The sequence below is a fragment of the Hemicordylus capensis genome, chromosome 3 (assembly GCF_027244095.1).
Source record: "Hemicordylus capensis ecotype Gifberg chromosome 3, rHemCap1.1.pri, whole genome shotgun sequence".
In the NCBI taxonomy this organism is placed as follows: domain Eukaryota; kingdom Metazoa; phylum Chordata; class Lepidosauria; order Squamata; family Cordylidae; genus Hemicordylus; species Hemicordylus capensis.
In genome coordinates, this window is record NC_069659.1 from 252,968,422 (window position 1) to 253,256,779 (window position 288,358).

The 288,358-nt window shown below is 44.3% G+C and overlaps 1 protein-coding gene and 4 long non-coding RNA genes across 10 annotated transcripts in view; 3 read left to right on the top strand and 2 right to left on the bottom strand.

Annotated features, from left to right (window-relative positions):
• Positions 1-19,668, bottom strand: part of LOC128350687 (uncharacterized) — a 26,482-nt gene extending 6,814 nt beyond the window's left edge. The window contains exons 1-2 of the long non-coding RNA XR_008319391.1: positions 18,656-19,668; positions 12,934-13,012 (exon numbers count right to left, since the gene is read on the bottom strand). This is a non-coding gene — a long non-coding RNA (uncharacterized LOC128350687). The remainder of the gene's footprint in view (positions 1-12,933; positions 13,013-18,655) is intronic.
• A 5,397-nt stretch (positions 19,669-25,065) lies between these two features.
• Positions 25,066-49,079, top strand: LOC128350686 (uncharacterized). Of its 2 annotated transcripts, XR_008319389.1 has the most exons (5): positions 25,066-25,243; positions 32,016-32,218; positions 41,813-41,933; positions 47,089-47,159; positions 48,805-49,079. It is a non-coding gene; the product is annotated as an uncharacterized LOC128350686 (long non-coding RNA). The 2 variants fall into 2 exon arrangements; XR_008319390.1 differs by lacking the exon at positions 41,813-41,933.
• LOC128350684 (cyclin-dependent kinase 9-like) lies at positions 32,941-173,617 on the bottom strand. Of its 4 annotated transcripts, none has more exons than XM_053309193.1 (3): positions 173,513-173,617; positions 47,488-47,615; positions 32,941-34,547 (listed from the first exon to the last, which is right to left on the bottom strand). In XM_053309193.1, the coding sequence occupies exons 2-3, from the start codon at positions 47,546-47,548 to the stop codon at positions 33,346-33,348; spliced, it is 1,263 nt and encodes a 420-aa protein (XP_053165168.1). In that variant the 5' UTR covers positions 47,549-47,615; positions 173,513-173,617; the 3' UTR covers positions 32,941-33,345. The 4 variants fall into 4 exon arrangements, with proteins under 4 accessions (XP_053165168.1, XP_053165167.1, XP_053165166.1 ...); XM_053309192.1 differs by lacking the exon at positions 173,513-173,617 and adding an exon at positions 48,557-48,623; XM_053309191.1 differs by lacking the exon at positions 173,513-173,617 and adding an exon at positions 48,433-48,557.
• On the top strand, positions 96,640-105,299 carry LOC128350688 (uncharacterized). Its single transcript, XR_008319392.1, has 3 exons — positions 96,640-96,743; positions 101,245-101,324; positions 105,118-105,299. It is a non-coding gene; the product is annotated as an uncharacterized LOC128350688 (long non-coding RNA).
• LOC128350685 (uncharacterized) lies at positions 173,552-217,964 on the top strand. 2 transcript variants are annotated; one of them, XR_008319388.1, is made up of 3 exons: positions 173,552-174,054; positions 200,328-200,413; positions 217,791-217,964. It is a non-coding gene; the product is annotated as an uncharacterized LOC128350685 (long non-coding RNA). The 2 variants fall into 2 exon arrangements; XR_008319387.1 differs by having other exon boundaries at positions 173,552-174,050.
• The last annotated feature ends 70,394 nt before the right edge of the window (positions 217,965-288,358 follow it).

Below are 288,358 nucleotides of genomic sequence, written 5' to 3' on the forward strand. Positions count from 1 at the left end.
CAGGCATTGGCTGTCTCTAAAGTAGTGTTGATTTGAAACAGGCCACCTTATTTCTAAACAAAAGTTGGACCCGCTTTTGAGGGGGAGTGGTAGTAAGATGGGAATTGTGTGAAGCCCATTAACATGTAAAGTCATCAATACAAAAGAGATAAAATATGTGTGGTATTTGAATCATATCTATCAAATGTTTCCTATCATTCTCTTGTCCTTTTCCAGTTAAACTGTCATAGTCAACAGGGGAAGGATGTTCCCATCTCCTTACCCAGCTCCTCTCTCCCACATAGTCCACCACTGTATTGAAGGACAGCACGATAGTATAGGCAGTTGGTTACAATAGACTGTGTCTGATTATATACTCCCCGCCCCCATGCAATTAAGAGATGATGCACCACTAGCATACCCGTCTTTTGCAGATGTTCTGACACTCTTCTGGCATATCCCTTTAGTGTGTGTGTGTGTGTGTGTGTGTGTGTGTGTGTGTGTGTGTGTGTTTGTATGAGGGGGAGATGTAATCTGAACTGGCCCTCATGGCATTACCCAAATACTACTTTTAATTTATATTTGGGTTGTATGTTGAGTGGCAATTTGGATGAACCCCTCACATGCAGTAAAGGGATTCACCAAGAGGGCATTAGAACATCCACAAAAGATATCATGAAGGGTGTGCTCTTGGCATGTCCCCCCTTTTAATCACATGAGAGGGGAACTATCTTTGAAAATGGCCCCCAGTTGCCTAGGCAACCCAGGGCTATTTTCCTGTATTCTGATGCTGTGCTGCAATGTGTCCACATGGCCTAAGCACCTGGGCAATTAACCTTTCCCACCATGCTGTGCTGCAGTGGGAGCAAACAAAATGGCTGAGAATCATAGTGCCATTTTTTTTTAAAAAACCACCCCAAAAACCCAGAACAGGGTGATGCTCTGTCATCATGTAGTATCACAGGAGAATTCAGGAAGACATATTAGCTGGCAGCCTGCAGGAAGAACTTCACCCCAGGCTAGTGAATTTTGACCCCACTCCCAAAAGATGGATGGGGTTCACACACACCCCTTTCAGAGGTAATTCCTCCCAATTATGTTCCCCTTACTGATGCCTTGTGCATTCAAGCAAAGAGGCAGCAGGGGAGAATGTCGCACAGCTGTTATTTTGACACCGTTTAAATGGCACCCCCACCCCACCCCTGTGCGTGTGTTTAGCTTTCTTTGAGGTCATTCACACAATAGAAAACTGTGTTCCAACCAGGTTTGGGAGCTGTGTGTACAGAAAAACCTGGGTAGAAGTGATTGTGTGGAAGCAAGGTTAGAGGAAAACCTGGGTAGCATTTTCTCCTACCTTGCTTCCACACAATCACTTCTACCCAGGTTTTCCTTTAACCTTGCTTCCACACAATCAAAAATTGGGAGTACACACAGCTCCCAAACCTGGCTGGAACACAGTTTTTGATTGTGTGAATGACCTCTTTGACTGCTACACATCATTGCTTGTGCCTTGGCCCTCTCAGCTTTTGAGTCATGGTGCAGTATGATGCAAAGTTGCACATTTATTGGCCTTTTTAATATCCTTGGCCTTTATTGGCCTTTTAAATATCGGTGCTACACACAGCTCAGCCTTCATTTTGTCTGCTGCTTAGGCGTAGGGTTCATGACTAAGCTGAGACTGACCGCTTTCTGTGGCCTGGGTTCAGTGAAGAACGAAAATGAGAATGAAATTGTGGTTGGGGTTAATCCTTGAATCAAAAGTCGGGTGTAAGCATAAGTGTATTTCAACCTGAGCAGTGGCTCTGGATGGGCTTAAAAGCAGCGGCTCTGGATGGGCTCTTTTTGGATCTTTTGGTGGCTTTCAATACCCTCGACTATGGTATCCTTCTGGACCACCTACGGGAGGTGCGGTTTGATGGCACTGTTTTACAGTAGTTCTGCTCCTACCTCTCTGGCAGATGGTGTCACTTGGAGACTGTTGTTCTGCTAAGCAAGAACTGAAGTGTGGAGTTCCACAAGGCTCCATACTGTCTCCAATGCTCTTTAACATCTACATGAAACTGCTGGGAGAGATCACCAGGAGGTTTGGTGCTGGGTGTTATCAATATGCTGATGACACCCAGATCTAATTTTCCATGCCGACCTCATCAGGAAATGGCATATCTTCCCTAAATGCCTGCCTGGAGACAATAATGAGCTGGATGAGGGATAAACTGAAGAATCCAAATAAGATGGAGGTACTGACTGTGGGAGGACAGGACCCAAGGGATGGTTTATATATGCCTGTTCTGGACGGGATTACACTCCCCCTGAAAGATCAAGCATGTTGCTTGGGAGTGCGCCTGGACCCAAAGATCTCCCTGGTTTCTCAGGTTGAAGTGATGGCCAGGAGCACTTTTTAACATCTTCAGCTGATACATCAGCGATGTCCATTTCTAGAAGTGAATGACCTTTAAACAGTGGTAAATATGCTGGTAACCTCCAGGCTTGACTACTGTAATGCACTCTACATGGGGCTGCCTTTTTATGTAGTCCAGAAACTACAATTGGTACAGAATGCAGCAGCCAGATTGGTCTCTGGGACAACACAAAGGGCCCACATAACACCAGTTTTGACAGAACTGTCCTGGCTGCTGATATGTTTCTGGGTGAAATACAAAGTGCTAGTTATTACCTATAATGCCCTTAACAGCTTAGGTCCAGTCTGTTTAAGAGAGTACCTCCTTTGTCATAAAACCTGCCACCTGTTATGATCTTCTGGAGAGGTCCAGTTATGGATGCCACCGGCTGGTTTGGTGGCAACCCACGACCAGGCTTTCTCTGTGGCTACCCCAGGGCTTTGGAATATGCTCCCTACTGAAATAAGAGCATCTAGCAGCCCAGGGTTCTATAGAGCTGGGCAGAAGAAGCTTCTTGTGTGTGGTGCATTGTAGGGTGCAGGAGGAGGCCACCTGCTTTCCCTCCTCTCCCTCACTGCTCCGGCATTGCTCATGTGCCGGTCATGTGAGCGTGCAGCATGAGCAATCCTGGAGTAGTGAGGATCATGTGTGGGAAAGTAGGGTGTGTCCTGCCTTCCCCCAGCCCTCCCCAGCCCTGTTGAAAATGGCCATGTGAACAACCTTCACAAGTACCTCCAGTACTTTCTCCTTCAAAGGAAAATTATCCTGTAAAAGCTGTTCTGAGTTCACTATTCACAGGAAGCAGCAATATATATAAGGCATAAGTTCTTTTGGACAATTTCTTGGTTTGCTTCTCCATATTTTTAACTGCTATCACCTTCTGCATTACACTGGTGGTATAAACACTATTTTAAAATATTACAAAGGCACTGGCAATATCATACTAGAGAAAATATTAAGGAGTTGTGCGGATACAATCATTACAAGAATATTGGTCTTTGTTGTTGTCCTCTTCCTTCAGATTCCAAAGTGCTCTATCACTATTTTAGACACTTTTATAGTTAACTTGGAATCTCTACAGCAAGCCAGGTAAGCAAATAGCATTCTTTAGCATTAAATTTCACTGCTAGCATTTCAAATCCTTCTTTCCTTTACTCTAAATAATTCTGTATTTTATTGACTTGTCAGTGTGTCTGACTGCTTAGTTTTATTAGTATTTTACAGCATGATTCATTGAATGCTATTTAATTATGTTTTATGAGCACTGTCAGATTTTTCTCCCTCTAACCTGGCATACCTTCTAATGCTGCAGAAGGGGAAACTTTCAATTCAAGTACATAATTCGCTGAAGGGTTATTAAACTGAAGTTATCCGATTCACAGTATGCATGTTGAGTATTACATTTTAAAATGAAAAAGCTGAATTCCTTTGCTTGATTATGTTTTGGGATTTCCTCATGAGACACAGACTTTTTTTTGTTTTTAAATAAGTCAACTAAGATCTATTCTTGATTATTTATGGGTTATATATGAAATTTGTTCATGTAGAGATGCTTATTATAAAAATGGAATGTTATATCGTTTGTATATCTTTTTGGATAATCAGCCTTGTGCTTATCTTGCTATCAAATAGGATCAATGAAATTCTATCAATAATTTGCAAGTATTGTATTGTAATTCTAATGTGTGCTTCTGGCACCTGTAGGCTCTGGTTTATCTATCCAAGTTGTAAGCTGATCTGGAAGTAATGAGGGCAGCTAAAAAGTATCACAGTTTAAAAAGTGTCAACACTATAGTGTCATCTAAGTGCAGAGGAAGATTTCTTACAAGAAATAATAGCCCCAAACCAACTGTGTTTTGCCATAATCTGTTGTTTCCCATTTACTGTGGGAGCTACTAGTTTGTGAACTTATGAATTCATTTTGGAGGCAACTGAGAAGTTAATGTTTTGAAGCATATATTATTGTCGCCATCACAAATCTCCTTTGCAACATTAAATTGGACTGGTTCACCAGTCCGAGTGCCTGTAAAGGGGAATCTGGTGAGGATTCCTCTTTGCTTCCAAAGGCCTTAAAAGGCAGTGTGGGGTGTAGTGGTGAGAGAAGTGCCTTTAAAATTGAGAGACGGCACTTATTGGCCGTGTGTGATGTTCCCCCCCACCCTCTCAGCAGTGGCGGCCACACACAAATGGCCTCTGCACATGCACGGAGGCGATTGTGTGGCCAGAATGTTGCTGACCATGCCGCAAATGGCCTCTGAGCATGCTGTGAGCCATTAGCAGCATGATCAGCAATACCCTGACCATGCAAATGGCCTCCACACCTGAGAGGGTTGGGGGGTGCCATGCAGGCCTGTCGGTGAGCACTTTCAGTTTTAAAGGTACCTCTCTCTCACCCCTCCAGCACTTTTTATTACCTTTGGAAGCAAAGGGGACTCCTCCCCCCAGACTCTACTTCCAAACCAGTACATAGCTACATTCAAATATAGTCCAGCATGCCCCATAAATAGAACTGAGACAATGTCTGTAGTAAATCCCAACAAGAACTACCACCTTTAAAAGTGCCTCTTTGTTCACTTAGCAGGAGGTCTGAGCAAATTCACCCATCCCCCTGTAACTAGCCTGTGAGAAGTCAGTGTGATAATCTTTATAACATGTTGTTTGGACCAATAATGACTGCAGTCATGGGACTGAGTTAAGAGAAATACGAATTGTTATTTTGCTAATCGATATGTTCCAGTCATTTCCATCGTTCTTCCAGCTGGGATTATGCTTCTGTGTAAAATAATTTCCATGCTTACCTTCAGGACTGCCTCTCCTGGCCAGTTCTGTCCCATCCTGTGAGATCTTCTCAGGTTGCCCTTCTTTCAGTCCCTGGTCTCAGAGATGTCCATAGTACTAGGGCCCGTGGAAGGGATTTCTCTGTTACTGCCCCTTCACTTTGGAATTTTCTCCCTCCCCAGCCGCCCAATTCTGACTGCCTCCTCCCTTTCAGCCTTTAAGATCTTATTGAAGACCTTTCTTTTCCACCAGGAGTTTGCCCTTTAAATCTCTCTCTCTCTCTCGAAATATATATACTAGTAATTTTAAGCCCGTTAAAATAACGGGCGCTAGTAGGGTTGTGTAGATACGTTTGTCAGATCTGTATTTCCTTTTCTGAGAGTACTGCCCCACTCTCCCTCCCTCCCTCCCGCCCCACTCTCTTGCCCTTCCCCCTCCCCCTTCCCCACTCCCTCTTGCCCTTCCCTTCCCCCTCCCCTTCCCCACTCCCTCTTGCCCTTCCCTTCCCCCTCCCCTGCCCCACTCCCTCTTGCCCTTCCCCTTCCCCTCCCCCTGCCCCACTCCCTCTTGCCCTCCCCCCTCCGCCTGACCCACTCCCTCTTGTCCCTCCCCCACCAACTCCCTCTTGCCCTTTCCCCTCCCCCACTCCCTCTTACCCCTCCACTCCCCCACTCCCTCTTGCCCCCCCTCCCCCTGCCCCCCCACTCCCTCTGGCCCCTCCCCCTCCCCCCCCTGCCCCACTCCTCTTTCAATGGAAGCACACCATCTAGTACATATGGGGTGGGGGCACTAAATTAAGCCAGCCCGGAAGGAGGGACCTGGAATGGGAGCAAGGGATGCTGCTCCTACCCACACCCACCAGAGGGTCTCCTCGCCCCAGAGTGGTTCCCTAACAGGAAAGGGGTCGCAGTCCCTAAAGGGGACAGTTCCTCCGGCGGAGCCTGCCTCAGAACCGTGGCCTAGCTGCTTCTTTCCCACCCACAGACAGCGGCGAGGGGGAGTCCCCGGCTCGCAGCACAGAGCAGACCCCGTCGGAAGCCGCCCGCGCTCCCTTCTCAGGCCTTGCCAACGCCTCAGGCCTTGCCAGTTAGAGAGGAGGAGGCGGCAGGACGTCGCCGCTTTTCTCCAGCGCACCGGGCGACAGAAACAGCACTGTACCCATTCTGTCGGCAGCAGCAGCTGCTGCGGCTTCTCCTCTGGGGACTTTCCCTCACTGCTCCTGCCCAGGCGCGCCCCACACACCGGCCATGGGTTGGGGCGGGACGCAGCAGCCGCGCCGGCGCCCTGGGGCCGAGCTTGCGGAGAAGCCTCAAGGAACTGCAGAGAAGCTGGGCACGCCACCTCTGCTCTCCTTGCGGCCGGGCCAGACGCGCCGCCGCCACCCCTGTTCTTTTCGGCGGGCGGGCCAGACCCGCCGCCGCCTCTCCTCTCCCTGCAGCTGGACTGGATCCGGCACTGCCGCATCTGCCCTCCCCGTAGGCCGTTCTCGGCCCGCCGCTCTCCTCAACATCGCCGCCTGGTGCCTGCGGCCATATCTTCCTCAGATGTTCTGGGCATGCGCTCCGCACATGCCCAGAATGGCCAAGGAAGACACGGGCACAGAGACACAGGTGCACACCCAAGGCTTTTATTATAGAGGATATATATATATATATATATATATATATATATATATATATATATATCTCGGATGCTGTTCTTGCCTTGTACTGAGTCTGAGTCTCTGAGACTCTCCTCTGAGTCTGTGGATTGGGCAGTATATTAAATCTTTAAACAAACAAACAAACAAACAAACAAAATCATTATACTGGATGAAGAGGTATATGTAGCTCAATGTGTTGAATTTAAAGTTGTTATTTCTTGTAAGAAATCTACCCTTCAGTTGTGACAATGTAAAGCTTACATGTATACAAGATAAGCACAGCAGCTACTCACGACAGCAGTAATGGATGTTTTGGTGTAAACCACCCTGAGCCATTTCTGGAAAAGTGGTATATAAATTTAATCATCATCATCATCATCATCATCATCATCATCATCATCATCATCATCATCCCCCAGTGAGGCACTACCTTGGCGTGGTTGTGGGGCTTGCGTGCTCTGAGGAAGGTGAGAGCTATGCCAGAGGTCCAACCATACTGGACAGGTCTCACCAGAGGAGCCAGACAAAGAGTGCCTCTCCCATCAACAAAACAGTGAGATGTAATTTTAATAAATCTATACTGGATCGGTCGTCGCCCGGGTCAACGAGGACCATGCCAGGTGCTGGAGTCCCTGGACATCTGGTGGCAAGTGGGCTACAGGACTCAGGATCTTCAGTTGAGCAACCAGGGCTGGAGACTGCAAAACCGCTTAACTGGAAAAAATATACGAAAGATGCCAACAAGGAAATAATGATCTGCTATTCCAAGTCTAGTTCAACTAGAAGAAGTTATTTTAAAAGAATGTACCAAATTTGGAAAGAGAAGCATCCAGATACAGAAACAACAGAACAAAGGCTAGCAGACCAGAGAAGATTCCTAATAAGAAATAAAGTATTCACAGAAGTTGAGCTGGAAGAACTGCAAAGAGCAACACAGGCTCAAGATATGGAAGAAGAATTACCAACAACTGAAGCAGTTGCTCAGGCACAGGTGGAGGAGGTGTTGGAAATCGAGGATGCCACTGTTGCTGAACTGTTTCAAAATCAAAACCAGGCAACCTCCCCTTTGCCTTCACTTCAAAAACCTGAATGTCATTTAACAAAAAAAAAAAAAAACTCCAGTCATTTAACAGAAAAAAATAACAGAAAAGCAAGAAGAACTAAAGCAAAAAATAACTGAGCACATGAACCAATAACCACCAGGGTTCGACTTCCAGCTCTAAAAACAGTTGCCAAAAAACAATTTGCTCAGGCATTAAAAGATGTCAGTGCTGCACTTGCAGAAATAACAAACAATAATTTGCAAGAAACAAACCAACTAATGTACAGTGCAGCAACAATAACAACACAAGAGCTTGGATATAAGATCAGTGGACCTGTCAAAAAAGAAAGTAGTACATCACCTAAATGGAAGATTAGATTAGAAAATAAAATCGCCAGGCTTAGATCAGATGATAGTAAATTGAAAGATATGAAACAAGAAACTGCTGAAGAATGAAAACACCAAACAGTATCTGATCCAAAAATACAACCTAGATTCAAGGAAAATTAGAGAAGTCCTGGAAATAATAAAACAGCAAATAACAGCAGTGTCAAAAAAGATTAGCAGATACGAAGCTAGAATTACACAACACAGGCAGAATCTCCAATTCCAGTCAAATCAGAGACGTTTCTACCAAAGCATAGAAGGAGAAACTGCAAGAAACATAGGAACACCAAATAAAGAAGAAACAGTGCAATTCTGGGGGAAATTATGGGACAATTCAATAGATTATAATAAAAAAGCAGACTGGATGAAAGAGGTCAAAAAGTGAAACCAACAAATGCAAGATCTAATAATAACACCAGAATTAATAAGTGAAAGAGCAAAGAAAATTAAAAATTGGACTGCACCAGGTGACGATGAACTGCATGGCTTTTGGCTTAAACACCTAACAAGCCTTCATAAACAACTATCAAAACAATTCAATCACTTTTTGCAAGGAGGTGATATTGAACAATGGCTAACAACTTGGAAAACTCATCTCATCATGAAAGACCCAGCAAAAGGTGCGGTTCCAAGTAATTATAGACCAATAAGCTGCCTGCCAACCATGTTCAAATTATTAACTGGAAGAATAGCAGATGAAGTGATGCAACACTTATTAACTAACAAACAGCTTCCAGTTAAACAGAAAGGAAATTGTCCAAACACCAGAGGCACAAAAGACCAGCTGCTGATTGACAAAATGATTTTAGAAAATTGCAAGAGAAGCAAAACCAATCTAAGTGTTGCATGGATTGACTACAAGAAAGCCTTCGACTCATTGCCTCACACATTGATACTAAAATGTTTAGAAACAACTAGTGTCAGCAAAAACATTCAGATATTTATAAAATAAGCAATGAGCATGTGGAGTACACAGTTAACAATAAATGGTGAGACACTTGGACAGGTTAGTATTAGAAGAGGCATTTTCCAAGGGGACTCACTATCCCCTCTGTTGTTTGTAATCTCCATTACTCCACTTTCACAAATACTAAACAAAACAGGCCTCGGATACCAAACATCTAAAACATCAAGTAAAATAAACCATCTGCTGCACATAGACAATCTGAAGTTGTATGGAAAGTCGAAGTCAGAAATCGAATCACTGCTAAACACTGTCCGTATTTTCAGTAGCTATATAGCAATGGAGTTTGGACTAGACAAGTGTGCTGCATTAATTATGAACAGAGGAATAATAAGAAAAACAGAAGGAATAGAACTGCCCAATGGAAGCAAGATCAAGAACCTGGAAGAGAAAGAACCTTACAAATACTTGGGCATTCTCCAGGCGGATATCATCGCACACACTGAAGTTAAAAGAAAAATTGGAAGTGAATACATCAGGAGAGTTAGAAAAATCCTCAAGTCCAAACTCAAAGGTGGGAACACCATACAAGCCATAAACACCTGGGCTACACCTTTTATCAGATACACTGAAGGAATAACAGACTGGACCAAGGCAGAGCTAGAGACACTAGATTGTAAGACCAGGAAAATCATGACCATCAATCATGCTCTGCACCCCCGCAGTGATGTAGATAGGCCATACCTCCCTCGCAGCTCAGGTGGAAGAGGAATTCTGCAAGCCCATCAAACAGTAGAGGAGGAGAAAAGAGGCCTTGATGAATATATCAAGGACAGTGAAGAAGATGCACTTCAAATGGTCTACAAAAAAGAAGAAGTCAAGAACCGAGCATAAAAATGGAGAAATAAGCCACTGCATGGTCAATATTTGCACAATATAAGTGGAATATCAGACATCACCAAGACCTGGCAATGGCTTAAGAATGGCAACTTGAAGAAAGAAACAGAGGGTTTAATATTGGCTGCACAAGAACAGGCACTAAGAACAAATGCAATAAGAGCAAAAGTAGAAGAGTAGTCATGTGCACGGATCGGTTCGGAGGCCATTCTAAAGGCCTCCAGACCGGTCCGGTCACGGGGTGGTTTTGGTTCGGGTGGGGGGTTACACTCAAAACAGGGGGGGCTTTACTCACCCCTTCCAGTAAAAAACTGTATTTCTTGTAGTAATTGGGCGGCAGGGTGCCGCCCGCTTCAATCTCCGAGTCTGGCCGCGGGCTCCTCCTTGGTAGGCATAATCGGGCGGTAGGATCGCTCCAAGTCCCTGCCGCCCGCCCTCTTCATGCTAAGCAAGCCCCCCCCGTCGGCTGGCGGCCGCCCCCTGTGCATATTAGGGGGTTCCCCCCTCCCCTCCGCCCCCTTCTTGCCAAATATCCCCCCCCTCCATTACAGGAGGACGGCAGGAGAACTCCCTGCCGTCCCCCTTCTCCTTTTCCGGCAGGGCTGCAAATGGTTCCTAGGAAGCCTTTCGCGCGCGTGTGCGAAAGGCTTCCTAGGAGCCATTTGCAGCCCAGCCGGCAAGGCGCGCGAAAGGCTTCCTAGGAACCATTTGCAGCCCAGCCGGAAAAGGAGAAGGGGGATGGCAGGGAGTTCTCCTGCCGTCCTCCTGTAATGGAGGGGGGGATATTTGGCAAGAAGGGGGCGGAGGGGAGGGGGGAACCCCCTAATATGCACAGGGGGCGGCCGCCAGCCGACGGGGGGGGGGCTTGCTTAGCATGAAGAGGGCGGGCGGCAGGGACTTGGAGCGATCCTACCGCCCGATTATGCCTACCAAGGAGGAGCCCGCGGCCAGACTCGGAGATTGAAGCGGGCGGCACCCTGCCGCCCAATTACTACAAGAAATACGCTTTTTAACTGGAAGGGGTGAGTAAAGCTCCCCCTTTTTAAATTGGAACCCCCCACCCCAGTGCCGGACCAGTTCCGTGCACACCCCTATAGAAGAGTCAACAACAAACAGCAAGTGCCGCCATTGTAAAGAAGCCGATGAAACCGTGGACCACCTAATAAGCTGTTGTAAAAAGATTGCACAGACTGACTACAAACAAAGGCATGACACGGTAGCAGGGATGATACACTGGAACATCTGCAAAAAATACAAGCTACCTGTAGCCAAACATTGGTGGGACCATAAACTTGAAAAAGTTGTAGAAAAAGGAAGATGCAAAAATATTATGGGACTTCCGACCACAATCAGACAAACATCTGCCACACAATACACCAGATATAACTGTAGTCGAGAAGAAAGAAAAACAAGTTAAAATAATCAACATAGCAATACCAGGGGGTAGCAGAATAGAAGAAAAAGAAATAGAAAAAAAAATCACAAAATACAAAGATCTACAAATTGAAATTGAAAGGCTGTGGCAGAAAAAGACCAAAATAATCCCAGTGGTAACTGGCTCCCTGGGTGCAATTCCACAACAACTTGAAGAGCACCTCAACACCATAGGGGCCCCAGAAATCACCATCAGCCAATTACAAAAACCAACTTTAATGGGAACAGCCTATATTCTGCGACGATATCTATAATAACAGAAACAACACTGATAATAAAATTCAGCTATCTCAGGTCCTTGGGAAGGACTCGATGTCTGGATAAAACAAACCAGTCAATAACACCTGTCTGTGTAAATAAATAAATAAATAATAAAATAATAATGATAATATAATAATCATAAGTTGCTGATGATGTCTTGATGATGTCTTGAGGTCTGGAGATACAAGACCTGCTTTTAGTCTGGCGGTGGTAGGGAAGCAGCACACCAGAATTTAGGGGAATCCTATGGAATGTCATTCCCTGCCTGTTTCTTAGGTATTTTGGAATCATTTTGTCAGCCTATCCAAAACTCCTGGAGAATAACAGCCATCATATTACAGTCCCTCCACTCCTAAACCTTCTTCTATGTAATTATCATTCACTGTAAGCCTTATGAACCCTTACTAGTTACAGAACAAAACAATAATTCTTGAAAGCTGTATCCTCATTTTCTTTTGCACTGTTTTGTTCAGTACACAGAAGTGTGAGGAAACCCAGTTTTAACTTTTAAGTTACTAGAACATCATTTTTAAAGGATTTTTGTTCCTGATAAAATAAAATGAGAGCTTCAGTGCTTGCTACTGTTTTTAGAGTGCAGTACTATAAATAAAGCAGCATTTGCCACTCGAATGCTTCAAAGGGATGGCTTCCCCTCTTTGCAGTGATTATTGCCAGTGCAAGAAGCTGAACTGTGAGCTGCTTCTTTGCAGAGATGGCTAACGCCAAATGTGTGGAATGTACTATATGAACTCTAGTCCCCAGTGCAGAAAGAGTATGGTGGTGGGAGCAGGGCTACAACAAGATTGTATTAACAAAATATGAGTCTAATGGTAAGGTTATGTTTTGATATAGAAAAATACAGCGGTGATCCTCATTTCCCTCCCACCTCTACAGCAATGTGTGGCCAGGCTCATGTTAAGCGCGTCCACAGTAGACTACTTTGGATGTTGGCCGCTGTTTAAGAGATTGTTAGGAGAAGGAGAAGTTTTGGGATTCCAGGGATTCTGCTGTTGTGGGATGAATGTTGCTGTGATCTAGTGCCTATGTATGGCCTGTGTATGCTTACTTGTAATGCCTGCAGTGCCTGCTCATCTGCACATTGCTCCATCACCATAATTCTTTTTAACAGTGAAAAGAAAAAAGAAGATAGATAGAAAGATAAGTAACATGTTTCCAGCTCTAATAATAAGAAATATAATTTCAGAATAACCTTTTTTGTATTCGCTGCAATAGTGAAATCTGATGTAGAGCTCAGCTATCAACTTTCATAATTATTGTAGTCACAGCATCTGAAAGCAGAAATGAAAGTTCCTGCAAGCCTTGGATTTTGCATTGAAATTCCACAAAGGGTTGTGTAATTTAATAACAATACATATCGTCTAGCACAGTGTTGGTGCTTTAATATTAATACAATCTGATGTATCTGTTCTATTAGGCAACCCATTATAGACAACAAAGGCCGGAGAAAAGGAGAAAAAGTCGTTCAAATGTAACTCTCTTGAGTCCACATAGAAATATATGCTTGCTTTTGTGAATTAAGATCTTGCTCGTTCAGGCTGTTCTCACAAAGAGCCTAGCTCAGGCTAAGGCAGCCTAACCTGGGCTAGGCTGCTTGTATGGAGTGCCAGGACCCGCATGTATTCCAGCGCTCCTGCTGGGCCTAACCATGGTCCCACACACCTGGCTTTTAGCCGAGGTTAAGGAAGCAAGCGTTCCCTTAACTCAGCTGCCTGAGGAAACATTGAGATGGGTGTCTATTGTGCCTGTCTGATGGCAGAATCTCTCAAGGCACCACACTCATCATGCAGTGCCTTGTGGGACATCTGGAAGCCAGGAAAATGAGTCCTGGCCTCTGTAGATCTTGGGCTACTCCTAGCAGTGCAGGTTGTGTGGGTGCACAGTTCACGTGTTGAACAAACAGAAGATGATCATCTGGAGGAAGGTGGGTTGAACCCTGCCTGCCCCCCACCCTTCTGCCCAAACACCCACAAGCACGGTCATGTGAAAAGCATATTTATTTGGTAAAATCTTCCAACCTAATTATTCCTAACCTAATTACTATGACAGATGACAGTCATTAGAAGTAAAATGTATGTAAAGTACTGCATTAGTGAGATATATGAAACTGAACTTGCTCTTAAGCTCTAGGGGTATGTGTGTGTGTGTTTATTCAAATTCAATTATTCCCTTTTTTGTATCTTACACAAGACATTTATTTTTATGCCATCTTTAGTTAATAAGTTTATAATTTAATTGTCCTTTAAGAGATTTCCTTCATGAGAAAGGTTGTTAAGTTAATCAGAGAAGAAATATATCATCAAGCTAATAGACCATTACAAAGGGTTGTGAAGAACAGTCCAAGAATGTTCTTTGTGTCTGCCCATGGAAGGAACCCTGAAATTCTCTTTCAGAATTCAGTTTGGAAAATTTTTGGTTCCAACTCTGCTACAGACTGGCGGACATTGTGACTAAATTACTCAACTGTACTACTCAAGAGTTATTCTCAAAGACTCCTAAATTCCAATAGGACTTTCTTTAGTAAATTTAGACAGCCACTCATTTTCAAGATGTTGCCCCAGGCATATGGTTCTGACTGAGTAGCTTAGTTCCTCCAAAGTATCACTGCAGCTCTTCTAAGCTTTGTAGAATATTTCTTGTGGTGGCGAAAAAAATATCACTTTTTAAAAAGTCACTTTTGTGTCTTTATTTGGAAAATTAGATTAAAAGGGTTGTGGTACTGTATAGGGGTGTGCATTTTGGATTTGTATCCGAATCGAAACATCCCCGTTTTGTTTTGTACCCAAATTTTCTGAATCCAAATCAGCTCTGTTTTGTTTTGTAGCCAAATTTTCCGAATCTGAATCGATTTGGATTTTTAAAAAGGGTCCCATGGCAAAAAGAGTGGGTGGTGGTGGTAGTGTCCAATGGGTGGAAGCTACCACCCAAATTTCAAAGGAATTAGGCAAAAGGCTGATTTTTTTGTGAAATGTTTTTAAGTTTACACATCTTTAAGAATTTTCCCATAGGGAATAATGGGGATTCCAGCAAATGTATCACTTCAAATCAAGGGGAAAGGGATGACCCAGAGCAGAGTGTGGTGGGTGGTAGTGCCCAATGGGGGCAAGGAAACTTCCAGAGTTATTTCAAAGGAACTGGGCAAAGGGCTGATCTTTTGTGATTTGTTGAAGTTTACGTGTCTTTAAGATTTCTCCCATGGGGAATAATGGAGGTTTCAGCAGCCCCATAATTCCACTTGGGGGGCACTGGGGTTGCCCAGAGAGAGGGGTTATGTAGTGCACATAGGGTGCCAACCACCCCCACCCCCACAAGCCTGTGGGGTACTGGGTTTCGTTGTTTCTGAGGTGTTCATTGTAGATTCTCTGGTAGCATATGAGATCTTCAGTGAAAAACAAGAATCCACTCTCATATGCTACCAGAGAATCTACACTCAGAACACCACAGAAACAGCAGAACCCAGCACCCCATAGGTTAGCAACCCTTACCCTGGCCAATGTGGGGTCAGTAAAGAGTGGCAAGAAGCAAAAGAGCCAATGGGGAACAAGGAGGGAATTGTCAGCAGGTCAGCCCATGATTTAGGTCACTGATCAGAAGGCTGGAAGGGTGGGAAATTCAAAGAGATGTCAAACACAAAATGGAGACTGACTCAGAGATCACCACAAAATGGAGGTCCGAAACAACAAAACGTTTTGTAGCCGAAACAGGGACATTTTGTTTTGTATACAAAACTTTTGGATCTGGAAAATTGGTGTTTTGTTTTGTCTACAAAACACCCGAAACAGGCTGTTTTGGGTACAAAACATTTCGTATCCGAAACATTTCGCACATCCCTAGTACTGTATCCATTTGAAGTTGTTATCATTTCTCATCCACCACCTGAATTCTTGGAATTTTAAAAGCAGTTTTCCGACTGGGGCCTTCTGAACTATGGCATATTAAATAAATTAACGAAAGATCTGCAGCCACACGCTTAGCTCAAATCAATATAAGCCTATACACAGGGTCAAACTAGGGGTGAGGAGGGTGGGGTGGGGGGTGGGGAAAAGGCAGGGATGGACCTACCTTCGCCCAGATGACTGTTGATGTTATCTTTGGAGCACTGATATGTGCCCACATGATCTGCTTTGCTCCATGCAGCGCGTGGATCTCTGGAGGCATTGTCCCAGCCTTCAGGAATCCCACAATGCACAGCATGATAAGCAGCCTGAGATGACCCCAAGCTTGGGTTAAAGGGTGCTCTCGTGCCTTTTAACCTAGGTGAAAGCCCAGGTAAAAAACCTGGGCTTGTGGGGGAGGCAGCGCCAGGATTGGGTTCAATCCTGGCATTGCACATGAGCAGGCCTATCGAGGTAGGGCCGCCCTAACTTGGGTAGGGCTCCTCATTGCACAGCCTCTATATGAATTTAGTCTTTCCCTACCCAGTTCGTCAAGTCATTGTCAGTTTTCTAGCCCCCTCTCCCTGACACTAGCACACAGTCCCTCTTGTCTATAAATATTATAAAATAATCCAGCTCAACTAAATCTATTTTTAAAAAGAGATTGCAAGTATGGGCAGAAAGCATTTAGCTAATTGTAAAAAAGAAGAATGAAACAGGTTTACCCCCCTCCCCAAACCACCAAGTCCTCTTTATTACACAAAAGATAAAGTACTACCCACCAGATGTTACAAGTTAAAACAAAACTGGTTTCAATGTCAATGCACCATCCTCAGTTGCTTACACAAATCAAATATCTCAGCAATGCTTAAATTCCTTTCCTATGAAGTAAGCAGTAGGTGGGGAAAAGGGGGGGGGCAACATAACAGCTGCAACAAGGAACAATTAATTCAGTTTTTGCCAGTCAGAGACTAATGAACTTCATAGCCAGCTTTTGGCTAATGAAGTTTATAGTTGGCTTGACAGTTTTTGGTAATCAAGTCCATCCACCTTGCTGCTGGTCGTCCTCTTCTTCTCTTCCCTTCAATTTTTCCCAGCATTATAGACTTCTCAAGGGATCTGGATCTTCGCATAATGTCTCCGAAGTATGATAGTTTGAGCCAGGTCATTTGTGCCTCGAGTGAAAATTCTGACTTGATCTGTTCTGTGATCCATTTGTTTGTTTTCCTGACTGTCCATGGTATCCTCAAGAGTCTTCTCCAGCACCAAAGTTCAAAAGCGTCAATGCTTTTTCTATCTTGCTTCTTCAAAGTCCAGCTTTTGCATCCATAGAGTGTTATGGGAAAAACCATGGTCCAAACGATTCTAATCTTTGTAGGTGTAGACACGTCACGGCATCTAAATATCCTTTCCAAGGCCTTCATTGCAACCCTACCAAGTGCTAGTCTGTGGCATATTTCTTGACTGCTGGACTACTTTTATATTAGAAGTAGATTTTTGAATGTTAATTAAACTGTAATCTGGTGTACAAAGTGTTTTAAAGTCCCATTTTGATGTCAACACAATATAAATCTGCCAAACTATACTAGATTATGCCTAGTTTATATTATATATACTTTGACTTTTTCACTGCGCTATTTTTCAAATATATTGGCTTTTTCACTGCGCTATTTATTTGTTAAAGGCAATCTTTTTCTCACAAGACTGGTCTCTGTTATAGGCAATATTCATGCAAACTAGGATAAACTAATGTACTTTTATGCACAATGGACAAATAGTGTGTTAGTAGCTTAACCCGTGCAGAGCATCAGCGCAAAAGTACTTGATTTCTCCCCTCACCCCACAACACAGTCACCTCGTGTCAGAGATCTCTCCCCCCTCACCTGAGCAGTGCTCCTGCTCCTCCTCCTCCATCTTGTTGGTTCCATCCCCTTCACTCCCTAGTCCTTCTTGGTTGCTCCTGCATCCTGTAGCTCCATCCACCTCACCCCTCTTAGTTGAAGCTGCAGCATTGCCAGTGCCGATTGGCCAAGCTGCAGCCCCCTAACCGCAGAGACTTCCCCACCCTCAGCCTAGCCCCACTCTTGCTCCTCCCCACAGCAGAAGCAGCAGCGATTGACTGGGCCCTTGCTCGCTGCCGCTGCCACCACCATGGTTGCTTGTTCCCCTCGCTCGCTCGCTCGCTCCCTCCCTGATTTAACAGATCTTTTTCATCTTGTTTCCTCATCTAATTTGTACAGTAGCAGCCTCCTTCTACTGAATAGGCTCTTTCCTCCCTCACAACCCCTCTCCTTGTAAATACATACTAGCTGGGCCGGGCACAGAGCATCTGTGCCTCTAGTTCTCTTCTCAGCATTCTCCCCCCGCCCCCACTTTCTTCTTTGCCCCCTGCTTTCTTCTCCCCCCTGCCAGCCGCCACATACTTTTCCCTCCTCTGGTCACAGCATTTTCCTCCCCCAACCCCGGCCGCTGCTTTCCTCTCCCTGCCCGTTGGCCTGCATCTTAGCTTCTCTGCCACTGCTTTACTCTTCCCCTCCCAGCAGTTTGCCTGCCACACATGGGATTAGAGATGGGTATGCCATATATATATATGTGTGTGTGTGTGTGTGTGTGTGCGCGCGCACACACACACACACACACACACACAAGCTGGGCTGGCCGCAGAGCATCTGTGCCTCTAGTATGGCCCAGCCATTTTCTCCTGCTCGCTGTTGCCATTGTTTTCCTGCTGGAAAAACAGAAAAGGAACCGTGCAAAATGTAGAAACAGAAGGTTTGCATGGTTCCTTTTCTGTTTTTCCTGTTGATTCGGCGTGCATCCCGCTTTTTTTCTGCTTGTATTCCTCATCGCCTGTGGCCATTGTTTTCTTGCTGGCCACCTGCTGGCGCTTGCTCTCCCACCCGCCCGCCAGCCACCTCCTTCCATTGGCTGGCCAGCCGCCTCTGCCGGCCACCTCCTCCCACCAGTGCGGCTTTGCCCACCGGCCTCCTCTTCCCACTGTGGCCGGCCTCCTCCTCCTGCAGGCACAGCTTTACTCACTGGCGCTGCTTCACCTCCTTGTACCGCCAGTGCAGCTCCACCGAAAGGCTGCCTCCACCAGCCACCATGGCTGTTTCCTGTCCCCGTGGCTATCCAGCAGCTTTCTGAACTCTCCCGAGAGCTGCAACACATGGGATTAGCCATGGGTACGTCTTAGAGAATTAAATATATATAAGATATATACTAGCTTAACCCACGCAGAGCATCTGCACACTACTACTTGATTGTTCCCCTCACCTTCTGCATACAGCCCTCCCCTCCCCTCCGAGATCTCTCCACTCTCACCTGATCTACACTCCTGCTCCTCCTCTTCCATCTGGTTTCTTCCATACCCCTCACCCCCTTGGTTAGTCCTCCATCCCTTTACTCCACCCCCCTCACCCCTCTTGGTCGCGGCTGAAGCGTTGCTGGCACCTATTGGCCAAGTTGCAGCCCTCTGTCCCCAGAGACCTCCCCATCCTCACCCGAGGCCCGCTTCTGCTCCTCCCCACAGGAGCAGCAGCAGCAGCGGTTGACCAGGTCCTTCTTCCCTGCTGCCACCCGCTCATACTCTTCAGGCCTCTAACAGGCCCGGGCCTGGCCCTTGCCTTCCTGCCTGTCTCCGCTAATGGCCTTGGTAGCCCCAAGCAGCAGCAGTGGTTGACTGGGCCCTTCCTTGCTGCCAATAGGCACCGCCATGGCCACTCATTCTCCTCAGGCCACTGACAGGCTTGGGCCCATTCCTCACCCTGCCTTCTTTCTCTCTTCCCCTCCCTTCCTTCTCTCTCCCTTTTTCTCTTTTCCACTTCCTTCCCCTCTTTCTTTCTTCCTCTCCCTTCTCCCCGACCCCTTCCTGAGTTAACAGATCTTGTTCAGCTTGTTTCCTCATCTAATTCACACAACAGTAGCCTCCTTCTCCTGAATTGGCTCTTTCCTCCCTAACGACCCTGCCCACTATCCTTTTATATATATAGATTCCTCTCCTCTCCAATCAAGAATATCTTCCGACCAGTAACAGTTGCATTCCAACTGACCTCAGCCTCCTCCTCCCTATCTGCATATCGAATCCCCACTACTCAATCACTATGGTGCCACAGGCTCCTCCTCCCTATCTGCATATGGAATCCCCACTGCCCAATCGCCATGGTGTTTCCCCCCTCACAGGCTCCTCCTCTCTATCTGCATGTGGTATCTCCACTGCTCATTGACCATGGTGCTTCTCGCAAGAGCTGCCATGCAAGTGGTTAGCCATGGATAATCATATGGATAGATAGATCTTCCAACCAGCACATCTTCCAACCAGTAACAGTAGCATTCCAACTGACCTTAACCATCACAGCCTCCTGCTCCCTATCTGCATATGAAATCCCCACTGCCCAATCACCATTGTGCTTCTTCTCTGTTACCTCCAATTGGTAAAGCACTATGTGGGCAGGGCTTGCCACATGCTTTCTTAGCCTTTTATATATAGACTAGTAATTTTAAGCCAGTTAGATTAACGGGCGCTAGTAGACCGCCCCCGCCCCCGCCAGCAGGCCCAGTCCTTCCGCCGTGGCCCCCGCCGCCAGCAGGCCCAGTCTCCCTGGCGTGGCGGCCGCCGCCATTGGGCCCAGTCTCCTTGCCGTGGTGGCCGCCGCCATCGGGGCCAGTCGCCCCGCCATGGCCACCACCGCCTCGCCCGCACTCCCGCTGCGGCGTCCGCCGCCATCGGGGCCAGTCGCCCTGCCGCGGCCACTGCCACCTCGCCCGCACTCTCCTCCCTGCGTTGGCGGCAGCCGCTTCTCCTCGGCCCGCCACTTCTCCTCCTCCCAGCCCCAACATGGCCGCCGTGTCTCTGCGGCCATATCTTTCTCGGCCAAGAAAGACACGGGCAGGGAGACACGGGATTACACCGTGGCTCTTTATTATAGAGGACTAGTATCTTTCAGCCCGTTGAAATAACGGGCGCTAGTAGCCTTCTCCGCCCTCCTCCGCCTCCTCCTCCCGCCCGGGCCTTCCGCCTCCCACGGTGGTTTTGGGGGGGGTGGGCCCGCACTTCTCCTCGGATGGAGAGATCGGGGAAGGCAGGCAGGCAGGAAGGACGGGAGGCAGCGCTTGGGCCGCTGGGGTCAAGGAAGCGGCGCGGCGGCAGCAGGGCGATGGAAAGAGAGAGAGAGAGAAGCGAAGCAGCTCAGAGATGGGGAAGGAAGAGGAGGAGAAGCCGGCCAGGGCTTTGAGGGAAGGGAAAAGGCGATGGCAGTCAGAACGTCAAGCCCCACGGCTGCTTCCCTGCCCACCAGCCAATGGCTCTAACGGCTGTCATCCTCCCCGGGAGAACCTGGCCGGAGCACGTGGGACCCACTGGGGTCCGGCACAGCGCGGAGAGAGGCTGCCTCTGTCAGGCGCAGCGAGTGAACTCCAGCAAAGGGAGCCGAGTCCGCTGCTCAGACGCAGCTTCCTTTCTTTCTCCTCCCACTCCCTCTGTCTCTGGCGGGGCCGAGTGCGGCCGCCGCCGCCAGCAGGGCTGGCCCGCCGCCACCGCTGCCAGCGAGCCGGGCCCAGTCCTCTCACCCCGGCCGCAGCCGCCATCAGCCGCAGTCTCCCTGCCGTGGCCACCGCCACCAGCGGGCCCAGTCTCCCCGCTGCGGCCACTCAGCTGTACCGTGTCCTCTGGCCGAGGCCGCGGCTCTGCTGCGGCCTCGGCCAGCTTCCCCCGCCGCCGCCTCCTCCTCCTGCCCAGCTTCGGCGGTGGCAGCCGCTTCTCCTCGGCCCGCCGCTTCTCCTCCAACCGCCCAACATGGCCGCCTGGTGCCTGCGGTTGTGTCTCCCTCGGCTGTTCTGGGCATACGCACCGCGCATGCCCAGAACAGCCGAGGGAGACACGGGCGCAGACACCAGAGACACGGGCGCACACTCAAGGGCTTTATTATATAGGATAGATTTTGGTCATGGTCCTAGAAAAATACACACACACACACACACACACACACACACACCCCTACAAAATATGCCTCTACCTGTGACAAGTAGTGAACTACATGATGGTAAGAATGTTTTGCTGAGATATTGTACATGATGTGGGAGGGGGTTGGAAGAGAGGTGTGAGATGTGTTAACTGAAAATACTGTTTTTCTAAATGGTAAGAATAGCCATAATTTGAAAGAAATTACCTCAAAACAGTACATTTCATGTGTGAGAAGTAGAGTCAAGTCTGTGTTTTCCTCAAATATTCTACCTGCATGCAGAAGCTATTATACTGGCACAGTTGTGTCAGTATAATGAAGATGCGGAGTGTTTTCAACATTCTGCCATTATAAGCCCTGAACACATTCTATTGCTTGTACAATCGAAATTATCCATCACATCAGTATGTAATTATGCACACATCACTTAAGGGACAAGAGATACCACTCCTCCAAATTTGGTGCAACTCCATTGCAAAACAGAAGTGATACAGCAGTTTAAGTTTTTGACTCAAAAAGAGAGGGTTCAAAGAGTTGGTGACATTTTTCACCATGGGGGTGGGGAGCGAGAGTGAGAGCTCATCCCCCAAAAGTTCAAGTCCAAACTGGGCTGCTGCCTTTTGCTGGTTTGAAAAACATCAATTATTGTTCAAAAAAAACCTATAAACAGGCAAAATAACTAAGGGAAAGTTAGCTAAGAGCATAATTGTCTGCCCACTGAGAATTCTGAAGTTGGGAAGACAAGTCCTGGCAATTTCTAGTGAGTGACTTCCTGTTTCTGAACATCGGTGTCTGATAAGGACAGTCTATGAGCACTCTGGCACTTGTCTAGTTAAACAACCATTTCTTCCCCTCCCTTTCCTTTTCTGGACATTTGTTTTCTTCTTCTACCATCTTTCTCTCACCACCACCAAAGGGGGAAAGCAAAGCCCCTCAGCAAAGCTTGGAATAAACTACTAGAAAGTAAGTCCATTGATTCCACTGGAGCTTGCATCTGAGTAAATGCACATAGGAATCAGGACCAGCAGAGATCCTAGACAAGAATTTGGGTTCTCTTGTTATCCCTTTCTCCCCGCCCTTCAGCAAAGCATAGAAGGGGGGGCCCTTCTGAGAGGGGAACCCCATTTATTTCTTTGGGATTTACTTCGGAGTAAAAATGTATAGGATTGGGACCAAGGACCCCATGCTAGGAAGTTCCAAAGAAGGAATCTCAAGGAAATCCTAAGAACTATTCCCACCAACCACCACAAAACCATCATTCTGGTGCAGACTCCTCTTGAACATGGAGGTTTTACATTGGAGTCAAACTGCCAGTGGACATGGAAGCATCAGTTGGCCATGCTTAAGAAATGAAGCCTCCATATTCACAGGTGGCGTGGGTCTCATGAAGAACCTCCATGTTCAAAGGCAGTCTACACCACAATAATAGTTTGTGGGCACTGGGTAGAAATAATAATAATAATAATAATAATAATAATAATTACATTTATATCCTGCACTTCCTCCAAGGAGCCCAGAGTGGTGTACTACATACTTAAGTTTCTCTTTCACAACAACCCTGTGAAGTAGGCTAGGCTGAGAGAGAATTATCTGGCCCAGAGTCACCCAGCAACCATTATGGCTGAATGGGGATTTGAACTCGGGTCTCCCCGTTCCTATTCCAGCACTCTAACCACTACACCATATTTCCTTGGTACACTTATTTGGAGTTTTCTGGAACTATGTGGCTGAGCACTGTGAGAAAGAGAATGCTGGACTGGTGTACACATGCCTTTTGTACCAGCATTTAGGAAACTGAACCTGCAATTCTACGTGCACACCTAGAAGGAAGTAAACTCCATTAAAGTGAGTGGTAATTGCTTCCATATAGGAAATACAGGAAACTGCCATATACTGAGTCAGACCATTGGTCTATCTAGCTCAGTATTTTCACAGACTGGCAGCAGCTTCTCCAAGGTTGCAGGCAGGAATCTCTCTCAGCCCTATCTTGGAGAAGCCAGGGAGGGAACTTGAAACCTTCTGCTCTTCCCAGAGTGGCTTCATCCCCTGAGGAGAATATCTTGCAGTGCTCACACATCAAGTCTCCCATTCAGATGCAACCAGGGCAGACCCTGCTTAGCTATGGGGACAAGTCATGCTTGCTACCACAAGACCAGCTCTCCTCTCCCATATAATGAGATAACAGTTTTAAAAAATCCCTGAAAAATGGTGTTGGGGAAGGGGAGAATATGAAAGGTCCTTTAAAAATTGTGAGTGGAAAACAATGTAAAAACCCACCAGCATCCCACTCAGCACACAGATTATTCTCAAAGAATATGACATTAGCCAAAGCATCCCACAGGGAATGAGATCTGTTAATATATTTAAAACAAAAATGCCAATAATCTCTCCTCCCCTACTTTGTAGAGAATATAGCAAGAAAGAGATAGTGACTGACATAATGAGGAACATTACTCATAGGAACATAGGAAGCTGCTGTATACTGAGTCAGACCATTGGTCTATCTAGCTCAGTATTGTCTTCACAGACTGGCAACGGCTTCTCCAAGGTTGCAGGCAGCAGGAATCTCTCTCAGCTCTATCTTGGAGAAGCCGGGGGGGGACGGGACTTGGAACTTAGATGCTCTTCCCAGAGCGGCTCCATCCTCTGAGGGGAATATCTTGCAGTGCTCACACTTCTAGTCTCCCATTCATATGCAGACAGGGTGGACCCTGCTTAGCTAAGAGGACAAATCATGCTTGCTACCACAAGACCAGCTCTCCTCCTAAAACTCAAAGTAATTCCACTGAAATTAAAAGAACATGTTAAGCAATGACTAATGTCCTTTTAATTTCAATGAGACAACTTTGTGTTAGCCATAACCCTCTCAGCCATTAACCATTAAGTGAAGGCTTGAGGCTTAAAGGGAAGCTACTCCATCTATGCTCAGAGGCTACGTCACTTGTGTACAACGTTTTAAAAATACTATTTTCTAGACAGAAGAAAAAGAGACAGACACCAATAACTATCATTAAGACGATATAGGGGCAATGATATACACATATTTCCCTACTCCAGACAAGATTTAAGGCCTCTTTTAATGTGTTGATAATACAAATAAAAACTTAGATTTTATTTGCTCAAACTTGAGCAAATGAGTTTCAGTGTCAAAACATCATTGTCAATGCTCTATCTCAAATAGCTGGAGACTCTCAAGATTAAAGACAGCAACTGTTTTAAAATATTATTTTAAAATTTTTAAATTGTTGTAATGTTTGTGTGTCCCCCCCCCCCATTTTTGTCTTTACAAATGTTTTACTTTGTTTTTATTGTGTTGTAAACAGCCCAGAGAGTAAGTTTTGGGAGGTATAAAAATGTTTAAATAAATAAATAAATAAATAAATAAATAAATACTGTCATTAAAACATGTCACAACTTTATTCAAAGAAGAAGAGCCAAGGCCAAAAGAGCTCATTTTGACTCCTCAGAGCTCAACTGTAGCCAGAGAACAGGCCCTGGGGAGGGCTGTTGGCGGCTGCTGCTCCTGCTGCAGGCTTGTGTGACCTGAATGAAGGAAGGAGAAAAAGGAGATATAAAAGCTCATTAGATTTCCATCCCTTAAAAGAGCTGGGGTTTCAAGAATTGGGGGGCTTTTGTTCTCGGGGGTGTGTGTGTCACAAAGCAAAATGTGAGTCACTATATATGGCAAAAAGCTGCAAATCAGAGGGTTAAGGCCTACTATTTCAGTCAGATGGGCATCAGGCCTACCACCATTTTGCTGATAACACCATCCTGAAGGAAATTAAATCAAGCAAGAGGACTGTGAGGTTTATGGGAAATGTCTGGGAAGACAATCGGTAGTTTTGTTCACAGTTGTTAAAGCACAACATCTTTACCAGCCTTTAAAAGAGCCCTTAAGACACACTTTTTTAACCAGGCTTTTAGTAATCACTGAATATTTTCGTAATCTTTGAATGTTTTAAATTTTAATTGTTGTTTGATAGTAGGTTTTATTCTGTTTCTATTGTATTCATTTTTGTAAACCGCCTAGAGCCTTTGGAGTCAGGTGGCAAATAAATAAATAAATAAATAAATAAATAAATAAATAAATGCTTTGATTTTTTAAAATGATTATTGTTTGTGGGGGGGTTTAAGAAAAAGGAAAAAAAATGAAGTACAGCTTTAAAGTGAACACAAATTACCTGCTTCTTGTTATTCAATGCTGAATAATCATGAGGAGGGATGACACTGCCATTAATATTGAATCCACTAATTTCATTTAATTTTTTTTTTTTTTTTTTGGTGGCAGGGAGAGTTTGACCTTATCTTAGCTGAAAGTGTTATAAAATTTTTGGTGTTCAACATCAGGAAGTTCACTATTATATGTTATATAATATAACATGATTATATTATTTGGGAGGCAATTTATAGAACTTCAGTCAAAACAGAACTTTGAAAATGTTACCATTTGGATCCTGATTGCTCTGTTGAGCTGAGTGGAATGTTGCCAAGCATGCAGACTTAAAATATCCCTTAATAACTATGTGTTGTAAAAAAAAGAAAAAGAGATGGGTGCTGCTAAAGTGCGGGGTGTATTCTGTGAGTCTGAAGATCAGTTACATGCCCAGCCCAGTTATTGAGGCCTACAATGCTTTTAGTCTCAAGAGGCATGGTTAGTAACTTCTGTCAAACAAGGCTTTACATATTCTAGTACCCTCCAAAGAATATTGATCAAAATAAACAGTTTTTTATTTAACAATAAACATCCTCCAATTGCATTTTTTTATGGTGGAGAAAACTCCTACCAAAGAATCTTTCCTTATGTCACAGCTCTGTTAATATAATTAGGATGGCGGAGTCGTTTCAGCATTTTAACATTATAAGCCCTGAATATTATCTTGGTGATAAAATTTAAATTGCCTGCCCTATCTGCCTGAATCTGCCTGTTTGCAGGCATCAACTAGGGGACGCCACCATTTCAGATTTGGTGCAGAAAGTGGCTAAGATGCAGCAGTTTAAAAAATGATCCTTAAACTCTAAAAGAGAAGTGTTGGCTACTAGGACTGTTCATTGGATGATGCAATCCCAAAGAATCTGTAGCACCCAGGTGCTGCTTCCACCATGGCCATCTCTGGTGCAGTTCATTACATTCCCGGTGCTGGGGGGTGGGGCGTTCTTCTGCAGGAAGCAAAGCCCATAGGTCTGAGAATTCACACAGGCACATTGGGAAAGCACATGGGGACATCTGGAAAGTGTACTTCTGCCCAGTGCTATTTCCATGTCTGAAGGGAAGTGGTGTATGAATGAAGGAATGCAAGGAGGTGGGAGAATGCAAGGAGGGAATGTAAGGAGGTGGCAATGGGTTGTGGAAGAGAACTCAATCTAGGGTGAATGCTTATAAGGAAGGTAATAACCAGCACTTTGTGTTTTGCCCGGAAACATATCGGCAGCCAGTGCAGCTGTTTCTAAACAGGTATAATATGATCTCTCCAGGTTGCCCCAGAGACCAATCTGGCTGCCACATTTTGAACTAACTGAAGTTTCCAAACTATATACAAAGGCAGCCCCACATAGAGTACTTTGCAATAATCAAGCCTGGAGGTTACCAGCTGATGCACCACTGTTTTGAGGTCGTCCTCTTCAAGGAATGGATGCAGCTGTTGAATCAGCCAAAGCTGGTAGAAAGCACTCCTGGCCATGGCCTCCACCTGTGATACTAGGGTGAGGCCTGGGTCCAGGAGTACTCCCAAGCTGTGCACCTGCTCCTTCCAGGAGAATGTAACCCCATCCAGAACAGGAGGATCTAACTCATCCCTCAAATTCTGATCCCCTGCAATAATCACCTCCATCTTGCTTGGATTCAGCTTCAATTTGTTATCCCTCATCCAGCCCATTACTGCCTTTAGTTTTAAAGTTGTTTGAGGACGAAGTTGGCATATTAGCCAAAGCTGGGGGAAAAAAACACTCCTGGCCACTGACTTAACCTGATATATCAGGGAGAGGTTTGGGTCCTGAAACACTCCCAAGCTACATACCTGATCTTTCAGAGGGAGTGTTAACTCTATCCAGAACAAGCAGATCTAAACCACTTCCTAAGTTCCCGCCTCCTATGAGTACCTCCGTCTTGTTTGGATTCAACTTCAGTTTGTTCTCCCTCATCCAGCCCATTACCAATTCCAAGCAGGCATTTATAGGGTGGTATATAAATCTGATAGATGAGATGAGATGAAATGTCTGCCTGGATGCATCCCTCCCCAGCCCAATGTCCAGCTGAAATATTAAGGCAAAGTGTGGGTATATGGAGCCTCATTTGTAAAGCCACCATCATATACCAGACTGTACAAAGTATTTACAGCTTATATGGTGCAGAAGTTAAGATGTGCACCTTAACTTGCAATTTCCATTCTTTTTAGAGCACGAGTGAAAATGTCAAGCATCTTAACTTTTATCATAAACTGAAGGTTTTTGGATTACTGAGTGATATCCCATACATTATACCAATGCGTTTTAATATCTACATGAAATTGCTGGAAGAGAAAGAGATAATCAGATTTGGTGCAGGGTGCTTTCAGTAAGCTGGTGACACCCAATCTATTTCTCCATGTCAACATCATCAGGAGAACAAAAGCATAACCTCCCTAAATGTATGCCTGGAGGTAAAGAGGGGTTACATGAAGGATAACAAACTGAGACTGAATCAAAGTTAGACAGGTATGTAGTGTGTGGGGTCACTACTCAGGAGGCAATTTTGATCAGCTGGTTCTAGATGGGGTCACACTTCCCCAGAAGGAACAGGTACAAAGTCTGGGACTGTGGACCCCAAACCTCTCCCTGGTGTTTCAGGTTGAGGCAGTGATCAGATGTGCTTTCTATCAGCTTCAGCTGGTATGCCAGCAGCATCCATTTCTTGAGAAACAACCTCAGAACAGCAGTACATATGCTGGTAACCTCCAGACTAGACTACTGCAATGAGGTCTACATGGGGCTGCCTTTGTATGTAGTGCAGAAACTGCAGTTGATAATGCAACAATCAGGTTGGTCTCTGGGTCATCTTGAAGAGGCCATATTATTCCTACATTAAAAGAACTATACTGGCTGCCAATACATTTCTGGGCAAAATACAAGGTGCTCATTATAACTTATAAAGCCCTAAGCTTAGGCAAGTGTATACAAAAAATATCTTCTTCACTAGGAATCCCATCGCCTATTGAGATTATCCGGAGCAATTTGTCAGCAGTTGTCAGCAGCTTGTCTGGTGGCTGCACAGGGACAGGCCTTCTCTGTTGCCAACCCAAGACTTTGGAATGCACTCTCTACTGAAATAACAACCTCCCCATCTCTGACAACTTAAAGTCTTTAACGATACCTTTATTCACCCAAACTTTTTAACTAGACTTGTAGTTTTACATTGTTTTAAGGTTTTAATTTCTGTTTTAATTTGTTTTATGTTGCTGTAAACCACCCAGTGGTGGGCGTTGTACAAATATAATGAATAAATTATAAATAGTTATGCCTTTAATGTGCAAGCAGAAAATTAATGGCTGATGTCCAGACTAACACAGCACTGGTGCTATGAGGAGGGGCAATTTTTGTCACCCTTCCCTTTTCTTTGAAGCCCTCTGTGCCTTCCAAAAATGTGTCCCTAAGAGATGTGTGACCCTCAGGGACATATTTCTGGGAAGCACAGTTGGCCTTGGAGGGAAAGGGAGGTAAATGAAAATCCCCCCTGCCCATAGCACCAGTGCTGTGTTTGTTTGGAGGTCAGCTAATATGTTACAGGTTGCAAAATTAGTTTAAGGAACAGTGTTTGTTTAAGGAACAGTATTTACAAGGTAAATAAAGAAGATATGCAGTGCAGTTTCTAGGCATGTTTGCTCAGAAGTAAGTCCAGCTCTTAGGGCTTACTCCCAGGTAGGTAGCACAGCCCTTAGGGGCATATTCCTGGGAGCCAAACAGCACTTTTGAAGAGAGGGGAGCAGTGTTCCCTCTATTTTTTTTCATCTGTGCACAGAATTAGTTTTGTTCTGGGTGGCAGTATCAAGGCAGTATGCACGCACATGCATTCAGAATGGGGCCTTCCTGTTTCAACCTGAGCAGGATCTAAAATTAATTGTGCGGACATTAAAAAAAAAACTTGTGTGCATGAGCACATGTGCATGCCTTAGAGGGAACACTGGAGGGGAGAGCAGCAAAAATTGTTCCACTGCATGCATATTTTCCTGCTCAACAAGTCTTCAGCTGAACTTGGAACAGCTCTCACTGACAGGGTGCAGCTTCTCCTCGACCCTCCTAATGCTATGCTGGAAGACAGCCAATATCAATAAAATGGCCTGGTAGGGGTGTGTACAAAACCAGGTTGCCCAGTACAGTTCAAGTCCAGACATGTTTGGCCACCCGCCCCCCCACCCGGTTTGATCTGGTCTGTGGGGGGGTGGTTCTGCAATATTTGTTTTAATTTATTTTTTACTCACCCCTCCGGGGCCTGAGGCTACGGGGGGACTCTGGAGGTCCCCCATCAACCTCCATTGTGTGTCAAATTGCCTGGTTGGGGTGGACTTCAGCCCATTCAGGGCCTCACTCCTGTGGCACAGCTATTTTGGAGGCTGATGCACATGCTCAATGGCCGGGGGGAGGGTTGGTCCAATAATGAACCAAACCAGGGAGGTTCAGTTTGATACTGGACCATCAAACTGAACAGGTTCGATGTTGAACCTGTATGACAGCGAACCTGTTTGCACATCCCTATGGCCTGGACCTTTTTGTTCCCTGAAATATTTCTTTATGAAATTCAGATCAAATTATGGGTGAAATCTGAAAGTCAAAGGAGCCTTAAAAAAAAAACAAAAAACCCACTCATCTATTTTCTCCTTATTTTACCAAAGATTGGGGATAGTTTTCAGATCTTACAGTAGATTTCTAATGTAATAAATTTGAGCCTCAAATACTGCTGTTTCTTTCTTGACACTCCCATATAATGCAATGTTTTCCTCTGCTCTACGTAATAAATGTAATAAGCTGACAAGTGATATAATAAGCAAGAGATGGTGACACCAGTCCACAATGAATGACGGTATGGTATGCATTATAAATTTTGATCTATATTCTAGCTCGATGATATTTTGCAGTGCTTTCTTGGAAGTAAAGTTGGGCAAGTTGATTGATTGGGCATGGTTGGGCAAGGTGATACAGCGGGTGGTGGCCTCTCAAGCTACAGACAGTTTTGGATTATGCAGATTATCTACACCCATTTCAAAGTGGCTTCCATGTGGGCTATGGGGTTGAGCCTGCCATGGTTGGCCTGATGGATGATCTCCAACTGGCTATCAACAGGGAGAGTGTGACTCTGCTGATCCTTTTGGAGCTCTCTGGGGCTTTTGATACCATCAACCATGGTATATTTTTGGACCACCTGAGAGGCTGGGATTAGGTGGCACTGTTATTTATTTGATTTATTGCATTTCTAGACTGCCCCATCCAAAGGCTCTGGGCAATGCACAACCACTGTTATACAGTGGTTCCATTCCTACCTCTCTGGTAGATTCCAGATGGTGTCGCTTGAAGACTGCTGTTCTGCAAAACAAGAATGAAGGTGTGGATTTCCACAAGGCTCCATACTGTCTCCAATGCTTTTTAACATCTACATGAAACTGCTGGGAGAGATTATCAGGGGGTTTGGTGCTGGGTGTTATCAATACGCTGATGAACCCAGATCTATTTCTCCATGTCAACCTCATCAGGAAGTGGCATATCTTCTCTAAATGTTTGCTTGGAGGCGGTAATGGTTTGGATGAGGGATAACAAACTGAAGTTGAATCTGGGGGTGGTCAGGACCCGAGAGATGGTTTAGATCTGCCTGTTCTGGATGGGGTATGTAGAAGATCAGGTACGTAGCCTGGAAGTGTTCCTGGATCCAAAGCTTTCCCTGGTTTCTCAGGTGGAAGCAGTGGCCAGGAGCGCTTTTTATCAGCTTCAGATGATATGACAGCTGCATCCATTTCTGGAGGTAAATGACCTTAAAACAGTGGTACATATGCTGGTAACCTCCAGGGTCGACTATTGTAATGCACTCTATGTGGGGCTGCCTTTGTACGTAGTCTGGAAACTACAATTGGTACAAAATACAGCAGCCAGATCGTTCTGGGACAACTTGAAGGGACCACATAACACCGGTTTTTAGGGAACTGCATTGGCTGCTGATATGTTTCTGGGTGAAATACAAAGTGCTGGATATTACCTGGTTATTACCTATAAAGCCCTTAACAGTTTGGGTCCAGGGTATTTAAGAGAATGCCTCCTTTGTCATGAACCCTACCGCCTGTTATGATCTTCTGGAGAGGTCCAGTTACAGTTGCTACCAGCTCATTTGGTGGCAACCCAAGACCAGGCTTTCTCTGTGGCTGCCCCAGGGCTTTGGAATATGCTCCCTGCTGAAATAAGAGCATCTTCTTCTCTGTTTTCAGGGAGACCCTCTGCTGCTGAATTGGCACTTGGGTGCTGTGCTTTTGCCAAGTGATGGACATTTGTTGAGGACGTGCCAATGACCCATGTATATCCTGGACAGAATGGTCATGAATTCCACTGTATTAATAATTTGGTAAAGCCTAACCTTGGGTAAAAGACTTGGAAGAACTTGACAGGAATGGAAATCAGTGAAATGTACAAGGTATGTAGCTCAGTAGATTTTTGAAGGGAGTAGTTGTGGTTCTTCACAGCTTATTTTGATGCTACTTTTTCTGTGGCAGTTGGTTTATCCTCTAAATGCTAATTCCTAGCTTGTAACACTTTAGGAACCTAATAGCATTTCTCCACAACCTTTTTTCATTACCCGTTTCTGTCCCCCCTTTGTTTCCCCACAGTCTCTTTTAGACTGCAGGCTCCTTGGGAGCAGGGACCTGTTTATGTTGTCTAAGTAACTTGTAAAACCTCCTGGCAGATTGTGCCCTTAGCAAGTAGAGCCTCCTGAGTACAAGTTACTCATGAAAGCTGTAATGTGTTCATGTACTTGCATTACTGTTCTTAAAATAGTTATCACATATTAAGAAGGGAATAGACAGGCCCTAAGGTACACAGCACCATTTTGGCTAGAAAGAAGTATTTTCAGACTGCAAAGGTGCTTAGCTTATATCATAAGTACACTTTCCTTTAATAACAATGATTTCTTGTCTGCGAAGCTATTTTTTTATTATGAGAAACGTCTTCCTTATTATCATATTTAGGTGCTTGCTATTGCTTTTAGAGAGTAAAAATGGTTGCAGCTTTGCTAATTTCCATGTTCTTTTATTTGTTTTGTCTGAAGAACATTTTTACAAATGGCACTCTGCAATATAATGATAAAATGAACATAAATTTAGCAGCTGATTTAAATGAAAATAGACAAAGCTTAAATAGAATCAAATTTCTTGTAGCATTGCTTTAACATTTTAATGAAGAAACTTTCTTGGGCTGAATGGTGTAATGTTAAATGTAAAACAGAAATAAAAAATGGCTGAGAGCTGAACAGCACTTTGCTCTGGAAAAAAATAGAACATTTCAGGACCTTGGAAAGCAAGATACTCAGAAAAGCCACAATTATTACTCTACTTTTGCTCAAGGTTTGGCAGAATTCTATGCACAACTCTGCTTTTATATGGTTTCAAACCAATTTAGCTAACCCTGCATCTTTCAAAAATGTCTCTGCAAGTATGCAAAAGACAAAAACAGAACTGTTGGGATGCTCCATTAGATAAAAAGAAGTCACAGAGCTCTCCATAACATGTGGACTGCCTCTTTTTGCTTTCCAGCCAGTAGAAATCAGAACACTCTGTCATACTCTGTCTGATTGGTTACATCAGGATTCCGATCCTGGTTGGCTGGCTGCTGTGGCACGTGCCCGCCCCTTCTCCTGGGTGGAGCCAGGTACTCAAACATGGATTTGTGATGAGTGGAGAGCATGTTCTTGAGGTCAGAGGGCATTGGGTCAGACCAAAAGAAGTTGTGATCCAGGGCATTGTTGCTGTCTATCCGCTGGGCAGGATCCAAGGTCAGCAGCTTGTCTGTGAGATCCAGAGCATGCGGATCTTTGACATAAGCTTTTAGCCACTCCTTCACCATCCGCTTTTGGCCTTTGGGCAGATCTAGCTTCTGGTACAGTTCATATTTGTCCAAGTTTGGCCAGACCTCTGGGGTGATGGATCCACAGAGGTGGCTGATGAGGGTTAGTTGGTGCTGTTCTGTGTTCCCCTGCATGATGGGGTTGCGCGTCCACATTTCGGCCATAATACAACCTGCTCCCCAAAGGTCAATGGGTGGTCCATACTCTCGTTCTCCCAGAAGGAGCTCTGGAGGCCGATACCACAGAGTCACCACCCGGTTGGTGTAGTGGTTGGGCTGGGTGCTCTTTGCCAGGCTGAAGGCCCGTGCCAAGCCAAAATCAGCCAGTTTCAGAACCCCATCCCGGGTGATAAGCACATTTGCGGCTTTCATGTCTCGGTGCAAGATCTTATTCCTGTGAATGTAGTAGAGGCTGTTCAAGAGCATCTGCATCACTTTCTTGATCTCAGAGTGTGTGAACTTGACATGTGCATTGCTGAGGAGGCCAGCCAGGTCATGCTCACAGAAATCAAACACCAGGTAGATGCTGCCCTTGCCATGGTTGTATGGAGATCCTTTGGTCCTGCAGATTTCAATGAGGTTCACCACATTTTCATGCTTGACGAGCTGGAGAATTTTGATCTCCCTGAGGGCTGTGATAGGGAATCCTTCTTTCTCATTCTCCATTAACACTCTCTTTAATGCCACATTTTTGCCTGTCTGGCGATGCTTTGCTTTAAACACCTCCCCGAAGGTGCCTTGCCCGATTTTGGCCAGCTTTTCATACTTTGAGACATGGTTGCAATAGGGACATGGCGGGTCTGTCGCTGACACTCTCCTCAGGCTGATGGCATCCTCTTTCCAGTGGAAATGTGATTCTGTCTGTGCTTCTGCACTTCTACTCCAGTTCTGCTGCTCCACTTCTGAGAGCCAAAATATAATATAAAAAAAATTGGTCATACATTTCTTTCAAACTTTTATGTACGGCCATAAAATACACAGAAAATAAATTGAGTGAAGCCAGCATTCTTTTGAGGAGGAATTCTGAGTAGTTCTGACCAGAAGGAGCTATATATTTGTCACTTTCTAAGTTATAGGATCACATTATACATCGCATTTTCAGGTGAACATGTAATAAATGTTAGTCTACACCAGGGCTGCTCAACTTCGGCCCTCCTGCAAATGTTGGCCTACAACTCCCATAACCCATGTGGCTGGGGATTATGGGAGTTGGAGACCAAAAGCAGCTGGAGGGCCCAAGTTGAGCAGCTTTGGTCTACACAAATGGCATAAAGTGTGAACAGAAAAGAACATGTTTGCAAATGCATGTATCAGTCAGATGAACTAGTCTGGGAGATGTGATTGGCTGGAGCCTCATTATGGGTGTTAACTTGATGGCAAACTTGACTTTCTCTCTGCAAGTATGTGAAATAAACTGTATAATTATACTTTTGGGACAATCCCAGGTCACACTGAATCCACCTCACACTTACCCTGAGGTTATGAATGCAAAGCAAGCACTTCTATAATTTCCCTGGGAAAGCTGTCATCATCAGAATATTTGTATAATAATTGTTTAATAAGATTTGTGATGCAATCTTATGTGTGTTTCCTAGGTAGGTAGCGAGTCTGACTGCAGTCTGTTGAATTTACTTCTGCATAAAACTGTTTTGGACTGAGTTGTAAACATGTTTTTATTTTATTTTTTCAGACAGGATGAAAAATCTTATAAAACAAACATGACAAAGGAACAATGATAAATATTTCATATATCATCATAATAAAATGTGTTAGGAACATAGGAAGCTGCCTTATTCAGAGTCAGACTATCCATGTATCTCAGTATTGTCTACACAGACTGGCAGCAGCTTCTCCAAGGTTACAGCCAGGAGTCTCTCTCAGCCCTATCTTGGAGATGCTGCCAGGGCGGGAACTTGGAACCTTCTATATGCAAGCATGCCAATCCTCTTCCCAGAGTGGCCCATCTCCTAAGGAGAATATCTTACAGTGCTCACATGTAGTCTCCCATTCAAATGCAAGCCAGGGTAAAAGCTGCATAGGAAAGGGGGCAATTCATGTTGCTACCACAAGACCAGCTGTCCTCCTCCATGTATCATATTCATGTCCACCACTTTCTTATCTGAGCCACCTTCTACTTTACACAAACAAAAACAAAGAACAAGGCAAAAGACTCCAGTCACAAAATCACCAAAATCACCTTCTACCAAAATATTTGTTACAATGCATACAATTCCAAGACTGTCCAAATTGCCTGTAATTTGTCATGAGCTCTCTCTAAAAATAAGTTATTCTCTCACAAGCTTCCAAAATCAATAAATCAGAAATCCTTTGTTCTACCTCAGGAGTATCCCTTAACTTTCAATTCTTGTAGTATAAGGTGTTAAGCCAGAACCAATGCAAGCAATAGCCATACTATCATGTTTCTAGATAAATAAGTCCAAGTACTGCTATAGAAGTGATACATTCAAAATTAGAACCCAATACCAAAGCTGTCATTTCAAAATCCTCCACCCATATAGTGGTAATCCATGACCCCATCAAAGATGTACTAAATCCTGCATCTGCTATATTACACCACCAAGTTATCAGTATTTGAAAGACCAAACTGATGGAATCTTTTTGCAGTCCAATTATGATCTACACATTTATTTATTTTTGCTGCATAACTTTCAATTGAAAACCTTCTGTTGGCTTGCTAATATTGGATAATTAATATTAATATTTGTTTGTTATTTCTCTGTGTAAACCGCCCTGAGCCATTTTTGGAAGGGTGGTATAGAAATTGAATAAATAATAATAATAATAATGATGATGATGATAATAATAATAATAATAATGCCATGTAACAATACATTTCTTTTTACATTACTCCACATCCCTTTCACTAGATGATATATTCCACTTTGTGTTATTTCTGAGCCCTTTTATTCCAATTTAGAATAAAATTGTTTCAGTTGTAGGATTTTTAAAACCATAAATATAGACGTCAAATCATGATATTCATATTAACTAATCTAAGAGGCTTACCATTTAAGCCATTGTCATTTTCTTCTGTGAACAAGGCTGTATAGATTCTCTGTGTGCTTCCACCATTAAAAGTATGCTTCCTCCCCGCCCTCCCAATAATGGGAATTATTAATTCATTTTCTAACATGTTTAACCATTTGAAGACGTAGTTATCTTTTGAGATTTCATGTTGAACAGAAAAAATGAAATCCTTTCCTCAGTGCAGGTATGCATTTGATATTATTAGGAATATGCAGTTCACCAGGTGGAAACAAGGGGAGAATATTGCCTATATCAATGTTGGTGAACTACAATGTGACTGGGGATGATGGGAGATGTAGCTCAACAGCAAGATAGGGCTGAGATAGATTCCTGCCTGCAACCTTGGAGAAGCTGCTGCCAGTCTGTGAAGACAATACTGAGCTAGATAGACCAATGGTTTGACTCAGGATATGGCAGCACCCTATGTTCCTATGTTACTACAACAAGATGACTCACCATGCCTAAATAAACTTACCTAAATAAGTTGACACCATCAGTGGATTGTAACCTGGCTGAATAAATAAATTTGACTGCTCTGCTAGTGGAATATTAGAGAATGGAATACTTCATATATAACATTGTATGGCTGCCCATTCCACTTGGAGAAAATGGCTGTTGCTAAAGACAGGAGTAATACTACCATGAATACAACAGCAGTTTCAGCCAAATTTGTAAAAAAAAAAACACTAGATAGATTTTGGCACAGAACATCAAATATAAAAGGAAGCTTTCAAACCATGTCTTTCTTCTCCTAAGGAGGACAGATCATACAAGTGCACTGCTGGTTCTCTTTGGTTAGTGCTTGGAAATTCAGCATTCACTGCTGCTATGCAGTGAATTCTTTTGCTTAACCTGATACACTGTAGGAGGTTCTGTGAATGTCTTCTCAACTCAGTTGTAAGAAGTGCAACATCCAGTATCTGAATTGTCTATATAAAGCAAAGAACTTCATATTGGCACCATTGTATCTGGCTCTTGGCTCAAGAAAGAGTGCCAAGAAAAAGATAACCATCTTTGATTTTCATTCTCTCCCTTTGATTGATTACTTTTTAATGACCTTGGTGTTATCATCCATGCCTGCCCACACTTCAGAAATCTTCTGCTGTACTCTTGCAAATTTCTTACTTGGAACTAATTTACAGATACAGCACAGAGGAGTGTTAAATGTAACTATACAATAATGAGCAAACACCTCCCTATACAAAACTTGTTTTGTATGTGTATATATGCCTATCCATCTTCCTCCATTAAGAATTACTGGCCATCTCACTCAGTTCTGTTGAACTGGTGAATCCTATAATCATTTCTAACATCTGCAATAAAGGCATTTTTCACTTTGTAACACATTGAGATAAATTGGGCAGACTCCAATGAGAGGATTTGTATGCACAGCATCCCTCACATTTAGCTACAAAATGGACCTTATGGTGTGCAGTTGTGGCTGCTATGTGAACAATCTCATATGTTTGCATTCAAATATGTTGTGCCTCTGCAACCTATACAGTTAATTCCAGACATTCAGCTTTTGGAGCTTCAGTCCATTGAATGTAACTATTTGTTATATTGGAGTCTTTCTCATAAGCCAAGAACAACATTCTAAAAAAAATCCTGGACTTCTCCTTTCCTCATAGCCATGATTTTAAATGTGAGATAGGCAAAGCTCTTTGTAGGCATTCATTCAGATCCTAACAAATGTGTGTAGATCAGAGGTGGAGAGATCAAGCTCTCCCCGTGATCATAATTTTTTCTAAAAGTATATCCTTTCTTGTCATATGAGCCAAATTCTGACATAATAGGAAATCAGAGGTCCCTTCATCTCTGGTTTCCATAGCCACATGTCCAAATGCTGGAAACTGGATTTAAGGGTGAAACGGGACCAACGGTTACCCTCCTCGAACTCCACTTGGAATCTTCAGTCAGATTGGAGTTTCGCTGCCTTTAAGTCTGGTTTTGTGATGCCAGTGTTACATCCCAATGCTGGCACTGCAGTTTTGGCCGCAAGGAACTAGAGTTGAGGGAGGGAGCTCCTCCATCCCTCCAGCCTGATTGGCTGATCAGGCTGTCCTTCTGTCAATAAGGAAGCCCGTGAAGCCAGCCCCCCCAGCTCTCTGCAGTTTTGCTGATTGGAGAAGATAGCTATCCCGAACGTCCAAATTTGGATAGGAGACTGGGGGGTGGGAACTACAGATCCATTGGACCTGCAATTCCACATTATGTGTGAATTCAACCATGGTTATACACAGCAGCATACATTAAAAAGGAAAAAATGCAATAAAAACAGAAAAACAATTACAAACAAGAGTAAAACCCAGACCCTTATTAACAGAAAACCAAATATGATTGACATAATGAAGGTACCCATCAACCAGAACCAGAAAAAAATAAAAGATCACCCAGTCCCAAATACCTTTCACAAAAGCCATGTCTCCACTTGGCACTTAAAGATACGGAGGGTGGGAGCCATCTGGACCATGATCTTAGGAAGGACCAACTGAAAAGGGCTTCTGTAAAGAGTGTTATGTTCTGCCTGTTACATGAACTATCAAACCTGGGACAGACATTTCAGTGGTTTTCATAGTGCTTAATTTCAAAGAATGTAGGTGCTAGTCATACAGCTGTCTGGTGACCATGGCAACTGTCCTTGAAGTCCTTGCTCCCTTTCATCCTAAATGTATGGTGAGCAGGCTGTGGTTATTGTGAGCAGGGTGTGGGAAAGGCACTCTACACACTTGTAGATACACTTTTTAAATTATTGCATGGCATATTTTGGGACTATATTCTGGAGACAAACATGGATTCTGGGCTGAGCTGAGTCCCTGTGAACCTGGGTACATCCTGACTAGAAAGAGGCAAGCCAGTGGCAGCAATTCATGGAGAGTTACAAGACACAGCCTCTTCTAAGAACAGGAGATGTCCTTACAACTCTACATCATGAGTGATGTGCAGTTGATGCAGAGACGTCCCCAGGCAGAAGATTATTGAAAAGAGGGAAGGCCAAAACACACCCTAAATTCTGGTGTGGGATCACATGGTGTAGCCACCTTTCTGAAGCTAAGCAGGACTGAATCTGGTTCATGTCCAGATGGAAACTAAATGACTGTGCTTTATAGACATACTAAATGACTGTGCCTTAGAACAGTTGGTCATGGAATCAACCAGAGAGAAGGTGACCTTGGACTTAATCCTGAGTAGTGCCCGGGACCTGATGTGAGATGTCAGTTGTAGAACTATTGGGGAAGAGTAACCATAGTGTGAACCAATTCAGCTTCTATGCAAGTGGTATATTGCCAGGGAAGTCCATTGTGAATACGATGGACTTCAGAAGAGGAAACTTCTCAAAAATGAGGGGACTGGTAAAATGGAAGCTGAAAGGGAAAGTCAGGAGGGCCAAATCACTCCAGAAATTTAAAACCACAATAACAGAAGCTCAGTTGGCATGTATACCAAAAGGTATACATGGAAAGGTACCACCCAATTTAGGACAATGCCAGCATGGCTAACAAGCAGAGCCAAGGAAGCTATAAAAGGGAAGAAGACTTCCTCCAGAAAATGGAAGTCCTGCCCAAATGAAGAGAACAAAAAGGAACATAAATTCTGGAAAAAATATGCAACTTGTCGCTACAATCAGGCTCTCTACCAGAAGACTGGAAAGTAGCTAATGTAACTCTGATTTTCAAGAAGGAATCCAGTGGGATCCAGGAAATTACAGGCTGGTTAGCTTAACTTCTGTGCCGCGCTAATTGATGGAAAGCATACCTAAGGACAAAATTGTTAAACACATAGAAGAACAGGCCTTGCTGAAGCAGGACCAGCATGGCTTCTGCAAGGGCAAGTCTTGCCTCACTAACCTTTTAGATGACACTGAACTGTTCAGGGTAGTGAAATCCAAAACAGATTATAAGGCATTCTGAAAAGATCTCTCCAAACTGGGAGAGTGGGAGACAAAATGGCAAATGCAGTTCAGTGTAAGCAAGTGTAAAGCGATGCATATTGGGGCAAAAACCCTCAACTTCACAAATATGCTGATGGGATCTGAGCTAGCGGTGACTAGGAGAGATATCTTGGGGTTGTGGTGGACAGCTTATTGAAAGTGTCGACTCAGTGCGGGGCAGCAGTCTAAGAGGCCAATTCCATTCCAGGGATCATTAGGAAGAGGATTGAAAATAAAAATGCTGGTATTATAATGCCCTTATACAAATCTATGGTGTGGACACATTTGGAATACAGTTCTGGTCACCATATCTTAAGAAGGATATTGAAAAGGTGCAGAAGAGGGCAGCCAAGATGATCAGAGGTCTGGAGCACCTTCCTTATGAAGCAAGGCTACAGCATATGTGGCTCTTTAGTTTGGAAAAAGGGTGACTAAGGGGAGACATGATTGAGGTGTTATGCATGGACTAGAGAGAGTGGACAGAGATGCATTTTTCTACCTCTTTCACAGTACTAGAGCCAGGTGTCATTCCATGGAACTGAAGGTCAGGAAATTTAGGACCAACATAAGGAAATACTTATTCACACAGCACATCATTAACTTATGGAATTCTCTGCCACAGGATGTGGTGATGGCCACACACTTTGATGACTTTAAAAGGGGCTTAGACAAAGTCATAGAGGACAGGTCTATCAATGGCTACTAGTTTGGTGGCTGTAGGCCACCTCCAGCCTCAAAGGTATGATGTCGCTAAATACCAGTTGCAGGGGAGCAATGGCAGTAGAGGAGGCAAGCCCTCACTCCCTGCCTTTTGGCTTCTCGGAGGGATCTGTTGGGCCATTGTGTGAAACAGGATGCTGGACTAGATGGGCCTTGAGCCTCATTGAGCAGGGCTGTTGTTATGGGAGACTTTCAAGAATTGTATGCATGCTGCCCTTAGTTTGCCCGGTAGGAGAAAGGCAAGAGTTACATGTAATAAATACACATTATGCAAATATTTATTTCATAAGAATGGTGTAAAACAGAATTATAAGTATTATGTAATAAATATAAGATACACACTCACCTCTTTAGTGGATCGCTACTTTTAGATCACAGGAATCTTGAATTATTTAATTTAATTATTTCTCATGGCCCGCTAATATGCCCTAATGCAGAATCTGGACTTTGTTGCTCTACCTAATTCAGAACAGCAAACAGAGATGGCAAAAGGAAGAGCTCCTAGTCTCACCTCTGAAATCTCATTCTTCCAGTACACCAAGAAGAACAAGTTTGGTCATCTGCGGATATTCTCTGAAGTACATTTAATGTATGTGGTTGCCATTATTTAATAAACGACCGACAGCATTTTAATCTTGTTAAATTACTATTTAAGGAGCGTGTCCTTAATGTAAGAAGATTAGGCTGTGCCAGACTTTTGTTTGTACTGGAAAGTGGAATGAGCTTAACCTAATTTGAAAAAAAAAAATCAATAAAACTTATCTCAGAAAAGTAGTTAAGTAGATTTCATTGTTGACTAATCTGCCTAGTTATTGTACTACTGTAATGCTGAACGTCTTTGTTATTTTTCCTTATTCCTTCATTGGAATCCTCTGAATAAATCTCTGTGTGTTCTACAACTAATTATGGCCTTTTCAGTTTCCCACTATGCAGTCTAGCATACTTTTTCATAGCTTGCTAGAAGTGAATGTGTATAAATTCTTTAGAACCAAAGATAAGTCAAGGGAAATGGAATTCAGGTGGACAAAGAAGCCCAAAAGCCTATCAACAATCTAACCACATGACAGACCCTGAGATAAATCTAACCTGCCAGCCTAGCAGCCTGTTCTGCCAAAGAATCAGTTGCTGTGATAGAATATTTCCAGTTTTATCTTGGCAGCTGGGGTACTAAAATTACCATTTTAGTGTAGTTGGAAAGTCTTTCGAATGGATGCTTTTTTCTCTGGAATGTTTTCTGCTTCTACCAAACAAACACCTATTTTGTTTCCTCTTGTAAAACTTGTGTAAAAAACACAAGACAAATTAACTATGCAATATTCCTGTAGAATCTTCATTCCTCCATATATATTTCAAGCAATGCCAGTTTATTTCAATTCATGTTTCTTTCTTATAGTCAGGAATTTTATGTACAAATAAAGCTTCTGTGCTTGTTTTTTTTTTTAAACACATAGGTAGGTACCCCTCATTTGGCACTTAACATTTTTAGGGTATATATTCACAGCTTTATTGTGAATACACAATATACATCCAGCTTTATTTTTCCCCCTTTATTTTTTGGCTTGAGATGACACTGAAAACACAATCTTAAAATGCTTCTCATTCAAATGTATACTTGTGAAATAAACTTGTCCTTCTTTAGGGATGTTTCTAAATTCTCTTCAGAATTTCTCTCTGTATTTTGGAGATTTGAATTAATAGTTTTGTGTATAAGTGGAACGAATGCATTTGGAAATGTCCATTATTCCTTTATTTTAAAATTTGGGAGGTTGAAAGAGTACAGTTTATGCAGTTTTCAGCTTAATCCCTTTACTGCCTTCCCCATATGTTATCAATATTCATACATAAAACACAGCTCACTCACTTGTGTGCTCTCTCTCTCTATGTGTGTGTGTGTAAATATGTATGTATATGTACACATATGCATATCCTCTATAATAAAAAGGTAAAGTGTGATCCCGTGTCTTTCTTCGGCCCGTGTCTTTCTCGGCCATTCTGGGCATGCGCAGAGCGCATGCCCAGAACATCCGAAAAAGATACGGCCGCCCAGACACGGGCGGCCATGTTGGGGCCAGGCCAGACGAAGAAGAAGCAGGAGGGAAGAGGCGGCAGCGGCGGAAGGAGCCCCGCCATTAAAACAAACTTCAGAACCGGGAGGAGGAGGAGAGGGGAACGGGGAGGGAAGAGATGGCAGTGGCGCACCAGATGAAGAAGAAGCAGGAGGGAAGATGCGGCAGCGGCGGAAGAAGCCCTGCCATTAAAACAAACTTCGCAACCGGGAGGAGGAGAAGAGGGGAACGGGGAGGGAAGAGACGGCAGCGGCGGAAGAAGCCCTGCCTTAAAAAAGGACATGGGGACATGGGGAGGAGGAGACCCAAGGATCGGGGAGGGCAGAGGTGGTGGCGGCGAGACCAGCCCAGCCACAAAACCAGCCATGGGCACCGGGAGGAGGAGAACTGAGGATCGGGGAGGGCAGAGGTGGCAGTGGGGGAAATGGGGGGGGGGGGTGAACCAGCAGCAGCAGAGATATGAGAGAGGAGATGGAGAGAGCTGGCACCAAAGGCTGCTGCTGTGGGTGTCATCGGGCTCCTTCTCTAGCCTTCCCCCCCCCCGCCCGCCATGGCAGTGGACGCGAGGCGGCTGGAGGACCTCAGCCTCCACCAGCTGAACGAGCTGCTGGAGGATGAGAAGCAGCTCCAACACATGGCCGGAGAGATAGAGGAGGTGAGGATGGGGGGAGACTGGGGGTGTCGCCAGGGGGAGGGGTTGCAGCCCCGTTGCCCTGGAAACTGGCGCTTAGGGGAGCCTCCCCCCCATTGCTGCTTCTAGCGCCCATTAATTTAACGGGCTGAAAGTTACTAGTATGTATATATATATATATACATACACACATACATAATATAACTTATATATAAATGTATCAGGATTTTTTGTGTGTAGAGCTTTACAAATACAGTATGCATGCACACCTGTCTGCCATGACACTGCAAACAAAAAATAAATTGATTTAATTGTAGGGATGTGTGAATTGATCAGGTACAAATCAATTTGTACCAAATTTGTACCAAATCTAGCTGATTCAGGTGATTTGGAGACAGAACAAATTGTCCCTGTGGTCCATTGGATAGATTCAGGTCCAAATTGAATCACGCCAGATTCGATTCAAATCGCTTTGAGATTTGGATTCCTTCTTTAGTTCCCCTGGATTCCCAGCTTTCATTTTTTTAAAAAAGCTAAGCTCTAGCCCTTGTAGAAGTAGAGTTATGGAGCAAAATGTGTGGTCACTGTTTTTCAGGTGTTTGGATTCTTTGGTGTATAATAACTTTTCCTCAATGAATCCCTATGAGGATTCATGACACACCGTAATTTCTTCTATTCATATTGACTGTCTTTGGACAGTGCAAACTGTCAACTGTCATGTGCCAACTGCACCCCCCCTCCCACCCACAAGGCCATAGGGTACTACTCAGTTTATGTTCTAGGATTTTTTTCAAGTGCTTAGGCTCTTTGGTGTCTAATAACCTTTCCTCATAATGATTCCCTATGAGGATTCAATACACACCAAAGAGTATAAACACCTCAAAATTCCTAAAATATAAACAGAGTACCCAGTGGCTTGTGGGTTGCGGGGTAGTTGGTACATGGGATGCCACTAATTCTCCACCCCCACCTGCAAAGCAGTGGGGTCAAAATGAACAGAAGAAATGAAGGTGTGTAATGAAGACACCCAAGAATCTAAACACTTCAAAAATTCCTTTAAAAATTAACTGAGTACCCCAGTGTGTGTGTGGGGGGGGGGCAGTGTAGTTGACACATGGCAGCTGACAGTTGGCACTGTCCAATGACAGTCAAAATGAACAGAAGAAATGAAGGCATATAATGACTCCTCATAGGGATTCATTATGAGGAAAAGTTATTAGACACCAAAGGATCTAAACACTTCAATATTCCTAAAAAAATAAAATGCCCACTGCCTTGTAGGTGGGGGGAGGGTGTAGTTGGCACATGACAGTTGACAGCACTGTCCAATGACAATCAAAATGAACAGAATAAATGAAGGTGTGCAATGAATCCTCATAGGGATTCATTATGATGAAAAGTTATACGCCAAAGAATCCAAACACTTGAGAAATAGTGACTGCACATTTTGCTCCATAACTCCACTTCTACAAGGGCTAGAGCTTAGCTTTTGTTTTGTTTTAAATGAAAGCTGGGGATAGGGTTAGGATAGGGTGACTTCAAATCCCCATTATTTCCTATGGTGGAAATATACATAATCATAATCAATTAAAAATCATTAAAAATCAACCAAGTATCCTACTGCCTTGAAGTTTGGGTGGTAGGTGGCACCCATGAGGACCTACCCACCACACAAATCTGGGTTCCCTGGGGCCTTTATAAGTGTTCTGAATTTATCTAAATCCAAATTGTATCAACTCAAATCCAAATCGAATCTGGGGTGATTGGGGGGACAGATTCACACACAAAACAAATCTGGGGTGATAAAATTTGGGCACAAATCGAATTGGAAAAAATGATTAGTGCACATCCCTATTTGATTGCCTATATTTCTGTATCAAATTTATTTTTGTATACAGGTCGAGTATCCCTTATCTGGATACCCAAAATCCGGAATGCTCCAAAATCCGGACACGATGTGGGGGGGGAACACCTCAACTCACTTTTAAAATGCGGTCAAGCCGCCTCCCTCAGGGCTGGACCAGGCCAGGCTGTCCCGCTGCCCGTCCACCCCCAGCACCACTGTTCACCCACCTCCGCCGCCACCGGTGCCTCCCGCCCCCTCCGCTCGCCTCTTCAGCCATCTGCCTCCTCCTCCTCGCTGCCGCCATTGATTGTAGCCCCTGGAACTCTTGTGCACTCTCGCAAGAGTTCCACCTCACTACAGAATATACTGGACGTTTCCAAAATCTGGAGAAGTCAAAAATCCGGAACACTGCTGGTCCAGAGCAGTCTGGATAAGGGATACCAGACCTGTAGTGTTTTACTAATATTCAGGAGCACATGGACACATCAGCAGTGCTACACAGAAAGAACGGTGACACAATCCTATATAATCAAGATTGAATTTTTGCAGTGTTCCACCAAAGTGTTTGTGAGCTTTGGCAGTTTAAGCAAAGGGAAGATGCAAATGAACAAAAAAATGATGAAAGCCACAACAAATTATGCATGCTAGAATTCCAAAATTAATGTCAGAATTGTAGTTTAACCAGTTTTCAGGATGACTGAATGCAGAGCCAGAGTAAACCAGAGAAGCTGTAAGGGAATGTAACATGAGAAACGGACTCAGCAGTAATCTTCTTTGAAAATACAAATGACCACAGACAGATTACAAGATTATTTCCACATCTTGTCTCCGATGTTGGCTTTTCAGGAAGCTGTATAGTTTATAATCTAAGAAGCAAGAATGGAAATTATCTGCAGAATTACTTCACTAGACTTACACAGCTCTGCTCACAGTGCTGTTTATTAGGCGGCTGGCTTATCAGCTTTTCCAAGATAAGTCTTCAGTTAAGACCATCTGTGACTTCAGAGCTATCTGTTCTGATCTTCTAAGAACTAGTATCTTGCAATTGCCAGCTGATATTTCATCTCAGTTTTAAGTGCCCCACAGGATATGTCCATGGAAAGCATGGAAAAATATTTCTTCCTTCCTCACAGCCTTGGAACTCCCTTCAGGAGTGGGAAGCAGGACATCTGTCTTCACATTGTGCTTTCTTCTGGTGCAGGTCTGTTGGTCGGTGGCCCTAGTAGCATGGATTATGGCCAGGTTTCCCCTTCATTGCAATGCTGCCCTAAGGTTAGTGCTCTCTTCTCCAAAGGAATGCATGACAGGCATTCACACAAATGAAACAAAGTAATGCCATTCATTTTGGGACACAGTTGGGTCTTTTGACCACTATAGGGCTAAATCTGTCATCTGCCCCTCCATGCACTTATCCAATACCTGGCATGAGAAGGAGGTTTCCCCCTCTAGCTTTGTCCCAGACTGTATTCCATTTATTTTGTCACATATATCTCATTGAAAGTTGAGACACTCCTTGTCTGTATATGGCTTATGCTTCATCTGCATAGCCTCACTCTAGGGTCTGGTGTTTTTTTAGAGCTGAACTACACATCATACTCACCATGTAAGGGAAGCCTGACATTGCCTCTTGAGAATTCTTTAGGGTCTTCTACCGATGGCATAGCAAACTGAAGGAGACTGCAGTAGAGGAGGGGATGATGTCACTTGCTATCACTTTCTTTATTTTCCCTAGAGGTTGGGAAGTGGAAGAGCAGTAAACAATTAGCTGCTAAGGGACACCAATAAGTGGAACTACATGAGGCACAGGTGGCCAGCAGCTTTACTTTTTTGTATGTCTGACCAGAACTGCCCTTCCTCTATGCTCTAGCTTCCTCTCCTCAACTGTATAGTAGTTTGCTGTAAAAGGTTTTGCTTTAATATAATCCTTTTGACACCCAAGTCCACTTGGTATAACTCTGCTGCCACCAGTTTTCAAATATCCCAAAAATGGAATTATTGCCCTTCCTGGTAGGCAGTAATGGGCCTTGGATGTGGTTTTGAACACTGGAGATTATTTATTTATTTGTTTGTTTGTTTATTTATTTATTTGATTTATATACCGCCCTTCCAAAATGGCTCAGGGCTGTTTACAATCAAAATAAAATAAATTTAAAGGTTTTAGTATTATAATAAATAAATAATGTGCATTTTACAACACCACAATATGTTCAGTCAGTTGTTGAGGAAATGAGGAATATAACAAAAAGTTGAAGGGGCTGGCTATAAGGCAGTTCTGAGTCCCCCCCACCCCCGAGTCCCCCCCCCACCCCCTATATCCAAACTACAGACCTGATTCCCTTCCTCTGTCCCCTGGAGCTATCACAACACAGAATAAAGAGGCCACTTTTTCCTTCCTCGCCTTCTGTAGCAGTTGATTACTGGTAGAGGTTTAAGTGAAGAACAGATTCCAAGCAGGTCCCAATAGATGCAGACAATCTGCTTGGCCAAGGGGGTCTGGACTAGACATACAATTCCCAGAAGGCATCTTGACTGGAGCCTCACTTACTCCTCCCTCTCAGCCTTTCTTAGTATTCATCTCAGAGGTATTTGCCCTTCCACTCCTCTTCTTGAGGCACATTTCCTCCTCAAAACTCCCAGTTTCTACTTTCCTCAGCTCCTTTCTCACCTACCTCAAACTCCCTTGTGATGCAGTTAAACCCTTGCTCGGAATCACCAGAGAGTCCCAGCCAATCACAGTTCATTTGTGTCTCTTTAAACTGATTGGCTATTGCCTTCTCCTATGGAACACATTCCTATTGGTCCTTTCAGGATGTCATCTCTAAACCACTTACATCACATTTTTAACAGCGCTACTATCAATATACAGACAGAACTAGAAGCAGCCAGCCAAATAAACAATCTCTTCTCTAAATTACAGTGAATCTGCTCCAGGCCACCCAGAGAACAGATATAAAATGTAACCATCTACCAACGCTATCATATGCAACAAACAGTCTCAGGAGAATAATCAAAATTATCAACAGGCAGAACCAGACTGCTCACATACTGAGTGGAAGGTGTAGCCTTTCTCTGTAGTCTTGTTTGAGTATGACTAAAATGAGTATATCCATGTATTTTATTGTTATTGAATTAATTTATTTTATCGTTATTGTATTTATTTATTTTATTGTTAAATTTATATAGTGTTTCATTAAAAATCAATCCCAAGGCAGTTTATATGAATATGTATGAATATGTTGTGTTTTCTTTCAACTTTCCATTCATTCACCTTTTTTATTGTCCTCCAATACAATTAATTAATTTTTTAAATTAATCTTGGTAGGAATCCTTGTTCAACTGCCTGCCATTACCTCATATCCTCCCCGCTCCCCCTGCTGCCATTGGTGGAGGAGATGGACATTGCAGAGGATGAGACAGAGTAGGAAGAACCTATGTCCCAGACGCTGGGTGACCCTGTGCTGCTGAGATTTCCCCATATCCAGAGAACTGCAGGAACATGAGCTGGCACCTCCACCATGCTTTCTTTCTCTGACTCCCCTGAGAACCCACCAGTGTCTCTGCAGTCAGTGCTTACAAACTGGGCAAGGTCCCTTAAAACATAGATATATCCCTATGGAAGGGGTGAGGGCCAAGGTACTCATTCTGGCCGGCAGCCTTAAAAGCTAGCAATCTTCACTAAGAAGCTGCTGGATCAGCTTCCTATTAATGTTATCATACCCAGCTTATGTGATCCTGTTTGCTTCTATCTGAAATTCTGACTCCTATCCCTCAGAGCTGCCCAAGGTTGGTGGTGTTCCTGGATCCTTTTCTTAGTGGAGACCTCAGTTCAGCCCAGAACAGGATACTATTAGTTTTATTATTTTTGTATGCATTGCATACATTGCATAGTTACATATCCTAGTTTCATACACACACTTGTTATTGTTTGAGCACACTGAAAAATGTCAAACTTAACCTGATTGAGAAATTGTCAGGAGGGGTGGACCTGGCTCCTCCCAATGGCTGGGTCAGGTCAGAACCCTGACAGTTCTCCAACCTTTTGTCAGATCCCCTACCCATCCCCTTCCTTTCCCCATTCCTTGCCTTGGAATGGTCAGGGGACAGCAAGCATGGTGTCCTCTTTGCTCCTACAGGAGACAGTCACCTTGCTGCTTGCCTTTTGCTGCAGCTTCCAGTTTAAAATGCCCCCTTTTTTCTTTAAGCTCTTTTAGGTCACCAAGTAGCATCGGGGATTGTGAGATGTGTACTTCTTTTAAGCGATGCAGCCATGGCTTGACACCTCGCTGCAGGCAGACAGCAGGGTGCACTATATAAGAGATCCTAACAACTACAATCCATCATATTTCATACGCTCAATAATAATAAACAAGCCCTTTATATTTCAAGTGATCAGCACCTTACTCTGTTATTTACTTATATGAATGGCCTGTGACAATTGAGAGAAGCAGGTATAATTCTAGATTTGTACGTTGAGTGGCATTCCACGTTGTGATGACATTCTCAAAGCTTATCTTTTCTACGTCATCCTGACTTCAGTCCTCTCTCTGTATTATCACTCCCCTTTTACAGAGGAGTGAGCTGCAATGGAGGATATAGACAAAAAAATAGGTTTTCGCCCTATGATGCCTCCTCTCTCATTCAGGTGATAGGATGAAACTCACAAAATTGAGTGTTGGGGGGGGGGGAATCCCACGGAGCAATCTTGTCTTCATGCTATTTTCATACCATGAAGTCATGATGTTGTCACACTGCCTTCATGATCCATTGTGGGGTAGATAACACAGCCAGCAGCAAGGAGAACTTTCATTTCCCTTGGCCTTTCCCCTCTTAATCTCTCTGCTCTTGCATCTGCATACCATCCTCAGTTGTCCAGACATCTCCTGGTTACTCAAGTGAACTTGCCCTTTATCCCTTGCTGCCTGTTATACCTGGAACCCGCCCAGAACTACTGCACTATGCTTCCTCTTTTAATTCCTTCAAACCACTCCTCAAAATTCACTTTTTTTCTGGAGCCTTTGGCACAACCGCCTAGTTCCTATATCTTGTTTACCCTGCCTCAACGTCTTCTCTTTCCTTTGTTGTCTCTCTTGCATTGTTTCTAGATTTTGAATCCCTTGCGGGTAGGATCCTGCCCTCTCATTTGTTGTAAAGAGCCATGTACATGTATGACATAATATATATACAGTGTTGATGGGAACAGACCAGCACAAATTGACATTTGTCCTTCATTCATCTACTGATATTTCTTTTCTTATGTTCTTTTTGAAAGGGGATAAGACAAATTCATAAAGAATAGGACTATCAATGGCTACTAGCCTGGATAGCTGTATATTTCCATCAAGACCAGAGAGGGCATGCCCCGAACACCAGGTGCTAGGGAACACCAACAGTGGAAGCATTGGCCTCTCTACCACCACCTGAGGGCTTCCCAGATGCACCTGGTTGAAGCAGGATGCTAGACTAGATGGACCTTTGGCCTAATCCAGCAGGACTTTTCTTATTTTCTTTTGTCCTTTCAAAATATGTACCCACACATGGAGAAATTAGGTTCAGCCACAAAAAGTTTAGGGATACAAATTTTAATTGATTTCAGTAGATCAATCAACTAAAGCTTTTAGATAATTAATTGTGAAGGGCCAACCTTAAATTAATTTCTCAAGCTACAAGTTAAGGCTATTTTGGTTCTGGTGTGTTACTGTACTGTTCTTCTAACAGTGAATATATTAGACCTGTGCAAATTCAGATTAAAAAAAATGGAGTTTATCAAAAATTGAGAAAAATCAATAAAAGATTAATCTGATCCCCCCCTTCCTGCCCCTATTGGATTGGTTTTGTCAGAATTAATTCTGAAATGTCAAAATTAGTATTTGAAATACATTGGAATTTGGGAATTCTCAAAATTATGAACATGATGCGTTTGGGTAGGATTGTCACCCAGGGTTCAATAAAGTAAATAAAATCACGTTCTTTAGTGTATTTTTCAAGGGGTGTGTGTGTTGGAGGGGGGGGAAGCTTGAGTAAAATTCAAAAGTGTAAACATTCAATGCTTTTAGTTTGTGTTTCTTTAAATCTAAAGAGAGAGGTCTGAAGGGAGTGGTTTCGTAGGGAGAGGACTCTTGTGTCAGAGGGCAGTGGCCAACCAAGGAACATTTCATCAAATGGTCTCATGCTAGGCCTGTGAAAAGTCAGACGGGAAATGTCAGAATTAATCAGGAATTTGCAAAATTGGGAAAAAATCTGGCATTTCCGATCTGACATTGACTTTCTGATATTAGATTGGAAATAACTGATATGATGTCAGAAGGTCAGAATTCATGTCATGTTGAGAGTCATGTTGGGAGGTTGCAAATACAAAATGGTAGAAACCACCATTTTAAACCCCCCCCCTTTTTTTTTTGGAAGGATTATCCTGCTCATAGAGGTGAATGGAAAAATCGAGGGTGGGGGAGGGAATCACTAAATATCACCACTTGTATATAGGTCCTTGAAACTTGCTACACATGTGGGAAGGAGGTTAGGGTCCCCTGTGGTGAATTATAGATAATTCGTCAATTCCTTGATTTATGGTGATTATTTGAAATTTTGATAACAATCCAAAAAAGGTTCTGGATCAGCAGCCCTCCCTAGGACTATCATTCCACTCCCCCATGTAGAGGGAAAAGGACATTCCTTTTATTTAATATTAATTTTTGTCTTTCCCCACTGCAGAAGCAGTCAGTAAAAGTGAAAGTACTTTGAATGTTTCTGTGTTTGTGCTTAGAAAGAATTTCTCACTTTCCCTTCTAGCCATTAAAGGATTAAAAGTGTGGATTCCTTTAATCCCTCTTAAAAGATATGCGTGTTCCTGCAATGACTTGAAACAAGACAGATTTCATTATGTTTAGCCATTTTAAACAAAAAAATTCAACAATTCACCAAAAACCAGAAGATTGACCATGTATGTATGTATGTATGTATGTATGTATGTATGTATTTACTACATTTTTATACTGCCTTTCTGCCTGGACAAAGGCACCCAAAGCATTATTAAAAGAAGCAAATTACAGGAGATTACTACAACGTCTCAGGCTGGTGGTCTTTTCAGGTGTTGAGGACAAGAGCTCCCTGGCCTGGGTGCCTCCTTTCTTGCCTTCTTCCTAGGGCACACTGGTCTTTCCGTACTCCTGGGGGAGTTGGGGTGTGTGTGTCGGGGACATCTGTCATTATCTGGGGAAAAACACCTTTTGGGAAGTAAAGGCACATTTAAAGAGAAGTAATTATAGTAGTATACATGAATCCTTCCAGTGAGGCATCTGTTACCCTTGCTGCTTGGCAGGTGCTGAGGGACCTCTCTGCAGGAATAGGCAAGAACATGGGGTGCAGAGGCAAGCGTGCCACTCACGAGCCAGGAAACCATAAAAGTCTAAAAGGGGGTCTGATCTCAAAGGAACAGTTCTTTAAAGCAACCAAGCATGATGCACATGTTGGACATGAAGACAGGTCCAAACTAGAGGCTGGAAGTCTAACAGGCATGATGATCAAGGTTCAAGTAGATGGAATAGCCAATACCAACACACAAGTACACACGGGTGGTGGTTCTAGGAAAAACACACACTGCTTGATGGGATTTGGGGTACAAATAGGTAGAAACCTGCCATTGGGCCATACGCAGACCACACCTCTTTGATTATGAAGGTGACATTCATGGCTAACAAAAGAATACATATTGACCTATTCAGTCCTGTGTCGGTGAACTCTAGCTGCAAAATGAATGTAATAGTTTGAATGAAGTGTATGGGTTAGAGTGAATGAACGGACTTAAAAGTCATCTGGGTCACCAGGAAGACCTTCCAGGTGCAAGATAAGAATTTCTTTAGATGCTAACAATCTGTTCCTACCAACCTACATAAGTCATTAGCTCTGGTAATTGCTTGGTGGGAGTGAGACAGTTTAATCTGTGGTAGGGATGTGCAAATTGGCTAGACCTCGAGCTGGTCCCACATTGAACCAGCTCAAGGGCTTGCAAGATAAGGTTGGTCCAGGGCCAGTTTGGGGTTTTTTTTGCGGGGGGGGGGGATTGTGTTTCGATCAAAAAATTTCTTATTTATGTATTTTAAATGGTGGACTTACTGCCGTTGTTGGGCTCCGGGGGGTGCTGTTGCAGCTGTGGGGTATCTCTTGATGTCCCCCTTCCCCCCTGCTGTCCCTGGTCTGGGCCTGTCTCTAGTGCGCACAGAACTGGACCCGGTTCGGTTTGAGTCTGGATTTACTTGAACTGAACTGGATTTTCCAGTTTTGTGCACACCCCTAATCTGTGGTTCTGTAGAGCCAATTAGTGCTGCCCATGCCAATAACGGAAGTTTTAACTATTCCTTAGTAAATGGTTATTTTAACTTGCACCTGCCTAGCCAAGCAACCTCTTTTGTGTATTTTCACAAAGAGGAGCTATGGGGAACACCGTCCAGTCGCATGTTTGCATTTTTGACCTGGGGATTGCTACCCCAAGCTGCTTATGCCAAGAGACTGACTTGAGTGTTTGCCATATACATGCAATTGAAGGAAAGTCACACTCCCATGAGTTCCAACCAAGATGCAGTCTTGAAGCCTACAGATCCAAAATACAGGGCGGGCTGCCTCTTTGTAGCCCCCAAACAGGCTGTTCTCTAAAACAAAGTACAGACATCTTTTTAATTTTTTAATATAAATAACAGAAGGCATCAATTAGGCAACAAGAATTAAACAGAAACACGAGGTTTAATAATTACAGTATTTGTTCAAGAATTATCATCCAACTCATATTTGCTAATTAAGTGCAGCATTATTTGTCACACACATGATTCATATTGTGTAATTTATAAAAAGATCTTATGAGAGTTAACTAATTTTGTTACTACTCATGGCTTCCATATCCATTTTTAGGGATCTGTAAACATTTTCCCAAAGTTTCAAAGAATATCCAATGAATATTCAACATCAAAGTTCACAGGGGAGAATCCAAAAGTGGAAGTTTTAGAGCAAATTCATTTGGTCACTGATGCATAGTCACGTGGCAAAACAACCTAAGTTTGGCCACATAGCATAGCTGCTGATGCATTGCCACTGAGCGGTTTAGTTCTCAGTAAGAATATTTAAGGATGTTAACGGTTTTGTATGCTGCATTAATATCCACAATGCAAACATCTAGTAAGCAAGGACATTTTGCTGCAAAGCTAAAACAACACTTTTGATGCAAAGAAGGGTTGTTGTTTTTTTAACAAAACAAAAAACAAAATAATCCCCCTCCAAGGGGGAAACTCTCTTCCTTTTCTTTCACATATTTAATACATGATGGCAGCTCTGAATAAAGAAAAGTTCAGGGTGACTTCCCCTGGAGCTGCAATATTGGTTCGTGGAAATATCTAACCTTTTCTGATGTGAGGAGGAGTATTGCTGTAATTATAAAATCAGATCATGGGGAAACATAGATGCACACTAAACTGTACACTGTTTCTAGCTTTAGTTGTGAAAAAGATATGAGAAAAGCTTCTCATATTGTCATTTCAATTTTCCACTGTAGCTGAAAGAACAAAAGTGCAACACAAAATAAGCTTTTTGCAAGCATTTCAGATTTTTACCACATATAAACCCGAAATCAGATTTTCCATGTAAATGAGCTACATATTTTTTGGTTGTGCATTGTTTGAGATACAGCAGATAAGAATTATTCCAATGTTCTTGAAATATATCAAGGGGCCTTTCTCAGGGCTGGGAGTCTGGAGAAAGCAACCAGGCAGGCAGACACAGAGGCGGATATAGTCATGGACCTTGGGGATCAGGTTCGTGGCCTCCTCTGTCTGGGGGGCCTCCAAATGATTGGGGGGGCCTCCCTAGAGCCCCGCCACTGTGCCACTTCCCCGCCCCTGCCCCACCGCTGCCCCACACTCGCTGCTGCCCCGCTTATATTTGTCATCCTCACTGCCAGGGTGGGTAGGGAGTGAGCGGCCAAGCGAAACAGGCCTCCCACCCCCAGTGGTGGTGGAGGCAGTGGCAGGCTGCAGACGCAGCGGCTGGTTGGCCTGTCGGCGGGCACACCTGCTCAGTGAGTATCGAGGTTGCATGCTCGTGTTGTCATGGGCATGAGAGGCTCCTCACTGCCTCTGAAGCCCTTCAGGTCCAGGCTCCTTTTTGCCCTAGGTGTGCCACTGGGCAGACACATGGAGACAGGTGAGATGAGAAGTAGTTGAACAGGAGACCTGATAAGCCAGTTTTCAGAGAACAGAAAGGGAAGGGGGAGGGAGACAGGATTTGCCTGCTGATACTGTATGGTCTTTCCCAAAAGACAAGTTACTCAGACTGAGAACCACAACCACACTTAGAGGGTTATGGGCCCTTAAGTCAGCTGATCCCTGCTGAGATGTTAGCTGCAATACCACCACCTCCTGGCCATCTGAGGCCAGTGCAGCTTGAGAAGCAGAAGCTCAGTTGGCAATGAGGATAAGGCTGCTTCTTTTTCTCTTCTTGTTTGCATGGTGGTTGATGCTTTCGCAGCATCAGTGAAAAGAACAGGGGCCCAAGCAATTCAAGGCTGGGTCAATAGTTGACCTGAGGCCAAGGGATGCACAGCAGGTAAAGGGGTCAGGACCTTGTCGCTCCAAGCATGAAAGCTGGGTATAACAAACAGGGTACAGTAACGGATGGTGAAGATAGTGCTGTTGGGTGGGGGTGGCAAGAGGTGTCTTTGAAATTAAATTAGAAACCAAGATAAAAGCAGCAGCTTGGTAAGGCTTTACCGCAAGGTAAAGGTGGCACACTGCTGCAAGATAAAGGCAGCTGGTGCCATGGCGGCAGCGTGGCTCCAGAACTCACCTAGCCTTCGCGCATGTATGGAAGACAAGTGAGTACCAGAGCCGCAGCACTGTGGCATGGGATGCCGGGCAGAACACCACTGCTCACGGCAGTTTGCAGGAGCTGGTGGTACCACTGGTAAACAGTTTCTAATTTATCTTTAGTTACCTCTTGCTGCCCTCACCGGCTGCCACTGACAGGGTATAAGCAGATGCTTATAGGTGATGCCAATTGATATAGTTGCTGCCCAGGTAGATTGGCACCACCTTTTCCCTGGGGAAGGCTTTGTCATTTAAAGAGGCATTCCTTGATTTTGTAAGTGCCTCCTCCAGTAGTGCTGGAAGACCTCTGCTTGGTTGGTAGGTTCTTGAGGTACTGCTTCAAGTCAAAGGATGAAGGCAGGACTGTGTCTTCAAGTTGTGGTGGCTGTGCTGGCTCTGGTTATTTTGGTTTCCCCTGGTGTGAGTGGTTTCGGCAGTGCAGAGGGCCTGGGTCATAGACTGTTCCTACATTGTCTCATCCCTAGAACTGTCCAACTCATTCCCCAATTATGTGGTCCCAGATCAAGGACCATGATACCTGCTTTAGAAACACCAGCAGCCAGGTGATAATGATATTTTGCCGCCGCCTCCTCCTCACAGGGCAGTTTTTGGCTTCTATTGACCTTTTTGAGAGTTGGAGTAGCCCAATTCAGCTTGAGAGGTGGCAGCAGACCGAGGACAATATTAACATTTTGCTTTGCTGTCTTCTTTTTCTTCTTCTTTCTCCTACACACAGGGCAGATGTGATATTCAGAGGCTAGGAATCTATATATTTAATTCGTTTATGGACGACCGAGTTGAGGACTATGTCCAGAGCTGTGCGGATGCCTGGAAGCATTGCCTGGGGAGGGAGCAGCAGCAAGGGAGGCTGGTGGGACCCGGGATCAGCAAAAAGGACTTGGGGAACGAACAGAGGCAGAGGAAGAAGTGAGGCCGTCAGAGGAAGTAGGGAAAGATTCAGAGGCAAGAAAACGGGGAAGGGAAGGAAACAGGAAGAAAGGCGGCAAGAGAAGGTACAAGGGGGTGGCTGGGGTAGAAAGGCAAACTGAGGAAGGCAAACAGAGGGAGGCTGGCATATTCAGTGGGGGGGGGAGAAAGAAAGGCTGCAGAAGCAGGAACGAGGGAGCGGCTGGGGAGGGATGTGGGGAACAGCAGGCGGGAATCGGCCGGCAAACTCGGGGTGGCTGGAGCCAGTTATCTGCTTTGCAAGAAGCAGGAAATGTGCAAACAGCAGAAAAGGCATGCCTGGCCTTCAAACGGGCCCATTTGTTCTGTGCAGGACAGGTACTACTAATGGGGCTGCTGGCGGCTAAGCTAACAGAAGGAACAAACGAAGATGATGTTGGAGATGGCTACGGTAAATCTATTGAATTACAGCAGTGGGTGGTTGTCTGTGGGGGCCGTTAAAACCTTTGGAACTGTGAGGGTGTGCTGTTAACCTTCTTCCCGCCATTGTTCCCAGCTCGCCTCCCCCACAGTCACTCTGTCACACCCCACACTTCAAAGAAAAAACCAACAACTATAACAAAAAAACCACCACTCTCAGTCACTCCTTCAAAAAGCTGGGGGGGGGGCAAAGCGAGCGAGAGAGCTGGGGGCAGACAGAGCAAGTGAGAGAGCTGGGTGGAGACAGAGCGAGCGAGAGAGCAAGACAGTTGTGGGGGCGGAAAGAGAGAGGGGAACACGGTGCAATGCATGGCTACAAAGGGAGGACCAGCCCAAAGAATTTTCCCAACTAAACCCCAAAAAGTAAGTAAAATGCCGCACAGTCTTCTTGACCAACCATTCCCCCCCCCCAATAAAGCCGCCTAGTCAACCGCTCAAAAAAGGGACTGTATGGGCCAGCTTTGCCTACAGTGCTGGGAACTGAGAGCACAACCACCTCCCCTTTTAAAAGAAATCAAAAAACAAACCCACAAACCAGGGGACTGTGAGGGCCAGCCGCTGACAGTTCCCCCCAAGCTTGGAACAGATCCCCCCCTCAAAAAAAAATAAGATAGAAACACGGACAGCTCCACACAGCAACTCTGCCAAGCAGCAGAGACCCACATATCCCTGTCATCCCACCCCACAAAAACCCTGTGTGGGCCAGCATTGACTGCAAAACTAAAACTGGGGACTGTGTAGTCCAGCTGCTGGCAGCCCCCCCCCCCCAAAAACCCCCACACAGTCTTCTTGACCCACCACATCGGAAACTCAAGAAACAACTGAACAACCAACCAAATTCTCACAACAAAACTCCAAAAAGTAAGTAAACTACCGCACAGATGCTCTGTGCGGGTTCAGCTAGTTTGATTTTAATTCCATTATTTAATGAAGTTAATTTTTCCTCTCAGCCTCACCTGACCACAACTTGGCTGCCAGGATGGATTCTGCTCAAGTTGAATTGCCCACTGCTTGAGAAATGGAACATTAACTCAAGAAAAAGAGTTAAAGGTTTACTTGTATAGTACCAACTTCAAAACAGCAATTGCAGATGAAGATTAGCCAAAAAACAAAAATCACAAATATAATTCAGATAAACAGTACACCAAGAGGTGGGTTGGCCATTAGGCAGCAGATTGGTTACAGTGACTAACTTTTAAAATACTCCATTGCCTTTCAGAAACCTCCTTTTTGTAGGAAACAAAATCCATTGTAGGCATACATGGTTTCTTATGCAGTGATCGGCTATTAAAATTCAGATATTGTCCCCACATCCCAGCCGCAAGGAAGACACAGACACATTTCAAGTTGGATAAAATGGCCACAACTTTATTGAATAATCAAATGAGCAAACTGAGTGTGGAATACACTCCACCCTCCAACAGTGCGGTCCTATGAAAGGCCAGGTTCAGGCATTTCTGTCCTTTCCCGTGCCTTGAATGAGTGACACACCCTCAAGGATAGAAGCAGTGCAATCCTACTTCATCGCCATCATTGCCAACTCCAAAGGGGTCAGGGGACTTCTAGGGCTTCCCAGCCCCCTAGCCATGCAGCCTTTGGGGTGTGTGAAGACCTGAAACAGGTGTCATGGTGAATTGAAGTCCCTGCACTGCACAGCCCCTGAGGACCGATTGACCAACCCACCTTTTCCAACTGTCCAAGGATGCTCACCGATCTCAAACACTTCTACACCTCCACTCAGCCCGCATGGTACCTGCCACAGAGGGAGGTCAGCCTAGCTTGGCCTTCCTCCCCGACCACCATCCAAGTGTTTGACAAGCCAACACTGCCGGGCAACGTAACGAAGAGGAGCAAGATTGGCCATGGCTTGTTGAACCAAGGATAGCCCAGTTCGCTTACCTAACCAATCCCACCCAAGTGCACCACCACAGTCTTGGGAGGGACACTAGCTGCTCACTATACCCACAGCTCTGGGAGCAACGTGCTCCATGCCATACTCTGGCTGCCCAACCAGAATATACTGGCACACTTCCCCAAACCGAGTTGGGTGCACATCTGCGAGGTGCTGCCTTGATTGTAAGTCCAGAGGACCATGGAATGGCCGCATAACAGTACACATGCAGGAGCCACTGCTCTGCCAACACCTGAGGATTGAACATCCGACCGGCTGCCCAGTGCATGCTGGCACGCTTCCCCAAACTGAGTTGGGTGCACATCTGTGAGGAGCTGGCCTGATTGCAGGCCCCAAAGACCATGGCATGGCCGCAGATCAGAACACGCACAGGAGCCACTGCTCCACCAGCTCCTGCCAAAGGAACAGAAGGATTTTAATGCCCAGCACCAAGCCAGGGAGTGATGCAGCCCAGCTTCATGAAGCAGTCCCACCTTAATGCAGGGATCACAACTGTTGCATTCCAGATCCCACCTTTCCGCCCCGTAGCCCTAATGACCAATAGGAGCATGGGGGAAGGAGTTAGGGGCTCCTTCTCTTTCATGTCTATCCATGCCTCTTTCTCCACTGTGAGAAAGTATTCAAGCACTCCTTGGGATTGCTTGCCCTCTTCTTCCTCCCAAAATGCTTCCATCCCTCTCTTAGAGTACCATGCCTTTATGGGTCGCTCTCTGGCCCTCATGCAGCCAAAATTCAGATACAGGGATTAGATACCTACAATTTCTGAACTGGTTCTGTTCTCCTTTCTGCGTTAATTAAATTAGCTAATACTTACATTTAAGATCTACAAGCTTTCTGTACATTATTCTGCCTCATTTCACATTTCTCTTCCTTATTTTCTGCCTGCTGGCAAAGCTTCATTTCTAGAGATTCTTTTTCACACCCTTTCCTTTAGCCATGATAGTCCATGCTGATAATATATGTGAAGGGCTTTGATGACTTAACGTGAATAATTATGATCATTGTTGTCGTTATCAGTAGAGTCAATTGCACTGGCTTTGTGGAGATGGGTGTGGATACGTTTCCATGATTAGATTTATAACTGTACTACTAATACCTCATGCACAATGCTTACTTGAAGGAGAATAGGGCTAGCATTATCAAACACACACACACACAGGCACGCACACATTATTTGATCACTTTATCACATTATTTTATCACATTATCACATAAGGGATGATGATGAGATGATAAGGGAGAATGGTCCGCCTGAAGAGGTTATTGGATCCAGTAAGATTCCAAGAAGCTTAGGGATTCAATGTTGGCTTTGCCGGTGATCCTGTTGATGCTCTGGTTGAGAATTGGAACAACTTGCTCACTAGGGCAGTAGACACGATTGCACCCAAGAGTCCCCTCCGACCCGCTTCAAATTTGGCCCCTTGGTATACAGAAGACCAGCAAGAAGCAGCAAAGGTAGTTGACTGGAGCACAGGTGGAGGAGGACTCGACTTGAATCTGACAGATTGCAATATAGAGCACATCTAAAGATATGGTCAGGCAATATGTGCAGCAAAGAGGCGGTTCTTTTCTGCCCGTATTGCCTCTGCGAGTTCACGTCCAGTGGAGTTGTGAAGGGTTGTGAAGGGACTAGTATCTGCCCCCGCTACCTTGAACCAGAATTTGGAGTCATCAGTTACCCACTATGATGTGTTTAAAGAGTTTTTCGCAGATAAAATCTCTCAGATTCGGGCCAACCTAGATGGAGACTAGATGGAGATATCAGAGCTGGAGGTGCCCAACAACTCCTCTTATGTGATTCGACTGGATCGGTTTCAGTCTGTGACTCCTGAGGATGTGGACAAGCTGCTTGGAGCAGTGAGGCCTACCACTTGTTCTCTTGACCTTTGTCCAACATGGCTTGTTCGATCTAGCAGGGAGGTTGTTGTAGACAGCCTGGTGAAAATCATAAATGCTTCTCTGAGGGAGGGCAGGATGCCTCCTGGTCTTAAGGAGGCAATCATTAGACCTCTTCTAAAGAAGCCTGCATTAGATCCCTCAGAGTTGAGCAATGATAGGCCTGTTTCCAACCTTCTCAGTCGCTGCCCCGAGATTGTGGAATGCACTCCCTGATGAGATACAATCCTCCCCATCTCTGGAAATTTTCAAAAAACACATGAAAATCCATCTTTTCACCCAAGCTTTCTCAGCTTCCTAATATTTTGGAGTTTTGATTTCTGGTTATTTTTAAATTGTTAAAGTGTTTTAAAGTTTTTTTTGTGTGTTTTTAACTGGTTTTATGTTATTGTAAACCGCCCAGAGATGAAAGTTTGGGGCGGTATACAAATCTGATAGATAGATAGATAGATAGATAGATAGATAGATAGAAGGTCTTTTTCAACAAACAAACAAACAAACAAACAGGATGGCGAAAAAATGTGAGGGGCTGGTATATTTGGGGGGGAGAAATCCCTGTGAGTGTGTCTGTGCCTGCATCTGCATTTAGTTTTTGCCAGGACTTGTTTTTGTGGCTGTGTGGTTCAGTTTTAATTTCTCTCTTGCCTGAAGAGAGACAGTGGGAGGAGCCAGCTAGGGTTGAGGTGAATCACATCTGGTGGTGCAGGCCACATTCCTGTTGAGCCTGTTTGTCTCAGTTTGAATCCTACACTCTACGTAAGAGGAGGAGGCCAGGGAGATTAATGACCAGAAATTAGCGAAAAGGAATTAGTAAACAGGTATAGGGAAGTTTTGCATGGAGTTTAGCGGGGAGGTGTGTGGGAGGAGCTTGAAAGGAGTCCCCTTGATCACAAGGAGCCGAGCAGAATGAGAAGGTACATACTACTCCCTCTTTAATATTCTCAGGAAATAACGTTTAATAGCTGATAACTACAGCTAAGCCCTGACTTTCAAATAAACAATCTCCAAATACTCTACAGTCAACAAAATCAGTCATGATGATAGAAAGCCAGCAGGGGAGGGGGCACTTCCCAGAGTATTGCACAGAGTGTTGCATATATGACTATCGGCTTGATGGGCAGAAGTTGTGGGTATGTGCTTGGTGCAAGGAGTTCCTGGCTTTCAGGGAACAAATTCATTCCCTCTAAGACAATGTGGCTGATCTGGAGAAGCTCAAAGAGTTAGAGAGATATGTGGACAAGGCCTTCAGAGACATAATAGAGGCATCCCATTCCCAGGCTAATGGTTCCTCTGCTGTCAGAGAGAATGAAGGTCTCAGGGAAGAAGGACATCATTCTGAGGAAGAGGGAAATGCTTTCTTAGAAGGGAATCCTTCTGTGAATGATGAGAACATATCCTCTCACACAAGATATTATCTTCTGTGGGGTGGAGGCCTCCTAGTAGTGGGTGATTCAATCATTAGTGGTATAGAGAGATGGGTCTGTGACCTGAGTCTAGACTGCATGGTGACTTGCTTGCCTGGTGAGAAGGTTCCTGACATCATGTGGTGTCTAGATAGGTTGTTGGGCAGTGCTGGGGATGTCTCAGCTGTTGTGAAGAAGGAAATCAGGGAGGCATCAAAGAGAGACAGAGCTGTACTAATGGTTGACTTCAATTATCCACACATTGTTTGATTGATTGTTTGATTGATTAAATGCCATCAAGTTGGTGTTGACTCTTAGCGACCACGTAGCTAGATTCTCTCCAGGATGATCTATCTTCAACTTGGCCTTTAAGGTCTCTCAGTGGTGCATCCATTGCTGTTGTAATCGATTCCATCCATCTTGCTGCTGGTTGTCCTCTTCTTCTCTTTCCTTCAACTTTCCCCAGTATTATGGACTTCTCAAAGGAGCTGGGTTTTCATATAATGTGTCCAAAGTATGATCATTTGAGCCTGGTCATTTGTGCCTAAATACACATTTAGGTAATGACAGAGGCCACATTTCTAGACATGCTGACTGACTGCACCCTAGAACAGTTGGTCATGGAAGCAACCAGAGAGAAGACAATGTTGGACTTAATCCTGAGTGGTGCCCAGGACCTGGTGCAAGATGTCAGTGTAATGAAACCTTTAGTGAACAGTGACCATAAGGTAATCAAATTCTGTATATTTGCAAGGAAAGAATCATCAAGAATGTCTAACACAGACACTTTGAACTTCAGAAAAGGAAACTTATTTAAACTGAGGACTTTGGAGTTTGGTGAAAAGAAAACTGAGAGGAAAAATCAGGAGCGTCACTTCACTCCAGAATGCATGCAGTTTATTTAAAACCACAATAATAGAAGCCCAGTTAGAATGTATACAAAAAGGAGGAAAGATATCTTCAAGTCTGGGAGGATGCCAGCATGGCTACAAGTAAAGTCAACGTAAAGTCAAAGTAAAGTCAAAGGGGGAAAAGACTTCATTCAAAAATTGGAAGGCCTGCCCAAATGAAGAGAACAAAAAGGTACATGTACTCTGGCAGAAGGAATGCAAGGAGACAATAAGAGGTGAGAAAAGAGAGTTTGAGGAACGTTTAGCTAAAAGCATCAAGGGGAATAACAAAAAACCTCTTTAAATATATCAGAAGTAGGAAACCTGTCAGGGAGGCAGTTGGACTGTTAGATGAAGAGGGAGTGAAAGGAATTATTAAGGAGGATATGGAGACTGTGCATCTGTCTTCATGGCAAAGGATACTGAGCAACCGTATATCTGTGCCTGTACTGAGCTTCTTAGGGACAGAGGCTAAAGAACTGAGTCAGATAGAGGTGATGAGAAATAACGTTCTAAAGTGTCTTGAAAAATTAAAAACTAATAAAAATCCACGGACAGATGGCATCCACTCAAGACTCCTTAAAGAACTCAAATGTGAAATTGCTGACCTCCCTGCAAAAATCTGTAACTTATTCCTAAAGCCAGGCTCTGTACCAGAGAGGACTGGTAAGTAGCCAATGTAACACCAATTTTCAGAAATGGATCCAAGTTGGAATCCGGCAAATTTCAGGCCAGTTAAGTTAACATCTGTTCTGGGCAAACTGATGGAAAACATTCTCAAGGATAAAATTGTTAAGCATACAGAAGAACAGGCCCTGCTGAAGGAGAACCAGCATGGCTTCTGCAATGGTAAATCTTGCATCACCAACCTTTTGGAGGTCTTTGAGAGTGTCAGCAGGCATCTGGATAAAGGTAATCCAGTTGACAAAGTATACTTAGACTTTCAAAAAGCTTTCATAGTATACTTAGACTTTCAAAAATACTGACATAGTATACTTGGGCTTTCAAAAAGCTTTCATAGTATACTTAGACTTTCAAAAATACTGACATAGTATACTTGGGCTTTCAAAAAGTTCCTCATTGAAGGCTCTTGAGTAAGCACTCATGGAATTATGGGATAGTTCCATGTGAGGATTGGTAACTGGTTGTAGGAGAAGAAACAGAGGGAAGGAATAAATGGACAGTTCTCTAAATGGAGGGAAATAAGAAGTGGGGTCCATGAGGAATCTATACTGGGACCAGTGTTTTTCGATTCAAGAGAAGTTGGACTAAGCAGTGAGGTGGCCAGATTTGCAGATGACACCAAACTACTTAGGGCAGTTAAATCCAAAACAGATTGTGAGGATCTCCAAAAGGATCTCTCCAAACTGGGGGAGTGGGCAACTAAATGGCAAATGCAATTCAATGTAAGCAAGTGTAAAGTGCTGCATATTGGGGCAAAAAACCCCAACCTCACATATTGCTGATCAGGTCTGAGCTGTCAGTGATTGACTAGGACAGGGATCTTGGGGTCCTGGTGGACAGCTTGTTGAAAGTATCGACGCAATGTGCAGCAGCTGTGAAAAAGGCCAATTCCATGCATGGAATCATTTGGAAAGGGATGGAAAATAAAACTGCTAATATTATAATGCCCTTATACAAAACTATAGTGTGGCCACATTTGTAATACTGTGTACAGTTCTGATCACCACATCTCAGAAGGACATTATAGAACCGTAGAAGGTTCAGAAGAGGGCAACCAAGATGATCAGAGGCCTAGAGCACCTTCCTTATGAGGCAAGGTGACGACGATGATTAAAACCTATATAGCACTTTTCAGCCAAAGTCCCCAAAGTGGTTTACAGAAATATAAACAAACAAATAAATATGGCTCCCTGTCCCCACAGGGCTCACAATCTAAAAAACAAACATAAGGCAGCCACCGGCAACAGCCACTGGAGGGATGTTGTGCTGGGAGTGGATAGGGCCAGTTGCTCTCCGCCTGCTAAATAAAGAGAATCACCACTTTAAAAAGGTGCCTCTTTGCTCAGTTAGCTACAACACCTGGGGCTTTTTCATTTAGAAAAAAAATGACTGAGGGGAGACATGATAGACATGACAGGACTCAGTTTGCCCTGCTCACTGAACAAAGAGACACCTTTTAAAGTGATGATTTAGAGAGCAACTGGACCTATCCAACACCAACACAGCCTCCCTCCAGTGCCTGTTGCTGGTATCTGCCTTATGTTTCTTTTTCAATTGTGAGCCTTTTGGGGACAGAGGACCATCTTATTTATGTACTATTTATTTTTCTATGTAAACTGCTTTGAGAACTTTGGTTGAAGAGTGGTATATAAATATTCATAATTGTAGGCGTCTTTAAAAATCATGCATGGTGTGGAGAAAGTTGACAGGGAGAAATTTTTCTCCCTCTCTCATAACACTAGAACCAGGTGTCATCCCATAAAACTGATTGGCAAGAAATTTAGGACTTACAAAAGGAAGAACTTTTTCACACAATGCATGGAATTCTCTGCCACAGGATGTGGTGACAGCCACCAGCCTGGATGGCTTTAAGAAGGGCTTAGATAAATTCATGGAGGACAGGTCTATCAATGGCTAGTAGTCTGAGGTAGGGATGTGCACGAAATTTGCTTGCATCGATTCAAATTTGGAACCATTGAACAGAGTGGTTTGAATTGATTCATTGAACAGAGATTCGAATCGATTTGAATTCACCCAAAGTCTAATCACATTTGGTCGAATTCAACCAAATTCTATTCAACTTTGGGTGGATTTGAATTGATTTGAGCGACTCTCCACTCTATTCAATGGTTTTGAATTTGAATCAATTTGAATTTGATCCAAATTCAAATAAATTCAAGCAAATTTTGTGCACATCCCTGGTATGAGGACTATAGGACACCTTCAGCCTAAGAGGCAAGATGCCTCTAAATACCCGTTGCAGGGGAGCCACAGCAGAAGAGAGGGCATGCCCTCAGCTCTTGCTTGTGGGCTTCCCAGAGGCATCTGGCAGACCACTGTGTGAAACAGGATGCTGGACTAGATAGGTCTTGGGCCTGATCCAGCAGGGCTTTTCTTATGTTCTTAAGGGGCTTATGTGCTTTTAATCAAGAATCCATATCCAGAGACAAATTTCAAGTCTGTTTAAATGGGCCTTGCTGCTGACAGCACGAGTCATTTTTACAGATTGCTTTGAAAGCTGTGTAGCTGGGAGGAAAACTATGTTTAACAAGGCTATAGGTCAGTTAGGCAAATGATATGCCATAGTTAAGCTTTCTTGAACTGAAAACAGATGGGTTTTATTCACTAGGTGTTTGCACTTCAGTCCTAATCAAATGACTGGTGAGATCACCTAATCCCAATATATTTTTGCAAACAGTGCAAGTCATCACTTTTTGAAATTATATTCTAAATTACGTCTTTCTGATTAAAATGGGTGGTATTTTATAATTTGAAGTAACTTATCAAAAGCCAACATGTGCCTCAAAATTGTCCCCTGGGAGGCTGAGACCTTCCCATGAGAAAAAGGATGATAAAAGTTTGAGGCATGGGGTTGGGAGTATTTCAGCTCTGCCCTGTGCTTCATCTGCTCTTTTTCGTTTTCAAATTCATATTGGGTTTCCAGCTCAGGTCTTGACTACTCTGTGTGTGTGTGTGTGTGTGTGTGTGTGTGTGTGAGACTGGACTTTGATAAAAAAAGACTGCTTGGAATGGTGAGATGTCTCCTAAGCTCTTTAAATGTTTTAAACTCTCTAAGCTAGCCCTTTTAACTTAAATAATTTTTTAAATTTTTATTTCTTGGAGTGTGTGCTTCATTTTCTAGGGGCAAGCCTAATGAGGAATATTGGGTACAAATAATTCAAACATACTGTTGCCACTAAATAAACATTACAAATTTTGGTGTAGTTGTACCTTACACCCTTAGAAAACTGACATAGACTCCAACAGTACAATGTACTTCATATCTGTACTGTTCTTACTGCTAACTCAGTGGGGATTCCCCACTGAATTGACAATGCGGTCAGTATGAAAATTAGTGTTGGATTAAACTACTGCTGTTTGAAAACACAGGTTGAAACACCTTTGTAAAAGAAACAACAGTATATTTGTGCATCTTCCTTACCTAGCCAAATCTCTTGAACTGGATGGCTACTATTGCTAATAAAGAAATGCACAGGACAATACTCCACTTACTACATTCTAGCTATTTACTCACATTTATCAAATGGGTTGGAAAATTGCTTGTGATAGGTTTTTTTTTTTTAACCTGACTTGGCATTCAAAGTTTAAGAGGCATTATAAACCACACTCTTTATGTTTCATCTTTTTGCTCCAAACTGTATCCACTTAAGATGCATTCCATTGCATTACTGCAGGCAAAAACATGTACGTTGGTGGCTGTTTCCATAGCAATGTTGAAGCCAGTGGCAAAGACCTGAATTAAATGGTGTAGCACACCTCTGCAAAATTAACTCAAACAGGTTTGCCACCATGTAGCTACTGGGATTGGGCCTGATCCCGATGGTTCACACAAATGTGCAAAATCGGGCTGGGCTCCCTTAGCCTGGTTTTGCCCGCTCATGTGAATAGCCTCTATATGTAATGGGAATGCTGTGCACTGGAAAACTGCAATATTTTTTCTTTGCTTTCCTGGGAGCTGTGCAAGAGCAAGAGCAAGAAGCAGGGAGATCAGAAGTGCAAACTTGAGTACTTGATGTTAAGCTGGTTTTGCAGTTTAGTCCTATGAGCTGCTGTGTATGGTGGTGGTGGGGGGAGATTAAGGGCTCTAATGCTGATTTAGTGCCACAGTTGGTGCCTAATAGCTGGCAACAGGATTCAAGACTCCAGCCATTAGTATAGTAGAAGCTATTGCTGGTGGCTGCTTCTAGACCTGCTGCGCCACAGTAGTGGGGCAAAAGGGTACACAGAGACAGATAGACAGTATGCTATGGGTCACAATGGCAGGACAGTGAGATAAAAGAGGGATCAACATGGAAAAAGTCACTAGTGATCACCTAAAGGCACTATTATAGTGAATGGGGGATTTTGATTTTTGTTGATTAGTCTTTCAGGGCTGTGAGATCTGGTAGGTTGGGAACTGAACCCCTTTCCTGCCTCACTTAACCTTGGGGCTTGAGAGGGAGTGACTCAGACAAAACCTCCCTGAATTATTTGGCAATGAGAAGCAGAGAGCAGTTTGGTGGTTGGTTCTGGACTCAGAGCTAGCCTACTTGCCCAAAGGGGAAAGAATGAGACACTGCCTCAGCCACAGTCTGTACCCACCCTGCACTTGAATTTGTTTCATCACATACTGTGTTGTGAACTGCACCTGGTTGTTCACTCTGTATATGCTCAGAGGGAAAGAGGGAAAGTCACACCATACACAAACTGAATTGGTTCCTGGAGATGGTGACCATGTAGGATCTGGGCGCGCAAACGGAGATAGGAGACATACTCAGAAAGTTCAATGGGCTTTATTATAGAAAGTTGCTCATCAGGATAAAATTCAAACAGGTCATCCAAATTAAAAACATGTTTCCGATTCAAGGTGTAGTGTGATGTGCCTAGCTAACCTATGTGTGTGTAGTCAGCAATTACAGCTATCTAACAAATCTTAATAAAACATTTCGAGAGAAGAAGAGAAAGAAGAAAGAAGGGAGGGCTCAGGAGAGGGATGGCAGTCATTAGTAGGGAGGAGGGAAGTGGGGAGCAGGCTGCAATGTGCATTGAATAGGCATCTCACCAGGATCACGAAGAAGGCTTCAAAGGACTTGTTTGTTGCTGGAGCTTGGAAATGATGCAGGCTTCAGATGGAGGAGAAACGCGGGCGCTGGAGAACAGGAGCCTGGGGTGCAAGCTTCAAGCGGTCAAGCAGGCTGGGGGCAGATGCTCAGATCGAAGTGGGGAGCAAAAGCAGCATGGCTGGGGGGGAAGTCTTGACTTCTCACTGAGCAGCAGAGGTCACAGACAGTCCCTTCTCCCTAGAAAGAGTTCCTGCTTTAGCCCCGTGGCTTGGAGCAGCGAATCCTAGGATCATTCTTGAGCAAAATCTGCTGGTTAGGCAAAGTTTGCTAGCTCTCTGTTCATAGGAACATAGGAAGCTGCCATATACTGAGTCAGACCATTGGTCTATCTAGCTCAGTATTGTCTTCACAGACTGGCAGCAGCTTCTCCAAGGTTGCAGGCAGGAATCTCTCTCAGCCCTATCTTGGAGAAGCCAGGGAGGGAACTTGGAACCTTCTGCTCTTCCCAGAGCGGCTTCATCCCCTGAGGGGAATATCTTGCAGTGCTCACACATCAAGTCTCCCATTCATATGCAACCAGGGCAGATCCTGCTTAGCTATGGGGACAAGTCATGCTTGCTACCACAAGACTAGCTCTCCTCCTCCTCCCCTTCAATGCGCTCCATTCTTTATAGTTGTTTCTTCCTTTTGATCTCCATTGTCTTTTAATTAATAATATTAGTTCAGGATATTAGCTCAGTTCAGGGTGAACTCCATCTCCTCTTAGCTGCTGTTTTGAGAAGGAGATTGTTCTATTGAGATTTGCCCAAAGCAAATCTGCATCTCTGAGCTTGCAAATCGGCATCATCTCTTGTCCCCCGATTTCTGGCGCCTGGTCCCAGAAAGTGTTAAAAGGTGTTAACAAAGAAGAATCACAGCTACGGCTGTGAGACAACAGTTAAATCATCTTCTTTTGTTTGCATCTACCTAGGGTGGAATTTCTAAAGACAGCAATTGGGTGTAACAATACTTCTAATTCTACATAGCGAATGACTCTCAGAGAGAGAGAGGCAGGATTATTCCCTTTGGGCAAAGCAGAGCAATCACCAATGATAAACATAGACCTTTTTGCAGGAGGAAATGCAAGCCCAGCTTCTAGCTTCCTCCCAGAGACATTATCTGACAACAAGTTAAATTTTAGCATTTGGATAGACCAAGCTTGGCCATTGTATCTCTTTTGAGTACCCATTTCACAAACATTGAGAATACAATGCTGGATTGCCCCTACCTTCACAAAGCAATTAGCAGAGGCAATCATGAGACCTGGGTGTCATGCCCTGGTCAGTGCATCTGAATTCAGGCATTAATTGATTCCTTAATAAAATGGAATCAGACACAGGCCTGGATGCCATAAACTCTGGGTTGATGACTCTGGGTTCAATGTTGGGGTCACGGTGTCCCCAACAACTGCAGATCTATGTAACAAGTTAGGAAGGGGATTATACTACAGTTTTTAACCTGTTACATTTTCTGGGTGTGGTTTCCTTGTGGAGGAACCTGAAGTTTGCTTTAGGCAAATTCCAGTAGCAACATGGAGATTGCCTAGAGAAAGCCATGGAAGCTCATAACCGCCCAGAGATGAAAGTTTAGGTGGTATAGCTTGCTGGAAAGTAATATGCTGACCTGGAAGCCTCCGCTTCCTTAGCAAGTGTTGATATGGAGAGAAAAGTAGCTCTGTTCCAATGCTAGTCACTGCTTGCTATCTGGCTCAATAGGATCAGTCTGTAAAATGTGCAATTATTTGCTCAGCCACAAGAGATGACTGATTAACATTGACTAGAGCTCCTATGTCTCCCTATCCTCATCGTCTTATGCTCAGTCTGGTGCTAAGATCTGAATGCAACTGGAATCTGAGTTTCCATCCAACAGTCATGCTAAGAGTATAATGAACATTCAATTACAAACATTGGGATGTTCGCCAGATGCCTACAGTAAAGTTACAGAAGAAATTGTACTGTCAGTTAAGTGTACTATAGATGATTCATTGTAGCAATTATATTATAGTCTGGAGAAAACTGAATTTAATTAAAATTTGTTTTTTCAGTGGCTGGATCTTTGCAGTTAGAAAGGGGGATATATAATCCAAATTATTGTAACTCTAAGAAGATCCAAGTGGTTTTAGCCCAAACCATGTACTAAGGTTAAGACAGTTGTTATACAATCACTCAGATACATTATATACCTTGGTGCCAATGGGGGTAAATAGCAGCTGTGGTGTGCCCCACCTGGACTGGGATCATGGGAGGGGGGGGGAACGGTCCAGTAAATGGCATAACAAGGTTGGAGTGGGTGGGACAAAATGTGAAGGTGGCCTCCTGGGCCCCCCACCCACTACCATAGGAGCTCTAGTCAATGTTAATCAGTGATCTCAGTTAATCAGTAATCAGAGAGGTGGGAGGGGGAGAGTGAAGAGCAAGCTGTTGTCTGACCAGAGGGCCCCGCTCTGTCAGGGACTCAGGGATGTTTGTTCCTCTTGTTCAATTATAGCTGTGCCCTTAGTTCCAGAAGCCACCTAATGGTGCAGCGAGGAAGCAACCTGCCTAGAGAGCAGGAGGATGTTGGTTTGAATCCCTGCTGGTGTGTTTCCCAGAATATGGGAAACTCCTATATCAGGGAGCAGCAATATAGGAAGGTGCCGAAAGGCATCATCTCATACTGTGCAGGAGAAGGCAATGGTAAACTGTATTCTACCAAGAAAACCACATGGCTCTGTGGTCGCCAGCAGTCAACACTGACTCGGCACAATATTTCCTTTCTTTCCTTTTCCCTAGTTCCAATCTCTCCCATGGTCTCAATCAGATCAGCATACCACAGGACTGCTGTTCACATTAAAAAAAAAAAAAGCATGCCAGCCCCAATCACACAATCTGCATATTGTCTACTTGGGCTTTACGATTGCTTGGGGTGCAGGCAGGGCCTTCCTAATGGTGTCCTCCACATTCTGGAAAGCCCTGTTAAGAAGACACAGTTGTCGAGTTGCATTCAGTTCTTAAACGTAGACATGATTACAGTATTTATCAAGATCTTCTCTAGCCGATTGTTGTATTTTACTTTTGCTGGTTGTGACTGGATTTTAGATTTTGGCAGTGGTTACTGGTTGTTCTTTTAGTTGTTGATGTATTATAATACATTGTTTTGTTTTTGGTGCTGCTTTAATAGTTTTAATGGCATACATTTGAGTACAATTAAGTGACAAATGCTCACCGCCAACACAAGCATGCCAAGAACTAGAGAAGAGACTGGGAGGACGTGTGCTTTGGCATGCATTGTTGGAGACTAAACTTATCTAGGAAAACCAGGCAGGAACTGTGAGTAGCAGTCTGCCATTACAGATCTTCAAGATCTTCCTTCCTTTCTTTACATATTTTTTAAGTTACCAAATTCCCCCCACATTGTGTGTAATCCCATCAGTATAAATAAGCAATGTATTATTCATCATAAATTAAATTCCACAAATTATTTACTATAGATACCAAAACTGGTGTTAGTAAAATATTATGAGATAACCCTGGAATTTATCCAAGTCACAAAAATCAGAGCAACCACAGCTGTTTGAATTCTTACAGGAAAACCAGTGCAGGAGAAGTCTAGAGGTGATGGTCACATTTCTGACAGCCTTATTTGACCAGTCCATTTTTAAATGTTTTGTTTAATTTATTAATGGCGTTTGAAACTTACTCTCTTTTAGCCAATTTCTTGTTTGGATTCTGGCAGTATTATTGTTTCTTTGTTTGACCAAAACATACTATTCATTAGTAATCTGGTATCTAACCTGACTCTAGTAGACAACACTAACACTGACTGCATCTCATGTATACTTCTTCACCTGTAAGACACAAATGTTCATGCTGTTGCAGAGTGAAATATGGACATATGGCACTGGAGTATTGATGATATCTGTCAGAAGTGGAGAGACTTTGGGCTTTTGTGATCTACTGTGTTTTGTACTAGAATCTCAAGGTCCACTAGCTAGGTTCAGGGGCGTAACTACCATTAGGCAAGGGGAGGCAATCATCTTGGGGCCCCACTGTCTCAAGGGCCCCCCCAGAGGCACATCACATGACTCCCCACCCACCCATGTTGTACCCCCTATGAATTATGTTGAGTCTCTTGGAGATCGGCAGGAGCAGAGAGTAAAAAAACTAGATTCAATGTGAACTGGATATTCACCATATTCATAATGGGATGTGAGTGTGAGTGCACTATATATTGTGAAGTGTGTTTGTGTATGTATATCAGCGAGGGGCCCATTTTAAAATCTTGTCTCTGGGCCCCCTCCAACCTTGCTACGCCCCTGGCTAGGTCCAGAGAAAAATGGTGGCTCAGGGTATGGAGCTAGGCAGAAAAAGGTGGCGGGGGTGTGTGTGTCAACTGCTTACTGCACCCCAAGAGACATACACAGAGGTGGCTGCATATACGAGTACAAATCCACATCTGTGTTACTTCAGTCTAACATCAGACGGTAAAAATGACAAGCAGAACAGCACAAATCTGGCCAAAAGGTGATCAACTAATACATATTTTATTGCTCACCAAGGTTGAGAAAAGTGATTATCCCAAGGCTAAGTTGGTGATGGTCCATTTTGTCCCCCCTATTTCACCCCCAAGACCCAACATTTAAGCTCAAAGTTCTCACATGAGATCTTTTGGCTCAGCACTGAAACAGCATTAAACAGCAGTGGAAGTAGACAATCTTAGGTTAGATAAAGCAATGGCTGACATACTGTGCAAGGGAACATGAGTGGTTAGAGCTATCATCTTGGCTATCAGATGCCTATTGGAAATAAGGGTGTTGCCTTGCACAACTACTGTATATTAACAGAGCTTTACAACAGAGCACCACTGCTCTGCAACATAGTCCCATTGACAGTACTTACTGCATTGACATGCAGGGGTGTGGGTGGTATTTCAGCAACCCATGTTCCCTTGCATAGGATGCCAGCTGATAGGTACAATACAGCATCTAAAAGACTAAACATCTAAAAGAGTCTTCACTCCTCTCTGAGTGAGACTCCCTGGGAAGAACATTTCAAGGGTAGGGCCAAAGTCAGTGAGAAGAATCTATGCTGGATCACCACTATTGACCTTGCCTTCAAAAGTGTGGAGACCCACAGTAGAAACTCTAAGGAAGATCTGAGTAGAGATGTGAGTGGAAACAGTTTGCATGGTTTGGTCCAAATTTGGACCAGATTTGGACTGGACCATGGTCCGCTAACTGGTTCGGTTGAACCAACCAGCTGCTCTGATCTGTCCATCTGAACCGGCTCAAACTGGTTCACAAGTTTTAGCGCCTGTAAAGGGGAATCTGGTGAGGCTTTGCTTCCAAAGGTAATAAAAGGCAGTGGAGGAGTGGCAAGAGAGGGGTAACTTTAAAGCTGAAAGAGAAGGTGCTTACTGGCAGGCCTTCATGGTGCTCTCCCCATCCTCTCAGTGGTGGCAGCATGCAAGTGGCCTCTGCCCATACCTTCACCACTGAGAGGTTGGGGGTGGGGGAAGTAATGCACAGGCCTGCTGGTAGGCTCCTTCTCTTTCAGTTTTAAAGGTGCCTCTCTCACACCACTCCTCTGCCACTTTTAATTACTTTTAGAAGCAAAGGGGAATAGTTGCCAGATTCCCCTTTACAGACGCTCAAAACAGCGAACCTGTCCACAGACAAACCAGGTTTACTCCAGTTCAATCATGGCCTGGACCCCTTTCATTCGGGCCAGTCTGGTGCACAATCGAGCCAGTCAAACCAGCCCAATTTGCTGCAGACCAGTTTGATCACAGACCAGTTCAGCACACCCCTAGAGCAGTCGGGCAAGTTTATGTGGGTGGGTGGGGGGGATGAGTATACTCAAGTTCCCTGTCACTCATGACCTGCAAAGCAATCCTATGCTTTTCCTTTCCATTTCACAATTGCATTTTAGCACATTTTCAAGGGCATGAAGGATCATGATAGCATACTTTTTCCCTCTGAGCTATTGCTTAATTAGAGACTTCCAAGCTGCACATTAGAAGATGCTAGTTAAAACGTATACTTAGGAGGCACTGCATTTAAATCAAGGATTAATAAAACAAAGGTTGTTGGGAGTTTATGTGGTCTGTGGGTCCCCCCCCCCTTGCTGTTAAGGGATAAACTGCTGTGTTCAGTGCCTTGAAAAATAAATTATTTTTATAGCTTTGGACTTGTCAAGGTTTGGGAGTACAAAATTCATGTTCATAAAAGCACTAATCACATAGCCTTTTAAAATGCTTACCTTTATCCAGAATGATATGACTATGGGGAAACTGAAAGGAAGATGAATGTGGATATGAATTTTCCTGTTTTGATTTAAATCCTGAATCCATAAGCTATAAGGACAGTAAGCACTCCTTCCATGAAACAAACCTGCTATTGATGTGATGTGTTGCGGCAATCCTTGCCTGAAAGAGAGCACTGTCCTAGTGGCTGCTATCTGTCTACGCTGATCCCATTCATGTATTCTAGCATGGGCAGAGCTCAATCACCTTTTCATCCCTTGATATCTTGTTAGTGAGAACTGAGCGATTAGATTTGAATCATATGTTGTACTTATGGTGTGTATGCCTTTTTCAAGTATGGTCAGGTACCTCAAAGGCAAGTCAGTGCTTTGACTGAAGTCTCCTAAACCTCTGGTACAAATCCTCCAGAAATGTTAGAAAAATAAAGGTTGAATAAAATATCTGACAGGTATCTCATTGTAGTGGGAGAGCTTTGAGCTGTAGAAGAGCAAATACATCTGATTCTCCATCTGGCAAAATTGAGAGCTGCCTAGAGCTTTCCTAAAAAGATCAAGGGAAATCTAAAAGTAATAGGAAAACAGACTGTAGGCATTTAGAGTATTGGGATCTCTCTATATACTGTACCATCCTAGCAATCATATCATATCTTCATAGCCTCATATGGAGTCAGACCACTGGTTCATCTAGCTCAGTGCTGCCTGTTAGCAGCACCAAGGTTTGGGGCAGGGGTCTTTCATAGCCATGCTACCTGCAATTCCATACCTGCTGAATTGTCTCTATTTTCCCATTCACCTCAATGGGAAAATAGAGACATGTTGGCAGGTATGCAATTCATTTAGCAGTAAATGTCAGAAAGTGGATCTGAGACCTTCAGCATGCAAAGCATGTGTCCCATAACTGAGCCACAACTCTTGCAAAAAAAAAAAAAAGCTTTCCAGTTCTAAACAAATTAAATTTCAATATTTTTCTGCATAGCAATATATGGGATCAAAAAGAAGAGTTGCTTTTAGAGCAGATGCAGAAGTATTTCTAATGTCTAGCAATGTGTTGGGTTTACTATAGGTTTTCATGGGTTGAATTTTTCAAAAAAAAAAAATCTTTTTAAGTGTATACTATTAATGGAACTGCCCTGGGGTGATTGGTGAACACCCCAAAATTGCATTTGGGCTTTGTGTGGGGAAATTATGTTGCTTGGGTGGAGCAGTTCCATGTCAGAATAATTTTTGTAAAAAGCTTTGGTGGCAGGAAAATGAACTAAGAGAGTTAAAGTTCAAAAACAAACAAGATTCTATTGTAGGGTAGGGGTACAATGGAATAAGAAAATTGATTAAAGCAATATTACTAATAAAAATACGTTACAAGAATAACCAGATAACTGCAAAGAGGAAATTTAGTTTAGCGTCCACATTAAAATAACTTCCAGGCTAGCTAGAGAAAGGAGACTTGAGAGAAACAGGTTTGTGGATTTAAGAAAGAGCAGGGATAGGGAAACCCAGATGGGTGCAGTGATTATAAGAACTATAAATCAAGTGCTTCCTTTAGTGGCTATTGGACCCTTGTGGCTCTGGCACAACCAAAGGACCTCTTTCCTCAGGGATGGACTGGGAAGTTACAGGCAGGAGCGGGAAACCAAGGGGGTTAGGCAACAAACATAGATCCAAAAAGCATCTGTTCTCGAGTAGCCAGCTTCCGGTAGCAGCGATGTTGGCTGGGCAGACTGGACCATGCAAGAGGGCCAATCTGGAGACTGGAAGCATGGTTAGCATGCATAACAAGACCCAGCTGGATGTTATAGCAGGTATCAGGTCTAGCGTCCAAGGCGTGAGTGACTCCAAGGAGTAAGAACCAAATGACATGCACTGGAAGCCAAATGGAGCACATTGGCTCAAGGAACCACGGGCAATTAAAGCCCAAAATGTGTCCTGGGGCAACGTTCTTGTTGCTCTTCTTTTTTGAATAGGGTAGTTCCGGGGAACCTCAAAAGGTTCCATTGTCTCTGTGTTTGCTGTGCTGCACTACAACACAATGTTCTGAATGGGTCAGGGGTACCCTGTTATGTAAACTGAGTGAATGAATGTGCAAACATGGTATCTCTTAGGTCGGAAGAACCTAGTAAACTAATCAATATTTTAATGAGTACACCTCTGAGTTTCTATCATCCACCTAGCTTTCTTCTGATAGGAAGGGAGTTGCACCTCAGAGCCTTATCTGACTTCCCTGCTGAGGTAACTGTTTTAGCTTGTTTGAGGCATCTATGGAGGGAGGTAGACCAAGACGGGCCAATCTTCATACAGAGACAGAGACCTTGAACAGAAAGTCAGCTTTTGCGAGTTAACTTTTGGAGTCTACTTAGATATCCCAGCATAGGGAAAGTGCAAGGCTAGTTCCCTTTGAATTTGGCTTTGGTAGTTACTAATTCTGGGGGCAACTGTCCCATTGCCTACTAAGTGACTGATCCCCATATGTCAACAAACAGAGCTGATGATCCCATGTGGCTCCTGAGCATGTCAGGAGTGAGAATCTGCAAGCCTGTGGTCTCAATCATAAGCAGAGAGGTTTCTGGGAGCCCACAGAAGAGCAGTGCTAGGAACAATAGCCTGCCATTCACTTCATAATTCCAATCTCCTTTTCAAAGACATAAAGCAAGCACAACAACAACAACTAAACAAAACTCAGCCCCGTGAGAAAGCTTAAGATGATTTAAAGCAGAAACCTGACTAAAGCTGGTCAGGAAAAATCTGCTGAAAGATAACTTTGTAAGAGGTGTAGAAGATCAACTAAATCTCCTGAGGGAGGGAATTCCACAGAAAGGGGCCACCACAAAAAAAACCTTTTCTGCATGGATGCCAACCAAATCTTGGAGGTAGTGCATGCAGGACTACAAGTTCTGCTCTGGAAAACTCAGCTCTGTCTACCAGTCCAGTTCTTAAGAACTGAGCAGAGAAAATGAAATAGGGTCCTTCAAATCAGTCATGGCATTAAATGTTAACTCCAGCACCTTGAACTATGCCTGGAATCAAATTGGTAACCAATGCTAGGGGTGTGCACAAAACTGGCTTGGCCTGTTTGGTTCGAATTTGAACCCAATTTGAACCAAGGTGCCACTTGTGGAGCAGGTGCCTGGACTTCTCACTACAGCGGAAGTGAGCTGCAATCTTGCAGGCCTTGTCCACAAGCACAGCCATAGCAGTAACAGCACCCTGAATGGGATCACCCTGTTCCTCGGATGCCTTCGCCTCCTTGAGGCCAAAGATGTCCCTTACAGCCACGTGGAGGATGTGTTCCATGGAGCGGATGTTCACACACTCCAACACTGACTCTACCGCTGCCGTGATGTTGGAGCCATTGTCTGTCACAATGAAGACCTAGGTGAGGTGTGGCAACCCACCTATTTACTCCTTAATTTGGAGGCCGAGTACGACTGCCACCACCTCCTTGGTGTGCTTGACATCCAAGGTCTTCACATACAAAACAGTCCACTTGTGCTGAAATGTGGCATACGACATGCTGGAGCCAGAGGCAGCACCGGAGGTCCCCCCTCTCTCTGGGCCCCACCAGTGAACAGTTAGGACCAGGAAAGCAGCATGCATTCCACTCACACTGTTCCACAGATCAGTGGTGAAATGCACACTGGTGCCAGCCGGCACTGTACGCAGTATGGCTGACACGAGCTCCCTGCACCGCTTGTACAGGGAGGGGACAACCTTCCAGCTGAATGTGGTCCTTGAGGGGATGGTGTAGTTGGGCGCTAGCACCTGGAGCATCTGGTGGAAGCTGGCATTCTCAACCAACTGAAAAGGTTGGTAGTTGGTGGCCATCATCTCTCTATGAGGTGGGTGAGGAGACGTGGGTCCACATGACCAGGATGCTTCTTTCCCGATGACTGTGTCCACTGCTTGACCGGCAGTGTGCCCTGCTTCATGGAAGCCTTCACACGGCCCTGGTTAGTGCTAGTCGCAGGCACACTGGGTGCACTAGGAGACTGGGTGATGCTATCACAAGTGTCGCCACATGGAGATCCTCCCCAGATGCTTAGCATCCTGTGCCCGTCTGACCTGTGCCCTGCAGTGAGCCGCAGTTGGGGCATTTTGAGGAATTTAAAATGTCGCCAAAACATCGCTGCTCTGGGTGGCCTTGGATGTCCTGTATGCTTTCTTGGGCCTCTTTGGTGACGACGGCACTAGCGGGGCTGCTGGTGGTTGCCTGACACCGTCACCCATCCCCCTTCCTCCTGGCATGTTGGAAGAAGTGCCCGGCTTTGACTGAGGAGGCACCTCCACCTTAGCAGCAGACCCTTTCTCCTCGGACCCAGACTGGGAGGACCCAGAAGTGGACTCTGCCACAACCTGGGCATCATCAGGGACCCCCCACTGAGTGGTGAGAGGAGCGTTGGAGGGGCTGCAAAAGGGAGGGAAAATCTGGCTGCACTGCCAGCCATCAAGAGAGCCAGCGTGGTGTAGTGGTTAGAGTGCTGGACTAGGACCGTGGAGACCCGAGTTCAAATCCCCATTCAGCCATAAAACTAGCTGGGTGACTCTGGGCCAGTCACTTCTCTCTCAGCCTAACCTACTTCACAGGGTTATTGTGAAAGAGAAACTCAAGTATGTATTACACCGCTCTGGGCTCCTTGGAGGAAGAGCGGGATATAAATGTAAAATAATAATAGTAATAATAATAATAATAATAATAATAAAGAAGCCTCTGCCCTCCACCCACACCACAGAAGCAGCTTCCCAGGCAGGAAAGCTTCCCACACTGCCAGGCTCCACACAGGGTGGCAGCACTGGCGATGCACTCAATGGACCTGCCACTGGTCCTGGACCTAGCTCAGTGGCAGCAGGCCCCTCCAGATAGGAGAGCCTTTGTGCCACCACCTCACCTAGGGCAATGGGGACCTGTGGGACCCCATGCAGGTGTCTTCTCTGCCCCCACCCCAGCCTCCTGCACCAGCTTGGGGACCCCTCCCACCTCTGCCTGCTACCCTGCTGCAAGCTTTGCTCACCACACAGTGCTCAGACATGACCCCTGTGGGTGTGGGCTTTAAAAAAGAAAGAAAGAATTTTTTAAAAATATTAGGGGGGGAACCCCCATCCAAAAAAATCTAAATTAAGCCACATACCAACCAACCCACCCACTCCACCCACAACAACAACACAATACAATAAAATACAATGTGAGGCAACTAAGAGGGAACTTGTAAAAAACAAGAAACAACCTGTAAAAACAAGAGACAACCTGTGTTTTTTTTAAAAAAAAGACTTAGAAAAAATACCTCCCCCGATCCAAACAAGAAAGTTTAATGAAAGCGAGGACAAATGGGTCACCAAAAAGAAAGCACTTGCCCCTCGTTGTCCTGAAGAATCTTCTCCCCCACACACTGGTCAGGAAAAAAAACCCCTGTGGCAGGCAGGCACAGCTGGAGTGGGGGGAGAGCAGAATGAGCAGCCTTCTGGCTGCCCACCTACCCACCCACCCAAACAAGTTAAAAGAGAAACACTGAAGAAAATAAAATAAAAAGCTGGTGGGGGAAAATGTGCCGGGGAATTGGTGAGAGAAAAAGGAAGGGAGAGAAAGAGAGGGGAAGCAGCCACTGCACTGGAGTCTGGAGCAGGTGGTGTGAAATTTTTTTTAATATATATTAAAAAAGCACCTGCTCCAGAGAAAACAAGGAACCTCCATCCCCCCCCCAACCCAAAATGAAATAAAGCAAATGAGGCTGCTCAGCTGAGGACTCTTCAACTCAGCCCAGAATTAAAAGCAGCAGCCATCAGTCGGTAATAATAGCAAAAATGAAGAGGGGGGCAGGGGGGATGAACCAGAGAAATGAGCCAGAGAGGCCTCTCAGGCCAAAGGGCCTGTGCCCCCCCCCGCCCGGCCACTGGCAGTGGGCACAGAGCAAGAGAGACAGTCACTCACTCACTCACTCACAGCCTGTGAATAATAAGTTAGGACCAGATCTGTTAAGACATGTGAGGGAAGTTATTTCCCTTTACTGTATTACTTGAAATCTGAGCTGCCAGGTTAATGAAAATTCTTTCTCCTACAATCTGCTTTATGAAGAGACAATTGTTCATATTGCATACTCTTGTTTTTCTTTTAATGTAACAATAAATCTTTGTTGATGAAGTGTGCTACTCTTCATTTTTAGGGATGTGCAAAACTGGTCCAGCAGTCCGTGGTCCGGCAATTCAGTCCGGAAGTTAAGGGGTTCGGGATCAAACTGAAACCCACCCCCAAACTGGTTCCGTCCGGACCGGAACCGAACCACCGGACAGGTCCACTAATTTGGTCCGTGAATTTTTTTAAAATTTTAATTAATGATAAATAGCTGTAGCCCCTTTGGGGGGCTTGCTGTAGGCCGTGGTGGGGAGGTCCGCAAGGGTTCGCTCTCCCCCTGCCGGCTTCCCTCATCATCACCATGGCTGGGTAAATGTAGTATTTTTGGCCCTTTTGGGCCTCCGTAAAGGTGAGTGGTGGCTATTTTGGCTGCCGCTGCACATGCGCAAATGCCCTCTGCGAGGCCATAGGCCATGCGCTGCAGTGGCCAAAATGGCCACCACTCGCCTTTACTGAGGCCAGAAAGGGCCAAAAATACTACATTTACCTGACCACAGTGGTGATGAGGGAGGCCGGCGGTGGGAGAGGGAACTCTCATGGACCTCCCCCCATGGCCTACAGCAAGCCTCCCGAATGGGCTACAGGCATTTATCATTAATTTAATTTTTTAAAAAAAAAATAATTCATGGACTGGACCGGGGGTGGGTGGGTGTTCAATGGAGGCCGGGCCGAACTGGCTGGTCTGGCCTCGAACCAAAATGGGCCAGATGGTTCTGTGCACACCTCTATTCATTTTCGACCTGCCTTAGTCACATGTCTTTGAAGGCCAGGACTGCTCAGCCCTTTTAGGGATGTTTTTGCCACTTTACACCACCATCACCCCGCTGGAATCTTATATGGAGATTCCTGGGGGAAATCCAAATTTCCTACATCAAAATAAAGTGGATAGTGGCAGCCTACTGTAAATCCCTTACAGATAAGGTTTCACCCCCCATTGAACTCTCCCACCCTCCTCTGGCTCTGGTAGAAGTCATGACAGGTGGGTTACTGGTCGGACAGGGTATATGTAGCACATGCTCACACTATGTTTATTCTAAACATGCTAATTGCTAACTCCTGCCTGTTCCTTCTGCTTCATCAACATTACCACTTCATTTCTTGATCATGTTGCTACTTTCAGATTTGATGACTTTGAAAGCAAGGAAGCATGCCAGTGAACCTTATCTTGGTTCTGTTAATAGTTTTAGACATATTTCACTTTTGCTGCTGCTGCACAAAGTGGTTGTGGACAATCTCCACAACCACTTGGACAACTCTTTCCCCACTGAATATCCTTCTAATATCATGTTAAACCTTGCAACCTAACTTTGTTATCATGTTAAAAAGAGAACATCCACTCAATGAAATATCGATATCTCATAATCTAGTAATGCTGATGCTTTTACAGAGTATGCACAGGATTCTGAACAGGTCTTATTTTCATCAGTGGGATGATTACCTCATGAGGACAATTAAAAGTTTCCATTTCTATGTCCTACCTAGGAATCCAGTGATATACTTCATCCTCTTTCAATTCACAAGTTGTGTTTGGTGATACATATTTTCATTGACTGAATTGATTGCACCACGTATTTCCACAATTAGTTCATTCTTAATTATTTTAATGGAGTATCGAGTTGGCAGCATAGTGAATACAGAATCTATAACTCTTGAAAACCTTGACTATAAACACAATTTTAGACATGGAAGTATAAGCCCTTAACAGTACTTCAAGCTTTTTGACTAATATTATAAAACCACATTTCGGATGCTAGTTTTGAGGTGTCTTTCAGTTGTTTTGTATTCAGTATAATGTCCTTATTAGGGATGTGCATGAAGTGTTTCAGCGCCTCTATTTCAAGGCTCCTCTGGCTGCAGGGCTACTCCCAGCAGCCTGCGGGCAGGGTTGGCAGGGAGATGGCATCTGAGTAATCAGCATAGTGTTGTTGACCACTCAAGATGGTGTCTGCCCATTCTCAGATGCCATTTCGGTGCTGCTCCCACCCATGGGCTGCTGGGATCAGCCCTGCTGCTGCAATCAGGGAATTTAATCCTGGCAGCACTGTGCTGGGGTGGTAGGGGGCAGCAGAGGGGCCATGTAGGAGCAGGTAAGACCTGCTTTCCTCTTCTTAAAGCGCTCGCTCTCCGTCTCCTGGGATGTGCACAAAATGCTTTGTGCACATCCCTTGCCCCTATTAAAACTCAACAGAAGTTTGATGCTACATTTCGAATCAATTGCATTGCATGCTGCAAACAACTGAATGTGATTATAATTCATCTCCTGAAATAAAACATTCTGGAACAGAGGGAGACCAAAAATATCTACACGTTTTAAATGGACTTCTTATTGAGGCACATAGTGTTGGGATTTGCTACAGAAATTGACCCAGCTCTTTATACAGGGCATGCTTCTCTATTTAGAGCCTGCTTCTCTGTTTGAATGTCTCTATGTACTGGCTTGTGGGTGGAGTCACAGTTTGTTTGTGGAGTCACAGTTTGTTCTCCCTCTCTCTGCATGAAAGATTGTTAGTCTGCTCATTGTTTTCTTAGCCAATATTTAGTTAGCAATAAATATCAAACTCTTGTTTCTCAGTTAAAGCTGGCTTCTTGTTCAATTATTTATAGAAGATAAATTATTACTCTGTAACACATAGTAACATATGTTCACACCATTTATGAGGACATAAATACATAGCAAACCTAAGTACATTATATATATTTTCAGGGTTTTCAATAGGAAAGAGCAGCTGGAATACATATCTTGAACATCTTCTCTTGGCATGAAACGATCGTAGAATTATATGGGTGATCTGAATGTACAGTGGCTCTAGATATTTCTCTTGTGGCAATCAAACAGTCTCATTAGTATTTGATAGCATTTATATAACCTAGAAAATCCCACTCATAACCCATCATTTAAGAGCGCACATTTATATTCAACATAGTTGTGGAAAGAATTCTAAAACTGAGTGGGCAAGTCTCCTCAAATGGTCCAACTTGGGAGCAAATAATTTTCTCATCTACTGCAACCTGATCTTAACTGCATTTCCATTGTTATCTAAAACCCAGCATATATTGTATCCTTTGGTCTTCCTTGTGGTCCAGCCCCACAGCACACGAGTCACAACTTCAAATATGAACAAAGTGATTTGGATGTCCTATGCAGTTAATTCCATGCCAGTTAAGAGCTGTTCCATGTTACAGTTAAGAGCTGCTAGTCCCCACGAGAGCAGTAACCAGCCAGTGTGGTGTAGTGGTTAGAGTGCTGGACTAGGACTGTAGAGTCTCAAGTTCAAATCCCCATTCAGCCATGATACTTGCTGGTAGTGATGTGCCCGGACCGATCCGGAGGCCATTCTACAGGCCTCCGGACCGGTCTGGACATGGGCGGTTGGGGTTCAGGCGGATTGGGGTGGGGGGTTCCTTTAAGGGCGGGGGAGGGTTTACTTACCCCTCCGGATCACATATTTTCTGTAGTAATCAAGGCGGCAGGATACCTCCCTTCTGCCCCTTCCCCCAGCTTGGCTGCAAAAGGCTTATAGAAGCCTTTTGCACGCGTGCGACGTGCGTGCAAAAGGCTTCTAAAAGCCTTTTGCAGCAAAGTGGGGGAAGAGGCAGCAGGAAGGTATCCTGCCACCCCGATTACTACAGAAAATGTGTGTGTGTGTGCGCAAAAGGCTTCTAAAAGCTTTTTGCAGCCGGGGGGGGGCAGCAGGGAGGTATCCTGCCACCCCGATTACTACAGAAAGCGCAAAAGGCTTCTAAAAGCCTTTGGCCTTCTAAAAGCCTTTTGCAGCCAAGCGATTACTACAGAAAACACGTGAGCCGAACCGGAGGGGGGAAAGCGGCGGGAGGGGTAAGTAAACCCTCTCCCGCCCTTAAAGGAACCCCCCATCCCAGTGCTGGACCGCAGCTCCGTGGTTCCGTGCACACCCCTACTTGCTGGGTGACTCTAGAGCAGTCACTTCTCAGCCTAAACTCCTTCACAGGGTTGTTGTGTGCAGAAACCTAACTATGTACACCGCTCTGGGCTCCTTGGAGGAAGAGCGGAATACAAATGTAAAAACAAAAAAGATAAATAAATAAAATAAAATAAACAACACTGCCTTAGGGAGCATTTACATCAGTTGCTTGAGCCACCTGGTTATTGTTTATCATTGGTGGTGTAGCATGGTACAGACTATGTGGATGTATCTCCCTGTGAATCAAGCCTCAGTCTTTGCCCTTCATGTATAGTATTTTTCTCTCTGTCCATGGCATTCCCTCACTCCTTTCTTTGTCTCTCTGAAGTTGTAAACTTGGAGCTTTCCCAGACGGTGATTTTACTTTGCTTTTCCACAGAAGGGCAGGTGTACATTCACATATCCTCCAGCTTTGCGTTGAAGTCCCTGGGAGCTATCAGGGAGCACTCCATATACAATTCAGGTTTTTCATTGTGCATTGGAGCTTAGCCTGATTTATATCCAGGGTGAAAAAATCCACTCTAGGATTCTAGGATACCCCTCTCCCATGTTTAAGCCTGCTGTCTGGGAATATTCCTGGCGGGCCATGTCAATTGCATATTTCTATAGTGTGTTGCTCACCATGTTGCTGAATAAGATGTAGTAGTGGCAGGCATAATCACCTGCAGTCTCTCTATCCCTCATTCCCCACATGCAATATTAGCCACAAACTCTCTGCTCCCACATTGAGATCTATACCAACAAAATGAAAAGGAAAAGACAAAAATCTTATTCCTGAAAACAAACCCAGGTTTAGAATTTTGATTAAACTGCAAGAGTTCAATACATACTTAAAATTTCTGAAGGGTTTTTTTGGTCATGATAACCTGTATTACTTGAATAAGACTTGGACTTTTCTAACTTAAGAAACAGGGGGCATGAGATAAAATGACAAACATTGTTGGAACTGGCAAATCTCTGGCTGTGAATTGTACATCATCTAAAATAATCTGTACAGTATTTTTATTTATTATTCACATTTTATATCCTGCCCTTCCCCCAAGAAACCCATACTTAGGTTTCTCTTCACAACAACCCTGTGAAGTAGGTTAGGCTGAGAGAGAAGTGACTGGCCCAGAGTCACCCAGCAAGTATCATGGCTGAATGTGGAGTTGAACTTGGGTCTTCCCAGTCCTAGTCCAGCACTCGGCTCACAAGGCACACAAGGCTCAACGTTTCACATTTGCTGCCTCTTAAAAGTATCCCTGAGAAATAAAATCTTCTTTAGGCTATTTCAAGCTACTAGGAACCCTTTGACACTAAACACTGTTAAAAGGCATTCAATAAAATTCCTTTCACACTTCATGTTTTATTCACCAAAATAAACAAAGTGGAGCAATGTCGAAGAAACATTAGCAAATCATTTATATGGGCCCTGAGAATGTAAACCATATTTTCAACATAAAAGCCACCACAGAACTTGGCAATGCAGAAGAGGATGAGAGGTTGAAATAAACCAGTTTTTCAGTTCTAGGTCTGGCTGGACATCCAGCTCTTTAAGAAATTAGAATAATCCAAGAGCAATTCTTCTAATTTCTAGTCTCTAGGTTCCAAAACAGGATTCAAGGTCGAGTGCATGTTTGGACATTATGTTGCTTTAACTGTTTAACTGTTTGTGTTTTTCATAAGCCATCTTAAGCATTTATAACGTTATGGTGAGTTATAAATGTAAAAAGAAAAATAAATATGCAGGGCTCTAGCTCCTTAGTTTTAGTTTTACCTCTGTCATGAACTCATGAGGTGGCCTTCAGCAAGCCACTCCCTCTCAGCCTCAGTCCTCTGTTTCCAACATGGGGAAATAGTGGGCTGGCTTGTACGATAATTTACTAGCCCACATGATTAAGAAAAAGGACTTGCCAAGAGCACACCCATCATGACATCTTCTGTGGATGTCCCAATGCATTTCTGACATGTTCCTTCATTGTGCTGATGACACTGTTTCTCTGAATGGTTCCTTTGTCCATGCTCCAAATGATGATTTAAACAAGTATTTGGAGCACATATACAGGGGCCATTTGGATGATCAGTCCTCCCCGCCCCCATGCAATAAAGGAACATGTTGGGAGGGCATCAGGTCATTTGTGAAGGACATAATGATGGATAGGGATGTGCAAACTGGATCAACATCGAGCCAGTTCGACGTCGAACTGGTTCGGTTCGATGGTTCAGGGTCAAACCGAACCACCCGTTTGGTCCGACCCCAGACCAAACACCCCCCAAATGTTCAGGGAGGGGGTTTGTGAACATTTTTCAATGTAATATTTTTTTTACCTTACTCCCTTCCGGGGAGTTGCTGGAGGCGGTGCAGGGGAGGGGTCCATGGAGTTTCCCCCTCCCCACACCAGCTTTCCCTATGCTCCTCCCGGCCGCTTCGGCCAGCTGTTAGGCCATTCAGCCAGTTTTCGGCTGGTTTTCAGCCTTCTCTTCTTGGTGTGGTGGCCATTTTGGAGGCCGTGCATCTGCATGATTGGCCTCTGCATGGCCCGGGCCAGGCAGAGGCCAATTGTGCAAGTGCACGGCCTCCAAAATGGCCAACACACCAAGCAGAGAAGACCAAAAAATGGGACAAAAGGCAGCCGAACGGCCAAACAGCTGTCAAAACGGCCAGAGGGGGGCATAGGGAAAGCCGGTGGGGGGAGGGGGAACCTCCACGGACCCTTCCACCACCTCCAGCAACTCCCAAGAAGGTAGTAAGGTAAAGAAATTATTTTAATTATACATCAAAAAATGTTCGCAAACCCCCCACCCAAGGGAATTGGCCCAATGATACTTAGCTTACAGAGTGGTAAGAATTACAAAATAACTAGCTGACCCTGCACAGAGCATCTGTGCAGTTGTGCACTGAGCCTGTAGCATCCCCCCGCAGCCCTCTCGCTCACTCCCCCCTCAGCCCCCTCGCTCGCTCTCCACCCGCAGCCCGCCTGCTCGCTCTTTCCCCCAGCAGCCCGCCCACTCACTCTCCCCCCGCAGCCTGCCTGCTCGCTATCCCCCTGCAGCCCGCCCGCTCGCTCTCCCCCTCAAGTCACCCGCTCGCTCTCCCCTCCGCAGCCCACGCGCTCTCCGCCAGCAGCCCGCCCACCCGCGCTCTCCGCCAGCAGCCCACCCGCTTGTGCTCACTCCCCCCTCAGCCCCCTCGCTCGCTCTCCCCCCACAGCCCGCCTGCTCACTCCCCCCCGTAGCCCGCCTGCTCGCTATCCCCCTGCAGCCCGCCCGCTCGCTCTCCCCCGCAAGTCACCCGCTCGCTCTCCCCTCCACAGCCCGCCCGCTCGCTCTCCCCCGCAAGTCACCCGCTCGCTCTATCCTCCACAGCCCACGTGCTCTCCCCCCCGCAGCCCGCCCGCTCGCTCTCCCCCTGCAGCCCACCCGCTCGCGCTCTCCCCCCGTAGCCCGCCCGCTTGCTCGGCCCTCCCCGCAGCCCGCCTGCTCGCGCTCTCCCCCTGCAGCCCACTCGCTCGCACTCACCCCCTGCAGCCCACCTGCTCGCTCGGCCCTCCCCGCAGCCCGCCTGCTCTCGCTCACGCTCACCCCCTGCAGCCCTCCCACATGCTCTCCGCCAGCAGCCCGCCCATTCACGCTCTCCCCTGCAGCCCTCCCGCTTGTGCTCTCCGCCAGCAGCCTGCACGCCCGTGCTCTCTGCCAGCAGCCCACCCGCTTGTGCTCTCCCCCTGCAGCCCGCCCGCTCGCTCTCTCCTCCCACAGCCCGCTCTCTCTCTCTCCCCCCCCCACAGCTCTCCCCATTGGGTGGGCCAGGGCCAGGCCATCCCACCACCGCCTCCCACCTCCTCCTCCTAGCTGGTAGGGCTTTTCCCGCCATCTTCCCACCTCCTCACCACCGCCATCATTTCTCCCCGCCACCGCCTCCTCTTCCTGGCCGGCAGGGCTTCGCCTGCCGTCCACCCACCTCTTCTGGCCGGAGGGGCTTTGGCTGTTGTCCCTCCACCTCTGCATCCTGACTGCCACCATTATTTCTCTCCACTTCAATGCTGGATCTCTTGCCCGCTCTAGATCATCTGCGTGTTAGTACTTGATTGCTCCCCTCACCTCAGAGATCTCCCCACCTTCACCTGAGCTGCACTCCTGCTCCTCCTCCATCCCGTTGCTTCCATCCCCCTCTCCCTTCTTGGTCATGGCTGCAGCATTGCTGCCACCTATTGGCCAAGCTGCAGCCCCATATCCCCAGAGACCTCCCCACCCTCACCTGAGCCCCGTTCGGACTCCTCTCCCCCAGGAGCAGCAGCAGTGGTTGACTGGGTCCTTCTTTGCTTCTGCCACCACCGTGGCCGCTCGTTCCCCTCAGGCCGCTGACAGGCCCAGGCCCAACCCTTGCCTGCCTGCCCCTCTGACAATGGCCTCGGTAGCCCCAAACAGCAGCGGTGGTTGACTGGGCCCTTCCTTGCTGCTAGTGCCGCCATGGCCACTCATTCCCCTCAGGCTGCTGACAGGCTCAGGCCCATCTCTTGCCCTTCCTTCTGTCTCTCTTTCCCCTCCCTTCTTTTTCTCTTTCTCTCTCCTCCACTCGCTCTTCCCTACTCTTTCTTCCCCCTCCACTTCATGTTTTCTCTCTCTCTTCCTCCCTCCCTGAGTTAACAGATTTTGTTCATCTTGTTTCCTCATCTAATTCACACAACAGCATCCTCCTTCTCCTGAAGGGGCTCCTCCCTCCCTCACAACAGATCCTTTTGCAGATCCATTCCTCACAATCCTTTTATATATAAAGATTCCTCTCCTCTACAATCAAGAACATCTTCCGACCAGTAACAGTTGCATTCCAACTGACCTTAACCATCACAGGTTCCTCCTCCCTATCTGCATATGGAATCCCCACGGCCCAATCACCATGGTGCTTCTGCTCTCACAGGCTCCATCTCCCTATCTATAGGATAGATGGATTCCTATAGGGAATCCCCACTGCCCAAACAGGTGCTTCTGCTTACAAACTCTGTCAGCCAATCGCCTCCTACACTCATGGCCCGTCTTGGAGAATTAATAATATAGATGTCATTCACATGACCAGTCCTATGGGGGTAGGACAGGGCTACATTGAGATCATCTGGAGAGATTCATCTGCAGTTGCCACCACCTCATCTGGTGGCTATGCTGAGACAGGCCTTCTCTGTTGCTGCCCTGAGACTCTAGAATGTGCTACCTGCTGAAATAAGAGACTCCCCATCTCTGACCATTTTTAAAAAGTCCCCAAAGACTACTCTTTTCACTCAAGCTTTTTAACTTGACTGTGGTTTTAAATTATTTTAAGGTTTTCATTTTAAATCTGTTTTATGATGATGTAAACAGCCCAGAGAAATAGGTTTGGGGCAGTCTACAAATCTGATACAACAAAAAATGAAATGAAAAAAACGAAGATGTTATCCCAGCAGAGAGATGTGTCATGCCTTCTGGTTAAAACAAGAAATTTGAAAAGTCATGACCAGCTTCCATCATTGGTGAACTCAAGCTTATTCCTCTGTCAGTTCTTTGAACTACTAATGGACAGAAACATATTGTGACGGCATCTCTGGAAGTCTTGCCAAATTACTGTGAGAACTGAGCTAGATTATTGCTTCTGTGTCCCTTCTGACTGAGCAGATAGAACAAAGGTAGATTCTGGCTCCATTATGGAACTGAAATAGAAGGGCAAAAGCGTTGCTTGCATGCTGTCTTATTATTTGCTTAATTTTGGATGAACAGATCTCTGTGTTGTAAATGAGAGTACTAATAGGAAGTGAAATGCCACACTGCCTGTTTGTCATTGTGGATTTATGTACAAGCCGCGTCACATAGCATTTGTATTATTTAATCATATGTTTAAAAAGTGTCAAGGAGAGGTGTTAGAATGCCCAGAACAATTAATAAGATAATTCTTCTCGCTGTGCTTTTTAAAGGTCGTCATCTTTATAGGCTTCTCATTTCTTGTTGGGCAAATCATGTTGCTGCTTTAATTTTTTTCCACATTGATTTACCTAGGCATCTTTGTGTTACCAACAGCCTTGCATATTATTATTGTGTTTCAATTAACAAAAATTGAATGTGTTCATTAGGACAGCTTTTTATTTATCTGTTTTTACATTTATTTTACATGATGAGTGATGGGGTGGTGCAGCCCCCAAAGGAGCTTGTTTGTGATTTGGGGGTCCTTTTGGCCTGAGAGATAAGTGATAAACCCAGAGTCATCCAGTGAGTTGCATGGCTGAATGGAGATTTGAACTTGGGTCTTCCCAGTCCTCATCTCCCTAGCTCTCCCCTTAAACCTTTTTGGTTTAAAAAGGTCCGATTAACCAGCATTTAAGCAGGATGGTTATATATCCTGGGTAAATGCTGATTAACTGGAGCAGTTTGACAAGGATTGCCATGAAATTCTGGGTTCTCACAATCAATTCCACAGGTCTCACTAATCTTGAATAACTTTTTAACCAGGATCCTTATGGAAATTATAGCAATGGTTATAATAAGGCATGATTCCTGTCTACAGTCACAGCTGGTGGCAGGGATATAATGAGTGTTGTGATTTTGGCATTCCTCTCAACCAAAGCACAGCCATGCTTTGTACAAGCCCTGCTAGAAACTATGCTTTCAGACTGAGAAAATTATTGTTCTGGGATAAGAAGTAGTAATCTTTCTAGCTCAGAGAGCCTTTTATTAGAGATGAGCACAAATAGTGCTTTGCAATTTGATTTGACCTCGAATTGAATCACAAAAAATAAAATCAGTTCATCAAATTGGCCAGCCATTGCCGGCTGGTTCAATGAATTGAATCAGAAATCTGTGAAAAAACTGTAATTCGCCCTTAGTGAACAACCAAGAACTCGAATCACCCTGTTGTTTCCCATGGTAGGTCCTAGGGACACCAAAGTGAGTTGGGTTGTCTTCCTCCAAAAAATTAAAGTGAGGATTTTCATCTCAAGTTTCCCCTCTGTCTGCACCCCTTAATCCAGATCTTGGAGTTCTGAATTACATGGTCTAGTTTCCAAAGTGGAATGGATGCGACAGTAATCCTCCATTGTTCTGGTGTTTTATTTCTGATTTATGTAGCAAATAGCTACTTTGAGGGATTTTCAGCAGGCAACCTGCATGGTGGGGGCGGAATTATTTTGCCTCCCGCTACTTGTTTACTGTGATCCCCATATGCATTTTCCCCATGGCTGGTTGTTGTAAAAGAAGAGACACTTCCAGTTTGAAGCCTGTCTTTTAATAACATGTAATTTAGCTCTGTGTGGCTCTGTGTACTTTGGCTTAAGAAAGCCCTGAACAGAAGTGGTTTGGAACCTGGCCACATGCTCCTAGAGATCTTTATTTATTTATTAGTAATACCATTTTAAAAGCTGTGTGCTAAATATAATGTGTTGAATATGAGTTTTGAAAAAGGGATTTCTTGGCTTTTCCCTGAAGGACCTGTTAACAGATTCCATTCCCACCCTTGCAAAAACATTGTTTTATTTCATTTTTGCCACACTTAGTCCATGTCTTATTTCTAACTCAGCAAGAAGATGATTTGAGCAACAGCATGTGGACTGTTTCCGCCCCCCGCCCCCCGCATGTGTGAATCTATGGTATGAATATACGTAATATATGCTAATGTGTATGATATGTTTCCTCTGGCACATTGCAAGAGCAATTGAGAGGCGATGTGATAAAGTGTTAATATTTATTTGCACATGATGTAGTCTTCAATCAGACAATGGGCAAATAAAGCACAAGCATAGCATTGTTCATTTGGATTTGCAAATACAACTATTATTATGTTTTGCAACATGATCTGACAATAACATATTAGCGAGACATCAAATAGATGTGAACAGAATATTGTTACTGGGAAGAGAAGTCTTTACACATTGGGAAAGCTATTCATACTGTAAAATAGACTGGAGGACTGCAGGAAAATGAGCTGATAATGGTCCAAGAGGGAAAATTAACATAGTTTTGCACCATTTTCTCTTCTTTTTACTATTTTGTCATATGAATAGATCAAGATAAGGATGAAGGGTCCAATTCTGCCTGTTGTGACATTTTCACATTATAAAGCTCTTGTCCAGAGCAGGCTACTTTTGAAAAGGTTATCCATATTCCCATATTTTAATATATTAGGATAATTCAGCTTCAAAAAAACGGTGATATTTTTATACAAGTGGGTGGGGAGATATTTCAATCCAGCTCTCTACAAGAATTTTTAGGCTAAAAGGGGGAATAACTTTCTAAATGTTTTTAATTTGCATTCCAAGTATTGTCCCAGAAAAAGAAAGATGTGAATGCACTGAAATAATTGATCATGGCATTTTTGTCTAGAAATATTGCTCTGAATTTGAAAATGATTTTAAATTAAAAGAATGTGGTGGGATGAAAATTCTAAACCCTGTAACAATGTTTTCCCGAAAAGCCATAAAACCATCAAAAAGTCCTTGAGTCATTCCTTGTTTTCTAGTTCTCAACCATTAATCAAAGCTTCTAGCTTATTGCTTGTTGGGAAATTTAATAAATCTTTATATCCCCACAGCTTTTAAATTATTCACCATGCTTACTGCTCTCCTTCTGAAGGGAGATTATCTTTTTTAATTGGAAATCTTCTATTATTTGTGTCTGAAATGTTTAAAAGTACAAGTGTAGGCTCCGGTGCTATTAATAGCCATCCTGCCAGCAAGCATAATAAAGGATGAGGTTGCATGAAAGCTATTCATTGCAAGGCATATTAACACAGTCAGTTCCATTAATCAAGCTCAAAACACTGCACAATTTAACAATAGTCCCACTTTTATTTTATTAAATGTTTTTACAGTTTCATTTCCATTTCTCACTTGGGAGTGAATGGAGAACCAAAATAGTGAGACAGTGCTTTGAGTGCCTTGTGAGCATCCTTTAGAAGCACTTTCTGAAACATGCCCACAGCATCCTCCTTTGCAGGACACACTGGGGCTTAGCCATTGTGATCTCTCAGTTTATACATCTCACTATTTTGCATTGGCTCATTGGATCAGGTATTTTGCCGCTTGAGGTAATGACTTCTTCACAATAAGAACTTTCATGAACCCTGAAGTTATAAACTGCTTCTAAACATTCACACTTAACTCAGCTCAAACTCAGGATGAAGATAGATGGTAGGTTTTGCAAAAGTTGGAAGTAGTACAACAAAAGCACCAGGTGGCAGTCAGACTAAGGTACTCATAAGTAGTCCCACTGAAATCAATGAGACAAATTGCCCCATTAATTTCAATGGGACTACTTTGAGTAACTTGTCTGGCTGTCAATCATCATTTCTCATTACATTTATTCTAGTTTCCTTTGTACTACTATCATGTCTAGTCAGACAGGTTTTGCAATTTTTTTTAAAAAAGCTTTTTTTTTATTAAAAAGAAACACAAATTCATACAATTGATATAAGAAAAAAGACACATCTATATATATAATTCTCTAAGGCATACCCGTGGCTAATCCCAAGCATGGCAGCTCTTGCTAGAGTTCACGAGCAGAAGCTCTGTGGTGATTGGGCAGTGGAGATTCCATATGCAGATAGGGAGGAGGAACCGTGAGAGTAGAAGCACCATGGTGATTGGGCAGTGGAAAGTCCATATGCAGATAGGTAGGAGGAGCCTGTGGCACTGTGGTGATTGGGCAGTGGGGATTCCATATTCAGATAGAGAGGAGGAGCCTGTGAGGGTTAAGATCAGTTGGAATGCAACTGTTACTGGTTGGAAGATGTTCTTGATGGCGGAGGAGAGGAATCTATATATATAAAAGGATAGTGGGCAAGGGTCTGCGAAGAGAGGAGTTGTGAGGGAGGAAAGAGCCCTTTCAGGAGAAGGAGGCTGCCATTGTGTGAATTAGATGAGAAAACAAGATGAACAAGATCTGTTAACTCAGGGAGGGAGGGAGAGAAAGAAGGGAGGGGAAGAAAGGCAGAGGGGAGAGCAAGTGGAGGAGAGAGGAAGAGAGAAAAAGAAGGGAGGGGGAGAGAAAGAAGGAAGGGTGAGGAACAGGCCTGAGCCTGTCAGCAGCCTGAGGGGAACAAGCGGCAATGGTGGTGCATATTGGCAGCAAGAAATGGCCCAGTCAACCACTGCTCTGTTTGGGGCTACTGAGGCCAACAGGCAGGCAAGGGACGGGCCCAGACCTGTCAGCGGCCTGAGGGGAACAAGTGACCATGGTGGTGGGGGCAGCAAGGAAGGGCCCGGGCAACCACTACTGCTCCTGTCAGGAGGAGTGGGAGTGGGGCTCAGGTCAGGAAATCTCTGGGGCTAGGGGGCTGCAGCTTGGTCAATCGGTGCCAGCAACTCTGCAGCTGTGTGCAAGTGGGGTGAGGGGGGTGGAGTAAAGAGATGGAGGAGTGACCAAGAGGGGTGAAGGGGATGGAAGCAACCAGATGGAGGATTAGGATTAGGAGTGCAACTCAGGTGAGAGTGGAGCCATCTCTGAGGTGAGGGGGCTGTGGCAGGGGATGAGGGGAGCAATCAAGTACTAGCACATAGATCTCTGCACAGGTTAAGCTAGTACAGATATAAAAGACATAGTAGGAAAGATCATATATAAAAGATCGTAGTAGGAATCATTGGCTGATATCCTCAGGGGTACACCTAGGTAATTTTGGTGCCCAGACCTGAAGTGCTTTGGAGCCGCCCCCCCCCCCCCAGTTAAAAAAAGTGAATCTGCATTTTTTGAAGGCCTCCCGTGGAGGGCCTCCATATAAGAATTCCACCACTACCCTGCAGATCCAAACTGTGGCTCCAAAAACCTCAATAAATCTAGCCGCCATGTGCGTAGCTGGGAGTGGGGGGTACGGGGTGAGCTGACCAGGCCTCCCCCATCCCTGTGGAGGTGGTGGTGGTAGCAGGCTGATTGGGAGCAACCACTGGAACTGGCCATTCAGCCCAGCGGCCCTTGAGGACTGTGAGGTGCTCCAGCATGCCTGCGCAGTTGGAATAGAGTGTCACAGGCTTGTCACACTCTATTCTAGTGATCTATAATACTGACTCTCATCAACATGTTGACATTAGGGGTGTGCAATTCGGGTTTTCGGGTGATTCGGCTCAGACCCGAACCGAATCACCCCTGTTCTGTTTTGTGCCCGAATCTGGGTCACCCGAATCACACTTGATTCGGTTCAGATTCAGATTTAATCCGAATCTGAATCGATTCGGGGGGTAAAAAGGGGCCCAGGGGCAAAATTTTGGGGTGGGGTGGTAGTGCCCAATGGGTAGAGTCTACCACCCCAATTTCAGGGGGATTGGGCAAAGTACTGATTTTTGGAGAATTTTTGAAGTTTTAGTGACTTTGGGGCAGTTCGGGGGCATAGCATGGGATCTGGGCAAAAGGAGTGGGGTGGGGTGGTAGTGCCTAATGGGTGCAGGCTACCACCCCAATTTCAGGGGGATTGGGCAAAGGGCTGATTTTTGGTAAATTTCTGAAATTTTCATGTCTTTGGGGCAGATTGGGGCATATTGGGGCAGAAAGTGGGGCCTGGGGCAGAATAGTGGGGTGGGGTGGTAGATCCTAATGGGTGGAGGCTGCCACCCCAATTTCAGGGGGTTTGGACAAAGGGGTGATTTTTTGAGAATTTTTGAAGTTTTAGTGACTTTGGGGCAGTTTGGGGGCAGAAAGTGGATCTGCCCCAAAAGAGTGGGGTGGTAGCCTGCACCCATTAGGCACTACCACCCCACCCCACTCCTTTTGCCCAGATCCCATGCTATGCCCCCGAATTGCCCCAAAGTCACTAAAACTTCAAAAATTCACCAAAAATCAACCATGAACCGAATCACCCGAATTTTTCGGGTCCGAAATTCGGGTGATTCGGCTCGTGCCCAAAAAATATCAGGGGACATCGGGGGTGATTCAGTTCGGCCCCGAATAACCCGAAATTGTTCGTTTCGGGCACAGATCATTCTGTGCCCGAAATTTTTTGCACATCCCTAGTTGACATGTTTCCTGTTTTACGGAGCACTTCTAGAGCATAGACAAAGCTGGGAAATTTTGCCAGTTGTGTCCTAGTAAAGAAAATTAACAGCACACATCAACAACAACTGCAGAGCTTTGCAAAGAACCAGGTTTCCAAAGCAAGCATGATATCACAGATGGAGCAGACTAGGGCCAACAACAGCATCAAAAATGTGCCCTGCCCTCCCTCCCCCAAGCATTTTTTGCCCACAAGCAACAGAGACACAGCAACATCTGTGGCACTCGGCCATAAAAGCAGGTTAAGTAAGGAAGGGTGCACTGTGAAACAACATTCTGCCAGTGGAATAGTGAGGTCCCCCCCCCCCGCCACCTACACAAGTAAAAGAGTGATGACGACAACAATGGCACACAATTTTTGACACATTTGTTTTTAGAGATTTCTGCAACAGATGCCTGTGGCACCAGCAAGTGCAACCTATTGTAGATGCAAGCAATCTAGTTGGAATAAAAATGATGATGCTAGAAGTCACACAATATGACCAATCTTTATTGCAAAGAAATCCAGAGAGAGAGAGAGAGAGAGAGAGAGAGAGAGAACCTGTCCTGTGCCCATCCATGATGAGGTCCCCAAAATACACAAGCAGGCCAGGCACAACAACAAACCAAACCAAGGCATTTGAATTGCATAATATTGTAATTAGTAGGAAACAGAACAGATACATCAGATACAGTACCAGGGAGGGAGCAATAACTAGGGGAACAACAGAAGATACAATAACAGATACAATATAATGGATTGAGAACAGAATAGATACAATATAACCAGGGAAGATACAATACGCCCAGAGAATGTTAATACTGATATATTATGGGGCAGAGGGCTGGAGGACAAGCTTCTGTGTTTTTTTTTAAATGCCCCCCCCCCCCAAAAAACCCCCACTTTGGAATGGGGAAAAAGACAGAATTGGTTTTTTTAAAACCACGAGGCTACACTACCCTTAACCACCTACTAGTACTAGCTAATGGGGATCCCTCCCCAACAGAACCCATGTTTAAACTTCTTCTAAACTAAAAAACACACAACTTTTTGAATCCAATTGCAACACAAAACCTCCCTCCAAAAAGGAAAAAAACCCCAAGAATACAGGATTCCAGAGGGTGTGTGTGTGTGTGTGTGTGTGTGTGTGTGTGAGTGAGAGAGAGAGAGAGAGAGAGAGAGAGAGAGAGAGAGAGAGAGAGAGAGAGAGAGAGAGAGAGAGATGGGGCCCACTCACTCAGTCTAGGGCTTGACCCACATTGTGTGTCCTCTGTTGTCCACTTCTTTGGTCTGGTCTGGTCTCTGAGTCTACTCTTCTTCAATCTTATTCTTGACTTCTCCTTCTCCAGTCTTCAGATTTGGGGGCTGGGGCAGAAGCCTGGAAAATCTGAGGGAAGGGGGGGGGGTGCCTGGCCAGGTGGTAGCCAGTAGCCACAGGGGCTGGGGCTTGTGGCTGGCACACAGCAGGCACAGGCAGGCAGTGATTCTCTCAAGGGGGTGAAAAAAGAATTCTTCTCAGGATTCAACAAAAAAATAAAAAAGCAATGCAACAGAGTTTAATCAATTCCCAGGCTGGTAGCCACATTAGTAGCCACTAGCCAGCAGGGGCAGGCTGGGTGGGCAAGCTGGGCTCAGGCTGGCAAGGCAGAAGGCAATAGGTGGCATAGGGGCAATGACATGGCATCATGGTGGCAAGCAAAGTTCTCTCTCTCTCTCTCTCTCTCTCTCTCTCTCTTCCTGGGGCAGAACAAGACAGAATGGTGCTGCTGCCTCTAAATCTGAATGAATGATGTATGAATGAATGAATCCCTCTTTGAACTCCCTCCCACCCTTGCCCCTTCTTCGACCCTTCCCCTGGCCAATGTTGGGTCAGTCAGGAGTGGCAAGAGCCAAAGGTGCCAATCAGGAGCAAGGACACAATTGTCAGCAGATCAGCCCATACTTTCATTCACTCCTCTGAAGGTGGGAAATTCAAATAGGTGTAATAGAATGAATAGATTCAAATAGACAAAATGGAGACTACAGTGAAATCGCCACAAAATTGAGGTCCCAAACCACAAAACATTTGTAGCCGAAAAAGGGATGATTCATTTTGTATTCAAAACTTTCAGACTTGGCCATCAGGTGTTTCATTTTGGCTACAAAACACCCAAAATGGCCTGTTGCAGGTACAAAATGTTTTGTACCCGAAACATTTCTCACATCCATAAATTAAATGTTTTTCAGGAAAACATTAAACATTTGAACTAGTCCTATAGCTGAGAACAGAGGAAGTGAGGTTATTGGGCACACAATATGGGAAATGAGGCAATTCTATGAAAATTCTTGAAAAAATGATTTTCTCTATAATAAATGAAGTAATAGCCTAAATTGTTTGGTTTTAGTTTTAAATGAACTAGTTTAAGTGGCTTGTGGGTTCTAGCACTTTGGTCTTTCCACCAAACTCTAGTGCCAGCACAAATATATATATATTGAGGGCTTATCATGATAGAACATTGATTTTACAATTCATTCTTAAAATACTGGCACTATTGTGTCCGTATAATAAAAGTGATTGATGTGAGAACTCTGCATATGTCAAGAATAAAGACTTTATTGTAGAATTGGCACCAATTTTTTGAGAAAAGAAAATTCAAACTAAATTTCAGGGTTCCTTCAAAAGAGAATCAGTGGAGACATTTCAAGGGAAACCCAAGAAAAGCCAAATTTCTTGGGATGAGGGAGGTTCCGCATGTCCATAATTTATACTTTAAAATAATAATTCATAAAACTGATATCTATGCATTGTTCAGGTTCTCCTGCCATGAGCACTTTGGGGCGGGGTCATAGTGATGGTGCTGGTGCTGTAAGCGTTAGGCCTAAAGCTTTACACCACCAGCAGGGATAACCTGGCTCTGAAGATACAATTTCAGAACGTGCTCTAAATTGCTGTTGCTTCTTAATTTGAAATGAAAGCTTATTTCTTTGTTTTGCTTCATCATTGTTGAAGGACTTCAGTGTCTGATGCTACAGTAAGAAACGCTTTGGGAAGAAGACAGATGCAGCAATGTGTTAAAAAGAAGTCTCCAGGTGGGCTTAATGTTTTAAAAAAAATTTGTCAATTCCACTCTTCTGCAATAAACTCCTCTCATCAAAAGACAGACTTTGCCAGGCCTTTGAGGAGTGTGTTTTCCCACTGGGGAGCATGTGCTTTAGTTCCCATTAACACTAATGGAAGATGAGAATGCACATTTTGACAGCATATTCCTGAGTGCATTCAGCTGGTATTTCACACATACACAGAGCTTGCAGTATAAATCAACTCATAAACAAATTAAACCAAGCCCATCCTAAAGCCCATTGGCACGTATATTTATCTGGCAAATATATCAATATGGTTCATATTAGACCATCTAATAAATTTACAGAGTGTCTTTAAAAAGCCACTTGCCTAGAGAATAAGGCTTTGATATAAATAATGCATATTAAGAATGTGTCAGTGGAACAATTAGTTTGAAGGAGGGATGCGCTGTTCATTGCCAAAAAAGCAATAAACGACATCAGCTAGGGAAGCATCAGGTTCCCTTTGAGGGATGTCCTAGTGTTCGCTAAATGATGCAAACGAAATACAACAAACAGCATATTTTAATGTAAAACCTGAGAAATGTGTAAATGAATGTTTCCTGTACAGGTAGGAGTACAATTCCAATCTGATGTTAAGCATCTGAGAAAAGGGCTCTCTTGAAATGTTTTGTTACTCTCATGGTCTATAGATGCAGAATACTTCTGTAGTGGCTAAATTACAAAAGGAAGTGTTCCCTCAAGTGCGTGTTTTTCTACTGGAAATTGCATTGCTTGTTTATAATCAGAGAAGTGAGGTAGAATAGCAGTCAAGTGGGCATTAAGCCCTTTCCCTGTGTCATTTTAAGGCACCTTTTTAAAGTGGAGGAACACGTGGAATTATTTTGGAATGATTTTAAGCACACCTGAAATATTTAATCAATCAATTGGTTAGATTAATAGTAGGACCAAGCCGCTCCCCACCAAAATAATAGTCTCAGTTGAAACTAGGTTGGAGGACACCTGGGGGCCAGAAATTCTGGGGGGAAATGGGGAAAGACATAAAAGGTTTTTTTTGGGGGGGGGGAGTGAGGACAGGAGTTACCAAGGTGGCAGCAATTCAGTGCTTTTATTATTATTTTCAACTGCTTTTCTGCAACTACAGTGGGATTCCTTTTGGTAGCTAGTTTTCCATCATTATCATCATTATCATTTAATAACAATTGCCAATTGCAGGTACCATGAAGAGGCATTTCCCTATCTTTCTCACATAGGAGGGAATGCTTCTTCTAAGATGATCCCTTTTATGGCATGCACATACAGGTGAAACTCGGAAAATTAGAATATCGTGCAAAAGTCCATTAATTTCAGTAATGCAAATTAAAAGGTGAAACTGATATATGAGACAGACGCATTACATGCAAAGCGAGATAAGTCAAGCCTTAATTTGTTATAATTTTGATGATCATGGCGTACAGCTCATGAAAACCCCAAATCCACAATCCCAGAAAATTAGAATATTACATGGAACCAAGAAGACAAGGATTGTAGAATAGAACAATATCGGACCTCTGAAAAGTATAAGCATGCATATGTATTCAGTACTTGGTTTGGGCCCCTTTTGCAGCAATTACTGCCTCAATGCGGCGTGGCATGGATGCTATCAGCCTGTGGCACTGCTGAGGTGTTATGGAAGACCAGGATGCTTCATTAGCGGCCTTCAGCTCTTCTCTCATCCTTCTCTTGGCAATGCCCCATAGATTCTCTATGGGGTCAGGTCAGGCGAGTTTGCTGGCCAATCAAGCACAGTACACTGTATACTTTTCGGAGGTCCGATATTGTTCTATTCTACAATCCTTGTCTTCTTGGTTCCATGTAATATTCTAATTTTCTGGGATTGTGGATTTGGGGTTTTCATGAGCTGTACGCCATGATCATCACAATTATAACAAATTAAGGCTTGACTTATCTCGCTTTGCATGTAATGCGTCTATCTCATATATCAGTTTCACCTTTTACTTTGCATTACTGAAATTAATGGACTTTTGCACGATATTCTAATTTTCCGAGTTTCACCTGTACATGTACCATGTTCTCCGCTTCTACCTAGGCTGAGGTTCTTGGTGTTGCTATCCCTTGTGGTATCCTGCTGCATTGCAACAGAGTTTTAAGCATTTAGATCCTGGGCAAAGCCTTGGGATCAAACACTGGCTCCCCATGAAGCAGGAAGAGCATAAGAAACTTCCTGCTCGAGGTTTCCCTGTTCCTGGTGTGGTTACTCTTGCTTGTCGGGCTACTAGTGAAGACTTCACATGAGCAATGTGAAGTGCGAAAGGAGGTCTGAGGGGAGAGCAAGTTTTCCCGATCCTCCCTGCAGACAATCTCTCACCTTTCCCTGGGCAGACAGATCACCTGCCCAGACGAGCAGCGGCTCTCCTGTGGGCTACCCTTGGCTTGCCCGGCAGCTCCAGGGATTAGGTCTGCAGCTTGCCTGGGAGCTCTGGGGGTCAGGTGCAGGGAAGTGCCGATGTGTGGCGCTCTGCCCCCAGAACCTCAATAATGCACCGTGCAAGTGTGTGGTGCATTACTAGGAGCCAACCCCTGAGTGTGCCTGCCGCAGCTGCAACCAACTGTGGCAGACACAAGGTCAGTTAGCCCGGTTTGGAGGCACACTTGCGCCCAAAGCCCAGGTAAAGCAGAGAGCAACTTTAGAGGGTTCGCCACTGCGCCACCTAGGCTTCCCTAGCTCAGTTTTCACTGCTCATTAAAACAGCTTCTGCTTCTTTGATCTCTGGCACATGCTTGACTTCTGACTACCTGTTCATGCCAGATTTCTGACTGTCTTCTCAGGTCAAACCCTGGCATGTGATTCTTCTGGCTGTGATTTATTTCCTGATCCCTGACTGGTTGTCTGACCTGTCCCAGCCTTGAGTCTCATTCTACCTAGTGACCACCACCTGTGGCTCACCCTGACACTTGTAGAATGAAACAAAGAAAGCATTACTCTTATTTCAAATTTATTATTTTTATCCATGTGCAAAATCAGTTGACATCTTAACTTAAACACATACAATTAATTGCCTAAGATTTCTTAATCAGATGGCTGCAGCCCTAATTTTACATTTGTTTATCCCAATCCTGCTGTATGCAGATGCTGCTGCTATCATCTCACAAACTCCAGTGAGCCTTAGGAGAGCACTTAGGCTCTTGGCCATTTACTGCAAGGACAATCACTTAGTAATTAACGTCCAGAAATCCAAAGTGATGATATTTGCCAAGAGGCCTAAGAGATTTAACTGGCAAATAGAAGCTCATCGTATAGAGCAGGACAATAGTTTTCAATATCTGGGTGTGGTTTTTCATGCCACTGGGTCATGGAATGCCCACATGGACTATGTTACCCAACAGGCACAGAGAAGCACTTCAGCAACAAAAAGATTATTTAGCTCCAAAGGTGGAGAGGTTATCCTTGCAGCGTTAAAGTTATTTGCTGCTAAATCATTGGCCCAACTTTTGTATGGCACACAATTGGGCCCCTACCCTAACTATAGGCCATTGGAGATCATCCAATCTAAGTTTATTCGAGCAGTATTCAGGGCCCCTCGATGTATCTCCAATGCAGCATTGAGGTTGGAAACTGGCCTCCAGAGGGTGAAAACAAAAGCATGGATTTTAATCCTCAGTTATTGGCTTAGGATCCATTTCTCCCCTCTGGGATTGATCCCTCTTATGTTGGCCAATAGTTTTCAATCCACCTGGACACGAGCACTGATGGGTAAACTGTTATCACTTGGCCTCTCTGCTGAACATTTGTCATTACTAGATTACAGTACAGTCAAGGAGATCCACAAACAGAGGGCCTTGGACATTGAACATCAGAATGATTTAAGCTCCATCCCAGAGACCATAAGAGGGCGCCTTGGTGGATAGAAAATCTGATATATCTGAAAGGAATCTACAAGGTAAAGAGAACATAAGAGGGTGCCTTGGTGATTTTAACCACGAACCTGCTAGCTATCTATATCTATTGTCCCTCTCCATACCAAGCCATCACATGGTATTCCTCAGAGCAAGATATGATGCCTTACCATAAGCAGTTTTTTATTGTTATATTTTATTGTTAAATTTATACACTGCCTTTTATTAAAAACAATCCCAAGGCGGATTTATCTGGAAGGTTTTGAAAACCCCTCTGACCAGTTGATTATGCCCCTGTGGCTCAGGTGAGGTCGATCTTTCACCACGTGCTGCTGTTTTGTCCTGTTTATAATGATAGCTGATGCAGTCTTATTTCCTCGTTGCTATCACCCTTTCCCAGCCAGACTGCTGAATTTTGCGCCACACTCCTTCTTGCAAATGAGAAATCTTCTATCAATCACCTACAAGGCTGGCAAATTTTGTGCAGCTGCTGTTAAGATCCATCAACAGCTAATTTCCAGCCCTTCCTTTTAGATGCTGTTACAAGAGGCTTTTATGTTGGTGTATTTTGTATGATTTAATTTATATCTGAATGAATGATCATAATAAAGCTATTCATCCATCCATCCATCCATCCATCCATTCATTTTAAAAGAAAAACTATACAGTGGCCAACATCATCACTTACCATGCAGGCTGCATGACCCTCAGGGACATATTTCTGAGTGGCAAAGGTCACTTCTGGGGAAAGGACAGATTGGGGGAAAATGTCTCCCCTGTGTGATCCAGAAGCTCTCCAAAGCAGGGATGATTCTTTCCCTTCAACAGCTGCATGGCTAGTGAGAACGTTGGCCACTTAAATTTACCTGACATTGAAACCAGTAAGACTTACAAACAAATACATAACTTTCATTGGATCTGTCCAGACACTAATTTAGAAATAAATTTTCAAAAGGCATTTGTCTGTGGGTGAGAGAAACCTCTCAGTTGACCACAGTTTTAAACTTATTTCACTCCTGAGGCTTGTGCCAATCTGATAAGACTTGCAAGATGTATTAACAGTTGCAAGACTCAATAGCTTCTCTTTCACACCATGGTGGCTGGTGGTGCCATTCATTCTAATTGACTTCAACAAACTACTGGCCACGGATATTGCTTTCCAGGAACGTGGAAAGCGAGCATAGCAATCACCTTTATTACTGAAGCACTGCACGCGTAGAGAACTGGTTCTCTAACAAGCAGAAAAAATGTTCATCAAGAAGCAGTTGTTTCTTAGGTTGTTTCCCCCCTCCTGACCAGTTGACATTCCACCTAATTATGGGGTGAATTCCATTGGCACATCATGATTGATTCTCAGCGGCAAAATTATTCCAAATGGTTGATGGATGGTTCATGTTTAATATTACGTTGCTAGCATTATTTAATCGTACTTGCAACAAAGCTCCTTTTCCATCTAGGTATAAGAATCTTTTCGCATATGAGGCTGGCTTGATGTATGACAAGTAGCATTTAAAAGAAATGTGATCTTATGATTTATTTAGGCCATCGTGCAGTTAATAATTAATGAGGCTACCCTGATTTGAAGGGAAGTTCTGAAGGACTTATTCACTTTGTTTCATATGCTTCAAATTCATAACTGTCTCCAGGGCCCTGAATGTCTAATGAGTTATTCCATCCGGTATACGATTATCACCATCAAATGCTAAAGGAGAGTGAGGTGAAAATTAAGGAAATCTGTTAATACACTGACATATTACCAACTATGTATTTGCAACTTTATATTTTGTTAAATATGCATATTGAACATTGTTTTCCTCAGATATGTCAAGAAACGTAACATTTTGGTGCTCCTAGTCATACTTGAAAGATTCAAGCAGTATTTAAGAATTATTAAAGTAAGGGTAACTATTGCACAATGCTGAGTTGTATGTCTAAAGAGATATCTAGAATCAAAGTAATTTTAGACTTTTGCCTATGGCAGTTCTCAGAGGTTTTGAGGAGGAGGGTATGTTGGGATTCATATAAAATAGGAAGTGTAGATATCATATTTTAATAAGCTTCTCTCTCCTACAGGTTTGGGGCTTTTTGCAGCTGGCTTGACAGTGCCAGGGATGCATCAAACCTCAGTGATTTTCTATTTTTTATATAAAAATGTGCACTTTGAACAAATGCAAAACATTCAGAACTTGCCATTTTTTGTTGAGTGAGACAGACAATTGTGCAAAAACTTCAGATGATTGAAGTAGATCCATCCCCCTTTAAAAAGTGATTAATCTGTCTCCATCCTCAGCAACATTTTCTTCAAATGGACGTCTACACCAGGGATTCTCAACGTTGGGTCCCCAGATGTTCTTGGACTTCAGCTCTCATAATCCCCAGTCCCAGTGGCCTTTGGTTGGGGATTATGAGAGCTGAACTCCAATAACATCTGGGGACCCATCATTAAGCATCCCTGGTCTACGCAACCAATAGTATACAGTGTTGCAAAATTGATCATATTATGCTATGATGTATGACATGGTGATGTCACAAGTCCTCATTAATAAAATAATGTGGGTCATTATAGTTAATTCAGAATACTAATGCTACACTTGATGGCATCACTGAGTGTAGTGCCACAAAATTCAAAACATGGATAAGAATGTTGATTCACCCTTTCCTTCCTTTAAAGCTTTATCTTTATTGTTACTTCAAAGGTTTCATCACCAATGGTAGACATTAGGGGTGTGCACAAAACTGGGTTGCCTGTTTCGGTCTGAGTCCAGACAAGACTCAAACTGGCCTGGGCATGTTAGTTTTTGTGCACCTCAAGCGCCCCCTCCTCTGTTCGATTCAGGTTTGCGAGTTGTTGTTGTTGTTGTTGTTATTGTTATTATTATTATTATTATTATTATTATTAAAAAACCTCATGACCCCTTTGAACAGGTCGGGCCGATGGCAAGGTGTATGTGTGTGTTGGCTCAATATCGAACCGAGCTGGAGGGGGTTCCGTCCAATATTGAACCATCGAACCAAACCAGTTTGATGTCGAACAGGTTCGTTCCCGAACCTGTTTGCACATCCCAATTAGACAAGCAACATACATGTTTTTATATATCTGACTGCCTCTTTCTGTTTGGGGTAGGAACATAGGAAGCTGCCATATACTGAGTCAGACCCTAGGTCCATCCAGCTCAGTATTGTCTACCCAGTCTGTCAGTGCCTTCTCCAAGGCTGCAGGCAGGACTCTCTCTCAGCCCTATCTTGGAGTTGTCAGGGAGGTAACCTGGAACCTTCTGCTCTTCCCAGAATGGCTCCTTCCCCTAAGGGTAATATCTTATCATCTGCAACCAGGGCAGATCCTGTGTAGCAAAGGGGACAAGTCATGCTTGCTACTACAAGACCAGCTCTCCTAATCACAACTATTAGCCTTTAGCCTTGAGGCCTCATGGTTAGACAGGTAGCACAGCATAAATTAATGACAGCCTGATTACCATGTAACTTTATTTTCCAAATATTTTGAATGCAGTCTTGAAAATACTTCCTTCTGAGCAATGTAATTGCTTTTAAGTAGCTCAGTATTACAGCTCTGGAATTGTTTCTAAACAATGTGCAGGACTAGCCTCATAATAAGGTGAGCTGAGGCAGTTGCCTTACGTGGCAGATTATAAGGAGTGAGGGTGATGGTAGCTGTCACCTCCCTGTCTGTCATGGCTGTCTTGGTTCTCTTCACCCGCTGTTTCATGATAATTGGCTGCTTGAGGCGACCATCATGGTTTGCTTCATTATGAGGCTAGACCTGTTTATTATTGAGAAACAGCTCCAGATCTGCAATACTGTTGCGATGTGGAGAAACCATCTGAAAATATTATGGGGCTGTTCACACGACCACGCTCATGCATGATCAGTCAGGCTGGGGTGGGGGGAAGGCAGGGTGCAACCTACCTTCCCCCAGACAGCTCTCAGTCCAGGCAGTGTGCAAGCCTCACACCCACCCACACAACGAGCACTGCTGGGATCAGTGCAGATGACTCTCTGTGCTGCTCCCGGCAGCGCTGGTAAACAGAAGTCAGGACTTGTCCTGGCATCCAGGAATCCCACAATGCACCACATAGCATATGAGATGCATTGGGGGATTCCTCCAAGAGACAGGTGCTATAGTCTTCCCTCTCTGTATGTGGCTGGGTTGGAAACAGCCTGGCTCGCATACGAGCAAGTAGTCGGATTTAAGGGAGCACCTGCTCCCTTAACCTTGGCTAGCAGCCAAGCTGAAAAGCCAGGCTAGGTGGCACTGGCCCACCAGGATTGGGTCGGATCCCGGTGGTTCTCATGTGCAGCCTAACCCAGGCTGGGCGTCCCTAGCCTGGATTAGGCTGCATGTGAGAACCGCCTCTGAGGCAGGTCTCACAATCAGTGAGACGCGCTTTGTCTGAGTACATAAATTGTCTGCTCTCCCTGCAGACAATTGGGAAGCCCTGCCAGGGCAGCTGGATCGGCCACCCACACAACTGCCGGCTCCATGACGGAGCCAGCAAGGGCTGGGGAGTTTGGGGGCCTTGTGGCCCCCGGAAGCTCCAGCATGCCCTGTGCGAGCACGCAGAGCATGCTGGAGAGACCCCCGAGCCGGGAGGCTGCTTTTGAACCTCCTGCCCGGGGGTCTACTCATGAGTAGCCACAGCACAGAGCCATGCTGCAGCAACTCACAAGAAAAAAAAATGGGTTTGCGGAGTGCTCAATCCACAAACCGGGTTTAAGGGGAGGGATACTTGAGTGGGTTACCCGCTCATTAACCACCGGGCTCACAGATCGGGTTTACACATCGGGTTCACACATCGGGTTCACACATCACTCATGTGTTCACTCACACATCGGGTTCACATGGTATGCATAAATCGGGCTATGTTCCCTTAGCCTGATTTTTGCAGACCATGTGAATAGCCTCTCTATGAGGTGGGTCTCACGATCAGTGAGACCCGCTTTTGCCAGTTTTGCGGGGAGAGCGGGCTAAGCCCACTCTCCCTGCAGACGAGCAGGGTGGTAGCCCTGGGAGGCCAGATCAGCCGCCCACACGACTGCCAGCTCCGTGACGGACTTTGGGGACCGCGTGGCCCTCGGGAGCTCCAGTATGCCCTGCGTGAGCACGCAGGGCATACTGGAGAGACCCCCAAGCTGGGAGGCTGCTTTTCAGCTTGTGCCTGGGGGTCTACTCATGAGTAGCCGTGGCACGGAGCTGTGCCGCGGCTACTCACGATATAAAAAACCGGGTTTGCGGAGCGCTCACTCAGCAAACCCGGTCTAAGGGGAGGGCTAGTTTGGCAGGTTAACCGCCAGGAAGCCACCGGGCTCGCCTGCGAGCCCAGTGGCTCCCATGTCAGGCAAAATCGAGCTAAGCTCCCCTAGACCGATTTCACCTGATTGTGGGAGTAGCCCCTATCTGTTTCAGAAAAACCTTGAAATTTGCTCCACATTTCAGTTCCTGCTGCTCAGAAGTCAGTAGTTTCAAGACCTGTTTCAAGTCAGCAGTCAAGCAGTTTCAAGTCAGTAGTTTCAAGACCTACCCTGAGCCATTTTTGGAAGGTCAGTATAGAAACTGAATAAATAAATAAGACAGGATTCCAAATATTTGAATGCTCCAGGGAGACACTCCACCCCACTACTTTCTCTCTCTCTCCTCTATATCACTTTCCCCACTCTACTTCTTTTCAGATACAGCATGCTGAGAAGGAGGTGGAGGAAGAAAATGAGCAGGAGGAGGAATTTTTTGCATGCTCTCACCAAGCATAGGCAGAGGAAAGCAGTAGAAGGTGTCAGATGAGGCAGTGGGGGTGGCACTGGGTGCCCCAACTCAAGTGCCCATGGTTTTGCACCATGCCTGCCATTGGGATAAGTTGACTATTTCATCATGAATCCACAATTCTAATTAAGAGCTAATACTGTTTCTATACAAGGAGATTAAATAATTGTTCCTTTGTTTCCATAGGAAAGATAAAGGCTTTCATAATTTAATGCAAGGGAGCTTAGTGATAATTGGAATGTTGCAGTGGTCGTCAGGCTAATCCTGCTAATTGCTAATGATGATTTCAGGTCATTAACAGGGCTGCATCCCACCTGAGAAGGTGACTAAAGCCAAAGAAGGTGAAGTCATCTTTAGTAGAGTATAGCAATTAACATCTCTCTGCTACTTTTTACAAAGGAAAAGCTGCTTATCAAGTAACGGTAATTACAATTATTCAAGCTATTTGCATTTATGACTCACACATCTGGCATGTGTTTTCCCACAAAAATAGGACCAAAGTAATTATTCCTGCAGCACTGAAATTACTTTTTAGGGTTACTTACAGCAATAAAGTCTCAAGAGACATGGCAACTAGATGTCATGTGAGAAAAAAGAAGGTTAAGGTTGCAATTGGCTCAGTGGTTTCTGCCATTCATAGCTGAATGTGTTGGCCTTTTAATTAGTCTTTCAGTCCAAATGTCTCCCCATAGCCTACTTACTGGGCAGCAGGCCTTCAATCATACTCTTCAAAGATGGGGAATTTGTAGAGTACATAAATCCACTCAGTTCCTTGCATTTTATGCCCAGGAAAGAAGGTGTCCCACTGCAATCTTTAATCACCTGTGCAGTTCCACTGTTGGTATGATTATAATTGTGTGTGTTTTCAAAGCAAAATGTCCATATTTATAATGAGTAACGTATGTGGAAGAGGGCTTGTATTTTGCAAAAAGGGTGCAGTGTCTCAGTGGAATCCCTGTCAGGGGATTCTGCCCTCGTGAAGTACTTTTCTTCATAATATTGAGTGATAGCTCTTCACTTACAAAGGAGAAAGTAAAGGGGTGCACTTGGTTACACATTCCAGATGGGTGTTAATCTGCTTCTTGCCCCTGCTGAACCAATAACCCCAATGGTTAACTTTAAAAATGAACACATGTACAGTGATTCACCCCAAAGCTCATGCATGGCTTCAGCCCTTAATGGCTTGGGCCCAGGGTATATTTAAGAGAAAGCCTTCTTTACTATGAACCCCACCACCTATTAAGATCTTCAGGTTCGTCTGAGGATACCGCTGGCTTGTCTGGTGATAACTCCAAGGGGAGCCTTCTTTGTAGTTGCCCCAGAGCTGTGGAATGCACTTCCTGCTGAGATTAGAGCTGTTCCATCCCTGTTGCCTTTTAGGAAACAACTAAATACGCATCTCTTCAGCCAAGCTTTTTAACTATTTGGTATTTTTTATAGGCATTCTAATTTGATCTTTTTGTATGTTTTAACTGTTAAAATTTCTTGTTTGTTTTATTGTTGTAAACTGCCTAGAGACTTCAGTAGTGGGCGGTATACAAATATGTTAAATAAATAATAAATCTGTAAAGACAATTGTACATACACACAATGCAAAGGAAACCTGTATTTGAACCCCTCAAATACAGGATACAGATAGGAAGCATGCCATCCCTGCTAACTTGGCAAAAAGGCACCTTTTGACATGGTGATTCTCTTTATTTAGCAGGGGGAAAGTAACTGGCCCTATCAACCCCCAGGACAGTACGTCCAGTGACTGTTGCTGGTGTCTATCTTATGTTTCTTTTTAGATTGTGAGCCCTTTGGGGACAGGGAGCCATCTTATTTATTTGTTATTTCTCTGTGTAAACCACCCTGAGCCATTTTTGGAAGGGTGGTATAGAAATCAAATAAATAAATAATACTGCACATGTGTTAAACATAATGTTTGAAAAAAATATATCTGTGGACGTGAAACTCCTTTTCATACATTATGGTTGATGCATATAGAATTTGAGTCCAGTGTACTCATGTACAGATCTGTACACACATAGAATTACTCACACATTTGGTTCAGGGTGTGTGCATGCACACCCTTATGGCACACTGAGGTACCTTTCCCTAGCTGCATGGTGTGGTGGGTTCATCCCAACTGCTTCTCTACTACAGCTCTCTTCAGATATTATTTTAAAAAGGAGTTCTGTATTTGTGCCCTAAAAGTGTTCCAGCAAGCCCCATCCCAGAATGACATTATTTGAATCCTCTCCCATGTGTTGAACAGTTTTACTGCATTTATCTGCAACAGACAAATGCTGTAAGCATAAAGCATTCTACCTGTGATAAGAAGACTGGGGTGCTCCGGCGTTCTGATAATGGAAGGAATATTTTCATACCTAGGCCACATTCAGGCATAATGTCAAACTGGAGGCAAACATGCCAAAGGTTTGAGTTTGTGGTTGTCTGAATGTGTGAAACTGTGGTTTCATCACCCATCTGCGGCTCCATTTTCAACCCCAAACCTGAATTTGAACTTTCGGGATGCAGTGAGTTTTGCTGCTGAAAATTCTGCTGCTGTGTAAACTGGGTTTTGTGCTGTGGCGCCTCCCAAAACCATAGAGAGGGTGGCTAAGAGCATCCCAGGAATGCACCAGCTCTATGCCAGCTCTATGCCAGCTGCGCTTCTCACTGGTCGCCTCTCTGAGCACTTGGGTCACTCCCACCCCCAGCTGTCTCTGCACTCTTCCAGCCATTGCCTGGCAACAGGGAAGCCATGTTGCCACATCCCAAATTTCAAAGCATGTCAAAGGGAAAAGCCACATTGGGGGATACCCGCTTTCCACTGTGTCTCAGGGCAATCTGCAGAAAAATGGGATAGGATGACAAAACAGCGTGGTGTAGTGGCTAGAGTGCTGGACTAGGACTGGGGAGACCCAAGTTCAAATCCCCATTCAGCCATTATACTAGCTGGGTGACTCTGGGCCAGTCACTTCTCTCTCAGCCTAACCTTCACAGGGTTGTTGTGAGGAGAAACTTAAGTATGTAGTACACCGCTCTAGGCTCCTTGGAGGAAGAGTGGGATATAAAATGTAAATAATAATAATAATAAAACAGGCACTTTGTGGAGAGGTCTCCACAAATCATGTGATGAAGAAATATTTGAACAAGCACATGGAGTCCTGGTAGTACCATAAACTGGGCAACTCAGTTGCCAGAAAATGGCTGGAGGAGTGCAGAGACAGCATTGGGTGGTTCAAGTACTCAGAGAGGTGGCCAGTGAGAAGTTCAGCAGGTATAGAGCTGGCCCATTTCAGGGCTGGTCTGAACTGCCCTCTCTATGGTCTTGGCAGCAGCCATAGCACAAAACCCAGGTTAAGGTGTCAGTAGAATTCAGATGACACCTTCAAAACTCAGTTGGGGCTGTGGTGAAACTCACTACAACCCGAAGTAGTGAAACTCACTACAAACTGAATGTTCAGACTACGGTTTTGGCTCAAAAACCTCAGGTCGCTTTTGTGACAAAACCGCAGTTTCATGCATTCAGACAACCACAAAATGGAACCTCTGGCTCGTTCGCCTCCGGTTTGGCACTATGTGTGATGGTGACCATACCCTCCTAGGAAGGCATAAAGATCTCTTCTCAGAGAAACAGAAAACTAGTGCCCCTCGCCATTCCCCAGTATCAGTAATTGTGCTTGTGTGAGACTGTATGGCTACAGGGCTCTCGCAGGGCAGTGGTGCAAGTGATGTGAGGAAAGGGTTAAAATGTATTTTCCCTGACAAGAGCAGGCGATCCATGCCGAAAAGGCACGATTGCATTGGACATGCCCCCTCAAAGATTGTGGCCAATTGTTGCTACTTTACTGAAGTCCTGACACCTTACCCAAAGTCTGATGACATGCTTGCCTCAGCAGACTAGGAGGAGGGAGAGGTCCCTCTTCCCAGAAACCTGAGATTGTGAAACTATGGTAGAACAATTGTCTGCAGGATGATTCCCAGCTTGACACAGCAACCACAGGTTAATCTGCCTGAGGTTTCATGCCATGTCCAAATGCACCCATAGTGTGTGTCTCTTCAAACACTGTTCAGCACAGGGGTGAGTCTTCTGAGTGTGTTGGCACTAGAGCAGGGCTTGCTGGCAACCATTTTTTAAAGTACTATCTGAAGAGGGCCTACTCTAGAGTAGTATTTGTAGAATGTTAAGAAGAGTGGCTCAGAAGAGCAAAAATAAAAAATAAAAAATCACCTGCCTTAGTGTGCCAGAAGGGGAAATGGACATGTGTACTCATGGTGTGCCTGATCTCATGTTCTTGGGCTGGACAAGTATCATCCCTATTGGCTCATTATGTTCAATGAATGTACAGTAGTGTGTATTGTATGTATGTTGATTTTTAAAGTGTACCATATCCAGGTTCACTTTTTAAAATGAACACATTTACAGTCATTCACATTAAAAAATGTGCATGTATATAGTACACTCTATATGTCTGTGTAATGTCTGGACTAGAGTGTATGTGGATTGCACAGACCATAAACAATGCTATAGAGAGCTAAGGATGTGCCTTCTCCTGCATCAAACCACTTGGCTCATGTTATGTAGTTCAGAATTGTTTACTGTGATTTCAGCTGCTTTCCAAGGTTTGGTTGCAACAGCCATCTCTCCAATCTCTGCTGCCTGAGATTCTTAACTGAAAATTCAGGGACTGACTTTTTTATTTTTACATTTATGTCCTTTTCTTCCAAAGAGTCTAGAGCTGTGTATATGGTTATCCATATACATGGTTATCCCCACAACAACTCTGTGAGGCAGATTAGGCTGAGAGAAAAGTGACTAGCCAAGAGTCACCCAGTGAGTTTTATAACTGAACCGGAATTTGAACTCGGGTCTCCCTAGTCCTAGTCCAACATTCTCACCACTACACTGTACTGGTTCTCTGATTCTGAACCTTGTTCTGCTTCAAAGGCATGTGGTCTTCCACTGAGCTGTGGCTCCATTTTAATTTATATTTGGTATCCTCACATATTCTTGTCAATTGAAGTTCCTATCATCTATCTCTATAGTGGCCTTGACAGTATAGATTCATATGCACAGTATTAAGGGCAGCAAATGACGTATCGTTCCTAACATCTTTTAATTTTATATTGTGTACTCCAACTTAATTAAATATTGAAAACATAAGATCCTCTTAATATTGCAATTCATGAACAATAAATAACATTAATGTGAAATTATGATTTCTTTGTGTTCACAGACTTCAAATGCCCATGAAAGTTCCATTTTAATCTGTTCTTTTTTCAAGGTAACAGTATTAAAATTGTGTATATGATTTAGGGCATTTGGTAGAGGCCAACCAATGTTCTGTTTTCAAGGTAACAGTATTAAAATTGTGTATATTTGGTGGAGGCCAACCAATGCTTTTTATAAGACTGCCCATCTTTTTGTACTTTTCAGTGTTATTCAGTCTACTTTAAATGCAATTAATCAATATCGCAATAATGCTATGCACTATAATGCATGCTGAGGTAATTATCTGTTTAATGTCTCCAGCTGTCCAGTACAGATGTCGCTAATGGGGTCTATTTTGAAATGCATTCTTTTTTGCCTACATGAGGTAGATGAATTTTAAAAATGTGCAATATATTTTCCACTGCACTGCAGGATTAATTTAGTTACTGAGAAAGCAGGTTCAAAGGTAACCATATTTACATGACAACATTGACAAATTATTAGGTGTATGATAGGCAGGGATGTAGAGCTTCCTAGGAAGGCTTCCACTGACCTCATTGGTTAGGTTAGGACACTGGTTCCTCAAACTGTGCTCTGGGGATCCTGTAGGGTTCCTTAGGTATTTGTCAAGAGCAATGGTGAATAAATTTCCTGAGGGATTACCTACTGCTACAAGTGGTAGGTAATTACAAGTGGTCAATACAAACTTCAAGTTTCTGCCTGCAATGCGCAGCTACACTGGAGAGTAGAGTGTTCGCATGAAGCACTGATGGTGAGGCCCAACAGGTCTGGACAGCACCTAGGGTGAACAGACTGTATTTTTTAGAACATTCTCTCTCCTTATCCCCTAGGATCCACTGCAATGCACAGGCACCTTTGGCAACATCCATGGGTTGCTTTGCAGAGAAATCATTGTGGGCCAATGGTCCTTTGAAGGTGGAAACAATTTTTTGATAGAGAATGTGAAAACTTCTCTAGCTTCGATTCACATGCAATACTGTCTTATAAGAGCATCCTCATGATTTTGTATTTTTGCTAAGGTTTTCTTATGTAAGTGAGGAACTTTTTCATTTGACCATCTTTTATATCTGACTACTTATAGCTTATTACAAAATGCTACAGTCATGGGCATCCACAGGACTTTTCCAGTGGTGATGGGGGTTGGCAAAGGCTACAATCCTATGTTTGAGGTTTGATAGGGTGCCCAGCCAAATGCCTTGATGGATCTCAAAACCCAAGGGAAAAACTTACCATAAAGTGAGTGTAGGGCTGGAGGTAGCGTCTCAGAGTGCTTTCTCATGGCTGTGCTAGTGTCAGCTTTATTTAACCAACAATGCAATGCTCCCATCCGGTTGCTGTATTAGTTATGTAGCAATAGGGTGAGGACACTTCACTGCTTGCAAAAAAAAAAAAAAAAAGTCAAACATCAGTATGAGCACTGTGAAGCAGTCCAAGCTAGTGTCATCAAATACTTCACAAGGTTATTCGCTATACAAATTTACTCATTACTTACTACTAAGTTACTATGCTCACAAGGTTTAATGGAGACTTAGCTTGGCAGGACGACAGTGATCCAGAGCACCTATTGGCAACTGCACTGGCAGCTGCCATCTTTTTAAAACCAACAACACAGTGCTAGTGCCCTGGCAGTCTGCATCACATCACAAGATGAGGAGCTTCCACACACTCTTCCCATCTGCAAATGGGCTTCCTCCAGAGGCCCCTACATCATCAAGGAAGCCCATTCACAGATAGAGAGGGCACCTAGAAAAGAGACGGCAACTGCGTGACTAATTTGGTCATTGTCTCTTCTGTTCTTCCTATGGGAGTGTTTCTCTGGCGGTGCAAAAGCCTCTGGGAGAAAGTTCTAATTCAGTGACTGGGGGCATGGAAGAGAACAGCAATGGAGCAACTTTCTCAGCTGAGAGAACTGTGTCACTGCTGCCACTGCAAGGTACTAGGAAGGGCCTGAGGGCTTAGCCCAGGCACTTTTGATGGACATCCAGCCAGTGCCTGAGTTGGATGATCCTTTACCATGTACTTTCTTTTTCAACACAGGCTGCATCAGATTGAGTTGCTTATTTACTCTTGTTCCTGTCGTATTTCAAAAGTCTTAAAAAACAACACACACACACACGTCTTTGAAATAATCTTCCTGCTTGTGGTGTGCCAACAATTGCATATCTTGTAACGCCCTCGAGAACAGTCTTCAGAAAGTCTTGCTTCCTCAGATAACACAAAAAACATCTTGAAATTGCCGGGTTTTGCTTCTGTTTTTCACTTTCTACACTCTGTCCATCACAAAGGTGTTTATTCTGAGCACTAGAAAACTGAACAAACATAAACTATCAAATGTGTTTCTTTTCCATAATCCCCTTGAGGAACACCACAGTGTGTTTTTTTCTCCTTTTGCTTTTTAAGTTCATGAGATTCTTCAGCTCTGAGTTGTTCTATCAGAACAAAAAGGGGCCCTTTTGCATGCAAATATGTAGGCAGGTGTTGCGCATTCTAGCAATACTTACATGAATGTGGATATTCTGAAAATGGAACATACTGAACTATTATGTATATTCCCATTAAGCTATTTAGGATTATGGATACATAAGTGCTAGTAGGATCAATCATAGACCTTATATTTGTAAAGGAAACCCTTTATTCCATTTTCTTGTTCAGGTCTGAGTACATTTACATGTCACTGATAGCTTTTCATTTCTCTATCCTTTAAGCATAGAGAAAGCATTCTAATGGAATAGCTTGATCTGACACACTGATGCATAGACCTCAGTAACTATTTTCCAGCAGTCAGCACAATACACTGCATATTCTTCCTTTCATGCGTGTAAGTGCCATAAGAGAATGTCCTTGGTTAAAACAACTAGCCAAAAACGCTGTTCATATTACAGCACATGCTTCATCCAGTTTTGTCTTGGTGAAGGGTAGGAAGTGTGTGTTTGGGGCACAATCAAGAATCTCTAATGAATATTTTATTATTATTTATTTACACAGTCAGACAGGTGTTATTGACTGGTTTGTTTTATCCAGACATCGAGTCCTTCCTAAGGACCTGGGATGGCTGAATTTTATTGTCAATGTTGTTGCTGTTGTTATAGATATCGTCGCAGAATATAGGCTGATCCCAGTAAAGCTGCTTTTTGTAATTGGCTGATGGTGGCCCCTATGGTGTAGAGGTGCTCTTCAAGGTCTTTTGGGACTGCAGCCAGGGCGCCAATTACCACTGGGATTATTTTGGTCTTTTTCTGCCACAGCCTTTCAATTTCAATTTGTAGATCTTTGTATTTGGTGATTTTTTCTATTTCTTTTTCTTCTATTCTGCTATCCCCTGGTATTGCAATGTCGATTATTTTCACTTGTTTTTCTTTCTTCTCAACTACAGTTATATCTGGTGTACTTTGTGGCAGATGTTTGTCTCTTTGTAGTCGGAAGTCCCATAATATTTTTACATCTTCATTTTCAAAAACTTTTTGAATTTTATGGTCCCACCAATTCTTGGCTACAGGTAGCTTGTATTTTTTGCAGATGTTCCAGTGTATCATCTCTGCTACCCTGTCATGTCTTTGTTTGTAGTCACTCTATGCGATCTTTTTACAACAGCTGATTAGGTGGTCCACGGTTTCATCTGCATCTTTACAAAGGCGGCACTTGCTGTTTGTGGTTGACTTTTCTAATTTTGCTCTTATTGCATTTGTTCTTAGTGCCTGTTCTTGCGCAGCCAGTATTAAACCCTCTGTTTCCTTCTTCAAGCAACCATTCTTAAGCCATTGCCAGGTCTTGCTGATGTCTGATTTTCCACTTATATTGTGCAAATATTGACCATGCAGGGGCTTATTTTTCCATTTTTCTGCTCGGTTCTTGGCTTGTTCTTTCTTGTATGCCTGCTTTGTTTCATTGGTGTTGAATGGTTTCTCATTATTGACCATTTGAAGTGCATCTTCTTCACTGTCCTTGATATATTCTTCAAGGCCTCTTTTATCCTTCTCTACTGTTTGATGGACTTGCAGCATTCCTCTTCCACCTGAGCTGCGAGGGAGGTATAGCCTATCGACATCACTGCGGGGGTGTAGAGCATGATTGATGGTCATGAATTTCCTGGTCTTACGATCTAGCATCTCTAGCTCTCCCTATGTCCAGTCTATTATTCCTGCAGTGTATCTGATAACAGGTATAGCCCAGGTGTTTCAGGCTTGTATGGTGTTCCCGCCATTGAGTTTAAATTTATTATTATCATCTCTTGTTTACACAGTCAGACAGGTGTTATTGACTGGTTTGTTTTATCCAGACATCAAGTCCTTCCCAAGGACCTGGGATGGCTGAATGTTATTCTCAGTTGTTATAGATATCGTCGCAGAATATAGGCTGTAAAGCTGCTTTTTGTAATTGGCTGATGGTGATTTACGATGATGATGATGATGATGATTACTTGTTTACACAGTCAGACAGGTGTTATTGACTGGTTTGTTTTATCCAGACATTGAGTCCTTCCCAAGGACCTCGGATGGCTGAATTTGATCATCAATACTGTTGGTTATTATAGGTATTGTCGCAAAATATAGGCTGTTCCCAGTAAAGCTGCTTTTTGTAATTGGCTGATGGTGATTTCTGTGGCCCCTATGGTGTTGAGGTGCTCTTCAAGGTCTTTTGGGACTGCAGCCAGGGCGCCAATTACCACTGGGATTATTTTGGTCTTTTTCTGCCACAGCCTTTCAATTTCAATGTGTAGATCTTTGCATTTGGTGATGTTTTCTATTTCTTTTTCTTCTGTTCTGCTATCCCCTGGTATTGCTATGTCGATTATTTTCATTTGTTTTTCTTTCTTCTCGAATACAGTTATATTTGGTGTATTGTATGGCAAATGTTAGTCTGTTTGTAGTCGGAAGTCCCATAATATTTTTACATCTTCATTTTCAACAACTTTTTCAATTTTATGGTCCCACCAATTCTTGGCTACAGGTAGCTTGTATTTTTTGCAGATGTTCCAGTGTATCATCCCTGCTACCTTGTCATGCCTTTGTTTGTAGTCAGTCTGTGTGATCTTCTTACAAGAGCTATTCAGGTGGTCCACTGTTTCATCTGCTTCTTTACAAAGGCGGCACTTGCTGTTTGTTGTGGATTTTTCTACTTTTGCTCTTATTGCATTTGTTCTTAGTGCCTGTTCTTGTGCAGCCAGTATTAAACCCTCTGTTTCTTTCTTCAAGTTGCCATTCTTAAGCCATTGCCAGGTCTTGGTGATGTCTGATTTTCCACTTATATTGTGCAAATATTGACCATGCAGGGGCTTATTTTTCCATTTTTCTGCTCGGTTCTTGACTTGTTCTTTCTTGTAGGCCTCCTTTGTTTCATTGGTGTTGAATAGTTTCGCATTATTGACCATTTGAAGTGCATCTTCTTCACTGTCCTTGATATATTCTTCAAGGCCTCTTTTCTCCTCCTCTACTGTTTGATGGACTTGCAGCATTCCTCTTCCACCTGAGCTGCAAGGGAGGTATAGCCTATCGTCATCACTGCGGGGGTGCAGAGCATGATTGATGGTCATGATTTTCCTGGTCTTACGATCTAGCGTCTCTAGCTCTGCCTGGGTCCAGTCTATTATTCCTGCAGTGTATCTGATAACAGGTATAGCCCAGGTGTTTATGGCTTGTATGGTGTTCCCGCCATTGAGTTTGGACTTGAGGATTTTTCTAACTCTCCTGACGTATTCACTTCCCATTTTTCTTTTAACTTCAGTGTGTGCGATGTTATCGGCCTGGAGAATGCCCAAGTATTTGTAAGGTTCTTTCTCTTCCAGGTTCTTGATCTTGCTTCCATTGGGCAGTTCTATTCCTTCTGTATTTGTTAGTTTTCCTCTATTCATTATTAATGCAGCACACTTGTCTAGTCCAAACTCCATTGCTATATCGCTACTGAATATACGGACAGTGTTTAGCAGTGATTCGATTTCTGACTGGAACTTTCCATACAACTTCAGATCGTCCATGTACAGCAGATGGTTGATTTGACTTGATGTTTTAGATGTTTGGTATCCGAGGCCTGTTTGTTTAGTATTTGTGAAAGTGGGGTCATGGTGATTACAAACAATAGAGGGGATAGTGAGTCCCCTTGGAAAATGCCTCTTCTAATGCTAACCTGTCCAAGTGTCTCGCCATTGATTAACTGTGTACTCCACCTGCTCATTGCTTTTTAAATAAATATCTGAATGTTTTTGCTGACACCAGTTGTTTCTAAACATTTTAGTATCCATGTGTGAGGCAATGAATCGAAGGCTTTCTTTTAGTCAATCCATGCAACACTTAGATTTGATTTTCTTCACTTGCAGTTTTCTAAAATCATTTTGTCAATCAGCAGCTGGTCTTTTGTGCCTCTGGTGTTCGGACAATTTCCTTTCTGTTCAACTGGAAGCTGTTTGTTAGTTAATAAGTGTTGCATCACTTCATCTGCTATTATTCCAGTTAATAATTTGAACATGGTTGGCAGGCAGCTTATCGGTCTATAATTACTTGGAACTGCACCTTTTGCTGGGTCTTTCATGATGAGATGAGTTTTCCCAGTTGTTAGCCATTGTTCAATATCACCGCCTTTCATAATGTGATTGAACTGTTTTGATAGTTGTTTATGATGGCTCGTTAGGTGTTTAAGCCAAAAGCCATGCAGTTCATCGTCGCCTATCGCAGTTCAGTTTTTAATTTTCTTTGCTCTTTCATATATTAATTCTGGTGTTATTAGATCTTGCATTTGTTGGTTACATATTTTGACCTCTTTCATCCAGCCTGCTTTTTTATTATAATCTATTGGATTGTCCCATAATTTCCCCCAGAATTGCACTGTTTCTTCTTTATTTGGTGTTTCTACGTTTCTTGCAGTTTCTCCTTCTATCCTTTGGTAGAAACGTCTCTGATTCGACTGGAGCTGGAGATTCTGCCTGTGTTGTGTAATTCTGGCTTCGTATCTGCTAATCTTCTTTGACACTGCTGTTAATTGTTGCTTTATTTTTTCCAGGACTTTTCTAATTTTCCTTGAATCCAGGTGGTACTTTTGGATCAGATACTGTTTGGTGTTTTCATTCTTCAGCAGTTTCTTGTCTTTCATATCTTTCAATTTACTAGCATCTTATCTAAGCCTGGAGATTTTATTTTCTAATCTAGTCTTCCATTTAGGTGATGTACTGCTTTCTTTTTTGACAAGTCCACTGATCTTATATCCGAGCTCTTGTGTTGTTATTGTTGCTGCACTGTACATTAGTTGGTTTGTTTCTTGCAAATTATTGGTTGTTATTTCTGCAAGTGCAGCATTGACCTCTTTTAATGCCTGAGCAAGTTGCTTTTTGGCAACTGTTTTTAGAGCTGGAAGTCGAACCCTGGTGGTTGTTTGGTTCATGTGCTCAGTTATTTTTTGCTTTCGTTCTTGTTGCTTTTCTGTTAAACTGCATTTGGGTTTTTGAGGTGAAGGCAAAGGGGAAGTTGCCTGGTTTTGATTTTGAAACAGTTCAGCAACAGTGGCATCCTCTATTTCCAATACCTCCTCCACCTTCACCTGAGCAACTTCTTCAATTGGTAATAATTCTTCTTCCATATCTTGAGCCTGTGTTGCTCTTTGCAGTTCTTCCAGCTCAACTCCTGTGAATACTTTATTTCTTATTAGGAATCTTCTCTGGTCTGCTATCCTTTGTTCTGTTATTTCTGTGTCTGGATGCTTCTCTTTCCAAATTTGGTACATTCTTTTTAAATAACCTCTTCTAGTTGGACTAGACTTGGAATAGCAGATCATTATTTCCTTGTTGGCATTTTTCGTATATTTTTCTTGGTTAAGCGACGTTTCTTCCAGTAACTTTGCTGTCTCCAGCCCTGGTTGCTCAACTGAAGATCCTGAGTCCTGTAGCCCACTTGCTACCAGATGTCCAGGGACTATAGCATCTGGCGCGGTCCTTGTTGACCCGGGCGATGACTGATCCGGTATAGATTTATTAAAGTTACATCTCACCATATTGTTGATGGGAGAGGCACTCTTTGTCTGGCTCCTCTGGTGAGACCTGTCCAGTATGGTTGGACCTCTGGCATAGCTCTCACCTTCTTCAGAGCACACAAGCCCCACAACCACGCCAAGGTAGTGCCTCACTGGGGGTATTATTATTATTATTATTATTAGGAGAGTGTTGGTGTCAGGTGGCAACGATAATCTGCATCATTCAATTTTGAAACTAAGGCTGAGTTTAGACGTACAGGATAACCACAGTTATAGCTGGCCAAGGGTGTAACTGCAGTACACTCGAATGCGTGAAACTGGTTACAGACTGAAAGCAAACTCCATTTTGCCTCACCAAACTGCAAAACTGCAAACAGTTTTGCCTCCAAAGCATTTCGCCTGACTGCTGACTCAGCTATAACCCCAATCATAGAGGTAGCAGCATAGATCTGCCTGAGGACGTGGGTGCACTGCTCCATGCGATTGGCAGCTCACTGGTAGCCTCTCGGGAAATGAGCCATGCCCCTCCTGTCACCCATTCAACTATGGAGTTGCCAGACTACAGGGACACAGCCACACCCCATCCCAAACTGGCCAGCCTAACAAGCCACACAGTTGCTCGGGAGCATTCCCCTGTCTCACTCCATCCCTTGCTCCCCCACCGCACCCGGCAAGCAAGGGGGAAGGGCACAGGGTGACAAGAGGGGCACTCAGTGCTTTGCTCCCTGAGAAGGGAGCAACACTCATGTATGTTCACAAGCACAAAAACTCCAAGAGGCAGCACAAGTATGTCACCCCACTGTGGCACTGGGAGGGTGGCAAATGGCTGGGGGTGGAATATAAAAAAGCAGACCCGAGCAGGGAAGCTAGAGCAGCCAAGGTCTATTTTTTACACAAAAAGGGTGGGGAAGGGGGCCCCAGCCCCTGCCAATGGGGTGCATGCATGCAATATGGGCCATACCTCTTGAGAAGAACTGTCAAGGTGTCTAGGTTACACCCAGATATTGATTATTTTAACTTGACAATAAAGTCAAGTGTCATGATAAAATCTTAGATATCCTCCCAAGGACCGCTCTCTCATAAGAGTGACAGGCCATAGAGGCATGCAGGCAGGCCGGAGGGCTGCTGCTGCCCAGCCCAGTTACTAGGTCCCTGCAAGCCCCAGGGAAGGGTACGCCAGCAACACCTTTCCCAGTCTCAGTGGCTGGTGGACAGCAGAATTAAAAGCACTCCCTCTGGCAGTCAGGTCATCCCACAGCACATATGCATGATTTTCCCACAACAACATGCGGCTTGGCAGACATCTCTGAAAATGCCAGCTCCTATCACCCAGGATTCCCCATGGCAGCTGATCTACATATGATTCAATGGCAGTCCTGGCCTAATAATTTCAAATGGGTTAAAGGGTCCGCACTGCAGCCCGTTGTCCACACCATCCATGCAAATGGTTTGGTTGGGTGCTATTGGTAGGGTTTGAAATGCAGCCCCCCAGAAGAGATTCCCGAGCAGCCAAGTTCTATTCTTTTCACAGAAAGGTTGGGGAAGGGGGCCCCAGCCCCTTTGGGGAGTTTGTGCCCCCAAAGGCTTGCTTATGATCAAGGCCCATCACCAGGGTCAGTCTTGGGTCAACTGAGATCCCTTTTCAAGGATCCAGCCACCAGACCCAGGGCTCAATGGCCAGGCATGAGAGTGAAAGGCCATGGGGACACCCCTAGACAGCTCATGAGAAGGACTATCAGAGAGGAGAGGAGAGAATTCCCTGTACAATCTGAAATGTTGGCAGAGGGCAAAACATCCGTTTTCCCCACTAAGATCTCCCTCATGAGAGTGTTAGGCCATGGGTGGTCTGAATAGAGCAAGGATGTTTTCTAGATGGAAGCTGTGGCGAGTCCTACCCCAGAGACCAATGTCTTGGGGACTGCAGACAAGCTGCTGAGAAACCGTGCCTCCTGTCAGCCTGCCAGCCCATGCATACACATGTACCCTTGCCATCACCCCAGAATAGCCATTCTGCTGTCCGGGGGTGGCTGGAGAACAGGGGCTCCCCTCTCCGAATCAAACCCCATGCTGGCAGATCTACATATGGTGCGAAGACGGACTGGGACCTGGGAGTTTCAAAGAGGTGGAAAGGTCCATGCTGGTGTCTACCACCACCCCCCCACACACACACCATGCACATGCCTGGGAAAAGGCAAATGGAGCATCTAGATGATCTTTGGGTGTGCGAAAGTCTGCAGGGTAAGAGGATGGGAACATCTGAGGAGGTTCTGTGCTAATTTTTTTTCCAAAGAAAGGGTGGGGAATTGGGACCCAGCCACTTCCCCACTGGTGGGAGGTTACAACCCTGGCTTACTCATGAGCAAGGCCAGTGGGATAAGAATTGCTCCAGCCCTTGGAGCGATATTTCCTCTATGATGAGGGTGGCTACCCAAGCCCACGTAGACTATGCCCACTTACAAGAGTGTCAGGCCATGGGTGCTCTAAGAAGAGCTGTGTTGCTGTGAGTTGAGAAGCAGCGGGCAGAAGTATCGTAGAGACTCCTTTCCTGGTCCCAGGGACGGCAGCCAAGCTGCCATAGAAAGAAGGCCCCTGCCTTGCCAGTCGCACCTGTGCACAAGTGCGCCTTTGCTTGTGGTCCCTGCAGTAAACCTAGCTGCCCTGGGTTTGGGGGAGAAGAGGAAAGTGCCCTCTCCCATGATTCCCCACACTCGCTTATGTTCATATGGTGCACAGACTGAGCAGACTCAGGATTTTAAAAATTAAGAAAATGTACTGTCCCAATGGGCCACTCCACAGCTGTGCAGGCAGCCAGGCTATGGCACCTTTGTGTCAGGATGTCCTCTTGGGTGCATGCAAGGCTTCAGATGGATTTAGGGAGAGGGACGTAGTGGGTTCTCCCCCCCATTTTTAAAAAAAGAGAGCTGGGGGCCCCACTAAAGTGGGGGGCCCTTGTATTCCCTGGTGTAAGTCATGAGTAGGGATGAGCCTGAAAGTGCTTTGGTGCCAGCAGGGGTGGTTCCTTAAGGGTGGAGGAAAGTGCACTCACCTCTCCCGCCGCATTTCCCCTACTGGCGCTCTGTTATCTTCAAGCCCCTCTGGGCAGCAGCGTTCCTCCCTGCTGCCCCGTTGCCCTCATCAGCTGGAAGTGGCCGGAAGTAGCAATCGCACGCGCGATCGCTACTTCCGGCCACTTCTAGCAGATGAGGGCAATGGGGCGGCAGAGGAAAATGCTGCCGCCCCTAGGGGCTTGAAAATATGGAGCGCCGGTAGGGAAAATGCGGCAGGAGAGGTGAGTGCACCCTACCCTGCCCTTAAAGAACCACACCCGCCAGCGCTGAAATGCAGAAACTCCCCCCTCGAAGCCAAAATGTTTCAGAGGCCTTTATAATAGCCTCCAAAACATTTCAGGCTCAAGTCTAGTCATTAGCTCACAGTCCACAGGTGGTGATTGCCCATCATGGTGGGGATAGCCCAGACATATCTCCAGTAGACTGGTCCTCTCATGAGAGTGTGAAGCCACTGGGCAGCAAGCTGCTTGCAGTGGGTTTGTGATGGGTCTGACTGTACTGCTTCGCTGGGGTGTCTCCTTATGACATCTTACCTGTTCATGGTAAGACAGGACCCCCCCCCCCCAGCATCCTTTGCTCTCCTGCATCTGCATATCCCATTCTAGCGAATGTGGATTTCCCCCTCTCATCCCACACTGAAAGCAGGATTCCATCACCCCTGGGCCCCCCCAGGAATTTGGGCTTGTGTGGTGCTTTCGGTGTAGATGTCTACTCTGTGTGTGTGTGGGGGGGGGGATGATGCCATGACTGCCAAGGGCAGGTGGAGCACTCCAAAAATGCACAATCACGCTCAGCATGTCCCTCTTTAGATCGTGGCCAATCGCATGTGAGTTGCAGACACGGTGATGCTTTGCCCACAGTCTGGCCATGGAGCTGGCTGGGATCAGACTGGGAGGCCGAGCGGCAAGGAGGGGATCCCCCCTCCTTCAACTCCAGTTTGGCTGGCCATGATTTGTTGAACATCTGCGGAGTTAGGAACAGTAACCCCGGCCATGGTTAACTGCAGTTATCCTGTACATCTGAATGCAGTTTCTATGTTAAAACAGTTACAGATTCATAATCTTTCCAATTAAGAGAAAAATTCAATCCTCCGGGCAAAACCTATTAAATCAAATGTGAGTAAGATTCAGATTCTTCCATCAGGTAATTACAATATTTGCAGGATGGATGTGAATAAAATTTACTGGGTTTTTGAAGTAGTCAACTATCTTGACTATATTTCTAAAGCCTGGAAAACCCCATTTTCCAACTTACTTGGATATGTTTGTGTGTGCATGTCATTTTCTTCCTAACTTAAAATCTGTCACTTTGAAATAACCTTCCAAATCTCCTCCTATCATCCCGGATAAGTAACATTAACAATATGACTGTCTTGTGAATTGCTAATGGAATATCTGACTTCCTGGCAGACTATGCTATGCTATGCTTTAGTTTTAAACTTTTAACGTTTTATTTATGGTAATTTTAATCTGTTTATGTGATGTTTAGGTTTTGATTAGATGTAAACCACCCTGAAATATTATATAGAGTGGTATATAGATGCGACAAATAAATAAAATGGTGTGTGGACATGTGTGTATATACAGTGGTCCCTCGACCTACGAACTACTCGACTTACGATGTTTTCGAGGTACGAATGACAAAAAAGACCGGAAGTCGTTGCCGTTTTAGATGCGGCTTACTCGACCAATGAATTTTTAGATGCGGCTTCCTCGACTTACGAATGTTTTCAGACCTCCGTGGATGCACTCTTCGACTTATGAAAATTTCAACCTCCGAACGTGCGTTCGGAACGGATTAACATCGTAAGTCGAGGGACCACTATATATGAAATAGTTTGAATAGTCTATTTATAGCAGTGTTTCTCATCTGTTGTGTCATGGCAGACTAGCAGGTGTGCCATGTTGATCCATTCTGAGTTAGTTTCAAGAAGGGCGTTTAAACTTCCCACTTTTGGGGTTGACTTACCCCAAAATGGCACCCAGATGTTTGCCTTTTTGTTTTCAAAATGGGAGATGGTGGTCTGGCATTTGTCAGGAGAGCCACTAGGTGTCACTGTGTTTGGGATGGCATTTGCAGCACTGGTAGAGAAAAGGGACTGCTCTGTATCTAGGACCCAAGGACAGAGCAGAGATGCACCTAGGTAATGCTGGAGTCTGGACCTAAAGGCCTTTGGAGGGCTCCCCTCCCCTCCAAAATAAACATCATCGTGCTCCACCAGGTGACCACACCACCCAGGACAGACTAAAGAGGATTTGGGGGCCTCCAGGGGCCGTGGAGGCCTGGACTTCAGCCCCAAAGTCCAGAGGTAAGAACGCCTCTGGTGTAGAGCTTCAGCTGAGAGGCTCAAGGGGCATGCAGCCAAGCCGCTATATATTAGCAGAAGTATATTTAGAGTTAATGTGGTCCTGTGCTCAGCTTCATTTTTGCATGCACCATTGGTTGGACCCAAATAAAGTGAGATGCCTAAAAGTTTGTTTTCCTTCATTATCCTATTTTTCATCATCCTTAGAAAACAGTACTCAAAAAGACCTCTAAACTGTTTTTTGTCTTCTAAACTCATAGTATTTTCTTAGGTTTCTCATATTACCTACACTTTTTAATTTATTTACTAAAATTTATTTTATTTATTTATTTTATTTTTACAATTTTATACCGCCTTTCGTTAAAAGAAAACCCCAAGGCAGTTTACAAAAATTAAAACATACAATAAAAGCAGTAAAACATCAAGCTAAAAACATACATAAAAACAAGACAGCAGATAAAAAACACACAAGAACAGCAGTAAAAAACGATTATGTAAAAGCCCGGGTAAAAAGCCAAGTCTTTAAAAGCTTTCTAAAAGCTGTGATGGAGTCCGAGGAACGAATGGCCACCGGGAGAGCATTCCAGAGTCTAGGAGCAGCAACAGAGAAGGCCCTGTCCCGAGTGCACGACAGCCGGGCCTCCCTCATTGTTGGCACCCGGAGCAGGGCCCCCCCAGATGTCCTAGTCAAGCGGGCAGCAACCCTTGGGAGCAGGCGGTCCCTCAAGTACCCTGGGCCCAAACCGTTTAGGGCTTTAAAGGTCAAAACCAGCACCTTGAATTGGACCCGGAAACAAACCGGCAGCCAGTACAGCTCTTTCAAAATGGGGGTGATATGTTCCCAGCGGGCAGCTCCAGATAAAACCCTCGCTGCCGCATTTTGCACTAGCTGCAGTTTCCGGATATTCTTCAAGGGCAGCCCCACATAGAGCGCGTTACAGTAATCCAGCTGCGACGTGACTAAGGCATGGGTAACCATGACCAGATCTGCCTTCTTGAGAAAGGGACGCAGCTGGCGCACCAGCCGAAACCGTGCAAAGGCACCCCTGGCCACCGCCTCCACCTGAGCCTCCAAAAGCAGAGCCGGGTCCAGTAGTACCCCCAAGCTGTGTACTTGCTCCTTCAAGGGGAGTGCAACCCCATCCAGAACTGGTAAAATCTCCTCATCCCGATTGGCTCTCCTACTGACCAACAGTACCTCCGTCTTATCCGGATTCAATTTCAGTTTATTAGCCCACATCCAACCCATCACGGCCTCCAGCCCCCGATTCAGGACATCCACCACCTCCCTAGGATCAGATGACAAGGAGAGATAGAGATGAGTGTCATCCGCATATTGCTGACAACTCAGTCCAAAACCCCGGATGACCTCTCCCAGCGGCTTCATGTAGATGTTAAACAGCATGGGGGACAAGACCGAACCCTGCGGGACCCCACAGGCCAACGGCCACGGGGCCGAGCAGTAGTCCCCCAGCACCACCCTCTGGACCCTCCCCTCAAGAAAGGACCGGAACCACTGCAACGCAGTACCTCCGATCCCCATACTCGAGAGGTGGCCCAGAAGGATACCACGGTCGATGGTATTGAAGGCTGCCGAGAGGTACAGCAGAACCAACAGGGACGCACTCCCCCTGTCTAGTTCCCGGCGTAGGTCATCCACTAGAGCGACCAAGGCAGTCTCAGTCCCATACCCGGGGTGGAAGCCAGATTGAAAACGGTCCAGATAATCCGTATCATCCAAGACCCTCTGCAGCTGGGACGCCACCACACGCTCCATCACCTTGCCCAGAAAGGGAAGGTTAGATACAGGTCTATAGTTGTCCATGTTGGATGGATCAAGGGAGGGCTTTTTTAATAGAGGTCTTACCACCGCCTCCTTGAGGCACGATGGCATCCTGCCCTCCCTCAACGAAACATTAACGATCACCTCCAGCCATCTACCTGTCCCCTCCCTGGCAGCTTTTATTAGCCATGAAGGGCAAGGGTCAAGAGCGCACGAAGTCGCCCGCACACTGCCCAGGATCTTGTCCACATCCTCAGGCCACACCAACCGAAAAGAATCCAACACAACGGGACCAGATGGTACCAAAGGCACGTCTGCCGGAACTGCCAAAACTCTGGAGTCCAGGTCAGCACGGATGCAAGCGACTTTATTTGCAAAGTGACAGGCAAACCGATCACAAAGAGCCGTAGATGACTCCTCCCCCATTGTCTGGGGGGATGTGTGGAGCAAAGTTTTCAACACACGAAACAACTCTGTTTGCCTGCACTGAGCAGACGCAATGGAGGCGGAGAAAAAGCATTTCTTCGCCGCCCCCACTGCCACGGCATAGTCCCTAAAATGGGCTCTAGCCCGTGTTCGATCGGATTTGTGACGACTCTTCCTCCAGCGTCGTTCCAGCCGTCGTCCGAGTTGCTTCATCGCCCTAAGCTCCGAGAAAAACCAAGGAGCAGAATGGGCTCCACCAAGCCGGAGAGGGCGCTTGGGGGCAACCGTGTCAACAGCCCAGGCCATCTCTCCATTCCAGAGAATATTCTAGCATGCCCAATTAAACAGATTTTGGCCGTATTGAAATGTTTCTGGTAGGTCTCTTTCCTTGCTTCAACAGCCTTACCAATATATTTTAGCCCCATCAAGAGCCCACTTTTTCAACTTCTGCAGTCATTGTCATGGACCTGTAGCCTATTAAGATCATCTGAAGTGGTCTGGTTATGAGTGCCATGGGCTCGTTTGGTGGCGACTCCAGAACGGGCCTTCTTTGTGGCTGCACTGGGGCTTTGGAATACACTCCTTGTTGAAATAAGTGCATCTCCTTCTCTGCTTACTTTTAGGAAGACCCTCAAGACGTTCCTGTTTTCCCAGGCTTTTAACTGAAGATTAAATTTTGATATTTTTTAATGTTTTTATTCACTGAGATTGTTTTATCTGTGTTATGAATTTTAACTGTTTTATATTTGGAAAGGGCTGCTTGGAAGGGAGGTATAGAAATTGAATTAATAATAACAACAACAACAACCTGTGGTTGTGGGGCTTGCATGCTCTGAGGAAGGTGAGAGCTATGCCAGAGGTCCAATTATACTGGACAGGTCTCACCAGAGGAGCCAGACAAAGAGTGCCTCTCCCATCAACAATATGGTGAGACATAACTTTAATAAATCTATACCGGATCGGTCGTCGCCTGGGTCAACAAGGAACGCGCCAGGTGCTGGAGTCCCTGGACATCTGGTGGCAAGTGGGCAACAGGACTCAGGATCTTCAGTTGAGCAACCAGGGCTGGAGACTGCAAAATTACTGGAAGAAACGTCGCTTAACTGAAAAAAAATATGAAAAATGCCAACAAGGAAATAATGATCTGCTATTCCAAGTCTAGTCTAACTAGAAGAGGTTATTTAAAAAGAATGCACCAAATTTGGAAAGAGAAGCATCCAGATACAGAAATAACAGAACAAAGGATAGCAGACCAGAGAAGATTCCTAATAAGAAATAAAGTATTCACAGGAGTTGAGCTGGAAGAACTGCAAAGAGCAACACAGGCTCAAGATATGGAAGAAGAATTACCAACACCTGAAGCAGTTGCTCAGGCGCAGGTGGAGGAGGTATTGGAAATAGAGGATGCCACTGTTGCTGAACTGTTTCAAAATCAAAACCAGGCAACTTCCCCTTTGCCTTCACCTCAAAAACCCGAATGCCGTTTAACAGAAAAGCATCAAGAACTAAAGCAAAAAATAACTGAGCACATGAACCAAACAACCACCAGGGTTCGACTTCCAGCTCTAAAAACAGTTGCCAAAAAGCAACTTGCTCAGGCATTAACAATGCTGCACTTGCAGAAATGACAACCAATAATTTTCAAGAAACAAACCAACTAATGTACAGTGCAGCAACAATAACAACACAAGAGCTCGGATATAAGATCAGTGGACTTGTCAAAAAAGAAAGCAGTACATCACCTAAATGGAAGACTAGATTAGAAAATAAAATCTCCAGGCTTATATCAGATGCTAGTAAATTGAAAGATACGAAAGACAAGAAACTGCTGAAGAATGAAAACACCAAACAGTATCTGATCCAAAAATACCACCAAGATTCAAGGAAAATTAGAGAAGTCCTGGAAATAATAAAGCAGCAAATAACAGTAGTCTCAAAGAAGATTAGCAGATACGAAGCCAGAATTACACAACACAGGCAGAATCTCCAATTCCAGTCGAATCAGAGACGTTTCTACCAAAGCATAGAAGGAGAAACTGCAAGAAACACAGAAACACCAAATAAAGAAGAAACAGTGCAATTCTGGGGGAAATTATGGGACAATCCAATAGATTATAATAAAAAAGCAGACTGTGTGAAAGAGGTCAAAAATGTAACCAACAAATGCAAGATCTAATAATAACACCAGAATTAATAAGTGAAAGAACAAATAAAAATAAAAATTGGACTGCTCCAGGCGACGATGAACTGCATGGCTTTTGGCTTAAACTTCTAACAAGCCTTCATAAACAACTATCAAAACAGTTCAATCACATTTTGCAAGGAGGTGATATTGAACAATGGCTAACAACTGGGAAAACTCATCTCATAATGAAAGACCCAGTAAATGGTGCAGTACCAAGTATTATAGACCGATAACCTGCCTGCCAACCATGTTCAAACTATTAACTGGAGTAATAGCAGATGAAGTGATGCAACACTTATTAACTAACAAACAGCTTCCAGCTGAACAGAAAGGAAATTGTCCGAACACCAGAGGCACAAAAGACCAGCTGCTGATTGACAAAATGATTTTAGAAAACTGCAAGAGAAGAAAATCAAATCTAAGTGTTGCATGGATTGACTACAAGAAAGCCTTTGACTCATCGCCTCACACATGGATACTAAAATGTTTAGAAACAACTGGTGTCAGCAAAAACATTCAGATATTTATTAAAAAAGCAATGAGCATGTGGAGTACACAGTTAACAATCAATGGTGAGACACTTGGACAGGTTAGCATTAGAAGAGGCATTTTCCAAGGGGACTCACTATCCTATCTGTTGTTTGTATTCGCCATGACCCCACTTTCACAAATACTAAACAAAACAGGCCTCGGATACCAAACATCTAAAACATCAAGTCAAATCAACCATCTGCTGTACATAGATGATCTGAAATTGTATGGAAAGTCCCAGTCAGAAATTGAATCACTGCTAAACACTGTCCGTATATTCAGTAGTGATATAGCAATGGAGTTTGGACTAGACAAGTGTGCTACATTAATAATGAAAAGAGGGAAAATAACAAAAACAGAAGGAATAGAACTGCCCAATGGAAGCAAGATCAAGAACCTGGAAGAGAAAGAACATTACAAATACTTGGGCATTCTCCAGGATGATAACATTGCACACACTGAAGTTAAAAGAAAAATTGGAAGTGAATACATCAGAAGAGTTAGAAAAATCCTCAAGTCCAAAATCAATTGCGGGAATACCATAGAAGCTATAAACACCTGGGCTATACCTGTTATCAGATACACTGCAGGAATAATAGACTGGACCCAGGCAGAGCTAGAGACGCTAGATCGTAAGACCAGGAAAATCATGACCATCAATCATGCTCTGCACTCCCGCAGTTCTGTAGATAGGCTATACCTCCCTCGCAGCTCAGGTGGAAGAGGAATGCTGCAAGTCCATCAAACAGTAGAGGAGGAGAAAAGAGGCCTTGAAGAATATATCAAGGACAGTGAAGAAGATGCATGACTGGACCAGTGGTCCAGTCTGGTCCCAGCTTCTCCCTCCAGGATATTCTGTAGAGGAGCAGGTGAGGGGACGTGGGCGGGGAGGTGGAGTGTCTGTTGTCTATAAGAATAACATCTCCCTCACCAGGGTCCCTGTTAGGGTATCAGACCATATTGAATGTGTGTACTTAAGTTTGGGGATCAGATTGGGATTTCTGTTGGTGTACCGATCACCCCGCTGCCCAACGGAATCCCTTACTGAGCTCACAGAGTTGGTTGCGGAACTTGCGTTGGAGTCTCCCAGACTTTTGGTGCGGGGGGACTTCAATGTTCGTTTTGGGACCAATTTCTCCAGGGCAGCTCAGGATTTCATAGCGGCCATGACAACTATGGGCCTATCCCAAGTGGTCTCTGGACCGACACATATTGCAGGTCACACACTTGATTTAGTCTTCTGCTCTGACCGGGGTAGTGTTCTGTGGGTGGGGACGCCTTTGATCTCCCCAGTGTCATGGGCAGACCACCATTTGGTTAAGGTGGGACTTACAGCCACTTCCCACCTCTGCAGGGGAAGGGGCCCATTAGAATGGTCCGCCCGAAGAGGTTATTGGATCCAGTAAGATTCCAAGAAGCCTTGGAGGGATTCAGTGTTGGCTTTGCTGGTGATCCTGTTGATGCCCTGGTTGAGAACTGGAACAAGTCGCTGACCAGGGCAGTAGACATGATTGCCCCCAAGCATCCCCTCTGACCTGCTTCAAAACTGGCCCCTTGGTATACGGAAGTTATACAGGGGCTGAAGTGGCAAGGTAGGCGACTAGAGCGCAAGTGGAGAAAGACTCGAATCCGACAGACTACGACATAGAGTACATTTAAAGATCTATGCTCAGGCAATACATACTGCAAAGAAGTGTTTCTTTTCTGCCCATATTGACTGTGTGAGTTCACGCCCAGCGGAGTTGTTCAGGGTTGTGAAGGGACTGGTATCCACCGCCCCCTCCCTTGAACCAGAATTTGGAGTCATCAGTTACCCGCTGTGATGTGTTTAAAGAGTTTTTCGCAGATAAAATCTCTTGGATTCGGGCCGATCTAAATGGAGACTCCACAGTTAATTTGATGCCTGAACTGGAGGTGTCCAGCAACTCCTCTTATGCAATTCGACTGGATTGTTTTCAGTTTGTGACTCCTGAGGATGTGGACAAGCTGCTTGGGGCGGTAAGGCCTACCACTTGCTCTCTTGACCCTTGTCCAACATGGCTTGTTCTATCTAGCAGGGAGGCTGTTGTAGACAGCCTGGTAGAAATAATAAATGCTTCTCTGAGGGAGGGCAGGACGCCTCCTTGTCTTAAGTAGGCAATTATTAGACCTCTTCTAAAGAAGCCTGCATTAGATCCCTCAGAGTTGAGCAATGATAGGCCTGTTTCCAACATCCCATGGCTGGGCAAGGTAATTGAGAGGGTGGTGGCCTCTCAGCTCCAGGCAGTCTTGGAGGAAACAGATTATCTATACCCATTTCAAACTGGTTTTGGGGCGGGCTACGGGGTGGAGACTGCCTTGGTCAGCCTGATGGATGATCTCCAATTGGCAATTGACAGAGGAAGTGTGACTCTGTTGGTCCTTTTGGATCTAGTATCCTTCTGTAACGTCTGAGGGTGTTGGCGGTGGGAGACACTGTTTTAAAGTGGTTCCGCTCCTACCTCTCCGACAGATTCCAGATGGTGTCGATTGGAGATTGTTGCTCTTCGAGATCTGAGCTTAATGTATGGCGTCCCTAAAGGCTCCATACTTTCTCCAATGCTTTTTAACATCTACATGAAACTGCTGGGAGAGATCATCAGGGGATTTGGAGCTGGGTGTTACTAGTACGCTGATGACACCCAGATCTACTTCTCCATGCCAACTTCTTCAGGAGCTGGCATATCCTCTCTAAATGCCTTCCTGGAAGCAGAAATGGGCTGGATGAGGGAGAATAAACTGAAGCTGAATCCAGATAAGATGGAGGTACTTATTGTGCAGGGTCAGAACTCCAGAGACGATTTTGATCTACCTGTTCTAGATGGGGTCACACTTCCCCAAAAGGAACAGGTTTGCAGTCTGGGAGTACTTCTGGATTCACACCTCTCCCTGGTTTCTCAGGTTGAGGCGGTGGCCAGGGGTGCTTTCTATCAGCTCTGGCTGATACGCCAGCTGTGTCCATTTCTTGAGATCAATGACCTCAAAACTGTGGTACATCTGTTGGTAACCTCCAGACTGGACATTTGTAATGTGCTCTACATGAGGCTGCCTTTGTATGTAGTCTGGAAACTTCAGTTGGTTCAGAATGCGGCAGCTGGGTTGGTCTCTGGGTCATCTCGGAGAGACCATGTTACTCCTTTACTGATGGAGTTACACTGGCTGCCAATAGGTTTCTGGACAACATACAAAGTGTTAGTTATAAACCCTAAACGGCTTAGGCCCTGGGTATCTAAGAGAGTGTCTTCTTCATTACAAGCCCCACCGCCCATTGAGGTCATCTGAGGAGATCCATATCCACTTACCGCCAACTCATTTGGTGGCTACACAGAGACAGGCCTTCTCGGTCGCTGCCCCGAGATTGTGGAATGCGCTCTCTGCTGAGATACGATCCTCCCCAGCTAAGGCAATTTTCCAAAAACACTGGAAAACCCATCTCTTTACCCAAGCTCACTCAGCATCCTAAATTTTGGGGGTTTTAAAATCTGGTTTATTTTAAAATTTAAAACCTGATTTTGGGGGTTTTAATTACTGTAATAGTTTAATTGTTGTTTTAAAATGTTTTTAAGTTATTAGTTGTTATATTGTTTTTAATTTGTTTTAGCTCTTTACTGTTTTAGTGGTTTGTTTTAACTGTAAACCGCCCTGAGCCATTTTGGAAGGGCGGTATATAAAAAAATAAATAAAATAAAATAAAATAAAATAAAATGGTCAATAACGTGAAACTATCCAACACCAATGAAACAAAGCAGGCCTACTAGACAGAACAAGTCAAGAACCGAGCAGGAAAATGGAAAAATAAGCCACTGCATGGCCAATATTTGCACAATATAAGTGGAAAATCAGACATCACCAAGACCTGGCAATGGCTTAAGAATGGCAACTTGAAGAAAGAAACAGAGGGTTTAATACTGGCTGCACAAGAACAGGCACTAAGAACAAATGCAATAAGAGCAAAAGTCAAAAAGTCAACAACAAACAGCAAGTGCCGCCTTTGTAAAGAAGCAGATGAAACCGTGGACCACCTAATCAGCTGTTGTAAAAAGATTGCACAGACTGACTACAAACAAAGGCATGACAAGGTGGCAGGGATGATACACTGGAACATCTGCAAAAAATACAAGCTACCTGTAGCCAAAAATTGGTAGGACCATAAAATTGAAAAAGTTGTAGAAAATGAAGATGTAAAAATATTATGGGACTTCCGACTACAAACAGACAAACATCTGCCACACAATACACCAGATATAACTGTAGTCGAGAAGAAAGAAAAATAAGTGAAAATAATCGACATAGCAATACCAGGGGATAGCGGAATAGAAGAAAAAGAAATAGAAAAAATCACCAAATACAAAGATCTACAAATTGAAATGGAAAGGCTGTGGCAGAAAAAGACCAAAATAATCCCAGTGGTAATTGGCGCCCTGAGTCAGTTCCAAAAGACCTTGAAGAGCACCTCAACACCATAGGGGCCACAGAAATCACCATCAGCTAATTACAAAAAGCAACTTTACTGGGAACAGCCTATATTCTGCGACAATATCTATAACAACAGCAACAACACTGACAATAAAATTCAGCCATCCCAGGTCCTTGGGAAGGACTTGATGTCTGGATAAAACAAACCAGTCAATAACACCTGTCTGACTGTGTAAATAAATAAATAAATAAATAAATAAAGTTGTTGTTTTTACTTTGGTTATGTTTTAACTTTATACACCGCCTAGAGATATCTATAGCAGGCAGCATAGAAAAATGATGATAGATAGATAAATAGAAAGATACAGACAGATAAAATTGTGGTATCCTACAACATGACAAGTGATCAGATAATTCAGATATTTTCTTGCCAATACCTTTTGGTGAATGTGAACTATTTAGCACCTCAAGCTTTAAAAAATAAAATGACAAACTTTCTTTCTGCTTAGCTTTGTCTTCCTGCCTCACTTTGTGGTGTGTGTCGTAAATCTGTCAGGCTAGCCAGACAGAGCGTAAAACAGACAGAGGCAGAAGTAGAATAGCAAAGTCTTATAGGAAGAAATTCTCCAAACCGGGTTCAGTCCAAGTCCAATCCAATCAATCCAACAGAGTCCAAATCGAAGTCCAAGGGCAAGGTCAACACACTCCAGGGTCCAAACACAGTCAAGGCAATACACCAACACAGCCAATTAGCTCACAGGAAATTAACGTTGCTATCAGCAGGGTAGCTGTGGTGCAGTTGTCTTAAATAGTCTGTCCCCTGGTGCTGTTAATCAAGAGTTCCTGAGTCAGCAGCTTTGCCTGTTGTTCTATGCATGTGGTTCCTTAACTCTTGCTGTCTCTGTTAGAGGTTGTTGATTTTTACCCACAATAGGTAAAACAGCAGAGCACTAAGCAATGAGCACAAACTCCAGTTATAGTGTAAGTAGAAGAGGATGGTTTGGATATTGCAACTGTTTAGAGAAAACACATGGAGATCCTTGTATGACTAAACACTAAATATTTATTGGTTAAATACACTTAGATAGGAAAGACCTATCTCTAATCTAAAGGACTACATAGTGGATAGGTAAGGAGAGAGAGAGATGTTTCCATCTGCTCTCTAGGAGGAAAGGAAGGATTGTGACGCAGCACAGGAAGTGCTGCAGAGTCAGTTCAGGGGTCATAGAGTAGGGACAGATAGGGAGACCCTGACTCACTGTCTCTACTCCCAATGCCCCTAGTGGTCATTAGGACAGTTGGTGCAAAAGGTCGATGCACTGGAAGTTCATCTCCAACACCCCTTCTCATCGCCTGTTGCACCTAATCATTACTCCCATCTTCTCACGAAGCATCTGGAATTTGTCTTTGGATAATGACTTGGTTAATCCATCTGCCAGCATCTCTTCTGTGGGGCAGTACCTCAGCTGGACCACCCCTTTTTCTTGTAAGTCCCAAACATAGTGGTACTTTATGGGAATATGCTTAGTTTGAGATTTCATCTTCTCCATTTGGGAAATCTGGATGCAACTTTGGTTGTCCTCAAACATCACTGTGGGCTTTGGTTCCTCGATGCCAAAGTCCAATAGTAGTTGGTGTATCCATACTGCTTCCCTGCATGCTTCACTTGCTGAAACGTACTCCGCTTCTGTGGATGATTGCGTGACAAGTGACTGCTTGCGGCTACTCCAAGTTATGGCTCCACCTCCATACAGGAACAGGTGTCCACTTGTGGACTTGCGGTCCGTTCTGTCCTCGCCCCAGTCTGCATCCACATATCCCACAAGTTTGGGATTGCTGTTTGCTGGGATCTCCAGTACATAATGTGCAGTACCTTTCAGGTACCTTCCCAGTCTTTTGACCGCTATCTAGTGCTTGTTCGTTGGCACACTCACTTTTCTGCTCAGGATTCCCACTGCTGAGGCAATGTCTGGTCTTGTCACTGTGGCTATGTACAAGAGTTTTCCAATTGCCTTTCTGTACTGGTTGTTGGCTGCAGGGGCGTAGCAAGCCCTGAAGGGGCCCGTGTTCAAGAATTGAAGATGCCCCCCCCCACACACACACTTTTTTTTTTTTGGTGGCTCCATATAAAGATAGAGGGAAAAGAAGCTTTAGCCTCCTCCTGCTATAGTGGCAAGAGGCAGCAAGCATCTGTCTGACAGGTAATATGGGTATCCAGGCACTAGCAAAGAACAAGAACATGCTAAAAGGCAAACACAACTTTAATTATAATAAACAACAAATAATACAAGTTCTCAAATTATACAAGACAATATCCCGAGGAGGTATTATAATATAGTAAATTATAAACCCAGGCTCTGGGTCACTGACTGATACCAAAGAGGAGGCAACAGCAGTTGTTACAAGACTAAGATGCTGACCAGCAGCTCACAATATTAGAAAGTCTTAAAACAATCAAGTTTTTAAAAAAATAAAATAAAACGCAAACAGAAGGAACAGTCCCACCACTTTATGTAAACATAGAGGCAACAGAATAAATTGCCAAACAGCAGAAAACAATATTGGAAAGACTTTTTCTCCCATCCTCAAAACTTGCAGGCAGGCAAATGTTTCCCATGGTGAGTGACACATTTTTACCAGTACCTGTGGAAGAGAGGAAAAGAAAATCTCAGTGCCTAGTCCAGGTAAAACACCCTTTCCCACCTTCCTTTCCTCCCTGACACTGTAAAAATTGCACCTACGGTACCACAACTATGATGCCTCACCTCACCACCAGTGTTTTACTTGAATGGCCTCTTCCGTGCCTTAGAATCTGCAAAGGTGTTTATGATCTCTTGAACATCCAGCTTCCTTGCTCGTTCATTTTCAATGGACAGCAGAGCTAAGTTGCTAAGTCTCTCTTGTGACATACTACTCCTTAGATAGTTTTTTTATAAGTTTCAATTTGGAGAAAGGTCTTTCTGCAGAAGCCACTGTCACTAGTATGGTCAGGAAGAGCAGGTAGGTATGCATCACAGACTTCAGGGAAACTGCAGCATTCAGCATAGTTGATCAGCACCAGTTCAGCTACTTCTTTTATAGTTGTCATTTTTCCAATTTCTTCTTTCACAAGATTTCTAAATCTTACCAACTGCTCTGGAAAAAAGGGTGAGAAGTCAGTATCATATTTTCCAAGCAGAACTTCTGCAGCCGCATACAAGTCATCATCACTTGCTGATGTTAGTGTTGATGGATGAATTGCAGAAAAAGTCAAAACAACATCATGAAGGCCTTGAAAGCGGTTTTCCAATTGAGAGGAAGCTATATCAAGTATCTGAAAGAATACTTTGATTCTAAATCTGTCATCTGCAGACACTATTGGTTGATCCTCACATAACTCCTCATGAAATGTCTTGACCCTTCGTGTGGTTCGCTCCTCAAACCCCTGAGATATTCCCCACCCTTTTGACATTTCAACAGCAGTACTGAGGAAGGAGCTGTAATTACCTCTGCTCTCCACCAAGTCAGCATGAATCTTTTTCAGAGAAGTTGCAGCTTTGCTGAGGTCAGTGTTTGGAGGTTGTAGCATCTGTGAAACGCTGTTGGTGGATCGCAGCATTTTTGAGAGCAGGGCAACAAGAAAGACAAACTCAAACCACTCCATTTGCAATTTCAGACTCTTTACCTCTGAGACTACATCTCCCTTCTTGCTCTGGATAATGTATCGGTAAGCACCTTAACAATGTTTGCAAAGTGGAAACGAAGGGCCATTAAAGCATCATGTCGTGAAGACCATCTGGTAGGACATAGTTTCTGCAATGTGCGTTTTGACTGAGGAGTCAAGCAGGTCAGCATTTGCCATCGGGAAATATTGTGTGCAAAAAAGATGTAGATCTGTTCTAGAACTCCAAAGAAGTTTTTCACTTCTGAAACATGCGACAAAGCATCCTTCAGAACTAGGTTTAAGTTGTGGGCAGCACAGTGGATATAAATAGCTTTGGGTTGCAAAGCCTTAATTCTAGCTTGTACGCCACTATAAATTCCACTCATTGTTGCAGCTCCATCATACCCTTGGCCTCTCAATTTTAAGATGTCTAGTCCAGTACTTGTAATACTGTAGTGTCCAAAATATTGTCGGTCAATCCAGATGCAGACTGATCAGTTACTTCCACGAAACCAAGGAAAGACTCACTTATATTTAGGCAAGTTGGCTTCTTCTTTTCATCTGTCTCAATAGAAACAAAGCGGATCACTTGGCTCAGCTGATCATGCTTGCTTGTATCTTGAGTAGTATCCATGATCACAGAAAAAAAGAGAGCTCTTCTGGTATCATTTATTATTCCATTTTTGACTGCTTTGCAAGTATATGAATAATCTCATTCTGCACTGTAGGACTCAGGTACTTTATTGTCCCTTCTGGCATTCTCATCAATGCTTCCAAAACAGGATCATATTTTGTAAGCAAAGAGATAGTTGAAAGAAAGTTGCCAGGATTCCCACTGCAGCTTGCATGTTCCCTGTGGCCTCGGAAAGGCAGAGTGGTCAGAGCCAGATGCAATGTGACATTAACTACTCTATCAAGCACCTTTCTCCAGAAGCTTGCCTCTCGCCTGATGGAAGCTTCCATTTCTGCTGACACTGTTTTCTTCTCACGCCATACTTTAAGAATCCTTTCGTGCTCCAGGTGGACAAGAGCCAGTTCATGGCGTTGCATCCTTTGTGACATATGACTCCAGTCACAACTCCCAGTCACCCAGGACTCCTCTCTGCAATTTGAAAAAAGCCAGCAGGGTTGACAGTACACCTGCTGTAAACTTGGCGAATAGCAGATCCATGTTCTTTTAAGTTGCAGGCCATTTCTGATTACTGTGGAATAAAAGGATGTACTAAACTTTATTTTGGTCTTGGGGTCCTGTGCAAATAGACCTTTTGTTGGCTGGCATGGTCCATATGAAGCAATGAACTGCTTCTCATGCACAGTAAGAGGTTCACTGAAATGCACTTTGTCTGTTGGGAAATCTTTGGTCATGAAAAATTGAACATCAGTCTCCTCGTCAAGACCTTCTCCTGTCCTTCTTTCACTTCCTCTCTCTTCAGTCACATCACTTTGGCCACTGTCACTCACCATTGGAGTTTCCATGTGTTCTGCTCTTTCCTTTCTCACTCCAAGATGTGGGGCCTGGCCAACATCCATGCCCACTGATGTTTCTGCAGTCTGAGCCAACCCCATGTTCTCAGTGGTTTTTGTACTGGGCTTTTTGAGAAATGAAGTTATCTTTGGTAGCCTGGTTATTTTCTCTTCCCTCTCTATTTTCAACTTCTTCTTGAAAGCACCACTGTAATCTTTTGGCCTCCTGCCACTCTGATCTCTTGGCCTCTTGCTACCACCACCACTACCACTTGCAGTTGCCATTATGCCAGTGGCTTCTGCTTACTCTCTTCCAAACTGTTTCCAAAAATTGCCTCTGACACACAGAGGCGTAACTAGGGAAAACGGTGCCCGGGGCAAGCACTGAAATTGCAGCCCCCCCCCCCCGCCGTGCCCCCCCTGCCGCCCCCCCAACATACATCTGACTGACACACATGAGTTTTTTCCTCACAACAACCCTGTGAAGTTGGCTTGTATCTCAAACATCAGAATTATGATGCAATGATGATACATACTGCATTATACTTAGGTTTTTCCTCACATAGAAACCTCAAATATATACTTGCATAGGTGAAAAGTCAAGAGAAAATCAAGTTGAAAGGCTTGCCAGTACAAATGAACTAAAAAGAGTGGAGGGAGTTTTCCACTGCTTCTGAAGCTCTGCAGAAGTGGTTTCCCACCCCTGAATCTGCTATTCCACTACAACTCCCATCATCCACTGTCTTTTGCCATTGTGTCTGGGGATAATGGGAGTTGAAGTCCAACAACATCTGGGGAACAAAATTTGAGGACCCCTGGTCTAGACTATCGGGAAGCTCTACACACGTTTCTCAATCTTTAAAAATATTTAATTTAATGTAATTCAATTTAGTTATACTTAAAAAACAAAAACAAAATAAATCAAAACCACCACCCCCAACTGCAATTATTTATCCCCAATGTCCGTTTCCAACACACACACCCTAGAACCAGGCATAGTTCAGACTTTAATTAAAAGGAACCAATTATTTAATTTGGAAGGGAGAAAGAAGAGGGTGTGTGTGAAAAAATCTACTTTTTAAGCTAAACACACACATCAGTGCATAACAACTGGCCCATTAATAATAAACACCAGTTACTGCTTTGGGCATCATTAATTAACAGCAGTTACAGTAATTACACAAGTTTTATGATGTGTGTGTTCCTCCTTTTACCCCACATGCTTGGATTGCTCTCTGTGTGTGAGATTTCTCTCTGTGTGTGTGGTTTGTCTCAGACACACACGGAGAGAAATCTCACACAGAGAGAGCAATCCAAGCATGTGGGGTAAGAGGAGGAACACACACACACACAGCAACTCAAGCATAGGGGGGAAGAAATCTGAGAGAGAGAGAGAAACCACACACACACACACACACACACACACACACACACACACACAGAGAGAAATCTTACACACAGAGAGCAAATCAAGCATGTGGGGTAGGAGGAAGAACACACAAACACACAGCAACTCAGGCATAGGGGGAAAGAAATCGGAGAGAGAAATCACACACACAGACTAGCATTGTAGTTTCTCACACAAATAATCCTTAACGTGCACTGGAGGGGAGTGGTGGGGAGGGGGCACGTTAAAGCATATTACCTTTGGGGGTTTTAACCAAGTGGGGAAAATAGAACTGAGATAATTGTAGACCTGTCTGCATATTGCCTTTCCCCACTTGTCAGAACATGCCCTAAAATGATCAAATAGTTTGTTTAATAAAGCGACAGGCAGATTAAGAGTAAGATTTGTCTCTTTCTTTCACTCACACACTCCTGCCACCCACCCCCTTCCTTGCTCACCTGGCGTTTCGCCCCCCTTAGACCTCACCAGATTCCCCTGAGGCGTGAGAAGACCAGGGTCACTTTCCACGCACAGAAGAGGTGTGGAAGCTTCAGCTATTTTTTCTGAGTGAAGGAGGCTGCTTCCTGGAGCTCCACCGAGTAAATGCACCAGGCATTTCCAAGCAAGCTTTCCTGACCACGCACAGAGCTAGGGGAAAGGAGAGCGGCTGTGCTACTGCTTCAAGTTCTCCCAAGACGGAAGCGGAAGGGGAGAGGACTAGGAGGACTGCTGGAAGCAGAGAGAGAGGGGCTAGGGGAGGGGTCAGAGCCTGAGGCACATTGCACCCAGCCTGCTGCTCTGCTGCTTGTTGCTCATGCTGTGGAAGGAGTCAGATCTCAGGACTGGTGAGTCGCGCAGGGAGGGGAGTGAGCGACGCAAGCTGCAACTTGCAAGCAGGCAAACTTTAGGCGCCCGCGCTGCGGCACCAAGTGCCGCCCGGAGCTGAGCAATGGGGGGGGTGCCGGGACCAGGGGAGACTGCTCTTTGCGGACTGCGGGGGGGGGGTCACCAAAAATTTTTTTTCACCAAAAATTTTTTTTTGCCAAAGACAGGGGATCGGCGGGGGCACTTTTTGGCGCCCCCCCATGTGACCCCAGGGAGTGGCGCCCCAGGGCACGTGCCCCCCCCTGCCCCCTATCATTACGCCCCTGCTGACACACCTACATGAACACCGCTATTCTGAACCCTGTGTAGAACAGAACACATACACATCAGAATACTAGCATTCAACTTTTCCTCCTGGAAAGAATAACCAAAGAGAACCACCACTCATTGAAAGAGCTGCTGTCAGCCAATGTCAACAGTACAGGGCTAGAGGATGGACTAATGCTCTGACTCAATGTATGACAACTTCTTATGTGAACTATGGTGAAAGGTGGAATGGCACAGATCCATCACCGAGAATATGGAGGAGAATAGATGAGGGAGAGTGTCAAAGATCACATCAACAAAACCCGCACCAAAGATTTATGCCGTGCAAAATATCCATGCAGTGTTCAGTGCAAAAGTACCATAACCCCAGTACAAGGCAGCCACCAGCCAGGCAGATTGAACCAGGAGCAACAGCAATAGAGAAAGAATTCTGGGAAACACTCTAACAAACCCCACCACCACCATGCAATACCCATGCAGTGATCAGTGCAAAAATACTCCCACAACAATTCAGCAGTTAGGCGGAAGTCCACATGGTAGCAAGTAAAAAGCAAACCACTTTTTTCTTGAGAGGGTACTGGGCAGTTTAGATTCTAAAGTCAGATTATTTGTCCATCTAGAGGTCCACATTTATCTACAGTGCCAAAGTTGCCCATCCATGACCAAAACTTAAGCAAAGAATACAAGCATGATGATAAATATGCAGAGCAAGAAGTTCCAGATGGCTCATGCAAGTAAGCAAATCCACTTTCTAGGGGCAGGTTTAGTATGCAGTTATAAGGGATTTTTAATCCACACACCCCAGTTAGGATTTTATCTGTTAGAAACTACAGTCACCACAAATCAGATTGCTACCTGCTACTAACCTAGAGCAGGTGGTGTATGATGAACTTGGCTGTCTGCATTCAGAGCACAGGGCGGGGCAGGATTGTAGGGTTATTTGGGGGAGAAACAGGGCTCAGATTAAGGAATCACAATGTTGATATTGCTAAAATTTACCATTAGCATTTTTGAAGAGTGTGTCATTCTTTCTTTACACTTTATATCCCGCTCTTCCTCCAAGGAGCAAAGAGCGGTGTTCTACATACTTGAGTTTCTCCTCACAACAACCCTGTGAAGTAGGTTAGGCTGAGAGAGAAGTGACTGGCCCAGAGTCACCCAAACAAGTCTCATGGCTGAATGGGGATTTGAACTCGGGTCTCCCCGGTCCTAGTCCAGCACTCTAAGCACTACACCACGCTGGCTCTCTTGTTGCCTTACGTGCAAGTCACACGCCTGCAATTCTATCCACAACACAACAACTTCAGTTCTTGCAAACTTGCAATGCTTGCTCTCAGTGAGTCCCTCTCTCTCTGTTGTTCTGCTACTAGCACTGCAGCACTCTCTCTAGCAGCAGCAAGAGTGGGGGGGGGGGGGCAGCCAGGAAGGAAGGGAAGCAGGGAACACAAGTGGTGGACTCGATAGGCTCAGGGCAGAGGGGGCTGCTGCAGATCTCTTTCTTTTCAGTTTCTCCAATCTCCTCCAGAATGACTCTGTTCTGTACTAGTTGCAGATCTGCAGTTGCCCGCTCCACCCTAACCCAACCCTAACCGTGAGTCTCACTGTTACAGCCCACCACCCCCACAAAGATTATGCCCCCGCCAGTTCCTTGCCTTCTCTCTCAAGTGGTCCTGCTGCAGACTCGCTCCTCTCTCTGCTTGCTTGTGGGCTGCTGCTGCTACTGCCGCCTTCACGTGGATTGGAAAGAGAGACTAAGAGAGAAATGCTCCTTTTGGGGGAGGGTCCGGAAGGGAAGGCGCCCTGCAGCCAAATGTTTCTTCCTCCTGCCTGCCTCTCTAGGAAACTAAACTGGATGACTCATTTTAAGAAGTGGTGGAGGTGGAGCTGAGTAGGCAGTCAAGTTGCTGTCTGACCCCCCCCCCCCGCAGTTAATCTCTGCAGCCGGAACTGGGGGAGGGGTGGTAAATGGTAATCATCAGAGATGGGATGGGGGGTGAGGGAGGGAGGAAGGGGGGTGGGGGCGGCGGAGGAGGTCCTGTAGTCAAGGTGGAGAGTGGGGGATGCCCAAGACAAGTACTGCCTGCCTTTGAAATGTGTGGGGGGCGAGGGGGAGGAGAGGCAGCGGCGGCTCCTTGGATGCAGCGGCCCGTGCGCTTTGAATGCTTTCTGTGGCTTTTATCGAGTTCAATAAATAGGCTGGGATCACAGATTATATTCTGGGATGCACCTGAGTCCAGGATGAAAGTGTGACCCTTTGTTGGCTCTTTTAAGGTAATGTAGCTTTTGGCATTGCTCTCCCTTTCAGATAAACCACCTTGTCCTTGCTTCTCCCCCTCCCCTCTTTGTTTGTCGCCATGACTCATCCCTGTGTTTACTTCATTGCCATGGTGACCAGGTCTGTGCCCTCTGAGTTTCCCACTCTTTGAATTATATGCTGATGAGTCACTGAGGCTACTTCGCTTGCTAATGTTGGAATTACTTTGCCTGATGAAATGTGCCAGAGTGCCATCGCTTTCAAATTTCTCCTGCTGCAACTTTATATTAAAATTTATCAGACTGGACACGACAGAATCAACCTTCAGTTCACAGTGAGACAGTTCAAGAGCGACAATTAGGGGTTCAAAACTTTTAGGCAGGGATTGTAGGATTTCCCCAATTAGAATAATTTCATTCAATTCACACTGGTTACTCTTCAAAAGCCTGTTAATTTCTAAGATATTTGCTATGTGGGCTTCAAAGTCTCCCCCTTCCTGCAGTTTGCTTTCACATAGCCTTTTATACAGAAGAAGAGCTGCGTTTGCAGAGACTTGGCCACATTGCTTTTTCAGTCTATCCCATGCTTCTGAGGCTAAATCAGTATCCCCCACATAGATCAATAAATCATTGCTTATGCTCAAAATTAAAAGGCCATGCGTGTGTTGGTTTTTCTTGTCCCATGAGCCTTGAGCAGCTTCATCTTGGGCTGGCCGTTTCTCCGTGAGCACTCCAAAGATTCCCTTTGTCATGAAGATCGCTTTCATCTTGAGGGCCCAGGTTTCGTAGTTATTGCCATCCAGTTTGGGAAAAGAAGGAGCCATTCCTGAGTAGGCTGTAGTCACAGGATCCATGCTGCAGTTCCTAACTAACTCATATGCACTTTCAAAATGAAAAATGAAAAATGAAATAAACTCTGCTTGTGCCTAGAAGCCTGTTGCTCCTGCTGGGCCCATAACCCTGTTAGAGGTTGTTGATTTTTACCCACAATAGGTAAAACAGCAGAGCGCTAAGGAATGAGCACACACTCCAGTTACAGTGTAGGTAGCAGAGGATGGTTTGGATATTGCAGCTGTTTAGAGAAAACACATGGAGATCCTTGTATGACTAAACACTAAATATTTATTGGTTAAATACACTTAGATAGGAAAGACCTATCTCTAATCTAAAGGACTACATAGTGGATAGGTAAGGAGAGAGAGAGATGTTTCCATATGCTCTCTAGGAGGAAAGGAAGGATTGTGACGCAGCACAGGAAGTGCTGCAGAGTCAGTTCAGGGGTCATAGAATAGGGACAGATAGGGAGACCCTGACTCACTGTCTCTACTCCCAATGCCCCTAGTGGTCATTAGGATAGTTGGTGCAAAAGGTTGATGCACTGGAAGTTCATCTCCAACAGTCTCTTGGTCCGACGCCTCTCCACAGCTGAGACTGGTCACACCTCCTCCACAAGAGGTGCCTCACCCGGCTCTAACTCATTTTCAACTCCCTGTGCGTCAGACCCACTCTCCTTTGCAACTTCTGGTCCTTGTCCTCCCTCCTCTGCTGTATCCTCCATCCCCTCCTGCAACTCCTCCTCAGAATCTTCCAGCATTCCCATGACACTGTGTGTGTTTTACTGCCAGAATAATGACAATGCCACATCATTTCTAAATAATATTAATTAATTAATTAATTAATTAATTAATTAAAGTTAATTTTTTAAAAACAATACAATGCAACTCCCTGCTTTAGGGATCCAACCCTACTGCTGACTGTTAAAGGCAAGCCTGGAAATATGGTGTAAACTATTGCGAGGGATGGGGGTGGGGTGGGAATCTTCAGGAGGGAATACCTTCATTCAGGATTGATGTCTTCTCTGCAATTGTTCCAAACTTGTGCACATGCCCAAGCAGAGAAGACAGAACAGAGATATTTGCCAGGCAAGCTAGATCTGACTCAGGCTTGCAGCAAAGTGCATGCAGGATATTTCTGTCAACTAATCAGACTCTCACCTTAAGTAACTTCCATGCAGCTGTTCAGTGCCTCTGAGTGAGAATGAGGCAGAAGCCATATCGTAGCCCTCCTGTCATTTAGGAGCCTTGTAACACAACACAGTTGGGTTCATTATAAACCCACCACTGCATACTAGGAATATATAAATTAGCACCATTTGATTCTGGAGCTGCCTCGGTGCTTTGGAGTGACCCCCAGTTTGATTCAGGTTCAACTTGAAAAGAACTGCTAGACCAAAGAGATTTTCTTCTTTTCTCCAGAAATTCTGGGGAAGGTGCAAGTCCTTTTGGGAATCATAGCCCTTTTTGTGTGCAGTGACTATAGCATTGGCTTTCCATTAACTCTTAATGGGCAAATTCAATGTGTCTGCTTAGTGGGAGTTCCCTTAGATCACGGGCCTGCTTAGTGGGGGTTCCTTTAGATCAAGGGCCTGCTTAGTGGGGGTTCCTTTAGATCTGTAGGAGAAGTGTTGCTCTACTGATTTGTGCTACTAATTTATACTACACATTCAGGTAGATTTTGTCATAGCAGTAGAACTGGAGTAATATGATTCCTATCTAATCCAGTTTAGGAAGTGTCCCCCCACAGTTCTTTGGGGGATTCTCCTGAGAACCCAGGGATATCACACACAGCCCAAACCTTAAAAGGCCTTGAAGTGATACTAGCACAAGATGTTTCAAGAAATGTATAATAAGGACCTTCCACCCATAGCTACACACCTTGCCTAACACAAGCTTGATTTGAATGCATGGACAGATTCACAGTAGATTGCAAATATAATAACTTAGATTTTACTGCAGAATAAATATTTTCATGTTCTCTGCCTTCAAAGTTTTCAAAAGCTTGGTATAAAATATGCCTATCACATAAAAAAAACACACAGTAGCCTTAATAGAAATATGACAGTATTAAATGGCTCTTGGGCTGTAATGGACTAATGGGATTCAAGCTGAGTAATATGAATGAGTACTGGGGTTGTACAGAATGAAGGCTTCCATTAGCTGAGCCTCTGAGATAGTCACCACATGTCAAAATGGTTTACGTTTCATCAACTTCCTCCTGAAGCCAAAGTACATTGTCTGTGTGTGCGTGGTACGGATGTGTCTATCACAGCAGCCAGGTTAACACTTTCTATACTTGAAAAAAGTCAAACAACTTGAATTTAAACTTGCCTTAGTAATAAAGGACAGAGTGATTGTAGACAAGGAAATAAGTAACGGTGGGTTTTTTAAAAAATATATTGTTAAATAAGAATTAATAGAAGTAAGAATTATATTTTAATTAATTAATTAACTAACTAACTAATTGCATTTATATAACATCCCTCTAAAGGCTCTGGACAGTGCACAACAAGTAAAAAAAAACCCCACCAATTAAAACAAACTGTTTAAAACAATATAAAAACAAATTTCAAATCGTTCTGAACCATTTCAAATATGTATGAACAATTTAAAAATCTTGGAAGGCCAGGCTGAACAAAAATGTTTTTAATGCTCTCTTGAAGGCCAACAACGATCCCAAACTATGGATATCTGCCAGAAGAGCATTCCACAGGCCAGAGGCAGCTACAGAGAAGGCCTGGTTCCGAGTCGCCACCAGATGCATCAGTGGTATCTGGAGATGGACCTCTTCAGATGACATCAACATGTGATGGGGATAATAAAGAAGAAGGTGCTCTCTAAGGTACCCCGGACCTAAGCCATTTCGGGCTTTAAAGGTGATAACCAGCACTTTGTGTTTTGCCCAGAAACCTATTGGCAGCCAGTGCAACCCCAGAGGCCAGTTTGGCTGATGCATTTTGAATGAACGGAAGTTTCTGAACTCTGTACAAAGGCAGCCCCATGTAGTGTGCATTGCAATAGTCAAGCCTGGAGTTACCAGCTGATGCACCACTGTTTTAAGATCATTCTCTTCAAGGAATGGATGCAGCTGTCAAATCAGCCAAAGTTGATGGCATGTGTTCCTGGTCATAGACTCCACCTGAGATACCAGGTTGAGGCCTGGATCGAAGAGCATTCACAAGGTGCATACCTGTTCCTTCTGGGGGAGTGTTACCCCATCTTCAGAGGAAGATCTAATTTATCCCTCAAGTTCTGTCCCCCCCGAGCACCTCTGTCTTGCTTGGATTCAGCTTCAATTTGGTATCCCTCATCCAGGCCATTACTGCCTGTAAGCAGGCATTTTGGTAATGAATATTTCCTGATGACGACAAGGAGAAGTAGATTTGGGTGTCATCAGCATACTGACAATGCCCAACACCAAATATCCTAATGACCTCACTTAGCAGTTTCATGTAGATGTTAAAAAGCATGAGTGACAGAATGAAGCCCTGAGGGACTCCATATAATAGCTCCTGTTCTGAAGAGCAACCATCACCAAGCTCCACCATCCGGAATCTGCCTGAGAGATAAGAGCGGAACCAATCCAACGCAATGCCTCCTTTCCCCAAGTCCCCCAGGCAATCTAGAAGGATACCATGGTCCATGGTATTGAACACTACTGAAAAATTCAAAAGAACCAACAGAGTCACACACCCTCTGTCGGTTCCCTGGTAAAGGTCATCCATCAGGTTGACCAAGGCTGTCTCAACCCCATAGCCTGCTCTAAAGCCAGTTTGAAATGGTTCTAGATAATCAGTTTCCTCCAAAGCTGCCTAGAACTGATTAGCCACTAGGGATGTGCAAACCATTTCGGGTATCTGCCTGTTTCGGGCGATTTGTGCACAAAACAAATCGCCCCTCTGCAAGTCCCAAAAGATTAGGCTCCAAAACAAATTGCCCGAATTTCGGAACCGAATGTTTTCTTATTTTGGACCTCCATTTTGTGGAGATCTCCATGTAGTTTCCATTTTGTGTTTGACATCTATTTGAATTTCCCGGCCTTCCAAACATCAGATCAGTGAACAAAAGCATGGGCTGATCTGCTGAGGATTCCCTCCAGGTTCCAGATTGGTTCTTTTGGCTCTTTCCACTCCTGACTGACCCCACATTGTCCAGGGGAAGGGTCAAAGAAGGGGCAAGGGTGGGGGGGGCAAGCAAGGAGGGATTTTCAATGAGATTTAAAGAGGCAGCAGCCACCTTTCTGCCTTGTGGAAGAAGAGAGAGAGAGCTTTGCTTTGCCTTGAATTGCCATGCCTATTGCTTTCTGCCTTGCCATCCTGAGCCCAGCCTGCCTGCTCCTGCTGCTGCATGCCAGCCTGTGAATGGATTATATTTGCTGGATTGTTTGTTTTTTTGTTCCTGAAAAGAAGAGAATTATTTTTTCACCCCCTTCCTGCTGCTGAGAGAATCACTGCCTGCCTGTGCCTACTGTGTCTGTGCCAGCCACCAGCCCCAGCGGCCACCAGCCACCTGGCCAGCCACCCCCTCCCCCTCAGATTTCCCAGAATTTTGCCTCAGCCTCCCCCGCCCCCAATCTGAAGACTGAAGGAGAAGAAGACTGAAGAAGAAAGAGTAGACTCAGAGACCAGACCACAGAAGTGGACAAGTGGACACACATCATGGGTGAAACCCTAGACTGAGTGAGTGTACCCATTTTAACACACACACACACACACACACACACACACACACACACACACACATGTACATCTCAGGAACTGTGTATTCTTGGGGTATTTTTCCTGTTTGCTGGGAGGTTTAGGGTTGCAATTGAATTTAAACATTGTATGTTGTTTAGATTAGAAGAAGTTTAAACAGGGGTTCTGTGTGGGAGGGATCCCCGTCAGCTAGTACTAGTAGGTGGTTAGAAGGGTAGTGTAGCCTCGTGGTTTCAAAAAACAATTTCCCATTGCAAAGATATTTTGGCACTTTTTGAAAAACAGAAACCTGTCCTCCAGTCCTCTGTGCCCATAATGTATCAGTATTAATATTATCTGCCCTTAGAGAGAATCTAACAAAACAGAAAACCTAGGTGGACCAGAGTCCTCCACAGAAACCCTGTGGGTGACAATAAAAGTCCTGAAAGGAAATGTGCTACTGAGGACATGCTATCGCCCTCCGGATCAAAACACTGACAGTGGATGGGAGATGCAGGAGGAAATCAGGGAGGCTTCAAGTAGAGGCAGGGCTGTAATAATGGATGACTTCAATTACACACACATAGAGCCAGGTCTCACGATTAGTGAGACCCGGTTTAGCAGGGTGAGTGGGGAGAGCAAGCTAAGCCCGCTCTCCCCACACACAAGCAGGGACGGAGCCCTGGGTGGCCGGATTGGCCGCCCACACGATTGCTGGCTTCATGACGAAGCTGGTGGGGGCTGGGGAGCTTGGGGGCCGTGCGGCCCCCAGAAGCTCCAGTATGCCCTGCACGAACACACAGGGCATACTGGAGAGACCCCCGGAGCTGGGAGGCGGCTTTTTGCCTCCCTTCCAGGGGTCTCCTCGTGAGTAGCTGCAGCGTGGAGCTGCGCTGCGGCTACTCAAGATCAGAAAGCCTGGGTTTGCAGAGTGCTTGCTCCACAAACCCAGGCTAAGAGGAGGGCTAAAAAAGCGGGCTAGCCAGTTGTAAGCTTACAGGATCAGCCAAAATCAGGCTAGGCTCTCCTAGCCCAATTTTTGCTGATCGTGAAAATAGCCCCACAGACTGGGTAAATTCAGTCAGGTAATGACAAAGAGGTCAAATTTCTAGATACACTGAATGACTGTGCTCTAGAACAGTTGGTCTTGGACCAACCAGAGAGAAGGCGACCTGGGACTTACTCCTGAGTGGCACCTAGGACCTGGTGTATGATGACAGTGTCATTGACCCTTTAGGGAACAGTGACTATAGTGTGATCAAATTCAGCATACATGTGGGGAGAGAATCACCAAAGAAGTCTAACACAGAAACTTTGAATTTCAGAAGAAGAAACTTCTCCAAAATGAGGAACATGGTGAAAAGAAAGCAGAAAGGGAAAATCAGGAGAGTCATTTTGCTCCAGAATGCATGAAGTTTACTCAAAACCACAATACTAGAAGCCCAGTTAGATTGTATACACAAAAGGAGGAAAGGTACCACTAAGTCCAGGAGGATGCCAGCATGGCTAACACATAATGTCAAGGAAGTCATAAAAGGGAAGAAGACTTCCTTCAGAAAATGGAAGGCCTGACTAAATGAGGAGAACAGAATGGAACACAAACTCTGGCAAAAGAAATGCAAGGTGACACGGGAGGCAAAAAGAGTTTGAGGAACATTTAGCTAAAAGCATCAAGGGGAATAACAAAAACTTCTTTAAATAGATCAGAAGCAGGAAACCTGCCAGGTAGGCGGTTGGACCGTTGGAAAATGAGGGAGTGAAAGGGATTACTAAGGAAGATATGGAGGTTGCAGAGAAGCTAAATGAGTGCTTTGCATCTGTCTTCACAGCAGAGGATACCGAGTATATACCTGTCCTGACCCAGGCTTTTCAGGGATGGAGGCTAAAGAACTGAGTCAGAGACAAAAGATGAGGTTCTAAATTGTCTGGAAAAACTGAAAAGTAGCAAATGGCCAGGCCAGATGGCATCCATCCAAGAGTCCTCAATGAACTCAAATGTGAAATTGCCAACCTCCTTGCTGAAATACAGAATTTGTCCCTGCATTCAGGCTCTGTGCCGGAGGACTGGAAAGTAGCCAACGTAACACGGATTTTCAAAAAGGGATCCAGGAAATTAAAGGCTGGTGAGCTTAACACCCATTCCAGGCAAATTCATTCATTCATTCATTCATTCATTCGATTTATACCCGGCCTGGGTGGCTAACAACAATTAAAACACATATAAAAGTTAAAACAGTTCAACATATAACGCATATAAAAGTTAAAACAATAAAATAATTTAAAAACCATAACATTAACAGTACTTTTTAATTAAAAACCTGAGAAGGCTTGGGTTAAAAAAAAGGGTTTTCAAATGTTTTTTAAAAAAATAGCCAGAGATGGGGAGCATCGTAACTCAGTAGGGAGCACATTCCACAATCTCGGGACAGCAGCTGAGAAGACCAGTCTCTGTGTGACCACCAAACGAGTTGGTGGTAACTGGAGACAGACCTCCTCAGATGACCTCAATGGGCAGTGGGGTTTGTAGCGAAGAAGACACTCTCTTAAATACCCAGGACAAAAGCTGTTTAGGGCTTTGTAAGTTATAACTAGCACTTTGTATTTTGTCCGGAAACCTATCAGCAGTCAGTTTAGCTCCATCAGCAAAGGAGTAATGTGGTCTCTCTGAGATGACCCAGAGACCAACCTGGCTGCCGCATTATGAACCAACTGAAGTTTCCGGTCTACGTTCAAAGGCAGCCCCACATAGAGCACATTACAGAAGTCAAGTCTGGAGGTTACCAACAAATGTACCACTGTTTTGAGGTCATTGATCTCGAGAAACGGACACAGCTGGTGTATCAGCCGGAGCTTATAGAAAGCACTCCTGACCACCGCCTCAACCTGAGAAACCAAGGAGAGGTGTGGATCCAGGAGTACTCCTAGACTACGTATGCTTTTGAGGAAAGCATCCTCAAGGATAAAATTGTAAAGCACATAGAACAACAAGCCCTGCTGGGAGAGAACCAACACTGCTTCTGTAAACCGCCCTAAGCCATTTTTGGAAGGGCGGTATAGAAATCGAATTAATAATAATAATAATAATAATAATAATAATAATAATGTTTAGAAACAACTGGTGTCAGCAAAAACATTCAGATATTTATAAAAAAAGCAATGAGCATGTGGAGTACACAGTTAACAATAAATGGCGAGGCACTTGGACAGGTTAGAATTAGAAGAGGCATTGTCCAAGGGGACTCACTATCCCCTCTGTTGTTTGTAATCACCATAACCCCACTTTCACAAATACTAAACAAAACAGGCCTCGGATACCAAACATCTAAAACATCAAGTAAAATCAACCATCTGCTGTACATGGACGATCTGAAGTTGTATGGAAAGTCCCAGTCAGAAATCGAATCACTGCTAAACACTGTCCGTATATTCAGTAGCGATATAGCAATGGAGTTTGGACTAGACAAGTGTGCTGCATTAATAATGAAAAGAGGAAAAATAAGAAAAACAGAAGGAATAGAACTGCCCAATGGAAGCAAGATCAAGAACCTGGAAAAGAAAGAACCTTACAAATACTTGGGCATTCTCCAGGCTGATAACATTGCACACACTGAAGTTAAAAGAAAAATGGGAAGTGAATACATCAGGAGAGTTAGAAAAATCCTCAAGTCCAAACTCAATGGCGGGAACACCATACAAGCCATAAACACCTGGGCTATACCTGTTATCAGATACACTGCAGGAATAACAGACTGGACCCAGGCAGAGCTAGAGACGCTAGGTCATAAGACCAGGAAAATCATGACCATCAATCATGCTCTGCACCCCCGCAGTGATGTAGATAGGCTATACCTCCCTTGCAGCTCAGGTGGAAGAGGAATGCTGCAAGTCCATCAAACAGTAGAGGAGGAGAAAAGAGGCCTTGAAGAATATATCAAGGACAGTGAAGAAGATGCACTTCAAATGGTCAATACTGCAAAACTATTCAACACCAATGAAACAAAGCAGGCCTACTAGAAAGAACAAGTCAAGAACCGAGCAGAAAAATGGAAAAATAAGCCCCTGCATGGTCAATATTTGCACAATATAAGTGGAAAATCAGACATCACCAAGACCTGGCAATGGCTTAAGAATGGCAACTTGAAGAAAGAAACAGAGGGTTTAATACTGGCTGCACAAGAACAGGCACTAAGAACAAATGCAATAAGAGCAAAAGTCGAAAAATCCACAACAAACAGCAAGTGCCGCCTTTGTAAAGAAGCAGATGAAACCGTGGACCACCTAATCAGCTGTTGTAAAAAGATCGCACAGACTGACTACAAACAAACGCATGACAAAGTAGCAGGGATGATACACTGGAACATCTGCAAAAAAATACAAGCTACCTGTAGCCAAACATTGGTGGGATCATACAATTGAAAAAGTTGCAGAAAATGAAGATGTAAAAATATTATGGGACTTCCGACTACAAACAGACCAACATCTGCCACACAATACACCAGATATAACTGTAGTCGAGAAGAAAGAAAAACAAGTCAAAATAATCGACATAGCAATACCAGGGGATAGCAGAATAGAAGAAAAAGAAATAGAAAAAAAATCACCAAATACAAAGATCTACACATTGAAATTGAAAGGCTGTGGCAGAAAAAGACCAAAATAATCCCAGTGGTCATTGGCGCCCTGGGTGCAGTTCCAAAAGACCTTGAAGAGCACCTCAACACCATAGGGGCCACAGAAATGACCATCAGCCAATTACAAAAAGCAGCTTTACTGGGAACAGCCTATATTCTGCGACGATATCTATAACAACTGACAATAAAATTCAGCCATCCCAGGTCCTTGGGAAGGACTCGATGTCTGAAAAAAACAAACCAGTCAATAACACCTTTCTGACTGTGTAAACAAGTAATAATAAATGATTCTATAAAGGTAAATCTTTCCTCAAGAACCTTTTGGAGTTCTATGAGAGTGTCAGCAAGAGTGTGGATCAAGGTGATCCAGTTGACATAGTATACCTGGACTTCCAAGAAGCTTTTGACAAAGTTCTTCATCAAAGACTCCTGAGGAAACTTAGTAGTCATGGGATAAGGGGACAAGTACATGTGTGGATTGCTAACTGGTTGAAGGACAGGAAACAGAGGGCAGGTACAAATGGAGTGTTTTCACAATGGAGGAAAGAAAGAAGTGGGGTCCCCCAGGGATCTGTACTGGGAATGGTGCTTTTTAATTTATTCATAAATTATCTAGAAGTAGGGGTAAGCAGCAAGGTGACCAAATCTGCAGATGATACCAAACTCTTTTGGGTAGTGAAATCCAAAATGGATTGTGAGGAGCTCCAAAAGGATCTCTCCGAACTGGGGGAGTGGGCGACAAAATGGCAAATGCAGTTCAATGTTGGCAAGTGTAAAGTGATGCACATTGGGACGAAAAACCCTAACTTCAAATATACGTTGATGGGATCTGAGCTGTTGGTGACTGACCAGGAGAGGGATCTTGGGGTAGTGGTGGACAGCTCATTGAAAGTGTCGACTCAATGTGCGGCAACTGTGCAAAAGGCCAATTCCATGCTAGGGATCATTAAGAAGGGGGTTGAAAATAAAACTGCTAATATTATAATGCCCTTATACAAAACTATGATGAGGCCACACCTGGAGTACTGCATACAATTCTGGTCACCACATCTAAAAAAGGACATTGTAGAACTGGAAAAGGTGCAGAAGAGGGCAACCAAGATGATCAGGGGCCTAGAGCACCTTTCTTATGAGGCAAGGCTACCACACTTGGGGCATTTTAGTTTAGAAAAAAGACGACTGCAGGGAGACATGATAGAGGTCTATAAAATCATGCATGGTGTGGAGAAAGTGGATAGAAAGAAATTTTTCTCCCTCTCACATAACACTAGAACCATGAGTCATCCCATGAAATTGATTGCCGGGAAATTTAGGACCAGCAAACGGAAGTATTTTTTCATACAATGCATGATCAACTTGTGGAATTCTCTACCATAAGATGTGGTGACAGCCAACAACCTGGATGGCTTTAAGAGGCAGGATGCCTCCGAGTACCAGTTGCTGGGGAGTAACAGCAGGAGAGAGGGCATGCCCTCAGCTCCTGCCTGTGGCTTCCAGTAGGATCTGGTGGGCCACTGTGTGAAACAGGATGCTGGACTAGATGGGCCTTGGGCCTGATCCATCAGGGCTGTTCTTATGAGCTCCTGTCCCCCTTCTTCTTCAGAGAGGTGCAAGGGGAAGAGCAAAAATCAAGCTGTCACCCAATCTGCAGTTCCTCCTCCCTCAAGGGCCCATGATATTTGTCCTTCCTTGATCCATTGTTGATATGCCCCTGATCTTCCTCCCAAAGTTGGTGAAGGAGAGCACAATGGTGACAAACTGAGATGCTAGGATTAAAATGGAGTCCAGTTCTGAGAAATGAGACCCATTAGAGAATGAGACCCAATTCCCAGTCATGAGAATGAGCAGGATCATCATATACATGTTGGTGCCTGGTGCAGAAAAAGCAAATGAAGTTTCTCTGTGGACTGGTCTCTCAAGAACTAATTAGGAACACAAATTCACCTTTCCACAAACAAGATTATTATCATTGCATAAGAAAACCTTTCCTTCTTCCTCGTCTCTATGCAAAAAAAAAAGAAGGGTGAAATTATTTTCCTCTGTCCATCCACAACTACCATCCTATTCCATTTTGTTATGGGATTGTGTAAAATCTGGAGCATAACAGGTCAGAATGACCCTTTAAAAATCAGACTGGATGTTTTAGAGACACTTGAGAACAACATTTTAGAACTGAAATATATCCAGTATATTACTTTTATCACACCCTTCACAACCAGAAATGACCAATAAAAGCCTGTAATAGACATTTCATAATTTCTTTCCCAATAGAATACATATGCTAATAGCTTAGGAATGAAATCCATGCATTAGTAAAACATTATTAACCCATTCCCCACCAAAAATGGCTTTTATTATGTCCCCCACAATACATCACAAAGAGAGTATTGAAGTAGTGAGTGGTACGATGGATTTGTGGGATTAAACGGGGATATGAAGAACAAAAGTGATGGGAAAAATAACAAATTCCAGAAGAGGCAGCTTGTTAGTCTGTTCTAGCAAAACTCACAAAGAACAAGGAGGGCCATGTAGAGAATAGGAAGTGCAAATCACTTACATTTCCTGTTCCCTCTGCATTGTGGCTGAAGTGCTGAAAGGTAATCAAGAATTCTAGTCTAATATATGAGGATCTACACAACCATACAAACTGAAGGCCAAATAGAGGAATAGACTGTGAGGACTTTTTCTTAAGTGGCTTTTCACGCATTTTGTATTCTGTAGCTTAGGTGCTTGCCCACCAGGGAATATGATACAACTAATGGCAGTGACACACTAAAGTATCTGTTAAGTGCAGTCTCACTTCACAAAGAAATTTAATTTGGAACTGTTCTGGATTATGCATCTACCCCTGTAATTTACAGCTTATTCAATGAAGCTAAATAGAAGGGAGGAAATGTGGATGATTAATTAAGGAAAATAAATTAGTCTCTACTTCTGGGCAACAGTCCTGGGTATGTTCTCTCTCTACTTCACCATAAAAAAACCTATCTATAGGCCAGGTAGTTAGTAATTCCAAAATGAAATGTCAGCATTTAGATAAGCACCTCTAATGAACACACCAAATGCCTTGGTTCCAGATGTTCTGCAAAAGACTTTCTTGCTGAAAGGCTTCACCTGCAGCACAGCTCACATGTGTTATTTCTTTTCCAATTCTGCATTTCATTTCCAGAGGGCCTAGTAAGGCATTCATTCATTCATCTATACCCCTTTTGCTAACAGAGCTTCAATCTGGTTTACAACGTATTTAAAACGGCATAAAACAATATAAATTAAAATTAAGAGTGTTTTCCTCCTTCTCAGCATGAAGCAGCATAGCATTTCCATCCTTTAAGTCAGGCCTGCTCAAATTTGGCCCTCAGCTGTTTTTTGGATGACAACTCCCATAATCCCCAGCCACAGTGCTCAATAGCCAGGGATTATGGGAGTTGTAGGCCAACATCTGCAGGAGGGCCAGAGTTGAGTGGGCCTGCTCTAAGCCAATGTTCTTCATTGTAGGGCCCTGGAGGGCAGTGATGCCCCCCCCCCCCCCGAACCCTAAGTGTGGCGCTCTGACTAATTGTTATTGAGCCATGTGAAGCTTTGGCTGAAGCTAAAGAATTGGCAGAGTCATGCCTCTAGCACCATGTAGAGCCTACCATTTTCACGGTGCAGAGATCTGCTTTGTCCAGCACCAGGGGGCTCCTTGAAGGGAAACTAAACCCTTTGAGCCCCTGGATTGTTTTGGAAGGCATGGCCAGAGTGCTGGGAAGTGTAGCCCGTCTCACCACTTTCCTCACAAAGCTCTTAAGAGAGTGTTCCATCTCTCTTTAAGTCCTGCCCCCAGTACTGAGGAAAGGGTAGCACTCTGCGGAGGTCAACATAGTGGGGAGGGAGCTGCTCTCTTAATGAAGTGTTTGGCCAATATGGCCCCTGCTTAAAAAACAGCAGTGAAGATCACTGCTCTAAACAATGTTTTTGCTCTTTTAAGTACTGTATTGTTTTTTAAACAAAGATTTAGGTGACAATTATTTTCTCATGCATCACTTCAATTTTGCACTGCCCTCATAAGATACTGGAAGATGGAGATAGAACTGATTATTGGGCTCACTAAGTGAGTTCATTGATGGCAACTTTTGTGGGCAGATCAGACCAGAGGTTTCGTTATACTGGTTTTATATTCCTTGCACTAGAACTGGCAGCTATATACTATAACTCTTGATATTCTGTTCCTCTAATAGATGTCCAGCATTTACTCTCCACAGGACTCCTAGGACTGTGAACAAGCCAAGCAAAGCTGAATAAGTGCAGGATTAATGTATGGCAGTCTCATTGTAGCAAAGTTTAGAATGATGGAGAACTCACTGCCTCTTTCCAGAATATTATTTCATAGTGAAGAGGAATGTAGTAATCAGAAAATAATGTTCTAAATTAAAATGGATACTGTTGGACAAGACACTTCACTCTGCCTTTTTCTTTTTTAAAGTTATCATTTCCATACGCCAAGGTCATTGAGATGATTATGATGAGCTTCTATAAAACAGGCAAATGTGCACATGAATAGTTGGAAATTATGTACACATTTTGTATATATATTATCAGCTTTGATTTAATTTTTTTTCATATTGGCTTCTGAGACTGAGAATTCAAGTGTTTTCCCTGAAATTATTGTGGCAGGCCAGTTGTCGTACTAGCAGCTAACCTGATTTTCTGCTTGAACTTTCTGTGTGGAACGAAAGATGTCTTGATAGCATAGGAACATAGGGAGCTGCTTTATACCAAGTTAGACCATTGGTCCATCTCACTCATATTGTCTCCACAGACTGGCAGCGGCTTCTCCAAGGCTACAGGCAGGAGTCCTTCTCAGCCCTATCTTGGAGATGCCAGGGAGGGAACTTGGAACCTTCTGCAGGCAAACATGCAGATGCTCTTCCTGGAGCAGTCCCATCCCCTAAAGGGAATATCATTCAGTGCTAACAAATGTAGTTTCCCCTTCAAATGCAAGCCAGGGCAGATCCTAGTTAGCAAAGGGGACAACAACCATTGTACACTATGCATTGTGGGAGCATTAACATTGATTCAGTTTTTGAAGTTATGATTTTTCACTCCCCTCTGCATTTCCAGATTAATAGCAACAGTGTCGAGAAAATCTCTTGTCCATCAATGGCTTTTATAAGTTAGTGCCTGTTTGAATATCTTGCAACTCTAAGACTTTCTATTTTTCACTGCATCCATTGAGAATTATTATCACCACAACAATTGTGCTCCTTGCTTATCTCATGTTAGAGGTCGTTTTGCCCCACTGCATAAGAGGTGAAAGATGTTGATAGGTTGGCTGGCAGGGATAGTCATTAAAGATGGAATCACCAGTACTACTTAAGTAGGTGGTCCTTCCCCTCTAGCCTCTTCACCTGTTTAACATTTGGCAGGAACAGCCAGTCACCTAAGGGCTGAGTAGGAAGTTTTGGTTTCCTTCCAGTTGACTGTGAGAAGTCCCTCCGCCACACTTCACCCCTCTGAAAACTGAGTGTATTAAGGGAGGTATAGTGCAGGGGAGGGGGGAGTTGAGAATAGAGCAGTAGGGAAATGATGTGCACCTGGAAGTACCAAAAATGAAGGAAAGCTTCCCAGAACCAATCCATGTGGTTGATAGACTCAAAAGAAGGAAGTCAAATCTGGGGACAGATAGCCCCATGGAGCCCAGTTATTGCAATGTTAGTATGTGTGCTGAAAATGAAGAAAGAGGCAAGAGTAACCCCTGAACTGGTACTCAGAGCCAGGTTGGTATCACCCATCCAAGGAGAAGGCAGGTAAGTTCCCTGTTTTTTTCTATAGTAAATAGTCCCTACACTGTAGGAAAGGCAGTTTAAGGCTAAATTGTTTGCTAAGAAGTTTGTAACTAATAAGTGACCCATATATACATGTGCTAGTTTCTTAATTCTATAGTTATAGGGGTATTGTCCTGTTTCTAGGCAGACAAGAACACATCTGTGTCAACACTGATTAGGGGTGTGCACAGAACTGATTCAGGGGGTTCAGTTAGAATTTGAAATTAATTGAACCAAACTGCCAGTCCATGAGCTGGTGCAACTGAACTTCCCAGCGATCCGGTCTGTTTGGATGAACCAGGTTGACCTGGTCTGACCTGCTCTGAGGGCTATGCTTGTAAAGAGGAATCCAGTGAGGGGTGGAGGAATCCTTTAAAAGTATTCTAAGGGCATCTGGGGGAGGGGTGGTGAGAGGGCACCTTTCCAGCTTTGGTGGCGGTTGCTCCTCTAAACCCCACTGGTGCTCCCCCTAGCACTGCAGGATGGCAGTGGCACAGTTTCAGTCTCCGTAGATGGAACCCGGCCACTGTCAGTCCACGCTGCTGGGAGGGAGCTGCTGCTGCTATGCCACCACTACCAAAACCGGTAAGGTGCCCTCTCACCACCACTCCTAGCTACCCTTAGAACACTTTTAAAGGATTCCTGCATAGTTCTCGAACCAGATTGAACTGGCCCATTCCAGTTCAAATTCAGACTGGCTCTCTTTTTCTGAGACTAGTCCAGTTTGAGTTTGATTCGAACCAGTTCTGCACACCCCTAATTCAAAATATCTCTGTACACTATTTATAATTTCCATCATGCCTTTCAGAGTATTGGGGTTTTGTGTTATAAGAGCATAAGGGCACTGAGCTGGAGCTATGTCTATTTTACCCCCTCTAAATACAAAAATCAGTTCATATATTATTGGTTCCAAGACTTGGTTGGGGAACACATGATGCAGCCGCCTTGCTGAAGCTAAGCTGCGCTAATCATTGCAAGGAAGGCTACTTGGAACTCCATGTAGGCTTCCTCCCATTCTGGGATAGAAGAAATGTAGGATATACATTACATGTAACAAATAAACAAAATATTTGATACTGATTTGTTAAAGAATGGATATCTCATTTTTGTGTGTGGGCAAGAAAGAATGTATAAGGCCTGGATGATTTTCATCCAGGAAGATTACAAAATAAGAACTCTTTCTTTGATAACTTGACATTTCATCACTAAGTGAAATTTTACCAGGAAAACCACAAGGATAGACAAGAGAGAATCATTGTTTATGTAGTGCCAGAAGATGGGCCCCTCAGGTTGGATGGTACTCAACACGCTACTGTGGAAGAGCTGAGGATCTCTCAGAGTATCATTGGTGTTTATGACACTGTTAGGTTAAAGCCTTTCAGACGTCTAGCTACTGATGTTGCCATGTAGGAAAAGAAAATCCGAAGCTGCAAAGACAGAATTACAGTGGATACATGGAACGTAAGAAGCATGAATATGGGAAAACTCAACATAGTGAAAGGTGCAATGAATTGACTACAGACTGATATCTTGGGCATCAGTGAATTATAATGGACTGGAATTGGACACTTGCAGTCAGAAAGCCATACCATTTACTACTCAGGACACGAAAACCAAAGAAGGAACGATGTTGCTTTCATAGTCAGGAAGGATATAGCAATGACAGTACTTGGGTACAATACAATCAGTGACCGACTAATATCAAGTAGTTTTCACGGACAACCTTTTAACATGACAGTTTTTCAAGTCTATGCCCCAATGACTGATGCAGAAGAAGAAGTTGAGGAGTTTTATGCTCAAGTTTAGTCTGAAATTGACAGAACATGCAAGCAAGATGTGCTGCTGGTGGTTGGAGACTGGAATGCCAAAGTTGGAAATGGTGAGTAGGAAAACGGTCAGACTGAATGGCTTCGGAAACAGAAACGAAGCAGGAGAATGACATTAGTTTCTGCCAATCCAATGATCTCTTCATTGCTAACACATTCTTCAAACAACCAAAGCCTATACACATGGAGATCACCAGATGGAGTACACAGAAATCAAATTGATTACATTATTGGTGCAATAAAGAGCTCAGTTATAACAGCAAAGACATGGCTGAGGGCCAATTGTGGAACAGATCACAAACTGCTCATGTTCAAGCTCCAAGTCAAGCCAAAGCAGAAAAACAAAGCTATCCAGTTTCTATGATATGATCTTGAGAACGTACCCACCATTTTCAAGAGAAAAATCGGGAACCACTTTTAAGTTCTGCATGTCATTGATAGGGAACCAGAGGAACTGTGGAATGAAATCAAAGAAGTTGATAAGGATGAATGCGAAAAGAGACTACCAAAGACCAAGAAACAGAAGAAAGCAAAATGGATGTCAGAACAGATGGTGGAAATTGCCAAGAAGTGGAGAGAAGCCAAAGTCAAGAAAGATAAAGACCTCATGAAGGAACGTAATAGAGAATTCCAGAAAGCTGTTAGAAGAGACAAGGAACAGTACTACAATTTCATCTGTAAAGACCTTGAGGATGGAAATAGACATGGAAAAACAAGGCAAGTTTTCCAAAAGGTCTCTGAACTCAAAAGGAGGTTCCAAGCTCAAAATGGTATGTTAAAGGATGCCAAAGGACAGATAGTAACTTATTCAGAGAAGATCAATCAGAGATCGAAGGTGTATACTGAAAATCTGTACAGCAGGGACATCAACATCCAAGATACTCTAGAAGATATTCCCTACTTGCAAGAACCCCTAGTGTGGGAAGATGAAGTTAGATCAGAACTCCGGTCATTACCAACTTGGAAGGCTACAGGAATGGATGGAATAGCTATAGAAATATGGCAGGCAACAGAAGAAAAATCAGACAATGCTCTAACCAAACTATGCCAGCAAATTTGGAGAAAAATGCAGTGGCCAACAGATTGGAAGAGGTCTACATACCCACACCAAAGAAAGGAGACTTAACAGATTGTGAAAACCACCACACAATAGGGATGTGCACGGAACCAGCTGGCCCGGGCCATGCAGAGGCCAATCTTACAGGCCCATGGCCTCCAAAATGGCCACCGTGCTGAGGGGAGAAGGCCAAAGAGCGGCCGAACTGGTTGGAGGAAGACATATAGAAAGCCGGCGGGGGGAGGGGGGAACCTCCACGGACACACACACACAGCCACCCCCAGCAACTCCTCAGAAGGGGAGTAATGTAAAAAAAATTTTTTTAACAGTCTAAGATGTTTGCGAACCCCCCAAACATTTGAGGGGTGTTCAGTCCGGGGTTGGACCAAACAGGGAGTGGTTCGGTTCAACCTTGAACCATTGAACCAAACAGGCTCAACATCGAACTGGCTTGTACCAGTTTGCACATTCCTATCACACAATAATTTCACATGCTAGCAAAATAATGCTCAGGACCATCCAACGCAGATTAGAGCCCTATGTGGAAAAGGAAATGCTGGATGTACAAGCTGGTTTCAGAAAAGGCTGAGCAACAAGAGACATTATTGCTGATGCATGCTGGATAATTGAGAAAGCCAGAGAATACCAGAAAGCAGTCAATATGTGCTTTATTGGCTACAGAAAAGCCTTTGATTGTGTCGACCATGTCAAGTTGTGGAATATCCTTAGGTAAATGGGCATCCCAGAACATCTCATTGTTCTCATGAGAAACCTGTACACAGGACAGGAAGCCACATGGCACATGGTGAAACAGAGTGCTTCTAGACTGGCCAAGGAGCAAGACAAAGCTGTATACTTTCTCTGAATTTATTCAATTTATATACTGAACATAGACTGAGGGAAGCTGGATTGGAAGAAGATGAGTGCGGCTTTAAAGTTGGAGGAAGAAACATCAATAACCTGTGCTACACTGATGACACTATTCTGATAGCAGAGAATGTGGATGATCTGCAATCTCTAGTAGTGAAATTCAAGGAGCACAGTGAACAAATGGGACTACAACTAAATGTAAAGAAGACTAAACTAATTACAGCAACCAGCCTCAGCAACCAGCCTCAGAATCGACAATGAAGACATTAAAGTGGTGGATAGTTGCTGCCTTTTAGGATCTACCATTAACAGTAAAGGATCCAGCAGTCAAGAAATAAAACTAGCACTTGATAGGGCTGTAATGAAGGCCTTGGAAAGGATATTCAGATGCCATAACATGTCTATACCTACAAAGATTAGAATTGTTCAGACAATAGTTTTCCCTGTGACACTCTTTGGATGCAAAAGCTGGACTTTGAAAAAAGCAGGACAGAAAAAGTATTGAAGCTTTTGAACTTCGGTGCTGGAGAAGACTCTTGAGGATACCATGGACAGCCAGGAAAACAAACAAATGGATCATAGAACAAATCAATCCAGGATTCTCACTCGAGGCACAAATGACCATGCTCAAACGATCATACTTTAGACATATTATGTGAAGACTCAGCTCCCTTGAGAAGTCCATAATGCTGGGGAAAGTTGAAGGAAAGAGAAGAAGAGGACGACCAGCAGCAAGGTGGATGGACTTGACTATGACAGCAATGAATGCACCACTGAGAGACCTAAAAGGCCAAGTTGAAGACAGATCATCCTGGAGAGAATCTCCCTATGTCATTGCTAAGAGTTGAAACCCACTTGATGGCACTTAATCAATCAATCAAGTGAACTTTTCATTGAATGAAGGTTAATTTTTAGCATTATGTTCAAATTTGATCTGTTGTTCAGGACTCAGGAGTGACTGCCCCACAAGAACTTAGCTTAACTACTGTATTGTCAACCATGTTCCTTTCTGAAAGGTTAAATATTTTCAATTTTTCCTTGCTTCCCCCCCCCCCCTTGCTTTGTCCATATTTCTAGGCAGAAAAGAACACTTCTGTGTCATCTCTGATTAGGGGTGTGCATGAAACTGGTTCAGTCAGAATTCGAACCAAAGCACACTGCTCTCTCTGTGCCATCAGCAGCACCTGAGTCTCTGGGGGACCTCTCTGCAGGGCTCAGGACCAGGGCCTAGTCTCTAGGCCTTGCTTCTGTAGTTCCTCCCTCCACCCCACTTTTTTGGAGCTGCTGTGCAGTGGGCAGCCCAAAACCACTATAGAGAGAGGCAGGCTTCCCTCCCGCCCCCCCTTCTACTTTTTTGTGATTTTCCCATATCTCTCTCTCTCTCTCTCTCTCTCTCTCTCTGTGTGTGTGTGTGTGTTTTGTTTGGCCATTTTCTTTTGGCCTTTTAATTTAATGTTTAAAACACACCCAGTAGTTCAAGTGGGGGTGCCTTGGTGCCTTGCCAGGGGTGCAGGAGGCTCAGCCAACCAGACCCTGCAGTGGTGCTGATCAGAGCATTTGACAGTACCTGCAGGAGACATTGGAGGAAGGTTTTCTCCATGGCTGGGATGTGGTGATACTGCATCACTCATGCCTGGACCCTGGCTTAGTGAATCAACTGGTTTCCCTCAAGGTTAACCTCTCCCTCCTGGGATACCCTGAGCTGGAAATGGAGGGTGAGTGAGAGACTCATGGTCACCCTCCTGCAACACCACTTCAGAGCAGCTCACTCTACCCTCATCTTTGCCAAAACAGCCATGTCACAATCTGCTGCCAATGCTGTCAACACACACCGATGCATGCACGCACCCCACTTGCACCACTTGTGATGCTGACCAATTGGTGCCTCTGCCCAGCAGCACCCAGGGGCCATGACAGAGCACATAGTATGAGCCTGAGTGTATATATTGTAAATAGTTCACAATGTGTACAAAAATGTTCTATATAGTTGCTTTGCTTCCTTCCTAAATTCTAAAACAAAAGCAAGGGCAATCACAGGAATGCAACCAAGCAAAACAAAGAGGAAAGAACCCACCTGTGACTAAGACGGAGATATATAAAAGTCATATATTGCAAAAGACAATTAGGAATATGTATTAATAATCAATAGAAAAATAGTAAGGTAATTTCTTATTTCATACAGTTGTCAGAAAATTGATAATTGAACCAAACATAACAATTCAAATTGCAATATAAATAATAACATATATAATAATAATGATGGTCAAGACATCTGGAGGAGATATTCCGAAAACAAGGCAAAAGGGGCTTGCTCAAGACCTAGATGAAGTTTTTTCTGAGGTGTGAATTCTCATTCTATCATAGCAAATGAGATTTTTTTTCAATTAGACAACTCTCATGACCCCACTTTCACTTTTTCACACTCTCTATTACTATGAATAATATGAGGAAGTAATCAATTTAGCACACTTCACCTTATGAAGACAAACCTCATAAAAATAAATTCACCAAAATTCACCCCTCTGCCCAATCACTCTTAAAGTGGGGATGGGTGGTAGCCTCCACCCATTAGGCACTATCTATCAGCCCACCCCACTCCTTTGGGGCAGATCCACTTTCTGCCCCCAATCTGCCCCAAAGACACCCAAACTTCAAATATTCCCAAAAAATCACCCCTTTGTCCAAACCCCCTGAAATTGGGGTGGTAGCCTCCACCCATTAGGCACTACAACCCCACCCCACTATTCTGCCCCAGGCCCCACTTTCTGCCCCAATCTGCCCCAAAGACATGAAAATTTCAGAAATTTACCAAAAATCAGCCCTTTGCCCAATCCCCCTGAAATTGGGGTGGTAGCCTGCACCCATTGGGCACTACCACCCCACCCCAAAATTTTGCCCCTGGGCCCCCTTTTTACCCCTCCGAATCGATTCGGATTCGGATTAAATCCGAATCCGAACCGAATCAAGGGTGATTCGGGTGACCCAGATTCGGGCACAAAACAGAACAGGGGTGATTCGGTTCGGGTCCGAGCCGAATCACCCGAAAACCCGAATTGCACACCCCTAGTGCTCTCAGTACAGTCCATGCAGAAGTTGGAAGGTATCAGATTCCAAAAATAGGTCCAGCCGAGTGTAGCCTCAGTGTAGCCACAGGAGAATGTAGGTATCATCAGTCACAGGCTATGCCCCATATGCAATAATAGATGAATGCAAAGTTCATATATAAAAACTTCATATATCGAAGGAACATTTGTTTAATATCGCAGTCCACCTATCCCAAAACTCCATATCCTGCAGGAATAATGTAGGAGGTTTGTTAATCCGCAGGCCTCTGGGAATCCTGGCTGATTCATAATATTTTTTGAGGTTTGTTCCTTCCTAAATTCTAGCATCCACACTCATCTATGCATGCACCACAGACACACAGAGGCGTAACTAGGGAAAATGGCGCCTAGGGCAAGCACTGAAATTGAGCCCCTGTCCAAACAGGAATGATGGGACTTGTAGTCAACAATATCTGGAAATCCCTGTTAAAAGGAACACTGTACCATCTAGACATGGTTGTTGATCAAAACCTGAAAACATGAGCCATCTCTGTAAAAGACTTAGAACAACAGTCAGGAGTTATGCGAGGATTTCAAGTGTCATTTTCTCTGTCTCATCTCATTCTTTAAAAAACATGACTTTGTCCTAAAGGATCACCTGCCCAAATAGCCACTAGCAAAATAGGGGAAGAAGAAAGTGGTGTGTGTGTGTGTGTGTGTGTGTGTGTGTGTGTGTCTCTATAAACCAGTGAATGATTCCTGCCAGCCTTTGTCTTATGATGACTGTTGGCTCATGATGGGGTATATGTGCATTCACCACACTAGTGTTTACTTTGACATCAAGAGGGAGGAGGATACATTAGTTTGCCACACTAGACAGAGGAATTTGCAACAGGAGCAGACAGCCAAGTTCTGCCAGGGCCAAAACCAGCCCCTGCCAGACTAAGAGATCATTGTAATTTGCCCCTTCCTGTCACAAGCAGTGTGCTGTTCTTTTATTATTGACTCTAACTCTCAGATATCCTAGTCATGGATGGAAAATTCAGGGTCAATTTACAAGAGACACATTTTCTACATGGAAGTTTCTTCTGTGCAGGTGCTGTGCAGAAACCCATGTGTAGTGATCAATACATATGTAACTATTCCGCCAGGGGCATAGCAAGGTTGGAATGGGTCCAGAGACAGGATTTTAAAATGGGCCCCCAGACCCTCAAAGTCCAGGGCCTCCACCCACCCCAAGCCCCCAAGGATTTGAGTCTGATATTTCAAAATAAGTATGCTGCCTGGAAATACATTTCACTGAATACACACATGCACACTTCACAGTATATAGTGATATACATTGAGTACTATATAATTGTACTACTTTTAATGCCTGGAACACACTAGCAACGCCAATGATTAAAATGGCCCCCTCGCTGCAGGAGGAGACTTTCAACCATGCAGGGTGAACCTATGTTTGTTTTCTCAGAATTCTGAACAAGTTCAGTAAAGTTTGATTCCAGGAGTCTTTTCACACCAGGCTTTTAAAGCCCTTTAACACACATCTCCTCTGGAATAGAGGTGCTGCATTCACATGTTGGCCAGATTTACCCTGAAGTCCCTGCAAGTTATTGGGGAGCAGTTCACACACAAGAAAAATAAAATAAAATAAAAGCACAACACATGCTTCACAGTTCTCACTCAGACCTTCTGGGTTGCAAAACAACTTGAACATAAGTGCATTTATGAACGAGTGAATGAAAATAAATAAAATATACTTGTTCCAGAAGTATTTGTAATTTTCTGCCTTGCAACAAGCCACTTATAGGCCTTTTTAGATAGTTTTTGTTTTTAAAGCCAGCACATTTTTCAGTCTGTTTTAAATTAAATATTCAGAGACTTCTCAGTCTTGCCCCACCCCCCATATCAAAGCCCTATGGCAAGCAGATTCCTATAGGGGTGGGGGGACCACAAAAAGGAATTCACAGCCTACCTAGCAATAGCTGTTCTGGATGGTCTGGGTGGAGGGGCTGCTGCTGCTCCTGCAGAGAACTCTGCCTGCTTCCTCCTTCCTTCCTTCCTTGCTTGGGGCCTACTGGAGTTCAGGCTTCAGGGAGGCCTACTCGGAGGCCTCTCTGGAAGCCCCGCCCACCCGCCAATCAGCTGAGAGGCGGGGAGAGAAGAGCTCTGCAGTTTGCAGGCCTTGCCGATCCTAGGCCTCGCCGATCAGCCAGAGCTGGAGACAAGTGGCTGAGGGGCCCTGGGGCTGGGCAGGTGGGAAGTGGGGTGGGGGTGGCAGGAACTGGCGTGGCACCCCCACCTCAGGGGCACCTAGGGCACTGCCCCGCCTGCTCCCCCAGTTCCGCCTATGCAGACACACATATTGCCAGTGATGAGTCAGTGGTCTGCTGTCACCACATGTCTGAGAGCCTTGTTACACAGGCTCTCAGCAAAGCTGTGGTGGCCCTGCCAGTCTGAGATGGAGTTTTCTTTATTTTAGCATGCATGCATGAAGAGAAGAAGACAGCTCAGTAGGTGCATAATTTTAAATGTTTCCTAAATGTGTTAAATTGAACATGTGTTTTTTAAAATGTTTGCTTTGTTTTTTAAATGCTGGAGTGTAATTGTTTTAATAGTAGCCAGTGATGCTTGGTGGTTCTTGGTTAGATTTGTGGTTTGCTTAGTGGTATCTCTTTGTGGTTAGGTTTGCAGTAGTGGCTTGCTGGGTCCAGCAGGTTTGTGGTGTCTCTTTGTTGTTTTCTTCTTAGTTTGGTTTGGGTGCCCCCCCCCACTTGCAAAGGTAAGGCTTGTGGTTTGTAGTTAGGTTTGTGGCTCCCTTGGTTTGTGGTATCTGTAGTTGGGTTTGTTGTTTGCTTGAGTCTAGGTTTGCAGTTCATTATTGTAGTTTTTAGTTTGCTCTCTGAAAGCCTTGGTTAGTGTAGCAACTTTGTGTGAGGTGTTTTTGGGTTGCTGTGCACCTAGGGGCATCAAAGCGCACTACCACCCAAAGTGTTGGGTGGTAGGGGATGATGCCATGAAGCAATTAAGCACTCAGGTAATTCTTAAAGAATTTTAAAGGGTTATTTTTTTCTGTTTTCATTTTTTTCTGACATAGGAAATAATGGGAATTCGAAGAGGCCCCATTATCCACTGCAAGTGCTGCCTAGGTACTCCAAAGCAGGGTGGGTGGCAGGTCCCCATAGTGCCCAGCCACCACCCAACCCAGAGCTGTTTTAAAACTGAAATGTTAAAAGTTCCTGCTGGAAATGCTTCTCCACTGAACAAAGATTTCTTTTGTTTGAAATTCTCTTTTTGTGTGTGACTACAAATGGGGGAAAGTTAAGATAATACAGGCACAACTACTTTAGTACTAAGTTAGGATCTGTTAGTTTATCCTCATATGGCACACAGTCCCTCATCTCACACCCGGCAGGATGATATCTTTGTTCAGTGACCATCCTTGTGTTGGGCAAATAGGGCATATATCTTTAATAGGAGTACAGGGTCTTTATGTTATAGTTACAGAATGCTATTTATTGCTGCAGTTGATTTACTGCCATCTCTAAAGGAATATTATAGACATTAAGACAGGTAAAACTTTGCAAAAGTATAGAACTATCACCATTTATTTCAGCAAGGACTAAATGTACTTGAGATGTCACACTTAACCTCTGGCAATGATGCATCAAAGCACCCTGTGGTGTTCTGTTTATCTTAGAAGTCAAGATGGTCTTTTAATCTCATGGTAATAGAACAGTGGTAGTGGTGCTCTACAGGAGACAATTCTACCCACACATAAATCTCTGGATGATTTCCCAGAATATACTATACAGTTGCCTGCAATTTAAGAAATTTAAAGCAGCATTTTTGTGTTTACCTGTATAGCCAGGAACTGGAGATGTGATGAAGTTTGCAGGTAACATTCCACCAAGGAAGTAAAGGAAAATATGCATTAATCCTTCAGAAATGGAACTATGTAGAACTTAAGAGTCTTGAAGAAAAGAAAACCCTTACAGACAATGGCTGACATTCAGACTACTCAAGAGTTATTCCAAAGGACTACTTAATCTCAGTAGGACCTCTGCTGAGTAATTTAGGATGTCGGCCAATGGCAGCAATCCAGTGTAGTCTGGGATTACTCATTACTTCAGGAAACTCATGTTCCCCAATATAGGGGCTAGGGCAGAACATTAACAAAGGAAAAATCATGGACTGAAGTGTGTGTGTAAGCATGCACACTCAATCTACAACCCTCACAGGCCATTTTTATGGTTGCAAGAGTATGACAATTTAAATAGTATAAATACTTTTCTTACCTTCCCTTTAAGAGTGAATGGCCACATTCACATGCCATGCAGAAATGTTCCACCACCACCCCTCTCCTGTCCACATTTGGATGAAATGGAGAGCAACCTCCCGGCAGTCAAGTACACTGCAGAGACAAGGGAGAACTGGCTATGTGGGTTTTCTTCTTGCTTGAAGGACAGCCTGCACAGCCAATCACGCACACAGAGAGGGAGGAACTTCCTCCCTCATCTCCGGTATAATGGAATGCAGACTCCAGTGCTTATTCGGACATAACAGAGGCAAAATGGAACCCCAGTTATGAGCAGTGAAACTGACTACAAACTGAGGGTTCTTTGGGTTGTTGGACAAGCAGGACTGTATTTATTTATTTATTATTTTTTTAGTGCATTTTTATACCGCCCTAGCCCAAGGTCTCAGGGCGGTTCACAACAAATAAAAACAAAACTTAAAATCAATTAAATATTAAAAACAGCTTAAAACAAATCAATAAATAATCCAAAATTTAAAAAGTTAAAAAGTTAAAAAGCTAAAAGGCCTGGGTAAAAAGATAAGTCTTTAGACACTTTAAAAAAGCTGCTAGAGATGGTGAGACTCTTATTCCCACGGGAAGCACGTTTCAAAGTCTCGGGGCAACAAAAGAGAAGGCCCAGCCCTGGGTGGCCACCAGGGTATGACATGAAGGTAGCCACAGACAAGCCTCCTCTGATGTATGCAGTGGACGATGGGGATCATGCAGAAGAAGACGCTCTCTTAAGTAAGGGCCTAAGCTGTTTAGGGCTTTATAACCAGCACTTTGTATTTTGCCCAAAAACCTATTGGCAGCCAGTGCAACTCCTGTAATATAGGAGTTGCACACATTTGGACATAATGGTAGGGAAACCTCTGCCCCATGCAACTCCAGTTCCACATAACATGCCAGTTCAGCTAATGTGAAAGCAAAATGAAGGCCATGTGGTCACAAAGTTCAGCTGCCCAAATGATCACCCAATGCAACAGTGGCACACTATCCAAAAATCATAGGAACATAGGAAGCTGCCTTATACTGAATCAGACCATTGGTCTATATAGCTCAGTATTGCCTACACAGGCTAGCAGCAGCTTCTCCAAGGTTGCAGGCAGGAATCTCAGTCCTAGCTTGGAGATGCCAGGGAGGGAGCTTGGTACCTTCTGCATTCAAGCATGCAGGTGCTCTTCCCAGAGCACCCCCATCCCCTAGAGGGAATATCTTACCATGCTCACACATATAGTCTCCCATTCAAATACAAACCCTACTTAGCAAAGGGGACAATTCACTCTTAATATACAAGACCAACTATCCTCCCCTTTCTAGTGACTATCTGGGAATACTCTGGGGATTGCAGATGGCTTGGGCTGGTTCCAAAGATCCTTTGACAGCAAATTGCTTTCAGATATTTTGAAAAAAGGAAGGGAGATTGTTATATCACATTTCACAACAGGGGACCAAAGTGAATAAGTTACTTATTTGGGTAACCCATTATTCTGCCCATATTCTGCTGCAGAAGTGTCATTTTCTGCCTCCCCCCTCCGTGAGACCTCATTCAAAGAAGGGGGCTTGCTTGTCTTCTTCCTTCTACAAGGGCTGCTTTTGCCCTGTTGTCTCCTCTCCTGAGAGACTTAACTATCCCATGCCTGATTCTCCTCCTCAGTCTCTTCCCTCATTAATCCTCTTCCCCCCAAATTTCATGGGAGCTCCCTCTTTCCCCACCTCATTGAGAGTTTTCCCTGCAGGATTTCTGTTATGGGTCAGCCTGTCACTCTTGCAAGGCTTCTTGTAAGTCTCAACGGCCACTGACCCGTCAACATCACTTCCAGGTTTATTAGCCTTTCATGCAACACCAAAGGGCAGAGAAGCACAGGCTCTTCTGCTGCTGGCATAAGTAACTCCACAGTCTCCATGCCTTCTACAGCTGGATCAGAGCCTGGGATCTTCAACAAGGCATTTGTAAACTGAAAGGAGTTTCTTTTTGGTTTCAGGCTGAATAACATGATACCCAATGATATGGATATTTGATTTCTATATTTGACTCCAGTTTTAGATTTAAATATTTGATCATACTGGACAGCTTTTTGTTGGATTTTGGGTTGGTGTGTCAGCTTGCATGTTCCTGTGGAGGAGGGAAGGAGTGTGGAGGAGGGGCATGTGGAGGAAGGGCAAAGGGACGTGGGGAGGAGGGGCAAGGAGGACAACATTTGCTTCTCTCCAGTCATCTGGCTCCTCACCCATTCTCCAGGAGCTCTCAAAGAATACAGACAGTTGTTGAAATCCTGACGAATAAAGTGTGCACAGAAAGAAGGACTTCAGGGGCTTGCTGGAAGCTCTTGCACAACTCCCTAGCCCAGTATCCCTGCATGTGCACTGTTGGCCAGAGCCCGTAGAGTCTAGAATGTTGCCCACACTCCAGAAGGGTTCTGTAAGAATGGAAGCATTTCATCAACCCTCCGTGACATGCTTGAGTTCTTAGGGAGCCCTCTCAGAGTGCAGGGAGTGTTCCAGACTCTAAGAGCTGTGGCACAACAACACACATGCAGTGGACTGCAGGGGTTTGATGAGGGCTCCTGACACATCTCCACAGTTCCTTCTCATGCGCATGCTTTGTTAGTCAAGATGTCAGCCAGCAGCTCTGAGATCACATCTGCAAGTTCCTTCAGTGCTCAGGGATGTAATTAAATTGAGAGACTTGGAGAATTGAAAGAGAGAATTGGAGACTTGAAATCCTTTAAGGTAGCTAGGTGTTCTTCTACCATTCTGAGGCTCAGTTCTCTCCCTTCTTCATTTGAGCATCTGTTGCCTGATTGGGTCACATTTCCAACTATTACTCTTAAAAGTTGTCCAAAGCAGTTCACAACCATTTAAAACACATTCTAAACACTAAGCAACATCAATAACATGCCGCTGGCGCACATGCACCACATACATCACAAGGCGCGCACGCGCCAGCGGCACAGATGAGCGCGCGCCGCGAAGAGCGCATGCGCGCCACTAGCTCTTCTCCGTTTTAGGCTTAAAGAACAACGACGGGGGCAGGGGCGACAGGGAGGAACTCTGCCACCCCAAGAAGATCTTTAAAAGCACCAGCGCCGGAGGGGGAAGAGCGGCGGGGGGGTTAAGTACTACCACCCCCCCTTAAAGAGAGACTCCCCCGCCCTTCCAAACCTTCGGACCGCTGGAATGCCGAACTGGTCCGTAGGGCTTTCCAATTGTGCCCGAACCAAACCGTGCACACTACTACTGTTTTATAACTGCTTCCCTCATAAACACAAAGTCATCTTAGGTAGATTTAACTGGAATTTTATTCAGAACAAATCCATTTTCTCCTTTCCCTTTCCCTGCATTTTCTTTCTGACTCGAACCCCACCCCTACTCTCTACAGGATCCCCACTGGGACAAACTTCTAAGCAACAAAACACAACAGATTACTAGATAGAATACAACTTCCTATCTGTACCATGCATTTGAGTGGCCTGTACCCAGATTCACTTTTTAAATGAATGCAAGTAAAGACATTCAAACAAAACATGTATGCATGTAAGTAAAGTGTGCCATCGAGTCGGTGTCGACTCCTGGTGACCACAGAGCCCTGTGATTGTCTTTGGAGGGGTTTAACATTGCCATCTCCCACGCAGTCTGAGATGATGCCTTTCAGCATCTTCCTATATCGCTGCTGCCTGATATAGATATTTCCCATAGTCTGGGGAACATACCAGTGGGGATTCGAACCGGCAACCTCTGGCTTGCTAGTCAAGTCATTTCCCTATTAGGTGTCTGTATACTCAGAACATAATGTCTAAATAGGGCTCCAGTTATTCAGATATTATATACTTCCTGTCTATACATTTGCCCCATTCAAACACTATAAAAAGGAGGCTGTACTCAGAGCCTCCAAAAGGCATGTAAGCATGAGGGATGTGTCAGGTAAGTTGAATGATTGATACGCTGGGTGGGCCTTCTGGTAAGTCCCACCTGACGTATCAATCATTCAGCTCACCCGACACATCACTCATGCTTACAGCATTCATCAGAAGAGGCAATGGGGGCTCTGGCACCAGACCCTCTCAATCACGGAAGCACCTGCCATCATGCTTACAGCACTGTTCTTTTCAGGTGAATGCTGTAAGCATGAGGGACACATCGGGGGAGTTGAATGCTTGATGCGCCGGGTGGGACTTCCTGTAAGCTTTCACAGTACAGCCACCTTGTTATAACATCTGAATGGGGCTCCTGAGAGAGTCTGTACCCAGGTTTCCACTTAAAAGGAGCACCTATACTTCTTTTCATTCATGCACACCACACACATGAACAGACACTTGTACTCATGTTCAGTATAACATCTGAATAGGGCATAAGTGTGTGTGTGTGTATGTGTATGAGCATGACCCAAAAGCTAGTTCAGTTCCTGATTCAGTTCAATAATCTGCTGCTTAAGAGCCTTTTTTGTTTTTAAAGGCATAATGCAAGTTCACATCCTTGTTGCCCATTTAGGTCTACTCATTTTCTTCTAACAACGTTTTTTACAGAATCAACTTTTTACAGAATCTGGCGCTTCAAAATGTGCTCTGCCAGCTGGCTGATCTTATTGAGTAATATATCATTATAGTGACATTACTACTAACTGACTAATAAGAGCTCCAGATGGCAAGGGTGCATTTTGGGAGATCCTGGCCAGGCAACAGACAGTTTTTTAAAAAATTATCTTTCTCCTGACTAGTCAGTCACTCAACAGAAGCAGAGATGGAGTCTGCCAGCATTTCCACTGTTCCACAACTGTCAGAATCTAAACATTATTGGGAATAAATGACATCTCTCACTAAGATCCAAATTTAGATGTGATGGCAGCAGTTAACAAATGTTTATGTCCTGGAGTAGGGTATGATTTTTACAGCCAAGGTGGGTGCATGGGTGGGTAACCACCCCTCTCTTTGTAGTTTCTCTCTCTCTCTTAGCACTTTTCTCCTCAGCCAAGCTCCATTACTAGAAGTGAACACAGCTGAGGGGAAAGTGCTTGAGGAGCTGCAAGGTTGCTGCAAAGTAATTGGTGGATGTCGGAGCGGCTTCATTTTTAAAAACATGAAAATACTGCTGTCACATCTAGTTTGGCCCTAAAGTACATCTGTGACAAATTAATGGCACGGATGGGGCTATAACTCAGTAGTAGAGCATCTGTTTTGCATACAGAAGATCCCAGGTTCAATCGCTGGCATCTCCAGGTATGGCTGGGAAAGACCTCTGCCTATAACCTTGTTGCCAGTCAGTGTAGGCAATACCCAATGAGACAGACCAATGGTCTCGATCAGGCAGTTTCCTATGCTTCCTAAGGAAGGTTTATATGTTTGAAAAATATCTTCAATTTTATAATCACGCTTATAATTCTTATGCTTTCTAAGGCCCAATTCACAGGACCATTGCTGATGTAGAAAACTCACCATGAGGTGCCTTTGCTATGATGTTGCATGGTGGGTTGTATCTACATTCCAGGAAAATAATTTATACCTAGTATTTTGCAAGAAGTGATAAAATACCACAATCAGGGTAGATGTCGAAATTTCAGACTCCCTCATTGTTGTTACCCCTGAAAGATGTGAATGCTCACTGCCAGTAATTCATCTGATTTGTTAATTAGTCCAACTCCCAATCACACAAAGTTGCATCTAAGTTATTTTTTCTAAAGAACAGAAATTAAAAAGTTTTCCATAACACTGTGCTCAAATTTTGTCATTTGTTCCTGGTATGGAAAATAAAACAGAGCTAAAAATAGCTCAGGAGGGCTTTTTGTCACATTTTTGACACCTGGTTCCAGTTAAAAGATATTCCAAAATTGTCTTTCAAAATGTACTCTGTTCTGTTCTGTTCATTCCTGCTTCCAAGTCTTCCGTATTGAAATTCTTGTCAGCTTGAGTTTCAGCAGACAAGTTTCTTCTTTTTGCTTAAACTCTTAATTAAAAAGCATAATTGAGAGTTTTAATTAGTTGAAAACAGTCACTGCTGCAGGTGAATTCTATTAAAGGTTGGAGCTGGCTTGAGCAGTGGAAATTTGAAAGTGCGTTTTTGCTTCCCTCCCTGGGTTCTGCTAATGTAATTTTTTGAAAACCAATTACAAATGCATTGGATTCCACCTTTGATTTAAAAGTGTAATTCTGAGCTAAGGATAACTAATTCAATAATTTAAATTACAAATCAAAAATTACATGTAACCAAGGTCACCATTATACTTCTTAAATTAGCCACAGGCAGCATTTCCATTTGAGAGCAACTATGCCATGTTGGACCATTAAAACTGGAGAAATTAAACAGAGTATATCTTGTACTAAATCTTCTCTAATGTACAGTTTACAAGCTTTTAAGTAACACAGAATGCACTCTCAGGAATAAACATTCAGAACAACCAAAAAAATGATCGATTGTTTACTGTTCCTATTGAGCTTGAAGCCCTATGAGGAAGCTGCCTTATCAAGTCAGCCCATTGGTCCATCTAGCTCAGTGTTGTCTACACTGACTGGTTAAAGCTCTCCAAGGTTTCAGCTAATCTTTTTTCAGCCCTACCTGGAGATGCCAGGGACCTTCTGAATGCAAAGCAGATGCTCTTCCACTGAGTAATGTTCCTCTCCCAAAGGCACAGGTCAGTCACCATAAATCTAGAATATGCAATTGTGGGCTTCCCAGATAACCAACTCACAGCTGTCAGCAACTGTGTGTCACCTGAAAAAGCTAATCCCCACACTGAATGCATGAAGTGGGAAGCAGAGTCACTCTGAACTGATCATTTCCCTCTGCCTAACCAGTGACTGGTTGTTCAGCATGAATATGTAATGTATTTAGCTGACTATATGTAAGGTTCCTCCATGTAATCAGGAACCTTAATAATCTGGGGTTACCAACTGTTTAAAGCAGGGTTTCTTAACCTTGGGCCTCCAGATGTTGTTGGACTACAACTCCCTGAATCCCCAGGCATTGCCTTTGTGGCTGAGGATTCTAGGAGTTGTAGCCCAACAACATCTGGGGGCCCAAGTTTAAGAAGGCCTGGTTTAAAGCACCCTTGCACAGCTACAGCTGTATGCATGTGAGGTGCTCTCACACAGATGCCAAGTATGTATTCACCATGAGGTCTGGCAAGCAGGCACATCAGTATCCGGCAAGGGGGGCGGGATGGCCAGCAGATTCAGTCCTACTCCATCCCATGCTTTCTGTGTATACAGTGTGTGTATGTTGGGGAAACATAAGGATAGGGCCTGAGAGAAAGTGATTTATCAAAAGCCACACCATGAATCTATGGTAGGGGTGGCATGTTTACCACAGTCCTGCAGGTATCAATCATAGAAATAGGAAGCTGCCTTCTACCAAGTCAGACCATTGATTCACCTAGCTCAGTATTGTCTACACAGACTGGCAGAGGCTTTTCCAGTGTTGTAGGCAGGAGTTTTTCTCAGCCTTATCATGGAGATACCAGGAGGGAACTTGGAACCTTCTACATGCAAGTATGCAGGTGCTCTTCCCAGAGCAGCCCCATCCCCTAAGGGGAATATCTTACAGCACTCACATGTAGTCCCCCATTCAAATGCAAACTGGGGTGGACTCTACTTAGCAAATGAGACAATTCATGCTTGCTACTACAAGACCAGCTCACATCCCATAAACCAGCTCTCCTCTCTGTACTGCTGAGAGGTAGGATATGAATCACATTTTTTAGTTATTCATGTCCTGCCTTTTAGCAGTACAAGGTCCATTGTGTATCTCTTCGAGATATAATAGGGGGATTGCCTATTTGAAACTGTTCTGTGTTAAAAATATAAGCAAATACTCCAGCATGTAAACTGTACATGTTGAAAATTAGTACTTTAGAGCAGGGGTTCTCAACATTGGGTCTCCAGATGTTATTGAACTTCAGCTCCCATAATCCCCTGTCCCAGTGGACTTTGGTTGGGAATTATGGGAGTTGAAGTCCAGTAACATCTGGGGACCCAATGTTGAGAATCCCTGCTTTAGAGTCATGACTAGATTAGAGATTTCTCCCTGATATTCTAGATTGTTAAAGACAGGATTTCTCTCCAAGAAAGGGAGTACTTACTCCCACCCCCACTGACAACGTGAAATGGTACAGGCAATATGTAATTTCCCTTTGTACAATATGAAGCGATGGAGTTCCAAATGGGAGTATTCTGAATGGGTAAATCAGTTCTTATATGAGGGATTTCTCTTTCTTGCGTATAATATTTATCCTTGTTGAATTTCATCTTGTTGGTATGTCTCCTAGCTTTCCAGAGCTTTATCACTACGACAGGCTTTGTATATATATGATTCAAAGAAGATAGGGTCTCTCTCCTCTTAAGCTAGTACACAAATTTTTTCTGGTAGTTCTAGCAAAATTGAAAAGAGAAAGAAAATCTCAGTTACAGACATGAGTGCATAGGTACAGGGAATACTTCTAAATTTTGCAAGATAATGGCTCTCAGGTGGATTCATCTGGATAGAACACTGCACCTGCCTCTAATTACAAAACACCAATTGCAAATTCCATATTGTATGAGCAAGGCCATGTCAAGTATTTTAATGAAGGGCTAAAGAGGTTTCCCAGTCCCTTCTGGCCCGAAACAGCATTTTTCTTCTCATTATTATTTGTTATGATATTTCAGGAAGGAATTTTTGCCTTGTTGATCACTATTCTCTTAAAATTGCAATGCTACTGTGCATTATTTTAATGTATGTTTCTTAACTGTTGAATATATCAGAAATTTTAGCAACATGACCCAGGGGTACAGGTAGCCCCACCCCCCCGCAAGCATTTGATGAGGCCCCTTCTCATTTTACTGAACCCACCCCCCGTGACTGCCAAACCTAATAATCTATATCTTCAGTTCCCCACCAAAGTGTCTTTCTTTTTGCCCCTCCAAAATTTAAGTGAGGAGCTGCTCCTCAAGCTTTCCCTCTGTCTGTACCCCTGACATTGATTTTATTTATTATTTATTTGTTGTATTTCTATACCACATGATATAGAACTTTCCAGGCAGTGTACAGATTAGCAGACATGACCTGCTGAAGTATCACTTGGTATCACTTGGAAACATTTGATTCATAATAATGTAATTTCACTGCATTCTCTTTCTGTGTACAATAGGATGATGATTCAGCTTGAAAATCAGTGTCACCAAATATAACTAAATGAAGGAACTAGTCATACCCTCTGATCCTGACTGGTGGTGTGTTGTGGCATCTTGCATCCCCACCATACTTTATTTCCAGATTGCATAGCAAGAGGTTGAGAGATACTTAAGAAAATGTACAGACCAGTTTTAATGCATGACAGGCAATGAGAGGTGTATTAAAACTGTGATATCTAAAGGAGTATGGATAGAAGTATCCATAGATAATGCTGAGAAGGCATGGCTGATCCAGAAGATGAAGCAGAAAACAACCACTACAACCACCACTACTTCTGTGTAGTGTCCCTGTGCTGGAAAATGAATCTCTGTTCATATTGCAGTGGGCATTTGAAAGAATAGAAAATAAACATCTAGCTTCCTAGTAGGAGTGTTTCTGCAGCACAGAATTAAATTTTATATGTGGAAAAGAACAATCAGAGTGGCCCAGGGGGCAAGTTGAGGTCTATGCTGAATATTTGGATAGTGGGGTAGAAAATCTCCCCCAAAATGGTTCATGAGGATATCCACCTTTCCCCCAATCTTATTTGCTACCATTGTTTTCTAGGGATGTGCAAAAAATTTCGGGCACAGAACGATCTGTGCCTGAAACGAACAATTTCGGGTGATTCGGGGCCGAACCGAATCACCCCTGATGTCCCCCGAATTTTTTCGGGCACGAGCCGAATCACCCGAATTTCGGGCACAAAAAATTCGGGAGATTCGGTTCATGGTTGATTTTTGGTGATTTTTTAAAGTTTTAGTGACTTTGGGGCAGTTCGGGGGCATATCATGGGATCTGGGCAAAAGGAGTGGGGTGGGGTGGTAGTGCCTAATGGGTGCAGGCTACCACCCCAATTTCAGGGGGATTGAGCAAAGGGCTGATTTTTGGTAAATTTTTGAAAATTTCATGTCTTTGGGGCAGATTGGGGCATATTAGGGCAGAAAGTGGGGCCTGGGGCAGAATAGTGGGGTGGGGTGGTAGTGCCTAATGGGTGCAGGCTACCACCCCAATTTCAGGGGGTTTGGACAAAGGGGTGATTTTTTGAGAATTTTTGAAGTTTTGGTGACTTTGGGGCAGTTTGGGGGCAGAAAGTGGATCTGCCCCAAAATAGTGGGGTGGGGTGGTAGTGCCTAATGGGTGGAGGCTACCACACCAATTTCAGGGGGATTGGGCAGAGGGCTGATTTTTTGAGAATTTTTGAAGTTTGGGTGTCTTTGGGGCAGATTGGGGGCAGAAAGTGGATCTGCCCCAAAGGAGTGGGGTGGGCTGGTAGATAGTGTCTAATGGGTGGAGGCTACCACCCATCCTCGATTTAAGAGTGATTGGGCAGAGGGGTGAATTTTGGTGAATTTATTTGTATGAGGTTTGTCTTCATAAGGTGAAGTGTGCTAAATTGATTACTTCCTCATATTATTCATAGTAAAGGAAAGTGTGAAAAAGTGAAAGTGGGGTCATGAGAGTTGTTTAATTGAAAAAAATCTCATTTGCTATGATAGAATGAGAATTCACACCCCGAAAATCCGAATTGCACACCCCTATTGTTTTCTCTAGCTGCCACTGTTTTGGTTAGATGCATTTTCCTGGTTAAAGGTCTTTCTCTTTCCTATATTCCTCACATGGACAATCAAGGATCAAGTAGTGAATGTGGTAGTGTAAAGAAACTGCAGAGCCAATCAGGATTTGTCACTGAGGAAGCAGAGAATTTCCCTCAGTTCAATACATTATGGTTTGGCGGGTTCACTCAGTTTCCCATTTCTCCGAAAATCAGGTTTAATTAGGAGAAATTCAGAAAATATTTCTAGAACTGGAGCATACTCTGTTTGCCACAGCTATCAGTTTCTTCCATCCGTTTACATATTTTCTCTATATTACTATGTGTACATGTGCATTGATAAAACTCTGCAAAGAACCAGTCTCATGATGTGTTTGCATGTTTCAAACACACATCAAGATTCTTTTTGTGTAGTGTTTTCCTGAAAAACCTCTTCTACCAATACATTTTTTAAACCCCACAAAAATACAATTCCCCTCCCCTTTGAATCCAAATTTGGAACCATTGGTTACCCACTATGAAGCTTTTAATGATTATTTTGTGGACAGAATCACTCATATTCGGGCCAAACAGGATTCTACAATTAGGGCAGCGTTTGTTACGGATGTATCCAGCAACTCCTCTTATGTGGTCAGGTGGATCACTTTAAGTTTGTGAATCCTGAGGATGTGGAAAAGCTGTTTAGGACAGTGCACCCTACCACCTGCTCTCTTGACCATTGCCCAATGTGGCTTATTTTATCTAACTATCAGATTATTGGAGAGGGTCTGGTAAACATCATAACTGCTTCTCTGAGGGAGGGTAGGATACCTCCTTGCCTTAAGGACGCTATCATTAGACCATACTTGAAAAAACCTACATTGGGCCCTTCAGAGTTAGTCAACTATAGGCTCATCTCTAATCTCCCATGGCTGGGCAAGGTGACTGAGAGGGCAGTGGCCTCTCAGCTCCAGACACTCCTGGAAGAAACTGATTATCTAGACCCATTTCAAACTGGCATTTGAGTGGGCTGAGGGGTTGCGACTGCCTTGGTTGGCTTGATGGATGAGCTCTAGTTAGGTATTGACAGAGGGAGTGTGACTCTACTGATCCTTTTGGACCTCTTTGTGGCTTTTGATACTATCGACCATGGTATCCTTCTGCATCACCCTAGGAGGTGGGATTAGTTGGCACTGTTTTACAGTAGTTCTGTTCCTACCTCTTGGGTAGATTCCAGATGGTGTCACTTGGAGACTGTTGCTCTGCAAAGTGAGAGTTACTGTATGGAGTTGCACAAGGCTCCATACTGTCTCCATGACTTTTAAACATCTACATGAAACCACTGGGAGAGATCATCAGGAGATTTGGTGCAGGATGTTATCAATATGCTGATGAAACCCAAATCTATTTCTCCCTATCAGCTTCATCATGAAATGCCATAATTTCCCTAAATGCCTGCCTGGAGGCATTAATGGGCTGGAGGCATTAAGTTAAACCCAAATAAAGTGGAGGAAGTACTGATTGTGGAGGGTCAAGATCTGAGAAATGGTTTAGATCTGCCTGTTCTAGATGAGGTTACACTCCACCTGAAAGATCAAATACGTAGCTTGGGAGTGCTCCTGAATCCCATACTGTCTCTGGTTTCTCAGGTTGAGGCAGTGGCTAGGAGTGCTTTTTATCAGCTTTGTCTGATATGTCAGCTACACCCATTTCTGAAGGTAAATGACTTTAAAACCATAGTACATTTGCTGGTAACCTCCAGGCTTAACTACTGTAATGGACTTCACATGAGGCTGCCTTTGTACATAGTCTGGAAATTACAGCTTGTACAGAATGTGGCAGCCAGGTTGGTCTCTGGGACAACCCAAAGGGACCATATAACACCAATTTTTAATGAATTGCACTGGCTGCTGATATGTTTCCAAGCAAAATACAAAGTGCTGCTTATTACCTATAAAGCCCTGAATGCCTTAGGTCCCGGGTATTTAAGAGAGCACTTCCTTTGTCATGAATCCTGCCGCCTATTAAGATCACCTGGGGAGGTCTGGTTACGGTTGCCGCCGGCTAGTTTGATGGCAACTCAGGGCCAGGCCTTCTCTGTGGCTGCCCCAGGACTTTGGAATGTACTCCCTATCAACATAAGAGCTTCTCCATCTCTGATTGCTTTTTAAAAGACCTTTAAGATTGTTCTCTCAGACTTTTAATTAAAACTAATTTTGAACTCTGTAAAATTTTACTCTGTAAAATTGTTTTGTGAATTGTTTTTAATTGTGTTTATTCTGTAAAGACTTTTTAATTGTTTGTTTTATTTTGATATTGTAATTTGGATTATATATACTGCATATATAAAATCAGGCAGTATATCAATATGATAACTAACTAACTGACATAGATTGTGATACTATCTATCTGTTGTTAAAAATGGGATGACATTTTTTCATTTTACAACAGAGATTGTAAGATGAAATCAAATTTTAATGTTTCAGTTTACGCCTTCATCAGCAACAGATTAAAAAAGAACAACATAAAGCTCACAAGGTGGCAGTTAAAAATGCTTTGGGTGACAGGGCAGGTAATCCAGGGCAGGTGACAAGAAAGGAATGATAAACAGATGTTGAAAATTTATGTAAGGCAAACGTATGTTATGCTCCAATGTCAATCCATGAGGTGTGTCTTGAGCTTATATATACAAAAAAACTTTTTTTTGTCCAGCTTCTCATGATGTGAATGTTGCTCAATGGGAAATATTTATATATCAATGAGTGAAACATGTCACTTGTTTGCAGTATTTTATGGACATGCGCATGTTCATCAGTAATACAGGTGCGGTGGAGACACACACAAATGAACTGAAGAAACCAAAAGCTGCACATGATCTGTAGGGCATTTGGAAAGAAATTATGAATCAGTGAAGAATTCCTAATGCATCAGTTTGATGTGGAATCAAGACCAGATGTTTTGGAACATCAACATCTGGAGGAAAAAATGGATGAAGAGAATTTCAAAAGCATCACTCATGAATCACTTAATATGCTGATATTATAATGGTATGTCACCAATCAGATGTGGCTACATTCTGATTTTACTTGGAAAAAGTAAAGTCAATTCAGAATGAGGGCAATGCCTGCTAAACAAGCAAATACACTGAAAACAATTACTGAAGTGTCAACAGTGCTGAAAATGTTTGTAATACCAATTATCTGTTCCACATGTGAATGTGCAGAGATCCTTGTCTTCAGTCTGCAATAGCCAGGGGAGGAACTTTAAATGTGCTCACAGGTTCCAAGAACCCATGCCAGCTGCCCCAGGGGCCGCTGTGCTCACCACAATGAGCACCTGGTGGGTGGCAGCTCCCTGGTGCCTCCCCTCCCTGCTGTATGAATAGGGTGCCCCTTTTCTCCCCACCATGCATGTACAGCAGCAGTGGGGGCAGCAGCAGACTCTCTGACAAAGTAGCCCGGGGTACGCTGCGCTGCCCCCACTGCTCAGCTGACCCCTACACATGCTGAGCAGTGCAGGCAAGGCAGCGTACTGCAGGCTGCTCCATCAGGTAGGTTACCACTGCTGCCTCCACTGTGCACAGTGAGGAGAGATGGGGCACTGTTGAGTGCGGGGTGGCAGGCGGCCCTAACATGGGCCACCTATGCCCTCCCTATGCTACTGGTAATAACTTACTGTAATATATGAGGATCTGTGGATTAGGGTGGCAGTCCCACACTGGCATTAAAAAAGAAATAGATATGTCTGGCTAGAGCCATTCACAGGGAAACATAATGACAAAGTTCTTTCTGAAGTCACTTCCTGCCAAATTATAATGGGATTATGGGGCAGCAAAGGTGCAATCACCTGCACACATCCAATATGAACCAGTGAGGATCCTTTGCCAGATCCTCACTATACCCAAGTTCTGATTCAATGCACCCAAGTTCTCTCTGGTAGAGTCCACCAGCTTTAAGACCCTATCCTCTTATTGGTGTTTTGTACTCTTTTCCATGACTCCGAAGGAGACCGCCCCGCCCCCCCCCCCCCAATCTGAGACTCAATGAGTTAAAATAGCCACTGCACAACATGTAAGTCTGGGACTGCCTTTCTGGCTTTTTTGCACCCTGTAGTACATATTCTAGCATGATGTGTTTGGTTTATATTTGCTTTTATCTCTAGCTACATCTGTCCTGGATAGTCCTGTCAGTAAGTCCCTCAACAATGTGGGAGGAAATGAATCTAAATCTATTGATTTCATGTTAAAATCACTTTGTACTGATTTTAAGATACCTTAGAGCTCTTTATACACAGACAATTACTATCTTATTTAGAGTCATTTTACCTTCCAGGAAGCAGAACATGCAAGGTAAAATTATCCTCTCTGTTCTTCAAAGGATGCTGTGTTCTGGCTTCCTATGGTGTAAAGGCTGTCAAAGACAACAAAATGGGTTCTAATTCCTGCCTCTTTTGAGTGTGGCCCTGAATTTTTCTCTAACTGCTTGTTTCCTATTTGAAGCGACTCCCTTGTAAAAAAAATGTCTTTCTCCCAGTATGATGCCAGCTCCAGTCATTTTACTTGCACTGAACCTCAGCATGATCTCTGAACCTGTTCCTTCTTCCACAGTCAAGCTTTCTCCTTCTGGAGAGAGTGTACTTTATGTTAAGATTAAAGTCCATAAGGCCAAGATTATTCAGTAAAATAAACAGGGGATATGCTCCTAAATACATGGGCTGCTTTTCAAAAGTGCCAAGCACCCAGCTGCTCTTTTTGACTTGCTTTTGGAAGGCTTTCTCTATTGGTTATTGTAAGCTTCATCCCACAATTCATAACAGTTCTTCTCTCCCTTACATAATAGCTGAATCATAACTGGGATGTTATTATGTTTTCAATTTCATATTTCCAACACTTTAAGTTGTCTTCTCATTTTTTTCTCTTTAAAAATATCTGTATTCATTGCCTTGAAGTAATCTGTCATGGTAGCTACAGCATTTGCACAAAATCTGAAGTGCAGTCAAGTCTTAGGAAGACATATTGGGTGACTGTTGAATTATTCACATGCAATGACTGCAAAGTTCTTCATTGGCTTCTTAAATCAGACTACTTCAAAAACTAGAAAAACAATGTCACCAAGGAATTAGTTAGGAACTAATATTTAATCCCTTAAGCAACTGTTGCTTTCTTTTTATGTGCATGAACACATATAGATGCTCTCTGCTATTTGGCATACTTCATGGAGGGTTTTGAATTACTGTTCTCCACTACAGGAGGACCTCACTATTCTCAGGTCCAGCACTTGTGGGTTCACATATCCATGCCTAGGTAATTAGCACCTGCCCTCGGAATAAGTGAACAAGGGCTAAACCTGCATATCCACAGGTCGGGGTGGCCGGAAAAGACCTCGGAGATCATTTCCAGCTACCGTTTTGATGGCTGGAATGATTGTGAGCCATTTTATGGCTAAAACTTGGGTAAAACCTGTGATTTTTGGCTGATTTTTGGCCAGGTTTCAGAATGATAGGGCACTTTGGGGGGTCATCTGGAGGCAATTGGGGGCAAAAATGGGGGCAAAAACTGTGATTTTCAGCCATTTTTCAGCTAATATTTTGTACCCAGGAACCTAACCCCCCAATTCCCATTGCTCTAATGCTTCATTATTCATGGATTTGGTATCTGCAGCTCCCCCACAGAATGGAATCCCCATGAATAAAGAAGTTCTCCTGTATTGCCCAAATTTCTGAAAACTGAGTAACACTATTTTTCTAAATAAAAATTGGGGGAAAAATAAATCATTTCCATATTATATCCCCAAAAGTGTTTTAGAGTAATACCTGCTTTCAGGGGGGTCCTCATGTCTCTGCATGAGTCACTGATCTGAATATGCCTCCAGATAAAAGGAAACAAGCTAAGAACACTGACTCATTCAGATATATAATGGATACAATATATTTATTTTTATTAAATAATTAATTTTTACATTTATATCCTGCTCTTCCTCCAAGGAACCCAGAGTGGAGTACATGGTTATGTTTATCCTCACAACAACCCTGTGAGGTACATTAGGCTGAGGGATACGTGATTGGCCCAGAGTCACCCAGTGAGTTTCATGGCTGAATGAAGATTTGAGCTCAGGTCTCTCCAGTCCTAGTCCTACTAATAACCACTACACTACATATATTAAATACCTTCAGCAGAATTAACTGTGCCTGGCAAGGGCTGATGGGAAGGAGGTAAGGCCAGAAGAATCAATCTTCTGGCTTTGTCTTCAGGGATCCTGAACTGGGGACTCTGGCTTCAGAGCTCAGGTGTCTCCCTCCTGAGACAGAGGGAAACAGAGATCAGGCTGTTGAGTGAAGTACCACCCACTGAATGGCTGGAGCCAGTACTACAGCTTTTCAGTCCAGGTGACCTGAAAAACTAATAGGGTCTGGCTGGCCATCTATAGCAGTTGCTCCAAGCTCAGTTCCTCAGTCTGAGTGATGTCATTTGATCGAGCAACAGCACAGGCTCACCTCACCTCAGCTGGTACCTGCTCATCCTTGACTGTATTCTCTGTCTTTGGGCCCTTTGATCCTCATCAGCCTGTGCTGAAATCAAATGCCCCAGGCTCAGCCAGTTTCAAAGCTCAGCCAAGGCCTGATGAAATCCTGCATAGATGGAATGAGCAGGCTCCTCTAGGCTCCTCTGAACCCATAGGAGCCTTTCATTATTTAATACATTTATTTTTGAGGTAGAGTAGTGTGTAGAGGTAGACAAACAACACTGTCTGGGAATTAATGCTGTACGCAGTGGCTGTGAGGACCCTAATGAACTCACAAGAGCTCAGATGGGTATTTGGAACTCAGTGAATGCAGAGTCTTTCCAGTTATTTTTGGTAAGAGGGGAATATTCCAGACATCACATAAGAAACCATGTGAATATGTCTCCATTCATAAAAGAGAATTGAAATTGCAGATGCAGTGCTTTGGGTCACATTCACTACCAGTTTAAATCCATTTGAAACTACTTTCACTTTTATAGTTTCCCCCATGGGAACAGTTGTGTTTTTTTGCATGTGCTGAGAACTCCTCATTACAGACTCTAGTGTTCTCAGAGAACTGCCATCCCCAGGATACATTGGCCTGGAGCTAGTACTGGATATAATTTGTAGGCATGCCACAAGTTTGCTTTTGAACTCTGAATTAAACATTTAGTCATGTTTATTTATTTGTACTGATGAGCGTGAGTTTTACCTGAAAGCTGTTTGGAAGTAGAATCTTGCAGTTTTGTCATGCTCTCCTCCAATGAGAGAAAAGCACAACAATGTTTTGTTTTGTTTTTTTTAAAAAAACACCTTCCCCAATTCAGACTCTCAATCTGAGCTGGGAGGGAAGTTATGCACTTCTCTCCACTTACTCCCCATTTCTGCCACTTACCTTTGTCGTGACTCTTGTGATGCAGAATGATGAATAATCGAGAGACATTTCTTTCTCCCATTCCCCTCCTTGCTGTTTGACATGAAGTCATCATAGTGTGTCAAGAGGTGAGGAGGGTTGGGAATTACAGTCCAGAACTACTGACCTTTTCCAGCTTTAATGACCCATGGCAAAACTGCTGGAAAAACAACCATTCCCATCCCTACAATTCCAGCCCTCTTTAGACTCCTTGCCAACACATAAGAGAGAAAGGGGAGAGAAATGTAAATCTTTATTATCCTGAAGTCATGAGAAAGATAAGAGGGGAAGGGTCTGTGTGGGGGAGGGTGGGAGGTGGGGCTGGGAGCAAAAAAATAATAATTTCCAAATTGGTGGGAATAGTTCACTTGCTGATCACAGTTTCAAGCCTGACTGGGTGGGGTTCGCCCACTGCTGCTTGCCTGCTTGCTCGCTCAATCACTGGGCAGGAAGAGTAGTGAGCAAAGTAGGTTATGCCTTTAAAATGGGAATTATCCAGGCAGCTGCGGCTGCCACAACCATCGCCACTCAGCTGCCCATAGTGAAGGTGTAACAGGGTTCTTTTTACTGGGCACAATTCTCAAGTGACCACTGGACCTGCAACTAATCCAGATAAGTGGCAGTGATGTTGGCAGATGGGCAGCTGAAGTGGCAGGGATACTCTTTTACAGGCATAACCTACCTTATTCACTGCATCTCCTGCCACTGGAATATGTCCACATATATACCCATTTGAAGTAGCCCAGGGTTGAGCTGGAAAGAGTTATTTATATACTATAATGTCAAAACTTAAGTCATCTGGTATCTGATATTGTGAAAGGTAAGGAGCCCACGGGTGCTTGGACTAATTAGTTTAACAGCAAACCATGAGTGAAACACAAAGGACGGATTCAGATGTAACATGAAACTGGAGCTAAACGAGGTAGAGTTTGTAACTCCAGTACATCTAAATTCATGAAACCACAGTTTTGTGGCAAAAGCAACCTTCCGTTTGTCTTGCCAAACTCCAATTTGAACCTTCGGTTTTCAGTAAGTTTTACTGCCAGGACGTCCAGTTTGGCTGCCTAAGCACTACATCCTGTAGTGGATTACAGCCTTTGTCTCAGAGCATACTCATGTGAGGGAAAGAAATGCTGAATCATCCCTGCTGAGCTTCCTGGCTAGGCTTCTCCTAAAAAAATTCTGTATTATCATTAGGTTCAAAATGTTGCCACTGCCACCCCTTTTGTCTACAGAAATTCTCTGGGCTTGGGGTGGGGTAACCAGGAAAAAACCTCTCTTAATTTGGCTCTTGGACAAGTACAAAAATCTTCCACATGCAAGCCTATATGTGGTAAGAAAACTGATAGCTTCTGACCATTTGAGGACGTGTTTGTGCCAGCAAACCCCCCTCCCCCACCGTCCTGAGTTAAAAACCAACTTGGAGAGGCTTGTAAAAAGAAAGAAACAGTTTTATTACATTACAGCAGACTGCTTCAGTCTGAGGCTCTCTCAGCTTTAAATACAGTTAAGAATACTTAGTAAGATTACAAAAATAAGTTGTCTTAATGAACACTTAAATGTTTATAGAGTGTTTTGCAACACCCTAGGTAGGGTGAGCATAGGCTAGTGTTTCTTATTTTAAGACAGGTAAACAATAATAGAACAGTATCAGGAATATGCAAAAGCACACACACCAGAGAAATATAACACCCCTTATGCAAAGTCTGACTAAACAAACTTTGCCTAAACTTCCCTTCTCCTTGAACTCACTAAACTCTTGATGAGACTTCAAGCCTTCTGTAATCCTGTCTTCCCAGGCTTTACAGTTAACCTCCTGCAGCCAACCTCCATGGCCACATGTTCTCCTCTGCACCTCCAGCGTCACTTCTCCTAACAAACTCCCTTCTTCCTGACAACAGCTCTCTAGGTCCCACCCACCAGATGTGCTAATTGGCTGAGTACTGGAGTTCACCAGCCTGTCAGTCAAGACAGGGTTCACTTCCGGTTAACTATTTAGAGGTGGGGAGGCTGATCACCCAACCCCAGGTACCCCCTTCAGTCCTTTATTCTCCTCCTGGTGCTTTGATAGGGTGCCCTGCTTATGTTGCCACCTGGAGTGTGTGTGCTTGTGAACATATATCATTGTCACTTCTTTCTTGGGGAGCAAAGCACTTATTGTTCATCCTGTCATCCCATCCCCTTTCCCTCCTGCTTTCCAGATGGGGGAGGGGAGCAAGGGACAGACGGGAAGCTTGAATGCCCCTGTGTGACTGTGCTGCTTCACAGGCTGACAAGCCGGGGGTGGGAAGTGACAGGCCATTGAGGCTCTATATCGAGCCAGGTTGCTCTATGGAGGAAATCTGTGGAGCCAGGTGCCCTGGCAACTGCTCTCCCTGTCTAGGTGCCTGCCACCAAGTAGCCGTCAAAGCATGCCCCCTGAAAGCCTGCCTACCCATGTGGACATGCACAACCATGCTTGTGCCCCGAAACTGCAACCCTGCTCTCCTGAGGTTACTGGAACTTAGGGCTCCCGTCTCCCATGATTCTCCATGCTAGCAGATCTGCATATGGTGCAACTCCAAGCCAGACCCAGGAATTTTAAGTGTGTTTAAAGATCCGTGCATGCACCCGGTGTAGGGGTGTGTTAACAGGTCTGGCTCAAGGGTTTGCCTTCGAGCCAGAATGCACCCAGTTTAGCTTGACCTCAAGCCAAACCCTTCCGGTCAGCTCAAGGCCAGTTCAGGGGGGTTCTAAACTTTTTTTTTTTTTTAAAAAAATCACCACCACGACACCATAGATCTGGCGGCCTTGGGTGCCGCTGGTGCGATTGTGTGTGAGGGTGTCTCCTTAGTCTCCCTCTCCCCTCACCAGCCTTCCCCCAGTCCTGTATGGGCCATTCTGACCCATTTTCAAGCCATTCCAGCCATTTTTCTGGTTGTGGTGGCCATTTTGAAGGCCGCCACATATGCTCCCTAGCCATTTCCATAGCTGGGTCATGACCCAGACCGCAAAAATGGCCAGGGAGCATGCATGGTTGCCTCCAAAATGGCTACCACCACAGGGAAAAGGGCTGGAATGGCCTGAAAACCAAGCCACCCAACAACAACAAAATACACAATTGGAGACAACTAAGGGGACCTGTAAAAACAACCTGCAAAAGAATAAGCACAGAAAAACTCCTCCCCCAAAACCAACCCAGGAGGACGCCCTATCTAGTCGAATCTAAGGGGGGCAAAGGGGGCAAGGACAAAAACAAATGACTTACCCACACTCATTTTCCTGAAGTCTTTTCCCTGGGCTTCTGCGTTGCAGAGTCCAGGTCAGGGGCTGAATCCCAGCAGAGCAGCACACACTGACGTGGGTCTCACGATCAACGCAACCTGCCTCCAGAGGCTTTGCAGGGAGAGCGGGCTAAGCCTACTCTCCCTGCAGGCGAGCAGCAAGCCCTGCTTGGGCAGCCACTGCAGCCACCCACACGACAGCCGGTTCCGTCATGGAGCCGGCGGGGGCTTGGGGGTTGCGTGGCCCCCGGTAATTCCAGCATGCCCTGCGTGAGTGCACAGGGCATGCTGGAAAGACCCCTGAGCCAGAAGGCTGCTTTTCAGCCTCCCTGTCGGAGGTCTCCTCATGAGTTGCCATGGCGCAGAGCCACGCTGCAGCAACTCACGATCTGTTAACCTCAGTTCGCGGAGCGCTCACTCCACTAACCTGGGCTAAGGGGAGGGCTGCTCAAGCAGGTTAGCCACTTGTAAGCCACCAGGCTTGCCTGCGAGCCCGGTGGTTTGCATGAGCAGCAAAAATCGGGCTAGGCTCTCCATTTTGCTCGTCATGAGAATAGCCTCACACACTGGCAGCAGCAAGTGGAAACAGGAACAGCAACACACACATGCAGCCTGGAGGAGGGGGAGGGCATATGGGCAGCCTGCAGGTGGGCCACCCATCCATCCAAACAAATAAATTAAAATAAACACGGATAAAAGAAAAATAAAAAGGCTAAAAGGGACTAGGGAGCCTGGGCCCTGCAAGGAGGACCTCCCCACACTCAGTCAGCACAGCAATAACCACGAGTGTGTCTGTGAGCAGTGCTTTTTAAAGAAGCAAGCAACTGCTCCAAAATGAACAATAAATGCAATCTTAAAATAAAATTAAAAGCAGTAGGCCTGAGGAGAACCTGTGTAGAGGCTCAGGCTGGGGATAGAAAGTCAACCCAGAAAAAACAAAAAGCAGCCAGAAAAAAGCAGGAGCGGGTTGGGGGGGGAGAAAAAGGCCCAGAGGTCTGGCCTGGCCTGGCTGGCTGGCAGCTGGGCAGGTGGCAGCAGCACTGCAAAAATCTCTAAAAGACAAGGGAGGGAACACAGCCAGCCAGCCAGGGGGAAACAGGGAAAAAGGAGGAAAAGGGCAGCACTGAGCAAGAGAAACCTGAAGACTCTGACTCCACACCACCACCAGCACATTGTAGCCAGGCAGCAGCAGCCAGCAGCTCCACTCTCTCTCTCAGCTCATTTCAGCAGCAGATGCAGAGTGATTTTGCAAGGCCCAGGGCTGGCCTTAAGTAGAAGTTGTTGTTGTTGTTACATTTATATCCCGCTCTTCCTCTAAGAAGCCCAGAGCAGTGTACTACATACTTGAGTTTCTCTTTCACAACAGCCCTGTGAAGTAGGTTAGGCTGAGAGAGAAGTGACTGGCCCAGAGTCACCCAGCTAGTTTCATGGCTGAATGGGGATTTGAACTCGGGTCTCCTCCCTTGTCCCTCCCCCCTGGCCAATAGGGTGCCAGTTCATCATGACTGGTGACCCTGGCAAACCTACCAGAGGGCCAGACACAACTGGCCACTCAGGGAAGCAGGATCTCTGCAAAACTGAATCAGTGACATAGTGGTCACAAAATGGCCACAAACACCTAAAATGGAGGCTCAAACCTCAAACACAGCTGGCCACTCAGTGAAGCAGGATCTCTGCAAAACAGAATCAGTGACATAGTGGTCACAAAATGGCCACAAACACCTAAAATGGAGGCTCAAACCTGGTTTGAACCAAACCAAACCGGGTTTGGTTTGAGCATTGCCATCTGAAGGTCCTGTTTGGTTCGAATTAGAACCATTGAACGGAACCAGTTCAAATTAGAACTGGTTCTAACGCAAACCTGTTTGTACATCCCTAGTGTCTACTTTGTGTTTCTTCTGCTTGTCAGCCCTTTGGGGACAGAGAAGCAACATTATTTTTTTTATTATTATTCCTATGCAAACTGCTTTGTCAGTAGTTGTCATAGTAGTTGCAATTTATCTTCAAATCAGCAAAGTGTCAAGCAAATTCAGCAAACAGGAGGGAGGCCAGCAGCAGCCAGCCCACTGCTGCGGGCCCCCTAGCCGCGCCCCCTGCATCAACATCTGACACAGAGAGCAAATAGCCATGCCCCCTGCATCTGATGTCAGACATGGGTGCGTGGTTTAGGTCCCAAATGGGGCTTTGTGGCCCCTGCTTTAAAAGGCAAGGAGAGCTGCTCCGGCCATGCTGCAAATGCAGAGATGGCTGATTTAGCTGCCCAACAGGGCTGTGTGGCCCCATTTGGGACCTAAACCACGCGTCCGCATCTGACGTCAGATGCAGGGGGCATGTCAGGGGTGTGAGGCATGGCCCCTGAGGGGTGGTGGCCTGGGTTCTTTGAACCCATTCACTCAATGGTAATAATGCCCCTGAGCAAGTTCCCCTTGGTAGTTTGTTTAGCAAACTGGTCAAATGAAGGCTAAATTATAATACCTTCTAGGATTTGCAACTGGTTGGAAAAGATAAGAGAAGGATGGACAAGATGGCTAACAAAAATCCCTCTTGCTTTAAGATTATAGGATAAATAGCAAAAATAGGGACATGGGAACATAGGAAGCTGCCATATACTGAGTCAGACCATTGGTCTATCTAGCTCAGTATTGTCTTCACAGACTGGCAGCGGCTTCTCCAAGGTTGCAGGCAGGAATCTCTCTCAGCCCTATCTTGGAGAAGCCAGGGAGGGAACTTGTAACCTTTTGCTCTTCCCAGAGCAGCTCCATCCCCTGAGGGGAATATCTTACAGTGCTCACACTTCTAATCTCCCATTCATATGCAATCAGTGCAGACCTTGCTTAGCTCAGGGGACAAGTCATGCTTGCTTCCACAAGACCAGCTCTCCTCTCCTCTTGTAACATAACAATGAACACCAAATAGAGACTCCAAGTATCCAAAAAGGATACTTGCCTTTTGCTTCAGACATCTCATCCTTGTTCTGTTTTTCTTCCTCGTTGATATTTAAGCTTATTGCATTGGAAGGATTTCCTGGAGCACAATGGCCTTAGGGGAATAAAAATACAAGTGCTTGCATTTGCTGTACATATTGCTTGCTCACCTTACGGATGAAACCTAATTGTCTGTTTCTGTCCTGACATTTCAGAACTGCTCTACTAAGTGAAATCACAGAAAGCTTGGAGGAGCTAATTCACCAGTGGTTCCTGATGTAGTGAACAATTATCTGCAACTGTAAGTGCTAAAATGTTGTCCACTTTATTTGTACTTCTGCATTAGGCCACAAGAAGAATTTTCAGCATGCATTGTGTAAAATAATAATAAAGAAAGCATCTCTTAATTATCTTTGCACTGCTTAGAGTATAAATATACTAAGAAGCCACATTCTAGTTTAGTAGGTTAACAGTCTCAAATTCAGGGAGAACTCATGAAGTTCACATTTTTTGAAATCAGGTTAAAGCCTAAGGAGAAAATGTGGTAGTATCTCCTGTCATATTCTGAGACTATTCTCACATACAGCCTAACCCAGGCTAAGAAAGCTGGGTTAGGCTGAGCATGAGAACCTCCAGGGTTGTACCCAATCCTGGCAGGGCAGCACTGCCTAGCTCCACTTTTTAGCCCGGCTTTTAGCTGAGATTAAGGGAGCAATTGTTCCCTTAACCCCAGCTTCCTGCTTGTGTGCGATCCCAGGCTGCTTCCAGCCTGGCCACACACAGAGACGGGCACCTAGAGTGCATCAGGCGGGCACCTAGATTGCATCACAATGCATCACATATGTCACATGGTGTATTGTGGGATCTGCAGAGGCTGGGATGCATCGTCCCAGCCTCTGGAGCTCTGTGCTGCGCCCACTCAGCACAGATCATCTGTGAGTGCAGTCTGTGCTTCCAGCAAGGTCAATTTCCCGTCTGGGGGAAAGATGAGTTAAACAAGCTGTTCTCCCTGCCCACCTGCTACACTGCTTGCTTGGTCATGTGTATGACCACACTGAAGCTATTCACACAATGGGAAAAAATCAGGCTAGTGGAGCCCGGTGGTTCCTTGGAAGGTCACCTGCTAAACTACCCCTGCCTTTAAACTGAGTGCTCTGCAAACCCAGTTTTTTAGCCGTGGCAACTCAAGAGTAGACCCCCGACCGGGAGGCTGCTCACGCAGGGCATGCTGGAGCTTCCGGGGGCCGTGTGGCCCCTGAACTCCCAAGCCCCCGCCGGCTCCGTGACAGAGCTGCCAGTCGTGTGGGCAGCCACTGCGGCCGCCCAGAGCAGACTGACAGCTCGTCTGCTGGGATAGTGGGCTTAGCCCGCTTACCCTGCAAACCCTCTCCAGGTGGCTCCCACTGATGGTGGGAACCACCTCACTGTCTAATAGAAATGAAATCGAAGCATAAATGAAATCTTGATTTATCTGTTTTATTTCATTTTTATCTCTCTCTTCTACCAAGAAACTCAGGGTGACTTACATGGTCCCCATCATTTTATCTTCATAATAACCCTGTGAGGTTGTTTGGCCTGACAGAGGTCCAGTTTTGCCCAGATCATTACTGAATAGGGTGTTGAACCTGGGACTCCGAACCTTTAGCCTGACACTCTAAGCACTACCAATACCAGCTGAACCCAGCTTCTTTGGATTTTCTGTGCATTTCTTCTTTACTTGGTCAGTCTGCAGCTAACATGGCTAAAACATTTCTTATTATCAACTCTGTTAAATGATGGAGACATTTCAGTCAATTTTTTTTCCTTGGGCTGTCACAAACATTAATCATTTTCTTATTATAAGTGTCTGTGATGTGGAACTGGTTTGTATGAATTTCAGAGATCTTCCTCTGAAGTAACAAATATGCTCCAGTGGTCTCTCAAAATTGAAAAGTGCTCACGTGACTCTAAAATCCCCTCCCCCAAGATTCTTCCAGTCATTAATGAACATAACTTTGTTTTCAAGGCAGACAAATCTTCAAACCTCTAGCATTCTCTTCACAACACTGGGATAAATTAGTGTTTTATGTCATAAGGTATTTGCTTAATACACCCCATTACACATTCAATCTCATCTAGTTAACTGTAGTAAAACAAACAACAAAGGTTACACAACCACACCAGTCATTACATATAAAGAAAAATATGTTCTTATTGCATTATCCTTTTCCTTAAACCAGAATGTTTTGCCTGCTAACTTGGCAAAGAGGCACCTTTTAACGTGGTGATTCTCTTTATTTAGCAGGGGGAGAGTAACTAGCCCTATCCACCCCCAGCACAGTACCTCCAGTGACTGTTGCTGGTGTCTGTCTTATGTTTCTTTTTAGATTGTGAGCCCTTTGGGGACAGGGATCCATCTTATTTGTATTATTTCTCTGTGTAAACTGCCCTGAGCCATTTTTGGAAGGCTGGTATAGAAATCGAATTAATAATAATAATAATAATAATAATAATAATAATAATAATGTTCTGGGGTTGTGAAGGGGGCAATTTTTGACACAAGTTTGGGGCAGTATAGAAATGTAATAAATAAAAATAAAATAAATAAATTGCTGGCATAGTAATGATCCAGACAATACAACCCCTTGTAAAATGAAAAGTTTATAGCCTTTCCTTAAAAACTGAAATGGTTTAGAAAAACGTGGGGGCACAGAGAGAAAGTCTGAGAAGCAACTCCTCACTTAATTTTTTGTAGTGGGGAAGGAAAGACACTTTGAGGTGCTTCACGCAACCTGTATGAAGCGCCAGGTGGGGTTTGGCGGGGAGAGTGGGCTTAGCCGTTGCTTGTATTTGGACGGCTGGATGGGCCACCCAGATGAGCAACTCCTCCAGTCGGGCACCCCCATCAGGGAGCTCCAGGGGTTGGGGAAAGGGGAGTGCTGCCGCATGGCACCCTGGCCCCTGAACCCCAGGAAGCCACCGTGCAAGTGTTTGGTGCCTTCCTGGGGTCCCCCCTCCCCTCTCCTCCCACCCCAAGTGTGTCAGCCATGGCTGAAACACCATGACACACCCAAGTGTGTCAGCCATGGCTGACACATGATAAAAGGTTGAGGTTAATGGAGCACTCACTCCGTTAACCTCATTTAGGGGTAGGGTTTTTTAGACAGGCTGGCTGCCAGAGAACCACTGGGCTCGCCTGTGAACCTAGTGGTTCTCACTACTGTGCAAAAGCGGGCTGAGCTGCATTAGCCCACTTTTGCGCGGTGGTGTGAATAGCTTCCTTGCCTTTGAAGACTGTTTGAAAGCTTCATCTGGTTCAGAATGCTTGTGAGTGTTAGTTGCTACCAGTAGGTTTTCTGGGAGAGCAGGTCTTCCCATTTAACCCAATTGGTAGGCCAGTTCTCCAAATAAAACCAGTGCAATTCAAGCACTGTTTTTTCCGGGGAGAGTTGTTCTACCGATTGGGTGTAATGGGGTTTCTCTCCCAGAAAACCTATTGGTAGACCAGCTCTTCTTTCCAGGGAGAGCTGGTCTACCAATTGCTTTTCTTGGAGAGCAAGTCTGCCTCATTGAATTGCACTTAATGGGTAGACCTGCTATCCCCACAGGCCTTAATGAGTAGACCTGCTCTCCATGGAAAAATCAAATTTAATTCAATAATTCACTAATAAAATAGTTGAATCACCAGGCAGGTGCAAGCTACTTCAACAATTTGAATCAAGGTTTTGTGATTCAATTCAGGGAGGCTATTTCCACAATCATCCAAAATCAGGCTAGGGGAGCCTAGCCCGTTTCCAGATCATCGTGAGAGCCACCAGGCTCTCCGACAAGCCTGGTTGCCTCTTGGCGGTTAACCTGCCTAAGTACCCCTCCCCTTAAACCGGGTTTGCGGAGCGAGCGCTCCACAAACCCAGTTTTTCTGATTGTGAGTAGCTGCGGCGCAGCACTGTGCCATTGCTACTCATGAGTAGACCCCCGGAGGGGAGGCAAAAAGCTGCCTCCTGGCTCGGGGAGTCTCTCCAGTATGCCCTGCGCACTTGTGCAGGGCATACTGGAGCTTCTGGGGGCCGCATGGCTCCTGAACTCCCAGCCCCCGCTGGCTCCGTCACAGAGCTGGCAATCGTGTGGGAGGCCGATCTGGCTGCCCAGGGCTCCTGCCCTGCTCGAGTGCGGGGAGAGCGGGCTTAGCCTGCTCTCCCCGTCTAGCTCCCCAAACCAGGTCTCACTGATCGTGAGACCCAGCTCAAAGCCAAAGTGAATTACAAAATCCAATTTGTGCACACTCCTACTCTTGGTTCTGCCATTGACACAGATCTGGTTGGCAGGCATAGAGCTTTTTCAGTAGTACCCCCCACTCCCATCTTTGGAATGCCCTCCCAGAGATATTTCATCAGTTTCTCTCTTTGTCTCATTTTAAGAACATAAAAAAAACCCCTTTTAAAATAAGCTTTTAAAAACTGGCTGTAAATGGGTGTACTATGCCTATCCGATTTTATACCTAACTTCTGTTTTACCTTGTGTATAACAGCAGTTATTCCTGCTCTCTTTTATGTGTCATATGATGTTTTATTGTGTTTTATCATTTTTGTTCATTTTGTTGTAAATTATGAGGCTATTCCCACGATCAGCCTAAACTGGGCTAGGGGAGCCTAGCCTGATTTTGGCTGATCGTGGGAGCCACCGGGCTCGCAGGCAAGCCCGGTTGCCTCCCAGCAGTTAACCCGCCTAAGTACCCCTCCCCTAAAACTGGGTTTGCGGAGCGAGCACTCCGTAAACCCAGGTTTTTTATTGTGAGTAGTTGCGGCACCGCTCCGTGGCACGGCTACTCATGAGGAGAGCACCAGAGGGGAGGCAAAAAGCCGCCTCCCAGCTCCAGAGGTCTCACCAGCATGCCCTGCGCACTCGCGCAGGGCATCATGGAGCTCCCCCCCATTCCCCCCACTCCCTACCGGCTCTGTCACAGAGCCGGCAATCATGTGGGCAGCCGATTCGGCTGCCCAGGGCTCCTGCCCTGCTCGTGTGTGGGGAGAGCGGGCTTAGCCCGCTTAGCTCCCCAAACCAAGATCATGAGACCTGGCTCATTATGTTTCTACTCTTTTCTTGTAAACTGTTCCACCATGCAGTGTGCTAGATAGGGTGGGATATAAATGTTTTAAACAGATTGATAAGACTGGTTTCTGGTTTAACCCAGAGAGATCATATTATGTCTGTTTTAAAACAGTTGCACTAGTTGCTGATATGTTTCCGGGCAAAATACAAAGTGCTGGTTATTATTACCTTTAAAGCCCTGAATGCCTTAGTTCTGGGTTACCGTAGACAGCGCCATCTTCTTTATGATCCCCATCGCACACTGAGGTCATCTGGAGAGGTCCATCTCTGGTTACCACTGGTACATCTAATGGTGTCTCAGAGGTGGGCCTTCTCTGTAGCTGCTCCTGGGCTGTAGTTTGGGTTCATTGTTGGCCTTCAGGAGAGCCCTAAAAACAAATTTGTTTGTTCTGGTCTTCCAAGGTTTTTAAATTGTTCTTGAATGTTTTAAACTGGTTTTGAATAGTTTTTAATTGTTTTTAAAGTTGTTTTATATTGTTTTGAGTCTATTGTTTTAAATGCTTTTGTTGTTGTTGTTGTTGTACACTGCCCAGAGCCTTCAGATAGGGCAGTATAGAAATTACATGAATGAATGAATGAATGAATAAAATTAGGTCTGTCAGCTCGTTCAGTAAAAGGAGGGAGAGACTCCTCAAATGCTTGTTGGGTGGGGTGGGGGGCAGAGTCTGAACCCCTGGTAAAACATCCCTTGTAAAGGAATTCCATGGAGCAGGTTTTGTGAAAAAATGCCCTAGACTTGCTAGCCATCTCTGAACTTCAGATGTCAAAGTCATCTGCTGGTGATCTCAGGGTTCAAGGGAGAATCACAAATTGGTGGAGCTGTGTGAGGCTCAATTAACATTCCTAATTCATTCAAAAGTAATGCAAATGTCAAAAAGCACCAGAAATTAAATTTCACAAAAATTGTTTTGGCAGGGAAGAAAGGACCAATTGTCCACATTTCAATAAAAATGATAATGTTGCTAGAAATTTTATACTCTTTTGTCATAATCTTTATAATCAGTTTCTGGAAAATGTAGCTGCTGGCTAGTTCTCTTCATATCTTTCTGATTGATGTCAGTGAGTAATATTTCATGGGTGTGAGCTTGCCTTACAAGCTTTATCAGGTATGGTTCCTTCAGGCTTTTGATCTTCCCTTTGATTAGTTTTCTGTTAGAACATACCATATGTGGCATTTCTAATATATTTGAATGCCATTTGCAACCTCTGCCAAAGCACTATGTCCAAAAGTTTCCACTGTGACAAGTGAACAATACGTGTGTCAAGATCAGATTTTAATATTTTAAAACCTCGCTAGAGCTGTTACATTGCTTTATCATAGGCATATGTCAGTGCTGCTAGCGAAGTAGTTGAAAATGAAATAGCTTGAAACTTGCCAGGAGCTTTCTTGGGTCAAAAGGGTTTTGTGGAAATCTTTATACAATACTTTAGAAACATTGATCCCTTTAAGAAAAAATAGGGATTATATTCAAATACATATAAAGTACATGTATTTTATATAAAATTGTCATCAAACATTAGTTAACCTGAAAAACTATAATTTTGCATTGTCACTAGATGAACAGGATAGGTTTCATTTTTATACTCTTGTTTCCCACATTATTAATGCATTATGACTATATTTATTTGATTAGTATCTCTCTCCGTCCCAGCAATTTAAGGCAGCTTTTCTAAATGACGGCATGGACCTTCTATCTAAATATTTATTAGGCATAGGTAGGCATGACGCTAATATTTACATTTGCATACCTTCCAACATTTCACTAATGAACAATATTTCACTATAATCTTAACTGATAATTACCATCTTCACAAGTTAGCCCACTTCTGCCTCAAATATTCACACATCCACTATCTTGAATTGAGGTGGATGACATCATCACAAACTACACCGTTGAGGTGTCCCTGTGTGTCACTACAGCTGTACAAAATTTGGTTCAAATTGGTTAGGTGGTTCACAAGTTAGCCCACTTGTACCTCAAATATCCATGCATCCACCATGTCTAATTGGGGTGGATGACATCATCATCACAAACTGTCATTGAGGTGCCCCTATATGTCACTACAACTGTACCAAATTTGGTTCAAATCAGTCCAGGCACTGCAAAGTTGACATGGACACACAGAGAGAAAGCTGGGTGATCTCATAAGCTTACTTTCCTTAAGGAAAGTAGGCTAAAAATGGACATGTCTGTGAATGTGTAAGGTGCATGGACAAGAAACCTGAAAGGCATGGTATACAATATTAGGGGCATGGCCAAGCAGCTTGGGAGGTGTGTTGTGCAGTTCTGTCTACAAGGATGCTACAGATGGAAAGCAGGTAAGAAAGTGCATGCAGAGAATAGTATTCCAGATCATCAGTGCAGATGAGTCCATGCCCTCCAACATCTTGCACATGAAAATAGGGATACACTTGTAATTCTCATATCAAGGATTTCTGCCCAAATCTCCCACGCACTGTAACACATTGCTGATGACTAGATTCCACCCATATATTCTGTGTATTGCATAGCGCCTTAGTGCTGTACACACATTTATGTGCAGTTGCAATCGGAACTTTCTGCATCCATCTACCCACCTGGAGATTTAATTTCTAGAATCTCTAGGGATGAAGCTGAATCCTGAAGAATGACAACTCTGGCAACTCACTTTAAAAAAAAAAGTGAGTAAGGCATTTTTAAGAAGCAAAAATAGGGACAATGATTTACCAGGATCAGATTCCAGGAAAACAGAGACTGTCATGGGTAAATAAGAACAGTTGAAACCTATGCATTTGGAGTATTTTTTGTTATTGTTCTGTTACTGTACACATTCATAGGTGGCACCAAAATTGTCCCAGATAATAGTGTACAATTATAGTGAAGCTGGTGTTGTAGTACACCATGGCTTTCAGAAGAAAGAAGGAGAGTGGACCAGTGCATCATCCTCCCATTCCCTCAGATGGTCTTCCAGAAAGCGGTAGCTCCTAGGGACACCAAAGTGAATTGGGTGATAGGGTGTGGTGGGTGCTACCTACCATCCAACCCACAAAAGAAATGGGCAAGCAGCTGATTTTTTTTTTAAATCTTTCAAAAAACCCAACACACACCATAGGATCCCATGGGGGTTTGAGGAAAGGTTAAATATTTTCTAAAAAATCACTCATTTCCCATTTCTTTTGTGGGTTGGGTCATGCCATACTACCATCATGCCATACCACCCAACCCACTTTGGTGTCCCTAGGACCTACAAATGGGAAATATGGGGTGTTCCCCATTGTCCCCTATGGCTGAAACAAGCAGAGTGCACAAATTTTGAAACCCTGCCTTGAAAAGTTCTGCAAAACAGAAGCAAACAGTCCCTCACAACACAGAACACCACATTTTGCCAAACACACAGTCCAAAATGGCCAAAAAAGAATCACTGACCAAGAATCCACTGCCAGCCACAGTGCCTGTGCTGCAGTAACATCATTGGCACAAGTTGCTCTCTCACACACAATTATGACTCCAGCATTGCTACAGCTGCCACAGCAGCACCCTTAGCAGCTAGCAAGCACAGTCGTAAGCTCAACTAGAACATAGTCTTCAGCCACATTTTGACTGAGTCCACCTTGCAATCTAGAATGCAGATTGCAGAGCAGACCAGAGCAGTGAGTTAAGCACATGTTAGTCTCAAGGCCAGACATGGAGCTCATCACAGCAATCACCAAGAAATATTAAACACAGACACATATAGCTGAGCTGCCACTGTCCATTTCTCACCATAACACCATCTCACAAACAGATCAAACCAAAATTCAAGGACGGCAGGCAGGCACCCAATTTCTGCCTTTGTCAATCTGAGATCCAGCAAAACCAGATAGTTAACAGCAAGCAATAGCACAGCAAGCATATTATACTTAGTGCTGAGGTAGGCTCCTCCCATACCCTTGGCAAGGTGCCAAGGAACCCCTCCATGAGCCACCAGGAGGAACACAGAGGCATAACCACTGGCTCACTTGGCCCTACAAGGGACACCATGCTGCTGAACTGAGAAGCATTGGTGATAATATTGCTAGGGGTTGATTGTGCACTCATAGTAGGCACTCCAGTACCCTTCTCCTGGTTGCACCCTAGCTTCCTCTCCCCTGCTTGCCTAACCTCTTCAACCAGGATGTCCTTCCACCAGGGCAATTGGTCAGGGTTGGTCCTTCATCCTTGGGTCACATAGGCAGGACAAAACATGCTGCTGATGCACCCAAGGGTGTGCTGAGCTGATCCACCATTCCAGACCTCAGCCAACCTGCCAAGGTGATTGCTTCCCAGGTGGTCAGCCTGGTCTGGAACTCACTCATCATCTTCTTTAGGAGAACAGCAGTGCTCAAAGCCTGGCTCAGCATTGCTGCCTCACCACACACAATGTTTGTGGCAACAAATAATGGTCCGAGTGCCAAGATGACCTTGGAAAGGAGCACCCAGTCCTTGTTGGATAGGTTGTAAACTTCCAGGGCATGCCTTCTTGCCAGGGCATAGATGGTCACCTCTTGCTCCTGCAGGTGCTGGCACAAGAGAAAGGTGGAGTTCCACCGGGTCTGAATATCCTGAGGGATCAGGTTTTGAAGTAGGCCCAGCTCAAGCTGCCTCTCTTTAAGCATCTGCCTAACCTCTTCACTCCGATGAAGGAAAGTTATTATCTTGTGGCACCTCTCCACAAGAGCAGCTGTGGCAGTAGCAGGATGGTGCCCAGTGCCTTCAGCGGAGATGTCTCTCCTGGCTGCAGCACCAGAAGGGCCAAGTGCATCCTGCATGGCCAGATTCAGAGTGTGTGCCACACAATGGATGGACACAAACTGACCCTGCTCAGCTGCCTTAGTTACATTGGCAGCATTGTCAGTGACCATGAAGTCTCAAGGAAGGTTTGGCTGTCCAGATAGCCATCCCCTGATACCAGAACTGCCCTGGAATGCTGGCTAAGCACTCCAACTATGCTTTTGGCTAAAAGTGGGGAAATTAGCTTATTTTGGTGAGCAGTTCAGTTCCAGTATTAATTTGAGCAATGTCTTGATGTATCAGAAAAGATGAGTAGGCAGAAATACAGTTTAAATCTTTATTGAGAATAAAATGAAGATACAGAAAGGGAAAAGAGTTTGGTTAGGAAAATACAATAAATCTTTGCTAATATCTATATAATTAATTCCCGTAGACGGACCATCCGCAGTGGGTTCCAATGTGTGGCAGGGAGAGTTCCAAACAAGCGGATTGGCTGGGCAGTGGAGGCTCACGTGCGACAGGAGGCCATCGAATGGCCACCACACTCTGATGGGCACCTTCAGGAGACACTTGCCTGCTTGCTCGCACAGGAAGGAGCCAGCTGAATGGGGGAGGCACAGGAGCCCTTAGGCACTGCTTGGCACCTGATGCCAGGGACCAGGACAAGGAGAAGGAGGCAGAGGCCAGTGGGGGAAACACAAGCAGGCAGGCATCACAGAACCAATCATTAGGCTGCTTAGGCTTCTGAGGAAGGAGACCACTGCTAAAGAGACAGACAAGGAGGAGAGAATGAGAGAAAGAAAGAAACAGGAGGGGGGGAGCTGGGGGGGAGACATGGGGCTGGTGGGGGGACACGGGAGCCTTCAGGCCCCGCTTGGCTGCCCAACGCCAGGGACCAGGGGAAGGAGGAGGCGGCAGTGGCCAGCGGGAACAACACAAGCAGACAGGCTAAAATGTGGCGGGGTTGGGGGGAAGCGCGGATGAGAGAGAGAGAAAGAGAAAAAATGGAGCGAGAGAGACACCGAGAAGTGAGAAAGAAAGACATCCTGAAAGAACTACATGAAACCTCACAGCATGAAGCATTAGGCTGCATAGGCTTCAGAGGGAGGACGCCTCTGCTAAGGAGACAGACACGGAGGAGACAGAGAGAGACGAAGGAGAGAATGAGAGAAAGAAAGAAACAGAGGAGAGAGAGAGAGAGGGAGCTGGGGTGGGGGGAAGACATGGGGCTGGGGGTGGGAGCAAATGGGGAAAGAAAGCTGCTGGGCCAAGACTTCCATGGCAGAAAAGGTTGCCCTACTTTGGCTTGAAGATTAGGTTGTAACTCTTTACCTCATAGTAAGCCCAGAAGCCTGCCTCACGGGTTAAAAATAATAATAATAGAATGCAGATTTCTTCACGGTAAGACCACAACCGCACAGATGCTCTGTGCGGGGTCAGCTAGTTCTAACTAAGAGTCTTACTGGAAACAATTTAGCTGAAGTCCTAATGTAGAGTCAATCAGTTTGGCTAAGGCTCTAAACCAGAGCCTGGCTGCAGACTTGTATTAAAGTGTCTGAAAAGTTGAGAGGGAGGCAGAGACAGGAGAAAAGCAGTGAAGAGGCTTAGAAAAGCAAGATTTGGTTACCTTATCCTTCCTTGGTGCATTCATTGCACGTTGGTTGGCCTCTTCACCAGTAGATGAGCAGGGAAAAGCAAGAAAGAAACAAGCAGCAAAGGACTGCAACTTGCATGTCTGAGTGACTGCTCGATAGTATGGATAGTGACTTGCTGGAGTCAAGGAGACTCCCCTTTATGTTGTGAAGACTCTTTCTGTGCTGTGATGACTCTGAAAACATGTGGTGGGGCCAGGGCAGATATACTGAAAATCATCCAGATACTTGAATTTTATTTTATTTTATTTTATTTTATTTTATTTTATATACCACCCACTACTGAAATCCCTAGGCGGTTTACAGCACAAAACAAACCAAGAATAATGCAAACCAAGAATTTAACAGTTAAAACATAAAACCAGATTAAAATATTGATAAGAATACCAACTAACTAAAAAGCGTAGCTGAAGAGATGTGTCTCAAGCTGTTTCCTAAAAGCCAACAGGGATGGAGCAGCTCTGATCTCAGCAGGAAGTGCATCTCACAGTCCTGGGGCAACTACAGGGAAGGCATGCCTTTGAGTTGCCACTAGTTGAGCTGGCGGCACCCTCAGACAAACATCCCCTGAAGGTCTTAATAAGTGTGGGGTTCATCATGAAGAAGTCATTCTCTGAAATACCATGGGCCCAGGCTGTTAAGAGCTTTATACATAATAACCAGCACTTTGTATTTTGCCCAGAAACATATTGGTGGGCTGTGTAGATCTTTTAGAATCGGAGTAATATGGTCTCTATGGGACATCATGGAGACTAATCCAGCAGCAGCATTCTGCACGAATTTCAGCTTCCGGACTATGTACAAAGGTATCCCTTTGTAAATAGAGTGCATTGCAGTAGTCACGCCTGGAGGTTACCAGCATGTGCACCACTGTTTTAAGGTCACTCACTTCCAGTAAAGGAGGCAGTTGGAGAACCAGCCAGAGCTGATAGAAAGCACTCCTGGCCACCACCTCCACCTGAGGTATCAGAGAGAGGATTGGGTCCAGAAATACTCCCAAACTGTGAACCTATTCCTTCTGGGGGAGTGTAACCCCATCCAAAACAGGCAGATCTATCCCATTTCCTAAACTGTGGCTTCCTACAGTGAGCACTTCTGTCTTGTTTGATTCAGTCTCAGTTTATTATCCCTCATCCCGCCCATTACTGCCTCAAGGCAGGCATTTAGGGAAGTTATGCCATTGTCTGATTAAGCTGACATGGAGAAGTAGATTTAGGTGTCATCAGCGTACTGATATCACCCAGCACCAAATCCCCTGATGATCTCTCCCAGCGATTTCATGTAGATATTAAAAAGCATTGGAGACAGGCTGGAGCCCTGAGGGGCACCATACAAAAGCTCTCACTTTGTAGAGCAGCAGTCTTCAAGAAACATCTTCTGAAATCTGCCTGAGAGGTATGAGTGGAACCACTGCAAAGCAGTGCCCCCTACACCCAGTCCCCGCAGGCAATCCAGAAGGATACCGTGGTCGATGGTATCAAAAGCTGCTGAGAGATCCAAAAGGACCAACATAGTTACACTCCTTCTATCAATTCCTCTTTGGAGATCATCCATCACACTGGCCAAAGCAGTATCCACCCCACAACCTGCCCGCCAGTTTGAAATGGGTCTAGATAATTTGTTTCATCCAAGACTGCCTGGAATCGAGAGCTCACCACAATTGAATCAATCAAGGAGGCTTCTCCTTCACTGTAGGGTGAGGATGTCTGTGCAAATCAAAGACATCCATTGCTAGCTGGACTGAGCCACTTTGAGTGGATTGTGCCCCACAAAAGGCAATGATAAAGCTATGCAGTTGTGCTCCATTAGTGAATGGAGGAGAGCTCGGTTGCATACCATAAGATCGGGATGTCTTCACGTGTAAAATGTTACAAGTTGCTAGTTTCCATCGGCCATTTCTCCACTAAGTCCTCACCAGACAATTTGTTATATACAACAAGTTGGGAAATGTACCATGTCTTTGCTGCTCCTTGAAGGAGTGTTTCAAACTGGTGTCTGATTCTACAGTCCTACTAGTACCTAATCCTAACCCCCACTGCCGTTGCCCAGACTAGGCCATATTTAAATAACTCTGAGTCCTACAATTTGATGAAGGCAGGGGTGGTGGTGGTCTCACCTCACCTTCTGGCATCTTCTGCTAGGGGTTTCTGTTGTCTTCAGCCAGAGTCTACCAGGTGTTGCTCTCAGAGGCACTCCTGTGCTGAGCAGGTTAAAAAGGGGGGGGGGGGGAAACAGAGAGCCTGACACCCTGGGCACCAGACAGAACACACCATCCCACAAAAACAAAAATGAATCGAACAGGCACACAGATGGCAGCAGCAAAGGTGCAGCTTGGGGCTGCAAAAGAAAAAACAAATAAGCACAGCACTCCAGTTATTAGAACCACTGGGGACTACAAGCAGTTGGCACTGCAGATTAAAAGGGAAAAGAGAGAAACAGAGAGACAGATAAACCAGGCGTCACACTCTCTGAGACGGGTCTCATGATCAGTGAGACCTGGTTTAGCAGGGTGAGCAGGGAGAGCGGGCTAAGCCCACTCTCCCCACACATGAGCAGGGAGGGAGCGCTGAGCGGCTGGATCGGCCACCCACACAATTGCTGGCTCCATGATGGAGCTGGCGGGGGCTGGGGAGCTCGAGGGCTGAGCTGCCCCTGGAAGCTCCAGTATGCCCTGCACGAGCACGCAGGGCATACTGGGGAGACACCCGGAGCCGGGAGGTGGCTTTTTGCCTACCCACCAGGGGTCTCCTCATGAGTAGCCGTGGTATCAATACACCCACCTGGAACTGGAAGCTTTCACGCTGGCCCTGGCAGGAAGATGTCAACAGACAGCATAACTTCACAGGATCAGGAGCAGCTCCCACAAGATCTCAAGACGAGATCTCACAAGACCTGCCCCAGCTGTCAGGATATATATAAGGGAGGACTGGCCAGTGATGAGGGGCTAGTCCAGGAGGAGGGCTCGGTGTGCCAGGATCCCTGGGATTCTGACTGAGCCTTGAGGGTGGCAACACTAGGACGGGGATGGTGAATAGAACAAGCCCTACCTGTAAACCTTAAAACTCCCCTGGCTGAAAACTCTGAGGCTGCTTCACCCTCCTTTGGCAGCAGAAGGCCCATGGTTACACTGAGAGCCTGACAGGCTCTCTGTCTCTTTGCCTTCAAGCAGCAACTTAAATACGTTTTTTAAAAAATTCCTCCTTTGGCCTCCCCTCTCTCTGCTCCATCTCCTAGCCAATGGGGGCACAGTTGCCTATGACAACACTTGATTTGAATGATAGCAAGCCAATCAAGAAGCAAGGAGTTCTCAAGCTAATCGGAAGCCAGTGCCAGTAAACCAATCCGAAGGGGGAAACAGCCCTCCGAAATGGTGATTGCTACTCGAATTTATTCAAGCTCTAAATGGGGCTGATTCAATTCGAACTTGAATTAGGCCCTATATTCTAGGGTCAATTTGGTTTGAGTTCAAATCACCCCAATACGAGCTCAAAGAGATTCAACTTGAATTGATTTGCACATCCCTAGATGGACCACACTGTCTGTAAGGCATTTAACTGTGTAGCATTTAGCAGGAAACAATTTTAGAGGTCCATTTCTAGAAAGCCAGATTTTGCTAATAGATTTCTGTTGGCTAGCTGCCAAGATGGAAAGTGCAGCCTCTGAGATGTATTTCTTTTTCCTCAGGACTCATTAGCAAAAAGCAGCTGTTGGTTCATTCAGTATTAATGTCAGCCATAATGAAAAACGCCCACTTGTGGAAAGAGGTGAATTTGGGGAGGGGGTGGAGAGAGAGAGAGAGAGAGAGAGAGAGAGAGGGAGGGAGAGAATATGATCCAAGTGTGGAAGGCATTTGCAATAAGGAAAGAATGATGGCAGCCTATAGAACTTTACCATGAAGCTGGGCCACTTCACATGTCAGATTATTTATGTATTTAAGGCCAAAACCCACTACTCAAAGCTGTTTACAGAAATTAATACATGTATGTTCATAATGAACATTTCTGAGAAATCAAGGAAGTAAAAAGATTATTAAAGCTTAGTTCACTTCATGGTCTTTTGTGGTGTAAGAATTGATTTTACATCTGTCTATATATCTTATTTATATCATACTATGTCAAATCAATCATATTTGTGTGCTGCCTGATATGTGTACCTCTAGGCAGTATACACAATTTAAAACCCCACAAATATAAAACAGAGCAAAAACAAAATAATTCACAGAATAAAAAAGTTAAAACAATTTCATGGTAAAAACATGAAAATGTTCATGTTTATCAATTTTTATGATAAAAACAAGTAAACAGTTTAAAATTAATTCAGTTAAAAGCCTGAGAAGACAGGTGTGTTTGGAGGGTCATCCAAAAAGCAAAGCGAGAATGAGATCATCTTGTTTTGACTGGGAGCATATTCCAAAGCCCTGGGGCAGTCACAGAGAAGGCCTGGTCCCCAGTCGCCACCAAATCAGCTGGTGGGAACCATAACCAGACCTCTCCAGATAATTTAATAGGCAACAGGGTTCATCACAGAGAAGGCACTCTCTTAAGCACCCTGGACCCAAGACATTAAGGACTTTAAAGGTAATAACCAGCACTTTTTATTTCGCTTGGAAATATATGAATAGCCAGTGCAGTTATTTTAGAATCAGTGTTATATTGTCTCTTCAGGTTGTCCAAGAGACCAGTCTGGCTGCCACATTCTGTACCAATTGTAATTTCTAGACTATGTACAAGGGCAGCCCCATGTAGAGTTACAGTAGTCGAGCTTGGAGGTTACCAGCAAATGTAATATGGTTTTAAGGTCATTGACCTCCAGAAATGGGTGTAACTGATGTATCAGACAAAGCTGATAAAAAGTTCTCCTGTCCTGGCCACTGCCTCAACCTAGGAAACCAGAGAGCGTTTTGGATTCAGGAGTATTCCCAAGCTATGTACCTGCTCTTTCAGAGTGAGTGTGGCAGACCTAAACCATCTCCTAGATGCTCCACAATCAGTACCTTCACCTTTTTTGGATTCAACTTCAGTTTGTTATCCAGCCCATTAATGCTTCCAGGTAGGCATTTGGGGAAGTTATGCCATTTCCTGATGAGGTCAATATTGAGAAATAGATCTGGGTGTCATCAGCATATTGATAACACCCTGCACCAAATCTCCTGATGATCTCTCCCAGTGGTTTCATGTAGATGTTAAAGAGCACTGGGGACAGTATGGAGCCTTGTGGAACCCCATACTTCAGTTCTTGCTTTGCAGAGCAGCAGTCTCCTACTGATACCATCTGGTATCTACTAGAGAGGTAGGAATGGAGCCACTGTAAAACTGTGCCACCCAATCCTACCTCTTTTAGGTGAGCCAGAAGGATACTATGGTCGATGGTATTAAAAGCCACCAAGAGATCCAAAAGGATCAACAGCAGAGTCACAATCCCTCTGTTGAGAGCCAATTGTAGTTTATCCATCAAGCTGACCAAGGCAGTCTCAACCCCATAGCCCACTCAAAAGACAGTTTGAAATGGGCCTAGATCATCTGCATCATCCAAAAATTCCTGGAGCTGAAAGGCCTCCACCTGCTCAATCACCTTGCCCAACCATGGAAGATTGGAAACAGGTCTGCAATTATTTAACTCTGAGGGACTCAATGAAGGTTTCTTCAAATAAGTCTAATGAGAGCCTCCTTAAGACAATCTGCCCTTCCTCAAAGAAACATTTATAATATTTACCATATCCTCTCTGACAATACGATTACTCCGTGAAATAAGCCAAGTTAGGCAAGGGTCAAGAGAACAGGTTGTAGACTTACAGTCCAAAACAGTTTGTCCACCTCCTCAGTTTTCACAAACTGAAAGTGATCCAATCTAATCCTATAAGAGGAGTTTCTGGACTCCTCCAAGTAGACTCTGCTGTAACTGTGGAATCCAGTTCAGCCTGAATATGAGAGATTTTATCCAAGATTTTTCTTAATAAAGCTTGTCTGGAAGTGAGTTATGGTTGAAAAGTGGCATGAACAGTGAATATAATAAATGAATAAATATGGCATAATTGTAAATTTTGAAAACAAACCTTGTTTGTAACAAGAACACTTCCCCCAATTCCTGTTTGTTTCATTTATAAAAGGACCCACCATCACACACACACACACACACACACACACACACACTTAAACTCACACTTACCTCTTGCCCTTTCTTCTCCCCCTCCTCCCCCTCCTTCAACAAGCATTTGATTCATAGGTATGTACATCTGTCATTTAAACTGCGAAGCCAGGAGGAAGCCAGGTTCACACCACAGCTGAAGAGTCTGCTGCAAGATCTCCTTTTATATTATGTCTCTCTTCACGAAAAGAGTGGTTGGAAATGTGACTTTGGAAATTTATCGATCTAACAGATTCTGGAAAAGAAAACATGAATAAATTCTGCTTCCTAGCACTATTTCCAAATTCTGTTCCACACATGTACAGTCTGTATACAGCGTATGCATCTTACCATCTCCATTGAACTTCACATCATGTTGGCCACTGTGTGGTACATGTGTTCAGATGTTTGTACACTTGTACAAGTTTTTGCAATGTGCCTTGCAGGTACATTTTTAACCTGCATTCAAGGGAACCACGTTACAGGTGTCTCAAATGCATGGTACAAGTAGGAAGTGCACAAAAATATGTGTATTGTATATAATGTGTGAATGACTGTACCTTTAATACATGTCTTCCTACGCACACTTTACACAGATTGTATGAATATTTAACATAACGAGGCTATTCACATGATGGGACAAAATCAGGCTAGTGGAGGCTAGCCCGATTTTGCCCCATCGTATGAACCACTGGCCTCGGCTGCGAGCCTGGTGGTTCCTAGGCGGGTAACCCACCTAAGTACCCCTCCCCTTAGCCCGGGTTTGCGGAGTGAGCGCTCTGCAAACCGGGCTATCTGGTCGTGAGTAGCCATGGCACAGCTCCATGCCGTGGCTACTCATGAGTAGGCCCCTGGAGGGGAGGCAAAAAGCCGCCTCCCAGCTCCGGGGTTCTCCGCAGTATGTCCTGCACGCTCGCGCAGGGCATACTGGGGCTTCCGGGGGCCGCACTGCCCCCGAGCTCTCCAGCCCCTGCCGGCTCCATCACAGAGCCAGCAATCATGTGGGCAGCCGATCTGGCCGCCCAGGGCTCCCTCCGCACTCATCTGCTTAGTCCGCTCTCCCTGCACTTTGGGGAAAAGCGGGTCTCACGGATCATGAGACCCGCCTCAACGTATAAATAGGGCTTTGTGCATTCTTGTCTGCAATTTCTGATTGTCTGCTCCATTTCAAAATCTGGCTTCTTTCTAACTCTCAGAAGCTATTCTCATGATCGGCTAAAATCAGGCTAGGGGACCCTAGCCTGATTTTAGAAGAATGTGAGAACCACTGGGCTAGCAGGTGAGCCCAACTGCCTCAAAGTGTGTAACCCGCTTGCGAAGCCCTCCCCTTAGCCCTGGTTAGTAGAGCGAGCGCTCCCCTAACTGGGGTTTCTGGATCATGTGTTGCTGCGGCATCATGAGGAGACTCCTGCCCGGGAGGCTAAAAAGCAGCCTCCCAGCTGTGCCCACTCGCACAGAGCATACTGGAACTTCCAGGGGCCATGTGGCCCTGAGATCCTAAGCCCCCACCGGCTCCGTGACTGAGCCAGAAGTCATGTGGGTGGCTGATCCAGCCACCCAGGGCTTCCCGTCCAGTCATCTGTGGGGAGAGTGGGCTAAGCCCGCTCTCCCCGCAAACCTGCTCTGGGCAAGTCTCACCGATCGTGAGACTCACCTCTCCATTTATTTCCAGACCCCTATTACTTATCTGTTCTCTCCACTCCTGGTTCCCTGATTGGCCCTTCTGGTTCCAGCTTTGGTGCTAACCCTCCTGTGGTGGTTGACCATGTTCCAGTCTTGATACCTGGTGAACCTTTTCAGTTTTGCAGCCGAACCTTCTGTGAGTGGTTGGGCTGTATAGTGGTTGGGATGAACAAGGTGAGTGGTTGGGCTGAACTATCATAGGTACATGTGATTCTAGAGAGAATCAGTGGATAAGCTGTGGTAGGGTCCCGCCCACCACCACCAATCTAAGTTTTATATAATTTCTCCAGTAAATCGTTAACAATACTGGGAGCACTTTCTCATGAGCAGAGAAACGGATTTGATGGGGCGGGGCAAGGGGAGGAAGCCTCAAAAAGCTTACCTCTCTTGCAGATGAGCAGGTCCTTTCCTCTGGGTGGGTGGATCGCTGTTGCCGGTTGCTCTGAGGGTTGGGGTGTTGGGATGTGTCACCCCACATTCCCCTGCTCCCAGCGCTCCAATAATTGCATGGTGCATTATGGGGATCCCTCCTCCCCTCCCCAAGTTTGCTTTCTGCAGCTGCTTGCAGCCGCGCTGACAGACGATCAGAAAGACAATCACAGAGGGAGCTCTCACTCCCTTAACCTCATTTCAAAGGGTGGCTTCATAGCTGGGCTTGCCACTGTGGTGCTGCTGGGATCAGGCCCAATCCTGGCAGTTCACATGCCTGTGTAAAACTCAGCTGGGCTCCCTTAGCCCAGTTTTGCATGCATGTGTGAATAGCCTCAAAGTCGAGTTATTCTGTTCACTGCTTTTCTCACATATTCTACCACAGCAACTGCTCTATAATTCTTTCTAGGTTCACTTCCTGTTCTACCAGACAGGACCCGCAGGGGTCAGGAAGAATAGACACTGCTCTTCCTTCTCCCAGCAACCTTCCCATTTGTGAATGGGGGTTTGACACAGAAGGAAGTGGCAGTGTGTATCTTTCAGCTTTCTCCCCACCCACATCCACAAATGGGATGCAGTGATGTAAGAGCCTTTGGGAGTCAGACAACTGGCCAATGGAAAGTGGGAAAGAGAAGTAGCTGCTGCTACGGAATCCCTTGGTAATGGCAGCTACTACTACTCCATCTGCAAATGCTGATGGGTGGTGGAAGTCAGGTGGTGGAAGCTCAGTAGAAGTACTCGTGCTTCCTCTTTCCAGAGAAGCAGGGGATGAGCCTGCCTGCAAGAAGGAGGTGGAACAGCAAACCTATCCACCTGCAAGGAGGAGCTGAAGCCTCTTCCAGAGCTACCTACCAAGATAATGAAGTCCCCTGAAGACCTTGACCTGACTCTGTCATAATCTATGAAGCTCTTCCTATGATCAAGTGGGAAAGGCTATCCTGTTTTGCAGGGTGGAAGCCCCAAAGTGCTTACCTCCCTGCAGACAATCGGCGCCTTCTCCCTGAGTGTGATCACCAGCCGAGACAAGTGGCAGCTTCGCTCTGGCACTCCTGCCCCCGGTTGTGCCTTCCTCGGATACTCCAGGGGTCGGGCAAAGGGAGGCAGCTGCAGCAGACACACGACCATCTCCATTAACCTTGTATAAGGGCAGAGGCATAACTACCATTAGGCAAGGGGAGGCGGCTGCCTGGGGGCCCCCGCACCTCGAGGGGCCCCCCAGAGGCAAGTCACATGTGAAGTGAGTGTGTGTATATCAGCGAAGGGCCCATTTTAAAATTTTGTCTCTGGGCCCACTCCAGCCTCGTTACGCCCCTGTATAAGGGGGAGGGTATTTAGGTGGGCTTGCCACTGAGCCGCTGCCAGGAGCTGTGTGGTTCCCAGCTGTTCTCACATGCAGCGAAAACTGGGCTGGGCTTCCCTAGCCTGTTTTTTGCTGCACGTGAGAATAGCCTTTACTTCTCTCGGGAAGATATCCTCCATACCTTGTTAAATACATAGCACTGAGGCTATTCTCACAACCATTGGAAAGTGGGCTAAGGGAGTCCAGCCTACTTTCCAGTGGTCGTGGGAACCACCCAGGCTCGCAGGCTAGCTTGCTGAAATACACCTCCTCTAAAATGACGTTAGTGGAGTGAGCACTCCGCTTCCGGGGCCAGGTGGCCCCCGATCCCTACAGCCCCAACTAGCTCCGTGACAGAGCTGGTTATCATGTGGGCAGCCAATCCAGCTGCCCAGGAAGGACTGTATGATCATCTGGTGGGAGAGCAGGCCAAGCCCGCTCTCCCCACCAAACACCATCCGGCTCTCCACACTGCTCATGTGGATAGCCTCGCTGTATTAAAGAGCACCATTTGCTTCTGCTCTAAAGCCCATTATACAAGGGGTGATTTTCTCTAATCTAGACACCAGTGCATGATTTAGAGATAGCTATAGATGCTTGTATCCTTAAAGGAAGGTATAAAAAGATGAGCTACATTTGAGAGATGTATGCATTTGCAATAAAAAGGTTCAGAGCACAAAAATCAAGTGTCTGATCCTTTCATAGTATTTATGTGTTTTGAAATATATATGTGAGCAGTTACATTAAATAAAGTGAAATTGAGAATTGGGAAGGATAAACCAAGTGTGTCTACAGGAAACACACATATTTGGCATCTTTGCAGCAATATGGACTTTACTGAATGGAATGTGTGTGCAGGCAAATCAAAGCCATGAGTTTGATTTGAAAAACAATCCTATTGTTGAAAATGCATAACATGATTAAACACCGGAGAAATGAGGATGGATGATTCACAGAATCAAAATGAAAGGCTTTCACTCCCAAATCAATGTTAACATAAACTAGACTACACTAGCATTTCCATCTAAGAACAATACTATATTGCTCTGTTGCCTGTTAGGTAACCTCTATGGAATGAAGTTGTGGACTTAGTCTACTTTGTTGACCATAGAATTGTTTATCAGAAAAGACACTGCAATGGTCACATTTGTTTCTGATCAAAGAAAAAACTAAGGCAGAATTCTTATTGAACTTCCTTTTGGATACACTTCGCTCAAATTGAACTGAATGGAAATCCCTTATGTGAGACTAATTTAGGAGCAAAGACTACAAAGGTTTTGCAATTTGGCTTCAAACCAGGAAAGTTGTGGTGCAACATAAATCTTCATCTGAACAGAAAAGGCACATTGTAAAGCCCTGTCCAGAAGCTATTCCCTTCCACCCCCTGCACTGACTGAATGAGAAAGAATGGGAGTGTATCAGCTAACAATGCTCACCTGTCCCCCTTTGGTGTCTGCATGTTCATGTGTGTCTGCAAAAGGCAATTCTAGACATGGGGAGTTTCTTTCTGTGTAATTTGAAACCCTGATTGCTGATGTTGAAATATATTGTTTTAATTTATATTGGCTGCATTCGCACATAATGTGAAACTGCAGTTAGAGCAAAGATTGGAACTCCGTTATATCCTAATGTGTGCAACCATGGTTTTGTGGCAAAAGTGACCTGCAGTTTGCCTTACCAAACTCCAATTTGAACCTTCGGTTTGCAGTGAGTTTCCCTGCCATAACCAGAGGGTTTTCTGGTGCCAGCATTACATCCAAATGCAGACAGGGCCATAACCACAATTTTGTTCATTTTCTAGAACTGTAATCAGAGACAACAGTGCAGACCCATCTGGGATTGTGCCCGCTCCATGCCTGCGGTGCTTCTTGCTGGCCACCTCTCTGAGCACTTGCCACACCCCCTATCTCTGATCCAACAAAGCAGTTGCCTGGCAACAGGGATGCCACCATGTCCCATCCTAAGCTCATCAGCATGGCAAAGTCACACAGGGGCATGGCCTCTTCCGACTCTGTCCTCCCGCCCACCCACCCCCACCCTCGCCGGCAATCAGGAGAGAAATGGGACAGGATGGCAAGATGGGCACTACGTGCTTTGCTCTCTGAAAATTAAGTGACAAAGGCGTATGTTCACAAGCACATGCACTCGAGGTGGCAACATAAGCAGAGCACCCAGTTAGGGCAATAAGATGGCAGCATATGGCAATGCGGCAATACCCAGGGTTGAGTTTAAAAGGTAGCCCCAGCTACAAATTCTCAAATAGCTAAGGTCTATTTTTTATACAGTGATGTTGGGGAAGTCAGGCCCAGCTCCTTCCACCTGAGGGAACATGTGCAGTCCCTAGGCTTACTCATGAGGAGGGTTGGGCAGCAGGATCAGCATTGCCCCAGTGAAAGGAGGGATTCAACATATGTGAGACAGGGGTGTATTTTAGCCCCTGTCTTGTTTAACATCTATATTAACTCTATAGTAACCCATATGAATGTTCCTTCTATTCATCCGCCCAAACTGGCACATAAACATATATCAATTTTGCTGTATGCCGATGACATGGTTCTCCTGTCACTGACTCCAGTTGGCCTAAGGCGGGCACTTGCATCACTCAGCTCTTTTTGTGCAGAGGAGGCCATTGAGGTAAACTACCAGAAAACTAAAGTACTGGTATTTGCCAAACGCCCTAAGCCCCATGCATGGAAAATAAATGGTCAATTAATTGAACAAGTTAAAATATTTAAATATCTTGGTATATTTTTCCATTCTTCGGGAGGCCGTCAGGCCCACCTGAACTATGCTATACAGAATGCCCAACAATCGGCCAACTCAATTAGATCTTTTTATTTCATGAAGGGAGCTGCATATATACCTGCTGCCATTAAATTCTTTGCAGCTAAAGTATACTCACAGCTTATGTATGGTGCACAATTGGGCCCTTTTTGCAATTTTTCACCTCTGGAGGCCATACAGACAAAATTTCTTAGATCCATATTCCAGGTCCTAAATAGTGTTTCAAATGCCGTTATTAGATGGGAGGCAGGCCTTTATACTTTGGAATCGGTCTATTGGAAATGTATTTTCCAATTCTGGTTAAAATTGAAGTTCTTACAAGGGTCCCTTTCACTATGACCGACTCCTTTGATTCAAAATGGAAACGGTCGCTCAAAATAAAATCTCAACTTTATGGGATCTCACTTGAAGAACTTGCTAGGATGGGCTTTGCCACAGCTATGAAGGTCATTAAACAGCGAATAATTGATAATGACCTACAGGTTGAAGCCTCCAAAATACCTAGAGGTTTGTATATAGGTAACCAGGTCTTCAATCTTTAGCCCGCTGAGTACCTAAGTAACATAACATTTCCTAAATTTAGGCGTGCCTTGACTCTCGCATATCTTAATGTTCTTCCAACAGCTGTTCTTAAGGGAAGGCTCAAGGGGACTCCTTCCGCATCGCACCTCTGCCCTTGTGGCTCAGGTGCTATTGAGTCTACTGCACATTTTATTCTTTACTGTGACCTCTACAGGGATGCTCGTTTAGATTTTATTTCACCCTGGTTGAAGTCTTTTCCTGGCCTCTCAGATGACTTTTATCTTGATTTTATTATTGTCTAAATTTGATATTATGAGTACTAATTCTGTGGCCAAGTTTTGTTATATTGCATGCAAGTTGCATATTGCCATTTTATGATGTCTTTTTCTTTTCTTTTTTTGTTCTGGTCATTGATCGAAATAAAGCATATGTGATGACAACAGATGCTGTTCCTGAGCTGACCGTTCATTCATGAGAGTGTAAGGCCAGGGGATACCCCTTCACAACTCATGAGAAGAACCGTCTGTGCGGACAGAGGTGTTGGGCAGAATCAGTAATACTGTGTGACAACATCCCTTTTCCAAGGGACTGCTCTCTCATGAGAGTGTCAGGCCAAGGGGGCTGGATGGCAATAGCTGCCAGCCAGGTTGCCCTATACAAGGAAGCCACAGGGACGGGTACCCTGGCAACAGCTCTTCCTGCCATGGTGACTGTCCCAAAGAAGCTGTCAAAGCATGGCTTTGGAGAGGAGAGCTGGTCTTGTGGTAGCAAGCATGACTTGTCGCCTTAGTTAAGCAGGGTCTGCCCTGGTTGCATATGAAAGGGAGATCAGAAGTGTGAGCACTGTAAGATATTCCCGTCAGGGGATGGAGCTGCTCTGGGAAGAGCAGAAGGTTTCAAGTTCCCTCCCTGACTTCTCCAAGATAGGGCTGAGAGAGATTCCTGCCTGCAACCTTGGAGAAGCTGCTGCCAGTCTGTGAAGACAATACTGAGCTATTGTTGTTGTTGTTGTTGTTATTACATTTATATTCCGCTCTTCCTCCAAGGAGCCCAGAGCGGTGTACTACATACTTGAGTTTCTCTTTCACAACAACCCTGTGAAGTAGGTTAGGCTGAGAGAGAAGTGACTGGCCCAGAGTCACCCAGCTAGTTTCATGGCTGAATGGGGATTTGAACTCGGGTCTCCCCGGTCCTAGTCCAGCACTCTAACCACTACACCACTCTGTCTGTCTGTCTGTCTGTCTGTCTCTCTCTCTCTCTCTCTCTCTCTCTCACCACTCTGCAACCTTGGAGAAGCCACTGCCAGTCTGTGAAGACAATACTGAGCTAGATAGACCAATGGTCTGACTCAGTACATGGCAGCTTCCTATCCTATGTTCCTATGGCTTCTGCCAGCCCATCCGCCCATTTGAACATGGGCATCTTTGTTTTTGCCTGGAACAGAAACTCCACTAACCGGAACAGCAACTCAACTCTCCTGGGGTAGCTGGAAATTGGGCCTCCCCTCTCCCATGATTCCCCATGCTGGTAGATCTGCATGTGGTGCAATGCCTGTCTGAACCTGGAAAATTTGAATGAGAGTTAAGATCTGTCCCCAGTCCTGGTATTTAGGAACATATAGGTATATAGGAAGCTGCCATATACTGAGTCAGACCATTGGTCTATCTAGCTCAATATTGTCTTCACAGACTGGCAGTGGCTTCTCCAAGGTTGCAGGCAGGAATCTCTCTCAGCCCTATCTTGGAAAAGCCAGGGAGAGAACTTGAAACCTAGATGCTCTTCCCAGAGTGGCTCCATCCATACAGTTAAGCCCCAGTAGACTAGTTCCTCCTCAATAGACTGGTCCTCTCATGAAAGTGGGACCTCTGCTAACTAAGCAAAGAGGCATCTTTCAAAGTGGTGATTCTCTTATATATAGCAGTGGGAGAGCAACTGGCCCTATCCAACCCCTGCACAGCATCCTTCTAGTGGCTGTTTCTGGTATGTGTCTTATGTTTCTTTTTAGCTTGTGAGCCCTTTGGGGACAGGGGACCATCTTTATGTATTATTTATTTTTCTATGTAAACCACTTTGAGAACTTTGGTTGATGAGCGGTATATAAATATTGTAGTAGTAGTAGTAGTAGTAGTAGTAGTAGTAGTAGTAGTAGTAGTTTGATTTGGTCTCCATGGCCTGTTTTACAGGGTGATCCATCGCAAGAGAATCCTTGGTCAAAGGATCCTTGGCCAGACCCCAGGATCCTTTGCCCTCCAGGTTGGTCTCTGGGTCATCTTATAGAGACCACATCACTCCTTTACTGATGGAGCTACACTGGCTGTCAATAGGTTTCCGGACAAAATACAAAGTGCTAGTTATAACTTCTAAAGCCCTAAATGGCTTAGGCCCTGGGTATTTAAGAGAGCATCTTCTTCAATATGAGCCCCACTGCCCATTTAGGTCATCTGAGGAGGTCCATCTCCAGATACCGCCAACTCGTTTGGTGGCTACACAGAGAAGAGCCTTCTCGGTTGCTGCCCTGAGATTGTGGAATGCGCTCCCTGTTGAGATACGATCCTCCCCATCTCTGGCAATTTTCAAAAAATACCTGAAAACCCATCTTTTCGCCCAAGCTTTCTCAGCTTCCTATATTTTTTAGGTTTTAATCTCCTATTTATTTTTAAATTTTTAAATTGTTTTAAGTTCTTGTAAATGTTTTTAACTTGTTTTATGCTATTGTTAACTGCCCAGAGACGAAAGTTTGGGGCGGTGTACAAATTTGATAAATAATACATACATACATACATATTCCTTCCTAGGAAGTCGTCATGTTCTGTTCCCTTTCCTGAATTACAGGAAAATAGTGCCCTCCATGACGCTTCCAGCCAGAAATTGTGCTTGTGTGAGACTGTTTTGTTTCATGGCTCTTATGAGGGCAGCAGTGCAATCGCTGTCAGAAGAAGGGCTTGAATGGCATGGCATTTAAAGGGATTTAAATACCCTTTCCCTGCCGAGGCTGGGTGGATCATTCTGAAAAGGCATGATCGTGCATTCCCTCTTGAAGATCATGGCCAATGGTTGCTGCCCTAGAGATCTGCTGATGCCTTGCCCACAGTCTGACAATGTGAGCGCTACATAGCTTTGCTGGGATGCAGCCTCGGCAGACCAGGAAGAGAGAGGGATTCACCTGCCCTCAAAGCGTAGGTTGCAGGAAGAACATCTCTGTTGCAATTCACAGTTTGAAAAACTGACCAGGAGTTTGGCAACCTCCAGTTTCACATTACGTGTGAATGTGGCCATAGGCATTATGATGATGTTGTATGCTGCTCTGAGTGATTCTATAAGCTGAAGAGCAGAATATAAATGCAGCTGCTAAAAAACTAAGCTTAGGCTGCATTAAAAACTGCATTAAAAACTAAGCTTAGGCTGCATTACCAGACACATAGGAGCTCTTCTCAGATCCGTGACAACAGCTCCAGGGCAGTTTGCAGGGAAGGAGGGTTTAACACACCTTCTCCACAGACAATTGGCTTGAAGTCCTTGGGCGGGTACTACTGCCTATGGCTCCAGCTTGGCAAATTTGAAATAAGTGCCAAACAGAAAATATGTCTACCTAAAGATAATCAACTACAGACTCAAGCACACAGATGCTCCCTTTCCCATCTTCCTACTGAGTAATTTCTGAGGTTATTCCCACGATCTTTTGAAAGCGGGCTAAGGGAGCTTAGACTGCTTTCCGTCGATCATGGGAACCACTGGGCTCATGGGCTAGCCCGGTGCTCCCAAGGCGGCTAGCCCACCTAGAACACCCTCCCCTTAAATGAGATTAATGAAGCGAGTGCTCCATTAACCTCATGTCTTTGCTTGTCTGTCGCCAGGGCACACGATCACCCATGAGTAGACCCCCAACCAAGCTAAGCCCGCTCTCCCCACAGACCCAACAGAAGCTGTCGGGTCATGAGAAGAGCTTCTCTCTGTCTCTAACCCCCCTGTTTGATTAATCCTCCATCTTTATTGGGATGACTATTAATTACCAGAATGTATAAAGGAGGAGGGGGAGAATGATATTTTATAAGGTTATCATAGGACTAATCTGCAATTTTCCAGCAATGCACTGACAGAAAACAGCTTATGTGGCCAGTGAACATTATCATGATATCCCTTACAGGCAAGATGACTTGTGTTGCTATAATCCAGATTTATGCTCCAGCCACTACAGCATTTCATGCTGTCATAGAGGCTTGTAACAATAGGTTCAAGGCAAAAAAGAAAGAAAAGAAAAGAAAAGAGAAAAGAAAACAAGACATCTGACTGGAAAAATAACTGAAGCCTGGGCTGAAAATATCTTGACCATTTTCTATATTATAGCCATAGCATATGTACTTTGGTATTGCCAATTACAGGCAAATTATTTTCAATAAATATTAAATGCCTCCGGTCTGTTCTAATTTCCACTACAGGAAATTCTTACCGTTTGAAGAGATGCACAATTATAATGAAGTCTCACTTGGAGGCTACCAGGGAATTTCAAGACTTCAGCAGATATAGGGCCTGTTCAGACAATAGTTTCTGACTAACTCTGCCCCATGTAATTAGGAAAATGAGTGTGTGCACATATCCTGGGCCTTCCTCTCATATAGTTGTACTTTTGCCAAATTGCATGGGTGGGGTGGGTGGGTGTTAGATTCTTCTATGGGAATATAGAAAAGAAGAACCTAGTTCTACAAATTTGTTGTATGGTATCTATTTTAACTGCCTGAGGCTATTCACATAATTGTAGAAAATCGGGCTAGCCTCTGCTAGCCCGATTTCCTACAACCATGTGAACCATGCTCAAGCCATGTGAACCATGTGGAACCATGTGAACCCACTCAAGTAGCCTACCCCTTAAACCGGGTTTGTGGAGTGAGCGCTCCACAAACCCGGTTTTGAGGATTTTTGGCTACTGATGAGTAGACCCCCAGCAGGAGGCTGAAAAGCAGCCTCCCAGCTTGGGGGTCTCCCCAGTATGCCCTGCGCACTCATGCAGGGCATACTGGAGCTTCTGGGGGCCACGTGGCCCCTGAACTCCTCAGCCTCCGCTGGCTCCGTCATGCTTTCCCCGCAAAAGCGGCAAAAGCAGGTCTCACTGATCGTGAGACCCGCCTTCCTGATTGTGAGACCCGCCTCCCTGTGTGTATTAGCAAGCAGTGACCCATCTCTCTGAGCAGAAGGCAGAATATCTGTGCTCATGGTATGCAAATATCCCTAAACACATGGAACTGGGTTGTTCAGAGAGTATGGTCTGAACCAACCCATAGTCTCACAGATTGTCTGACATGAAAAGAAAATGTACTCATTGCTTAACTTGTCCTTTTAATTTCAATGGGACAACTCTGAGTAATTTTCCTCATATTGTCAGCCATTTCCCATAATCCAAAGTGGGGTATATGTATGGTCCCCATCTATACCCAGCTCTATAGGACTTCCTGCCTTTAAGTCCTTGGACCAAAATCACCTAAATAATTTTTTTAATGGGAAAGCTTTAAAGACCACTTCGGGGGGCTGCTGCAACACAGTGGACTGGGTCTCACGATCCGTGAGACCCAGTTTGGGGCAGGGAGTGGGAAGAGCAGGCTAAGCCCACTCTCCCTGCTCACAAGTGGGGAGGGAGCCCTGGGTGGCTGGATCAGCCGCTCACACAATTGCCGGCTCCGCGACGGAGCCGGTGGGGGCTGGGTAGCTTGGGGCCGCGCGGCCCCCGGAAGCCCCAGTATGCCCTGCATGAGCGTGCAGGGCATACTAGGGAGACCCCCGGAGTCAGGAGGTGGCTTTTCACCTCCCCTCTGGGGGTCTACTCGTGAGTAGGCACGGCACGAAGCTGCGCTGTGGCTACTCACAATTTTGAAAACCAGGTTTGCGGAGCACTTGCTCTGCAAGCCTGGTTTTGGAGCAAGGGTTCTTGAGTGGGTTACCCGCTCTAGAACCACCGGGTTTGCAGCCGAGCCTGGTGGTTCTGATGATCTTCAAAAACTGGGCTAGGCTCTCCTAGCCCGATTTTTGCAGATCGTCAGAATAGCCCCAGTTTGTTTCTGAATAATAAACTGTGTGAACCCTTTCTCACGATCGGTGGGAAAGGGCTTGAGGGAGAGTGGGGAGGAAGGCTGCTTGCACTTATCTTCCCGCAGATCATCCCTCTTGGCTTCATGGAATTGCTCATCCACACGATTCCCAGCAGCCACAACTGTGGCAGCACAGAGGGTCAGGGGCTGGGTATTCATCTCAGCTCCCAGAACTCCCATAATGCACAGCATTATGCATTATGCATTATGGGGATTCCCCCAATACTGGCCTGCAAGCAGTTGGGGCTGGCAGACGATCAAATAAGTGAGGCTAAGGGTGGGGCTTGCTCCTTTAACCTCATTTTAAAGGTGGGCCCAGGCCGCAGGTTTGTGACCAAGAGCTGTGCGGCTCCCAGTTATTCTGATGATCAGCCAAGATCAGGCTTAACTTTCTTAGCCTGGTTTTCGCTGATTATCAAAACAGTCTCTCTCTCTCTCTCTCTCTCTCTCTCTCTCTCTCTCTCTCTCTCTCTCTGTGTGTTTAATATGGTTTCATTGAACCTTGGACTTAATCTGCAAGTATGCCATCTAGACACTCACTTTTTAAGAAATAAGGAAAATCTGCCAGAAACCCAATTTAGCACTTTCAAAGTGATGTCACAGGTGCATTGATTAAATGAGATGGAAGAATTGGGGGTGGTGGTGGTGGTGGTGAGACAGGAAATAAGGATGAAGGAAGAGTGAATATTAAAAATGACTACCAAAATGTAACATCAGTCTCGCTCTCCTTAGGATAGTGCTAGTGACTTTGAATAGGATTCTCTAGCTGTTACTAATGCAATAATGCTTATTTACATGTACTGCACACATGAACTAATATTTAAAATGCTTTACTGCCGCACGTCAATTAATAGCATACATGACTAAATTCCTTCAGTATAATTCATCTTAGCCTCCCTGCCACTTAAATTCAACACTATATGTCTCATGAGTCACAGTCATGAAAACAGGCTTGCTGAGATACAGACCCTGTCAGAGCAGGAGACAGGATTACACCTACTTCTGCACAGAATCAATCCATTTGGAAACTACCACTAATGAGATTATTTTAGGAACATATTCAAGGCCAGTTGGAAAATTCAGTCAGATTACATACGTAACTCGATTAGTTCCTGCTTAAGGCGGGGATGGCATTTTCTATCCTTTCTTATGATATTGAATAAAGGGGGAGAATGATGATGAAAATCTTCCATGTTGCTGAATAATATGAGGGTATCTTATCTTCAGAAAAGGAAGAGAGCACAGCTTTTGACAGCTTGATATGTGTGACGGCATCCTCGTAGGTTCACATGGGCAGAACGTACTGAGGCACAATACATTATCTGCTTTCCTAAGATGCATTTGCTATGGTTGCCAGATGAAAGCCACATTAAATGTCTCTGTGTGACGTCTGTCACCATGTAGTGAACGGTTTATGTATAGTGATTCAACATTCAGTTTGTCCAATCTATACATGGTTCAGATACTAATTCAGCTGCCTGTAGAGGGGCAGTTCAGATGAACCCCACCCCATGGAATTAGACACTAACACACCAGCTAGTTGGGTGAGGGGAAAATGTATATGCCACACTCCTCCTCCATGCATTTACTCCAGCTAGTTTAGAGCATTGCTCGAACTAGTCCTTTCCACCTCAGGTACAGACTATTTCACTGTATTTGCTACCTGATATTTTAACTGAAAATGGCAGGGATTACACCTGGGAAGAACTGAGCTAAACGTTCTTCATGGAGTATTTTTTCAGCAAAATTGGGAGGTGTCTCAAACCAGTCCCCCTTTTATTTTGCTGCCGCCACCACATGTTTTGTGGTCCTGGTGGAGGCAATGGGGAGGGGGGGCGGGTTCCCTGCAGTCCATGGAGTGAGAGTGAAAGCATTGTCTTTACTTTGGTTAGCTTCATGACAATGCTGCCTCATAGCTGCTGAGATTCCTAGGAGCACCATTGCCACCAGGGAGTTATTTGCACATGGCTTCATGCTGCGGGGTAAATGTTGAGCAAAGCCATTTCGAATCACACGCACGGCATTGAGGGAAGCAGCTCCTCCCCTCTGCTCTCGATTTTTGTTTTTGCAAGTTCACACCGCATGCCTCCATGTTTTCCTTCTAGCCAAGAGAGGGGGAGAGATTACTAAAGAGCTACATCTGCATTTCTAAAGAGAGTATCCTTCTTATCATGCTAATGATTCCACTCCAGTGTCTATTTGCTCTGGCGTTTGCAGAAAACATAGCTTAAAACCAGCATTTTAAAAACCTGGAAATACATTGAGATAAGCTAGAATTCTCAAGACAAAGCCCAATTTGTCTGCAGAGTGGGTGCAAGGATCTCGAAGGGACTTCGGGGTAAGTTTCGCTGGTGTGTGAACGCACATACTCTCTTCTGAAGGAGATTCAGGGTAGAAGCCCTGTCTGTTAACCCTCCAGTAGGAAGGGTTTTCTCCCTTTCATAACCCCTTTTAAAAGAGCAGCTGAACTGAGACCCATTTAAGCCCAGCCCTACCTGGGGCCTTCTGCATGCAAAACATGTGCTCTGCCACTGAGCTATAGCCTGTCACCTTCAGGTCAGTGCTCTCTTTATAACATCCTGGTTTTCTGCCATGCAGGGAGCTTCCTCCACAGGAAAGCATTTGAAATGTGCAATTCTCTAGAAGTATTAAGGAAATTTAAGTCTCACTGAAGTCTCACTTTATACCCTGCCTTTCTTCTGTGCTACTCAAGGCAGGAAGCATATGGTTCTCAGGTGGTCTCCGATGTTTAGGCATTGGCCAAACCCAATGCTTCAGCAAAGCTGAGGAAATATGGCCTTTAAGAGATTTATCTGTCTGGTTGTTACTTTGAATATGTGGCCATGGGGGTTGCACACACCAGCTGATGTCCTCACTGAATTACTCAATAGTACCACTCAGGAAATAATCTAAAGCAGGGGTTCTCAACCTTGAGTCTCAAGATGCTGTTGGACTTCAACTCCCATAATCCCCAACCAAAGGCCACTGGGGCTGGGGATTATGGGAGTTGAAGTCCAATAACATCTGGGGCCCCAATTTTGAGAATCCCTAATCTTAAGGTCTGCTGCATTTCAAAAGGACCTCCTCTAGTCAGGGGTGCACTCAGATAATTTTGGAGCCCGGACCTGAAGGACTTCAGAGGGGGCCCCCATTTGGCAACTGGGAGGGGTTGGGGCAAGTCAAATCTTTTTTTTAAAAAAAACTTTTTTAAAGCGCTGCTGTGCGGCAGGGACAGGGGCTGCCAGTGGGTGTGTGGGCACTCAGGGGAGGGAGGTGGCGGCAAGAGCTCCTTCTGCAGGTAAAGGAAAGCAGGCAGGCTCTCGATGGTCACCTGTTCTAGGAACGTCTGAGCCACCTCAAGCTTGGTGTGGTCCGGGGAGACTGTCTGCTCCAAAATCCTGATAAGCTCCATGGCAGCATGAGGTGAAGCCAGGGAGGGAGGGAGGGAGGGAGGGAAAAGGCAGAGGGAGAGGACTGGAGTCAGTATTCACCACTGCCCTCTCCTCTTGCTCGCTCAGTCGGTCTGGCTCTCCCTTCATGCTCTTTACTTCTCCCTCAGCTACAGGGTGGCCCCACCCCCAGTAGAAGCGGCTCTCCTCTCCTCTGCTAGTTCCCTTTCCCCTCCCCCTCCACCCATACACAACTCCTTGTAGCAGTGGAAGAAAATGAGAGGAGGGGAGGGGAAGAGGAGGAAGGAGAAAGAGAAGAGAAGATGGGCTAAAAAGAAAAGAGCACATGTGTCGAGGGGAAACGAAGTGTTTCAGTGAGCTCAAGTTGGAGGGGGGGCTCAGAGAAGGAGGTCTTGCCACCACCTCCCTCCACTGATTGCCCACACACCCATTGGCAGCCCCTGTCCTCACTGTGCAGCAGCACTTTTTAAAAGGTTTTTTTTAAAAAAAGATTTGACTTGCTCAGTGGGTGTGGGGCAGTGGTGGGGCTCTAGGGAGCCCCCCAGAATGTTAGTCACTGGCTGACATGATGCGCATTGTTGTGGAACCGTAATGCTGCACCCTGGGAATGCTGCAGATTTCAAAGCGAACCCTTATTGTTCTGAAGCAGCAGATGCAGAAGCAGCATCTCCACAAGTTTCCCCATTCACAACAATTGAGAAACCACAGGAAACACTGCTTCCACATCTTCTGTTTCAGAACAGAGCTGGGTCTTCCTTTGAAGTCCACAGCAGTCCCAGGACATAATGTTATTGCTCCGTAGCACTGTGCCCACTTTCTACACTTTTTAGGTAGCCCTGCATATGCAACACCTATTATCAGATCAGATCATCTAGAGCTTGACAAAAGGAAAACAGACCAAAAACAGATGTCATTATCATACCCTCATAGCGGATAAAATAATGAGGGGGAAAGCCCTCTAAGGAAGCAGAAGGACAAATCTCTCTCTCTTTTTTAACCATATACAGTTTGGGCAGAAACCTTTGAAGTGCTTTGAAGACACAAAAACATGGGATTTGACTCAAGTCTTCATAGCTTTTTTTTATTAAGCTTACATATGCCTTCCTAACGTGTATAAATATTTTTGTTTTATATTTGCTATTTCATTCATTTTAATCTTTGTTTCATCTCTGCTTCAGAAGTTCTAGTCATTTTATTTCCCCTTCTTCCTCCACAAACAACTTGTTTTTCTGCTTTAGTCTTTCTTAAAGTTGTCTTCCTTCTTTTTCATCTAGTTTTCTTAAGTTCTCCATAATGAGCATTAAAGCATTCTGTACAAAAACAATGAATGTGGATTTCTTCAAAGCAGAAAAGGGAATGGAGGGGATTATGGACAGCTTGGCATATGCTTTAAAAGATGTGCAGATTCTTTGTCGCAGTTTCATGATGAACTGTAACATGCCGAAGAAAAAAGAAGGTAGGAGAGATCCTGTCCCTCAACTCAGACTTCTAGCATCTACCAGATTCAGCTGAATAGTCTTCTATATGACTAAGGTCAACACTGAAATTAAAAAAAAATCTTAAGATGGAGTGGAGTCCATGGATTTTTGGTCAGTATGGAGGCAGAGCCCTGTGGTCTTGGGTGGCTCCAGCATTCAAGCCCAGCCCCAAACCAGCTAATTTATGGTTTCTCTTAACATGGACTTTAAAAACAACGAACTGTTTTAAGAGAGATCCTGTTCTCAGCTGTGTTCCATCCCCCCCCCCCCCCGCCGCCAATTCCTGGCTCAAAAGCAAACAAAATCATGCTGGCCATTTTATTCTATGATTGGCAATGTTTTACCTGACCCATTCTTCTCTTATGGTAGACCTCCTCTCAGACCTAGAGCCAGTCCTCATCAGAGCTGATATACTATTCAACATAAACACTGGTACAGGCTGTTCTTGTCTTAAGAGACTCTGAATTAAGACAAATGGCACTTGAGACGTTTGTAAATTGCCACCTTGCTTCAACTTTACAACTCAGTTCGCCATAGGAGACTCTGTTGGATGGCTGCTGGTGCATGTGCTTAGAGGAGGAGGTGGCAACAATGGTAGGTCCACATTGTTATTAAGACTGGCAGTCCTGGCAGCAGCACCAGCTGCATCTGAAGCTACCGAGGGTTTAGCTAACTCATACATTTGAGATGATCCTGCCACTGATGCTACTTTGGCTCTTACTCCTCCAGGCTCAATGTTTGTGCTGTGACAGCAATAGGGAAACAGTCTGGCCCATTCCCTGCCCATGTGTTGCTCTGCCCAGCCTCCTTCCTGCCTGTCTAACCATTGCTCAGGAGAAGGTGGAGGTGAGTTACCCAGTTGCCTCGCTCCCTTCCAGTTGCCTCCCCCCCTCCTTTAGCTAAGCAGGGTCCACCCTGGTTGCATATGAATGGGAGACATGATGTGTGAGCACTGTAAGATATGCTCCTTAAGGGATGGAGCCGCTCTGGGAAGAGCATCTAGGTTCCCTCACTGGCATCTCCAAAGTAGGGCTGAGAGAGATTCCAGCCCGCAACCTTGGAGAAGCCACTGCTAGCCTGGGAAGACAATACTGAGCTAGATGGACCTATGGTCTGACTCAGTATATGGCAGCTTCTTATGTTCCTTTCCTGGAAAAGTGAGAAAGAGCCAGGAAGGGAGTGGGAGATAAGGGTGACTTTTCAGGGGCATGTCTGAATGCTTGTGGCTGACACACCACCAGCTTTGATAGCAGCAGGAAAAAATAGGTTATCCTCTCCAACCTTGGTTCAACCATGAATCCCCCATTTATAACATCTGTGGGGAAATTGGCTCCAAGTTAACAGGTTTTGATTTAAGACACAAACCAATTATGTCATAAGTCTGAGGAATTCCTGAACAGCTTTTCCTAGTGTACGACTTCAGACTACAGATGGGAGATCACATCAGTAAACGCTTTACTTAAAATATTCTCCACACAGAAACAACCAAGTGCTTTGGGGGAAAGCCAGTCTAGAATCTTTCTTGGAAGATAATTGGTCAGTGTTGTAAAATAAAGAGTGGAGATGTGCAAATCAATTCAAGTCAAGTCAATTCGAACTTGAATCAAATTGCTCCTAGAATTAAGGGCCCTGATTCAAGTTTGAATCAAATTGAACCTAGTTCAAGCTTGAATCGATTCAAGAGATTTGAGCACCATTCTGGTGGGCTTTCCCCCCTTGGTGAATGGTTTTCTGGCACTGGCTTATGATTGGCTTGAGATCTCCTTGCTTCTTGGTTGGCTTGTTATCATACAAATCAAATATTGTCATGGGCAACTGTGCCCCCATTGGCTGGGGGAGGGAGGAGAGAGAAGAAACAAACAAGGAGGGAATTTCAAAATGTTTTCAAAATGCCTGGGGAGGCAGAAAGAGCCCGTAAGTGTAACCTTGGATACATCAGGAGAGGAAGAAGGAAGGAATCAAGGAATATATCATTTTGCGGTTTTCTTTTCTCAGCCAGCACTGAGATTATATGCTGTGCTATTGCTGCTATATTATTATACTGGCACAGCCGTGCCAGTATAGTTAAGATGAGAAGTGTTTTCAACATTCCACCATTATAAGCCCTGAACATTCTATTGCTTATAAAGTCAAAAGTATCCACCATTCCCTCTGAAATCATGCACACATCGACTATGGAGCAAGAGACACCACCCCTTCTAATCTGATGCAAACCCATTGCAAAATGGCTGCAATACAGCAGTTTAGGTGTTAACTCCTAAAAAGAGGTTTCAAAGTTTTGGCGTCTTTTTTTCACCACAGATAATGTATACTAGCTTAACTCGCACAGAGCATCTGTGTGCTAGTACTTGATTGCTCCCCTCACCCTGTGCCACAACCGCCCTCACTTTAGAGATCTCTCAACCCTCACCTGATGTATCCCTCAACCCTCACCTGCTCCTCCTCCACCTACATCCCGTTGCTTCCATCCGACTCACGCCTCTTGGTCACGGCTGCAGAGTTGCTGGTGGCTGCAGCCCCCTATCCCCAGAGACCTCCTGACCTGAGCCCTACTCCTGCTCCTCCCCACAGGAGCAGCAGTGTTTGACCAACCCCTTCCTTGCTGTCACCACCACCATGGCCGCTTGTTCCCCTCAGGCCGCTAACAGGCCCAGGCCCGTCCCTTGCTTGCCTGCCTGCCTGCCTCCCTTCGCCAATGGCCTCGGTAGCCTAAAAACAGCAGCAGTGGTTGATTGGGCCTTTCCTTGCTGCCGCCGCCATCATGGCTGCTCATTCCCCTCAGGTTCAGGCTTGTCCCTCGCCCTTCCCTCTTTCTCTCTCCTCTCCCTTCTTTTTCTCTCTCATCCACTTGCTCGACCCTTCTGTCTTTCTTCTCCTCTCTTCCTTTTAGTTTCTGTCTCTCTCTCTCCCTTCCTGAGTTAACAGATCTTGATCATCTTGTTTCCTCATCTAATTCACACAACAGCAGCTTCCTCCTGGAGGGGCTCTTTCCTCGCCCACAAACCCTCTCTTCACAGACCCTTACCCATTATCCTTTTATATATATAGGATTCCTCTCCTTTACAATCAAGAACATCTTTACAATCAAGAACATCTTCCGACCAGTAACAGTTGCATTCCAGCTGACCTTAACCATCACAGGCTCCTCCCTCCATCTGCATATGGAATCCCCACTACCCAATCACCATGGTGCTTCTGCCCTCACAGGCTCCTTCTCCCTATCTGCATATGGGATCTCCACTGCCCAATCAGGTGCTTCTACTTGCGAACTCTCCCAAGAGTTGCCACACGTGCAATTAGCCATGGGTATGCCTTAGAGAAATAAATATATAGATTTTTAAATGTTTGATGCCTTTTTATCATTTCCCCAAAATCCAGGTCCATTTGGGACTGATGCCTTTTGCTAGTTTGAAAAACATCAATCTAGTCATTTTAAAGTAATTACTGTTTGACATCCCCATAAGAAAAGGAAAAATAACTAAGGGAAAGTTAGCTAAGAGCATAATTCTGTCTGTTCTCTGCCCACTGAGAACTGATTGATGCCAAAGTTGGGAAGGCAAGTCTTGGCCATTTCTAGTGAGTGACTTTCTGTTTCTGAACATAGGTACTTGATAAGGACACTCTGTGAGCACTCTGGTACTTGTATAGTTAAACAACCATTCCTCCTCACTCCCTTTCCTTTCATGGGCATTTGTTTTCTTCCTCTCCCCACTTTCTCTCACACCCACCAAAGGGGGAAAACAAAGCCCCTCAGCAAAGCTTGTAATAGATTACTAGAAAGTAAGTCCATTGATTCCACTGGAGCTTACTTCTGAGTAAACACACATAGGAATCAGAACCATTAGAGATCCTTGGCAAGAATGTGGGCTCTCTTGTTTTTCTTTCCTCCTAGCCCCTCAGCAAAGCACAGAAGGGGGGAACCCGTTTATTTATCTGGGGCTTACTTCTGAGGAAGAAAATGTATAGGATTTGGACTAAGGACCCCATGCTAGGAAGTTCTGAAGGAGGAACATCAAGGAAATCCTAAATACCATTCCCAACAGCACCAAGAAGCCATCATTCTGGTGTAGACTGCTCATGAACATGGAGGTTCTACATCAGAAACAAATTGCCAGTGAATATTGAAGCTTCATTGGCCATACTTAAGAAATGAAAATTCCATATTCACAGGTGGTATGGCTCTCATGTAGAACCTCCATGTTCAAGGGCTGTCTACACCACAATAAAAGTTTGTTCACACTGGGTGTGAATGGTTTCTGGGATTTCCTTGCTGCACTCCTTTGGAGCTTTCTGTAAGCATATAGCTGAGCACTGTGATAAAGATAATACTGGGCTGGAGTACACATGCCTTTTCCAGCAGCGTTTTGATAACTGAACTTACAATTCTAGGTGCACACAGCTAAAAGGAAGCAGCTCCATTAAAGTCTGCAGGACTTGCTTCCATATAATGAGGGAACAGTTAAAAAATCCCCAAAAAATGGTCTTGAGGGAGGGGAGAATAATGGAAATTTTGTATCAAAAATGTGAGTGGAAAGCAATGTAAAAATCCTGTGAGCTAATCCCACTAGCATCCCACCCAGCACACAGATTGTTCTCAAAAATTGTTTTTATTAAAAAGGGGGGAAATGAAATACACATTTCATAACACAAATTACCTACTTTTTGTTGTGTCCTTATTCATTCAATGCTGAATTATCATGAGGTGGGATCACACTGTCACTATTACTGGAATCCACTAATTTAATTTACTTGTGTTTTTTCAGGTGGGGGTGGGGGAATATGACTTTATCTTGGCTGAAGTTTTAATAAAGTTTTTGGTGTTCAAGATCTGGACATTTTACCTTGTAGTTTGGGTAAGCTTTTCCCCAGAGTGTCAAATCATATTTCCCTTTTGAAAACACCAGGAAATTCAGCAATCCAAAACCCTTTGGGTTGAGATGAGAGCGATGCTTTATATTTTCGCTTGTGCTCTAAAACGAGTGGAAATTGCAAGTAAAGGTGCCCATCTTAACCTCCACGCAATATAAGCTGTAAAGATTTTGTACAGTCTGGTATATGATGATGGCTTTAAAATGAGGCAGCTGTAGCAATACTAGGAATGTAATGAGTCATAATTGTGTGTGAGAGAACTACTTGTGCCAATGATGTTACAGCAGCTCAGGCACTGTGGCTGGAGGTGGATTCTGAGTTAGTGATTCTTCTTTGGCCATTTTTGGACTGTGAGTTTGGCACAATTTCCTGCCATGCCAAAATTCCATGCCTTGGCAAAATGTGGTGTTCCATGTTGGGCTTCTGTTCTTCTGTGCGCTTCTGTTCTGCAGTGTTTTTCAAAGCAGGGTTGCAAAATTTGTGCACTCTGCTTGTTTCGGCCATAGGGGACAATGGGGGAATCAAAACACCCCATTGTTCCCTATGGGTAGATCCTTGGGACACCAACATGGGTTGGGTGGTAAGGCATGATGTGTGCTACCTACCAACCAACCCACAAAAGAAATGGGCAAGTGGATGATATTAAACACAATTTTAATCTTTCCCTCAAACCCCCATAGGATCCTATGGATTTTTTTTTGGGGGGGGGGGTTAATTTGAAAAAAAAAGTGCCTACTTACCCATTTCTTTTATGGATTGGGTTGTAGGTAGCACCCACCAAGCCTTACCACCCAACCCACTTTGATGTCACTTGGACCTACCCATGGGAAACAATATAGATATGCTCACTGGTATTCACTGCTGGGAGAGGAAACTGTTGCATTTTATTCCACAGAGTTTTCCTGGGCTGTTGGCCCAGTTAGAGTGCACCATAGAAGTTGATCCTTGAGGCATACGTATGATGGTATATATAAAATGGTACCGCCCATGAATCAAATGTAATGGCTGTAATGCATTCTAGGCTACTGCTGCCTTCTGGGTTACAAGAAACAGGTGAGCAGGAACTTCCCAGGCTGAGAATTTGATTTATCATGGAATGTTCAATCTCATTCATCAAAGGCAGAACCACCACTAGGGATGCGAACCGGCTCAACCTCGAGCCAGTTCTACATTGAACTGGCCCTGTTCGTGGGCTTGACCCTGAGCAGAATCAGGCCTGGTTTTGTTTAGCTTGAGGTCGATCCACCTCCTTCCCCAGGCCAGTTCAGGTCCAATTTGGGGTGCTATTAGCTTTTTTAAAAAAGGCAGATTTACTGCCACTTCAGACTTCCACAGCCTTGGTGGGTGCTGCTGAGGCTGAGGGGGGATTCTGGTGGTTCCCCCTCTTCCAGCCAGGCAATCCCCGGTCATTCGGACCTGTTTCAGGCCTCTCTTAGTGTGTGGTGGCCATTTTGAAGGCTGCAGTGCATGTGCATGGGCCATTTTTATTCCCAGGTTATGACCCGGGACATGCAAATGGCCCATGTGCATGTGAGGTGGCTTCCCAAATGGCCACTGTATGCTCAGAGAGTCCTGAAATGGGCCTGGGGAGACCAGGAAGACTGGGGGAAGGTTGGCAGAGTGGGGACCACTGGAGACTCCACACAGCCACAGCAGCATCCCCCCTTCGAGGCCACTGAAGCCTGCAGCAGTGGTAAGTCTGCCTCCCCCCCCCAAATAATATAAATAGCACCCTCAAACCAGGCCTGAACAAGCCTGAATTTGAGCCTAGCCAGTAAACCACATGTGCCTGGTCTGGTTTGAGTCTGGTTCAGGTAGGCACATCCCTACCTACCACCTCCAGATCAAACATCTCTGATGAACCTTTTAAAAATGGATGATCTTGAAAACAATCCTTTCCTAGCAATTATTTCTATTGGGTAGAAGTACTGAGAAAGTTAAGCACCCTTCTATCCCATCAGAATAAATGTGCCTTAGGTATAGAGTTAAGTACAGTGAAGTTCCATTGACTTCCATGAGACAAGGACATTTAACTTTTTCGGTAGTTCACCCATTATCTCTACATTTCATCATTTATACTGGCAGCTAAGTCCTATTTCTTTCAATGGCACTTAAGGCAAAGTAAGTGTGCTTAGGATTTCTCCTTTAAAATACCTTCTACTTGCTGCAGATGAGTGCTTTGTTCAGACAAAATGAATATGTATTTCTCAAATTAGGAGCATCATATGTGCAGGAATGCATAAAATCCAGCTCTTCTAATGTGCATGTTTATAAATTGATTGATTAATAAATTGACTATGACTACAACATATCAAATACCACAGAGAGAGGTTTCATAGCAGCTTGAGCATAATTTTTTTCAATAAAAGCAGTTCATACATTTAGCTGAAAGGCATAGCGGGAAGTGCTAAGTAACTAGTGCGGGTGTGTGAACCACCCTTTCATGCATTTCCCCCAAACATACATTGTTTTCTTGTACTTGCCTTTTCAAAATGGATGGCAGAAACAACATTGGTGACATAGTTGAAGACCAGGCTATAAATCTCACTGGAACATCAGAAAATAGAGTGCACTTTTGTACTATAAGATAGTGTTCAACAGTTTCTCCAGAGGCAATAGAAACAAGAACACTTCCATTATAACCACAGAAATGCCTGCTCTTTACAGATATCATTCTTCAAAGAAATTTTATTACATCCACCACAGGGAATCAACCATCATGAACATGTGAATCCTCAGAACTCCTTTTATACCTTAGGCAGTCTTTGAGTACAAGGTATTCATGCACTATTATTGTCCTTTTCTGGTAGTGGCTCCTTCAAAATATAGTTGGTGTAGGATAACTTGCGGCAGCCACCTAATGGCGCAGCGGGGAAATGCTTGACTAACAAGCAGAAGGTTGCTGGTTCGAATCCCCACTGGTACTATATCAGGCAGCAGTGATATAGAAAGATGTTGAAAGGCATCATCTCATACTGTGCGGGAGGAGGCAATGGTGAGCCCCTCCTTTATTCTACCAAAGAAAACCACAGGGCTCTGTGGGCGCCAGGAGTCGAAATCAACTCGTTGGCACACTTTACTTTACTTTAGGGTAACTTGCATACAAAATGCTGTATATCCCATTGAAGGTAGGTACTTGGTCTAATTGACTGCACAACATAGTAGAGCACAGAGTTAAATTGAAGACAATGGGCTACTTTAGAATGAACTCACACAGCACATATAAAACAAAAACAGCCATTTCACAGGAACTTAAGAGTTTTCTCACACTGATATGCTCAGTTGACATTTTTGATTAACATGCTTAGTCAGCAATAGATTGAGTCTGTTCTCATGAACAGAGATTCCTGGATAGGAGGTTAACCCAGAAATCTGTGGTCCTCATGACCCAGCAGCACCGAACCTAGCCCAGATCCTCTATTCAGGTTAAAAGTGAGGTAGGATGAAAACAGAGCCTATCTTACCTTTTGTTTTGGTCATCTGTGCTGCTGAGCCATTTTAAACTATTCCTGGGCAGTCGGGAGCTATTTTTATCATAGAGTCTTGTGGCTTGCAGGGCCAGGCAGAGTGGAGCTGCTGCAGTACTGAGGGCTACTTCTTAGCTGCTCGTGCAATGCATTGTGGGATAGCTGTCAATACAACAATACAATACAACACAACAATACTATCAATACAACTGTGGATCTGAGGCAGACTCTCTTACAGAGCAAGCCTTCAATGGTATGAACAGGTGGGGCAACCCCACATGATACAGAACACTTAAGGTGAAAGATGCATCTGGGTGCTAGTGGTTAACTTTTACTTCTAATTAACTGGCTATTCAAATTGAGAGAGAGAGATTGAACATATATTGCATCTATATAAGACTACACGGGCTTATACTATGTATACTCTATAGGAGGAGAGAGGGGGATTGTAGCAATGGGAAGACATGGCAAGCAATATCTATCTATCTATCTATCTATCTATCTATCTATCTATCTATATTGAACATAGAACAATTACAGAATCCAGAGAGGACTGGGGTTGGTCAGAGGACCAGAGAGAAGAACAAAACACGTGCAGCATGACATCAGGTAGAGGAAGACAATGGAGGTCAGACTTGATGACCACCTGAGCAACCAGACTGACTGACAATGCATTCCCAGACAAGTCTGCAGAGTGAAAGCAAGCTGAGTCCATTGGGACTTCCACAGGGCTAGCAGGATGTGCTTAAGGAGGAGACCTGACCAGCTTTGGGCCTCAGGTCCGGGAAATTCCAGAGACGGGGAGGAAGGAGGGAAAGACAGGGCAAGCAACATAAGGGAAGTGAAGAGTAGCAGACTGTGAACCTGAACAAATTTAGGTACAGAGGGAGAGTTGGGGCCAGGCCAAGGCCTGGAGATGGGGAATAGGACAAACATGGAGACAACGTTGGGGAGACACAGCAGCATGGGTCAGACTAGAGGACCAGAAGGGATACAGGACCAGTGGACAGCCAGGACTGGGAGCCAGGACAGATTGAGCCGATCTGGACTTCCAGATGGCCAGTGAGGTATAGTTGAAGAGGGGAGGGGGGGGCTGTCCGAGATACAGACAATCGAGGGTTGAGGGTCGCCATGGAAGCCATAGGCAGAACAGACCCTGGAAGGACACAGCGGGCCAACTCCTTGAGGGGAGCTGGGGTGGGGAGAGGAAGCAGAAGACACTAAGGCACCCGAAAAGATTCAGACCCACAATCTAGAGCAGTCCTGCTGGACTTTCAGTGAAAGGAGCGGGACCAATTTGATAGAGAAGCCTGAACAGACTCCGGAAAGCTAGGCAGGGAAAGGGGCGGTGGGGAATGGGGGGAGAAACAGTTCCTTACTCTAAGCTGTGGTTTGGTTTTCTGGCTGTGATTTCTGGGGCTTGTAAATGGGATGGAAGCAATGGTTTCTAGGTTAAGGGGGACAAAAGGGAGAGCTCCAGGGCTTTCCAGGTGAGCACCAGGTGGGGAAGGGACTGGGGGAAACCATTATCAGTTTACAGAGGAAGGTGCTGTCCAGAAGAGTTGGGTTTCACTAAGATTTAAAGGAATCAGACTAGAGGCTGCGGGCAGGGGGATTTGCCTACATGAGGAAATTCCAGGTCCTAACCCAGTTAATTGTACCTAAAAAATCACACAAATCCAATCGTAGCCTGGATAGGAAGGGGGTCTCGGGAAAGAAAAATAGAAAGCTACCAGAGACATGGAGAGGAAGAGGTGATGCTTACCTATTCGAAGGACAAAAAGGCATAGAATCACAAGTTCAAATTCAGGACCAGGAAGCGAGAGAATGAAGGGCAAATGAAGCCTCCTTAAGTAAGGCAAAAACCATGTGCCTGGGAAATTCCTGGGAATTCCTGCCCACTAGGGGTCAGAACAAAGAGAGATTAAGTTGGGCAAGGAATATGTTCATGTGCCAGCCTTGGTGCTAGAAAGCTGATGGGCTTTTCCTGCTGGAACCATAATCCAGATAGATGGGAAGATGGCCCTTTTGTTAGCCCAGGAACTGAGCAATCCTGAGAGATCAGGATAGTTTTTGTGTGTCCTGAGGAATGCAGGAAGGAAGGAATGCAATCAAATGTGTTAGGAAACAGAGACAGGGGAAGGCACTTCCAATTTATCAGTTTTAGGAAGGCTAAGGAAATTTTAATACAGAAAGCCAATCTTGGGCATCAGCATGACTCTGCAAAAACATCAGAACTGCTTCGAGGGCTCTCATATGCACTAGTTTTCTGACCCTTCCTTCTGCCAGTGTGTACATGCATCTTTCCTGGACTTCAAAATGCAGGTCCAACATGCCAGCACCATGCGTAGGGGGGAGTGTGTGTGTGTGTGTGTGTGTGTGTGTGTGTGTGTGTGTGTGATTCCTTGTAACAGCTGGAGGCCCCGGCTCCCAATATCAGCAATGGAGTTCACAGCTGCAACAGTAATTCCTTCCCTCCAGCTGAGCCCTGTACGGTTGTGGGAACAGGATCTTTGTTGTTCCAAGTAGTTTTATCAGCTGGTGCCCTCTGGTTATAGGCTGACATCCAGAAGAATGAAGCACTTGTGCAATGAAAAAAGTTACACTAGTGCAAGGAGATTGAATAGTTGTGCAAAGTCACAGGGGTGTGTGAAATTATCTATATAGATAATTGTCTAAGGCATACCCGTGGCTAATTCTGTGCATGGCAGATCTCACAAGAGTTTGTGAGCACAAGCACTGTGGTGATTTGGCAGTGGGATTCCATATGCAGATAGGGGGAGGAGCCTATGGCACCGTGGTGATTGGGCAGTGGGAATTCCATATGCAGATAGGGGGAGGAGCCTGTGACAGTTAAGGTCAGTTGGAATGCAACTGTTACTGGTTGGTAGATGTTCTTGATTGTAGAGGAGAGGAATCTATCTATCTATCTAGGATAGTGGGCAGGGGTCTGTGGGGTTGTGAGGGAGGAAAGAGCCACTTCAGGAGAAGGAGGCTGCTGTTGTGTGAATTAGATGAGGAAACAAGATGAACAAGATCTGTTAACTCAGGAAGGGAGAGAGAGGGAGAAAGAGAGAGAGAGAGAAAAGAAGAGAGGGGATGAAAGACAGAGGGGAAGAGCAAGTGGAGGAGAGAGAAAGTGAGAACAAGAAGGGAGGGGAGAGAAAAAGAAGGAAGGGCGAGGGATTGGCCTGAGCCGTTCAGCGGCCTGAGGGGAACAAGCGTCCATGGTGGCACATACTGTATTGGCAGCAAGGAAGGGCTCAGTCACCACTGCTGCTGTTTGGGGCTACTGAGGCCATTGGTGGAGGGAGGCAGTCAGGCAAGGGACGGGCCCAGGTCTATCAGTGGCCTGAGGGGAACGAGCAGCCATGGTAGTGGCAGCATTGAGGGAAGCCTGGTTAACCACTGCTGCTGCTGCTTCTGTGGGGAGGAGCAGGTGCAGAAGCAGGGCTTGGGTGATGGTGGGGAGGTCTCTGGGGATAGGGGGCTACAGCTTGGCCAATAGGCGCCAGCAACAAGAGGGGTGAGGGGGGTGGAGTAAAGGGATGGAGGGATTCCCAAGAGGGGTGAGGGGGATGGAAGCAACCAAATGGAGGAGGAGGAGGAACAGGAGTACAGCTCAGGTGAGGGTGGAGAGATCTCTGAGGTGAAGGTGGCTGTGGCAGGGGGTGAGGGGAGCAATCAAGTACTAGCACGCAGATGCTCTGCATGGGTTAAGTTAGTTCTATAATAATATGTTTATTATTTTTATTTATTTATCATATTTATATACTATCTGATATTTATTTATTTATTTATTTATTCATTCATTCATTCATTCATTCATTCAATCAATCAATAAATCATTGGATTTTTATACCACCTTTCATTAAAACAATCTCAAAGCAGTTTACAATATATTTAAAACAATATAAGACTATAAAAGTTACGCAATACAAATATTAAAATGGAATATAAAAATACAAATCAAATTCAAAGTTTAAAAACATACACAATATGACCATAAAATACAGAGCAGCAGCAGCAACAACAACAAAACAGCATCGATATGTGTATCTCTGGGCAGTGTACACAATTTAAAACAAATATAAAACGGAGTAAAAACAAAACAATTTCACAGAATAAAAAAAAGTTTAGAAAATTTCATGAGATAAAAACAGTTTAAAATTAATTTCAGTTAAAAGCCTTATCATGCACTTGCACCAAATGTTCCCTGAAAAATGAATGAGGTGTGCCACATGCTGTGCACTTTATGCAAGCATAAACTTGTTTGTGCTTACGCAAGCTCCAGACTTTGCATAACAAGCTTGCACAACTGCTTTGTTAGCCTGGATGTCAGCCACAGCTTATAATGTGATGGAGCCATGTTTATATGGTGAAGGACTAATCACAGGGGGTATTCTGTTGTTTCATAGTCCCAGCCTGATATCCATTTTTGCAAGAAAATGGAAAAGAGCCTGCCATGTGCCAGATGAGCTCTTATACATGGGAGATGAGAGTACCCTTTCTTACAGGTACTCTCTAGGCAAGGCTAAACTGTGACAGATGCAAGACTCCTGAAAAGTTGACTACAACAGAAATGCCCATAATCTCATGTTCATTATAAAGTATCACTTATATAACCTGTGGGTGCATGATTATTTGGATCCCTTCCAGGAGTGTAGCTAGGGCAGAGGGGGGCCATGTTTGCCCCTCTCTCTGGTGGCCCATCTGATTGAGGGAGATAATGAAGAAAATATGGAGGGTTGGATCTGGGGGTGGTGGTGGTGTCAGGAACTGGGGGCCTCTGGGTTCTTTGAACCCATCTGCTCAATTATAGCTACACCCCTGATCCCTTCCAGTTTGGGTTCTGGCTGGGTTTTGGGACAGAAACATGCCTTGTTCACCCTGGTGGATGACCTGCAGCAGGAGAAAGATGGAGGAGTGCATCCCTACTGATCCTTCTGGACCTCTCAGCAACTTTCAGTACCATCAGCCATAGGACAACCTTTTGGATATGGTTCCTGTCAAATCTGGAAAGCCATACCAGAAGATGGTGCTATGTTCTATCCCATGGCCATTGGGGTAGAACATTCCATCTTGTCTTCTGTATTGTTTACCTGAAACCACTGGTGGAGGTCATCTGAAAGCCTGAGCTATGGTATCCTTGTTATGCTACTGGCATCCAGCTCTAACTTTTAAGTCATCTGAAAGCAAGGAGGCAGTGGGAACCATGAACCAGTGTCTGGAGATTGTACTGGTTTGGATGAGAGATATAACATAAGTTGAATCTAAACAGAAAAAACAGAGGTTCTACAGTCTAGGTGAGATTGTACAACCTATCCTAGATGGAGTTGTTCTCTTCCTGAAGGACCAAGTCTGCAGCTGGTTGCAGGCATCTAGATCCAAAATTATCCTTGAATGTCCAGATGATGTCAGTGGCCAGGAGTGCCTTTTACCAATTTTGGCAGCTGCACCAGCTGCAACCATACCAGCATAAGGCAGGTTTAATATCAGTCACCCATGCATTCATCTCATCCCTGTTGCCATTACCACATGGTCTCATTTGATCAGAGAACATGGGGAATTCTGTAGAGAAAGCAAAACCAGTTTTGTGAGAAAGCAGCAAAGTAAGAGGTCTTGAGACAGTTCTTTAGTATTGAAGAATTACAAGGATGTATTTAAAGAAAAGGCTACAAACGGATGTGAAAAAACCTGCAGCTTAATTTCAGCTGTAGCTCATGGATGGAGAGACCAAAACAAACAGCCATCTCTGGTGAGACAAAATGGAGACTAACGCTGGAAGAATAAAGAGGGGAAGAGTCTAGCGCATTTATCCATTACCCGAATGGATTAGCCCTACATATACATAGAGGCACCTTTTAACGTGGTGATTATCTTTACTTAGCAGGGGGAGAGTAACTGTCCCTATCCACCCCCAGCACAGTACCTCCAGTGACTGTTGCTTGTGTCTATCTTATGTTTCTTTTTAGATTGTGAGCCCTTTGGGGACAGGGTTCCATCTTATTTGTTTGTTATTTCTCCGTGTAAACTGCCCTGAGCTATTTTTGGAAGGGCGGTATAGAAATCGAATGAATGAATGAATGAATGACCCTAACCCCCCACCCCACCCCCAGTGGTCACTATGAGACATAGCAGCTGGGAGCTGATGCTGCCAGGGTCCTAGCTCCAACACATTCTCCCTATGGAGATCTGATAGGCCCCTTCTTTGAGAATAGCCTCATTACCTATGTTTCAATGGATTTGCTGAAGCAGACATATTTATTGAAAATGATGAGGCTATTCTCATGACCTCCCAAAAGCAGGCTAAGGGAGCCCAGCCGACTTCTAGGAGGTCATGTGCTGCAATGGGAGCCGTGAGGCTCCCGGCAGCATACTCCCGAAGTACCCCTCCCCTTAAACTCAGTTAAAGTGCTCCGCGAACCCCTTTTTGGTGATTGTGAGTCACCACAGTGCGGTTCTGTGCTTGGATCCAACAAGCTTTCCAACAAGCCTCCCTGCCTCGGGGGTCTCCCCAGAATGCCCCATGCATTTGCACAGGGCGTTCTGGGACTTCTGGGGGCCAGGTGGCACCTGATCCCTGCCGCCCCTACCAGCTCCGTGACGGAGCCAGTTGTCGTGTGGGTGGCTGATCTGGCCGCCCAGGTCGAGCTCCCTGCAGATCCCAGTTAGGCTCTCCACACTTCTCATGTGGAGAGCCTCAGTATGTATTTGAATTGAATATATTGAGAGCCTGCTCTTGCAAATATTCTGCTATTTGCAATGTAAACAACTTTGTAGGTGTTGGTATGACTGGAATATCTCATGTGACTTGTCTCTTGGAAGTAAATTGAACCTTGAAGAGGGTTGGTAGTTTGGTCAGTAATAAATTGGACTATCAAGAGTTGGTTATGTTTCAGGCAGTATATTCTTTCTGATGTGCTTCTCTAAAAGTCAGTGAAAACCTCCTGATTGTTTCTGTTTTATATAACCATATTGAGTTATCAAGGCAAAGCTATTACATTGATCATAATATGGATACTGGAGGTGTAAAATAGGAAGCATTCCTAATGAATCTGCACAATACTTAACTATAACCAATTCAGATTTTTATTAAGACACTGACTTTCAAAAAGAAGGACTTTTCCTCTCAAGTTGAAATGAAAACTGTCGTTTCAGTGTATTTGCTCATTAAGTTATTTTTCCTATTGAAACTGAGGCAGTGAATCCAATTCTCTTACTGTGTAAAGCTCTGAGAATGTTTCTGACTGCAGTGAAAATGTACCATGGGAACTGCATACTTTGATGCAGATATTAGATTCATGGTGTCAGTCTCTTCTTTTTAAATACTACAAATTGAACTTTGATTGGTTACATTAAAATGTCTTTGAACTCACTTGTGAGCTGTTGAGGTAGATCTTGAACATGATACTTCTTTTGTGCTTTTGCATTGTCAAAACATAGCTTGGAGCAATCGCGGTGTTGATATTGCAATGAATGTAAAAGGCACACAAATGTGCCTTTCATTTTGTGTAAATGTAAATGCATGGAGTGATTAATCAACAGTGGAAATCCAGAAAACCTTGAGCTTCTGTTGTTGATGTTTTGCCTCAGAGATTCATTGCATGTCAATATTATTTCTATGTCTCTTATCTTTCCAAGATCCCCTCCCCTTTCAAAATATAGTTCTAATGAGTTGGGACAGTCTAAATCAGGGACTATTTTTTCCCTTAGGCAGTTGTGCATCAGTGTTGCAAACCAGTGGAGCTAAATAGGGAGGCAGGGGGAATAAGTTTCTTTGCATTTATTTTTCCCGTGACACTCTATGGATGTGAAAGCTGGATTTTGAAGAATCAAAATAGAAAAAGGATTGACTTTGGTGCTGGAGAAGACTTTTGAAGATATCATGGTCAGCCAGGAAAACAAACAAATGGATCATAGAACAAATCAATCCAGAATTTCCACTCGAGGCACAAATGGCCAGGCTCAAACTATCATACTTCAGACACATTATACAAAAACCCAATTCCCTCAAGAAGTCCATAATGCTGGGAAAAGTTGAAAGAAAGAGGACGACCAGCTGCAAGGTGGATGGACTCGATTACAACAGCAATGAATGCACCACTGAGAGACCTAAAAGGCCAAGTTGAAGACAGATCATCCTGGAGAGAATCTATCTATGTGGTCGCTAAGAGTCGACAGCGACTTGATGACACTTAATCAATCAAAAATTCTCCCATTGCCACAAAAAATTTCACCAATGTGGTGTTTCTTCATGAGCTCTGGCTAAAATCAACAAGAATTATATTTTCATTCTCTCTCTCTCTCTCTCTCTCTCTCTCTCTCTCTCTCTCACTCACACACACACACACACACACACACACACACACACACACACACAGAGTCAAAAATGTTTTATAGCCATTACATTTTATTCATGGGCTTTTATGTGGATTTTGCTACCATCAGAAATATGCCTCAAGGATTGGCTGCTATGGTACATTCCATCTGGGACTTGAAAAGCTTTGTGGAACAAAATGCAGAAGATTCTCCTAATAGTGGTGACCTCCAGTGAGTACATAACACATGTAGTCTATATTTTAAAATGGTGATCAGTTCTCTTCCAAGAAGGATTTTTTGCTGGCTTTTCCCCAGATGTACCTGCTTGTTCCTGTATAGGGAGTATTTTAAGGAAAGCATGTACTTATGTGACACTGTCAGACTTTTAAAAATAGATACTGGAGATTATATTTTTACCCTAACACCAAAACAACCAATATGGACATTCACATGGGCAAGTGTTGACAATATATCCAACTTAGGACCAGGTTTCATGATCCATGAGACCTGGTTTGGGGTGATGAGCGGGAAGAGCGGGCTAAGCCCGCTCTCCCTGCTCACAAGCGGGGAGGGAGCCCTGGGCGGCTGGATCGGCCACCCACACGATTGCCAGCTCAGAGACAGAGCTGGCAGGGGCTGGGGAGTTCGGGGGCCGTGCAAGTGCGCAGGGCATACTGGGGAGACCCCCGGAGCTGGGAGGTGGCTTTTCACCTCCCCTCTGGGGGTCTACTCATGAGCAGGTGCAGCGCGAAGGTGCACCACGTTTACTCATGATAATTAAAACCAGGTTTGCAGAGCGCTCGCTCCGCAAACCTGGTTTTAAGCCAGGGGTTCTCGAGTGGGTTACCCACTATAGAACCACCGGGCTCAGCTGTGAGCCCAGTGGTTCTTATGATTCGCAAAAATCGGGCTAGGTTTTCCTAGCCCAATTTTTGCTAATCGTCTGAATAGCCCCCTAGTCTGCCGGAAGGAAATCAGTTTAAGCAAAATAAACTATTCTTGCAGAAAATCTTCAGAAAGAGAAGACCAGAGCAGTGATTATAAGCCTGTGGTGCTGTCCATAATTGTACTTCCACTAGTGAATGGGGAGGTGTATTGTTGCACACTGATTTTCCTGTTCATTTTTGAACCTCTGGCTTTATCTGAACTGAAGGGGAAATGACAGCATAGCATAAGAAGTGTTGTGTACTCTGTTGTTTAATCTTTAACATATAGCTCCAGAGTTGTAAATTATATTAAGGTCTTTAATAACAAAAACATGCAACTTAACACATTTACTAAGCCTTTTGTTTCCTACCAGTCTCTGGCTGCATTCGCATGTAATGCAGAACAACAGTTGAATGGGCCATTGGTTCCATGGGCATTACGTCCGAATGCGGAATGGGGTTAGGTGCAGCTATGAAACCAAATGCAGGCAAGTGGGGTTAGGCACAGCGATGAACAGGGTTCACAGGGTTGTAGTAAGTTTTGTCACTGTCACCCAAGGTTTCAGGCAGCTTGCGGTATGTCCAAATTTGGAACTTCAGGCTGCTTCTCCTGGAATTGGAGTTGAGGGAAGAAGCCCCTCCTGCAAGCCCCATCCAAATTTGGACATACTGGAGAGCAGGGGAAGAGGGGTATGGAACTGTGGGTCCATTGGACCCACAGTTCCATGCGGTATCTGAATTTGGCCTCTGTTTTTGAGTCTCTGTTCGTGCTGGTATTTCCTATCTCTGCTGCTACTTCCTGTCTCTGCTGCACAGACTGTTGGGATCTGTAGTACTGCAGGAAACTCTGTAAGCAGCTACACTACAGGGAGGTCTAACTATCCTATTGCCACTGTGGAGCCCCTTAGGGCTTTCCATGTACTCACTGCCACTGCCGTTCTTTTCAGCTTATTTATCTGTTACCTGAAACCTCCTATACAGCTTAGCTCATTGCATTTCACAAAGTTGCTACCTCTAACTAGAACAGCCACTCTCAATAAAATATGATATATCACTAGTAGAAACACAGAGAGTGGCTCCTGAGGTGGTGCCAAATAAACTCTAATGTTTTCTGAAAGGAAGAATGATGATCTAGTCACACAGGATATGACTTCTGATATCGATCAAAGGAATCCCAAAGGAAAGGGCTTCTTTACAGTCTTTCTGTGAAGCACTGTGGAGGAGCAAATTCTCACACTAAAGCATTTCAGATCATTTTAAATGCTTAAATAATCTCTGTGTGTCTCTTGCAAGGTGTTCCAGCAACACTTTATTTTAAGTATCCTATTACCATTGGATTAATTTAGCTTTATTTGGGTAGCACTTATCATAATAAATTCATCTGCTATGTATCTGACAACCGCTTTTCCTTTTAAAGTTATCCCATGTTAATATAATATGTATAAATAAAATGCTTCCATAATAAAAAAGGAATTTACATTACTCTCATTAGGAATTCAAGTACTTAGTAATGAATTTGCTACTAGGAAAAGCAATTATTAAATTAATTATAGAAATTCCCATATAACTGTGTTATGCATTGAATGCAGGTCCATATATTACATCTAAAGGTTTGCAAAAAAAACCCCACCCCAGTTGGCCTGGTTCAGTTCAAGACCAGATTGGACTTAAACTGTACCAGGCATGTTCAGTTTTGCACACACACCCCGAGCACCCCCCAGCTCAGCTCGAGTTTGAGCTGGTTTGAAGTTCTAAATATGAAAAAAAACCCAAAACCTCTCACCACCAGGTTTAGGTTGTCCGGCGGCCTCTGGGGGTGCAGCTGTGGGCATGGGGAGGGTGTCTCAGAAGGCTCCCCCTCCCCATGCTGGCCTCCCCCTGGTCTCCTTTGAGTCATTAAGGCCTGTTTCCTGGCCTTTCCAGCCCTCTCCTGGCTCGAGGTTGCCATTTTGAAGGCTGCCATACATGCACACTGGCCATTTGCATGCCTGGGTTGCCTAACCCTTAACTTCACTATGGAGCTCTTCTCACAATCACAGAGAAGAGCTCCTTTGAGGTCTGAAGAGAGAGGGGGTTTCACTCACCCTCCCCACAGTCAATCACTTATCAGATGAATGGCAGCTTCCCTGGTGGCTCACCCAGCAGCTATGGCGTTCTGGTGTAGGGAAGCACAGCCACCCGGAGCCCCGCGATCCTGGTGGTTCACACATGCATGCAAAACTGGGCTGGGCTCCCTTAGCCCTATTTTGCATGCCCTTGTGAATAGCTTCTATTTGTATATCAAAATTGTAGGTAGTCATTTTGGTCCATTAGAAAAAAGAGCTCAGAATCCAACATTGCAGTAATACTTTATCAGTAGCAACCAAAGTGACACAAAATCTTGAAAAAGCTCTCAGATTCTTCAGATTTTTCATCAGGCTGCTTGTTAAGCAAAAACAAACAAGCAAAACAGCAGTAGCTGGTCATGATAAAACCCCTAAAGGTCTTTTTAACCACCCTAAACTTAATCTGAAGACATTTTCAGATGAAGTACAGGGTGGTTAAGCAGGCTCATTAAAAAATAATAATAAATCTCAGGCTGTACCCAGGTCTTGGGTTAAAGAAGAGCCATTTATGGGGCTTGTTTTGTTTCTAGAAATAAAATCTAGCATGATTAGCATGCATGTGTGAACCACTTTAATTAATAATACTAGAACTGAACTACAAATTCAAAATAATCACATGGTAAAGCCCTAGTGAAACTGTACTACTTCAGGTAAGGAACTGCATGTTTATATTTAAACACAAGCACATCAAAGAGCAGGCTAGCCTCAATAATAACTCCTAGTTGCTTTGTTTAAGAAGCAACAGCATCTAAACTTGCACTTTGACATAGTACAACCCCAGCAGGATTGTAGCACATGATTATTTGGATCTATAGGCTGGTTCATACACCAACATGTATTGTGGTTAGGTTTTATAAGAATAACACCCTACATGTAACTTTTCTTCATGTCTAAATAAAAATCTTAAGATGAGCATTGCATTTTTTTTTCTTAGCCCCCTTAAATATTTTCAGATCCTTGTGATATTTAAAAAAATAAATTCAAGTTATTTTTCTAATTGCCTGTATGATGAAGCATCTGGTATGGGAAAAGCTTAATAAGTGGTTTTCCTGAATCCCACTTCATGGAGACTATTTTCCAGTACCCATTCATTGCTTTATAATACTTGTCACCATAATCACTTTAGCAATAATTACTATATACATGTCATTTCCCCCCTGGGATGCATTAATGTGCTGCAGTGCAGTGACACTCATTGCTTGACTGTGTTTGAGATCGCGTTGCAATAATACTTAAAATACCAAAATAATACTTAATACCAAAAGATATCTAATTGAAAGATATTCCTTGGCCAACCTGGTAATTCTAATAAAGGTGTTGTGAAGCACAAAATAATGTTCACTGTGGTGTTTTAGAAAGTAGACTCTACAGACTTGAAAACAGCATGAGTCAAGCAGCCTGAGGTGTTAACACAGCAGGGGTCAATCACTTTGGGATATAGCACAGTGAGACGCCACACCTTGAGAGGAGGAGTGTCAAGTTTCATGTTCAGCATTAATAGCACATCTTCCCCTACTAATATTGAAACACACAGATCTATATAACGTGTCTGCACACACAGACTTGTATGTACTTTGGACTGAAGGCTATTGCCAGCAGCTTTCAGTTATTGAGTGAAAAATCCAAAACACTTTTCACAGGCGGGAAGAAAGAAAGCAGCTGCATGGGTATTCTACACTCATGGAGAAACTATAGATTCTGCTCATATGGGAAGAAGGCTGAGGCCAGTGCAGACATGCATTCAACACTAAAACTGCAGCATCAAGTTTTGTGCAATTCGGTATTTTCGGTATTTCGGTTCAGACCCAAACTGAAACGCCCCTGTTCTGTTCTGTGCCCGAATTTTGCTCACCCGAATCACCCCCGATTCGGTTCGGATTCGGATTTACCCGAATCTGAATCTGAATTGATTCAGGTAAGAAAAACGGGCCATGGGGCCAAAAGAGTGTGGTGGGGTGGTAGTGTCCAATGGGTGGAGGCTACTACCCAAATTTCAGGGGGATTGGGCAAAGGGCTGATTTTTGGTGATTTTTTGAAGTTTTAGTGTCTTTGGGGCAGATCGGGGGCAGAAAGTGGGATCTGGGCCAGAAGAGTGGGGTGGGGTGGTAGTGCCTAATGGGTGGAGGCTACCTCCCCAATTTCAGAGTGATTGGGCAGCGGGCTGATTTTTGGTGAATTTCTGAAGTTTACGCGTTTTAAAGGTTTTCCCCCATTAGGTAAAATGGGGGGTGTATCACTTCACGTCGGGGGGAAAGGGGTACCCTAGAGCGGTGTGGGGTTGGTGGTAGTGCCGGGTAGGGGCAAGGAAGCTACCTGAATTTTTTCAAAGGATTTGGGCAGAGGGCTGATTTTTGGTTAATTGTTGAAGTTCATGTCTTTAAGGTTTAGAGATTCTATGATAGCAAATTAAGTGGATTCATGGTGTGTCATTGAAAATCTCATTTGCTATCATAGAATCAACACTCAGAATACCTCAGAAACAACAGAACCCTGTATGCCATGGGTTAGAAACCCATGGGGGTGGTTGGCACCCTATGTGCACTACATCACCACTCGCTCTGGGCCACCCCAGCACCCCCCAGGTGCACTTATGGGGCTGCTGAAAGCTCCATTCTATTATAACTTATGAGGAAAAACCTTAAAGACGCGTAAACTTCAGCAATTAACCAAAAATCAGCCCTCTGCCCAAATCCTTTGAAAAAATTCAGGTAGCTAAGTTGCCCCTACCTGGCACTACCACCAACTCCACACTGCTCTAGGCCACCTCTTTCCCCCCGACGTGAAGCGATACACCCTCCATTATACTTAATGGGGGAAAACCTTAAAGACGTGTAAACTTCAGAAATTCACCAAAAATCAGCCCTCTGCCCAATCACTCTACAATTGGGGTGGTAGCCTCCACCCATTAGGCACTACCACCCCACCCCATTCTTTTGGCCCGTATCCCACGTTATGCCCCCTATCTTCCCCAAAGACACTAAAAATTCAGAAATTCACGAAAAATCAGCCCTTTGCCCAATCCCTCTGCAATTGGGGTGGTAACCTCCACCCATTAGGCACTACCACCTCACCCCACTCTTTTGGCCCCAGGGACTTTTCAATTAAAGTAAAAGGAAAGCAATTTCTGCATTGAAATCAATGGAGGCAAAAAGGCGGGAAATTCAAAGAGATGTCAAACTGAAAACGGAGGGGGAAGAAGAAGACAAGGCTGGCACTTTTCTAGGGCACAAAAAGGAGACTCAAAACACCTGAAAAATTCAGACCCGAAACAGGGGTGATTCGTTTCGGGTCCGAAAATTATCGGGTCTCATCATGGGTGATTCGGTTCGGCTCCGAATAACCCGAAATTGGTCATTTCGGGCACAGATCATTCTGTGCCCAAAACGTTTTGCACATCCCTACTATTTACCCATCACAGATCAATCACGGCAGACAGAACATCCATATAATCCAATATCACCTCAACCACAATGCCTTTCCATGGAGAAAATGCACACATTCACCTTAGAGTCATGAATTCATCACTGAAAGCTGGTTATGCATATGTGAATGAGTTCCTAAAAGTTCAAAAACTTTGGCTTAGATTATTTCTAAAAAATATTTTTAAAATGGTCCAAACCTTCCCTTGGTTAGATAATGTTTGTGCATTCATCTCTCTCAGGATAAGAAAAAAAATGAGTGGAGGGACCACCAAGGAGACAAGAACAAGAGGGACCCTCAGATACCTCACTGTTGTCTTTAATAGGCATAATGCATTTCAGATAAAATATGTTTTCAAGGGCACTTCCACAACTCAATAAAACATTTTATGAAGAGGCTAAAACAAACAAACCTCCCCATAATGACTCATTTTTGTCATCTTTCTCATAAACCATTGTTTTTAAACCCAGTGGATTTGCACAGCAGATTCCTTAGTAACACAAGTGAATAAAATAGCTGGTTGAACAGCTTAATGTTTATTTACACTTCTAACAGCCATACGAGTTTTGTGACACACATTTTAAATGCTCCTAATTGAAACTCACCTGTTATCCAATTAACATCCTGTTTAGAAACACCCTGGCTGACATTAACTTCAGTTGAGTACACTGTAGTCATTAACCTTTTACATTGCCTGATGTGTTCTGTGTTACTACCTGAGCAGCAAGGGTCATGACCAGAAACCAGCTGCTCATGGAACTATTGATTAATGTTCTTCCTCCAGCTTGAAACCTTGATGATCTCTGAAACATACTGGGTGACCTAAACAACAGGGCATTGCTAATGACATCTGCAGTCCTAATTCTTGCCTGCCCAAGCCAACCTACTGAGTGTGGATAATACAATGTTGTTAAGGAAATACTGGAATTCCCATTAGGATAACACAGCTTCTGTAAAATAAGCAATGCAGTAGGATTTTAAAAGTAAAGATCTAGTGCTTACATAGTCCAAAATGAAAATCACTCCAGAAATATTTGCAGGGGTGGAACCTATTCCATAAAGCATACTGCTGTTTTTAGTAGACTCAGAAATCCAGACACTCAGAACATACCTTCCCCCTTATTGACTTGTCCAACATTAAGAGTTCTATAATGCAGGATATCATAGAGATGATAATGTACGAACCTTCCTGCTTGGGCTCACATAGTTCCTTGCCTCTCTTTCACACACCAAAAGAAGACTTCTGCTTTCTCTTTTGATCAAATTGATCTAAACTGTTAATTGTGGTTTCAGGGCAGGTATCATGGGTCAGCATAGCTGGGGAGCTGAAGAGGGCTCTTGGCCCTCCAAAAAGGCTCACAAATATAAGGTTGGGAATATAAGACACCAAGAATATAAGGTTGGCTTGGTCCCTGAGACCAAACCTGTGCCCAAAGCCTTTGTCTGGTAGTGGTGGACTCTCTCAGGGCCCATGCTGGTAAGAGGTAGCTATGGAGAGCAGTTTTTTAAAGAGCTCCCTGAAACCCGAAGCTGTGTAGTTTGTTCATAAATTAGAATATTCAGATGTTGTGAATAAGATCTCAGATGTTTTAACAAACCAAAGGTTGAAAAACCACAATTCCCACAGTTCAGACTGCATTGGGAGCTGTGGTCAGTTCAAATGCAGAAGCTTTCATTCTTGACCTCTGGCATGCAGTGGCATAATGCACTGTTTAAATGTCATAGGAAACTATGATACCAACAAAGCTTTGGACAGTAACCATTAGCCTTAAAACTGGCTTTAAAATTCTCATTCGTAACTTGAATGTATGAAGCTGCCTTATGTGGAGTCAAACCATTAGTATGTCTAGTTCAGTATTGCCCCCATTGACTGACAGTGGCCACTAGGGTATTGAAGAAAGTCTTTTATAATCACATAAACCTTAAAAGAGATATAGCTAAGGAGGTCTGTCTATAGGAGGACTGTAACAAGAAAACCTAAGGAGGACAGGACACCAAGAATATAGATACCAGTAGCTTAATATGTTTATTGTTTTTCAGAGAACAATTGGGAAGAATATTGCCTACTCTCTCTCTCTCCCTCTCCCTCTCCCTCTCCCTCCCTCTCTCTCTCTCTCTCTCTATATATATATACCAAAGTAAAACAGCTGAAAACATAGTGGATTTTTAATGAAAACTGAACATTCAGTAATGGCCAAGGGGGAGAAGTACCCCCTCAAACCAGAAGCTCAACCTAAAATACTGTTGCAAATCTAATCATATTTACCTGAAAGTTAACTATATGAAAACCAATAGGAGTCACTTCAGAGAAAATGGCTGACATTCCGAACAGCATTACAATTATGTAAGAGGAGTTGTGTCTACGGAAGATGCTGCAACAGAGTTCAGCCCACTGTGTTTCTGAGCATTGAAATACGTGTGGAGGAACAGTGGGTAGTGATTTCCAGTGCTCTCTCCTCCCTCCAAAAGGTTTTTTTTTTTTTAAAAACTTCAGAAATGAGGACAGTCCAGGAAATCACCACCCCTGCCCCCTCTGTATGTATTTGCCTGCTTGGCAACAAGCTGGGTTGAGCGCCACTGCAGAGTCTTTCAGAATATAGCACAATACGCACGCATGTACTAACACAGCACAGAGTAGCCAATAGGTTTATGATGGGGGCATTAATGTGAAATATCCATTATTTCTCTTCCAGAAGTCTAAAATGAGATAAATCTTCCCCCAAAATATACTTTGCTCTTCTGTGCCACCCTCCCCATTTTTGTCTGATGCCACCATTGGGGAGGGGGCCTAGAATGTATCAAGTACTAGAGGTGGCATTGTAGGCAAGGCCAGCCCCAGGTTTGAGAGGGCCCTCAGCCAATATGTTTCTGGATGAAATACAGAATGCTGGTTATTACCTACAAAGCCCTAAATGGCTTGAGATTGAGGTATATTTAAGATAATGCCTTCTTCTTCATCCACCCCCCCCCCGCCCCCGCCCCACCTGTTAAGATCATCTGGGGAGATCTGGTTGCAGTTCCCCATCAGCTGGCCACTCGAAACTGGGCCTTTTCTAGAGTTGCCCTGGGACTCTGGCATGCGCTTCCTAATGAAATTAGAGTTTTCCCTTCTCTGAATCTTTTTAAGAAGGACCTAAAGACATACCTGTTTAACCAGGCTTTTAGTCTATAGTTTTAAAGCTTTGGTTTTAGAGTTTTTATTGTATTTTAAATTGTATTAATTATGTTAATGTTTTAATTGATTTTATATTATGAACCACCCAGGGACTTTTTATTTGCCTGCCAGGGTGATACATAAATGTATTAAAATAAAATAAATAAAAAATAAACTCCTGCCAAGCGCAACCTCCTATGTGGGTCACCCCACTACAGTGGGACTCATCTTTCTTGGCATTGTTGGTGTGCACGTCGTTTTTCTGCCACCAATGGGACTTAAAGGAGTACAAAAAAGTTATGCTTGTTGGAGATGGGAGTTCCAGTGCATCGATGTTTTGCACCAACTATCCTAATGAGCACTAGGGGCACTGGGAGTAGAGACAGTGAGTAAGGGTCTCCCTATCTGTCTATGACCCCCTGATCTGATTCTTCCGCACTTCCTGTGCTGAGTCACAATCCTTCCTTTCCTCTTAGAAAGTAGATGGAAACATCTCTCTCTCTCTCCTTACCTTTTCATTATGTAGTCCTTTAGATTAGGATTAGGTCTTTCCTATCCAAGTGTACTTAACCAATAAATACTTAGTATTTAGTTCTATAAGAATCTCCTTGTGTTTTCTCTAAATAGCTGCAAACAAATAAACCATCCTCTGCTTCCTGCTCTGTAACTGGCATGTGTGCTCTCTTCCTTAATGCTCTGCTGTTTACCTACTGGAGGTAAAATTAACAACCCCAATGCTTTGTTCTGCACTTTCCTATTTCTCCCTGTCTAGATGTGTGAAGACTCTGCATCTTTGCAGTGGGCTCTGATGGCTTCCATTTGCGAATGGGATGGAAGAGAGGAAGTGACTACAGAGAGAGTCTCTTAAGTTAGGGAATTCTCTATCACAGCTGCATGAAAGGCACAGAGATGTCTCAGGGACTGGCAGTGGTCCCTTCTGAGAGGCCTGGCCATTGACATCTGCCCAGGGATGCCAACCCTTGATGTCAGTCCTGCCTGCTGGCAATCCTCCTGGGGCAGCACATTCTTATGAGTCGGTATAGGTGAGCATTACTGCAATTTAGACATTTTGTAATATTTTTCTCCTCAGTAATCAGATATTCTCCCAAGTATTTCTGGAGATTGTCTTCACTTATCCTGATTTGGCCTTACGACTATTCTGCCTCTGAAAATAAATAGCTAATACTTATCAACTACTATGAAGATGAAACACTGCCACATATGGTATTATGGCCTGGCTCACTGAGCTAAAAACATTTCCAAACATATTAGAAATATTTGCTTTCCCCCTCCTCAGACGTTATGAATAATAATAATGTAACATCATTTTACAGTATTCAAAAGCCATTTTCTCAGTCCAGTATAGCTTGGCAGACAGAGAATGCAAGAGAACCCTTCATGTTTCAGTTAGACATTACTGCTTCTCCAATGGATTCTCTTTTGCTCTAAAAGCTTTGTGAGGTTTTGTTTTCTTGGACTGCGTCCACAGCGTGATTAGCTCTTTCTTATTCAGTTAGTCCTTTCAGTAGCTGTCAAGAGAAGCCATTTCTTGATTCTAGGTTAGGAAGCAAGGGAGCCATGAGCTTATGGGACTGGCCATGGATATTTGAATCAATCTCCTATATATAGCTGCAGTTCTAAATAAACTAAATGCAATTTGTGGAGGTGTTCTGAGCAATATTACTTGTAGGGATAAGTAAGGCAAGCAGATGCAAAGGATGGGAATTCTGTAACATTGTTAGGCATGTATAGGAGGAGCTCTTGGCAAGTGGGATTTGTAGTGCACACATGGGAAAAGCTCTTCTGCAAAACTATTGCAGGAACTGGAATCCTATTCACTTCTGCTCCAGATCACCATAGTGAAAGAGAATTACTCATATTTCAGGGATCAGTTTCTGTAATTGGAAAAAGCCTCATTTGTAAATTGCATTATGAGTTTTGGCCACTTGGATATTTCCAAAGAAGAATCCAAAGAAGATTCCAAAGAAGAATCAGAAGGAGATTGGAATTGCAAAAGAAACTGCGAAGAAGAGCAACTTTGGAGAACCAATCTTCTAGCAGGAAGAAGCTGAAACACCTTGGTGTCTTTGGAGGCAGAAAGGGGATCAATTGTTGAATTGTAGGAGGGGGATGATGGGGGATCCTTAGGGAAATCCTCAGCTTCTGACTCTCCACCCTCCACCATTTAAATCATGCTTCCACTGTGGTCTTCTGAAAAAGTAGCTCAGAGGGCCATTACAAAAAGTAAAGGGACAGGTCCTTTTGTTGACCCAAGCACTATAAGGACCCAAGCACTTTAAGCATATAGAAGAAAAGGCCTTGTTGAAGGAGAACCAGCATGGCTTCTGCAATGGAAAAGTCTTGCCTTACTAACCTTTTGGAGTTCTTTGAGTGTGTTAACAAGCATGTGGATAAAGGTGATCCAGTTGACATAGTATATTTGGACTTCCAAAAAGCGTTTCATAAAATTCCCCACCAAAGGCTCTTGTGTAAACTTAACAGTCATGGGATAAGGGGACAGGTTCATGTGTGGATCAGAAAGCAGTTGAAAGACAGGAAACGGAGAGTAGGAATTAGTGGACAGTTTTCACAATGGAGGGAGGTAGCAAGTTGGGTCCCCCAGGGATCGGTACTGGGACCAGTGCTCTTTGACTTGTTCATAAATGATCTAGAAGTTGGAGTAAGCAGAGAAGTGGCCAGATTTGCAGATGACACTAAACTATTTAGGATAGTGAAATCCACAACAGATTGTGAGGAACTCCAAAAAAGATCTCTCCAAACTGGGGAGTGGGCGACAAAATGGCAAATGCAATTCAATGTAAGCAAATGTAAAGTGATGCACATTGGGGCAAAAAACACCAACTTCACATATATGCTGATGGGATCTGAACTGTCGGCGACTGACCAAGAAAGAGAACTTGGAGTCATGGTGGACAGCTCATTGAAAGTGTCTTCTCAGAGCACGGCAGTTGTGAAAAGGGCTAATTCCATGCTACGAATCATTAGGAAGGGGATTGAAAATAAAAATGCTAACATTTTAATGCCCTTATACAAATCTATGGTGCAGCTACATTTGGAGTACTGCATACAGCTTTGGTCACCATATCTTGATATTGTAGAACTGGAAAAGGTGTAAAAGAGGGCAACCAAGATGATCAGGGGCCTGGAGCGCCTTCCTTATGAGGCTAGGCTACAGCATCTGGGGCTCTTTACCTTGGAAAAGAGGCAACTAAGGGGAGACATGATCGAGGTGTATAAAATTATGCATGGAGTGGAGAGGGTGGAAAGAGAGAAATGTTTTCCCTGTCTCACAACACTAGAAATCAGGGGTCACCCCATGAAGCTGAAAGTTGGGAAATTTAGGACTGACAAGAGGAAGTACTTTTTCACACAATGCATAATTAATCTATGGAATTCTTTGCCATGGAATGTAGTGATGGCCACCAGCTTGGATGGCTTTAAAAGGGGCTTAGACAGATGGTGGACGGGTCTGTCAATGGCTACTAGTCTGGTAGCTGTGGGCCATCTCCAGCCTCAGAGGCACAATGCCTCTCAATACCAGTTGCAGGGGAGCAACAGCAGGAGAGAGGGCATGCACATAACTCTTGCCTGTGGGCTCCCCAGAGGCATCTGGTAGGCCACTGTGTGAAACAGGATGCTGGACTAGATAGCCTTGTGCCTTATCCAGTAGGGCTATTCTTATGTTCTTAAGGCATCTTGATTGTATTTATCCACAAACGTATCAGAGACAGCCGGGCCCATATGTTCAGTGTTGCTGGGCAGCTGTCGAAAGGTCCAGGGCCAAGTGTCCAATTGTTCCAGGAGCGGAATGCTATGACATGTTACCAGACTCCCTCTAGAAATCCAATGTTTTCAGGACTGTGCAATGCATTTTTAGAGGAAATGTAAATTTTTTTAAAAGTCTTATGTATTAGTTGTAAACCACTGGATATCTCCTCGCTTTGGCCTTTGGCCTTCTCTTCTCCACATAAATTAGATACTTTCACAGCTTTTGAGAAATAATGTTGGATGGCATCAGCCTTCTCCAATAAAACCTTGTGGATGACTTGCTGAATGTGTTTGCACATCCTCAGCAACTCTGGCAGAGTTCTGCACCAACAGTGAGAAGCCGCAGTTGAAGGTTCCAACTGTTGTGGTTCCCTGCTGTCTGTGCAGGACTCTGTCCAATAATGCCTGATAGAGAGACCAGATCAAGTCCGACATGCCTGTCAGTCTGACATGATTCCACAGTGTATACATATTGCAAAATGGGTTGGAACAGGTTTCCCCCACCCCCCAAGTGAAATTCAAAAGAGAAAGTTAAGGTTCCTTCCAAAGAGAAACTGAAATTCAAAGTTAATTTCAGGGTCCTTTTCCAGGAGGAACATTGTAGAATATTCTCATACTGTCTCTCCACCAGGAGCCTACATGCCATAGAGTAAATTAGTTGTGTGGACTGGTCTCTTTAATCCTTGAAGAAGACTGTCTTCTATTTCAGCAGCTGCAAACCTGATACCTGGTTCAGATGGGATGAAGTTATTATTTCACAATATTTCACAAGAGTTATTATAATTCTAGTCAGCCATTGAAATATGCCTTCATCATGTCAACCTGATGACCTATTAGTTAGAAGCTTTGAGAAATCATCAGTTGCTATGGCAGAAATAAATAAAAATGTAAGTGTTCTTTCACAACAGTCATTTATTTTTATATGTCCCGGAGAAATATTGTGTCAGACTCATTTGTAGCTTTCACCCTTAGTTATCTCATACCACATGATTCAATGAAATATGCATCATGCCAGGCACAGTTAAGATTCAAATGAGTCATATTGTATGGAAAATGGTTCCAAGTCCTGCAAAATAAGGCTCAGATTTTACAGTGACAGCTTCCTTTAAACATTTCTTAAGCCTTATCTTTGAGGGGGTATGCTGATTACATTGAGGCAAACAAAGGACAAACACATCCTATGGAATTTATGTTGCTGCTGCATCATGGTGTGCAAGCTGAATTCTCTTCTCTCACAGGTCCATCTGGCCCTCACACTTGCTGCATTTTGCCAAGCTGTGAAAACAGTCCTGTTTAAACAGATGTTTGCCCTGCCTTGATTTTCAGCTTCTCAGACTCTGTTGTGGTACTATGCTTTTTAAAGTTATTGATTGTGATTGTTTTGACTAGACGAAGTGCCTGTCAGAAATGACAAGCAAGTAATGTTTTTCAGTATGTTTTAGACAATCTCTCTCTTCTGTATGGCCCTACTCTGAAGTAAGGGTCCTGAAAGTGCCCCACGCTGACATCTAGTCTGGCTCTGCCCCACTTCTCTTTCCTACTGCACTCTTATTGTGCAGTTCTCTCTGTATGTGTGATGATAACAATATAGACAGGGGGATGTACACAGGGGGGAGTGCTGAGGTGCTGAGTACATGATCATTAACAACATAGCAGTTTAAAGATGTTTGAATCTTACAGTAGTGATGTGCACAGAACTGTGGTGGAGTGGTTTTTGAAGGCGGTGGGGGTGCCACTTTAAGATCGGGGGAGGGTGCACTTACCCCTCCCTCTGCTTTCCCCCCACTGGCATCAGTTTCTTAAAAAGCCCATCGGGGTGGAAGCATACCTCCCTGCCACACTGTTGCCCTCATCTTCTGGATATGACCGGAAGTTGCAGACGCATGCCAGCACAGGCATGCGCACATCATGCACGCACACCTGTGTGTCGGCAACTTCCTGTCATATCCAGAAGAAGAGGGCAATGGGGCAGAAGGGATGTTCACTGCTGCCCGATGGGCTCGTTAAAAAACTGACACTGGCCGGGGAAAAGCAGCTAGTGACTAACAAGCAGAAAGTTCCTGGTCTGAATCCCTGCTGGTACTATTTCGGGCAGCAGCAATATAGGAAGATGCTGAAAGGCATCATCTCATTCTGTGTGGGAGGAGGCAATGGTAAAGCCCCCCTGTATTCCGCCAAAGAAAAATCGCAGGGCTCTGTGGGCGCCAGGAGTTGAAATCAACTTGACAGCACACTTTACCTTTATTAAACATTAATTATTCTCAGATGACCAGCAGATGTCACTAGATGGCATGAACATAATGAGAAGGAAAGGAGGCAGGGTCCTGAAACACAGAACAGCAGGATGTTGGAAAGGCAATCAAGCAGTAGAGACCTGGCCCTCCAGTGACAACAATTGTACTAAGTGGTATGGCAGGTCTGTATTTTCTAAACCCTTAAATATCAAAGAAGGTGAGAAGAATGCATTTTGGAGTGTGAACAACCAACTCACGACACACATTTGTAAATTATATGTGATGTCTTTATTGTTATTGTGGGCCTCCTTGAATTCTTAAGCATATAAGTATAAAGAGGCATATAAATCTTGTTAATAAATGTTAAATTCCAACAAACTGTATTAATTTCAATGGAAGCCTTAACTATGAGAGTCATACCTAATGTTGTTTGTCTAGAATACAAACACAGGAAGGATGAAGAGGTATATTTGCATAAGAATAAGGGCACCATGAGAACTTATAATCAGGTTTTTTTAAGTTATGAGAAGAAGCAAGAAGCAGATGTGCCCTGAGTGCATTTGTGCACTCAGTCACTTCATGCAATGTGTGAAAAGAGAAATTCCACATTGCAATAAAGACACAGACAATAAAGACACAAGTAATAACACTGGATTAAAATAGGGCCCAAACTTTATTAATTATAATCAATGAAATAGAGAGGGGGGGATTGGTGCTCCACCCCCAACAGTGCAGTTCACAAGACCCGTGGCTTATTAGGGAAGTGCACAAATTGATTTTTTTGATTCAATTTCTGCTCGATTTGTATTTGCTTTGATTCTATTTGGATTTGGACTGATTTGGACTACTTAACAAGGTCCTAGGGGCACCGAATTTGGCTGGTGATTAGGTCCCCATGGGTGATACCTACTACCCAAATTTCAAGGTGGTGAGACTCTTGTTTGACTTTTAATGAACTTATTTTAGTTTTTACTGATTTTGAACATTTCTGCTATAGGAAACAATGGGAATTCGAAGTTGCCATATCGAAACCCTAAAACAGATCCCCAGCTTTCATTTAAAGAGACAAAAAAAGCTAAGCTATAGCCCTTGTGGAAGTGGCGTTATGGAGCAAAATGTGCAGTCATTATTTTCAGGAATATTGAAATGTTTAGATTCTTTGGTGTCTAATAACTTTTCCTCATAATGAATCCCTATGAGGATTCATTATACGCCTTCATTTCTTCTGTTCATTTTGACTATCATTCGACAGTGCCAACTGCCAACTACCATGTTTGCCCAAATAGGCTCTGGCCTATTCCTAGAAGATCAAACTAGTAGTCACTCCGCTGCAGAATATTTACTTAGGATCTCTAATGGGGATCATCGTAGGGCTCTTTCAGCGGCTAGACTTAACGCCCTTCATACAGCGGTATTGGAAGGATGCTTCGGGAAGGTACCCTATGATGAAAGATTATGCCCCTGTCAGAATGGTGAAGTGGAGACCACAGAACATCTGATGCTGAAGTGCAGATTTTATACTGAATTAAAGGGAAAGCTTCTCTCCCCACTACTAACTCATTATAACTCTAATTGCCCTTCTGATGGGGACAAGGTCCTTTTTCTGCTTACTTCTAATTCAGAGAACCCTTACAGGAGGGCAGCAAAAATGTTTTTCATAGCAAGCAAGATTCGGTTTAGAGTGACTGAGGCACGAGATGCTGGGTTGTGCACTTCAGATTAACCGGTTTTATTTGAATGAAATTAGTTATGTATACGGTATCTGAAGGTATTAATGTTTTATTTATACTGTGTATTTTACTGTTGTTGTTGTTGTTGTTGTGTCTCTTTGTTTTTCTTATATTTATGCTAGCCTTGGGCCGAAATAAACAAATACATACATACAACTGCCATGTGTCAGCTACACCCCACGCCCCCACCCCACACACTGCGGTACTCAGTTTATTTTAAAAATATTTTTGAAGTGTTTTGATTCTTTGGTGTCTTCATTACACACCTTCATTTCTTCTGTTTATTTTGACCCCACTGCTTTGCAGGTGGGGGTGGGGAATTAGTGGCATCCCATGTTCCAACTACCCCGCAACCCACAAGCCGCTAGGTACTCAGTTTATATTTTAGGATTTTTGGAGGTGTTTAGATTATTTGGTATGTAATGAATCCTCATAGGGATTCATTATGAGGAAAGTTTATTAGACACCAAAGAGCCGAAACACTTGGAAAAAAATCCTAGAACATAAATTGAGTAATACCCCACTGCCTTGTGGGTGGGGGTGGGGTGTCGTTGGCACATGGCAGTTGACAGTTGGCACTGTTGAAAAGACAGTCAAAATGAATAGAAGAAATGAAGGTGTGTAATGACTCTTCATAGAGATTCATAGAGGAAAATTATTATACCTCGACAAATCCAAACACGTGAAAAATAGTGACCACACATTTTGCTCCATAACTCCACTTCTACAAGGGCTAGAGCTTAGCTTTTAAAAAAATGAAATCTGGGAATCTGGGGAAATTAATTGGAGGGATCCGAATCTCAAATCTATCCAAATCAAATCAGGCGTGATTCAATGTGTACCCGAATCTAGCCAATGGACCACCGGGGTGATTTGTTTTGTCTCCAGATCACCCAAATCACCTAGATTTGGGTACAAATCAATTTGTACCTGAGTCAGTTTGCACATCCCTACTGCTTATGTGTGAGCCAATCAACTTAGCACCTAGAGTGAAACACCTCCAGTCCAGGCAGCATCTGGCCTAAGGCAACCTGCTGCCCATCTTAGTCCTTCTAATGTTCAGGCACCTGCCATCGGATTCACCATCCCCAAGCTGGAAAACCATAGAGGGTGTTGAATCCACAACCCAGAACTGATAGTTCATCTAGAGGGAACCATCACTATGCGGGAAAGGTGGCCCTGCCAATCTCCCAATAGCACCAAATAGCACTCCAATGCCCACACTGGGCACAAAGTAACCAGTTCAAACCTATGGAGCTGAACTTTCTGGCCCCTGCCCTTCTGGTCCGTCTTAGAATATTGCAACTTAATTATCACCCTGTCAGGATGCAGAAGCTGTACCACTCTGTCCAAGGTGGTACAGGCCAGTCAAAAGGCACCAAGTATCGCATGATATGTTCCACCTGGGCAGGCCAAGCACACATAAGCCCAACTCACTCCCTGAAGGACTGGAAGGCCCAAATCTTCCTGCTGCGCACAACCCTCATGCTTGGAATGAGCGACACCCACACAGCTCTTTGGGCTTCTATTTACCAAGGCTCCATAACCATAACCATAATTGTCTGGATCCTGCCCCACCCCTGGGGCCAGAATGTGAAAACTCTCCTTCTGTGAATAAGAGAGCACGTTTGCAATACCATTCTGTAACCCAGAGATGTGTCTAGAAACAAAAAGTATGTTGTGCTGCAGGCATTGCAAAACAAATGACTGAACTAAAACCATGATTCTGAGAGACTTGGATGTTTGTGCATTCATGACCTGAACAGTGGCCTAGTTATCATATCAAAGCTTAACTGTGGAATTGGTGAAGGCAGAGACCCATATGTGTACAGCAACCACAATGGAAAAAAACTCTAGCAATGGAAGGTCCCAAGTGAGACCCCGCTCTACCAATGCCCCCGAGAATAAACACCAAAACTGAAGCCTCCAGCTGTGTCTGAGTGAACCTGAGTTCAGCCTCTAGGATGCATTCAGAATGCCAGAAGGAGACCCCATTAAATGAGTCCAGAAAACCCTCCCAAACCTGAAGGTCCTCCTTCAACTGACCTGAAACCTTAAGCCTATGGTGCAGAGCCCTAAGTCCAATGCTGGCATTGCAGGGGTGCCATAATATTATTATTATTGTTTACACAGTCAGACAGGTGTTATTGACTGGTTTGTTTTATCCAGACATCGAGTCCTTCCCAAGGACCTGGGATGCCAGAATTTTATCATCAATACTGTTGGTTATTATAGATATCTTCGCAAAATTTAGGCTGTTCCCAGTAAAGTTGTTTTTGTAATTGCTCATGGTAATTTCTGTGGCCCCTATGGTGTTGAGGTGCTCTTCAAGTTATTCTGGAATTGCACCTAGGGCGCCAATTACCACTGGGATTATTTTGGTCTTCTTCTGCCACAGCCTTTCAATTTCAGTTTGTAGATCTTTGTATTTTTGTGATTTTTTTCTATTTCTTTTTCTTCTATTCTGCTATCCCCTGATATTGCTATGTCAATTATTATAACTTGTTTTTCTTTCTTGTCGACTACAGTTATATCTGGTGTATTGTGTGGCAGATGTTTGTCTGTTTGTAATCGGAAGTCCCATAATATTTTTGCATCTTAATTTTATACAACATTTTCAATTTTATGGTCCCACCAATTTTTGGCTACAGGTAGCTTGTATTTTTTGCAGATGTTCCAGTGTATCATCCCTGCTACCTTGTCATGCCTTTGTTTGTAGTCAGTCTGTGCGATCTTTTTACAACAGCTGATTAGGTGGTCCACTGTTTCACCTGCTTCTTTACAAAAGCGGCACTTGCTGTTTGTTGTGGATTTTTCTTCTTTTGCTCTTATTGCATTTGTTCTTAGTGCCTGTTCTTGTGCAGCCAGTATTAAACCCTCAGTTTCTTTCTTCAAGTTGCCATTCTTAAGCCATTGCCAGGTCTTGGTGATGTCTGATTTTCCACTTATATTGTGCAAATATTGACCATGCAGTGGCTTATTTTTCCATTTTTCTGCTCGGTTCTTGACTTGTTCTTTCCTGCTTTGTTTCATTGGTGTTGAATAGTTTCTCGTTCTAGACCATTTGAAGTGCATCTTCTTCACTGTCCTTGATATATTCTTCAAGGCCTCTTTTCTCCTCCTCTACTGTTTGATGGACTTGCAGCATTCCTCTTCCACCTGAGCTGCAAGGGACATATAGCCTATCTACATCACTGCAGGGGTGTAGAGCATGATTGATGGTCATTATTTTCCTGGTCTTACGATCTAGCGTCTCTAGCTCTGCCTGGGTCTCGCCATTGATTGTTAACTGTGTACTCCACATGCTCATTGCTTTTTAAATAAATATCTGAATGTTTTTGCTGACACCAGTTGTTTCTAAACATTTTAGTATCGATGTGTGAGGAAATGAGTCTAAGGCTTTCTTGTACTCAATCCATGCAACACTTAGATTTGTTTTTCTTCTCTTGCAATTTTCTAAAATCATTTTGTCAATCAGCAGCTGGTCTTTTGTGCCTCTGGTGTTTGGACAATTTCCTTTCTGTTCAACTGGAAACTGTTTGTTAGTTAATAAGTGTTGCATCACTTCATCTGCTATTATTCCAGTTAATAATTTGAACATGGTTAGCAGGCAGGTTATCGATCTATAATTACTTGAAACTGCACCTTTTGCTGGGTCTTTCATTATGAGATGAGTTTTTCCAGTTGTTAGCCATTGCTCAATATCACCTCCTTGCAAAATGTGATTGAACTGTTTTGATAGTTGTTTATGAAGGCTTGTTAGGTGTTTAAGCCAAAAGCCATGCAGTTCATTGTCACCTGGTACAGTCCAATTTTTATTTTCTTTGCTCTTTCACTTATTAATTCTGGTGTTATTATTAGACCTTGCATTTGTTGGTTACACTTTTTGACCTCTCTCACCCAGCCTGCTTTTTTATTATAATCTATTGGATTGTCCCATAATTTCCCCCAGAATTGAACTGTTTCTTCTTTATTTGGTGTTTCTGTGTTTCTTGCAGTTTCTCCTTCTATGCTTTGGTAGAAACCTCTCTGATTCGACTGGAACTGGAGATTCTGCCTGTGTTGTGTAATTCTGGCTTCGTATCTGCTAATCTTCTTTGACACTGCTGTTATTTGCTGCTTTATTATTTGCAGGACTTCTCTAATTTTCCTTGAATCAAGGTGGTATTTTTGGATCAGATACTGTTTGGTGTTTTCATTCTTCAGCTTCTTGTCTTTCATATCTTTCAATCTACTAGCATCTGATCTAAGCCTGGAGATTTTATTTTCTAATCTAATCCTCCATCTAGGTGATGTACTACTTCCTTTTTTGACAGGTCCACTGATCTTATATCTGAGCTCTTGTGTTGTTATTGTTGCTGCACTGTACATTAGTTGGTTTCTTTCTTGCAAATTATTGGTTGTTATTTCTGCAAGTGCAGCATTGACATCTTTTAATGCCTGAGCAAGTTGTTTTTTGGCAACTGTTTTTAGAGCTGGAAGTCGAACCCTGGTGGTTGTTTGGTTCATGTGCTCAGTTATTTTTTGCTTTCGTTCTTGTTGCTTTTCTGTTAAATGGCATTCAGGTTTTTGAAGTGAAGGCAAAGGAGAGGGTGCCTAGTTTTGATTTTGAAAAAGTTCAGTGACAGTGGCATCCTCTATTTCCAACACCTCCTCCACCTGCACCTGAGCAACTTCTTCAGTTGTTGGTAATTCTTCCATATCTTGAGCCTGTGTTGCTCTTTGCAGTTCTTCCAGCTCAACTCCTGTGAATACTTTATTTCTTATTAGGAATCTTCTCTGGTTTGCTAGCCTTTGTTCTGTTATTTCTGTATCTGGAGGCTTCTCTTTCCAAATTTGGTACATTATTTTTAAATAACCTCTTCTAGTTGGACTAGACTTGTAATAGCAAATCATTATTTTCTTGTTGGCATTTTTTGTATATTTTTTGCAGTGAAGCGACGTTTCTTCAAGTAACCCTGCAGTCTCTAGCCCTGGTTGCTCAACTGAAGATCCTGAGTCCTGTAGCCCACTTGCCACCAGATGTCCAGTGACTCCAGTACCTGGCGTGGTCCTTGTTGACCCAGGTGATGACCGATCCAGTATTGATTTATTAAAGTTACGTCTCACCATATTTTTGATGGGAGAGGCACTCTTTGTCTGGCTCCTCTGGTGAGACCTGTCCAGTATGGTTGGACCTCTGGCATAGCTCTTACCTTCCTCAGAGCATGCAAGCCCCACAACCACGCCAAGGTAGTGCCTCACTGGGGAATATTATTATTATTATTATTATTATTATTATTATTATTATTATTATTAACATTTATATCCCGCTCTTCCTCCAAGTAGCCCAGAGCGGTGTACTACATACTTGAGTTTCTCATGCCAGGTGCAATCACTCTGCAAGCAAAGTTAAGGTGCCCCAACAATCCCTGAAGCTGTCTGAGGAAAACCTTTGATGCAGATAATCGGTCCTTTATTAGCATCCTCAGCACCTGCAACTTGTCAGCCAGTAGTCTGGCATAGCCCGCTACAGAATCTATCTCGATGCCAAACAAAATAAGCCACACTATTGGACCCTCAGTTTTGTCTTTTGCTAAAGGCACCCCCAGTTCCCTACACAGCTCCATAAAGGAATTGAGTAGGAAAGAACATTGCCCCAAGGCTGCAGGCATGACCATAAAAAAATAATTCAGAAAATGTGCTGTGGCACCCAGGCCTGTCCATTTATGCAAGGCCCATTCAAGCCAAGTGCTGAATGCCTCAAAGACTGCACAAGAAACAAAACAACCCATAGGCAAAGCACAGTCTGCATAATAATGCCCTGGCCTGAATTCAGAACCTCAAAGTCTTCAGGATGTACAGGCAAGGGGTGAAAGGCTGACTCCATGTTACATTTTTCCAAGAGTATGCAAGCCCTGCAGCCCCGTACAATGTGCACAGCCTCATCAAGAGATGCGTAGTATATGGAGCAAAGCTCCGGCAGGATACCATTATTAACTGATGAACCCTTGGGAAAGGAAAGATGGTGAATTAATCTGAACTCCTCCTCCCTTTTTGGGAGCCACTCCCAGTTGCAAGATTCACAGGTTAGGTGGGGGTGTTGTTGTAAAGGGGCCCAGAACCCTTCCCAGCCTAACTCCTTTATTGATTTTCCTGAGGACATGGAGAGGAGAGCTGGTCTTGTGGTAGCAAGCATGACTTGTCCCCTTAGCTAAGCAGGGTCTGCCCTGGTTGCATATGAAAGCGAGACTAGAAGTGTGAGCGCTGTAAGATATTCCCCTCACAGGATGGAGCCGCTCTGGAAAGAGCAAAAGGTTCCAAGTTCCCTCACTGGCTTCTCCAAGATAGGGCTGAGAGAGATTGCTGCTTGCAACCTTGGAGAGGCCGCTGCCAGCCTGTGAAGACAATACTGAGCTACACAGACCAATGGTCTGACTCAGTATATGGCAGCTTCCTATGTTCCTAATGTCCTCCATGCCCTGTACAGACTTCAGATTCTTAACAAAATATGGCATCCTAGGGAACGTACATGGAATATAAAAGCCTAAAGTAAAACCAGCCCACACATAGTCCACTTGCCTGCGCAGCAGGTACCCCTCCAGCAGTCTCCGGAGAACCATAACATCAATGGGACTTGGTCCCTTTTCCAATGTGCCTCTGGCTCCGCCCTTTCTGTTTTGACTTGCATCCTTATCCCCGCTGAAGTTCTGAATTCTGATGCAGTTGGAGCTGGGGTGCTTGTCCCCACAGAATCCACAGTTGTGAAGGAATTTGCATGAGGAACACATGCACCGCCCCATCCAACCCCCTGTTGAAGTCCCAAAAAACCAACTGGGGTTGAACCAGCTGGCCACCTGTCCCTATGATGGCAGACCCAGCTGAGATTTTTGAAAGCATGTGGCCACTGTCAGCATGTTCCTCTTTCATAGGATGGGATAACATTATTATGAGCAGCCATAGCTCCTGGTGTTGTTTGTCCCAAGGAAGGGAGGGTTCAAGGAATGCCCTAAGGTGGAAACTTTGGTTGTAGTACTGTCAGGAATTTCCTGCAAAATCCCTGTACCTCCTGTGAATGATATCAAAATATTTCACTAGGGCTGGCCCACAAGGAGGCTGAACTTGGAGCACTACTCCTATATAAATAGTGAAAGTGGACAGCCAATTAGACCAATTTCACTCAGTGACCTTCTTCTTGCTCTTCTCCTGATCCCTCACTTCCTTGCCCTCTTTAGCAACTGTATCAGGCTCCCTATAAAGAAGCTGAAACACATTAACATACTCCCCACACCAAATCTTCTCTTTTGTAGCTGGAAGCAAATGGTCATCCAAAGGCGAGGAGACCCCCAAAGCAGGATAATTTTCAGACAGGTGCTAGGCAACACCACCAAACCAGCAAGGCTACTGATAGGCCAGGCAGGCTGCACTGGCCTGCCAGGTCCCTGCCAAACTTGAACATATGCCTCCTATACCAGCAGTGACCTGGTGGACACAAGGGCCAACCTGGGTACCCAGAAGTGAAACCTGTTTTACCAGTAGAGAAAGTTGGAGGGCAAAAACCCATATGGCCCTGTAGGCCATGGCCACATCCCAGATGATTGCTCACCTGATCCAGTGTCAGCAGGCTGATTTTCTGAGACAGGTACAGGTACAGGCACCCAAGGATTGGGCTCCTGTGTGAGATCCACTGATGCCGGGGCTGTTGGAGCTTTGTCTCCTTTGAGCTGTGCTAAGTAATCAGACAGAGACTGGAGCAGGTTAGTGCACTTAGATGCTTTGGTTTCCCTGTGAGGCCTAGCAAGAACCCCTGATGGACCCCCAGAACAGGACACACAGGCTGCTTCTTCTTAGTCTTTTCAGATGCTTCCAAATGGGCAATGAGAGCCATCACAAGGCCCAAATCCTCCTCATCTGAAGAAGACAGAACAGGAGTGGACTTCTTAAGCTGAATGGGTTTACCCCAATTTCCCCCATGGACATCTTGGCAGCATACTGGCTAGTCACAATGCTCCCCACAAGCTGAAACTACACAAATTATTCCCTGCAAAGCCCTGCCACTATTATGGGCTCCTCACTAGGGATGTGCAAAAAATTTCGGGCACAGAACGATCTGTGCCCGAAATGAGAAATTTTGGGTGATTCGGGGCTGAACCGAATCACCCCCGATGTCCCCCGATATTTTTCGGGCCCGAGCCGAATCACCCGAATTTCGGGCATGAAAAATTCGGTTGATTCGGTTCATGGTTGATTTGGAGGGATTTTTTGAAGTTTTAGTGACTTTGGGGCAGTTCGGGGGCATAACATGGGATCTGGGCAAAAAGAGTGGGGTGGAGTGGTAGTGCCTAATGGGTGCAGGCTACCACCCCAATTTCAGGGGGATTGGGCAAAGGGCTGATATTTGGGGAATTTCTGAAGTTTTCATGTCTTTGGGGCAGATTGGGGCAGAAAGTGGGGACTGGGGCAGAATAGTGGGGTGGGGTGGGGTGGTAGTTCCTAATGGGTGGAGGCTACCATCCCAATTTCAGGGGGATTGGACAAAGGGCTGATTTTTTGAGAATTTTTGAAGTTTTAGTGACTTTGGGGCAGTTTGGGGGCAGAAAGTGGATCTGCCCCAAAAGGGTGGGGTGGGGTGGTAGTGCCTAATGGGTGGAGGCTACCACCCCAATTTCAGGGGGATTGGGCAGAGGCCTGATTTTTTGGGAATATTTGAAGTTTTGGTGTCTTTGGGGCAGATTGGGGCAGAAAGTGGATCTGCCCCAAAGGAGTGGGGTGGGCTGGTAGATAGTGCCTAATGGGTGGAGGCTACCACCCGTCCCCAATCTCAGAAGTTTTTTCTGAGGTGTGAATTCTCATTCTATCATAGCAAATGAGATTTTTTTCAATTAGACAACTCTCATGACCCCACTTTCACTTTTTCACACTCTCAATTACTATGAATATGAGGAAGTAATCAATTTAGCACACTTCACCTTATGAAGACAAACCTCAGAATTCACCAAAAGTCACCCCTCTGCCCAATCACTCTGAAATTGGGGACGGGTGGTAGCCTCCACCCATTAGGCACTACCACCCCACCCCACTATTCTGCCCCAGTCCCCACTTTCTGCCCCAATCTGCCCCAAAGACATGAAAACTTCAGAAATTCCCCAAATATCAGCCCTTTGCCCAATCCCCCTGAAATTGGGGTGGTAGCCTGCACCCATTAGGCTCTACCACGCCACCCCACTCTTTTTGCCCAGATCCCATGCTATGCCCCCGAACTGCCCCAAAGTCACTAAAATTTCAAAATTTTCCCCAAAATCAGCCCTTTGCCCAATTCCCCTGAAATTGGGGTGATAGACTCCACCCATTGGGCACTACCGCCCCACCCCAAAATTTTGCCCCTGGGCCCCTTTTTTACCCCTGAATTGATTTGGATTTGGATTTGGATTAAATCCGAATCCGAACCTAATCAAGGGTAATTCGGGTGGCCCATATTCGGGCACAAAACAGAACAGGGGTGATTCGGTTCGGGTCCCGAACCGAATCACCGAATTCCCGAATTGCACACCCCTACTCCTCACCACAGCCCACAGGCTGACCCAGGGACGCCTACCCATTAGTACTGTGAGGGCTTGCCATAACTACCCCACAACCAAGGCATGGCGGAAACTGCAAAGGAAAAGGGGGGAGGAAAGGGGGGAGGGGAGGAAAGGGGATGCTAAGGCCGCTGTGCAGGCCATGTTGCTCCCAGTCCTACCCCAGTGATCCCCATTTGCAGGTCAAAACAGCCCCATTATTAGTAGTATTTAGATGGTTCTGGAAGTAAGGAAAGCCCAAGCCACAACCCCCCCTCCAACTCCAAACCACCTCTCCAGAGTGCCCTTTTAGGTGGTGGAGCCTCAGATGTTGCCCTCCCCGCTCTCAGATGCTGCCACTGCCAAGCAAATGCTGGAGAAGCAATGAGGAGATCCTTTCTCGTCGCTGAATGAGAAATGACTGAATTTGGGGTGGGGTGGGAGCAACAACGGCAGCCCGAGCCCCACCCCCTGATGGCCCTCAAGCATGCCTTGTGCCTTATGGAAGACCTGGGCAAAGAGCCTGCCCCCAAGACATGCTAGTTCCTGCTACCAGAAAATACTTTGTGTATGTGTGTGTATGATTGTTCTATTTCATAAGGCTTTCATAAGGCTTATCCCAAGGCAGTTTACAGACTTTAATACAATAAAATTCCATAAAATCACATTAAAATATTAAAATCAATTAAGACCATGAAAACCTAAACACACCAAAAAGCTACAGCCATAAAAACAAAAACAGAGCAGTCAAAATGGAGAGACTGGCAACCCATAAGGGGTAAAAACTTGAACAAATAAGAGTTTTCAGTTGTTTCTTAAAACTTTTGTATGCTCTATATGTGGAGAGCTCAAATTGGGCCTTTTTGAGTGATTTGAACTCTAATCAAAACACCCTTAAAATCCAGGGCCTGATTCAAGTTTGAATTAACATGACCCCAATTCAAGCTCAAACTGATTCAAATGATTCAAGTGTCATTCTGGTGGGCTTTCCCCCATTGCTGATTGGTTTCTTGGAACTAGTTTCCAATTGACTTGAGATCTCCTTGCTTCTTTATCATACAGATCAAGTTTTGTCATGGGCAACTATGCTCCCATTGGCTGGGATGAGGGAGGGAGGAAGGAGGGAATTTCAAAATGTTTTAAAAGGGTCTGGGAAGGGGAGGCAGAGGGAGCCCTTAATGTGCCCTTGAAGAGGATACATCAGGAGAGGAGGAAGGAAGGAATCAAGGAAGGTTTGATTTTGTGGTTTTCTTTTCTCAGCACTGAGTATAATATGCTGTGCTATTGCTGCTATATTATTAACTATCTGGTTTTGCTGGATCTCAGATTGACCAATGCAGAACTTGAGTGCTTACCTACCTTTCTGGAGATGTAGTTTGGTCTGTTTGTGAGATGGTGTTGCAGAAAGAACTGGGCAGTGTGGCAGCTCAGAACTCTCTCATATTTCTTGGTGATTGCTGTGAGATGAGCCCCATGTCTGGCCTTGAGACTAACTTGTGCTTCACTCACTGCTCTAGTCTGCTCTGCTCTGCAATCTGCATTGGAAGTTGTACTCAGTCAAAATGTGGTTGAAGTTTATCTAGTGGAGCTTATGGCTATGCTTGCTGCTAAGGGTACTGCTGTAGCAGCTGTTGCAATGCTAGGAAACAATGTAAGAATTGTGGGTGAGAGTGCCAACTTGTGCCAATGATGTTACTGCAGCGCAGGCATTGTGGCTGGCAGTGGACTCTGGGTCAGTGATTCTTTTTTGGTCATTTTTTTTATTGTGTTTGGAAAAAAAAGTGTATTCTGTATTGGGGGCACAGATTCCTTTAACTGTGTGCTTCTAATCTGCAGTGTTTTACAAGGCAGGGATGCAAAATGCATTGTAAATTGCAATGAACAACTTGTGTGCACTTGTGCATGCAGTTTGTTTATGCCATAGGGAATAATGAGGACCTTGAAACTCCCCATTGTTTTCCATGGGTGGGTCCTAGGGACACCAAAGTCAGTTGGGTGATACTGCATGATGGGTTGGGTGGTACATGATGGTACCACCCAACCCACAAAATAAATGGGCAAGCAGGCAATTGATTTTTTAAAATCTTTTATCCAAACCCCCATAGGATCGCATGAGGGTTTGGGGGGAAGTTTTAAAAAAATTAAAAATTGCCTGCTTGCCTATTTCTTTTGTGGTTTGGGTGGTAAGTAGCACCCATCATGCCATACCACCCAATCGATTCCCTAGGACCTAACCATGGGGAGATTCAAGTCCTCATTGTTCCCTATTGTTGAATCACTTGAATCACTCAAATCATTTCAGTGTTGATTTGTTGAAACAACCGGCTTGGCCACTGTTTTGACAAATCAGTTTGAGTATTTTGCAATCATATTCGAGCTTGAATCAAACTGCAAAATCCAATTCATGCACATCTCTAAGCAGGGTAACAACACACTGTCCCAAATTATCCATTAAATCACAACCATACACAATTGACAATTTGAAATATCTCCAAGAAGTTTTGGCACATCTCTGGTAGACATTGAATTTGAATTTATTATGGGAGAGAGAAGCAGAGTGAATGAAATTGCCCTTTGTGTTCATGAACCAGTGAATATCATGGTTCACAAGTCGTACCAATTACTGTACTTTAAAGTAGTATTACCATCCTTAAATGGGTCTTGCAATTTGAGCAGCTGTTAAGTAAGAAGAAGTTGTCTGTATCTCTTTCTTTCCTTTAGCACAACAAAATTGTTGACCAGTTTATTTTGTTTTTTTGCAAAGAAATAGCTTTGTAATAAAATTCACTTACAGCTAGATGTAATAAAGCTGCTTTAATTATACTACTCTTATTATGCTGTCGCATAGACTTTAGATCTGGAGTTTTGTTTTACGTGGACTTTATTAAAGCAACCATGGATTTTGAGGCCAAAAGAAATAATTACCAGTCTAACCTAATATAATCTCATGTCCCCATGAAATAAAGTTATAGGCTGCCATTCTCGTGCCAGTGAATATTGGAATTCTCATTGACCTGAATGGATCAAGATGTTATGGGTATTTTTTATGTAATTATGTATATATCATATACACATCTGTATCCCTGATTAGCCATGAGGGCTGGGCAAGTAAGCATATATACATTTTGACCTAAGTTCTCAAACAGCAATCATTTACTTCAAAATAAAGTATTGTATGCTTTGCCAACATGCTCTCAGATAACAGTGGCTGGGCTGGGAAAGGTCTGAAATCCTGGAATGCAACTGCTAGTCAGTGTAGACAATCCAAGCCAGGTAGACCAATGGTTTGGCTTATCATAATTCATCTTAATATGATCAGGTATTAATTAATTAATTAATTAATTAATTAATTAATTAATTAAAAATGTCTTATATACCGCCTCCACCAAGGACTCCAGCCGATGCTCTTAATGCTCTTGCTGCTACATCAAACCTGATCCAACCAACCTGGCCCTGACTTGAGCAAGATTAGCCTCTGGTGGTAGCCTCCCCAAGAAAAGGCAGGCACACATGTGCTAAAGTAACTTCTTAAGCTAAGGGAGGAAGCAGCAGCCTAAAATCCATAAATTCCTTCCCAGGAAGCCATCTAATAGGGCTGTGCACAGCTGTCATTATCAGGATTGGTATCATTCCAATCCCAACAATGATCAAATTGTGCACTCAATCCCAGGGATGGTCCAGATTATGAATACGACAAATTATTTATGCTGCTTTTCATCAAAGTTTCCAAAGCAGTTTACATAGAAAATAGGTAGGTAGGTAGGTAGGTAGGTAGGTAGGTAGGTAGGTAGGTAGATAGATAGATAGATAGATAGATAGATAGATAGATAGATAGATAGATAGATAGAAAAATTAAATTAAATTAAATTAAATTAAATTAAATTAAAATGTTTCATTGAGCCAACACATTGGGGTTGAGGGGCTTATCTTTATTGAAGTGGTGGAATTTCAGATTGCCATCTTTCCTTCCCTGGTCTCACCCTAAATGCACCAGGAAAGGAAACCATGTCATAACTTTGCATCCTTTTCCTGATGCATTACTGCGGGGGGGGGGGCTGGAATAGCTGTGCCCTATAGTTACAGGGTATAGACATCCCTCCCCTCCCCCAAGAAATGTACCAGGGTGAGAAAGGAAACATGACAATTTGAAATGCCACCGCAGTGGCTGCCAGAAGACTGTAAATTTCTTCAGAAAAGCTGCATCTCCCCCCCCACTATTCAATTTTTATTAATTTTAACAATAGTATCAATAACAAATATAATAGACAAAAATGAACTTCCCGCGCACCTCTCTTCGTGAAACATCAACTGTTAAGATTTACGCTTGCTATAATAATAATACAAAACACAAATTTAAACCCTTAAAAAGACAATTAGTCTACCCAACCTGAATTTTTTTTCTAAATTTCAAATCCTGCTGTAAGATCCATAGTAGGAAAATGATTCTTTAAGTACAACAAAAATGGTTTCCAATCTTCTTTAAAGCATTCTAAGTTTTGGTCTCTTATCAGTGTTGTAAGTTTTGCCATCTCTGCATATTCCAAAATTTTTATCAACCAATCTTCTTTTGAAGGCAGTTCATTACTTTTCCATTTCTATGCATATATTATTCTGGCCACCGTGGAAGCATACATGAAGAATGTTAAGTTATTTGTAGAGATTACTCCTTGTGTTATTCCCAGCAGGAAGGATTCTGGCTTCTTAGGAATTGTCATTTTAAATATTTTCTTTAACTCATTATATATCATATCCCAATAGGCCTTAGCCTTCCCACAGGTCCACCACATGTGAAAAAAAGTACCTTCAGAATGCCCACACTTCCAACATTTGTTTGAAACATTTTTATACATCAATGCCAATTTTTTTGGTGTCAAATACCATCTATACATCATTTTATAATAGTTTTCTTTTAGAGCATAACAAGCAGTGAATTTTAAATCATTTTTCCATAACTTTTCCCAGGCTGCCATTTCTATATTACATCCCACATCTTGAGCCCACTTTATCATGGTCGTTTTAACCACTTCCTCTCTTGTCTCCTCCACAAGTAGCAGTTTATACATTTTAGAAACTAATTTTTCATCATCTTGACATAATTCCTTCTCAAAATTTGAAATCTGATCCTCAAATCCAACTTTAAAGTCTTTCTTATAAATCTCATTTAACTGATGATACTGAAACCAATCTCTAACCAAATTTTGTATTTCAGTTAAGCTTTTTAACTTACAATCCTTTCCCTGAAAATGTAACAAATCCCTATAAGTACCCCAACACATTTGCATGTTTACTTCTTTACATGATACGGCTTCGATCGGAGATATCCATAACGGAGTTTTAGGTTCCAACCAGTTTTTATATTTTAACCACACCCTCATTAAACTCCTTCTCACATAGTGGTTCAAAAAATCTTTATGTATTTTACTTTTTTCATACCATAGATAAGCATGCCATCCAAACCTTCTGTCAAATCCCTCCAAATCAAGAACTGTAGGGTTTCTCAATGTTATCCATTCTAAGCAAAGGACATTCGAGTTCTCAAACAAACCAGGCAAGTTGTTAGCTTGAAAACTAGATTTGAGAAGAAGAAAAATTTTATATCCAAAGTACTTACAAAAAATGGGCTCTCTTATGATGGAAAGGAAATAAGAGCAGAATTTTTCAAATACTATTCAGAATTATATAAAGGTAAAATAGTGGAAGATTAAAAAAATTGAGCACTTTCTTAGGACCAAAAATATTCCAAAACTTTCTGAGGAACAAATAGAAATTATGAATACTCCGATAACAATCATGGAAGTAATAGAAGCAATAAATCAAAGTAAGCCCAACAAGGCCCCAGGGCCTGATGGACTGTCAGCTTTGTATTAGAAGTCATTTAAAGATCAAATCCTACAACCTCTTCAATGGACTATGAATGAAATTTTACAAAAAGGGATTATGCTGGATTCGTGGAAGTATGCAAATATTGCAGTAATCCCAAAACCAGATCAAGACATAACGTTAGTTAAAAACTATAAACCAATTTCACTTTTAAATAATGATTACAAACTTTTTGCTGCCATTTTGGCAAGAAGAATGAAAGTTATATTAAGACATTTTATTCATGAAGATCAAGCTGGATTTTTACCAAAGAGACAGCTGAGAGACAGTGTTAGAACAGTCTTGAATGTATTGGAGTACTATGAAAAACATAATGATAAACAGATGGCAATGATTTTTTTGGATGCAGAGAAAGCTTTTGACAATATTTCGTGGCAATTTATGTGGAAATTACTAGAGGTAATAATTGCTGGTAATAATTTTATTAGGGCAACTAAGACAATTTATTCAGAGCAATACGCTAAGATTATTGTAAATGGGGAATTATCAGACAACTGTGTAATACAAAAAGGGACTAGACAAGGATGTCCACTTTCCCCACTGCTTTTCATACTGGTTCTAGAAGTGCTTTGCAGAAGTATCAGAGAAGATGACAAATTACATGGTCCCAAAATTGGGAAACAAGACTACAAGTTGAGAGCCTTTGCAGATGATGTTGTGCTGTTTTTGGAAAATCCAATGGACAAGATTGAAAGACTCTTGGATAAGATACAACAATTTGGCCAGCTGGCTGGATTTTATAGAAATAAGACTAAAACCAAGGTCTTGACTAAAAATATGGATCAGAAAACTAAGGACAGATTCTCTGAAATAAGTGAGTTAAAAGTGGAGAAGAAAATTAAATACCAGGGGTCTGGTTATCAAATGACAATTCCTTGTTGTTCACTAACAACTATGTCAAAATATGGAACTCAGTGAAAATTGATCTACAAAGATGGTCTAAAATGAATTTATCTTTAATGGGAAGAATTTCAGTGGTGAAGATGAATGTCTTGCCTAAAATGTTATTTCTCTTTCAGACTATTCCCATAATCAACACTTTAACTTGTTTTAAGCAATGGCAGAAGGACATAACTAGTTTGTTTGGCAGGGGAAAAGACCAAGAATTAATTTTAAGAATTTAACAGATGCAAAGGAAAGAGGTGGTCTTGCCTTGCCAGACTTAAGGTTGTATTTTGATGCTGTTTGTTTGACATGGCTAAAAGAAAAGCTGCATCTTAAGTCAAGGTAAACATCTCTTCACTCTCTGATCCTATTGGATACCAAACTAATACTATGCAGTATAGTATCAAATAGATTATCAGTATTGGAGGCATTTTTCAATAGAATAATTTCCAGTGAAAAATGTTCTGATAGGGTTTGCATTGCCTCAGACCCAGTTACCGGCTGATGGGATGCATGGCCCTATTATCTAACATTTGCATAGCACCTGCTATCTTGGCTTCATGGGAATTCCACTCGCCAAGACAAGCATGTTTATACAAGACTGGATATTTGGGAGAGGGAATTGGTGATAGCTCTCTCCCCTCCCCAAGCCTAGAATGTCTTTACTGGTAAAGATTAAACCTGCCCTGTCTGACTCTCTCCACCCCAAATGCCCAAGCTCACTAATAGATAACAAATTCAATGTGTGGTTGAATATCACCTATACACCTTATTCAAGCCTTGAGAAATACAAGGCATAGCAAGATATATTTTTTCCCAAATAGCAGGTGTTAAGGAACCCACTGTTTCATGTCTCTGCATTATGTGGCAGCAGATTTTGCACTGGCCTCTGGTTTCCTTTGCCTTTCGAGATTTTTGAGTCTATTTGTGTTTCCATCCTTGACTCTGAATATAATTTATGATTTCCTGCAGCTTCACATTTAACTCCACTCAAAGCAGGTGGCCTTATAAATACTGGGCACTAATGAGCTTCCAGCCAAACTCTGTCTCCTGGTGGCAGAGAGTCCCCTGTGGATATCTTTATCCTCCTAAGCCATGATCGGCCTTTCACATTATTTTGTTCGAACTGTCATGTCAGTCCAAACTTGCCCCTTAGCGTATTGCCCACAGAGAATTAAGGAATCACTTTACTAACAGGGAGGTTCTGAAGAGTTGCTGCTAATTGAAGATGAGTTGAGCTTGTCAGTAATACAGAGAATGACAAAATTAGACCTGTCTGCTGATCTTGGAGCTGTCCAGGGAAAAAATGCCTCTCTTTCCTGGCTTATTATGTTATCTGAAGGTGGCAAAGGCAATCTTAATAAACCCCTGTTTCTAACTATTTATTCATTTATTGTTGCATTTATATACCGCCTTTCATTAAAAAACAACCCCAAGGCGGTTTACAAAAGTTAAAACATACAATAAAAATACAATAAAAATATTAAGCTAAAAAATATAAAAACAAACCAAATTTAAAATCTATAAAATACAAGCATAAAAACAATACAACAGGTAAAAACACACAGAAGCAGCAGTAAACACGATTATGTAAAAGCCTGGGTAAAAAGCCAAGTTTTAACAAGCTTTCGAAAAGCCATGATGGAGTCCAAGGAGCGAATAGCCACTGGGAGAGCATTTCAAAGTCTGGGAGCAGCAAAAGAGAAGGCACTGTCCCGAGTGCACGACAGCCGGGTCTCTCTCATTGTCGGCACCTGGAGCAGGGCCCCCTCAGATGTCCTCGTCAAGTGGTCAGCAACCCTTGGGAGCAGGGGGTCCCTCAAATACCCTGGGCCCAAACTGTTAAGGGCTTTAAAGGTCAAAACCAGCACCTTGAATTGGACACGGAAATTAACCGGCAGCCAGAGCAACAGTTTCAGAATGGGGGTGATGTGCTCCCAACGGGAAGCTCTGGATAAAACCCTAGCTGCCGCATTTTGCACTAGCTGCAGTTTCCGGATATTCTTCAAGGGCAGACCCACGTAGAGCGTGTTACAGTAATCCAGCCGTGACGTGACTAAGGCATGGGTAACCGTGGCCAGATCTGCCTTCTCGAGAAAGGGACACAGCTGGTGCACTAGCCAAAGCCATGCAAAGGCACCCCTGGCCACCGCCTCCACCTGAGCTTCCAAAAGCACAGCTGGGTCCAGTAGTACCCCCAAGCTGCGTACTTGCTCCTTCAAGGGGAGTGCAACCCCATCCAGAACCAGTAAAATCTCCTCATCCCGATTGGCTCTCCTACTGAACAAGAGTACCTCCGTCTTAACCGGATTCAATTTCAGTTTATTAGCCCACATCCAACCCATCATGGCCTCCAGCCCCCGATTCAGGTCATCCACTACCTCCCTAGGATCAGAAGACAAGAAGAGATAGAGCTGAGTGTCATCTGCATATTGCTGACAACTCAGTCCAAGTCCCCAGATGACCTCTCCCAGCGGCTTCATGTAGATGTTAAACAGCATGGGGGACAAGACCAATCCCTGCGGGACCCCGCAGGCCAATGGCCACGGGGCCGAGCAGTAGTCCCCCAGCACCACCTTCTGGACCCTCCCCCCAAGAAAGGACCGGAACCACT

Bases quoted from the DNA above. Each gene is read 5' to 3' on its own strand.
- LOC128350684 (XM_053309193.1), bottom strand. From the start codon at position 47,548: ATGCCATCGGTAGAAGACCCTAAAGAATTCTCAAGAGGCAATGTCAGG. The intron at 34,548-47,487 runs GTGAGTATGATG...TTTGGCTCTCAG, and splicing joins TGTCAGGCTTCCCTTACATG to AAGTGGAGCAGCAGAACTGG.